Source organism: Amphiura filiformis, chromosome 3 (assembly GCF_039555335.1).
Source record: "Amphiura filiformis chromosome 3, Afil_fr2py, whole genome shotgun sequence".
NCBI lineage: Eukaryota > Metazoa > Echinodermata > Ophiuroidea > Amphilepidida > Amphiuridae > Amphiura > Amphiura filiformis.
The window spans coordinates 74,532,562-74,820,919 of NC_092630.1; the positions used below are offsets into that span (position 1 = coordinate 74,532,562).

The 288,358-nt window shown below is 36.6% G+C and overlaps 5 protein-coding genes across 8 annotated transcripts in view; 1 reads left to right on the forward strand and 4 right to left on the reverse strand.

The window, feature by feature from the left end:
• Nucleotides 1-12,904: 12,904 nt before the first annotated feature.
• LOC140149109 (RNA polymerase II-associated protein 3-like) lies at nucleotides 12,905-92,327 on the reverse strand. Its single transcript, XM_072171278.1, has 11 exons — nucleotides 92,108-92,327; nucleotides 82,455-82,640; nucleotides 81,989-82,132; nucleotides 74,440-74,567; nucleotides 73,391-73,512; nucleotides 72,356-72,519; nucleotides 62,823-63,001; nucleotides 61,574-61,757; nucleotides 48,775-48,872; nucleotides 48,076-48,170; nucleotides 12,905-13,934 (listed from the first exon to the last, which is right to left on the reverse strand). The coding sequence occupies exons 1-11, from the start codon at nucleotides 92,258-92,260 to the stop codon at nucleotides 13,846-13,848; spliced, it is 1,542 nt and encodes a 513-aa protein (XP_072027379.1). The 5' UTR covers nucleotides 92,261-92,327; the 3' UTR covers nucleotides 12,905-13,845.
• Nucleotides 92,328-101,875: 9,548 nt separating this feature from the next.
• Nucleotides 101,876-117,864, reverse strand: LOC140149110 (cadherin EGF LAG seven-pass G-type receptor 1-like). Its single transcript, XM_072171279.1, has 9 exons — nucleotides 117,587-117,864; nucleotides 112,878-113,510; nucleotides 109,498-109,735; nucleotides 108,854-109,061; nucleotides 108,148-108,281; nucleotides 107,118-107,237; nucleotides 105,012-105,226; nucleotides 103,640-103,774; nucleotides 101,876-102,818 (listed from the first exon to the last, which is right to left on the reverse strand). The coding sequence occupies exons 2-9, from the start codon at nucleotides 113,449-113,451 to the stop codon at nucleotides 102,625-102,627; spliced, it is 1,818 nt and encodes a 605-aa protein (XP_072027380.1). The 5' UTR covers nucleotides 113,452-113,510; nucleotides 117,587-117,864; the 3' UTR covers nucleotides 101,876-102,624.
• Nucleotides 117,863-135,001, reverse strand: LOC140149111 (cadherin EGF LAG seven-pass G-type receptor 1-like). The gene is made up of 6 exons (XM_072171280.1): nucleotides 134,882-135,001; nucleotides 134,524-134,651; nucleotides 125,399-126,102; nucleotides 119,640-120,128; nucleotides 118,979-119,218; nucleotides 117,863-118,356 (listed from the first exon to the last, which is right to left on the reverse strand). Exons 3-6 carry the CDS (start codon nucleotides 125,631-125,633, stop codon nucleotides 117,863-117,865), a joined length of 1,458 nt encoding a protein of 485 aa, XP_072027381.1. The 5' UTR covers nucleotides 125,634-126,102; nucleotides 134,524-134,651; nucleotides 134,882-135,001.
• A 14,351-nt stretch (nucleotides 135,002-149,352) lies between these two features.
• Nucleotides 149,353-160,298, reverse strand: LOC140149112 (protein lifeguard 4-like). Of its 4 annotated transcripts, none has more exons than XM_072171282.1 (6): nucleotides 160,236-160,298; nucleotides 159,835-159,970; nucleotides 158,943-159,051; nucleotides 157,754-157,859; nucleotides 156,742-156,893; nucleotides 149,353-153,142 (listed from the first exon to the last, which is right to left on the reverse strand). In XM_072171282.1, exons 2-6 carry the CDS (start codon nucleotides 159,932-159,934, stop codon nucleotides 152,890-152,892), a joined length of 720 nt encoding a protein of 239 aa, XP_072027383.1. In that variant the 5' UTR covers nucleotides 159,935-159,970; nucleotides 160,236-160,298; the 3' UTR covers nucleotides 149,353-152,889. The 4 variants fall into 4 exon arrangements, with proteins under 4 accessions (XP_072027383.1, XP_072027382.1, XP_072027385.1 ...); XM_072171281.1 differs by having other exon boundaries at nucleotides 160,156-160,268; XM_072171284.1 differs by having other exon boundaries at nucleotides 160,249-160,267.
• An 18,342-nt stretch (nucleotides 160,299-178,640) lies between these two features.
• The window catches only part of LOC140149113 (rho GTPase-activating protein 45-like), a 151,539-nt gene continuing 41,821 nt past the window's right edge, over nucleotides 178,641-288,358 (forward strand). The window contains 8 exon segments of the mRNA XM_072171285.1: nucleotides 178,641-179,348; nucleotides 225,274-225,522; nucleotides 225,524-225,650; nucleotides 246,150-246,293; nucleotides 271,256-271,340; nucleotides 272,772-272,841; nucleotides 283,465-283,546; nucleotides 287,147-287,290. Coding sequence (XP_072027386.1) covers nucleotides 179,199-179,348; nucleotides 225,274-225,522; nucleotides 225,524-225,650; nucleotides 246,150-246,293; nucleotides 271,256-271,340; nucleotides 272,772-272,841; nucleotides 283,465-283,546; nucleotides 287,147-287,290 — 1,051 coding nt within the window. The 5' untranslated portion in view covers nucleotides 178,641-179,198.

A 288,358-nucleotide genomic window follows, 5' to 3' on the forward strand; every position in this document is an offset into this window, starting at 1 on the left:
TACCAAATAAGCTGCAATTACAGATAGCAATGGAGCTACCATGTTCCACGATGATTAATGCCAGTCCCATAGAGGAAACGTAATTTTTCCTTCAAGCGACTCAGTTCTTAGCGGCAGCTATCGAGGTTAAAATCAGCGCTTACCTGATCTCTGTGACTAGGAATAAACAATAGGTTGACCATATATTTACGATTTGATGCGTTGAAAACGGCGTTCTACATTGCTGTAGTCTCGGTTCCAAGCTGGATTGTGTTTATTCGTCACGAATGAGAACAAGGCGGCTGCTCATCCAAAATATCACCTCAGTGATCAAAGAGTCATAGCGTACCGACGTTTGAGTTCAATGACAAAAAAATCAAGCCTTAAATGCTCATAGTGAATATAAGCCATAAATATAAATAAATGTTTTCTTAAGTTATCACATACGACGAAATTTTATTGTCCCTAGCAAATCAAATATTTTCGCACATATTTATGCATGAAAGGCTCTTACTTAAATGTGTCACTTTTAAGCTTATCTTTTTAAGGTACTTTTATGTTAGAATTAATGAAAAATTATTAATTATTAACCTTTCATTTTAATCATTAAAATTTCAGCCAAAAGTACAGAAGTATTATCACTATTATGTCTTAGTTTCTATAATTCATATAGTTTGAACAAAGTTACACCTTAATTACTTACTGCTCGTTTCTTGAGCTCTATTATTTTGACACTTTATAGTGACATCTTTAAAGTACCAAAAGTAGCTTACGGGCCCAGGGCAATGGGGTAATTCAGTGCCTTGCTGCAGCTGCATAAAGTAGCCCGATGCTGGTACTGCCCTTTGAAAGCGACATATGATAAAAAAACAAAAACAATAAACACACTGAAAGTATTCACTTCAAATGATGTTTCCTTTAAGACATAAGTTTCAGAAATATATGATCTGCTGCAATAATATAAACTAATAATATATCACAACATGCCCTACATCAAAGTACCTCAGTAACACTTATTTTATCGAGTAGCAAATCCGAGGTACCCGTCATCTCTACTTGACATTCCGGCGCGACTCCTCAATAATATTCGACAAGATTTACTTATAGGACATTCACCTTGTAGATTTGATAACTAGCGAGTCTATGAGCTAATGCAACCTGCAAAGGAATATTGGAACCGGGAAAGCCCTTACCTTTAAGATTCTTGAAATAATATCAGGTAGGACTTTCGCAGAAAATAATAATTGATGCATTCGAGCAAACATGGCAAGCTTTCTCGAACCGTTCTACTGAATAAACGTACTTTATGGTCAAGGCAGTAACTCAAAAGTCCTTAGAAACCTTGGGACACTCCCATGTATTGATAAGCGTCATGTGCATGTCAATAGATCTCGTTTTTGAGGCAAACTCAAAACTCAGTGAACCCCCTTTTCATCAGGTTACACCCAATAACCCCGCTTTTTTTGTACCAAATCTGCCACTTTGAAGCGCGCATTTTCAACAAAAAGCATCAAACAAACAAAAAATCCAACTCCGGGATTCAACTTCAACTTAAAAGTACATGAATGCAAAAGGTTTACCGATAAATAGGGCATTTGAACAGGTTCGCATTGTCCATTTCTGTGTACATAAAATGTCACGTAAGTTACTCCGCACATTCATTACCTAGACCATGAAACATGACAAAAAGGCGTTAGACTTTCTGTAACCCAACAACAGCTCTGAATTTTGTATAGGGGTCAAACTTCAAACTTGTTTGGCTTGTTGAAACAGGTTCATCAGGTTTGGTAATAACGAAATAAACAGGTTTTTAATTTGTCAAAACCAGTGAAGTTTTTGCTGACAGTTTCGTCAGTGAACCACTGACTTTAGGGACGCACCATTTGATACTCGGGGGGTAGGAAGTTTTTCAACAACAAAAAACTTCCCCCACTACATGAGCAAAAAAAAACTTTCCCCACCAACACTAAAAAAAAACCTTCCCCACCTAACTGTATAAATGCATGAAATTAAAAAAAAAAAAATTCTTCCCCCGACCCCAACTTCCTACCCCCCTGAGTATCTAATGGTGCGTCCCTTATCGAAGCTTGTTGATGTTGTGATCCAACAGCTGATGACTGGCGGGAAGTTATGTCACTTCCGGTAGTGACGTTAGTCTTACTCGCAGTCACTAAAAGTGGATCATAAACGTGACTTAGATTGTCAGAATCAGACCGATTGTGGACTACACAGGTAGTATTGGTTATAACACTTCTAGAGCATTGGCTGACATCATCAATCCTATAGTGGGTACAACAGAGCACCATGTTAAGAACTCATATGATCTTGCGGATGAATTATGTGGTGTTATGATTGAAGAAAATGAGCAATTCATTTCGCACTATTCACGAATGTTCCCATAGACGAGTGCCTCGACATAATCCGTAATAGGTTAGAAAGAGATCACGAATTGAAAAAAACGAACGCTCCTGGAGGTGGAAGACATCATGCAGACGACCACATATTTCACCTTTCACGGTACCACCTACAAGCAAAGATGTGGCGCTGCCATGGGTTCGCCGGTCAGCCCACTTACTGCTAACATCTTCATGGAATGGTTGGAACAAAACGCCATCATTACTGCCCGCTTGAATGCAAACCCCGCCTTTGGAAACGCTACGAGGACGATATTCTCGAAATTGTAAATAAAGAAACTGCCGAAACCTTGACAGAACACCTGAATCAAGTGGATACTACCTCTAGTATAAAATTTACTTATGAGGAGGAACAACATCACCAAATCCCTTTCTTAGACACGTTAATTGTCCGCAAACCTGACAATTCCATCAAACTCATGGTGTATAGGAAGAAAACCCACACAGACCAGTATTTGTGTTTTACATCCCATCATCCACTTAATCAGAAAATGGGTGTCGTCAGGACTTTACTCGACACAAAAAACAGAATTTTTAAAGAAGAGCAGGATAAGATCAAAGAGGAAGAGCACATTAGACAGGCTCTAGCCAAGTGTTGATATCCCAAATGGACTATTGACAAAGTTAAGAAACAAATGGAAGGAAAGACAAAGAAATATAAGATCACAACTTCTGAGCATAAAAGCAAAGGCCTGGTTATCCCATATGTAGCCGAAGTGTCTGAAAGAATCAGCAGGACCTTAAAGAAAAGAAACCACACAGTACAATCAGAAAAATCGTGGTCCACCCAAAGACATGCAAGAACCGGTCAAAACTCCTAATTGCGTTTACAAAGTTAGGCTGCGACTTAACTTACGTATAGGCGAAACAAAAAGAACACTCGGTACGCGGTTAGACGAGCACCGAAGGATGGCGGAAAAAGCGAGTCAACAAAAAAATTCGGGGGGGGGGGAGGAGAAAGTGAGCCTATCCAACACAGTCCAAGTGTTGATTATATTGGACTCTTCAACTCTGTACAAAGTATAGGAAGGAATAACACTGTGTATACTTTCAGTCATCTGGGATTTGATCAATTAGTTAATAATTAAATCTGGTCAACCAGAAAAACTCACTTTTGGTTAGATGGAATCACCGACGTTTCGGCCAAAACCTAGCTGGGTGGATGATATCAACCACCCAGCTGAAGGTCAAATGTTTTGGCCGAAACGTCCGTGATTCCATCTAACCAAAAGTGAGTTTTTCTGGTTAACCAGATTTAATTATTAACTAATTTATAGGAAGGAAGATGCTGAAAACATAATGATATAAAATTGGACCGATTGAGCCCATATTTAATGGTCGAGCTATGAGTTTTAAAATATTGGACGAGAGATAGTCGAGTCCAATATTTCAAAACTCATAGCGAGACCAATAAATATTAGGCGCAAGTCACACACTTGAATTCATCAAAACATAATAATATTGTGGCAATTGGATTTTAACTGTTCACAGGAGACCAGATTTGTCATTTTTAGCCTATTTTATAAGTTGATATTAAATGACCTTTGACCTCAGTGTATGATTACATGAGATGCAGCTATAACCAAAGTGTGGTTGCATTGGAAAGAAGCAGGCTTTTCAATAGCTATCAAAACTGATTAGCTCTGATTGGTACCAATCATTCTGATACAGCCTGTATGGTAGGACAATACTGATGCACACACACGTGTCTATTTCTGTATCTCCTTTGTCAGTATTGTTAACACTCACGATAGTTAGTGGCCTTAGGTGTTAATCAAAAGGGTTTGAATGATCAATAATGAAGTGGCTTCAAAGTCTTGAACAGAATCTGACAACAACGCGCTAGGTCGTTGTTATTCGATAGAGGGATCTTAATTATGGTCAAAATAATGGCATTATGGCCATATATTAAAGAGGTTTTACGACGACAAATTAGCTCAGATTGTGAAGGGCAGGATTTATTTTGTGTTTTTGGTGGGGTGCGTTGATGACATAAGAATGGCAGGGGTAGGACTTCCTTTAACCATTCAGGGACGAACATCAAGCCTTAAAGTGATATGTAGCAGACATGTAACTCAACCCAGAAAGTATCGAAACGATTTTAGATGGTCAGATATATCGGGAATATGTATATATTGCGCAGCTTTCTCCTGTGCATTTTGATACCTCTTTTGTTGCTCTACGATATCATTTGGTCGAGTTATGGGGGATTGAGTGGCTTCAAGTCGGATTTTGAAAGTTGCACTTAGCTCCTATTCAAGCCAAATGCGTTCGTCGTGTACACACACACAAAAAGAATTCAAGACAAAGGACACCGATGTGCTCTGTTTACTTAACCATGAACTTGACCTTATTTTACTCCTTCGACTTGCTCTGAACAAGATATCTTTCCTTGGTCAATGTCTCGTCATTTCCTGAGCAGGATGCGCCGAAGGTGGTGCCAGGCTTGACTGCCTTGTTAGAAGACAAGGTTGCTACGTCGGCACGCATAGTAGGTGATAAAAGTGGTTTTCCAAGTAAAGTGTTTGGATGCGAGCCGTTAGACCAATAGGCCTATAAAATAAACGCCGTGTCAGACTTTAGTTTTTTTGTTTTTGTTTTTGGTTGATTTGTATGGCGCTTTCAACTACTGAGGTTATTTGCGCCAGTACTCACTCCTTTGTCAAGTTGCACCTGTATTTCCATTCAGTCACAATACGTAGTTATCTGCTTCACTGCATCTTAGTTATTTCTATCTTCTTCGTGCCTATCTCGTTGAATTTCTCTTGCTGTATATGGTCGTACGTACATTAAAATTTATTTCTTCGTCGACGTGGTAAAAACCAAACGGAGTCTCTTCAGAGCCACAACAGGCTGAGTCAGCCGAGGAAGGGCTAAAACGTGGTCAAAATACTTTGCATGATCCTCCGCTAGCTTGACTTCCTCGCATCCAAGCCTGTTCCCCAGAGCCCAAGTTAGCGTTATCCATCCGACACCACGTGGAGGTTTGGGTTGAGTTGCCCGCGAGCAAGTACTTTGCCAGCTCTACGGGCCTTGTCGGACTCAGACTTTTGTCTGACACGGCGTTTATTTTATAGGCCTATTGGTCTAACGGCTCGCATCCAAACACTTTACTTGGAAAACCACTTTTGACTGCCTTGTTAGCTTTCCTCTTAAGAGTGTCCTACAATTGATGGTCATCGCAATCAATTTCTTCAAAACACCCCTTATCTGGCAGTGGAGATGCAGATTTTCATGATTGGGACATCAAACTAGATGTAAAATAAGCTCAACAATCCAGTTTTGAAAGTTAAAAGAGAATTCGACAAAGCTTTTTCGTAAAAATGGACTTTTTGGATCAAAATTGAGCATGGGGCGCTCTTTCAGATTTGTCGCAAACTTTCTATGTTTTACTAGTTTTTAGTTTACTGACTGAGGATCACAACCAAGGTCTGCTTAAGAAATTTGAACCATTTATCATGCTTCGTTTGTCCGTGGCACCCTTTTGAATGTTGCCAACATTAAATCCCTATTCAAATGTACATAGAGGTCAACGAACTTTATTAATGAAGAAACAAGTAATTAGTAATTTTTAATTGTCTAATTAACAAATACTGAGGCCATGAATGCTAAACATGATATCACTTGGCTGAGATCAAGTACAGAAACAAGTAGAAATCCATTGTACAGCATTGTGATCCTCCGCCACATGATCACCATTGTACAGCATTGTGATCCTCCGCCACATGAGCCACCCCTGACTAATTAGACTTAACGAGTTACAGTATCAGTACAAATGAAAATCATTCATTTTTGTTTCAGAAATTGAAAGACCAATGTCTAAGGAAAAAAATAGTACTAAACAAGCTCATAATAAATATCAAATAAACAAGCTACATGCATGTAAACACGTTTTGATGAGTAAGAATGCAATAAAGCCACACTTTTAGGTGCCCAGTATAAAAAACATGACCATATATCTGACCATCTATAATCATTTCGATACTTTCTGGGTTGAGTTTATTTCTTATGTAAGTTGTTTTGTACATAGGACATGAGATAACGAACATCAAGCCTTAAAGTGATATGTAGCAGACATGTGTTTGCCCCGCGTTTCTTATGTAAGTTGCTTTGTACATAGGACATGAGATAATATTTTATTGCAGCTAGCAGACCAAATATTTGCAATATTTCTACAAGGGAACACGCTTTGGAGGCTTTTACTTAACTACAACACTTATTCTCCGGCTTTTAAAGGTACATTTAATTATTAGCCCGGATCATTAGCCTCATAATTTCAGTTGAAAGGATAATGTAATACTCCCCAGGTCAACTTGCTACTTGTTTCTTGAGCTCTATTAAGTTATTTTAATACCCTTTATATATTTATATTGACAACTTTAAAAAGTACCTTAAGTAGCTTACAGGACCAGGATAATGGGTAATCCAGTGCTTTGCTTTGTAACAATCCCAATACTGGTACTGACTTTGCACTGAAAAAGCAAAGTATTCACTTCAATGTACCTTAACCAGTTCTGAGGTTTCCCTGAAGACATTTTGTTGCAGAAATATTTGATCTGCTGCAATAATATGTCATAGCATGCCCTACATGGCACCTTAGTAACACTTATTTAACGACGTATATTGCTATATAGTAGGAAATCCTCAGGCACTCGACATCTCTATTTGACATTCCGGCGCCGCTCCTCGGCAATATTCACAAGATTCGACATTCACCTTCAAGATATGATAACTGACAAAGTCTTGACAAGTACGTCTATGCGCTATGCAATCCATAAAGAAATATTGGAATTTGACAACGATTAAAGAAAAGCTATCTTTTAGATTTTCCCAAACGATTTTAAACTTTCGTAAGGTGATAATATCCGGCAGATCTTCGTAGAATGGAATAATATATGCATTATGCATATGAGCAAACATGGTAAGTCTTGACTCTGAAAAGTCTTAATTTATTCAGACACCAAAGTACATTTGAAAAAATGGTTAGTTACAACCCCATCTGCATCCCCTAAGTTTGCCCTATGTCAAATGTTGGCAAATAATTTGTGCAAATATGTTGTGCCAAATGCGCAATCGCATCAAATGAAAGGATCCTTGCAGCACTTAAAAAAACTGCAAGGATAGACCCTGTCGAATACTACGTCACTTGTCCTCCTTTAAATAAAATGATCCTCTCCAAAAAGCCTCCACGGAGAAATTCGCATAGAACTAAAGACATGTCCCTTAAAACCAACATGTCTGTCATTTCACTTGTTATAAATACCGTTCTTTTTGCCTTTATTCCTTTTGCCTTTATTCGATAGGGTCTATTGATTATTCTAAGCATCGACTTTTTTGTTTGTTTTTGGGTGACATAAGAATTGCAGGGAGGACTTCCATTTTTGGGCCAGGGACGAAACATCAAGCGTCAATGTAATATGTAGCGGAATGCATTTGCCCCACGTTTCTTACTTAAGTTGTTTTGTACATAGGACATGAGATAATATTTTATTGCAGCAAGCAGACCAAATATTTCTACAAAGAAACCTCACATGGTTTGGAGGCTCTTACTCAACTGCAACACTTATCACCCGCTAGAGTTATTAAATAGCCATTAACCTCATTATTTAGCTTTATTTCAGTTGAAAGTATAGTGAATACCCATGTAGATAGTTTGAACCAGGTTAATTCTAAACATGCTAAAGCGCTTGCTACTTAACTTGTTTCTTGAGCTCTATTATAAAGTGTTATTTTGACACCCATTTATATAATTTACATTGACAACTTTAAAAAAAAAAAAAAAAGGGTACCCTGAGGAGCTTACAGGCCCATGATAATGGGGTAATCCAGTGATTTGCTGCGTAACAAGCTCAATACTGGTACCGACTTTGCACTGAAAAAACACCAAAGTATTCACAGACATCAATCAAATTATGTATCTTAACCAGTTCTGAGGTTTCCCTGAAGACATTTTGTTGCAGAAATATTTAATCTACTGCAATAATATATCATAGCATGCCCTACATGGCACCTTAGTAACACTATATTTAACGATGTTAGATATTGTTATAGTATGAGATCCGAGGCACTCGTCACCTCTCCTTGGCATTTCGACGCCGCCCGGGGACGCCGCTCCTCGGCAATATTCACCTCTACTATGTCTACTTGGTATTCCGGCGCCGCTCCTCGGCAATATTCACAAGATTTCATTAGATTTAACATTCACCTTCAAGATTTGATAACTGACAAGTCTATGAGCTATGCAACCCATAAAGAAATATTGGAATCTGACAACGATTAAAGAAAAGCCCCCTTTCAGACCTTGTAAACGATTTTAAACTTTCGTAAGGTGATTATATCCGGCAGGATTTTCGTGGAATGGAATATATGCATTTAAGCAAACATGGTAAGGTTCCTTGAACCATTCTACTGCTTAAGTGTACTTAGTCCAAGGTAGTACATGACTTTGAAAAGTCTAAATTTATTCAGTCACCAAAACAATGGATGTTAGTACATCCTGGGTAGTACATTTGAAAACATGGTTAGGTACAACTCCATCTGCAGAATTAAAAGAATTAAAGGATCAGTTGAATATAATCAGCATTTTGAAAACATTGGATACGATGATAATATTATTGATAATTGTGCTTGATTTTTCATTACATAACTTGTTCCCCAAGTTGTAAACAAAATTCACTCATTACAAATATACACTCATTACAAATATTCACTCATTACACATAGACCAGATGGTATTTTTCAATCTACCAAATGCCCAGGCTGCCACCTTTGTGCGACGTTTAATATCCTCTTCTACTGAGGGCACACTACATGTACTACCCAGAAAGACGAAATTATTTATTTTGTCAATGGGCATTTGGTTCAGCATATTATCTCTTGGATCGTCAGACATGATCTTGCATTTTTTGGGTTAATTTTCATTCCCCAGCTGCTGCTGCATGTTTTTTCCATTTCATTAGTGGAGATTTGCAGGTTCTCAAAGTCCATATCCATGAGTGTGGTGTCATCTGCATATCGGATGTTGTTAATGCACATGTCACCTATCTGCACACCTGAGCCTAGAATTTGGATGTCCTTCATGGCAAACTCCAGATATAGATTGAAGAGGCATGGTGAAAGAAGATAACCCTGTCTAACACCAACTAGGACTTCAAACCAATCGGTGATCTTTCCATTTACCACGACTGAGCATTTGGTTTGCTCATACATACTTGCAATGAGGTTCACCAGGTTGTTGTCTACTTCACTGATCGCAGACATTTCCAAAGGGCCTCCCTCCATATGGTGTCAAATGCTGCTTTGAAGTCTACAAAGTTCCAGTGTATTGGAATGCGTCTTTCTTTAGCCTTTTCAAAGATTTGGCGTACTGTTTATACCGCATCTGAGGTGCCTCTGGACCTCCCGAGCCTACACTGTTCCTCTCTCAGATGGTTATCTACATTCTGTTGTATTCGGTTAAGAACCATCCTACAGAATACTTTTCCCGGGATTGACAGGAGGGTAATAGCTCTGTAGTTGGCTGGGTTCAGTTTGTCGCCTTTTTGTACACAGGGGTTATTAGACACCAGTCTTCGGAGATTTTTCCTTCAGCCCAGGCGGTGTTGATGATCTTCAACATTTGTTTCAACATGGGTCCTCCTGCTTTCAACACTTCTGCTGAGATCTTATCCCAAACACACGCTTTGTTGTTTTTCAGCTTCTTGATAGCCTTTTCAACTTCCCCTATTGAAAAGAGCAAACTTGCTGTAGCGGGGTTGACAGGCTCCAGGATGGAGTTAAGTGTATTACAATCTGTGTGGAATTTTGTATTCAGATGTTTACTGAAGTATTCCTCCCAGCACTTCATTACTTCCTTAACCAGTTCTGAGGTTTCCCTGAAGACATTTTGTTGCAGAAATATTTGATCTGCTGCAATAATATATCATAGCATGCACTACATAGCACCTTAGTAACACTTTTTTTTGGTGACATAAGAATTGCAGGGGGACTTCCTTTGACCATGCCAGGGAGGAGACAACAAGTGATATGTAGCAGACATTTGCACCGCGTTGCAGCTAGCAGACCAAATGCTTGCAAATATTTCTACAAGGAAACCTCACATGGTTTGGCGGCTCTTACCCAACTGCAACGCTTATTATCCGCCTTATCTTTTTTACGGTACCTTTTCTGCTAGAGTTAAAGAAGAATTATTAATCATTAAACTCGTAATTTCAGTTGAAAGTATTAGTAGTCGATGCTGAAGTATTTGCTACTTTACTTATTTCTTGAGCTCTATTATAAAGTGTTATTTTGATATCATATTTATAGTGACAACTACGGTGCCAAAAGTTGCTAACAGGACCAGGATAATGGAGTTATCCAGTACTTTGCTGCGTAACAAGCCCAATACTGGCACTGACTTCGAACTGAAAAAGCAAAGTATTCACTTCAATGTATCTTAACCTTAGTAACACTATATTTAACGATGTTAGATATTTTTTAGTAGGAAATCCGAGGCACTCGTCATCTCTACTTGGCATTCCGGCGCCGCTCCGGCAATATTCACAAGATTTGACATTCATCTTCACGATTTGATAACTGCAAGTCTATGAGCTATGCAACCCATAAAGAAATATTGGAATCTGACAACGATTAAGGAAAAGCCCCCTTTCAGATTTTTGTTAACGATTTTAAACTTTCATAAGGTGATTATATCCGGTAGGATTTTTGTAGAATGGAATAAAATATGCATTTAAGCAAACACGGTAAGGTTCCTTGAACCATTCTACTGATTAAGTATACTTAGCCCAAGGTAGTCATAGTAGTAAACATGACTCTGAAAAGTATTATTTATTCAGACACCGGATGTTAGTACATTTGAAAAAATGGTTAGTTACAACCCCCATCTGCACCCCTAAGTCTGCCCTATGTCAAATGTTGACAAAGAATTTGTGCAATTTAATACGGTGTATCAAATGCGCAATAACAATGAAATGAAAGGATCCTTGCAGCACTTGGAAAAACTGCAAGGATAGACCCTGTCGAATACTACGTCACTTGTCCTCCTTTAAATAAAATGCTACCTCCCATAAGGCCTCCACGGGTCAATTCTCATGATAATACAATAAAACAGGCGACAGGTGTGAATGGTTGTGGAATCGAACTAAAGACCTATTCCTCTGACACTTACAACCAACATGTCTGCCATTTCACTTGTAATACCGTTCTGGTTGCGTTTATTCGATAGGGTCTATTGAATATACTAAGCATCAACTTTTTGGTTTGTTTGTCTTTTTTTGGTGACATAAGAATTGCAGAGGGACTTCCTTTGACCATGCCAGGGACGAGACAGCAAGCACCAAAGTGATATGTAGCAGACATTTGCACCGCGTTTCTTATGCAAGTTGTTTTGTACATAGGGTATGGGATTGCAGCCAGCAGACCAAATGTTTGCAAATATTTCTACAAGGAAACCTCACGTGGTTTGGCGGCTCTTACTCAACTGCAACACTTATTATCCGCCTTATCTTTTTGAAGGTACATTTTCTGTTGAGTTAAAGAAAAATTATTAATCATTAAACTCGTAATTTCAGTTGAAAGTATTAGTAGTCGATGCTTAAGTATTTGCTACTTTACTTATTTCTTGAGCTCTATTATAAAGTGTTATTTTGACACCCTTTATCATATTTATAGTGACAACTACGGTGCCAAACGTTGCTAACAGGACCAGGATAATAAGGTTATCCAGTACTTGGCTTCGATACAAGCTCGATACTGGCACTGACTTTGCACTGAAAAAATACCAAAGTATTCACAGACTTCAATCAATGATTACTTAACCAGTTCTGAGGTTTCCCTGAAGACATTTTGTTGCAGAAATATTTGATCTGCTGCAATAATATGTCATAGCATGCCCTACATGGCATTTTATTTTATCGATGTTAGATATTCCTAATAGAAGAAAATCCAAGGTACCCGTCATCTCTACTTGACATTCCGGCGCCGCTCCTCGACAATACATTCACCTTCCAGATTTGATAACTAACAAGTCTATCTATGAGCTATGCAACCTATAAAGGAATATTATAATTTGACAATGGTAAAAAGGGAAAGCCCCCTTACAGATTTTAAACTTTCATAAGGTGATAATATCCGGTAGGATTATCATAGAATGTAATAATAGCAAACATGGTAAGATTCCTTGAACTATTATAAATTGTACTGAAGTGTACTTAAAGGTAGTAAACATGACTTTTAAAAGTGTAATTTATTCAGACACCAAACAAAAATAAAATTGGATGTTAGTACTTAGCACCAAATAACATAAGCCCACATAATGGGGGCCAAAAATACAGACTTATGATGCACATTTGACAAAAATGGTTAGTTACAACTCCATCTGCACACTAACTTGTCGAATATTGAAAAAGAATTTGTGTAAATATGGTATGTCAAATACACAATCACAATCAAATGAAAGGAAACTTGAAGCACTTTAAAAACTATACAATAACAACACTTGTGTAAAAAGCTTTAAAATCACATTTTTATTTCAAAATGGCATCAACGCCTCAGAAATGTATACATACTCATCAATCATTCTGTTTTATTTTGTACATTTCCTAATAAATGAAACACACAGTACGTTCAGATATGAAACTGTCGTTAGCTGTAAAAAGCACTTGCATCCTATTTCAAACATTCACTTTTTATCTGCTTTTCAGGATACTATAAATAGGCTTGATAATAAATATTGTTTCAAAAGCTTTTACTACACCTGCACAAATTAAGAAATGACTCAACTTCCCACCATTTGCCCTTTTCTTTTAAAGTTAAAAAGGGGAATCTCCCTGAAGTATACTTTATCCAATATTTTACATAATCTTTCTTACAAAATACATTGTTTGTAATGAGATGTGTAAATATACCAATACAGTTGAGAACATAGAAGATTACACTTCAAGTGTGAGTTAATCTTCTACTGGAAACCATGAGAAGATGATGTCTTTACAAATATTTCTTTCAAACATTAGGTTTTGTATAAATCCATCTCTTGCACAGCAAGGATAAAAATATTCACCAGTATTTCTGCCAATTTGGCTATTATTATGCAAACATATCAATGCTTACTGTATTTCACATTTTCATGTCTCATTTCACTTTTAGTCTCAATGACATTTTATGTAAATGTTACAGACAAACAGGTTTGGTACAATGCAGTAACATTTCATCCGATTCCCAAAGGTTTTATTTTCCTCTCTTTCATATTGTTTACAGCTGTTACAAGATAGATGATTTTACAAACAGTATATCCTTGCATTACACCTCCATATGTAACTTCAATTCAGAGGAGAATTCCTGATCAAATTTGAATGGCGAAAAATAAAAAACATTAAAGATCATTGGAGACGCTAATCTCGGAGCACATTGTCACATTCAAACTCTAGCTGCAGCTATTCCATTAATACCGATGTCATAAGGCATACTTCTTGGCTAATGTTCTTACTTCTTCATCTGTTTGTGATTTGGATGTTTTGCAGTATTCTACAAGGTCTGCAACAACTGAAAGTAACAAACAAACAAAAATTAAATGAAAATGTACACTGCAATATTTATGTTATTCATTAATACACATAATAACTGCACAAGTTGGTGTGTTTTGATCAAGCAACATTTTGGCACATAATATAAGAGTCACACTCTAGCTGTGACCAGCAAGTTTTTAAGATAAATGACTGAAGGAACACTAAACAAATGCTCGGTGCGACTATATTTACATGTAGCATAAAAGCACTTGAGTTCTATTGTTCCATGATATTTTTCGCTGGGTACAAAATATATCTAAAACCATGCTAAATGTTATTAACTGTCCCAGGTTTTATATTTTAAAACTCATCAATTCAAAAAGTGACACCAATCCTACAGTCAATCATTGGTTGATAATAAACAAACATTTTTGTTTCATTTCACCCAGTATTTCATAACCAAAATTATTGGAAAATAATACTGATCATGAATTTTTGTTGACGAGTGCTACAGCCCTAGTTATGAATCACTTTAACACTACTTTTTCAGTTTAACTTTCAAATATACCCCAGCATTTTCTGAGATATCCTACATACAAATTCTGAACTCCATTTGCCAAACAATCAAGTTTTTCACAATTCTTTTATTCCTTCCGGACAATAGCATCAATTCATAATAGTATGGTGATCTATCGCAGTGTCCTGTGGTCTAGTGAATAGGGCATTATACTTCAGATTTTGTTGCTCCAGTTCAAACCCAGGGGACACCTGATTTTTGTTCAATGTTTCATTAAAAAATTTATTGTCATAAATGAAAGACATCATTCTCAGTCCACATTAGTATTTTTTCGTCATTATGTTGTGATTTTCCGATTATGACACGATTATAATAAGATGAGAGTGTTCACACGGTCAGCACCTCATCATCGTGTCATAATCATTTCTGGTTCTATAGTACACATGCCATGGTAATTACAAAGTCCATCGAGTAAACCTGGTGAAACAATGACAACATGGGACATTACAATACAGATGAGAGAACACATAGATTAGTAAATGCAATGCATAAAATGTGTTCCAAATTACAAGATCAGAAAAGGCAAATTTTGTGAAGAATTAACATTTTGAAATGACCTCTAAATGATCTTTGATCTCACATCAATTGACATCGCATATGCCACTGTGCCAAAGGCTTGTTGCATCCATGTCTTATTGAAATCCATTGAAAGATAACCTCACTTGACCCCTAGCCATAAATGATTCCATACCACTCTACATTGCCACTCTGACCAAAAGATCGTTCAAAGCAAATACCATAAAAATTCATCTTCTGTACCTAGTAAAGCTTTTTGAACACACACACATGGATGGAGCCAGTTCTAGCTATTGCGGTGACATTTAAAGTATGCTTGTATTTTTTCCATTTTCTGTCAACTTCAGCATGGTACAGAGCTAGCAGTGCATGGACACAGAGGATAGCAATTTGCACTTGGACCAGCTTTCATTGAGCTTTACAGAGCGCAAATATCAATAGACATGATATATAGGGTGTATCTAACAAAAACAGAAAAAAATATATCCAAACTACAATTTAATTTCTGTTCAAATCTGATATAATACTGCCATTTATTTCACTGCTCTACATGAGAAATAACCAATTTAAAAAGACTCCTCATTCAAATTGGTCCAGTATGCTGGTGATTAAACTAGGCAAGAAACTCATTCAATTTATAAATTCCTCTACCTTGTTACTGAAAATAAGGCATGCTTGCATTACCTTACAAAAGGTGTAGTGTGGGACTACCAAACAAATAACAGTTATAGGGACTTCATTAGACTTATGTTAGAGATGGCTGCTCTAGACAGTTTTCATGGTTGCAATCATGAGATTGCTTCCTATCCAGTTTCCCCTTTCTAGATGGCCACAACCGACAGAAGTGCATGGGAGTATGTTACATTTGGAACAAGTCTTAATAAGAACACAGGGCATAGTGGCAGAACAGGTCACAGGCCAGGAAGGAATCAAATCAGTATTTCAGCAGTACTGAAGAGCAGCTCTGCAGAAGATCCATCAATAATTTGTAGGCATAATCCTTTATAATCTTTGTTAACAAGAGCACCAATGGCGCTGTGGCTCTGCGCTTTTTGGTGACAGTGAAAGTAATTGTTCTTGGAGTCGCATGGGCAACAAGTGAAATCATTTGAGTATGTGACAGATCACATTCCCCAACAGGTACATCTGGTAGGTTGGTAGCTATCTCATTTGCAGAGCATACAATGATACATCAATCAATTTAGGGAATTAGCGACATGGATCGAAGCGGGTGGAAATGAGTCCAAATGGGCCAAAACACATCAAAATATAATTATATACAGGCGAGTAGGCCTATGTCAAGAATAGTGTTAGTCTGAATAAGGCTTTGGCTCTAAATGGTGACTGTACCACCAAGTTTCATGACAGTTAATACTAATTTGACCTCAGATGACCCCTGGTGACCCCAAAATGACCTTCCAAAAATTTGACTCCAAAGGTTGACTGTACCCACCAAGTTTCAAGCCCATGAGACAGTTCTGACTAATTTGACCTCAGATGACCCCTGGTGACCTAGATATGACCTTCCCAAAATTTTGGCTCTAAATGTTGGCTGTATCCACCTATTTATAAGCCCATATGACAGTTTTTACTAATTTGACCTCAGATGACCTCTGGTGACCTCAAAATGACCTTCCAAAAAGTTGGCTCTAAATGTTGATTGTACCCACCAAGTTTCATGCCTGTCCGACCATTTTTACCCGGGATTTTTACTCATTTGACTTTAGATGACCCTTGTTGACCCCAAAATGACCTTTCAAAAATTGGCTCTAAAATGTTGACTGTACCCACCAAGTTTCATGGCCATATGACAGTTTTACTAATTTGACCTCAGACACTGGATGACCACAGGTGACCCTAAAATGACCTTCCAAAAGTTGGCTCTAAATGTTGACTTACCCACCAAGTTTCATGCCTGTCCGAGAGTTTTTACTACATTGACCTCAGATGACCCCTGTTGACCTCCCCAAATGTCTTTCCAAAAATTTGACTCCCAAATGTTGACGATACCCACCTAGCTTCACACCCATTGACAGTTTTACTTATTTGACCTCAAGATGACCCCTGGTGACCCTGAAATGACCGTTCCAAAATTTGGCTATAAATGTTGACTGTATCCACCAATGTTCATGCCCATACAACAGTTTTTACTAATTTGACCTCAGATGACCCCGCAATGACTTTCCAAAAATTTGCCTTTAAATGTTGACTATACCCACCAAGTTTCATGCCCATCCAACACTTTTTACTCATTTGACCTCAGATGACCCCTGGTGACCCCAAAATGACCTTCCAAAAATATGACTCAAATATTGACTGTACCTGCCATGCCCGTCCAACACTTTTTATTAATTTGACCTCAGATGACCTCTGTTGAAACCACGAAATGACCTTCCAAAAATTTGGCTCTATATATTGACTGTACCCACCAAATTTCATGCCCGCCCAAAAGTTTTTACTAATTTGACCTCAGATGACCTCTGGTGACCGAAATGACCTTCCAAAATTTGGCTCTAAATGTTGTCTGTACCCACCAAGTTTCTAATTCTTGCCATGACAATTTTACTAATTTGACCTCAAATGACCTCGGGTGACCTTGACCCACTTGCCAAAACAAACTTGTTCTGTCTCGGGTCAAGATGCACCCACCCACCAAGTTTGAGGAACACGCGACCCCAAGTCTCCGAAAAATAAGAATTTGCTCACCGATAGCTTCACATTCTACATTGCATTCAAAATCTAGTCGGATTTGCTGAAGAATGACACCGTGTAATAATGGAAGTTCAGAAGTAAACACAGCCGATCACAACAGGCGATTGCATCAAAAATGTTGCTAAAATTACATTTCACTCTTGAAAAAAAGGCAAATCTTGCTCAAAAGATGCAGTTGACTCATCGAAATAACTTTCATCCAAATTTCAACATTAACAGAATGAACCTCCGGTGCAAACTGCAAAAAATTGCACTGCTGTCTGCCTGAAAAACGATAGCAAAGCACTCTAGCATGGAATGCGTAGAACGATGTACAAATTCGAAACTAGCCGAGGTACTCACACCTCCGTCACTCGATTTCCACTGTCCTTCTACGTGCGAAGGTCTGAGACTTCTGAGCATATCTGGTCCAGGGTACACATAAAATACCACTTTTTCTCATAAATACACTTCCTACCATTCCTCACGATGTGACTTAAACAAAACATATTTGGTGCATGTTCATACATTTTGAGCACATTTGATGATGTAAAAGACCAGACTTGTGACTGTTATCGTCGCCGTGTTTTGAATTCTTCCTATAAATAGATGACGTCATTGTGACGTTATCACCGCGACGTGACTTCATGGTGCCCCGTTTTTATGTACGTGTGTCATTCAGGGTCCTAGTGAGGAATGATCTGGGCCATGATGTTTGAGGCTAATTCAAACTAGAGTTCTGGAGTAAACTGACAGACAGATAGACGTTATGTAATGTGGGCATAATTTATTCAATATTATATTATTATTACTTGTCTTTGGGCATTATTTTTATGTTTGAGAAAATATTTGGGCCATCGTAATTATCTTTTTTTTTTTTTTTTTTTGAAAAGCCAGTTGAAAAAGGATGTTTGGTTTGGTGATTGAATTCACTCAGTGGCTAGTAGTAATACTATGACTTTATCATGTTTACTTCCCGGGTTTACGTACATGTACCCATGATGTACCAGTGCTATGTAGTCCATGAGTGCATCATGTGGAGGAGCATATGCCATGATGATGGCTGATGACTGTCTGAGTGGTTTCCGACTTTGAAAGTTGCATCGATCGTAGAGGTAGTACTGCTCCTACTCCTAGTCTCCCAGACACCTTGCGATCTCTCTTTGGGATATTTTTACCAAATAGAGTAACAATCTGTCCTTTGACATATTTAATTTCATTTGTTTTAACCATGTTTACGACTTATCGTGGTGCAATTTCGCCGGCGACATCTGTCATGTGCGTTCATGTGGGATGGGGGCAGATATCTTGGTTGTTTGTTGACTTGTTCCACACTGCCAAAGACGATGTCTGTGATTGGTTCATTTTGGGGCTAATTTCTAAGGACAGCACTGATTGGATAATTACGCATTACATCATTGGGAGATAACCGCGTTACCGAAAAAGCAAAAATTTGCACTTGCGCAAGGAAAATAGTCCACTTGGAAATTCATTTTGTTCCGATTTATTCAAGATTCGACAATTTTCATGACTATTTTTTTGATATTCCTTAACTATTTCTTTATTTAAATTGTAAAGAAATAGTTAAGAAAAGTTAAGAAAGTCAAAATAACTTTTGAATCTGAACCTGAGAGTACTAAAATCTTAAGACATTTTAATGTTAAACTTCCGTTGGTTTGCGCCATTGTCACGCAAGGTTAAATTATACAGACCAAAATAATCTCTAGCACACTGGGGAACCAAGTAATAACTCGTTATGGTGGCTTTTTAACCAAAAATCACATTTTCTCAACTGAATTTCAACTCTATCGGAGTGCAATCGATGAAAAAATAATTTAGCAAAACTTAGAAACCAATTTGAAAACCTAAAGCCAAGCACAAAAAATTCCTTAGCATAAAAACCAACACTGTATTGTGTAACCCTACGGTTCTGATGACGATGACTCCTTAGCTTCGCTGGAGCCAAAAATGACATACTCCTGAATGAAAGCATTTTATCACAGTCCGTAAAATTCTCATGAAAGCTATGTTTTTAGGCACCCTGTATTGATTAAATTGGGATATAATAGTTGATTGCTTTGTGATGCAATTACACAAAATATTTTGTACAAAAATCCCTGATAAAGCCTTTAAGTGCACAGCTCACGGCATACAACTGCAAAGGCGTCAGATTTAATTAAAAATTTGAAAGATGTTACATCTCCTCCAACTCAAAACAGCTAAGCAAAACATATTGCTATGGTAATCCAGAAAATATTACCCAATTTTGGGCTCTATAAATGTGACAGTTTCATTTTTCATCAACAAATCTAAGATTTTATAAAAAGAAAAACACTCAGCAGACAACAATATTATTAGTGCTTAATATTTATTCTGTCTGGAGTGATATTGAGAGTGACATACATCATGTATGTACTTCACCTGCAAGTAACCTGAAAGCAACCTATTTGAAGTGACAAATTGTCTACAAGTTGATAATATACAGGGTGCTCCCACTGTAGAGGTGTTCAGGAAACTTGATTTAACCATTTACCCATATTTACTCATTTTAATGTCCCTAGGAGTTTACCTTCAGGTTTATCTTGCAAGAGCTATTTCGATATTTTTTTGGTTTCTTTGTTTCTTTTTATGATTGTTTTCATTTGGCAGCAGGCCTGTAGTCATGATTTATTTGAGGAGTGTATGGAGCTAAAAAGTGAGTGCACCTTTTGGGAAATTTTTCCTTCAAAAAATAGCTAAATTTTTTACCCTGTACAAGCAAAATGTAAATAAATAAAAATAAAATAAAAATAAATCAAGTTTTCCCCCCAACAGTGGACCTTCTTTTAATTTTCCCTTCAAAAACGGGCTGAATTTTAAAACGCTTTCTATGCATTGCACATCCTGCATACCCTGGACAGTCGGACAGACACATGACTTGTGATGCCATTAGGTCATTTTTCTTCGGACGACGTAAAAATATTACCATGGCAAAAAACATAATTCAGTGAAATTAATTTTATTTTTGAATTGTAGACCTCAAGGCCAAACAAATATGTGATTATGAAGAAGTTCTATTCTTTTTATCTAAACTATGAGACATTGAAAATTCCATAAACATAAGCTTAACTCCGGCTCCTATGGCATCAAATTGAAACTCAACTAATCACCATATTCACATATTTAACCAAGAGGCATGCAGTTGACAAACACAAAATAATGAACGCCTACACAATTCATACAAAAATACACTAATAAAATGGGAAAGATAACACTACCGTCTTCATTCTCAAAGTTCAAGAGCCCTCAAAATACAAATCTAATATGTGCAAAGTAAAAGAAATACACATTGACAGGATTATTTTTGACTTGCAAATATTATGTCTAGGGTTAATGCATTTACTTATTCAAAATTAACTTATCTTATATGGCTAGATTTTATAATCAGTTATGTCACTTTACTAAATGTGCTTTATGTTCATTAGGACTTTCGAGAGGACTTTGTTCGGAGGATGGTAGCCACGATCGAGTGGCCTACCATAATAGGACAAGAGCTCATCTTAGCTGTTGCTTATAATAGGCATGTCCACTAAAAATTGAAGTACTTTTAAATTGATTCAGACCTAATTTATTGGATGGGAATTGATGAAAGAAACATTTTGGCGTTTAAATAATCTTAATCGGACGTTTCATTCCAGAGATATGGCCTTTTCGAGTGTCACGGTTTTATATAGGGCTGCTAGAACATGTTAAAAAGTTAAAGTCCAAAAGGAATACTAACAGAAAGTGCAACTTTAAGGTACTTTTTCTTAATGTATTTATTAACTATCTTATCTGGAACATTATATTTGCTTATAACAACATGAAAATAAGATCATCCTGAAAATTTAATTGATTTTGTTGACATACAACAAAAACTATAAGACCTCAAAACCCATGGTTTGTTTGTTGAAACCTCAAGCATGATCATAGATGGCCGCCATGGAAAATATCTCCATAGAGGAGATGAACAATAAGTGCATTATTTCAAATGAAAAGCGGTAGTCTTAAACATTGTTCAATCTTTTAAGGTCAGCACATTTTATCTTCAAAAATTATTATATTTCATCATGGCATAAGTTTGGTAACATTAATCACTACCAATTTTGAGAAATTTGCTCCAACTCAAAAGGTTATCTTTACTACATTGAGCAATACACTGTGTGCATGGAAGCGATGATGGTCCCCGGTTTTTATACTCCCTATGAAATGGACATGGTAGTGAGAAGTGCACGGGAAGTGCATGATTTGAGATGGGCATGTAGGCTTAAACATTCTTAAATTTCTTAACATCCTACACATTTTGTCTTCATAAATAGTTAAATTTTATGAGTATGTAAGTTTGCTTGTCTGATTCACTCCAAATTCGGAGATAATTGCGTTTGAACACCTGATGCACGGAATGGTGTCACTTCAACCTGTTGTAGTTCTCATCTCATTAAATTTTTCATTAAAAAAGTTGATCTCTTCATGCAGGAAGGTCCTCTCTATTTACTGACCAAACCGGAAAAAGTTTGGTGAATGTTTTCTGGTGGAATCAGGAATTTCTTGAAACACCCTGATACAGGCCTACATTTGGATCAAAACAAGTATGTACGCCATTTAACATGCCTGGGATTTCTTGTATCGATCAGTTTCTCCATAGACAATACGTGTGTGAGTGCACGCACACAGTAAATGAAAAATCGTTCTAGTGGAAACTGTATTGAGAGTGGGCATCCCTACTTATAATATAGCTAGATGAATGAATTCTTAAACTTTCAAATTTTATTCTCCATGATTTGATCACAGAATCATTATTTTCATCCCCAACTAGCATTAAATGCACTTGTGTGCTTCTCCAACATAAATATATGCCTCAAAGTTTCTTCACACACGCAAAAACAAACATTTAGTACAATGATAAATACGCGAAACTAAGCCAGACAGATTAGCAAATGATTGACATGACTTTAATGCTTCAAAAAAGGCTGAGATTTCAACAAAATGACTGTATTCGCTCTACATTTCATAGAGAATTGCGCTGAAACACTTGAATTTTGCAGAGCAAATCAAATTGCGCAGCGACCCTGACCATGGCTAAATACTAACATGAGTAGGTTTATTTCATCTTGATGGCATGGATAGTCTTGAAAATATGGGTTAACTTTCACCATGGCATCCAATATGCATGTGTTAGTAGGACTACAACTTGTCAGTTTATACTCTCAATCCCGCATGTTTTGCCAAAGTGTGGATTTAAAGGTGCATTTCCTGATCTTGTAACTTATATTCGTTTTTTATATCTTACTCTACAGATGATTCTGATGACATGCTCTCATGTTAAATGCACTTTGCGTAACACTAATTTCCATCTAGGCTACTGTGTTTTAATTTCTTCTGTTATATGATTAAAATAGAACAAAAATACCAATACTGAGAAACACATAAGCCAGATTGATGTCTCGGGTATGTAGGTGTATATACAATAGTTACAGGTTATTGATGGCATAAAAAAACTCTTGAGAGGAGTGGGGAATGAGATAATGAAGCCAGGATATGAAGTGCTCTTAGTTGCTTTCAATATCACACACGTTTTTGTTCAAGCTAATAACTAATCATGATGTTCAAGCAGCATAATGTTAAGAAGTCTATACATTGGGCCACTAACCTAATTGAAGTTAGCATATTAATGATAATAACTATTCATGTTACTAGAGGGAAAATACATATTAACACTAAATCATGTCTACTTGAACATATGCAGCAAGTTTAGTGTGCACTTGTCATCCAAATCCTAACCTAAAATGGATTTTCCACTTCAATAACTTAATGTGATGAATGATAGACAAATCAGTTTGACATTAATGCTTAATATATAGGATAAAGTGGAAACATGTCACTAATATGCAGTGATTGCAGTCAGTGGAGTGACAAAACACATGACTGACATATCAACAAGTTTTGTAATGAATATTATGTTAAAAGAGCATTTCAAACGATGATTCAATAGACACACTAGCTTCTATTCAAACGGTGTGGCTTCTCTGTCACTAAATTTGTGTAATGTTCTATGTTAACAACTACTCATGGTGCAAACAATTTTAGGATACATGCGGATCGCATTTGGCCGCAAATTTTTAATAAACTTCTTAAAATATTAAAGAAAAAAAGCATGAAAGTATACATACACTTTTGGAAAAGGAATGACGAAAGGAATTCAACTGTATCTTCAGCCCCAAAATTTGTTACGCTTAAATTTCCAGATAATAAATATTTCATATTAATCTGGAGATCCATTTATTTTACATTTGTCTGTATGGACAAACTCCTCCAACAATGGCTAAAATGTGACTGTTAACCTTTCTTCTGTCACATTTGATATTATCACTTGCAAGGTATGTTAGCAAATCTATACTCTTCACAACAAGGCGGATTTTATAAAAAGAAAAACACTCAACAGACAACAACATTATTAGTGCTTAATATTTATTCTGTCTGGAGTGATATTGAGAGTGACATACATCATGTATGTACTTCACCTGCAAGTAACCTGAAAGCAACCTATTTGAAGTGACAAATTGTCTAGAAGTTGATAATATACAGGGTGCTCCCACTGTAGAGGTGTTCAGGAAACTTGATTTAACCATTTACCCATATTTACTCATTTTCATAATGTCCAGGGATCTAGGAGTTTACCTTCAGGTTTATCTTGCAAGAGCTATTTCGATATTTTTTTGGTTTCTTTGTTTCTTTTTATGATTGTTTTCATTTGGCAGCAGGCCTGTAGTCATGATTTATTTGAGGAGTGTATGGAGCTAAAAAGTGAGTGCACCTTTTGGGAATTTTTCCTTCAAAAAATAGCTAAATTTTTTACCATGTACAAGCAAAATGTAAATAAATAAAAATAAAATGAAAATAAATAAAGTTTTCCCCCCAACTGCAAAAACGGGCTGACTTTTAAACGCTTTCTATGCATTGCACATCCTGCATACCCTGGACAGTCGGACAGACACATGACTTGTGATGCCATTAGGTCATTTTTCTTCGGACGACGTAAAAATATTACCATGGCAAAAAACATAATTCAGTGAAATTAATTTTATTTTTGAATTGTAGACCTCAAGGCCAAACAAATATGTGATTATGAAGAAGTTCTATTCTTTTTATCTAAACTATGAGACATTCCATAAACATAAGCTTAACTCCGGCTCCTATGGCATCAAATTGAAACTCAACTAATCACCATATTCACATATTTAACCAAGAGGCATGCAGTTGACAAACACAAAATAATGAACGCCTACACAATTCATACAAAAATACACTAATAAGATGGGAAAGATAACATTACCGTCTTCATTCTCAAAGTTCAAGAGCCCTCAAAATACAAATGTAATATGTGCAAAGTGAGAGAAATACACATTGGCAGGATTATTTTTGACTTGCAAATATTATGTCTAGGGTTAATGCATTTACTTATTCAAAATTAACTTATCTTATATGGCGAGATTTTATAATCAGTTATGTCACTTTACTAAATGTGCTTTATGTTCAATAGGACTTCAGAGCAGACTGTTCAGAGGATGGTAGCCACGATCGAGTGGCCTACCATAATAGGACAAGAGCTCATCTTACCTGTTGCTTATAATAGCTAGATGAATGACTTTTTAAACTTTGAAATTTTATTCTCCATGATTTGATCACAGAATCATTATTTTCATCCCCAACTAGCATTAAATGCACTTGTGTGCTTCTCCAACATAAATAAATGCCTCAAAGTTTCTTCACACGCATAAAACAAACATTTAGTACAATGAAAAATACGCGAAACTAAGCCAGACAGATTAGCAAATGATTGACATGACTTTAATGCTTCAAAAAGGCTGACATTTCAACAAAATGACCGTATTCGTCTACATTTCATAGAGAATTGCGCGGAAACACTTGAATTTCGCAGAGCAAATCAAATTGCGCAGTGACCCTGACCATGGCTAAATACTAACATGAGTAGGTTTATTTCATCTTGATGGCATGGATAGTCTTGAAAATATGGGTTAACTTTCACCATGGCATCCAATATGCCATGCATTAGTAGGACTATAACTTGTCAGTTTATACTCTCAATCCAGCATGTTTTGCCAAAGTGTGGATTTAAAGGTGCATTTCCTGATCATTAGGTGATCCTTTAACTTATTCTTTTTTATATCTTATTCTACAGATGATTCTGATGACATGCTCTCATGTTAAATGCACTTTGCGTAACACTAATTTCCATCTAGGCTACTGTGTTGTAATTTCTTCTGTTATATGATTAAAATAGAACAAAAATACCAATACTGAGAAACACATATGCCAGATTGATGTCTCGGTATGTAGGTGTATATACAATAGTTACAGGTTATTGATGGCATAAAAAACTCTTGAGAGGAGTGGGGAATGAGATAATGAAGCCAGGATATGAAGTGCTCTTAGTTGCTTTCAATATCACACACGTTTTTGTTCAAGCTAATAACTAATCATGATGTTCAAGCAGCATAATGTTAAGAAGTCTATACATTGGGCCACTAACCTAATTGAAGTCAGCATATTAATGATAATAACTATTCATGTTACTAGAGGGAAAATACATATTAACACTAAATCACGGCTACTTGAACATCTGCAGCAAGTTTAGTGTGCACTTGTCATCAAAATCCTAACCTAAAATGGATTTTCCACTTCAATAATTTAATGTGATGAATGATAGACAAATCAGTTTGACATTAATGCTCAATATATATACTGCGCCAATAAAGTATCCTTACACTTGGAAAAAAAATCACAACTTACAAACAGAACAATATTGGGGTAAATTTGTTTTGTTAATAGATGCACTATCTAATTCTGCACATTATGACACCACATTGAATCCAATATGACCTCAAGAAGTAAAGTTACAAGCAATTGAATAGACGAAGGTCCGGTTTTAAAAGTGACAAACTGGCCTATACAAGACGCAAAAAAGATTCCAACAAGCGCAACAAAGAAACAACACAGTTTCTCCAATGAAGCGTTGTTTAAAGCAGTTTTTATTTCAGTTTTTACTTCTCTGTATTTTTCATAACTTTCATTTTATTTGTCAGTTCTTTTGTTTCAGTTTTCTTTTGTTCCTTTTATTTTAAATTAAAGCCAAACGCATAAATTAGCCATTCACCATTCTCAAACCAGATGTCTAGTCTGTGGAGTTTTGAATAGGCCAGTTTGTTACTTTTAAAAATGGACCTTCGTCTAATCAAATGCATGTAACTTTGCTTCTTGAAGTCACATTGGATTCAATGTGGTGTCATAATGTGCAGGATTAGATAGTGCATCTATTAAAAAGCAAATTTACCCCAGTAAATTTCAGTTTGGAAATTGTGATTATTTTTCCAAATGTAAGGATACTTTATTGGCGCAGTATAGGATAAATTGGAAACATGTTTCACTAATATGCAGTGATTGCAGTCAGTCGAGTGACAAAACACATGATTGACATATCAACAAGTTCTGAATATTATGTCAAATGAGCATTTCAAACGATGATTCAATAGACACACTAGCTTCTATTCAAATGGTGTAGCTTCTCCGTCACTAAATTTGTGTAATGTTCTATGTTAACAACTACTCATGGTGCAAACAATTTTAGGATACATGCAGGATCGCATTTGGCTGCAAATTTTTAATAAACTTCTTAAAATATTAAAGAAAAAAGCATGAAAGTATACATACACTTTTGGAAAAGGAATGATGAAAGGAATTCAACCGTATCTTCAGCCCCAAAATTTGTTACGCTTAAATTTCCAGATAATAAATATTTCATATTAATCTGGAGATCCATTTATTTTACATTTGTCTGTATGGCCAAACTCCTCCAACAATGGCTAAAATGTGACTGTTAACCTTTCTTCTGTCACATTTGATATTATCACTTGCAAGGTATGTTAGCAAATCTATACTCTTCACAACAAGGCGGATTTTATAAAAGAAAAACACTCAACAGACAACAACATTATTAGTGCTTAATATTTATTCTGTCTGGAGTGATATTGAGAGTGACATACATCATGTATGTACTTCACCTGCAAGTAACCTGAAAGCAACCTATTTGAAGTGACAAATTGTCTAGAAGTTGATAATATACAGGGTGCTCCCACTGTAGAGGTGTTCAGGAAACTTGACTTAACCATTTACCCATATTTACTCATTTTCATAATGTCCAGGGATCTAGGAGTTTACCTTCAGGTTTATCTTGCAAGAGCTATTTCGATATTTTTTTTGGTTTCTTTGTTTCTTTTTATGATTGTTTTCATTTGGCAGCAGGCCTGTAGTCATGATTTATTTGAGGAGTGTATGGAGCTAAAAAGTGAGTGCACCTTTTGGGAATTTTTCCTTCAAAAAATAGCTAATTTTTTTACCATGTACAAGCAAAATGTAAATAAATAAAAATAAAATAAAAATAAATAAAGTTTTCCCCCCAACAGTGGACCTTCTTTTAATTTTCCCTTCAAAAACGGGCTGAATTTTAAACGCTTTCTATGCATTGCACATCCTGCATACCCTGGACAGTCGGACAGACACATGACTTGTGATGCCATTAGGTCATTTTTCTTCGGACGACGTAAAAATATTACCATGGCAAAAAACATAATTCAGTGAAATTAATTTTATTTTTGAATTGTAGACCTCAAGGCCAAACAAATATGTGATTATGAAGAAGTTCTATTCTTTTTATCTAAACTATGAGACATTGAAAATTCCATAAACATAAGCTTAACTCCGGCTCCTATGCCATCAAATTGAAACTCAACTAATCACCATATTCACATATTTAACCAAGAGGCATGCAGTTGACAAACACAAAATAATGAACGCCTACACAATTCATACAAAAATACACTAATAAAATGGGAAAGATAACACTACCGTCTTCATTCTCAAAGTTCAAGAGCCCTCAAAATACAAATGTAATATGTGCAAAGTGAGAGAAATACACATTGATAGAATTATTTTTGACTTGCAAATATTATGTCTAGGGTTAATGCATTTACTTATTCAAATTCAAAATTAACTTATCTTATATGGCTAGATTTTATAATCAGTTATGTCACTTTACTAAATGTGCTTTATGTTCATTAGGACTTTCGAGAGGACTTTGTTCGGAGGATGGTAGCCACGATCGAGTGGCCTACCATAATAGGACAAGAGCTCATCTTAGCTGTTGCTTATAATAGCTAGATGAATGAATTCTTAAACTTTCAAATTTTATTCTCCATGATTTGATCATAGAATCATTATTTTCATCCCCAACTAGCATTAAATGCACTTGTGTGCTTCTCCAACATAAATATATGCCTCAAAGTTTCTTCACACATGCAAAAACAAACATTTAGTACAATGATAAATACGCGAAACTAAGCCAGACAGATTAGCAAATGATTGACATGACTTTAATGCTTCAAAAAAGGCTGACATTTCAACAAAATGACCGTATTCGTCTACATTTCATAGAGAATTGCGCGGAAACACTTGAATTTCGCAGAGCAAATCAAATTGCGCAGCGACCCTGACCATGGCTAAATACTAACATGAGTAGGTTTATTTCATCTTGATGGCATGGATAGTCTTGAAAATATGGGTTAACTTTCACCATGGCATCCAATATGCCATGCATTATAGTAGGACTACAACTTGTCAGTTTATACTCTCAATTCCGACTGTTTTGCTAAAGTGTGGATTTAAAGGTGCATTTCCTGATCATTAGGTGATCCTTTAACTTATTCTTTTTTATATCTTATTCTACAGATGATTCTGATGACATGCTCTCATGTTAAATGCACTTTGCGTAACACTAATTTCCATCTAGGCTACTGTGTTGTAATTTCTTCTGTTATATGATTAAAATAGAACAAAAATACCAATACTGAGAAACACATATGCCAGATTGATGTCTCGGGTATGTAGGTGTATATACAATAGTTACAGGTTATTGATGGCATAAAAAACTCTTGAGAGGAGTGGGGAATGAGATAATGAAGCCAGGATATGAAGTGCTCTTAGTTGCTTTCAATATCACACACGTTTTTTTTTTTTTTAATAACTAATCATGATGTTCAAGCAGCATAATGTTAAGAAGTCTATACATTGGGCCACTAACCTAATTGAAGTCAGCATATTAATGATAATAACTATTCATGTTACTAGAGGGAAAATACATATTAACACTAAATCACGTCTACTTGAACATCTGCAGCAAGTTTAGTGTGCACTTGTCATCAAAATCCTAACCTAAAATGGATTTTCCACTTCAATAACTTAAAGTGATGCATGATAGACAAATCAGTTTGACATTAATGCGAAATATGTAGGATAAAGTGGAAACATGTTTTACTAATATGCAGTGATTACAGTCAGTCGAGTGACAAAACACATGACTGACATATCAACAAGTTTTGTAATGAATATTATGTCAAAAGAGCATTTCAAACGATGATTCAATAGACACAATAGCTTCTATTCAAATGGTGTGGCTTCTCCGTCACAAAATTTATGTAATGGACTATCTTAATAACTACTCATAGTGCAAACCATTTTAAGATGCATGCAGGATCGCGTTTGGCACCAAATTTTTAATAAACTTTTTAAAATATTACAGAAAAATGCATGAAAGTATACATACACTTTTGGAAAAGGAATGATGAAATTAGTTCAACTGTATCTTCAAAATTTTTGATAAAGTTGAAAAACATGATTTTTAGCCCCAAAATTATTGATCCACAATATAACTATATTACATATTAATCTAGAGATCCATTCAGTTACATATTTGTCCTTTCTCTTTTATCTTTTCAACTTTCTGATTTAGCGAATCACAGATAGTGACTATAATAAAACAAAGGCTGGTACATATGACAATTCTTACACAAGAGGTCAAGGAGAGTGGAGAGAACAAACAGAGCATCATAATACTCTCTGGTTTTTGTTTTCAAACTTTTTTTCTTTTTATCACATTCTATTTCCTCTGCTGACAAAATGTTTCAATATGTATCAGAATTCTTTTGTTCATGTAGAATTGTAAATTCACGTAGAGGATAAGATGAAGTGAAATGCATGGTTAAAATTTGTACTGCATGTCAGACAGAGAACAATATAGATGGCCCAATATTGTCAATTTCATCTTGTGAAGTATCCAGCCCAAATATATTGACAATGACAGTGCTAAATTGTCATGTAAAAACTGGCTCTCACTGCCTAAGTGATCTAATTTGTTAGTTTTGACTAACCAATCCATTTCTAGGCAGCCACTCAGAGAGAGAATGTCAGTATTTCATTATGAAGCAACATGTTCAAACAGGACCCATTCGAATAGAATCTATTTTATCCTTGTATTAAGTGTATACTAGCTCACAGCATACAGCTGGATAAGTGTAGCATTTAATGAAATGTATGTAAGATGTTAGAACTCCTCCCTTCCCAACTAAAAAACAACTTTAGGCTGAGTAAAAAAACAATGTTTATCATCCCCTCCCGTTTCCTTTTTTGAAGAATCTTAAATTTTATTTATATTACCGTACTGACGCGAGTATAGTCCCACCTTCGAGTAAAGTCCCACCCCAAATTTTCGAAAAATTTCAGAAATTAAAAAAAAAAAAAAAAAAAAAAATTAAAATTTTTTTTTTAAAGTTATTTTTTTTTCGGCTTTGAGTGTCCAGGACCTGAACCTAAATGCTAGGATCATTCATGGTTGACCTAAAAAAAAAAAAAAATTCAATATTTTTTGTATTTTTTATATGAAAATTGATAATTTGTATTCATGTCATACTCTATTAATGATTTCAAAATGCATTCAAATTCAATGCATTTTGAAATCATTAATAGAGTATGACATGAATACAAATGATCAATTTTCATATTAAAAATACAAAACATCTTGAAATTTTTTTTTTTTTTTTTTTTTTTAGGTCAACCATGAATGATCCTAGCATTTAGGTCTAGGTCCAGGGACACTACAAAACCGAAAAAATACAAAACTTTAAAAAAAAATTAAAAAAATATTTTTTTTGTGTTGTGTTGAAATTCGAGTATAGTCCCACCCCCCAATTTTGACAAATGTTCACCCAAAAACGGGGTGGGACTATACTCGCGTCAGTACGGTACTAAAATTTCATTTATAACTTTTTAATGAAGATATTTGAGAAGTTCTATAGCCTTTATTTATTTGGCCTTATGTGCTTCTTCATTAATTATATTGCTAGAATCACCCATAAAATATGACCTCTCAATTTTAGGATTTTTCAAATGTGACAGTTTCATTTTTTTTTTTCAACAACATGGTTTCTTTAAAAGCTTTTATAAACCACAAAAAACCCACACTCACCAACAATATTAGCGCTTAATATTTATTCTGTCTGGACTGATATTGAGAGTGACACATATCATTTATGTACTTCAGTTGCAAGAGTAACCTGAAGGCAACCAATTTGAAGTGATAAATTGTCCAGAAGTTGACTATATACAGGATGCTCCCACTGTAGACGTGTTCAGGAAACTCAGACTTGATTTACCCAGTTCCAATTGTTTTTATTTAATAACATTCAGCTGAAAAAAGTTACAAGCCCTGCAAAAATCTCAAATGGCACAAAAGACACATTAAAGGGATGCTTACAACAAGCATAAAATTAGACTGTCCCACAGTCTCGGTTCGGTCCGGCCTGGATAATGGAACGATACATAATTACATAATAGCCTACCAAAATATGCCATAGTCCTTCACCCCCGATTCTAAATACACAGCCCAAAACCAATTCCTCTCTCTACACAAATTAGCTCAAATTGATGCCACTACACTGATCACACCTCCTATATTGAACGCTAAAATTCAGTGACCGCTCCCCACGCCGAGACTGTTCCGAAGTGTTAGAGATTTCACTTCCAAATATTCGCTCAACGAAGCCCGGTGATTCTGATGTCAATTCGAAAGCCCCGCCCACTTTCAATTCAAATATGGTAGCACAAAGCTATGCCGCGGGATGTGACGCAAGATCGGATGGGACACTTGTCATTGCTTGTCAACAACTGAGAGGTATTGAGCTCAAGTGGCACGCGTCTGATAGACCCATGGTACGCGCAATAATAAAAGGCAACCAATCGACGCGGACTTAGGCCTATTGTCCATATTATGCGTTATATTATCGCGTGCGGTTTGCAAATGTTTGCACATTATTTAGCTAGGGAAGCCTTTTCAAATATCCCCGCTGCCAAGCTGCGTTGATTGGTCGGATACAATATCGTTGTTTTAGTCGCTACACAAACGTTAATGTAGTGAAAACATGGACGTGGTATATAGAAAGATTGCGTGACTCCAAATCCGTAAAAGTGAACTCCCAGCATTTTGTGGGAACTGGAAGTCAAATTGCTTACAGACTGGGAGGGTCCATGTATTGGGTTGATTTTTAATGCTATGTAATCTACATTACCAGTCGTTCTCCATGGACCCGAGGGAGGGTCTAGCATAAAATGGACAAAACAATTTTTAAAGAGAGAAAAACAGAGCTTCAAGCAAGCCCTTGAAAAATAAAGGAATGCTTACAAACATGTTGAATAAAAATACAGGACAAATAGTGGGAGATCAGTTAGGGGAAGTCCCAAAGATAATTTATGCAGGATGTGTGCATCATTTTGGACTGTTATCATGTCTTAATAATATACTGGGCAAAAAATAGAGGCCAGTAAAATCTACCTGCTGCAAACTTTGTTGACAACTTGTTGATTTCCTAAATTAAGAAAATAAAGGTTGATTACAATGAATAAAAACAAAAAGATCAACACTATCCACTTCCTCCAGCCTTGTACCAAAGAAGTTAAGCTCAGGATGGTTGCCCTCCATATCCTATGCTTGGAGATTGTGATGGGCTTGCACTTGACAGCTCTGAACAGGACATTCCTTGTTGTAGCCCATGCCTCAATCTTTTTTTAGATCCTGATTGAAAGATGCAGCAGCTTGGCTTCTGTCTTTTCTGGATTTGATGAATGACAGGATGGTAGCATCATCAGCATATAAACGCATCCCAAAAAGAAAGTATCCAGTTTGATTTTGGTCCATAAATCAAAATGTGCCGAAAGTATGTTATAGATAAATTTATTCCGCACAGTTTGATACCTCATTTGTCCAAATCGATGCAGAATAGATGACACAATGACCTTTTAAAGCAATCACCTCAATCTTCCTGCTTCTCAAGATTCTTAATAAAGGTACACAATAACAGAGATGCCTGACAGTCATTGCTGCATCAATGACTGCCAGGCATCTGCGGCTCATGCTCTCAGCAAGATGTCTGATGCGCCCTGGCATCGATCTATCGATGACCATATGTGTATATCCATATCAAAACGAAGCACTCTTTTTACATTTCGGCTAGGAATAAATACCAGAATGATTTCAAGTGGAAGTCACTTCAAATCATCTTCAAAAAACATGCTTTAGGAATGTGTTCTGTATTCCGAAACCACTTGGTGACTTGGGGATTATTTGAAGTGACCTCCACTTGAGATCAGTTTGGTGTTTATTCCTAGCTGTTATGTAAAAAGAGACACTAGCAGCCGACAAGTGCATCGTTTTGATATGGATGTACACATATTGAGTAGCAGTACCACGTCAATAGGAATTTACTGCAACTTTTAAAATTGAGGTGATTGCATTCAAAAGGTCATTGTGCCATCAATTCTGCATCGATTTGGACAAATGGGGTATCAAACTGTGCGGAATAAATTTATCTGTAACATACTTTTGGTAGGTCTTGATTTAAGACCCCATCTTTGACTTATCGGCCAAAATCAAACTGGATACTTTCTTTTTGGGATGCGTTTAGAAAGGACTGGTTGGCCAGGTTTACAGAGATATCATCAATGAATAAGATAACAATAGGGGCCCCAGTATGGAACCCTGAGGAACACCAACATTGATCAGCTTTATGTTCAATCCTTTGAAATTTAAGACAACCTTGAGTGATCTATTACTTACGTAGTCAGTTAACCAGTTATGGAGTGTTCAAGGATGCCAAACACAGTAGAAAGCTATGCTGATGTGAAGGCAGACAATTTGAGCTTCTTCCTTATGGTTTATTGCATTGGTTTATTGCATTTGAACCCATTTGACCTTTAACCCATGACACACTACCCACCTCTGAACTCAACCATTAAAAGAATATAACAGTCAACAATGATTGAAATTCAGAATACTGGTGAACAGGGCCAAACATCAAATTATGAACTAAAATAAACATAATTATTAACAAGACTCCTTCTCTAGACCATACCATAATTCACTCCCTAACCCTAACCCCCTAAGGGCTTTTCGGCGACGGGAAGGGAAAGAAGGAAAGAATAAAGAGAGAAAAGAAGGAAAGAAGTTGTTTGCTCTGGCTGGGATTCGAACCCGAGACCCTCGCATGCCAAGCACTCGGTCGGCGACACTTTGCCACGGGTCTTGGGCTTCGCTGGCCAGCGAAACCGTGCCTATATATCACTTAGGGCGATTGCGTCATCACACCACGTGGGATGCATGCACTAACAGTGCATATATCAAGTAGTATTTTGTAGTATTCAGGCGGGTTAGGGTTAAGGAAGCCTATACTGAGTTTCGATAGTGGTAACCTAACCCTAACCCCTAAGGGCTTTTCGGTGACGGAAGGGAAAGAAGGAAAGAATAAAGAGAGAAAAGAAGGAAAGAAGTTGTTTGCTCTGGCTGGGATTCGAACCCGAGACCCTCGCATGCCAAGCACTCGGTCGGCGACACTTTGCCACGGGTCTTGGGCTTCACTGGCCAGCGAAACCGTGCCTATATATCACTTAGGGCGATTGCGTCATCACACCACGTGGGATGCATGCACTAACAGCGCATATATCAAGTAGTATTTTGTAGTATTCAGGCGGGTTAGGGTTAATGCAGGCATGGAGATGCTTCTGATAGCAGTGGGGCTTGCATGGCAACTTTGATGAGATAATGATCAGAGATGTCAAGGTTGAAATCTATCTAGTGTGAAGAGATAAGCAGCATCTGTCATGATCACATCAAGGTAATATCCAGGCTGATGAATAGAACCAGTGATGATTCTTTGCCTTCCTTTTCAGTAAGGGATCTTTTACCAAGCCAGTCCTGGTGATGGCAGTTGAAATAACCTGCCAAAATGCATACCTAGCCTTTGGTTTTTGACAATAGGCAGTCAAGGTCTTATCATACCATTCCAGAGCTTCTTTAACTTTCTTTGATGGGTATGCCAGAGATAACAGCACAATGCCCCTTTAGATTTCATTGAGAACACCACCAACTCATGCATACTGAGCTCCAGATGTAATTCTCTCACTACTGGAAGACCATCTCTGTGGTAGAATAAACAGCCTCCCCATCCACTATCAACTCTTCTATCTTTCCGCATGTGTAGCCTTTTAGGTTGATCTCTGAGTCATCAAGAAGTGAGCTGTCCGGCTAGAATTCAGTGGTGAGACAGTCCAGCTCTGAGGTAGAAGGTGTGCTGAATCTTTGCTTCTAATTTATGGCAAAAGTACTATTTTAAGATAAAAATTCCTATTTTTAAGGAAGAATTCCTATTTTTAAGGTAGAATTCCTATTTTAAAGAAGACTGTAAAAGCCCCTATATATTGTTACTCAAAACAGATCGCATACAGGTTAACCAATGGACAGGTGGTACACACACACAATATGTACGCCTACACAATGCATACAAAAATGATTCCTTTGCACACTAAAACATTGCAGAAATAAAATCTGCGCCTTCATACTCAAAGTTCAAGTGCCCTCAAAATACAAATTTGATATGTGTAACATGAAAGGGAAACACATTAACAAAATTATTATTGACATGTGCAAACATAAGATTAAAAAATTGTATTTTATTAAACTAATTATATTTTGTGAAACTAATTACTTAAAATGAACTTACCACCAGGTTTTCCAATCAGTTATGCCACCCACCTATAGTCCATATACCTTCCTTGAGGCAGTAATTTAGATTTTTTTAGATCTCTAAAAATAATAACAAGTATATAAAAGGAAGAGATGCAAGGAACTAACATAACAACGCCCTTCAAAAATTAGTTTTTGAGAAAAGCACAAAACTTAATCATATACCTCGAGGAAGGCATAAACACTATAGATGTGCTATATTTCATGTAAGATGTTAGTTATTTTTAATAACTTTAAGGGATCCAAAATGAGCGTTTATTATGCGTTTCGACAGTATTTTTTGTGGGACATGAGAGCACCTCAGACCTGTCGAATTGCATTCTGAATACGAAGAATGTCTTTCTGATATCAAATAATTTTCACTTTTAAAAATCACAATATAATACAAATTTTATGACAAATTATAAAAATTTGATATTTTTCACATTTTTGATATATAACAGTCCTCGAAGTAAATTATATAAATCTAATAATATATTCTTAAAGTGTATGTAGCAGGGAGGAAAAGCCGACGGTCAATTGAAAATTTTGACCTTTCATATTGAAGATATGGATTTTTTTCCCAAAAAGACCTATTTTTTTTGTGTGTTTTGGGGAAAAAATCCATATCTTCAATACTGAAAGGAAAAATTTTCAATTGATCGTCGGCTTTTCATCCCACCTACATACACTTTAAGTATAAATCATCAGATTTATAAAGTTTACTTCAAGTACTGTTAAATATCAAAAATATCAATTTTAATGATTTGCCATAAAATGTGTATTAAATTGCTAATTTCAAAAATCAAAATTATTTGATATCAGAATGACATTCTTCATATTCAGAATGCAATTCGATATGTCTGATGTGCTCTAATGTCCCAAAATAAATACTGTCCAAACGTTCATACCCCAGCCCTTAAGAGGATGGTAGCCAGGATTTGCCTACAATATAGCTAAGAGCTCATTTTGCTTTTGCTTGTAATATGTGTAATATTTTCCTCATCATAAGGTGATCCTATAATTTTATTTTGTACCTTATTCTACAGATGAACAAATCATAATCATATACCAAAAGAAATCAGTGGATTTTGTTGATGTGCTCTCAAGTTTGTAGACTTCTGTAAATCCCTAGCTACTGTGTTTTAATATCTTGCTGGTGTATAAACAAGTTAAAATTGAACCAAAATCCAAATACTGAGAAAGATTATTCTACGCTAGATTATGTAGGTGTATATACAATAGTCACAGGTTATTGACGGCATAAAATCTCTCAGGGGAAGTGGGGGTAAGGTTATGTATGGATTATGAAGTCAGTTATTATAACACAACATTTATAGGGTGTTCCATGAAGCACACAGTGCCTTAAACAAATAAAAGAAGCATCAAAACCAAGTAATACAAGGAACAATAATACAGATAAACAAGGCGGTTCTCGAACCACGAGTCTCGCCTGCTTTTGTGACCGCCTGCTTTTGCGATAACTGTTGGTAGAGAGGTAAATGAATTTGGCGGTTATCGGCTGGGCACGATTATCTGGCCGATGGTAACTGTACCCACCAAGTTTCATGTCCATACGACAGTTTTACTAATTTGACCTCAGATGACCCCTGGTGACCCCAAAATGACCTTCCAAAAATTTGGCTTTAAATGTTGACTGTACCCACCAAGTTTCATGTCCATACGACAGTTTATACGAATTTGACCTCAGATGACCCCTGGTGACCCCAAAATGACCTTCCAAAATTTGGCTTTAAACGATGACTGTACCCACCAAGTTTCATGCCCATACGAGTTTTTAATAACTTGACCTCAGATGACCCCTGAGTGACCTCGGATGACCCCGTAATGAAAAAAAAAAATTTGGCAAAACCAAAGAACTATTTCATCAAAGTAATAAATCAAAACAGAAAGATGCTTCCTTTACGAGTTATCACTCATTGAAAGTGCTACTTTGCTATACTTTACATGGAAAGCGACTATCTTAAAGTCGTCATATTTCCTTAATTACATGACCGATCAAGCTGTTATTGGGATATGTGATGCACAGTTGAAAATTAATTATTAAAAGATTTGGTGACCTCAGTTGACCTTTGACCTTGTATGTTACCTTTGACCTCACGAAATTGGAAAAAGTATGTTGCGCTGAAAAATCAAATTTGGCAATACCAAAGAACTATTTCATCAAATAAATCAAAACAGAAAGATGCTTCCTTTACGAGTTATCACTCATTGAAAGTGCTACTTTGCTAGACTTTACAAAGCGACTATCTTAAAGTCGTCATATTTCCTTAATTACATGACCGATCAAGCTGTTATTGGGATATGTGATGCACAGTTGAAAATTAATTATTAAAAGATTTGGTGACCTCAGTTGACCTTTGACCTTGTATGTGACCTTTGACCTCATGAAAATCTAATCAGGTCGAGTACCTCTGGCCACATAACTCCCCACCAAGTTACGTCACTGTACCCCATACGGATCTCCAGATAATCTGTTCACAAGGTATTTTGCTTATTACGCATATATTATGCAAATTAGGTACTTAATTACCATATTTTACGCTCAAAATCTAATCAGGTCGAGAACCTCTGGCCCCGCTTCTCCTCACCAAGTTACGTCACTGTACCCCATACGGATCTCCAGATAAGCTGTTCACAAGGTTTTTTTGCTTGATACGCATCAAATACGCATAAATTATGCAAATTAGGTACTTAATTAGCATATTTTGCGCTGAAAATCTAATCAGGTCGAGAACATCTGGCCACGCTTACTCCCCACCAAGTTACGTCACTGTACCCCATACGGATCTCCAGATAAGCTGTTCACAAGGTTTTTTGCTTGATACGCATCAAATACGCATAAATTATGCAAATTAGGTACTTAATTAGCATATTTTGCGCTGAAAATCTAATCAGGTCGAGAACATCTGGCCACGATACTCCCCACCAAGTTACGTCACTGTACCCCATACGGATCTCCAGATAATCTTTTCACAAGGTATTTTGCTTATTACGCATAAATTATGCAAATTAGGTACTTAATTACCATATTTTGCGCTCAAAATCTAATCAGGTCGACACCCTCTGGTCATGCTACCCCCTATAAAGTTTCATCATCATAGCACTTACGGTTCTCAAGATAACGCGTTCACAAGCTTTTTCCGAACACACACACACACACACGCACACACGCCCCCACGCCCACACACCCCCTCTTGTAAATGCCGCCAAGTGTGGAGGTGTGTGTATATTCAACTGGGGAGATTCACACACCACATTCAAACTGGGGAGATTTTTTACACAAATCTCACAGCAACCGCCATACTGTGGAGGTTGCTCTAATCAGAAAATGACAGGTGGTATACCCCCCTCTATGGCCCAAAAACCCCATTTTTGAGCTTATCTTCAACTGTGGAGCTCCACGGTTGTTAGCAGACTCCACAGTGTGAATGTGACAAGACACACACACCTCCACAGTTGGAGGCATTTACAAACGCACCCCCCCACACGGACACACACACACCATAGTGATTACTAAGTCTCTCCCTGAACATTCAGGCGAGACAAAAATAAGCAGAAACAACTCTGAAACAGGTATGTTTTCAGTTGCTTTTTCAATATCACTTGTTTTTGTTGAAGCTGACGGTGAACTTGAGCGTGCAATGGAACTAATCAATACACATGCCTGCTGTTCAAGCAGCAAATTTTCAAGAAATTGTAGTAATGGAAGTCTATACATTGAGCCAATTAGGTAATGTCAAATAACCTAATTAGTCAACATAATGATAATAACCGTTCATGTTATTTGAAGGAAAATACAGATATATTAACACTAACTTAAGCCTACTTGAACACCCACATCAAGTTTTAGTGTGCACTTGTCATCCAAATGTTCAAAATTGAAATAGATGTGCTGCCTAGATTGTTACATGTCATGAATATAGACAAATCAGTTTGACATTTATGCTCAGTACATGCAACAAAGTGGAAATAAATGTTTCATTATGTAGTCAATCGAGTGTCAAAACACATGACAAATATATCAAGAGCATTTCAAACTATGGTTCAATAGACATGACAGCTTTTATTCAAATGGTGTAGCTTTACTTCGGTAGTGAAATGGTTTTAATAGTAGCATGACATTTCAAACGTTACTGTGTATATATAAAAGTAAAATAATATTCTTGTTGTCAAAAAATCCCTCACCATCCAGTAATTTAAGTTATTTGTTCTTTTCACTAAAATATTGTTGATTGTTGGAAGTTGGTGAATAAATCCATTTGATATTAAAATCAAAGTCTTGACAGTTACCAGGTTTCTTCACTGACACCAAGCCAAGTGATCAACTTTTAGTCCATTGTCTGAGGCCAATCCTGTATGCATGGAAGGTCGAAAACTTACACTATGTAACCAGATCAGCCTCAAACAATGGACTACTTGATAACTATCCAATTTAGATGGTCTTACAGAAGCTTCCAGAAAACCCTAATCTCTTGTAATATTTCCATGCCTTAAAGTTAGCAACTATTTTAAACTGTTGCGATTTAGTAGTTCACAGCATCATGCGAATAGTTGTGAGCTTTGGCAAAAATTGCATTGCTCAATTCATAGCGAGTGTGTAGAAGAATTCAAATATCACAGATATAGTAAGTCCTGTGGTTCTTGAGTTATGTTTGCAACACATCAACATGTGATGTTTTAATAATATATTGATTCAGACAATGAAAATCAATTTTTGTGTCTGCTTCGAACAACAATACCTCGCCTACCCTTAAGGGAAGGGGTATGAACATTTGGACAGTATTTATTGTGGGACATTAGAGCACATCAGACATATCGAATTGCATTCTGAATACTGAAGAATGTCCTTCTGATATCAAATAATTTTGATTTTTGAAATTACTGCAATGTAATACACATTTTATGGCAAATCATTAAAATTGATATTTTGATATTTAACAGTACTTGAAGTAAACTTTATAAATCTGATGATTTATACTTAAAGTGTATGCAGGTGGGATGAAAAGCCGACGATCAATTGAAAATTTTGACCTTTCGGATTGAAGATATGAATTTTTCCCAAAACACAAAAAAAAATTGGTCTTTTGGGAAAAAATCCATATCTTCAATATAAAAGGTCAAAATTTTCAATTGATCGTCGGCTTTTCCTCCCAGCTACATACACTTTAAGAATATATCATTAGATTTATAAAATTTATTTTGAGGACTGTTATATCAAAATTTGAAAAATATCAAATTTTAATAATTTGTCATAAAATTTGTATTATATCGTGAATTTCAAAAATGAAAATTATTTGATACCAGAAAGACATGCTTCGTATTCAGAATGCAATTCGATATGTCTGAAGTGCTCTAATGTCCCACAAAAAATACTGTCGAAACCCCATAAACGCTCATTCTAGATCCCTTAAGAAGTCACGTTGTCAGATTTCAGGCATTTTCTCTTCGTCCGGTTTAGAAGTCGCCTCTGGTGATAACACTGCATGCCTTTAATATGCAAAAAGTTCCCATCTCACACTTGCAGTGCATATTGGTCACTGTTTCTCTGGATCAAACTAAACCCACACATCAAACCTTGCTGACACTAACAGAAAATGAACCCATGGCAGTTCCGTAGTACCCAAAGCAGCCAGCGCACATTATCGTTGAAAATGTGGACGGATTAGAACCGGTGACCTTCATATAAGTAACATGTGTTATTACTATTTACTAACACAACGCTCTAGCCCATACAGCCACAGGGGCTCACTGGAGAAGAGTGAAGATTGAAATCTATAGGTATTAGGTTCTAATGAAATATTAAAATATGCAGTTCTGATGCCTTCCGCTAGGAATGCAACGAACATCATTCAAACCTAATACCTGTAGATTTAAATCTTCCGCTCTTATCCAGCGAGCCACTGTGGCTCAATTGGCTAGAGCGCCATTTACAAAAACGAAGGTCGCCGGTTCAAATCCAGCCAGATTCACTGGTTTGTTGCTGTTTTTTCAACATTTATGTGCGCTGGAGGGTCCAAACAAACTACCCCAAAGTGTTTAATATTTTGTTATTTGAATGCCTATTTTTCCAAGGTTGTTCCTACTGATTTCTCTATATAGAGTAAGAAATAGCAAATAAGAAGAGATTTTGTGAAAATCTACTGCCTGTGTGGAACATGATTCGATCTTACTGATATTTCAGCACAATAGTAGTATGTACCCTAGTAAAATTGGCCAAAAGCTCCAAGTCAATCCTTAAAAAAAGTGTTTTTCGCCACACCCTATTGTCTATCAGAAGTGATTGTTAAACACAACTTATCATGTGCTAACCCGTACGAGATAATTGCCTCTTTCACAAAACCAATTACTGGCAATTGAGAATGGTTTAACTTATCAATGATTGTACATCTAATGTTCCACTGGGAGTTTCCGATAGAAAGTGAGATTACTATTGTCACTAACACTACAACAGCTCAATTTCAACATCAGTGAGTCTTGTAAGTAGTGGGCAAAATCAATCTATATATACCCCAGACAACTCCAAACTTCATTAAGTTACAGACACAGCTTCTTTGTGTCACAAATCACTCACAGTTACCTTCTCTCCGGACTTATTATCTTGTGCTTATCTAGTGTGAAAGAACATTATGTTTGTTCATTATCTCTGTGTGTGAATTCTGTCAGTTTTGAATGACCCAATAGATCTCAATACTATGTCATCAAACACACAAGATTTATGATATAATTCAGGTCTGCACATTCACATGGTTTCAGTTTCCTTTGCAAAGGGAACAAAATAAAATTTGATGACGTATATAAACCCTTTCGTTGGCAGGGGAGAGAGGAAAAAAGTCTTATTACATTTGTAAATAACTGGTGAAAATATTGGTCAAAGTTGATATTTTGGGTTGGAATTTTCATTTATAGGATGCCATCAAACTTTTGATTTGTTCCCTCAGGAATTGGGTAAAAATGCCAAAATGATCAATTGCAAAGTTTTTGGTTCACAGAAAGGGATGCAAAAGTACAGTGACTACTAAAAACAGAGAACAATTTGTTGAAGAAGGTGTAATGCGCATACATTCTGTGTTATATATATTAGATTCATTTGATTTGTCAATTACACTGTTTGATGGAAATTCATACTATCAAATCCATTTTTGGTGACATACCTTGTTACAGTTTCATGCTGCTATGCAGCACTTCGTCAGACTGGCAACATTGCTTCTTTTTTCCTGAAGTTGAGATGAATAGAGATGAGGGGACTATTTCTTACCAAATATTTTTGACCAGCTTCTAGTGCCACCAATGGAAGTAACTTCAGGAAAGATGAAGAAGCAAGGTTGCCAGTCTGAATGCTGCATAGTAGCATGAAACTGCAACAAGGTATATCGCCAAAAAATGGATTTGATAGAATGAATTCCCATTAAATATTCTAACTGTAGTTTGGAACTATAGATCATGTCCTTTTTTATACAGGTATGATTTTGTATGCAGGCCGATTAGTTATGCACAAAGTCAATCAATTTCCATGAACAGTCTGAAGCATAAAAAAGAAAACAATCAGTTTTGTTGTTGGTTTATCACCCTTTAAATTTAAAATACACCCTTCTTTTAATAATAAACATGTTTGTTCTTGATGAACTGTAACATTAAAGCATGTCTCAGATTTTTATCACTATAAGTCTGCAATTTCTTATCTGGACACAAAAAACTTGAGACAAATCCAGTGTAAAGCCTATTTCCTGGCATAACCCAAGGCAAGGATCAATACGTAGAACATTATGAGTTTACTAAATGCAGCAGAAATGTTGATTTTGTTCACAGCATATAATTTGTCACAACAAAGTTACCATCAAATCAGGGCCACCAAATTAAAAACAAACAAAAGAACTTGATATCATATATGTCATTACAGATGTATTCAATACTGATATTCCATACCCTTGATCAGTTTGAGAAAAGTGTATTTACATCGATTACTTCTGATCTTGGCCCTTTTTTATCTTTTCATTTTTGGTTTCGGCTCTCATTGTTATTTTGAAGTGTTAGCCTGTTATGTGCTATCCATGGGTGGCACTAGTATAACTTGCACCATGAGGTCATAGGTGGTTTCTTTAGCTTTTGGCACACAAAATTACCATTTAGTGGTTGCTAAAGGGTCATTTGAACCCTTTAATTTTATTGTTTTGGATCCATATTTGAAAAATAATGAAATTTTTGACCCTTTGTTTGAAAACATTACCCCTGGTGCTATCAACCCTGTTATTCCATTCCTTTGTGACTTGTAAACTGAAATGTTGGAAGTATATTAGTAAGTTTTCAGTTTTGTAACTTATGTAAATTTCTGGTATGAAAACTTGGAGATGCTCATCTAGACAAAAGAAGTGTTAATTTTACGGTCTTAAATTTGTGATAAGTTGCACGTCTTCAAGTGACTTGTGCATACTCCCACATATGATCAGCCCTATCAGTATGATTGACAGTACGCTTAATTCCATTGATATTGATATAAGATGCACTGATGCCCCCATCTTATCAATGTAGTCAAGTTACAGATCAACTCACATAATCCCTTGCATTCTCATATCTCAACAATAGACTAACAGAAACTGAAAAGATAAAAAGATCCCTAGCATAAAATCCAATAATTCACAAAAATATGAGGGTCATTCAAAAAGCACTATCTCCACCTTCATATCTCAGCTTCTTCAAATAGTAGTCTTTTCGTATTTTCCATGATTATAACCTAGTATCTTATCTAGTTAGTGAGAAAATAGTTTCAATATCTTTTTTTCATCTATTGTAGGCAAAGTAAAAAGCAAATCAGGATTCAGTGCCGTTGAAATGGAGAAAATATGCACATATATCTACAAGGCAGACACAAGCACACCAACTTGAAGTGACCATAAAATACCATTTGGTCACTTCAGATGGCTTAAATTGATCTGATGCTGACATACAAAAAATATCAAAAAATATGTAAAATGACAAAAAAAGCTGATTCACTCCAACAAAATCTGTTACTTTTTAGCACAGAAAAGATAAGAGCAGGTAAGAACTGTTATCAAATTTAATATTTTTCTTTCAAATGCCCAAAACACATATAAAATTATATTAGAGTAAAATGGCTAAGTGAAAGCATTTTATATGGAAATAGCACTTGGTAATTGAATACCAAGGAAACTAATTTGAAAATAGCAAGTAACAAAAAGTAGTTGGGTGTCTTTATTTTTAACTTTCAGCTCTGAGACAGAGCTTAAAAGTCATCTCATACATATGATTCCCATGCAGAGTCTCATGCTCTGAAAGACCAAGACATAATAGCAAAAAATTGGATGCTGGTATAATTTTTTAGAGTTAAAATGACTCTTTTATTAATGCCCATCTTGCTGCTTGGTTACACACCTGATGTTGTTTTCAGTTTCAAGTTGCTAGCATAATCATAACCATTGAATATCGAGCAAATCTTGTAGGAGGGATACACACATATTTTGATGCAAACATTTACAATTTTTACCGTTTTGATGCATCAAATCTTGTTTGCTTTGTATGAGCTCACCTACAAAAATCTGGAAAGGGTATCAATATACATTTACTCTCATTTGTAGCTGACATTTCAATGTATAGACATGTTAAGTTTGAAGAGCTGACATTTACATAACCAAAGAAATAAGAGAGGAGGTAGAACTTTTTGAATGACCCTCGTATACTTCTAGTGTTTAACAGTCTCTAGAGAAGCACACTAATCAATTGGAATGAAGCACTATGTTTTTATACTGTATTTGCACAAGACCGAAAAGTCCAATGACGTCATTCGATGATTCCACCATCTCAGAAAGGGTTTACTGCAAAACTGCATAATACTGAAGTTGCAAGCAGCAATCACTTGCAATTTGACCAATAAAAGGGATCATTTTTGTTATATAAGTACTGTCATATCAGTTCATTGAACTTTGCTGGCAAATAGAATATAAACCCATTTAACTCAGAAAACTCCATGTAGCTTTGGTGATAGGAAGTAAGTCATTCATCACTGCTCATGAAAAAAGTTTGTGTTTATCACGGATGTACAACAGGATATTTTTCCAGTTACAATTTATTTACAGGGCAAGTAAGCCTATAGTAAATTTGCAAATGATCCAGCAGCTAAACACCAAACATCCTGCAAGAAATCCAAACAATTTTGGACTGGTCTAATTACAGCATATGTCACATAACATAATAGTCAGAAAAATAAAATTCAGTTTGTCAAAGTTTTGTTGTTATCATTATACAGGAATATGCTTTTCACATATTGGATATTTATTGTTTTTCCTTACACTTAAGTTTTATTATCAAAATAAACACATTTATAAATTAGACTCGTGTCTACCACTAGGACTAACGATAATATTCTAATTACAAGATTTTAGAAAAGTGATATGAAAAAGAAACTGTAGGTCTATAAAAGTAAATCAGATAACATAATAAAGATCTTTGATAGCTCTCTCATGAGTCTCATCTCTTGATGATAACCTAGATTGATTGTCATGGGCTTTGCGTATCTTTTCAGATGCTGAAATCACAGATGATGATTCAAAAAGATATCAACTCGTACTAGACATTATACATTTGTTAATATAACAACAAAAACAGTAGAATGGAAGGCTAATTGATATATTGCAGGTCTCGACGATAGGTAAAAAAACATTATTCAACTACACACCCCCCTGACCCCCTTAATATCCAAACACCCTATCCACTCAAGCAAATGATCCCAGAGTTGGTTGGATGGACTATAGTGCATTACATATGTGACACGATCTGGTCCATGGGGGCCAAAGGAGGCATTTTTGAAAATTGAGTTACTATAATTATTACATTATACTTGCAATTGGCTTTCATTTACTGAAAACACCAAAGGCCTAGCATACTTGGTTATAAAATTATGAAGTTTTTTGATGTCTATTTTCTTATGTATTTTATTGTTTTTTACTCCTTATTTTTACCTATATCTCAGTTTCAAGTATGTATCTCACAAAAGTACTCTAATATTATCAAAATTCATATTTTAGCATTTTTGGGAGAAACACATAATGTGCCAATAAGCCTTGCAAAACATGAGTAATAATAAAAACAAAATCTGATATTACACATGAGGTATAATAAATACAGAAAAATGTATTTTTAGTCTCGCTGAAGAAAGCCTGTTGACTGTGAGTGTTAACTTTGTAGTGTACACTCCAGATAAGGAGGCAAGTACTTAATACTTGAACATTTATATAAGGAGTTCTTCACAGTGTGATATGAAATAAGCATGAGCTGTTATGATCAAACTGACCTATTTATGTAAAACAGGTGAGCAAAATATTGTTATAGGCAAATCACCAAATAACACCTTATATAATATTACTGCACATTGAGCTAGCTCACCTTGTTTTTCTTTCTTGGACATGAAGAGTACGTTCATATCAAATCTCTTGACTTTGGTAAGGTGTTTTAACACTGCATACACTGGGGTTTGGTTACTGAAAAAGATCAGAAAGAAATGAAAAAGATCAGAAAAGAAATGCTGGCAAATCGATTGGAAGTGAACAGTGACCTACATTTGATCAGGACTAAGAAGCTCAAATCATATCTAGTTTCCATCAATGTGAATCAGGTTAAACTAGATTCATTTTCAAAAGATTGTTATCTCAAATGTGTATCACATTACTTTCTTTTGGATAATTCTAACTTGCATACTGTGGATTCAATAACAAACAATAAATAATTATTCAAAAAGTTATTTTCTTGCAGTTTTTTAACAGAATAGAACACCAGTGTGGCCTGCTTTAGTGCTAATAAAATAAGGAGACCATTACTGAATAAACTTGAATAATCACTTTCACAAAATTAAATACACAGTCATTCACAAGTGTGGTGTCCTATAGCTGCTGAGGTAGATATGACACTATGGACGTCCATGGTTTGCTGTGGATGTCTTTGGTCTGTTATATGATGTGTACTGTAGAACAAGTTCATGTTTCAGACATCTTATCGATACCCACACCCATTCACCCTGGCACAAACTTAATTGGTTTACAACAGCTCACTTTTTAACAAACTTAATCGCACACACATTGTACTTACGGTATGTAATGCTGCTGTAGAAGTACTAGTATCTTCATGAGCATGGTGGAATCCAATGACTGCTGAAAAAGTTCCGGTAGCTTCTCTGGTGAAATTTGCTGTAAAAATCACACATAAAAACAAAGTCAAATAAAAAAAACGTGGCTGATTATTATTTATTACTTGCTGTTATCAGTGGTATAGTAATTTTACATTTCTTTGTTTCATAATTTTAATTTCTGCCAGTTTTGCTGTTGGCAATGTACTGGCGACTTCTCTGGTGAAGTAATAAATAAAATAGAATTATACGAGTGGATATTCATACGTAGTGGAAGATAAAATGAATTTAAGTTTTAACTTCAACACTACACTATTTTTTTTTTTCTCTCACCTGGAACGTTTTCACTAGTCCGACTAGCGTCTTCAGCAGATGGTGATGCTGTGTTGATATCTTGTCTTCAATCGGGATATCTCCCGATTGCAAGGTATATAGTGTAGTGTTGAAGTTAAAACTTTAATTCATAAAATAGAATTATTTAAAAATTGATTACAATTAACGAATAAAAACAAGTCAAATAATTAATGGATCAATCAATCAATCAATCGGTTGAATTCAATATCTGAACTCCATATCCTCCTTCCAATGCACACTGTTGGCAGGGCACCCTTTTTAAAGGGTGCCACTTGGAAATTTGGAAAATCCTTAAAAGGGTGGGGTTTAAACTTTGCTGGTAAAAAGGGTGGATTGATATAAAGGGTGGGAGTAAAATAAAAAGGGTGGGAGTGCCAGCTTACAATATAATTTTGTTGAATGATAAAATAACCACAAGAATAAGTGCCAAACCACTGCCAGCAAAACATCGCAAGATAAATTTCCATTTGATGCATGTTTACATCCACTAGGTTATCGTGTGATGATAGGTGCAGAATTCGGCGTACGTGATTTACTTCAAACCAAATTGCCTGTGACTTCATCAATGTATACAAATAGGGGAAAAAGCAAAAAGTGGTTGGGGTCCAGGGATTTTCAGTATAAAGGGTGCCTCAGTAAAAAGCGTGGGGGTCAGGAATTTTCAATATATAAAGGGTGCCTCAATAAAAAGGGTGGGGTAAAATAAAAAGGGTGGGGGTCAAACCCCACTGCCAAGTATGATGCATAAAAGCATACCATACCAAACATGAACCTGGTCCACTTTGATGCCTATCTTTTCATGAGTTTGTCACAGCCTTGCAAACTAGGTCATTCTTTGTTATAGACGGAATAAAGAGCATCTTATTTATGCATGACAACATGATGACAATAATGAGGCATAGTTGTAACAAACTTATGAAACCGTAGCCACTTGTATCAATTACTATCACTATTGTAAGATCTCCTCAAGACGCCCACAATTATTTTCAAAATTCTGAATTTCACACTTACTGATTGAACTAATCAACTAAAATATCAGATTTATGTATACATTCATGATCTAGGAGCTGGAATGAAATAGCTATTTTCTTTCATTTAATCTCATTACTTCAGCTCAAAATGAAATGGTTAAATACCTGATTGTGAAAGCTAATAACATAAGCTAATAACATTTTATTATTATTTGAAAACAAACCCTTTTGTCAGAAATCTTGCATTATTGCCCACAGGTCCACTATCTATATAATAAGACTGCACTAAAACTTAATAAATCTCACTAGGAAAATCACTGGAAACGCATACATTCCATGTGATGCTATGACACAATCAGCCTAAGTCATTATACCCACAGAATCGCTGGCTATGCCAGCAAAACCCCTGTGTCTACTGGTCAGATCTTCTACTTGGCATGTGAGGGGTCCGAGGTTTGAATTCTGTGGGTACCAAGTGACTTATTTGTTCATCTTCTCCTTTTTTTGTTTTTTGTTTCCTTTCCAATAGCAAACAACCATGGGTTCTATTAAGCAAAATATGAACCTGTCCTGATTTGTCTTTGCACTAAAGGCAACATGCATTACAAAAGTTAGTTTTACAGATTCACTGATGGCTGGCATACATAAGCATTCTGGCATAAGACCTTAGTTACTATTAAGATGAAAATCCAACCCCCATAGATTATTTTGTGGCTATTATTTAAACTTACAATGCATCCCAACATGAAATTTAGTTCTAGTTCGCATGGTCTATTCATTTCCTTAAACGCAAATGTCAAACCACTTCAGAGGCTAACTCTATGGCACTGAATGAAATCAAAACACAATAATTTGATACATATGTTTATATTAGTATTTGGCCAAACAGCCATGTGTGTAGGTATAGGCAAATGTTTGGGCCTTGATGGCATAATTCATGGTAAATGTGATGAAGCTGTATGCTTAATTTTGGAGAGCAGGGATAACATTCAGCATATATGAGGGTCAAGTGCCAACAGGGCAATGTAATATGATACCTACTCCCCCTTCCAGAAAAATACAGCACTAATTTTTGAGATTAAAAAAATATTTCAATTTCTGCCAAATGATGCACGGCTCAATCCTAATTATTAATTAGTTGCAACTGGCAATAAAATTTCACTATTTGGCAAAACTTATGAATTAAGGGCCAAAAACATGCATTTTTAGAGTGTTAATTTTTCACATGTTGTTACAATCAAGTCTTAAGACTTGTGCAGTCTAATTTCAATTAATTTAATCAAATTTTTGGAAAAGACATATTTTCAATTTCAATGTTTTTCCAAAAAAAGTGAACATTTTGTAAACTTTTCTTTCAAAGAGGGCTGATATTTTGTTTTTTACTGAAAAAAAATAGACATTTTTTCTATATTGGAATTGTGCTTCTTATCTACATAAAATGTTACTGGGCCAACCAATCTTTTAGCAAGTGCAATGCCTGGATGTCTGCCCTGCCTTTACTATACAGTTATCATCCCTAAGTTTTTCATGTTTGCATTCATGCAACTTTAGTTGAGTGCTTGTTACGGAATTTCAAAATCAGTTCTGGCAAGTTTCATCTACATTCTAATTATAGATTCAATCAATTATCTAGGTAGCCAAAGGGGTGTTAGTATGCAATGTTCTTTAGCTTATGTTCAATCTAAGTGAATAAATGTCTGGGGTGATCTCTGCACAAGCATATACTCCTTTTTCAAATTTACCCTTGCCGTGGTACGAGAACTGAGGGAAGCTCATATATATTCTCTTGTAAATTCAAAATTCTTACTACCTTCAGGCAATGAATGTCTGGGGCAGTCTTGGTGCTAGTGTGAACCTCTCCCAAAATTATTCTCACTTGCAACCAGAAGCAATGTACAAATGTCTGTGTTGTAGCCGGGTTTTCAAAACAGGGTGATATAAACTTTTGAATGTACTAAGACAAAAAACATGATATCATTAATGTCATGAGTGTTCTTGCATCAAGCATGTCACATCAGTGATCACCCCAAAACATACACACACACACCACTCAGTACCTCAGGGCCAAAAATTGAGAATGACTTCATTGGAAAAAAATCGCAATATGAATGCTTAAATATACCAAAAATTGGACTGAAACGGGCGAAAGGGGAGAATCGTATCACTGGTTTTGGCCAATTTTTTTAAATATATATATATATATATATCATTGTCCATCATTTCTCTCAACTTTATAATTCATTTTGGACTTTTACTATGCTGAGTCGTGTAGCTTACGGAATTCTTACACTATATATATATATATATATGGTCGAATCCAACCAAAAGTGTCCACGGGCCAAAAATAAAAATCCGAAATAAAAATGTCTCCACAATGTTTTCCTTTTGCCCATTGATTGATGACATATTGGTCTTATAGGAACCAAAAGTGCCATTACTAATCTTGAAAAATAAATCCAGGACGTGTGATAGTAAATGTGATATCAAAACCCAATGTTACCTACGAATACCACTAGGATGCTTTCATTATCGCAATACTAATCAACCTAAAACAAATGGAATATTCCCATTAACGCTTTTTTTCGTGTAATGTAGACCACAGGGTGTCAGGAAAATGCTAGCTCAACCAGAAAATATTTGTTTTTATTTTTATAACGCGATCAATATGATTTTAGTCAATTTATGCTAGTTTATTTTTGAAAACGAAGTTTAGGTCAGTTTCTGTATTTTATTTATCAAATGAGTATGAATCAATTTACACATTGTATAAGAACGAGTAGGATATATGTTTTCAAGAATACTAGGAATTATACGCATACACCTAACGCTTTATACAATGAAAAGGTGAAGAAACCCGGGTATTCGTAGGTAACATGAGCGATTTAACAATATCTATATTGAGTCTAGAGGTTTAAATGTTGCTATTATGGTAATGAATTAATAAAATGGTAGTTTTTAGATCTCTTTCAAATGGTACGTCCAAATGAATAAATGCTATTACCTTAGATCCAAAAAAATTTGATGCTTTTAGCAAGATTTTGACCACTTCATTTTGATATACAAGTAGTTAATCAGCAATTTTACATAATAAATAATTGTTGAATGAATCCGTATATGGGTAATAATAGTGTCCTGGGGTACCGCTTTAAGTTTTTGACAATTAATTTCCATTGGTAGGGACACTTCATTACACATGTCATGTATTATGCTGTATTCGTAAGTAACATTTCAGTATTTGTAGGTAAGAATTAGACTTTTGGTGGATATCGCAATCAAATCTTCATTTTATAAAGCACTTTGGATGTATTATTTTCTTTATGTGCGTTTATTGATACTTGAGACCCTATCTTGTATATTTAATGTCGGTTCACAGCGGTTGAAAGAGGATTGAAGTAAGAACCAAAGGCACTAAAGTGACTTTAATTTGCTTAATTGCACACAAATCGCTTAAAACCGTTATTGCAGACTTGTGAAGTCCATCTTGGAGTCAGTTACGTATTGTGGCCTTTCATTTGAGGGCAACTATAATTAGCTTTGTACTAGGGTCCACCACTGTGTTGTCTAGATCATGAGACAATGAGAAAAGTCGTTTTTGTCCATGGTATTCGTAGGTTAACTTAGCGAAAACGTCAAAAGTTACCTTCGAATAAACCAATTTGGACACGAATTACTCAAACCAGAAGGTCGGTAAACGCTTAAATGAAACACACATGACAGCTGACAAATCCAAGTATTTATCCCTTCTAATCTTCTTCGAATCTGATTTTTCTTTCAAATGAGCAGACCGTCGTCTATTTCACTACATATTTTTCAACAATTAAGCCGTATTCAGTTTTGCATGGTGGGCATGTATGTGAATTCGCAACTTTCATTGACATATGATTTGATAGCAAACATACAGGCCTTCGTTATGTACCAATATGGGCATTGGCATGAATGGCGGTGTTTCACAATACTGTCATGATAAAAATTGTATTCAGAGGTAACATTCGGTTACCGAAATTTACCTCTGAATACTTGCTTTTATTGTTGACATCTCAGAAATATTTAAACGCAGGCTATTGAAACTTGATAGAAATAAAGAGTGTATTACCCTGCACCTATTGCTTAACTATTGTTTACTATTCTCTCAGTTTGTGGAAATGACACAGCTTTTATCATGTATTCGGAGGTAATGCATATTTTTACCAAACCTACCTTTGTGCCATTTAGAATTTCTGGCAGCTAAACACAATAATAAAGATGTCCGAATGCAATGCATTTCAGTATTGGACATATCAAAGCTTGTATCAATTGCGCATTTATTAGTGATTTCCATTTTTAAAGATATATTTAGTGCTATGAAAAATTGTATTCAGTAGGTAATGAAAAAAATACCACTCAAAAAATTATCACAAAAATTCATAATTATGTACAAATATGTGAAAAATTTAACAGGCAATCTTTGAATATACACCTTTCAGGAAATCAATTTAGATTCAATCCAATGACTTCTTTTCATAACTGATTTAGATGTTTTTAAAAATACTTTAAGAAATATTTTGAAAAAATGGGTAAAAATAGCATGTTTTGGGGTCTCTGTGTCTAAGTTTTTCACAGAAGGGGTCTTATTATATATGGCGCCAAGCGTATGATCAAGGCTTAATAAACACAATACAAAAACAAATGCCAATTGATTAATACTTTTAAGTTATGGCCCTGAACATGCCGTGTACACTTTTCATTGGATTCGACCATATAGTATTAATCCATAGGCTATTAATTGAAACCGTCCCCTCCTTCATCCACCATGTTTTTCTGTTAACCATGGTCTTCAAGTATCACAATATAATCTGCTTGTTTGCCAAAATAACTAACCTCCCATCTTTTTCCTTTTTTGCTCAGGCAAAAAAAAAAAAGGTTTGTCTCAAAGCTCACGAGAAATTTAAAAACAAATGCGAAATGCGATTTTTTGGAAAATTTTTTTTTTTTTGAAATAAAAAAAATTTCCGCATTTGTTTTTTGTCAAATCGTGGGATTTTACAAACGCTAGCATAAGCTTTGAGACGAACCTTTTTTTTTTTGGCCTTATAACTCCAAAAAGGTATGTCAAACATAGGTCAAACTATACTTTTTCTGAATCTTTAAGGGGGTACTACACCCCTGTTCAATTGTGTGCCTATGTTTGCATTTTTCTCAAAAATCATAGCACATTGGTGACAAGTAAGATATGTTTATTATAGGGGCAAGGACTACAACTACTGCACTGGAAATTTTATTTCAGCACAGACAACAGTTATGGAGTTACAGTCAAAAATGAGGGAAACCAGTATTTGATCAATAAATCAATAACTACTTGCCTTGAGTTGCTGAATTTTCAGTGCAGTAGTTGTAGTCCTTGCCCCTATAATTAGACTGGCCCCAGTCTCGGTTCGGTTCCATCTCTGGCTAATGTAACAATAAATAATTACATAATGCTCTATGAAAAAAATGCCAAAGTCCTGTAACCCCCCCCCCCTTATTTTCCTCAATGCCAAAAACCCATTCCTCTTCATCCACAAATTGACGTCACTGATTACACACACAATCAACCATGCAGCAATATAGAAATATACTCGTAAAATTATAAGTGAACGCGAAAGTCCATTGAGCGCTGATTCCTCGACTGGTCCAATCTGTTAGAGATCTCCCTTCCAAATAATCGCTCAACGAAGCATGGTGATTCCGATGTCAATTACGAAAGGCCCGCCCCAGTTTCAATTCAAATATGGTAGCAAAGCTATGCCGTGGAATGTGATGCAAGATCGGATGGGACCCTTGTCAACAACTGAGAGGTATTGAGCTCAACTGGCATGCGTCTGATAGACCCATGGTACGCGCAATAATAAAAGGCAACCACTCGACTCGGACTTAGGCCTATATCCCCGCGCTGCCAAGCTGCGTTGATTGGTCGGATACAATATCGTTGTTTTAGTCGCTTACACAACGTTAATGTAGTGAGAACACGGACGTGGTATGTAGAAAGTGCGCCTGACCCAGGATCGGTAAAAGTGAACTCCCACAAAATGCTGGGAGCTGGAAGGCAAATTGCTTACAGACTGGGAGCGTCCATGTATTGGGTTGATTTTTAATGCTATTTAATCTCCATTACCAGTCGTTCTCCATGGACCCGAGGGAGGGTCTACCCTATAATATACATATCTTACTTATCACCAATGCGCTATAATTTTTGAGAAAAATGCAAAAATAGGCACAAAATTGGCCAGGGGTGTAGTACCCCATAAGATGATAGGAATACTTTGGTATGGTTTTAAACGAAATTTGAGAATGTTTAAAATTTGACCCCTGTGTTGACATTTGCTTGACCCCTATGCTCATACCCACCACCAGATTTACATGTAATGGCAAACAAGCAGATTATGATACCTGAGGACAATGGCTAACAGAAAAACACGGTGGATGAAAATCCCTAGAGGGGTGAAGGTATTTCTGGGCCCATTGTCTATATAGATATTGGATTGTCAGTACAGACGGCACTGGGGACTGTTGTGTACTGCTGCTGTTGACCAACGATCTGTGCTGTACATGGTCAGACGGTCCATGATATCTGGGGGCATCTCCCCCCCCTCACCCACTGGCTGCGCCATTAATCACAGACCTGAAACTGACCATTTGTGAAAAAAGAGAAAAACGCTTTAAAGAAAGAGGAAAATAGTACAAAATCATGCTAAAAAAGCTCAAATTGGACTGAAAATAACAAATGATGTGTTAATTTCAGGAATAAAAAAGAGGAAATCAGCTGAAAAGAGTTAAAGATTCAGGTCTGTAATCAATATTAATATGCCAAAATTCTCACTTGCCGTGAAAGAGAGGCAAGATAAGCATGTACTCACTCTCTTCATGTTAATCATTGTCTGCAAACTTGTATTGTTATTTGAATTATTTATGAATAAAATCTTAGTTAACAAGTTATCAGGTGTTCCGGATGGACTACTGCAGATGTCCCATTTGCCAATTCCTTGCTAGTAAGTATGAATTAACTCTGGCTACCTTTGGCATATATCTTGGAAATTTAATAAAAGTACTTTAAATTACATGTAAGTAGCCATTTGCCAATAATAAGAAGCACAACAGGAAAGAAGGTTCATAGAAACAGGCTTTAAACACTCCATTAATCATCTCCTGGGATTAGGACTACATTAAGACTTGTGTCACACTTTTTATTGGTTTGCTGTCCATGCATACAAAATGGTGCATGTAAAATAAATAAACCAAAAATAATATTAGGCCAGCAAATTGAAGAACAAAATCAATGCCTGGTAAGCAGCCAATTTGTAATGTTGTTTTTCTTTTTATCATGTTACATTTTCAATCTGAACAGCTCAAATTGGATTTTTAGTTCATTTCAAAGGGGATGCAAACAATAAAATATAAATGTAATCATTATATGCACTATATGTGACCCCATGAGAAGAATTATGTCAAGAGTTGACAGTGGAATATTAATTTCAAAATATTCTGAATAAATCAAAGAATACTTCATTAATTTCAAAACCCCACATTAATTAAATTTCCCTTCAAAAGTTGAGATTAATTTAAATTTATCTTTTTCCAATGCATAGGGTATCCAAAAAGTTCCTTTACCATTTTGAACATTCATAAATGTTGAATATTCATAACTCTAGTATTCAGCAATCAACAGCAAACATGAAGGTATATTTGCATAGAGAAAACTTATATTTTGACACAAAGTTGATAAACCTACAGCAATGACAAATAAATTACGGTGAAATATTTGGGCATATTTCGCACAAAACCATATTTCGCACAAAACCAAACAATAATTTTACAACATCTCTGAATCCCAAATACCCTCTACCGCTAGCTTCACTGAACATCAACATCTAGACTAATTTCCCCATTCAATTAAATTGCATTATTAAAGAGTTTCATATTATATTTTATCACAATGATATTCAACACCAATCATTGTGTACTTATGCTTTGATTTTTATGGAAAAACGGTGGCATTTTTTCACCAGGTTCGCCGTCGCAGGTTCGCTGTCGCTTTGATTTTATGCTGAAATTTAAGTTATGAAATATTCCATCTTTCAATTTTCTGCTCTGTCACACTAGACTCCTTCACCTAGACGTAACTCTCAATAATTCGCAGTGGCCTAAGAAAGATGGGGAGGTTAATACTGAACATAAGTGCCATTCTTCTTATTATAACTGCAAGCCCAAGGAAAACAATCAGTTATTTTCCATTCTTATTCAATGGGTGTGTCTTGTAAAGAATTCATGTAATTTGATTGGTTTTCTGGTGTATAATATCTCACAATAGTTGATAGTGATAGTAGTCAGGGCGTGCGCCGCCACGCAATGGCGGCACGCTTGTTGCTCCTCAATGAGCGCGCGATAATGCGTTCGCGTGATACACGTGGGAGAACTCAGAGCGCGATTCGGCGGCTAAGATGTTTGTGATGGTTTCGTTCATTTAAAACAACGGGATGTCCTCACAAAAGTAACTTTATAAAAAAAAAAAAAAAAGGCATTTTTTCTCGCAAAAATTACATTAAAACTGAATAAGAATGAGAATAAAGATAGGATTTTGTCTTTTGCCTATCAATATCGTGTCATAATGGATGGGCTGGCCAATATTTTTATCGCTATACCGCATCCACTACTCAAAATATTGGCCAGCCCATCCATTATGACACGATATTGATAGGCAAAAGACAAAATCCTATCTTTTATTCTCTAATTAAAAGTGTTCCCAAGTCTAAGTATATTCTAATCTTTTATCTTGAGCTGCTGCTTCATCATCATTATGACCAAAGCAAGGGGTAAAAGTGATATAAATGCATATTCATGTATTGTTAGAGTGAAACCTCTGTCAAGAAACAATTTTAATCTATCATCATCAATCGTATCATAACAGAATAAGATCTTTTTTTTCTTTCGAAATTTCACTTATAATGTGCTTAAAATTCAAATTCACAATTGTTAACGAGTATTGATATGTTGTATTAGAGGTGTATGTCATAATAAGGAAAGATAGTGTATCATATTAGGCATCAAAATTATTGTACGAGATTATCTTTCCAAATAAGTATTTTGATTTCCCCTAGGCTAATCCATGTGAAAGATATGACAGTTCAAAATGGTAAAGAGACTTTTGGGACACCGTGTGTACAAGGAAATGTAGACAGAATATACATAATATAAATTCAATGAGCATTCAGTTCTCATTTTGAGGATGGCAAATACAGTTTTAAAAAACACCTCCAAGTGCAACATCTTTTAGGTTATTGGATGTTTTTTATAATTTCTTGGACCTTTCATCCATCTTCAAACATTATTACTGACAAGTATGTATGAACCAATAACAACCTTGCCACATTTCATCCCATGTATCAAGTGCAACATCAAGCAACATTAGACACTTGCCACATAATACCAAATCCTATTTTTCATTTAACATAACTGCCCAATGCTGCAAATTTATTAAACATATGAATTAGGGTTCCTAAAACAGTCACTTTGCTGGAAACAGTGAAATGCACAAGAATTGCACTACTTCCTTTGGCCATAAATCAAATAACTCAAATACTCATAGACAAATAATTCATATTGCTGGCTAATTCAGTACATTCTTTACACCCAAATAATGTGTCAAAGGCAGTAAAAGTGTAATTCTATTACCCTCATGATCCATTTATTAAAACCAGGCCGTTGCAACTCATATACTAGCGCAATATAAAAAGGTGGCGACAGCGTCGGCTTCCCCTATGTATAATTACCCTGCGCCGACATGGCGTCCCCATTGGGACTCAAATTGATTCACGGGCGGCGCCATATTGGAAAAATAAAGAAAAATGCTGCTGCCACCACGATAGTACCTAAAAAAATATGTGTAGTGCTGTGGAGACTTATGCTAATTAAAGAAAAATGCTGCTGCCACCTACGTCCACATGTTCCAAATGTAACATCGCTGACCTCACGTCGACGAACGGAGTTTCAAGTCCATCGCACTACCTGCTCTATATACTTTTTTTTTTTTTTTTTTATGTCGGGCATATCTAGGCATTAACAGCTGAAATCTAGGAGATAACGCTGAAGAAACTTCGGCCAGGCACAAGTGACCTGGTGAACAAAGGGGTCGCCAGAGATAGCTGGTCGGGGTATTTTTACAGGACAGTCAAGTGTAGCCGACAATCGGGCGTTACCCTGTTTTTTTGGTCCTGCGGGGAATTGAACCCGGGACCTCTCGCACCAAAGGCAAAGACCTTAACCAGTGTGCCACGCTGCTCCCCTTAATTGTGTCCCGTGTACCAGATGAGCAATATCTTGACATGTAAAAGTTGCAGGCCTTTTCATACAGAGCAGGGCATCAGCCCGAGCCTGCTGGGGCAGAAAAGTAATGGAATGGGAATAGCACTGGTAATTTTGTGGGAGCCCAAGGGGACGGAAAATTTTGCAAGAGAGTGGTTCCCCATCAGAGATTAAAAATTTTGCAATGGGTCAAATATTAACAGTGTCTCCACTGGAGACTGGTGTCACCAGGCCACCTGACAAATGTATGAAAACACTTTTGTATATATCCCTGTTAAATAAAAACACTTTTAAAACAAGGCAAGTATTCAATAACACACCCCCGCCCCACTGCAAAATGAAATTTCCTGATACTGTGAAAAGTTGGATATTCATGTTATTCATGTGCTTGAATAAGAAAATGTAGGAGCAGCGAATTGTTATCCCCATTATCCAATCAATTTTCCTGACATTAAACTCAATGTGCTTGATGATATAAATATATTAAAAGAGTTTTCCCCTACCAACATGCCAACCCACCATGGAACTGGAAATTCAATTACTAGGCAAATGAAATCCTACTTGATGCTAAAGGGCAGTTATATCGAGGACAAAAAGAATAATGGCAGGAAAATTTATTTGGTTTTCTTTTAAACCAAATATTGTTTTTTCATTCCCACTCATGATAGCAATCAATCCCAAGGACAATTTTACTGAACTGAGTCTAATATTACCAGAACATTGATTGTTGTCCCAGACAAAACCTTATTCCCATTTGAAATAAGTATGCCAATAAAAACAATATGTGCTCTATTTAATCGATACTGCACAGCATTTGTGCATCGAGTACTGAATATGTATGAGATGCAAATGACCTAGAATTGTGTCTATGGGTTGTCTACTACGTACTATCCCGTTCTGATTGCATATTATTATATATTATCAAATTGAACAAGAGATTTGGGTTTTTTTAATTTCCACCATATCTTACTCAATAGTAAAGCTACATGGATTTGTCAGCAGAAATTAGTTTACGAAACCGTACAATATTAAACCAACAAGAAATATAAAATTGGTAATACTTTACATACAATACATAATGTGTGCCCCATAATGTGGTTTGCTTGATTGGTTGATTTCTTACCTTGAAGTATTGATACATTAATTGCGGATGTCTGTCAAGTTTCTTTATATCAGCTTGCAGTTGAAATGAAGAATGAGGCACAGGTGGAATAGATGGTGGGGAAGATGCCCGGTGAATGGGCTCTGATGAGGACTCAGCTTTGGTTTTCCTGCTTGATGTGTCCTTTGTGGTTGTATCTAATGTACTGATGTCAGAAAGAAAATAATGTCTTAAAGATCAGAGAAAGCTTCATCACTGTGATCATTTTAGAAGGTTTTTGAGAAAGCAAATTTTAACTTTTAAGAAAACTGATTCTCTTCATATAGTTGTTTTGTAAGAGAGCCTGTTTGGAGTGCCAATCACAGCAGCTTATTAATCCTCAAAGGAGATCATTTGACTGACCATCAATATGCTCAACATGTGTACCACACATGTTGGATTTATTTTTGCCACATATTGTTCCAATATTTTATGTATAATTCATATGACAGTAACCAGCTCCCACAAAACAAGTCATCAGATATGTTTTTATGTTCAAGCTTGAAAAGATGACATTCCCATAAGACAGAAAAGAAATATCAATTTATAAATATGTAATTTCATGACATTTTGAGTGTGTGAATTATGAGTGGTCTTTGAATAACCTCAAGTAGCTGACAAAATGTGTATTAAAATACAGAATGCTTGAATTGAACATTTACCTTTACCTTTCTTGTCTAGGAAGGTAAAGGTAAAAGAGGAAACCTATTTCCAAATTACAATTGCTATACTTTGATCAGCTCGTAATCGGCGGGAATTGTTAGGCTTTTACCACTCAACGAAAAAGTAGACCCACATTAAGAGTGATTAAGTTGATCTGTCAGGTCTATATTGTGCATGTTAAATAAAGTATAGGGCTTAAAGTAATCATTTTTGATACTTCTGGCGAGATGTCACAAGACAATCCTCGAAATAAAATACATAGATATTAATCCGCGATGTTATAAGGCCCGCCGATTACGAGCTGATCAAAGTATACACAAAATACAAGGTGCAATACAAATGTGGTTCTGTAATTTTAAAATGATCTTTCTGGTGTTTTCTTCTATACTGAAGTCTGAAAGTGCCAAGAATGTGTGTTATTTCTAAATCCATCAGATCTGATTATATGTTAATTTGAAGTAGTTGGTTTTCCTTTATTCTGATCATGCAGGATTTTGATTAAGCAAATTATATTGACAGCTTGCAAGCAGATACATCTATGTTTTTATTTATCAATTGTTCCACTTACCTAATTCTGTTAACACCTGCTACTCTGGGAGATTTATTACTACTAATCTTCGATGTATCAGAGTTTGTAGAGTCTTTATTATCTTGTTCCTGTGAAGTAGTAGCATCAGGTCTAGGAGAATCTACTTCATTATCACACCCTGTGCCAATTTCTTCTATAGTTATTCTTTTAAGTGGTTTCTGCAATTCAAAAGTTATATATTACACAATTACAGCTGTTACATCAAAGGAAATGTCTGTAGTTAGAAATCAAGTACAGGCTGTAGATGGAATCAAGGCCCTCTAATTAGACAATAATAACTGCGCACCATCTATTTTGAGGTCATTGTGTGAAATGGGAGGGTTTTGTTTTTGTTTGAGGTATTACCGAGGCCCAAAACAAAACCCGACAATTTCACACAATGAACTCAAAATAGATGGTGCAAAGTTATTATTGTCATTCATTACCGTCGTATTTAATAATTTAAACAAATCAAAATAGCATTTTATGTTATTTTATGCCATAAAACGTTGTTAAAATATAACCAGTTTAATTATTGTTGTAACCTACCCTACAAAAAATCGACCAGGCGAATTTAACATTCGCGCCGACAACAAGAGCTACCAATCACAGAAACGTGGCGGCATCGCGTAGGTGCGTGTGTTGCAATAACGCTTAGCTTTATACACGTACACGCGCGCAGAAGTCATTGTAGTGCGTCAGGAGTCATTGTGAGTTATTAATGACCTCGCAATTTGTGCGCGACCAGGCAATCAATTTCTTTTGATTGGATCACAGGTTTTGCGTATATTAATGAGGTTATGAATGAATAATAAGGTTAGATCTGAACTGGAAGGTTGTGAGATCTAATGGAGCGGCAGTGACGAGGGTCAGTCTGGAGTTGGTCAGGTAGTAGTTGGCACATACTAAAAACAGAAAAAGAGAAAAGGACAGTTTGACACACCTAAGGTGTTACAATTAAACCTTAAAACGGCTTGTGTCAGTGTAAACTTCAGATACAAAATCAGCATGGGAATTGTACCAATACGGGAACTGAACCTGTGATCTTCAGCGTGCTATCCAGATGTCCTGACCACCTCTTGTATCATTAAATTCATCCCGAATGTGTTTGTCTGTTCTAGTTCACGATGCCTAACTCTATTTCCTGCTTTTAAAATGAGTGCTAGAGTGGCGATTAAGCATCATTTGGTATCTTGTGTGCCTGTTGCGCTATGTTGTGCATATGTTACATACACTGACTGTCCTATATTTAAAAGCTTCAATTTGAGCCGTGTTTATCATGGATAGCCGATGGTCTATGGTTTGATTCCTCTGTCGGCACATTCTCCAATTCTTTATCTGGAATTGCTCTGACACTTGTTAAAGCCATAATTTGTGATATGCTCCACAGCAACGCCCTCAATTTTTTTTCGAATTTCTACATTTTGCACCAGACATTGGTGTACATAAATGCCCTGTGAAAGACTAAGCCTGAAGTGCTTTAATTACAGATAAAATTTAACATTTATAATAAAACTGGGTATCTCTGGTTTTATTCTGAGCTCACTTATCGAGTGCTGGATCAACACATCGCGTGCTTGTGTTACAGTGTGTATCATTGTATCAGTGACGTACCGTATAAACTGTATAACTATATCTATTTGTCTTATGTCTTGTTTGTACATCTCATCAGCTGCGTGTAGTTTCGCCAATAATCATGAGAATGATACGATCGGCGAGATTATACACGCATTGTAGGTGCTGTCCGCCATGACGTATAAACTGTGTGCATATCACTATTCGTCTTACGCCTCATTTGTTCGTCATATTCATGATCATAATACGAACAGCGAGCTGCTACATGCATTGTAGGCGCTGGAATGAAATAGCAATTTTCTTCATTTTACCTCATTTGTTTGGCTCAAAATTAAAAGGGGACAATGTAATCGGGAGCTATCATTGAAAACTAACATTTAAATAGGAATCTATTATTTATGCAAATCACACATTATTGCTTTAATTAAGTTTGTCGAAGTTTTAATTGGAACACATTGGGTGAATTTAACTGTCCTTTTCTCTTGTTCTGTTTATATTCAGTTTCCTGTGTTTGTTTGTTCTGGCTCATGATGCATACCTCTATTTCCTACTTTAAAAACATAATACTTTTTTTTGGCTTAGATTCAATAGCAGAATGAAATACTAGATTGCAGATTCTATAGCACTAGAAAAATAATAATGAAGACACTTCAAAAAGCTTTTGCAGCACTTTTACAAAACAGTATGCCATTCCCGTTTGACTCCCGATTGAGTGTTTAGATATGGATGCATCATACATGGAATAAAGCACAGCTCATGAGTGGCATATCTGAGTGTACAATCTAGCCAAGCTTTGAATGCTGTAAAAACAGAAAGCACATAGTGAAATACAGTAGAATAAAGTGGTTCTGAGGCAATGCTGCTTTTACTACCAAGAGTTTGATAACTGTGCATTAATCGTTTGGAGAGTATTGTGAACAATATACACAGATGCATCCCTCAGGATATCCATTGCCTTGGTTTATATTGATCAGTTCCTAAATCAATTATTGCTTTCAAGTCTGAATCAGGGCTTGCATTTTCCAGGTTTAACTCCATCACTTGTTCATGTTTTTGAGGCAAATTATGGCTAGTCACGCACATAGTATCTTTGTTTTTGGAGTGATAGCAAAGATATCATTGGGCCAACTTCTCAATTTGCATTTGTTGGATTGGAGGGAAACATGGTATGTAACACAAATTTGAAATTCACTCGGATTTAAAACTTCACTGTGAACAGAAGCAGACATGGAATTAACAGATAACAGAATAATTTGAGAGTGTTATAATGGGTAAACAAGGCGGTTCTCGAACCACGAGTCTCGCCTGCTTTTGTGACCGCCTGCTTTTGCGATAACTGTTGGTAGAGAGGTAAATGAATTTGGCGGTTATCGGCTGGGCACGATTATCTGGCCGATGGTAACTGTACCCACCAAGTTTCATGCCCATGCAACAGTTTTTACTAATATGACCTCAGATGACCCTGGTGGCCCTGAAATGACCTAAAATTTTGGCTCTAAATGTTGACTGTACCTCTCGTGCTAAGTTTCATGCCCATACGACAGTTTTTACTAATTTGACCTCAGATGACCCCTGGTGGCCTCGAAATGACCTTCCAAAAATTTGGCTTTAAATGTTGACTGTACCCATCAAGTTTCATGCCCATACGAGTTTTTACTAATTTGTCCTCAGATGACCCCTGGTGACTCGAAATTACCTTCCAAATATTTGGCTTTAAATGTTGACTGTACCCACCAAGTTCCATGTCCATCCAACAGTTTTACTAATTTGACCTCAGATGACCCCGAAATGACCTTCCAAAAATTTGGCTTGAAATGTTGACTGTACCCACCAAGTTTCATGTCCATACGACAGTTTTTACTAATTTGACCTCAGATGACCCCTGGTGACCCCAAAATGACCTTCCAAAAATTTGGCTTTAAATGATGACTGTACCCACCAAGTTTCATGCCCATACGAGTTTTTAATAACTTGACCTCAGATGACCCCTGAGTGACCTCGGATGACCCCGTAATGACCTTCCAAAATTTGGCAAAACCAAAGAACTATTTCATCAAAGTAATAAATCAAAACAGAAAGATGCTTCCTTTACGAGTTATCACTCATTGAAAGTGCTACTTTGCTATACTTTACATGGAAAGCGACTATCTTAAAGTCGTCATATTTCCTTAATTACATGACCGATCAAGCTGTTATTGGGATATGTGATGCACAGTTGAAAATTAATTGTTAAAAGATTTGGTGACCTCAGTTGACCTTTGACCTTGTATGTGACCTTTGACCTCACGAAATTGGAAAAAGTATGTTGCGCTGAAAAATCAAATTTGGCAATACCAAAGAACTATTTCATCAAATAAATCAAAACAGAAAGATGCTTCCTTTACGAGTTATCACTCATTGAAAGTGCTACTTTGCTATACTTTACAAAGAAAGCGACTATCTTAAAGTCGCATATTTCCTTAATTACATGACCGATCAAGCTGTTATTGGGATATGTGATGCACAGTTGAAATTTAATTATTAAAAGATTTGGTGACCTCAGTTGACCTTTGACCTTGTATGTGACCTTTGACCTCATGAAAATCTAATCAGGTCGAGTACCTCTGGCCACGCAACTCCCCACCAAGTTACGCCACTGTACCCCATAACGGATCTCCAGATAATCTGTTCACAAGGTATTTTGCTTATTACGCATATATTATGCAAATTAGGTACTTAATTACCATATTTTACGCTCAAAATCTAATCAGGTCGAGAACCTCTGGCCCCGCTACTCCTCACCAAGTTACGTCACTGTACCCCATACGGATCTCCAGATAAGCTGTTCACAAGGGTTTTTGCTTGATACGCATCAAATACGCATAAATTATGCAAATTAGGTACTTAATTAGCATATTTTGCGCTGAAAATCTAATCAGGTCGAGAACATCTGGCCACGCTACTCCCCACCAAGTTACTTCACTGTACCCCATACGGATCTCCAGATAAGCTGTTCACAAGGTTTTTTTTTGCTTGATACGCATCAAATACGCATAAATTATGCAAATTAGGTACTTAATTAGCATATTTTGCGCTGAAAATCTAATCAGGTCGAGAACATCTGGCCACGCTTACTCCCCACCAAGTTACGTCACTGTACCCCATACGGATCTCCAGATAATCTGTTCACAAGGTATTTTGCTTATTACGCATAAATTATGCAAATTAGGTACTTAATTACCATATTTTGCGCTCAAAATCTAATCAGGTCGACACCCTCTGGTCATGCTACCCCTATAAAGTTTCATCATCATAGCACTTACGGTTCTCAAGATAACGCTGCTTCACAAGCTTTTTCCGAACACACACACGCACACCCCCACACACCCCCACACGCACACACCCCCACACACACGGACACACACACACCATAGTGATTACTAAGTCTCTCCCTGAACATTCAGGCGAGACAAAAAGGATGAGATACAAGAAACATTACATTGGCAGACAATTTCAAAATAGAACAGAGATTTGATTTTAAAAAGAGTTCATAACTCACAATCCCTTTGATTTTGATTCTTTCATGATACACCACTTTTTACTTGATTCTGTTGTTAATGAACCATCAACTTCTGCAAATAAGCACATACGAAAGTGAAGAAACATGCATTTTCATGTTCACTCTGATAGAGGGCATTTTTGGTTGCAGTCTATAGACATTGCAACAGTCAGACTCTGCCCTTATATATTCAGCATCCAAATTTGGTTGTACAATTCAAATCCACACTGAAAGGGTTTTCCTTGCTTTGATATTGATCTACTATTCCTTCAATTTAATCTTCTGTAATTGTGTACTTATTAAGATTTTAAGTTTTTAAGTTAATGTTAGAAATGCAAGTCCATTTTGGACTGCATGCTTTATTGTTCTCACCTGTTTCTTATATTATATATATTTTTATGTAAAGACGATTAATTATACCGTATTGTGCAGTAAGTTTTTGGGTTTTTGGGGTTTTTTTGCTGCAACATGCTTTGAAGTACTTTGTTTGCTTATTACTACTTTATTAAAAAAATTAGGAATCTGGCCTTGCATTTTCCAGCCTAAAGTCTGTCACTTATTTATTTAATGTTTTTGAGACAAAGCAAGGCTAGTCACAATAGTAATATTTATGGAGTCATACTCAAGATATCACTGGGTCTGCTTCTCAATGGCTTGAACACTGAAATTGTACTGAAGTGGGTAGACATGATGAGTCTTGTCATATTATTTGAATCCAGAAGGTATTATAAATTGTAACAAGTAGAATATACGAGTACTTGGATGGGAGGCCAAGGTGGTGTATCCATGGATCTGAAATTCACTTGATTCAAAACCTCACTATGAACAGACTAAAGTAGAATTAATATATAGATCAGCAGAAGAATTTTGAGGAAGTGTCGGCATGGCAGAGATGGCAGCAAAAGGGGCAAATAGTATTTTGCATTTGGAACAATGATATCTCTTTCTTTGATGTACCACATTTTACTTGATTTTGTGGTTAATAAATGGTAATTTTTTTGTTCTACAGTCTAGAATGTGATCATAAACTACACAAGATGATACACAGTTCTTGAGCGGCCCTCTATAGGCCAATATGGGGATGCCACAGCAAAGGACACAAGAAAGTAAAGAAACATACATTTTCATGTTCTCTAAGATGGTGGGTTTTTTTCAGGATTCAAGTTCCCTTTGCTGGACTTTTAAATTTATAAATTTCATTAAGCATTATTTTTATGGCTACCCAATGCTGTATGATGTACACAAATATAGACGATAAGCAACCCAGAGTTTGTTTTGTACTGTGCAATTTACAACATATATTTCCAGCTTTTATGTGATTCCTGAAGATTATTTTGCAGTTCCTAATTGTCATCCCTGACATTTTATTTTTAAATTGAAGTTTAGCATGCCTGCAGAATGCTTCCATCAAAATCTTATATTGTCCCTTGTGTACAGCTGAGTAATATTCATATGTGCTGTAACCACCCTATATGCCTGCAAATATTCTTTACCTGTGAGAGACATGCAGCTGTATTATCTTCAAGATAGTGTTTTTCTATAATTTCCGCAGGGTACATGATCATACATCCTGATCCCCTCCCCACTACAGTCTGTCCACTTAGAAGTACAAACCAACTCTGTGGCATCGGAAGTCGATGCTTCTCGTCACACGCGAGCGCGACGCGACGCGTAAAGAGCCTGGTGCACAAATCGCGCAGCAGTTGGCGCGCCAAAGAAGCATTGCACTGAAATAATATTCTCATACCTCCAGTTACCGAGGTCTATTTACTTTGTACTTCTATGTGGACAGACTATAGATGAGCTAACATTTCATGCTTTGATACCTACGTTGATACCTATGTTGCTATTTTGATAGTATTTATATTTTCAATTTCCCTGCTTAAATTTCAAATTATATAATAATGATACATATTTATAAAGCGCATCAAAACATGCTAAAACCAAATGAATCATACACTGGTATTCAACCTGTTAAAATACACGAGATATCCATTCAAACGTGTTTCAGCAAATATGAACAGCGTCAATAGGAAATATAAATTATGCACAATAAATACTACTGCATAGATAAATAATACATGAACACACTATTGCAATGTACACTCACTTAAAAAGAGTTGTAGGTTGCAGCATAAATAATACCATAGGATTGTCCAACTTCATATCGTCGGCAGAGTGCTACACTATTGTAAGTGCAATAGAATGTTATAGCTGCCATTTGCAACATTTCAATAAATGTACTTATTTTTAACCAATAACACTAGAAAAACACCCAACTACATGACATGTAAAGGTGATATCTTGGGGTTAGCTTAGTGGCCATCAGGCAAGTAAAACAGAACATCAACACTTTACAATAAGCATGATGAGGGGATTGTGCTGCAAACAATAGGTGTTTTACAAAACGCAGCTATTACATTCTACTGCACTTACGATAGTGTAGCACTCTGCCGACGATATGTTTCTCTGAACATGTCACCAAGTTTTATGATCTTCACAAGAAAGGGCGTAAGTAGATCTAGGAAATTATAAACCTACAACATGCCTCTGCTGTAATATCATGGATGATGTGGTCCTCTGTCATCTCACCTACATAATTTAACATCATTCTAAACAGCCAAGATGGATCCAGGAAGAAACTATCTGCTGTCACTAACCTGATTGTTTCATCTCTTGACTGGGCTTCCACCATGAACTTTGAACCTTGAAGACACTGTTTTTACTACAATTTAGAAAAGTTTTTGATAAAGTGACCCACCAGAGATTAGCAGTAGAGCTCAACTATTGTGGAATTAGATATCATTTCAACATGTCTTTGGATATCATTTTTTTTAGCAATTGCAAGCAGTTTGATTTTGTTAAATGTCATCATTCACCTTGGGAAGATGTTTCCTACGGTGTGCCTCAAGGCGGTCCTTGGTCCAGTTCTTCTTATTGTATATCAATGACATCAACCAGCAAAATAAAGTCCCAGATTAGACTTTTGAAAGATTACAGTATCATCTATAGAGAAATATCCATCATGAAAGACCACAATATCCTTCAGAATGATCTAAACACCCTCGCATTGGTTTGTAAAATGACTTATGAATTTTAATATTGCAACATATACTGTCATGTCAGTCACTATGAAGAGGAAACCAAGCCTACAACAATTATACTCCATCCACACACAACTTTCTTAACATAACTACTCGGGAGTGACCATTTCTGATGATCTAAGTGGACCATGCATGTTCAAAGTCTGTCTTGAGAGTCGGCCATACATTAAAATCAAAGACTGAATTCAAAAAACTGTCTGACATCATCTGGCAATCATACTTGATTGATTGAAGATTGATTGATTGATTGATTGATTACTTAGAAACAGTTTGTTTAGGATTTGTCATGATGATTAAAATGTCTGAATGCAGCACAACACAGCAGATCACAGAGTCCACTATGGTTATTTTTCATTTTCAAACATGCAAACAATCTCCAAAATTAGGTCTTAATAATAGGAAACTGTCTTTCCTGAAGACACCAGATCAACAATGCCTAGAAAAGTTGCTTTTTGCCTTTTAAAAGTACCACACGTTTTTGCCATTTTCTGCAATTCCTTTTTTCTGATGAAGGCACCAGATGAATCAACCTTTCTTTGCATGCAACTAACCAATCAAGGGTTGTGGGGAGTTTGATTGACAGTGATATCAGATGCAAACTAGTCTTTTAATTCTGTCTCAGATTATAGGCATTCTTTACAGAACCATGTCTGCATGTAGCATCAATGTCAAAGCAAAAGCCTACCTATCTTTAGTCAGACCCTTCATGCGAAGTTGGAACTCCTACACAATCTGAGTTCACAATCTGCTAAACCGATCAGAACAGGTGCAGCGCCAAGCAGCTCGTTTGGCCTACTTAGACTTTTATCACACAACACATATCTCACCATTAATTCACAACTTAAGATGGGAGGCAATACATCATCTTCTAGGCCAAGCTGCAATGAACTTCACGATACTAGACAACATTGTGAACATGCAATTTCAATCATATGTTCAGTTAGCAAAACAATCATCATGACCCAAAGTATTCTTACAACCTACTGTTCATGCATATGGATACTTCCAATACTCAAGGGTCATTAGACTTTGGAGTGCTCTACCATTAGCAGCAGTTCATGCTCCATCAATTCAACTGTTTCCCAACCCTAAAGAAGATGCGGCCATTGCCACCCCTGAGGTGCCTGTAATCCTTCACCAAGCTCTTGTAATACACATTACATTTAATAATTGTAATGACAAACCTTGGTTATTTCCTGCACCCTTTGTTTTTCTACATGCTGAAGACTGAAGATATTGACAGCAAAGATTTGCAAAATATCTTGCTGATGCTGTAATTGGTCATTATACATTCTTTAACAAACATGCCTACTTACACTGGATCTAAGATGTATTGGCTTCTCTACAGCTTGTACAATATTAGATGGTTCCTGTGCTTCTTTCCTCCTGTCCTCCTGTTCCTTGAGTAACTTGTCTATTCTTTTGATTTCCGATCTAGCTTGCTTATTGGAAGCTTCAAGGTTCAACACCTGCTTAAAATCTGAAAAATGAAGCAAAGTATCATAGTACCGGCATAAGATTGAGTTATCTGTGAACATCATTATTGCTGTCTGTAAAAATAAGAAAAAAATATCTTCAAATCTGCAGTGCTTGTACACAAATAATAATCATGTTGTTTTCTTTAGACCCTATTTCAAGAATAAAATGCCACAAGTTCACACCTGATGAGTAAATGAGTTTAATCACCTCCAAAGTGGACCAAATTTCACTGCATTTTCACTGCATTTGCATATCACTACTATAATGTGAAGGTAAAGTTATCACTGCAACTGCATAATGCAGTGTGTCAAATGTTGCTCCCAATCCACAGTGCACTATGCAAACAATGACGCCAAATTGTGGTTTGAATTTCTGGCTAACTAACAAATGCAACCTATCAATGGTTACAGCTTGTATCTTATCTTGTTCAGCAACAACTTGATCTTTTGTTGTCTTCCACTTGAAAATCAAAGCGTGATAAAAGATGAAATCAAAGAAGTGGATCAAGCCTAAAATAAATTTCATTTGATAAATTACGATAACATCAAGGAGCAATGCAATTTAAACTTGAGATCATAACAAGTTACATTCAGTATAGTCTTGTCCTCAATTCATCTTATTAGTCAATTTCAATTTCAAAATGTTATTACATTTGCAATCGGGAAGAACTATGGCTTAAAAACAAAAATATTACCAACTTTCAGGCTTCCATACAATTGGAAAAAAGGTGTGAATAACATCTCATCATCAATAGTGTTATTTTCACACTGATAGTGCAAACATGATCACTACATCATGAAACTAGGTGTTGCTTTCATGTTGTATCTTTTACACAATTAAGTGCTATATTCACCTAAAGTATATTAACTAACCTTTGTTTGCTTCTTCTAATTTTCCTAACTCTATTCTTGCAGCACCTCTTCTTGAATAGGCTTTCACATAGGTACAATCAAGTGATATAGCTTTGTTACAGTCTGCTTCTGCTTCACTGTACCTGTAAATATAAGGTGAGAAATAGGGAAATTATGTCAATGGTAGATTTGGATTTTTCTAATCACTATTAAATATGAGAAACATATTGTACCCTCCCCCCCTTGTGCTTTTAGGCAAATGGAAAAGAAAGAAAGAAGGAACAAAGAGAGAAGAGCAAGAAAGAAGTTGTTTGTTATCCTCAAGATTCAAACCTGAGACCCCTCACATGCCAAGCACCTGATCAGAGACTGGTAGCTGATCAGCGACTGGTAGCCATGGGTGTTTCGCTGGCCCAGCCAATCAAACCGTGCTTATAGATGACTCCTTACATCATCGCATCGCATGGGAATTTTGTAAGCTGTTAGGGTTAATGTAGGCTTTAACAAAGAAAATCATAGGTTGATTAACCCCAATGCCCACTGTGCTTTTTGGAAAATGGAAAGGAAAAGAAGCAATAAAAAGAGAAGAGGAACAAAAAAGTTGCTTATTACTCTCAGGATTCGACCCGAAACCCCTCATATGCCAAGCAACTTACCGGCGATCGCTAGCCACGGGGCACTGGTGTTTCGCTGGCTGGGCCAACAAAATTGTGCAGATGACTTAGGGTGATTGCGTCATCGCATCACATGGGATGCACAGTGGATTTGTGCTATAGGATTTTGAATGATTTATAGCCATTAGGATTAACTTGGTGGAAATCACAATGACAATTTCAAGCTTTGCCGTTTGAGGAGAGCTAGAGTGATTGCTCCCCATCACTCCCCTCAAATAAAGCTGAGGAGAGCTTTTTATTGCTCGCCTACCTTTGGTGTAACAATAATAACCACATACAGTACAGTAAAAATGCTCTCCTGTAGCACTCAAGGAGAGCGATTAAAAGCTCCCCTGCAAATTTCAAACGGCAAAGCCTGCAATTTTGAAGCACAAGCAATATTACCCTATGTGTTACCTTTTTAATTTGAGAAGTGCCATGGCTCTGTTAGCTGGTAAGATACCATTGGATGGGTCTGCTTCCATTCCTGCTGTGTAGCAGATTACAGCCTGGTCATACTTTCCTTCCTTAAACAATGCATTACCCTAAAACACAAGAATAATCCCACATCAAACACAAGTGTTAATATCACTATAATGTAAAAGTATAAAAGTTGTGAGCACTACACTAAAAGCTTTAAGATTAAACACCTTTTATGAATAACAACATCAAGCAGCTTACTGAAGATACTAGAATTGAAGGCATAAAGAGTATGTGGAACTATACTATGTGGACCGCTGTGTTGACAGAAATGTCAAATTAAGCCAGCAAGCTTGCAATTTACTGTAAAACAATTAAATTTTTCAGGAATTTTCAATTATTTCAGTATCCAGACAATTTACTAGCAGCAATATGGCTAAATAAGTTTATAGGGCGTTGATATTTTGATTCTGGAAGCAATTTTTACCAATTTCTTTTGTTTAGAGAAATATATAAAGATTAAAATTTCATGCATAAAATACATGTAAAATATCTATGCAGTATTTAAAAAATATTTTTCCAACATTGTTTGTTTACAAGTATCAATAAAATTACACATCTAAGCTACTGTACTTTGATTTGACTATCACATTTGAGGGATGTTTTGCTATAAATAATGACACAAATAACATTTTGTATCTGGATAGAATACAGTAATGCAAAGTAAACAATCGTGGCTGTTTTTTGTTTAGCTTAACCTACCTAATCATACCAGCATCATGCACTCACCTTGTCTTTCTCTGCTATAGCCTCCTGTACTTTCCTCCTTCTTTCTTCAAACTCCCTCTCTGCATCACTATCTGTCTCATAATCTGTTGTTGTATCTGATGACTCTCTGTCAGCATCATTCACTCACCTTGTCTTTCTCTGCTATAGCCTCCTGTACTTTCCTCCTTCTTTCTTCGAACTCCCTCTCCAGGGTGCGTGCAGCCACCTCTATTTCAAATTCAAGGACTTTTAAGTACCCAAAAATTAATTTTCAAGTACCTTTGAACGGAACGACCCAGAGATAGGTGTGTGTAAAAAAGTAGAAAAATACCCAGTGGTCTAGGGGCAGCAGCCCAGTGCATACCTGCCAACTTTTGAAAACTAGAAATAGGGACACTTGCGAAGCGGAGTGAGCGTAGCGCTCACGACTATGGCCGGGGTCCAAGGGCAAAGCCCTGGTGGGGGTTGAGGGGACGAAGCCCCCCGAAGCCAAAGTCAGAGGGTAAAAAGAACATTTCAAAGCTCCTGGCTTGTTCTACACTTTTAATAAAAAGTGCTTCCTTCTTCCAGAAAACATGCTTTAAAGTTTCGAGTTTCCTATACTTTTATGCACAAGAGACACTCTTAAAAAATGTTTTTTGGCTTTATTACATGACCAATATGGCTTACGTTGATATATGTGAAGCAGAAAAATAAAACAATAATTAACCATTTGTGCTTGCATCCACTGCCTCCCCCACCCCCACCAACTGGCACCCCATCCTGGGCCTTGATGGTCAGTGTGCTTTTGGTTAAAATTTCAGAACGACAAACATTTGAGCAGATTTAGCACCCCAAAAGAGACAATTTTGGACATAAAAACCTGTTTTAGACTTTTTTTTGAAAAAATGCTTCCTTCATCCTAAAAAAGTGGTTTTAAATATTCAGTTTCCTATACTTTTGTACATGAGAGACATTCTTCAAAGTGTTTTTTTGGCCTAATAACATGGCCTACATGATGGAAATTGATATATAATGCGCAATATAAAAACAATGATTCATCAAATTTTTGACCCCCACCCCTCTTCGGGTATGTGGGAGGGGCTCACATTGAGGGGGGGTACTAATGAATGTGCATGAAGAATACATTGTATGATAAGAGTAATTTGTAAAATTATGTTAAACATACAGAGTGATGTCACTACAAATTGGGGCTAAAACAGTAGGCCTATCCCAAAGGAAATACATAGGCCTATCCCAAAGGAAATACATAGGCCTACACACACTCACTCACCCCCACCCAACCTCCCCCACCCCCACCCCACCCCCCATGTTCACAACAACCGCTACACAAAGCCAAAGGATACAGCTAAAGGTTCATATCAAACCTTTGACCAAGTTTAGACTTAAACATTTAGACTTAAACATGACTTGATATTAGAGTATACATAGGCATATACATCATCAGCATCATCAGTCCAGCATCATCTCAAACGTCATCGCTCATTAAGGTGGCTGTGTACTCTCAGACATGCATGTAGTAAAAGTGCAATAACTTTGTAATTATTCATAAGACATATAAAAGTATACATTTTAAGAAGGCAAGACATCAATAAATCTTAATATAAATACCGATTTGAGGTAAAAACAACAATTCTGAAGAAAATCACAAAAAAGTGAGTTTTTGGCAATATTTGTAAGGTACATCATAACAAAAAAACACTCTTTCCAAAATATTTTATTTTGTTTTTAGCTCAATCTTGAGGCTCCATTCCAAAAACAGTTTTTTATTTTTTGATATTGGCCTTATTTTTTGAGATATTGACCATATAAGGTATCAAATTGAACTTTTAAAATTCACAAACGCCTATTTGCACAAAATGATGCCTAAAATCGGAAATAGACCAAAATATAAAAAATGAGAAAACCGTTTCTTGAGTCGATCATGCTTTTTACGATGATCATATTTGCTTACCTATAGATGCTGTATTTATTGAGTTATCGTGTACCTAAATCGTCATTTTACCGAGAAAATGAACATTGAAATAATGGCCGTTGAAGTTTAAAGTGGTCACATTTTGCACTTTCATCGAATCTCACAGGAGAATGCGGCAGTTTTCGTTTTGTACCTTATATTACGTGAACATCGGGTAAATCCACAGCCCCTTGAGAAGTTTGAGCGAAATCCATTCATAACTTGATATTTAAATCGGGGAGAGAACTTGAAAAAACCCACATTTTATCAGCTAAAACGGAGCCATTTGACCACTAGGTTTTTGTGAAATCAGTGCTTCCGTGGTGTTTCCATTTGATGCGCCACGATGCATATAAGCGTCACGTATGCGTAGCGTATTTGTGCGTTAACAAATTGCGCGATACGTAACGCGATGCGTTGTTGCGCGAAGGTGTACCCTGCTGGTTCAACAAAGATTTTCTTTCCTTTTCAATTTCAAACACGAGTGGAATAGTGAAATAAAATCCTTAAAATATTGCAGTTGGAGTTTACAAATCTGGATTTTCATTCCTTGTATTTATATAAAACATAACAAAGTACAACCATATCAAAAAAAACTCAATTTTGCGAAAGAAACAATGTCTAGAGTACACAGCCGCGTTAATACACATGACATACTTCTTACTTGGGTAATATTCATTGAGGAAAAAGAGATGAGTTTTTTAACGCAAAACCGACACAATCATATAACATGCTGGTCCGATAATGGACTAAAATCCATCAATTTTGGGCATGAAAAGGTGTTCTCAATAAGACAAAAATTTGACCACATGCATGCTAAATGAGTACCTTTATCTAGTCGAGTCATCCAGTCAGGGTTCTAAGGAATTTTCATTTTAAAATTGGAAATATATGAGTCCAGAAAGAGTTAATGTGTATATAGCCTACAAAATGACAAATATATAGGCCTACAAGACAGATTTATATCCAAACTTCTTTTCTTACTTATTTGTAACATAAATTTTTATTGTTTCAGCACATTTTTTCTTTAAGGACTTTCCATAAATTTCAAGGACTTTTCAACAAAATTCCAGGACTTTCAAGGCCTTGAAAAGGCATTTTGATTTTCAAGGACTTTCAAGCACTTTTTTGGCTTTTCAAGGTTCTGCACGCACCCTGCCTCTCTGCATCACTATCTGTCTCATAATCTGTTGTATCTGATGACTCTCTGTCAGCTTCATGCACTCACCTTGTCTTTCTCTGCTATAGCCTCCTGTACTTTCCTCCTTCTTTCTTCGAACTCCCTCTCTGCATCACTATCCGTCTCATAATCTGTTGTATCTGATGACTCTCTGTCAGCTTCATGCACTCACCTTGTCTTTCTCTGCTATAGCCTCTTGTACTTTCCTCCATCTTTCTTCGAACTCCCTCTCTGCATCACTATCTGTCTAATAATCTGTTGTATCTGATGACTCTCCGTCAGCATCATGCACTCACCTTGTCTTTCTCTGCTATAGCCTCTTGTACTTTCCTCCTTCTTTCTTGAACTCCCTCTCTGCATCACTATCTGTCTAATAATCGGTTGTATCTGATGACTCTCTGTCAGCATCATGCACTCACCTTGTCTTTCTCTGCTATAGCCTCCTGTACTTTCCTCCTTCTTTCCTCGAACTCCCTCTCTGCATCACTATCTGTCTCATAATCTGTTGTATCTGATGACTCTCTGTCAGCTTCATGCACTCACCTTGTCTTTCTCTGCTATAGCCTCCTGTACTTTCCTCCTTCTTTCTTCGAACTCCCTCTCTGCATCACTATCTGTCTAATAATCTGTTGTATCTGATGACTCTCTGTCAGCATCATGCACTCACCTTGTCTTTCTCTGCTATAGCCTCCTGTACTTTCCTCCTTCTTTCTTCGAACTCCCTCTCTGCATCACTATCTATCTAATAATCTGTTGTATCTGATGACTCTCTGTCAGCATCATGCACTCACCTTGTCTTTCTCTGCTATAGCCTCCTGTACTTTCCTCCTTCTTTCTTCGAACTCCCTCTCTGCATCACTATCCGTCTCATAATCTGTTGTATCTGATGACTCTCTGTCAGCATCATGCACTCACCTTGTCTTTCTCTGCTATAGCCTCTTGTACTTTCCTCCTTCTTTCTTCCATCTCCCTCTCTGCATCACTATCTGTCTCATAATCGGTTGTATTTGATGACTCTCTGTCAGCATCATGCACTCAACTTGTCTTTCTCTGCTATAGCCTCCTGTACTTTCCTCCTTCTTTCTTCGAACTCCCTCTCTGCATCACTATCTGTCTAATAATCTGTTGTATCTGATGACTCTCTGTCAGCATCATGCACTCACCTTGTCTTTCTCTGCTATAGCCTCCTGTACTTTCCTCCTTCTTTCTTCGAACTCCCTCTCTGCATCACTATCTGTCTAATAATCTGTTGTATCTGATGACTCTCTGTCAGCATCATGCACTCACCTTGTCTTTCTCTGCTATAGCCTCCTGTACTTTCCTCCTTCTTTCTTCGAACTCCCTCTCTGCATCACTATCCGTCTCATAATCTGTTGTATCTGATGACTCTCTGTCAGCATCATGCACTCACCTTGTCTTTCTCTGCTATAGCTTCTTGTACTTTCCTCCTTCTTTCTTCCATCTCCCTCTCTGCATCACTATCTGTCTCATAATCGGTTGTATTTGATGACTCTCTGTCAGCTTCATGCACTCACCTTGTCTTTCTCTGCTATAGCCTCTTGTACTTTCCTCCTTCTTTCTTCGAACTCCCTCTCTGCATCACTATCTGTCTAATAATCTGTTGTATCTGATGACTCTCTGTCAGCATCATGCACTCACCTTGTCTTTCTCTGCTATAGCCTCTTGTACTTTCCTCCTTCTTTCTTCCATCTCCCTCTCTGCATCACTATCTGTCTCATAATCGGTTGTATTTGATGACTCTCTGTCAGCATCATGCACTCACCTTGTCTTTCTCTGCTATAGCCTCCTGTACTTTCCTCCTTCTTTCTTCGAACTCCCTCTCTGCATCACTATCTGTCTAATAATCTGTTGTATCTGATGACTCTCTGTCAGCTTCATGCACTCACCTAGTCTTTCTCTGCTATAGCCTCCTGTACTTTCCTCCTTCTTTCTTCGAACTCCCTCTCTGCATCACTATCTGTCTAATAATCTGTTGTATCTGATGACTCTCTGTCAGCTTCATGCACTCACCTTGTCTTTCTCTGCTATAGCCTCCTGTACTTTCCTCCTTCTTTCTTCTCGAACTCCCTCTCTGCATCACTATCTGTCTCATAATCTGTTGTATCTGATGACTCTCTGTCAGCTTCATGCACTCACCTTGTCTTTCTCTGCTATAGCCTCCTGTACTTTCCTCCTTCTTTCTTCAAACTCCCTCTCTGCATCACTATCTGTCTAATAATCTGTTGTATCTGATGACTCTCTGTCAGCATCATGCACTCACCTTGTCTTTCTCTGCTATAGCCTCCTGTACTTTCCTCCTTCTTTCTTCTCGAACTCCCTCTCTGCATCACTATCTGTCTCATAATCTGTTGTATCTGATGACTCTCTGTCAGCTTCATGCACTCACCTTGTCTTTCTCTGCTATAGCCTCCTGTACTTTCCTCCTTCTTTCTTCAAACTCCCTCTCTGCATCACTATCTGTCTAATAATCTGTTGTATCTGATGACTCTCTGTCAGCATCATGCACTCACCTTGTCTTTCTCTGCTATAGCCTCCTGTACTTTCCTCCTTCTTTCTTCGAACTCCCTCTCTGCATCACTATCTGTCTCATAATCGGTTGTATTTGATGACTCTCTGTCAGCTTCATGCACTCACCTTGTCTTTCTCTGCTATAGCCTCTTGTACTTTCCTCCTTCTTTCTTGAACTCCCTCTGCATCACTATCTGTCTAATAATCTGTTGTATCTGATGACTCTCTGTCAGCATCATGCACTCACCTTGTCTTTCTCTGCTATAGCCTCTTGTACTTTCCTCCTTCTTTCTTCCATCTCCCTCTCTGCATCACTATCTGTCTCATAATCGGTTGTATTTGATGACTCTCTGTCAGCATCATGCACTCACCTTGTCTTTCTCTGCTATAGCCTCCTGTACTTTCCTCCTTCTTTCTTCGAACTCCCTCTCTGCATCACTATCTGTCTAATAATCTGTTGTATCTGATGACTCTCTGTCAGCTTCATGCACTCACCTTGTCTTTCTCTGCTATAGCCTCCTGTACTTTCCTCCTTCTTTCTTCGATCTCCCTCTCTGCATCACTATCTGTCTAATAATCTGTTGTATCTGATGACTCTCTGTCAGCTTCATGCACTCACCTTGTCTTTCTCTGCTATAGCCTCCTGTACTTTCCTCCTTCTTTCTTCGAACTCCCTCTCTGCATCACTATCTGTCTCATAATCTGTTGTATCTGATGACTCTCTGTCAGCTTCATGCACTCACCTTGTCTTTCTCTGCTATAGCCTCCTGTACTTTCCTCCTTCTTTCTTCAAACTCCCTCTCTGCATCACTATCTGTCTAATAATCTGTTGTATCTGATGACTCTCTGTCAGCATCATGCACTCACCTTGTCTTTCTCTGCTATAGCCTCCTGTACTTTCCTCCTTCTTTCTTCAAACTCCCTCTCTGCATCACTATCTGTCTCATAATCTGTTGTATCTGATGACTCTCTGTCAGCTTCATGCACTCACCTTGTCTTTCTCTGCTATAGCCTCCTGTACTTTCCTCCTTCTTTCTTCAAACTCCCTCTCTGCATCACTATCTGTCTAATAATCTGTTGTATCTGATGACTCTCTGTCAGCATCATGCACTCACCTTGTCTTTCTCTGCTATAGCCTCCTGTACTTTCCTCCTTCTTTCTTCAAACTCCCTCTCTGCATCACTATCCGTCTCATAATCTGTTGTATCTGATGACTCTCTGTCAGCTTCATCACCATCAACTTCTGCACAGGCCTTGTCCTTAATTCATACAATAGAAAACAACACAAAATTGCAATCTTAGGATAGAAGCATCTTAACTACTGCTATATTCACTTTGATGCTTGACGCTTTTCCAGTTGTTTCCTGGGTTTTTATCATTGTTACAATTTGCTAGTGACTAATGTTTTTCTCATGTTTGACTTGTTTGTGACATCTGTAAGCTGTTTAATGTTTATTCTATATGTAAACATGGTAAAGGGTAGTGTAACAGATTCAGGTATCTTGAATTTTGCATCCATCATTTTGTCCATTCGTTACTATTTTTTTTTCATTTTCCAAACTAAGAACACAAACTTCTTACCACATCAAATTTATCCCATGATCTGTAGTCATATGCTCGTATCCTTTTCTTCTTCTCTTCAGCATCATCATTGCCATTCTTAGAAGCCTCTTCTGGTGGTCTTTTCTCTACTACTTCTGCTTTCTTCTTCTTTCTAGTTTGCTTTTGATGAAGCTGATCCTCTCGGTTTCTGACTGGTGGGAGAATCTTTGTGATCAAAAGTGACAGAAATAAACAGCATGTACACGATCAGACTGAATTTCAAAAATACTACACAAACGTACAACCTTGCATACTTAAATTAAAATTACGAGTGAGTTAGTTGGTTCACTTCAGCGCTGAAGTGACACACAGGCGTTCATCATACAGTCATTGACAGTGTACATATGTGGAAAATGGACAATCGTCACGGTGTTGGCAGGGCCGTGACACTCGTATTCAATCCCTGTATAAAAAGTGAAATCATTTCACTGCAGTTTGATTGACAGTTGCTAGGCAGTTTAGTACACATAGCAATGCTTAGCCTGAAACAGGGGTAGCGTTAACCCCGATTGGGGTGAATGACCCCCTAAATTTAAAAAAAATTCACCCTCCATATATTCGGAATGTGCAAGCTCGGGGGTGAACTCTGACCCTCTACTTTTGGACCTAACTCCTACCCCTGACTACACTGCAAAATATTTTTCACCCCCAAGATTTAATTTTCACCCCATCTATTTGGATTTTCTGCAAGCTCGGGAGTGAAAAACACGGGAAAACAACCCCCGACTTTCAGGCCATAATGCTACCCCTGGCCTGAAATTGACATACGTGTCAATGTTGTGCGTACTGCTTCAATAGTAAAACAGACTTATCCCAGACCTTGCTGTTTGAGGTGAGCGAAAGCTCTTGCTTGCCCACACTCAATTTCTAGTATTTTCACTGCGAATTGCCAAAAACTTGAATCCAGTTTTCAACCAAGTTTCAGCACTTTAAAGTATTTGACTTATTACGAGGGTGTATCCAAAATGTTGTCAGTGTAATCACTGGTTCTTATGTACATTATGGTCCAAAAAGGGTCTCATAAGTATGTAGGTGGCACTAGATGTACAAAATCTAAAATTGAAATATCATCAAGAATCGGCAAAGAATGCAGAAACTTTCAAATCAGCAAATTTGTATTGTAAATTTGGGACAAGAAATAGAATTTTGCTCCATTTTTTTTTTCAAAATTTCTACCCGATGACCCAATTTTTGACATTATGACACTCTTTTTTCACAAATTTTTCACCCAATGACTCCTTTTTCTTTTTGTTGTACTCAACGACCCTCTTTTTAAAACAACATTTTGTACCGATAGATACTTGAGAACTCTAGCTTCGAATTTGCATACGATAGTTACGCATTCGATGCCAAAGTATGTTGCTATTGTTTTTTGGTCGGACAGCATTGACACTTTTTGCAATGGATGCTGACATTTGGATGAAAGTTCTTTCGATGAGTCAACTGTATCTTTTGAAAAAAATTTGCCTATGTTGAACAGTCTAAAATTTTGTTGAAGTGCAAATAGCAATTTTAAATAGCAACATTATTGATGCGATCGTCCGTCGTGATCGGCTGTGTTTACTTCTGAACTTCCATTGATTTACACGGTATCATGCTTCAGCAAATCCGACTAATTTTTAATGCAATGGTCTCTAGCCTCAAATGTGAAGCTACATGTATCGGTGAGCAATTAGCTCGTGGCTAGACTTCTCCAGCAAACTGATAGTCCCCTACTTCGGAACACTAACATACCTGTACCTGGCACTTCAAAAGTTGAGTGCCTCCCCAGTCCCCCCCCCCCCGATCCTATCTTCACAACATTAATTTTCTCTACCAGCACAGAGATACGAACAGCGAACGTCTACATTTCATGATTTCATGATTTTTGGTGGCAAAGCCAGCTCATGCAATAGCTCTGTCCTTCAGTTTGTTCGTAACGAAACGTTGGTTCATGCCACTTGCCGCTGAGCACCGTGACGCATGCACATTGCATACAAACAGATACAATCAAGTCTTGTCATTGGATGGTACGCCATGCCGCAGCGGCAAGCGATAAGACTCGGAACGTTAAACATTGCATGTTTTGCGAGTGCTGATGCAACGGCTGTGGATGCACTGGTTTGTGAGTGTATCAACATGATAGCGATGGACGCGATCGCACCATTGGTGAATCTCTGTTCACTGTGCATAGTTAAATTGAGTAAAGAAAGCCAGTAAAACGTTGTCCTGACAGCCAGATTTGCTGCCTGATGACAAGACATTCTAGTACAAGGAACTTATACAATGTCCTACAATTATTATACAATGATACTATCTGTCCATCGTATAAGCCTGTTACCGTACGGCAGCGTGTTGAAGGAATATTACACAGTCAAGAATAGGCTCCGTCATCCGCTGATTCGGATCCCTCACAGTCTCCCAAAACATCAAAACATCAAAAGAGTTGCACATATACTTACTTAAGACTGTCCTTTTTCACATAATGCAGACAAAGTAAGGCCAACTTGTGGTCAAATTTTGGCAAAAAATATCTCTGTGTAATCCTATGCAAGTCCCACATCACATCAATATCGGCGATCATGTTTTTTTACTGAAGTTAGGCTAGGCTAGGCTGGTTCCCACCAGCGTCATGCACGTGACGTGACACAGCTAAAATAATCGACCGAAATCGGGGATCATTAAAACGTCAACAATTTCAAAATACGCAATGACAGTAAACTTATTGGCAAGCGGTCCGAATTTTGAGCCATACAAATGTACAAGTTTACGTGGTGAACTAAAGAAATTCACTGCAGGTTATCCGTCAGACCCCCACACTTTTTTCACATTCCTGCAGTATTAAAATGCTAGAGATTTATCCCCGATATTTTATTAAACACATATAAACACACACTTCTTGGAACTCCCGGTCGGAGGGGACCGGGAGTTTCAATTATTGGAATTGTTCATAATGCTGGTTTCATACTTTCTTGCCGCTTTGAACTTGAAGATGGTTTTACTTCACTGTGCAGTCGCACCAGAAATGCTAGCAGTGACCAGCGGCAAGCCGATATATTGATCACTCCACCGATTTGCCACGGCGGCAGCACCGCTGGGAGCTGAATTCAAGTCAACTCGAGCGGTGCCGCTCTGACGATCGTCGTATGTGAATAAAATACAATTTTGGAGCGGTGCTGCGGTAATGCTGGTTTCAACTGTCATACTTTCCTGCCGCTTGCCGTTTTGCCGCTCTGAAAATGATTTTACTTCACTGCGCAATCTCACCAAAAACGCTAGCGGTGACCAGCGGTAAGCCGATATATCGATCACTCCGTTGAATTCAAGTCAACTCGGAACGGTGCCGCTCTGATGTATGACAACGAAATACGATTTTGGAGCGGAGCTGAGCGGCAAGAGTAGCTTTCAGAGTCATGCCGCTGCCGCTCAGCGGTGTGCCGCTCCGCTTACAGAAAAGTACAAGCGGCAAGATGAAGCGTCATGCCGCTCAGCGGCAAGCGGCAGAAAGTATGAAACCAGCATTATGAGCTAGTACAAGGAACTTATACGATGTCCTCATTCACAAACTGATACTATCTGTCCATCGTATAAGCAAGGGGGTGACACTAAATTCACGGTTGTTCTATTAGCAACGCAAAACCTATGAAAAATTCCGCTGGTTTACTAGCTAGAAAGTGAGGCCAGTTATCGATCTGTTATGAATAATTCATGTTCGACCCTTGGATCATGTTAATTGATATTGGCAAATAACAACGTTGTTCGCTTTTGCGAACTTTGCCTGTTCAATGAGAGTATAGCACGCCCCAATACATCTGGGCACAAACCAGGCAAAAACGATCCAGTTTAATGAAATGGCGGACGGGTATTCCCATCAGGCACCAGTGATATGTTTTTTCAAAGAAAGTCTACTAATTTGATATGAAATGACATTTTGCAATAGTAAAGTCAAAATTAGGACTTGCTGTCAATAATATGAAGGAAATATGTGACAGAGGCAAGGTGTGAAATACAAGTAGTATTTAAGTTATAATAACCTTTGATACCCGACCTGACCTTCCATCATGGCGCCTTATTCGTCTTATGTATTTCTATTATGCTCTCAAGTAAAATAAAATACCAATCTGCACAAAGCAGACAGAATGTTACTTGGCTCCCAGCATGAATTATTGATTTGATACGGAGGTAAAGAAATGCACAGTGTATGTGCAAGCCGTGCACCATACTCCAAATATTTACGGTAAATCTGAATAGTGGTCACATACATACGTATGACATATCATGTGTTCGGAAAATCACGTGGCAACATTTTAAGATTTCAGGCTTGTTTACTAGTTAATTGCCATTTGTACTCTTTATTATTTATCTTTGTTAATTAACATATATTTTAAATGCTGATAAATCGTGGTTGGCTGCCCATGATATCTGTTAAATTCAATGTTTTATGAATATAATTCTACCACGCAGAGGGGGTTACGAGCAGAATTTCACATCACCTGACTTAGCTAGATTTGAAGCTCTGCTCTTCAAATTCATGTAAATTTCAAAGTTTATACATTTAATATATTTAATATGATACTAATTTTTTGTAAAAACCAAATAGTACACGACAGGTACTAGCTACCTATACAGAAAGGTGATTGTCAGCCTTCACTCAGCATATTGACATGCCAGGCATATGCAGCCATTCTCTGTCTGGATAACATGACTGTCGCCCTCAATACGTCTGGGCACAAATTTAAATAACAATACGCTATTTACATATCAATGTGGCCTCATGCTAATTAAAGCTGCCCCATCCAGGAGTTCATCTATGGTATAAGACTAGGCAGTTCAGTCATAAAGTGACCTTGGGGGAAAAGTGCTCTCCATTGACCACACAGTTAAGACCCAGCACTGAGCAGTGTAGCTCAGTGTTGCCATAAAACCAGTACTGCATTCATTATTTAGCTAAACAGGTCAGCTCTGGGGTGAAATGTTACTTTTAATCATTGATTTTACGAGAGAGGGAATAACAAGCTTTATTGAGATATTTGGAAATCGGATATTGGGATCCAAAGATAGTACAGGATCCGAATTTGCACCTGAATTTTATAAATGAAAACTTTGCAGTATAAATAAATATCATTGTTTATTAAAATAGTATATAGTTTATTATTTAAATACCAAAAATTGAAGAAAATTCATCAGAGGATAGCTCTCCACTTGAAAGAAACCTGTTTTTTGCAGTTTACTTTGGGCCGAAAGCATGACCGGTGCCCGGGGGCACTTCCATAGTGGATACGCATCATGTGCCTCGGGAATGACCCCCTTTTTCAAACCGGCTTGTACCCAATGACCCCTTTTTTTGTGTTATGGTCCTACCTATTACCCAATGACCCCCTTTAAAAAAATCCATGTACTCAATGACCCCCTTTTTCTATTTCCTGCTATACCCAATGACCCCCCTTTCAATTCCCAAATTTAGGTGGTATTTGTGTTCTCCTCCAGAAATAATGAGATTTTTCACATTTCCAAGGTGGCCAAGTTGTTTTTACGCAGTTTGGCACTTATTTATGTGTACTTAATGATACTCTTTTGGCAATCCTGTACTCAATGACCCCCATTTTACTTTTTGTTACCCCAATGACCATCCTTTTTTCAAAGTTTCATACCGAATGACCCCATTTTTATTCAGGTTGTGTACTGAATGACCCCATATTTTTGTATTGTACATTTGACCTGAATGCCCCCTACTTTTAACATGGCCGAGGCACATCCCTGCCATTTCAGATAGGAGTGCCCCCGGGACCGGTGTTGCCAATTTTAGGTATGTTCATGCACCCAATTCTCAAACATGAATAAATTTGTCATTTATTTTCTTAATAAATGCATATTTTTGTTAATTATTAAATTGTAATTTTATCAGAGAATGTAATTACATGCTTTTAATTTTGTTTTCTGTCTAAATCCAGTTTGAATTTTGAATGAAAATGGTAACAATGATAAGATATATCTAAATGACGATTTCTCATCAAATTTACAGTAATAATCATGCAAATTAGCTAATTAAAACACTGTTACTTTCGGCAACCTTAAAGAACCACTGGACCTATTATGAAACTTCAGGATCATTCACAGTTAATTTAGAAAAAAATCAGAAAAAAATTACGCTGATCACAAACACGACATCAGCACGATGTGGAAGTCATCGGCAGGGAGGATCGTTTCTGGAACAGAAAGATCAGGGAAGCCATAGAGATAAAGACACTAAAACCTACACTCAACAGGGACGCCGGATACGACCTGCCCGCCATCTACAATGATCTGTTGACACTTGACCACCCATCGGGTGGTCATGTGACCGGAGGATTGTAAACACTACACGCTGAATGAAGACGCCGTGATGGTGTCGCAAGCTACGTCGCTGCTAACCAAGACTCTGAAAAAGGTAACTTTTTAAGCAAATGAAAAAATTACAGTTTGTTATCCTATATGCAAACCATTAACTAATGTTTATTTGATAGATGAAGAGGTAAACACAAGTTAATGGTTTGCATATTAAGGATAACAAACTGTAATTTTTTCGTAATTTTTACCCATTTTTTTTTCAAATTATCTGTGAATAATCCTAACCCTTCAGAATAGGTCCAGTGGTTCTTCAAAGTTGCAAAATACTTCTAAAAAAATTTTAAAAAATAAATAAAATATTGTTTTGAGTTTTGACAGTAATACTTTGAAATTTTAAGTTGTGTTTTTTTGTGAAAAAGGATGTAAATTTTTATAGAAAACTGTTCCAAAATAAGGCTCAGATTGCACGAGAGAGCATCAAATTCTAAACCCTGAGAGCTTCCAGGGCCCTTAAGCGGGCCCTGGACCCCGGCCGTTAGGATTTCGCTCTTCGCGCTCCGCTTGTGATGTCCGCTACGCGCACATAGGCCTATTTCAGTTATTTCACAGAAAATTTTCAGCACTTGTCATTAAGTTCCCAGACAGCAGAAAATTTTCTGGAGGCCTGGAAAAAGATTGAACATGTTGATGTATATACTATGGCATGATAATTTGTTTATTAAATTAGAAAAAAATAAACCTTTGAATTTTCAATCAGTTTGATGGTGCCATTAGAAAATAAAGAAAATAAAAAGAAATTATTTTCAAAATCGTTCCCCATTTTTGCCTACATTTGCGTCACAAAATCAACCGCTACATCAAAATTGCTTGGCCGATTTGAAAAATTTAAACAGTTTTGAGTTTCGGAAAGTGTGTTCTTTGCAATGGTGGTAGTTATTTTCCATCAGCATTGTCACTTTATTTTGGCCTGAAATGCCTAATATTAAAGACTGTTACCGTACGGCAGCGTGTTGAAGGAATATACGTCACAGTCAAGAATAGGCTCCATCATTTTTTTATCCGGATCCCTCACAGTCTCCCAAAACATCAAAACATCAAAAGTGTTGCATGTATACTTACTTAAGCCTGTCCTTTTTCACACATAGGGCCAACTTGCCTAGAAATGGGTCAAATTTTGGCAAGAAATATCTCTGTGTAATCCTAGCTATGTAAGTCCCACATGGCACATCACATCGTTATCGTGTTTTTTTCTTCTGAAGTTTGGCTGGTACCCACCAGCGTCATGCATGTGACATGACACAGCTAAAATAATCGACCGGAAATCGGGGATCATTAAAACGTCAACAAATTTCAAAACACAGAAATCAGTAAACTTAATGGCGAGCCGTCCGAATTTTGAGCCATGCAAGTTTACGTGGTGAACTAATTATAAGCATAAAGCCTCCAGGCCTAGGCCAGCATACTTTCTGTTTCAACCAATGACAAGCCTTTATTGTGTCCGTTTGTCTGCAATGCGCATGCGCCACGCCGCTCAGCGGCGGCAAGCGGCAGGGTAGTATGAAACCAGCATAAGAGTGGCTTTCAGAGTCATGCCGCTGCCGCTCACATGCTCAGCGGTGTGCCACTCCGCTTGCAGACAAGTGCAAGCCAGACATAGACTGTCTAGGTATGCCAGGCAAACACATTTGCTAGTCAGCCAAATTCGCCGAAAATGTCAATGCATTTTTACATAGAAATTTAAAACAACTGGCAAGAAGGAAACCTACATAAATATGTTTTCTATACTTCACTTGACCCAAATATATGATTTTTATGGTGATAAGTCACTTTCGCACATGGAATTTTAGAGGATTTGGATAACTTTCCATTAAAAAAAGCTGCTATCATAATGAGACAAAAGATCTAGAAACACCCCCGAAATGCCGTTCTGGGGAATTTTGCTAGCTGAATCTTTTTGACATTGTTTGATGAAAGTCAATCTTTGACAAGATGTAACTTTGCTACGGAAAGTGCTATGCAAAAAGGGTTTTCAGTTTTGGCTTTGTTTACTCAAGGGCTTTAATTTGATATATAAAATGATGCAGTTTGATGGCAAATTTGAATTCACCTAGCATACCGGTACCTACTTTTTACCTAGACTGTCACTGTAAGGTACTAATTTCGAGGAGCATAACAAACACCAAATTGGTGTCATAACAAAGAACAAACACCAAATTGTGTCGTATGACCTGTCCTGACATGCATGCAATCTTTTGTCGAGAGTTGACATGGTCTTTCAATTCGTGCCGAGTGTCCTTGCAGACTTGACTATGCTTCAGTGGTCATGAAAGGATTCAAGATAACCTCTGCCCCACTTAATCCCCAGCTATTGTCTGAAATTGCACCTCGGAAGATATATCATAACAAAGAAGGAACTCAGTCCCTCAAATGATAGTCATATCTGTATCTGTATCTGTATCTGTAGTTGGTACTACACAACGCTCCCTAGCTGGAACCAGGCGTGTAGGAATTGGTGTGCGCATGGGTTGATTAGTCGTTTCTTAGGTGTTCCATCACTGCAGTTTTGAAGCTGGCAGGGTCTTGAATTTGTATTATTGAGTAGGGTAGATTGTTCCAGGTGATTACCGCTTTGGGGAAAAATGATTGTTTGTAACAGTCTTTGTTGCAGGTGATTACTTTATAAGCAGCTGGGTGATTGTGTCGTGATTGACGCGGGTTTGGTTGCAGTAAGTTCGACCGGTAGGGCCAGGAGGCCCTGTCTTGCTTTGTGAAGAATTGTTACTCTGTTGGCGGTTCTCCTGTTGGCCATTGTGTCCCAATCCAGGTCGCTGACTAGTTTAGTAATGCTGGTGGTTCTGTCGTATGTGTTCGTAACAAATCTGGCTGCCCTTTTTTGGATTTTTTCAATTTTATTAATGAGTTCTTTCTGATGCGGGTCCCAAACGGAATTTGAATATTCTAACAGCGGCCTAACTAAGGATGTATAAGCGGTTTGCTTTATGGGTTTTGAACATGAGTATAAATTACGCCTAATGAAACCAAGTGATCTGTTTGCACTTGATGTGATGTTATTTATATGTGTTGACCAGGATAAGTTGTTGGATATTGTAACTCCTAGATATGGGTGACATTTTGTTTCCTCCAATATAACGACCAAAAGATAAATGACTGACTATCATTGAGAACTGAGTTCCGCAGTCTAGTGCAAGCGGCATGATGAAGCGTCACGTCGCTCAGCGGCAAGCGGCAGAAAGTATGAAACCAGCATAATTCATTTCATGATTCCATGAACATTTATTTCATGATTTCAAATTTTAGAAACTCACTCGTTCTTCAGATGTGGCTGGTTTTTGACGCAAGTCATCATCTTTTCGCTTGATGTCTTTTTCCCAATTGTTTAAATCACGTAGAAAATCTTGGTGATCATCGTTGTCACGACGAACCTGCTGCTGAAGTTCAAAAAATTTCTTTTCACTCATCTTTTTCGCTCGCTTGCCGTTGTCAACGACGATAAATGTGCCGAATTCGGCCCTAGCCCTCACATGCTCTGGAGAAGCTAGCTGAGCCAACCAAAAATCGATAAAATTTGTTGGGTGTATTTTGGGCGCTCTTTTAACTTACAGAGGGCGCTGGTCAGAAATTGCTTACGGTTGCCAGGTAATGTCCGACAAGAACATTGATTGACGACGACGATGCTGTAGATGCATCTTAATTTTATGTTAGCTGCCTTTTTGTGACTCTTGTAGTTGTATAAATTAAACATTGGTTCTCACATTTCTTTACAATTAATAAGATACGGTGGCTCAAAACCGCAAAATGCAAAGTTGACGACTATAATAATTATAAAATTCACTACCGTTGAAACTTTGGGCACTTAAGTTCAGAGTTTTTCCGGGGAGTTTTTAAACCACTGCTTCCAAACAAAACCAATTATATTTCTAATTAACTCTTTTTATGACATTAGGGTTCCTCTACACCTTGAAGTTGGAAAAGGTTTTTTAATAATTTTGTAAGGGTGCCCTGTGGGTTAAAAATAGCCTGACCAAAGTTACCCCGCATGCCGCAACATTTGGGGCAACTTTGGTGTACATTCCATGAAGGAAAAAAAAAAAAAATTTATCTTCGCTGTATATGGGCAAGTTGTTGTTTTTTGTGACATTTGACCCCTTGCAAAATTAATCAAGCACACATCCTTGCTCACAAATATCGATTTTTATTTTTTCTGAAAAAAATGTAAAAAATGCTCATTTTTGTCAAAAATCCCAATTTTTCGTAAATCTCGAGGAAATTGAACATGAGCGGCTATTATTTCTTCCAAATATATTTCTTAACAAATTGATACCAAATATGACTAAAAACAACATTGCTGTACTAAAATATGACCATTTAAAAAATATATTTGACCGACCAAAGTTACCCCGCTGACCGAAGTTACCCCATTTTATGGTATGTAACGAAATGACTCCAAAACACCAATGTCACCAAATGGTCACATCGTCACCCTGCAATGTCAGGACAAGGTATCAAAGAGAAAGACAGTACAACATAACTCCCATACAAATTCAGCTTCTTTCCAAGGACAATACCAGCCTGGAACCAAATTGCACATCACAAATGCAACCTCAGTCAGAAGTTTCAACATCTGCATCCGTCCTGTCTAGCTCTGGGTCTACAATCAACGAAATTAATAGTTGGCACACCTTGACAATATGTTGGAACTCTGATTGCCGCTCTGATAGTTCAGTGAAATTAGTATAACTATGTTTGATGAGAAGTACATACCTTCTCCTTTCCCCTTCCCTCCCCCATTCCCCCTCAATCAATGTTGGGGAGACTGGAGAGCCCAATGGAAAAAGTGCTTTCATTAACATTGAACTGGGGGAAAGGAGTGGCAATTTACATTTAGTCGGAGTGTAGCTCCTCTGTATCTGGATCTGTTCAAGGTTGAGTCTGTTAGGGTATTTCAGTCAGAAGTCGTGCCTGAAGAGAACTTGAAAACATTCTTGGTTGCGTTGCCAGTTTGTAGCTTGGGTCTTGTGTATGTCCTTGTCCTGATGTCGTTGCAGTCTGGGAGGTACATCTCAGTCGATGCCCAAGTCCATTCTGGATCTTGAACACCATAGCTAGGCGTGCTTTTATGCGCCTTTCTTGCAGTATGTCCCACTCCAAAGTGTTAAGCATACTGGTAACGCTGTTTTCTCTTGTTCATGGTGAACTCTAGCTGCTCTTCTCTATGCTTTCGACCTTCTTGATGTCTGTTTGGGTATGGGGGTCCCATGCACATGATGCGTCAGTATTCCAAAGTTGGCCTTATGAGCGCTGGCTGTGGCTTTGGTGTCCTGGGTAGTGAACCAGAGGTTTCTCTTGACAAAGCCAAGCGTCAAGTTCCGTTTACCTTGGCTGTGATTTTGGTGATGTGAGTTGTCCATTTCATGTTACTGTCTACTTGAACTCCTAGGTATGGATGGTCATTTACTTCTTCGAGTTCCTCTCCACAGAAGTTGAACTTTGGCTTCAGATGATTTTTTTTTGAAGTGATTTGCATGACTTCCCTGGGTTGAACTTCATCTTCCATTGGTGTTGCCAAGTCGGTTCAGATCTTCTTGAAGGGCAAGAAGTTCATCTTCGGTGTTACCAAATATGTATAATACGCAGTCACCTGCGAACAACCGCACATGGGTTAGCCCCTGACCCTATAAATATATCGTGATGGTTTGTCTTAAATGAGACATTTATCTAGAAGTTGGAGTCCCCATGGCCGTAGCATGATGGTATATTCTTAGGCTTTTCGGGTGCAGTGGCGTGCGCAGCACATTGAAAGTGGTGGGGCTAGGTTGTTCAGTTCCCCCGAATGGAGTCTGATTAGGAGTAAATTTGGACGTTTTTCACATCTTTTCGCTGAATAACCAACAAGAGTGGGGGCTATGGCCCCTGCCCCCCCTTTGCGCAGGCCACTGTTCGGGTGATTATGTTGGTGACGGTCGATCACAAACTGCAGGCCTTTTAAGGCGTGGATGGGGGATAAATTCCCCCAATATTTTGCCAGGGGATGCTCCATACAATCATCCCCCAATGTTGACGCCTGAATATGGGTTTCCGCCCATTTTAGGCCCAAAAGTGCTCATTTATTCCACTTTTGCACCATATTTTATCAGTTTAGCTTCAAAATAGCAAATTTTTCGTGCGCATTTTCACATAAACTTATTCTGTCGCCAAAAGGTGCTGGATTCACTATACTTTTTTTTTTCCAACCCCATCCCCCACCCATGTCAAAAAGAAATCTATGCCACTGGTCTCAGCACATTTTCATAGGTTATAAGGTTGCTTAGTTTGTATAGTCTCTTTGATGTTAGCCTTGACTCTTCTCCTAATAACGCATCATGTATTGTGATGTTCTGAGCTTCTTTGGCATTAGTTTGTTTCCAACTTCAATTTCGACAACTTATAGTCGGTATGATTACCTAAAGATCATAATTAAGTTATGGTTTATTGTAAAGTGGCAGATATGTTCTGCTGGCAACCTGGGTTTTTTTTCTGCCTTTTCCTTGTACAGACTGTATCAAAATTATTGGTACCCATCAATTTTGATGTTCATTGAGAAGCCAATGCAACATTGGATAGACCTTCTTTTGAAATGTACAGAATGTATAGTTTATGACTTGCAGAATGTATACAGTTTTTCTACAAATTAGTTGTATCATAATTATCTTGAATTTTGATGTGTCAGAAACTGTCTGACTCACCCACTATCAATGAAAACTGACGAGTACCAATTATTTTTACAGCTTGTGTATTTATGACGTTTGCTTCATTCAATCTAACATGACGGAATACATGATGACCCTTTCTTATCTTGGCTCAGATGTTCAGACTTCATTAGAAAAAAAAAAGGTCTCTGATAGGGATCCATGTTGATACCAAACAATTGGAACAAGTGCCTCCACTCATGGCAGATATAATTATATCATGTATAATGATGCTAGTAAAACAGCAAAGCTATAGCAAACTATACACTGCTTGCCATAGATGTTTCAAATACTACTGACACATGCCAATAAGTATTGATAAGATCACTGTCCATGAGAATTTCACCATGCATTTAGATCAACTATTGATAACAAAATTGAGTGTTAGATTTGACAAGCAATATCAAGCAAGCATCGCGTCATACCATTTCTTGAAACTTACTTTAGATAAAGCAGGATGTCGGAATTTTGTGATGAGAGTGTTAATACATGCAATATTTCAGGAGCTAGTACCTGTAACTTCACCAATCCAGTAAAAGCTCAAGAAATTGAACACACCACCGGTGAAATTGTGGTAAACGCTTATATTCTGCCATGTTTTATGGTCATAGGTGTGGCTTTAAATTTAGCCTTTTTGATTGTTGTCATCAGAATCCGATGGATGAGGAATATCACCAATGTCTATTTGACTAATCTGTGTATAGCAGATATGATGTTTCTTATAGTTGGAGTTGGCGACAAGTTCAGTCGACACATTGCTTCTCCAGTTGCGGGTGATCAGTACATTTACAAATTACCAGGTTGTATTGTAGTGTACTTTGTTATTAATTCCGCTCATTTTGCAATTCTGTTTTTCATAACTCTTATAACTTTTGAGAGATTTTATACAATTTGCAAACCACTTCATCGCCGATTTTTATCCACCTTTAGAGGGACCGTTATGACAGCTGTTGCAGCTTGGGGTTGTGCTCTGCTTTTTGCCATAGCAATGGTTTCATCAACAAGAAACTTCACCTTCTTTTGCGCTCTGTGGCCAGAGGATGATAAATACCAAAGCTTCCCTGATGTCGTTGGACATTGCCTACCGTATAACCAATGGATAGGCGTCTTAGGAAACGTCATCCAGACTATTCCATTCTTGATCGCCTTGGTCATCAATTCTGTACTATATGTAAGAATTTTTAAACGACTAAACACGATGGTAGATCATCGGCGGGATTCCAATGCGCCTACTGGGAGAGTGAAGCAAATTCGTGGACAAATATCTCGCATGTTGATTGCTAATGGCATTGTGTTTTTTATCTGTGTAACTCCATGGACTATATATGTACTTATATTTGAAATTACGCGATCTATACACCCAGAGAATACAAGCATTCCAGAAGAATCAGAAACAATCCTCATGGTCTTCAGAGTATTGTTATACTTTAATTCTGTCGCTAATCCAATCCTGTTTAATTTTGTCAGTGAGCGTTACAGACATGCATTTCTAGATACATTTGTTATTTGCAAAAAGCTTGGAACTCTTTGCAAAAAACGGAGACTATTTAGGGGAAATGCTGTAATAGAAAGAAATTCTGAGTTTTCCTTAATTTCTTCATCAATACGCAGTGGTTGTGCTGTGAATGTCAGATGACTATGGTACCTAAATGACAAATTCTGCATTACTCCTAATTCCAGAAAAATATTATAACACTAATTTTTGGGAATAATATTAAAAACATATTATCTTATTTTGCCAAATCAAACATAGCTAAATCCTAATATTTCAGATAGTTTAACATGCAATAAAAGTCAAATTTTGATATTTTTGCAAAATGGGCCCAAAACATGCAATTTTACACTTCATTTGAGTCACAAACTTTTAAGACTTGGCACAAGTCTACGCGTTCAAAATCTTGAGTATAGGCTAGCTCACAATTTTTATATTTTATGTTGTTTTTGATAATTGGTTTTGAAAAAGATCACAAAATGTGTTTTCATAAATTAAAATGCATAACTTGAAATTAGTCTTTGTACTTGATTGTCAAAGCATATGAAAAATGCCCTAAAACGCTAAAATTTGACTTGCCTTTCCAGTTAGAATTAGGATTTAGCCAGGTTTTATTCTCGGTTTTATTTGGCAAAAAAGAATATTTTTTTTAATCAAAAAAAATTAGTGCTGTATCTTTCTGGAGTAGTATTCATGCATGTTTTGGATTTTGCAAACATGACTATAGAATTGATTCAATTGAATTAAGAACATTGTTATAGAATTTCTTACTTTTATATTGATGTTTTATGCTCTGAAGCACAAAATTAAAACGTGCAATTCCAACAAAAGCAAATGATCTAATGGAATAAAACATTTTAAAATGGTATACACAACAAAATTATGGAGTTGTGCTTATGTTGAACTCTTTAAAATATTTCTGTTCACTTTTGTCTCGCCTGAGTTGTCTGACCAGAATTTTTGTAAACAAATTGGTCTCTGGTGAAGTTTACATGTATTTTCAGAAACTTCCTTCCTATACCTTGTACACAAGTCGCAAGATTAAATTACATGGGAAATTGGATCCTATTTCACGGGAAATTAGATCCTACTTCTTTCATTATTATGTTTTGATGAATCCAAGTGTGTGAAAATATTGGATCCAACACATAATAATGATAAAATTGGATGCTTTACGCCCAATATTTATTGGTCTCGCTATGAGTTTTAAAATATTGGACTCGACTACCTCTCATCCAATATTTTTTAACTCATAGCTCGACCAATAAATATGGGCTCAATCTATCCAATTTTATATCACACTTTCTCATGACATATTCTTTTTTCAAAAACTTTGTTTGCCAAATTATTTTTTTAAATCTTTTTTTCACATTTTTTGTTGTTGCTATATTTGCAAGGTAAAAGATTCTGAAAACATAATGATAAAATTTAATGGATTTTTTTTCTCACAATACACAAACAGGCTTAGTATACAAGAATAAGATTCCAGGTGATCCAAAAATCAGGTGACACTTGTGGTTCACCACCAATTCTTGATCAATATTATAATTGTCTATTACCCATATCTTTAAATAAAAGCTTCAGCAGTTTTTTTTCTATAAGCAGAAACAATATGTAAAACAATAGGGCTAACTCACACATACATTAATTTGGTGCCCAAGTGTTAATGTAGGTCCTCAATTCTAATTCCCTTAGCCTGCAACTTTGAATATAAAGGTTTAGATTCCAAATTTCCACTAAACAGTTGAAAATGAATTCCAAATAGGATTGTTGTGTTTAGATGTTGCCCTATTAACCAATACAACAGACCTTATCATGACACATGTCACTCATAAACAGTTTTTGAGATAATCACATCAGAAGAAATGAAGATAATGAGGCGTGTACAAATTTATGTAATTAATGCACATGTCACAGTATACAAATTAATAGACAACCGCAGAGAAAATATCTTAAATGATTCTGAAAAACATTTTTGTTGTACCATGGATGAATTAGGGTACAGAACACTTTACTTGTCTAATCTTTTTTTATAAAATAGACCAAACCTCTGTGATCAGTAACATATGTGTCTAGGAAACTTGCCTTATTACTAACAACAAATTTCATGGTGATTTAGTCAAACAAAACTCATCCAGATTGAAATTTTCCAGCCACAGAGGCTCATGATAATCATTCTAAACTTTTTTTCTGTGGAAAAACCTGAAGGGTCGTCATCACTGTGTGTACACATGAAATCAGCATAGTATACTACTGCATAATTAGATATTAGTATTTTATTGGCAGTGTCATAATCTACAGCACAAAATTTTACCAGATATGAGTCTGTTTACAAAATGCATCATATGAATTACAAAGTTATTCTTCATTTCTATGATCATGTAAAAGCATTTCACTTTTAAAAAATTAATAAGGACAATCAATAATTAGATTGTCTTGAGAACAATGGCTTATCTGACTCAACAATTTTGTTTCCAAATGTATCTCTAGCCCCTGAGTAACATTACACAAAGTAATACACATTTTAAATAATATCTATTGAAGTTTCTTGCTTTGATATCCATTTATCATTGAGTGCAAGATAAGTAATAAAATTATTGTCTAAATTTGGAGTGCCATCTTGGCAATACTTTCTGTAGACATCACAAATACATTTCTCTCCATTGAGTCCATTCAAATGACAATACATAGTTTTATCACAAACACTGACTTGGAAAGGTATAATCATATGTTTACTTAATTGTTGCTTTAACAAAACATTACTGTTTAATCTATTTTTAAGTTTAGAAATGATTTGTGCTGTCAACCACCATGTAAATTATGCCAATCAGTACATGTAAAAGAAACCCATGTAAAAGACACTCCAGGTATTGTGATGCTCTTCTGAATGCTACATATTTACAAATTGAAACTAATGATTACAAACTTAAATTGCACCATGTACACAACTAAATACTATTTTACAAATAATATTTACAACATTACATCTTAATTACATGTTTTAAGCATAAAACACAAGGCATTGGTACACTCTCTACTGGCCTGAGTCTTAAAAAATAAATGTCTTGGAAGATTTGAATGCTGATGTTAGCTACATTTAATTGTCAAAGCCTACTCTGGTTTAAGATGTGCATTTCTACAGTAACTAACAAAGGCACCACTTTTTCATGTTAAACTTTTCAAAATATCCCCCAAAAGGTTTTTGGAGGAAAGCGCCATTGGAAATTCTGCAGCCCCCACACAAAAAAAACTGACTACGGGCCTGGACATGAAAATAGATATTTGAAATGGTTCCAAACAATTTTGTAACAAGTCTTGTCAATATAGGATAACTTAAAGAATAACTTAAAATGACTTCAGCTTGCCTAAAGGTATTTTAATAAATTGTTGCCCAAGGTGGACCACTCAGCATGCTTGTAGCTCCATGATAAACACATCACTGCACATGCATGTATAAAACGGTCCCAGAGATCATATCAACATGCCTTACACTCCGTACACACTTAGTACACTGCATGTACACAACAGGTACATTTCATCTGGGACAAGAATTAATTAAAATACCTCTAGTTTTATTTTACATCATTTGTGAAGGTTACTAATTTTACACAAAATATTAACAACATAATATCATACAATATGATCCTGTGTCATATACTGGGGTACCCAAAAAGGTGGTTTTGTTACATTTGGATGTGCAGTTTGGATTTCAAAACACTGTCTCTTGAGTATTACTTCACTTAGAAGATTCAATTAGGTCTTAAATAATTGAGGCTAATTTATTCTAGATTACTCATGTTTTTATCCTGTTTTAAAATATTTTTAAATTATTTTTTTATGACGTTTGGCATGAAATGTGCCAAGGGTGGCTGAGGATTAGGGGGAGGGATTCATATCATAAATTTGATTAAAAAACCCCCATTAAAATTTGAATCTAGTACAAAAATGTCTAAATGGACTCCCAGATATCTAAACCAAGTAAATAAAGACAGAAGTCCATTTAAAAGACCAATACTTGCTCAGAATGATTGTAAATGTGGAAAAAAGAGGTGGGGTTACATCCTCCCTACTTTGTGATTGTTTTTGCCTGCACTCTCTCATTTTTTAACCGATTTCCATAAAAAAGGTGTCAAAATGCTCAAGAGGATGAACCACTTCAAATGAGATGTGTAGGTAAAATGTTTGAAACATTTAATTTTTTTACTATGTAACACAAAGGTACCGCAGGTTGTGACACCGTACCATATATAATAAAAGTGATCTAAATAAAAGTGTAAAGAAAATCAGACAATCAAGGAAGTTGAAATTGAACTAATCAAGGAAGTTGAAATTTAACTTCTTTAACAAAAAAAAAAGAAGAAAAAAACAACCTATAAATGGACCACAGAAAGCAACAATATTGACTGCTGTTTATAAAATTCGGAAACTTGCCTCTCATATTGATGTGGAACATTAATACAATTTCCTTACACTTATCATGTGCATACATCATGTGTTCTGATTTTTTTTAATGAACTTAGCACTATGTGCTCATTTAACATAAATGTATATCAAAGCTGCTAGAATATCACATCCACCAGTAAATATTGACAGCCTATGACCAAATATCCGGGGGTCACTCAAATTGTGGCCTGTACACCATCCGCGATAATGAAAACGCGTAAAAAGGGTAGTTTTTCGTGGGTAGGCACGATACGCACGTAACGTGTTTAGGGTGTCAAAAACATGAAATATTGGAAAAAAGGGTAGCAAAATTGCAATTGCTAATATGCGGAAATGAAATTTAGGGTATGAAATTTGATGCAAGGAAGAAAATCCGTGTTTAGGGTATCGCTTTTAGCCAAGGGTTAAATCCTTGTTTAGGGTGCTTTTCAAAAGTTGATTATCGCGGATGGTGTACAGGCCACAATGGGAGTGACCCCGGCCAAATATAGCATTGCAGGCACATAACCAGCCTCTGCATTCCAAGGTAAAATGTCACTGACAATTTGGTCCCAATTAGAAGAGAAATAACATCCAAAAAGGGCTGATTTAAGAGCCATTTTCAATTTATCTGAAAATACTGTCCCCTGTCCCCTCTGGTTACACCACTGCAGCATTGCTTCTATGGCTGGCAAAGGTTCTCAAATGATGGCCCGGGAGCCAGATCCAGCATGCAGACCAATTGTTGAAACACAAGTCTTTGAAATGTGTTTGGCCCTCCATGGCCGGTGAGCAAATGAAATAACCCTGATTTTAACATGTAATACACAACACTTTGCAGATTTGTGTACAGCCATATTAATAAAAGCACTTGACTGCTGCTACATTTGTCTCTTTTTACATAATAGCTAGGAATAAATACCAGACTCATCTCAAGTCATGTGGAAGTCACTTCAAATCATCCCCAAGTTACATGGTGGAGGAATGTTATCTGTATTACTAATCCATGTGACTTGGGGATGAATTGAAGTGACTTCCACTTGAGATGAGTCTAGTATTTATGGCTATAAGCATACATTCATTTGACAATGTGTAACCGAGTGTGTACTAAGCAATCAGGAGTCACTGGTTTTAGTGGCCATTCCATTGATTAAACTAACAAATAGGCAAAATATTTGCGTTATTACTGAATAGGTATATACGTGGTTCTATTCAGCCTTACTTCCTCCCCAAACAGACCCTGTCCATAGGCTTTGATGGCAAAAATATATAATGTGTTGGGTTCCAACTTTCTGAACTTGACACGTCTCTTCTTCTTCTTAGAATTTGTCTCAGGAACATCAGCATTCCGCCAGTCACTGGGAACCCCATTATACACTAGGGAGAAGAAACATGCACATACAAGGAATAGTAATGATCAATCTAGTAAAAAACGATATATCCATTGTTCTGAATTTGAGATAACTACAACTGGTCAAATATAAAGAAAATAATAAGAAAATATGTGCCACTTTTGATCATAGTTCCAAAACTCTACTTTGTAATTTTTCAAGTAGGGTGTCAATTTAAAGCTAACAATAAAAAGCAGACTGATGATGGTGGCCTTATTCAGTTTTAAAATGGCATGTATCTGCTTTTGCATCAGAACTCTTCACATAATCATCATGTAGTGCAAAGTGTGTAATGAGCTTTATAGGAGAAACATTCAGAGGAATACTTGTCTTACAGTTGGCATCGATTGTCAAATGAATTGAGGTCTCAGGATTTGAAGCGCATTGCAACAAACAAGGGGGGCAACGTGCCCCGGGTGCTGCCCTTAGGGAGGTGCCAAATTGACCAATTCAGTATCGATTCTGCGCTCCTCCAAGTGATGAAAGTCAAAATTTTTGCACGTTTCACATGCATTTCAGCACTAAATCAACTGAAAGAACATTTTAAGACTGATATTCAACTTCTAGTAACCAAAATTTAGAATTGTTTACAAGAATTGGGGGGGGGGGGGCATTATGTATCCTTAGCCCTGGGCGCCACAACCCCTAGCTACGTCACTGCCCGCGTTTAAGATATTCTCGGGTGGTGGGGGGTAGGGGCGCCAATTTTGTTTCTTGCCCCTGGTGCTACCAACCCTAGTTATGCCACTGCCCCCCCCCCCACACACACACCAGCAAGATGTTTTCTTTCTATGTATGTAATCTTACCTTCAGTGTAGCTGACTTCATATCCTTCAATTGGTACAGGAGAATCTCTTGGTGGTTTCCATATTATTTGTATGGCCTTCTCCCAAGACCTTGTTTTTAGAATTTTCACAGGGCCTATGTGAATTGGATCGTCAGCTGTAAAATGAACAGATTTCATCAATTTACTTGACTCGATATTGGCATGCACAAACATGACTAACTATGATTGATTTGAAAATTACTGCCAAGCATTTACTATTTGCATAGTTCTGCCATCTTGTTACCAAAACAAGGTTCTCCCTACAAATGAATATGCAATACTGTAACAAATATTTGTGGTACATTAATTTTTGTGCTTTTCATGTTCAGTCCAAGAGAGCGCCAAATATGGATCAGGAGTATTACATAATAATACCCTGCTATGACAATAGCTGCACTAGGTTAATCGTATAATCTCCTTATGTGGTTAGCATGGCTGGGCCAGGAAATCCACAAGGTCAGCCAATGTATGTACATGTATTCGGTACATGTGCCATATCTTTTACAATGGGTGATAAATTTCTGGTTTGTTTTATTTCAAAACGCAACATTCGATATTCTAAAGCTTGGTCCAAATCCAAGAGAAGAACCAACTCTAGTAATTTATGTGGTTTCAAATTATATCAGACGTTGCCTTTTTGATAGAAATGGTGTTTGTTGATGTGCACAGTTTCCCATTAGATCATAACATGCTGTTGTACATCCAAGGTCAAAGGTCTTTTAATCCATATTTGGCGTTGTTCTGGGACTGATGTTCAATGCAGCTACCACGAAAATAAAAACACATGAATATGTTATTTTTATGTATAGGCCTATGTAAGAAAACATAAAATTGTGAATTTAAAAACAAGTGAAATGGTTAAAAATCGGCAATGCGCAAAATTTACACACAAAAAAATAACCACTTGTACAATAGTGCAGTGCTTCTTCCCTTTTCTTGCATGCTTCAGTTTACATGATCAAAAGAGAAGCAAGTGTATAAAAGGGGTTGTAATTTGTAAGTAAAATTTCATTTTGGTTTTACTATGCATATAGGACATATCTATAAATTAAATAAAAAGTCAGTGTGTGTCACTTTTGTTTAAAATACACTTTTATTTAACCAGCTTTAAATGGATGTTTTTTCCAAAAAAGATCTTTGAAGAGGTTTACGAAGTGATACTATGATCATCATAAAGTTGTTTAATAAGTTTTCAGCAAGGCTAGTATGATTTTAAAAATATTTACCAGTATAATTTTATGTGGATATTCTTTTATCCAGTTTTCAATGCAGACTTTTTCAAAAACAAAGTTTGAAGAGGTATATGGAGACAAATATATTTACTTTTACATAAACTGTAGAGTATCCCCTTACCTAAATTACATTGCCCATCACTACATGGGTCATTGAATCTCAGATCACACCCAAGCTTTGTAGAATTTTCTTTAATGTAGCCGTTCAGATCCAACTGTTGGTAATCAATGAACACATCACGGATGCATCCTACAAAATTCTTGTTTTCTACAGCTAAACCAAACCAATAGTTTTGAGCTGCTCCCAGGAATAATGGTCCATCAAGATCCAAGAATCTGAAAGTGATCAATTCTTACAGTTTTACTTTCTGCCACATGTAAAAGAGATTCTTTCTCATTTCTATAAAATCATTTACCTCACACGCACATACCTGTGAAAAATAACCACTGCTCACCAGTCCCGTAACCAGGATTTATTTGGAGGGGGGCTGACTTTTTATTTGACTTTTTCTTCAAAATTTGGACCTTTTGGACTAGGGGGGGCAGATTTTGAAAAAGAAGAACTTTCTTTCAAAATTTTGACCTTTTTTGACCAAAAAGGCATAAAAAACTCTATTTTTTCGCTCCCTATGCTTGGAAGTGGGACTTTTTGTGTCCAAAAACCAAAAAGGGGACTTTTTTGGGATTTGGCATCCACCCCCAGCCCCCTGGTTACAGGCCTCCTGCTCACAATTTACTATAGGAAATAAATTTGCAGTATAAAGGCATCCAGTTTTAGTTTTAACACATGAGAATCGGGGGGGGGGGGGTAAATACTGTGCTTGGAATAGGGTCAGGATTAGGGTTGGTTTTCAGTAGGTATGAAGGGTTGCATTAAGGCTTGCCTGTAAAGATTAGGGCTGGTGCTAGTTCAATCAACAAATTGGTACAAAGATTAGAATAAATAGCAGTATTTAGAACTATATGACAGGCAATGAATAACCTGCTTCATTCAAGCAACTTGATCTAGTCAGATAACCAGAATGGTATAAATGGTAAAGTTTGTCGTAATATGACCATTAATTTGATACACTTTGAATATGAATTCTTTGATAGACTACAAGTTTTTTTTGGTCAAGTTTGTCCTGGTATTTCTAGCCATGGGGAAACATCCCCTCATCCCAATACTCTGAAGTAAAAACAATACGCAATTAAGCATTGATAGAAAAGTTGATGATCTAGTTAACATAGGAAGAGGCAAGGAAGGGGATGTTTTGCAGGAATGTAAAGATATTGAGGATTTTGTCCAGTGCCATATATTGACATCATAGGTTGTTGATCAACTACTCCAATTAAAAGAACTTATTCGTAGGTCTAATTCAGGCCTTCTCAACTAGTTTATTTGAAGTGCCAACTGGAAAATTTTAATGATCATGAAGTGCAAACATGTTAAGGGATGATTTTGCAAGGGAGCCTGTGCGCGACCGAATGAGTAGAGGGTGGATCCAGGGGCCCGCTTTATGGCCCCTGGAGGGGTCCAGTGTGAAAGCCCGGCCGCAGGGTCCTGGTATGTGAAACAAATAGTAGATTGTGCGCCACTTTGACTAACTCCAAGTGCCACCAGTGGTGCGTGCGCCACCAGTTGATAAGGCCTGGTCTAACTAGCATGTCAACAAAGATTGCAAGTATACAAAATAAGTATTGCATGCAATTTGGTTGTGTGGATCAAGGGTGTGACTGGATACCATAGCTGGGGAAATTACTTCAAAGTATTGTGGTTCTGAAGGTTGATTATCTTTATTCCCATCTCCCCCATCAGGAGCCAAATACATCTCCATACAGAGTCACCGTTTGAACAAACAAACCTAATGGGTTTAAAGTTCAGAAGGTTCTAAAGCCTTGTTATTGAAATAATTCATATGATTGTCGCCATTTGAATAACCTTCAGTTTATATCATAAGAAACAAACCTTCAGAACTAATAATACAGAGTAACTCTGTAAAGCCTGATGTATACTTCACAACTCACTTATAATGCTATGTTGTATCATTTAGCATATTTGCCCTATGCAATGTCAATCTTGCCTGGTTTTGCCAAACAAATGTGACATTTTTGGGGTAATTACACAATACACATTTAAAGAGAGCATAGTGAGGTACTTTGATTGAGGTGGCTCATGCAATTGTGGGGCTTTATCAATGTGGAGTATTCATCAGGCATTAGGTTGGGATTAGATGAATGAACTGACCTCCAGTCATAATAGCCTCCAAATTGGGATCCATATCCGAGGCAAGTAAAATTGTTGATGTCGATGTCACACAATTCTTCTGATGTCAAATTTACACTTTCTTCCGATGTCAAATTTACACTTATTTATACACAACAGAACAACAGTTAGACAACTTGTAACACAATGCTGACAAATTAGTTAGATACAGGCAAACAGAGCTGATCATAGATGATTAGTTTAGTCCCACTCAATATTAATAGGTCACATGATCTGCACAACATCTAGTGCTTTATGTGTTAAATAAGAATAGACTACACAAAAAAAACAATGTGATACTTGGAGACATTAAGAAGTGAAGAAAAGTCAGTCTCAGCTGGTCTTGTGGCTTCTGGAATTGTCACTATTGACCCTTTGCACGGTTATCTCAAAACCAAGTTCTACCACGCAAAGTGTGTGTTGTGTGTGCGTACACCTGTCAAATGCGTGCTTTAATTATGGTCCGTTGCTTGAAAAGCACAAGAAATAAAAATGCACTTTTTGCGCATGTATTTGCAGTGAGAACCTTGTTTTGGTAACAAGATGGCAGAACCATGTAAAGAGCAACTAAACACTACCCACAAGTTGCCGTTATAGTTGAGGTACCATTAGAACTAAGCCCCGTTCACAAACCGAGACGCCTCTCGATTAGCGAGCACCAAGCGTAGCGATTGGTAGAATATCTTGGATCATCATAGGTATCAGAGTACAGCACAGAGCCTGTGCTAGGTACTGTGAGTGTATTGTGATCACATTCCCCTATTGACAATGATCTGATCACATAAGTATAAGGTGTTCAGATCACATAATAGAAAAATCCATTGATATTTAGGATCTATTTCCGACACATTCCAACTCATGCAAGGCAATTAACGCTACCCATCTGATGTCTTCATCGGAATAACAAATACATGAACAAGACAAGATATCATTCAAACACACACAAGAATAGAACAGTCATTCTAAAAACAGCTCCAAGTGATGTTGTAGACGTATAATAAATGGTTCTTACCTATGATTACTAAATCCTCCAAACTGTGCAGCATATCCCAGGCATGTGTGATTACCAATATTCCACTGAAGATACTCGTCTGGTTCTAATGTCTCTACCCAATTAATACAGCTATCCACACCAACCAACACATGCTGTAGTAACAAACAAAGTCATTAAGTTCAATTTATGTGATGCAATCAAGCAAAATGAGTCAACTGTCCACAAATAATAATTAAACTTAATACAGTGCCTTACATCACATAGTGACCTCAATGTGCTGACAGATTCAAATCATAAATACAATGATACACAATAGAACACATAAGTAACAGACAGATTACAAAACATTACATTACACTGCCAACTGTCTCAAAATTGAGTGAGCAATTTCTAGGAATGAGCAATTACAGAGTCTTTAAAAAACATTTTTACAGTAAAGGTAGTGCAAAAAGACTAAAATGATTGGTATTATCATGCTCAAAAATTTGTCAATTTCATACTATTTCAGCCAAAAATGAGGTGAATTTTGGAATTAGATGGAACAGTGCGCACAAACCGTGGATAATGAATCCATTTTACACTATGCTGGGCCCAAAACATATTGGTTTTTTTTGTGCTAAAAAGGAGGATGCACAGGGATGCTTTATTTTTTCTTCTGTTAGGATTTTAGGGGGATGTCAGGGAGATGTGTCCTACCGATGTACACAATTATGCTTGACCATACCTGTCTGACAAAGTTAATCTGTACATCATGCCATTCTCCATTACTGATTCCTCCATAAAGTCCAGCATGTACTTTACTGTAGAGTTCACCCAGAGAGAATGAGAATACTAGTTGTTTATTAACCACTTCCAATGCTATGAAATCATGTTGTCTGCGATTTGAGCGGGCATTGTATAGAATCAAACCATTGCTTCTGTATGTACGGAAACTGTAAATACAAGAATACACTTGTTATTTGATGACAAGTTGCTAAAAATGGGAAAACAGAATGGTTTGAAATTCTTCAATCAAAGGCCTGGTATGTTTGACATTGTAAATCTATAAAATCTGTTCAAGTAATGTCAACCCTGTTGAAACTCTTGAGGCATTTTTTAGGAGACCGACACTAAGACTTGTATAATGTTGCAATTCATGTGAAATAACCCTCTCAACTATTGAATTACCAAGCCTGACAGAAAATAAGAAAAATCTAATTCATAATAAAATAATCATCTGCTTACAAGTGAGACCATACTGCTCATCCTCAAAGTCTGAACCATAAAATTCATGTTATAATCTACTCAAGTTTAATATCTAAATTGAGACAATTATACTTTTAATTTAAATGCTAATTATAACAAAAAATTGCTACTTATCTGACTTACCTGAGTTTAATGTTCAATTGATCATGCCAGCCAAGTTCATCAAAAGCCATGAATGAGCCTTCTGAAATGAAGGTCCTTGTAATTCCTTCACAGAATGTTCCCATTCCATCTACTCTGTCAGGACAATCACAGTAGAAACCCCCATAGGTGTCATCTGATTCTACACACGTACCATTATGCTGACACACATTCTTTTCTGGACATCTAGCAAAACGCATGTCTATCTCACAGAAATCACCTAAAATCAAATAATATGAAAAATGTCATATGAATGGTTGTGTTTTATCACCAAAAATATTTTTTTAAAGTTTCTTGATTAGATTAGCCAATGCACTAAACATCTAATACAACACACGTTTTTTGCTATATTTAATGGAAAAGCTGAAGATCCTATTCATAACCCCATGTTTCTTGCTTATGTATGCAGCGCAAAACTTAGATCGGAAACATATCCCAAATGTTGAAGGTAAGTTTAGGCGAGAAATATGTGATATTATACAAGCACCTGTTTTTTCAAGAGTGTCATTATTGTATAATAAAAGTCAGAGACTAAGAAACCAGTTCGCATCTAATGATCCTGTCAATCAAACTCCTCACAGCTTGTGATTGCGTAACACAGGAGGTTATCAGTACTGTCAGAATCTTTTAAGCAAAAGTGTTTCTTTGTCTTCATTTAACCAGGTCACTGTTGAAGAGGTGTGTAAAATCATATCATCTATGCCACCCAAATCATGTGCTTTAGATACCATTCCTCTGTGGTTGTTTAAAGAGAACGTTGAATTGTTGTGTAAACCGTTAACATCTATAATTAATGTGTCTTTAAGTACAGGTGTCTTTCCATCTAAGCTCCGTGAGGCGATTGTATCCCCCTCTTGAAGAAGCCTTCCCTCGACAAAGAGGTTTTAAAGAATTTCCGCCCAGTGTCAAATATAAGCTATGTGTCTAAGTTAATGGAGAAGGTCGGTGTAGCCAGATTAAAGACCATCTCAATTCCCACGGCCTCCTAGAACCATTCCAATCCACGTACAGAGAACTGCATTGCACAGAAACTGCTCTCCTTCGTGTTAGAACTGATATACTAAGATCTATGGACGAAAACAATGCTGTTGCGGTTGTATTACTCGATTTATCCACCGCATTCGATACGGTAGACCATGCCATCCTATTGAATCGGCTTAAGCACACCTATGGAATATGTGGCACAGCCTTGGCAAGGATATCATCTTATCTTCAAAATCGTTCTTTTCGCGGATCCGTCGGAGATGCTTCATCTAGCAATCACGCTCTCCATTATGGGATTCCACAGGGCTCTGTGGTTAGCCCGCTCTTCTTCGTTTTGTATACATGTTGTCTTGGTGCTATCATTCAGAAGTACAAGATCAAGTACCATATGTATGCCGATGATGTGCAGCTTTATTTACCGTTTAGTGCTAAATCTGAAAGTGATATCAAATTTGCCATTGACAAACTCTCTTCTTGTATTAATGAAATCAGTGATTGGATGACTAGAAATAAGCTCAAACTTAACAGTGAAAAAACCGAGTTCTTTATAGCATCGTCTAACTATAATATCAAATATATCAAGGACATCTGCATTAATATTGGTGGCAGCACTATATTGCAATCTCTTGTTATCAAAAACCTTGGTGTTGTCTTTGATCAGACGATGTCAATGACAGGACATGTGAAACACACGGCGAAGGCCATCAATTTCCACCTCCGTAACATCTACAGGATCCGTCGGTACATCACTGTTGATAGCTGCCACAAACTTGTCCGCTCACTGATTTTATCCAGACTTGACTATTCAAATGCTATGATGTATGGCATCACATCCAAAGATCTGAAGAAACTTCAATCTCTGCAAAATAGGGCGGCGCGGATTGTGTTTAGATTGGATAGGAGACATTCATCAGCTCCATTGCTCAGAGAACTCCATTGGCTGCCTCTTGAATCCCGGATAGTTTTCAAACTCATGCTGCTGGCTTATAAAGGTATCCATGGACTACTGCCGTCTTATCTCACCGAGTATCTCATTCCTTATGTTCCATCCAGAGAGAATTTGAGATCTGGTGACGACAAGTTACGCTTGCCATACCACCCACAAAAGCGAACACTTGGGGACAAAGCCTTCACGGCAGCTGCACCGCGCCTTTGGAACTCTCTGCCCATTCACATCCGCCAACTCCCTTCCATCCATAGATTCAAGAAATCGCTCAAAACCCATCTTTTTCCAACATGTTAATTTTCTACTTGCCTCTTGATAGTGTGCAGCTTGTCACCTGTTTATATATGTTTTTGCATGTGTATATATTTAATTGTTGCTTAACAGTGTATGCAATGTTTTTAGTATGTGTAATGTAAGTTGTAATTTAAGATGTAATTTTTAAAGTCTCTTTGTACAGCGCCTTGATCTCATTGATAAGGCGCTTCATAAATGCTGTTTAATAATAATAATAATAATAATAATAATAATAATAATCATATGGTGCCTTCTTTGAAGGAAAGGAATTGCAGAAAATGGTGAATTATAGCAACTTTTATAGACATTTTTGACATGGTGCCTTCAGGAAATAAAGTTTCTTATTACCAAGCCCTAACTTTGAAATGGTTTGTATGATTGCAGATGCAAAATGAATCATAGGGTACACTTTTTTCCACTGCATTCAGATATTCCAATCCTCGCAGCATCGTAAACAAAGCGAATCTGAGTTTGATTAACAGGTGACACAATCATTATCAACTATAAGTAAAACAATAGTTAATTGTAAAATATGCAGTCCTATAACTTGACTCAAATATTGGTAAAAAACACTTCTTGGCATAAAGCAATTCAGTTTCTCTTTTGCAAATTGATTTTATGTGTTCTTACCAGACTATTATATATCCAAGTACACAAGATGGTGAAAAAGGATCCACATCCAAGTTCCCACTGACGCTTTTTGAAATAAATCGAAAAAATATTTCACAAAATGTAAAAAGGTATGCTTAGACTTATTTGTTTTACACATCTGGACCAATTTATAGCATCACACATCATTGGGTTTGGTCACAATGGCTCATAATGTCAAAAAGAGGCTGTTTTAAAAGTTGCATCTGAATCCATAGGACTCAACTCTCAAACAAATACAGTAGTCCTATCCATGTGTATAATGAGGAGCGTTGACTCCTACCCTACAGGACTCAGTTGAACTTTTTTATTTTTACATTTCATAAAATATTTTTTTGATTTATTTCAAACTGCTTTAAGGGAGAAGTTTATAAGTTGTGCATCCTATAGTAAGACATATGACAGTTATATTTCTCATTTTATTTCTGAACAAACAATGCATTATGTAACTTTTAGACCGTACGATGACCAAACAAAGTGGTCAACTTACCTACAAAACCAGGCTCACATTCACAATAAGGTCCCTGTTCTGTGGTCCTGCATTTCCCATACCGTTGACATGGATCTTCATTACAGAAGTCATAATATTGGTTACATCTACGACCAGAATAAGCTGGTGGACAGATACAATGATACTGTCTATCCCATTTTACAGACATGAAAGAATAAGTTGGGCTAATCACTGTAGGGACATTCCTCTTGTATGCTGGAACTCCTTTGCAATTTGGCCATGGATCACAGGTTTCATATGCGCATAGTTTATCTACAGGTGGCAAAACAGCTGCTATTTGCCACAAACGAGATTGTTCCAGAGAAATTCTTGCGCGTAATTCAGCTGCGGTGAAATAGTCTCCATTGCGCTTGAGTGCAGCGAGTGTCAAGTTAATCGCTGGCGGCATGTAGGGATGAATTTCATCAAATAAACCCACGATGAACACATCTTCAACTTCTGTGTCTAATACAGATGCCAGAAGTTCAAGAAAAGCCTCAAAAGTCTTTGATTTGACAAACACGTCAACTCGCATCTTTGTGACCAGGTGAAGACTAATACTATTTGATAACATGACGTATGAGACCCTGGCAATATGGATGACAACCTGTGCTGTTGTGTTGAATAGTCCATCTGAAAGAAGTAACAAATGAAAAGATAATGGAGAAATATGTTATTTCTTTTTTATTTATGGTTCTTAAAACAAAAAGCAAAAGGAAAGTGATTAATATAGTATGTTAGGCCAAACCTACAACAAGGCTTCGCACATTTGACAAGAATCACTGATACCAGTGGCCCAAAACGCACTGTATCATCTTGATCATAGCATGCATCAGTGACAAAACTCTTTAAACAACTGCCGAATCCTAATCAGCCTATATCTACAAATATCATCTCAGCCAGAATCAGTGCAGTTCAACAATTATGACCTATATGTGTAACCGATAACCCCATACAAGTAACAGTTAGTTCTTTACCCCTGCAAAGTTTCAGCTAATTTTTCCACATGAACAAACAATTTATCTGGCGGGTTTGATGCATCACCACACACCAACACCAAAGCTCCAAATTTGCACCTAACCAATTCACCATCATATGAATATGCCATACCTTAGTTACTGGTTCACACTTGGTTTGTACACCCTGTTAGCAACCCATAACTTTGTGCTGTGATCATTTTGATCATGGTTCCGAACACAGATGGCGTGAACCAGTACAATTGATGTCACACAGTAACAGCGAATTGAGCTAACTTGACATGTGGTAACAAGTTGTACATTGGGACAGATTACTGTATACACCAATATTTTTGCGTATAGATATTTTCGCGGTTACAAGTATCACTGACAATTTAGCGAGGTGTTAAATTTGTGGTTGTTGACAACTTATATAATAAAGTACATAAGCAATTTCTTTGTTTTAACATATTCATGGCTTATTATTTTCGCGGGCACATATTAATCCGTGAAATTTGCAAAAATAAAACCACCACGAAAATTTCAACGTATACAGTATCACACAAGTAAACTTATTATCACATGATGGGCCAATATGTATTAAGTTAATTACAATTGTAAATTTTGCTCATGAAAAGATTAATCAGTACTAAAAACATTGTCACAAGAAAGTGGACCAATTTGACGAATACATTTTGTCCATCATATTTTTTGCATAATACCACGAAGATTCACCTTGATATAACTGGATTTAGGCACAAACTAAAAGTGCCCTCCCGAAAAAATCCCACCAGCAAAGAAGGGCACAGACATGGATTTTCAGAGGAGGGAGCTCTCTATTTCATTTTATGTGAAATTTACCCAAAGGCAAAGAAACACAGTGTGCACCATTACACAATTTTTTTCGGTATTACCTAACTTGTAGTTACAAGTTTGAGGCTCTTAGCCCGGCTCTTAGTCTCTATATACTTAATGAGGACCCATCTGAACACCACTGGCGGGGAACTTTGCTGTCAGGCAGATAACATTTTTAAAGTGCCTGCCTGGCGATGGCGGATAAGAAATTGGTAATATTGCAGCCGTCAGCTGTACCGCTTGAAATTATGGAAATCCCCAAATCAGTATAATGAATTGAGTTTTTCCATAGCAAGTTCCATGACATCAACCTAATAGTAATACTTGATGCACAATGTGATAAGCCACTGAGTATGTTATGGAAATGCAATGTTAACACCCGGGATTAACACCTCTCTATCTGGGAGATTGATATCATTGACATTGACCAGCAATTCTGAGTCAGGAGGAGTGGTCTTTTACGTGACACATAATCTAATTGGACAATCGCATGATTTGGGGGGTCATCTATCAGGCTGTAGACGATCCCCATGTCATCATGCGTGTTGATAATGCGTAACACGCTCATAGAGGTGCGCGTATGTATCGCTTTGTATGCGTAGACGTAGTGCGGAATATTCGCACATGCTAGCAGTACGCGCAACAAAAGATGTGAAGTTGTAAACAAGTTTCGTTCATTTTAGAAAAAGGGGAGTTTTTATGACGGTAACTTAATTTTTGCTTTAAAAAATAGTTTACAGTTATTAAAATAATATTTAACTGACTAAGAATGAGAATAAACGATAGGAATTTTTATTTTGACTATCCTCTACCTATGATAGACGACAAGCAGGTCCAATCCACTACTCAAAATATTGGACCTGCCTGTCTTCTATCCCATGGTAGATGATAGTCAAAATAAAAATTCCTATTGTTTATTCTCTAATTACCATACCCCAAAAGAGCCTAAATTCATGCCAAAATATGCATATCAATCATACCCTAACCTAGAGTCTGAAGTTTTCCATGAAAACGGACAAAACTCACGGAATCGGAGGTACAACACGGAATATGACATTTTTGTATGACGTGGCAAAAATTGTTAAAAGACAAGAGAAATAAATGTTAAAAACAATCGTGAGTTGTGTGTGTCAGTTTTTAGGATAAAAATATTGTTTAATAATACCGGAATAAAGGTATATTACCAAGGCCTGAACCCCCTATCCATCCAAACATCGTAACACTAGTCGGCCTATTATCGTGATAATATTCCAATCAGAGCATATTGATCGCGATATTGAACTCTTTATTGTGACATTAATATCATTCATAATCATTGTTTATACATTTTAAACTTTATTCATAAAACATGGATTTACAAATTTTACAACACGGAAAATGGATTTTAGAAAACAGAAAACCCTAACCCTTTTGTTATGTAAATAATAATACATGTGTACAGTATCAATAGTGAAAAAGAGATGTCTTCAATAGTCATTCATACAGAAATCAGAAATAATATCTTCCTTTTCCTATGCAAGTTTGACATTGATTATGGTCTACTCACATCCCAAAACACCATACAATGCCATATAAATCACTCAAATGAAAAGTGACATCATCATTAATGTACCGATAGTTTACTTTTGTTTTAATTACATATTCCTTTCCGCTGCCTTTACCATCTTTCTTTCTGACTCAACAAAGGTCAGATGGTGGAAGGCAATACAGTGATTGGCAATTCTTTCCCTGCAGCATCAAATATGCATGTATATTTTTAAATGCGTACAATTACAAAGAAAAAGTTTGGCTGTGTATAGCTTCACAAGTGACAGTGATACAATGCACATGTCAGATTCACATGTAAGCAAGTTTCATCACAAGAAGCACTCAAAGTGTGAATCATTGACCAGATAGTCGGATACACTATTTCCTCATCTGTTATCAATCACTAGATATTTTGATGTCTGTATCATCTTACAAACAAGACAAGTGAGATTATTTGCAAGTCATTTACTCAACAAAGGTTAGGTTTTGAAGGCTCTTTTCCAATAATGCCTATAGAAGTTCATGTGTTCCTTTTAAACTGTTTGAAATCAACATAAGGTTTATTGATGAACCATAAAATGCATGCTACTATGCTAAGTAACTCCCTTGTGGCAAAATGTTCCACTTTTCAGGTCCTTGCAGGGCTATTCATATCTGCTGTCATTGGTAATGATCTGCAACATGATTGAAGTTTTGTTCCTTTTATTAATATTAAAGTAACATAGTCCAATCAACAATCTCTTCCCCTATATCGAAAGAGAGATTTTGGCATGAGTGAAATGCACATTTAATTTCTTCTCACTGCCCTCAAATATTAGGGCTGAATGACGTTTTGTTTTGAACTTGTAAGCCACATGGTAGTCTTAAGGGCAGAGGAAGGGAAGAGAACATGGACATTTTCCTGACTTAATTATTTCAGAAGTTTATGTCCAAAGTATATAACATTAATATATCTTTGGAAAGGAAGTGGGCCTAGAATCCTATGGTAAAGTCAGAATTTAGAAAAAAAAAATTAGTAACATACAAAAACAATCAGTTTGAAGTAGAATTGTTTCATATGCTTTCATATAGAGCAGAGAAGCATTCATATTTCAACAAGGTGGTTTGCGAAACACAGGAAAAATGTGGTTTTTCACATCCACCAAAAAGGGCCGTGATGTTGGCAGAACTAGTTCTGAGATATGTTCCATTGAACTTTTCATTAACAATAGAAAACAAAGGTTTTCTCTGCCTATTTAATTATTTTTTACTACCTTCCTATATAGCAAGCAATATGGACACAAAGGGACGCCTACCATTTCTATAGTCCCCTTCAATAATTCCTGACGGGAGTGCTTAAAAAAGACAAACAATATAATTCTGAATTCATACCTGATACTTCTGCAGTAAATGTAACTGTTCTGGGAATGTATTTAGAAGCCAGTTTCCCTGAGGCATACAGCTCCCCTGTTGTGTGATTCAAGCGAAACAACTTTGAATATGCCTCTTCCTGCAATTCAAACGTCAATTCTGTAGTTGCATCAGGATCAGTTGCTCCCAGATGACCAATCTTTGTTGTTGGTATGTAATCTCCATAGAAATTGAGATAGATGGTAGAGTTGAATGGGACAGGTGGATTGTCATTCTCATCCAATACACGGATTATCACTATAGCCTGGCTAAAGAGAGGGGTGAAGCTGCACGTATGGTCACTCTATACTCACTCTGCTCCTCTCGATCCAAAGAATCCAGAGCATGCAAATCTCCTGTTCGGAAATCCAACTGGAATTTGTAAGCATCCAGTGAGTCTAACAACATAGCATATCTAATGTCAGCATTGGATCCTTCATCAGCATCGGTGGCTGCTATTTTTCCGACAAGTTGAAATGGTGGACCATTTTCCATGATGTACATACGGAGATAGTAGCCTGAAAACTTGGGTGCATTATCATTAACATCCCTGATGATGACATGTACAGGAACTTCAGCTTTGAATTTAGGAATGCCAGTGTCAGTAGCTTCCACCACAAGATCATATTCAGATATTAGTTCCCTGTCGAGAAGTTTTAGGATGCGAATGATACCAAGAGATCTGTCTATGGCAAAGGTACCAGCACCGTTCTTACCAGCTTGAAAAGTGTACCGTATTCGCCCATTTCTGCCTGTGGGCGAAGAAGGGATAAAACAGGGGTTATAGATGATGAACTGCAATTTATCACAAATACCATAATAATGCTAAGAATCAATTTTAGGCCTACTAGAAATGTTGAAGGCAGTGACAGTATGAACATTCTGAAAATCGATAAATTAGAAAATCATTCTGAAATAGGAACAAACTTGACATTATTTTTGTCAATATTTGTCCCATTACTAGCAACTGGTAACTTTTTGAACAACTTTTCAGAGAAGTTAGACCAACAATGTTCAGGTTGAACCTATTCTTTACATGAAAGCGAATTTTTTTAACCCAATTTTTTCTTGAAACACTGCACCTGGAAAAATGTTCTTGACTGAGAGTATGCATATCAATAACATATCACCTACTACATGCATATATCCAGTATGTGTATCATTATCAAAATTATCAAAATTAATTGATTTTTACCTGCTGAACATTTTCAGCCTGAATTTGATCATGTGAATCTAACCTGCTTCCAGCATAGTCATGAAAAATAATCTTAACATACTTTCTACTACTTTTTTGAAATCTAATGCTCCATCTTTTGGCAAGCAAATTTTGTTACAAATTAGTGCATATCAAATACACAAACTGATATTTCTCACCTGTATCAGCATCAGTAGCAGTCACTTGGATCACCCTGCTATATCTCAATGCATTTTCTTTCACTCTGGCCTCATAAAAGTCCTTCTCAAAAATAGGTGGATGTCTATTGATCTCTGCAACTACTACTTCCACATCAACTGAACTTGATCTGGGTTTCCCTGGATGCTGGTCTGTTGCAATAACACGGAAAAACACACTACCTCTGCTTCCACTTAGAGCTTCTGCTACTTTGATAGATCCTGTACAGGTTTGATAAACAAATAGTCAAATTTATTGCATATTTTGAGACTAATTACATGATGGAACTTCTGAAAACAGAAATTTATTGTTTAGCTTTAGCAAAATACTTTGTTTGAAAAACAATTTGATTGTGCCCAAATTTCTTATATTAGGGTTTTATTCTGTAGGCAAATTACTTTCTTTATGTTCCAAGGCTGTCTTAAGTGATCTTGCAGAAATTGAGTTCCAACAAAACATACTCTGACTAGCTTACACATATCAGAAATTACTTCAAATTTCCCTTCTATCTTATTTCCAAATTTAGATAAAGCAGTGCCAGAGATTTTCAAGTTATCTTAAATTACTGCAACATTGGAAATGGCTAGTTTTCCAGTAAAACCAATCATGTGAAAAAAGCTTAAACAGGTTAATAATTTATACCTGATATTTCATCAATAGTAAATTCTGCCAAATCATCTGGTTCTATAGAGTATTTCACTTGTCCTCCCAGATGCGCATCATCATCAGATGCACTGACAACGGCTACCAATGTTCCAATATCTGCATCTTCATGTATTGTCCACAAGTAGGAATCCTCTGAGAACTGTGGATGATATCGATTTGGTGGCGTAGTAGGTATTGCTTCAGTGGTTGTTTTGGGTCCTCCTGTTACAAACAAAGATCCCCCTCCAGTAAACAGGATACTTTGTTTGACTGGTTTGGCATCGCTTTTGATAATTGTGATGTAGATACGTGTTGTAGAAGTGAGTGGTGGTGATCCCTGGTCTGATGCTTGTACAACCAAGGTATATTTATTTTGTCTGTTCAAATCAATGGCTGTGTTGATTACACCTGTGGTTATGTGGATGTTAAATGCTCCATCTGAGTTACTACCATCTACAAAGGAATACATGATGGTACCACTTGGACCTGCAACAACAATATATTGATACAACTTTATTAATATATATAAGAAATAGTCATCATAACTTACAATAGTGTATAATTATATGCAACTGCCACACAAGGCACATGGCTATATTCACACACCACACTATATCACGTTTGTGTAAATTGGGTGGGGAAATACGTTCCGAGTAAGGCATTTCTCTAAAAGTAAAAATAAGCCTATAAATCTCAACTTGATATCAAGGAGGGGGCAAGACTTTCACAGGGGTAACTCCCCCTTGGCTACACCATTACAAGGCTGCAGAGTGGATTAATTGAATTTCAGGCAATAAATGCAAATAAGCTCATTAATATTAATATATGCAAATAACTTCACAAAAACTATACAGCACATAAGGTCACCATACTTTATTCTCCCACCAAGTTTGCATGTAGGCTGCAGAGTGAATTAACGGAATTTAAAGCAAAATATGCAAATAAGCTCATTAAAATTCATATGTATGCAAATAATTTCACACAAAACTATACAGCCTATTAGATCACCATACTCTATCAGCCTACCAAATTAATTAGCTATTGCATAAACAGGAGTGGATTAATGATTTTGCTGCTGCCAAGCCATACAGTGAACTGGACAGCGAACCAACCAGACAGCAAACCAGCCATCTGCACCATATTAAGCCCCACACAACATAGGTTGTGGTGTAGTAAAATTGAGGTCAGTGTGAATTTCAACAGATAGTTCAATTTTTGAAATTCAAACAGTGGTAGCTGATTTATCACACAATAACATTGCTGTTTTGTTGTGGTATCAAGGGCGTAAATCGGGTGGGGGACAGGGGGACACGTCCCCCTCACTTTTTAAAGTGGGGGGGACACAATATCAAATGTCCCCCCACATTTTGGTCCCCACCCTAAAAAAAAGGAAAAGAGTGAAGAGAAAGGGAGAAAAGGAGAAAAAGAGAAAAGAAAAGGAAGAAAAAAAGAAGAGAAAAGTTAAATTGCATGTAATTGGGTATGCCCATCACTGCCCATGCCTACAAAAACCGCATAGTCGGTTATATATTAGGCCTGTGGTTATTTTAGGCATTGCGTGAAGGCGGGTCCACGGCCCATAAGCCTGTGAAAATTCCTGCGGGCCCGCCAATATGCAGGGCCTGTCACATTTTATCACCAAAAAAAGTCCGTATTAAGACAGACTCAATGCTGATTTCAATATCAATCCATGCATGCTTTAGTAATTGTGAATCTCAAATCTCAAGTAAATTTTGACAAAATGACTTCAATTGGACCTCCATTTTGTAAAATTCCAACGTCCCCCTCAGCCACCCCCCCCTGTGTGTATATAAACAAGTGGTCACTTTCGCTTCACCCGCGTATTCAGGGAGCGGCTCTTATAAAGTATCAGTGGACCTGTATAACATTTAATTGAATTGGGGCCCTTTTTCTGTTTAGGCAATGATTTAAATAGTGTAAAAATGATGCACCAAATGGCTTCAATTGGACCTTCATTTTGCAAAATTTTCCAACTTCTGAGGGTGGGACATCCCCCCTCAGACACCCATTGCGTAGTGGGTAAACAAACTGAAAGCCATTTTCACTTCTGCTTTCCACATTTGCCAATTTATGTAATTTATAGGCCTACAATAATAGGGAAAACTTTTCCACAGCTTTTTTCGCTTTTTAAAACTACAAAAATTTTACACACTAATATTGCCAAAATGGGCCACCAAATCGCTTCAATTCTAGGTATTAATTTTGCAAAAGTTTCTTACTTCTGAGGGGGGCACATCCCTCAGACAACCCCCTGCGCAGTGGATAATAAACATGTAGCCATTTTCGCTCCTGCTTTCCACATAAATAATTTGCCAATTTATGAAATATATAGGCCTACAATAATATGGAAAACGTTTCCACAAAAGGCTTCATGGACCGCCATTTCACACAATTTTGGCTTTTTTTTTAAACTAAAATTTTACACACTAACACACAGCAAAAACACTGTTTAAAATGTCGCTGTTTAAAACGATGTTGTTCAAACTTTGAACAACATTGTTTAAAAGACAGTCCTTGAATTTTAAACAGTGTGTGTTTAATTCATGAATAATACCAAAAAAGGAGCTTTTAAACAACGTTGTTTAAAAAAGATCGAATTTTGCAAAAGAGGGTTTCCTTCCTTGAAATCAGGGTCGGATTCATCATCATGGCGGATGACTATGTGATTGACTTGCTCCAAAAGTGGGAAATGCCAGACCTAATTGATACATTCATAGGTAAGTGTTTGGTTTAAATATTGTTTGATGTGATAGAGTATTATATGAACACACAGTTGTGTGTTGTACATGCTAAATGATGCAAGCTGTGCAGTAGTATGCAGCCGTGACAAGTACAGTATGAGTGTAAGCTTAACCACATCAAACAATATTTAACCAAACACTTACCTCTGAATTTATCACATTCACACTGCTCATGCACAGATGCATGGGGCTGATGTGCATGTTTTACAGTCAGTTCTTCTTGCCCATTCTCCCAAGTAAATTGATTTCAACAAACAAAAATGTTTAAAACTTTTAAACAACAAGTTTAAACAACTATGTATGTTTTAAACAATTGTTTTAAACAACAGCCATAAACAGCTTTAAACAACTGTTTGTTTTAAACATTTGTTGTTTAGAATACTTTAAACAACTGTGTACATTTAAACAACTAAAGATAAACAACCCAGATGTTTAAAAACTGTTGTTTAAAAAATTGTTTACAATTTTAAACAATTGGATGTTTAAAGTTTAAACAACCCAAGGTTGTTTAAACTTTGAACAGAAGTTGTTAGAGTGACCGGCGTAAACAGTGTTGTTTAAAAATTTTAAACAGTTGTTTAAAAATTTTAAACAGTTGTTTAAAATATTTTTTACTGTGTAGTGCCAAAATGGGCCACCAAATCGCTTCAATTAGGTATTCATTTTGCAAAAGTTTCTTACTTCTGAGGGGGCACATCCCCTCTCAGCCACCCCCCCCCTGCATCGCGCAAGCGCAACGCGATGGCTGCTTCGCAGCCATTTTTTAATTATTTCTCACATTGGGTCCCCACTGTCAGTGTGTCCCCCCCACTTTCAAAAACGGATTTACGCCCCTGTGTGGTATTGAAATATTCAAATGAAATTTTTTGATGGTATCTATCAGAGACACCTTGTAAGTATAAAACATCCTTTCTGACCTTCTTAGTAGAATAAACATTTTGTTAAACCCTTGAAACAGTCCTGGCCAGTTTGGATTTTGAAGTTGTGTGATATTAGGCCACTAACAGTCAATTTTGAGTTTCCCGTCACATAATTTCTGAAAACAAGTGAGGTAACTTTTTCATTATTCATTATTTTTCTGCCTTTCATTATCCGTATGACCAACACGTATGTAAAATGTGTTGTTATTTGCCACTCACTCACTTGAAGATGGATGTTTAGCCCAAATGAGATTCACAAGTATATTAAAAAGAGTCTGCAAGGTGGACAGCAAAATGTATGTTTTGATTTTGATTTTTCCACAAAAAATAAAGGGATATTCATAATTTTATTTGCAAATATAACCAGTTTTTATTGGTATTTTTTGGAAAATCACAATAATGAATTCAAGTGAGGGTGCGTGACGGGAAACTCAAAATCGACTTTCCTTGGCCTTATAAAATGAAACAATGACATTCACATTTTAAAAGTTTTAGTGCCATTTCTATGTAGGAGGCATCTATATTTAAATAGTTAAGCTAAACACCTATTTTTACACTGCAGATTGCGTGACAATTTTCACCACCATTTAACAGCTGAATCAGGTATGTGAAAGCAACCAGAAACAATAATTGATATGCTTTGTTTACACCTGCACTTGACCTAAATTTACTTATGTCAGAAGAAAAGACTAATATGAAATATATTCTGATCTGGTTAGCTGGAATGGCATTATTCAGGGCACTGGCTTTGGCATTGATCCAGTACAGATCCAAACAACATACCCCCAAAGCAAGGGACCAAGTTTAATGCTTTTCCACTCAAGGCAAACTTGTACCTTGAGTTTCCCTGAAATATTTTACAATCTATAAATTATATGTTATTGCAACAATTATGGTTGCTGTCAAACAATGTGAAGTTTGTTATTACATTACAGTCCAGTATCAAAACAACAAAACAATGTTTATAACTTTAAAGTGTGGCTGCCAGTTATCATTCATTTTGCCTACATACTTGCAGGGACCAGCTACCAGGTCTACTACTAGTATTTGATTCTAAATGAAAGAAATCTGCAACCCCTTTTAACCTGTTAATCATGACAGCCGGTATTCAAATCTATTCGTAGCTAGAGACTTATTATGCAATTGACTGCAGTTTCAATTTAACATCAAACAAATTGGTTAAAATTGACAAAAGGGGGTGACTTATGAGCTTATTCTGTTGACAGACAAGCAGTGACATCACAGCTTATAGAAGGAAGGGCCATTTCAGTTTCTTTCCTTAGCACAAAAGTAGGTTTCAATGAGTGATTTAATATTAAATACAAGTTACCAAAATACAGGAGAAACAGTTTTAGTGTCAAAAACTATGCAGTGTGCTTGATCCCTTTTATTGTATTTTGACAACCTTTCCACGCTTATCTTAAAACAAATTTGACTTTTTTGAAGCCATATTGTAACATTTCCATAAAAAATAGATTATTATTTCTATTCCATAAAAAGTTAGCTTTTACTGTCAGATATGTCCCCTTTTAACGACGGTTCCTGCATTTTATTCGAAATATCTGATTTTGAAAAAACTACAGCACCTAAAGTCATTTTTGCAGGGTATGTTAGTTTAATAAAGTACAGTGTAATCATGTAAAAAAACAGAATTTTGAAAAATATTAATGGCGTCTACCTCAGCAAATGTAACAATATGGTTTTAAAGTTTACAAAGAGGAAAACATACCAATTGCATGGTTTTACGCTAAAAAGGTTTCACAAAATTATGCAGTAAAGCTCAGCTCAGTTATGCCCACAAAAATGGTTGGTCTATTGTGTTTATAAAAAACCACTGTCCTCAAACAGATTTACACAGGATTGCAAAATGTTTGAAATGCCACTCTAAAAAACCATTTCATTTGAGTGAAAGAATATAATGTCCGTGTACACTATGTAACAAAACTGTGCGTGATTGGCTGTAACTTTAAGGACCTGAGATGCAGGTTCCCTAACACTTAACATTTCCAAGTTTCCACAAAAAATGCAAGCCTTTCAAAAAAGACTAAATATAACCAGCAAGCAAGATACCTACCTTGATCGTTGTCTGTGGCAATCACCTGCAATACACTTGTTCCAACTGGTGCATTTTCATCCACTTTAGCTTCATAATAATCCTCCTCAAACTCCGGTCTGTTTTCATTACTAACCACTATTACAACTTCAACTTTGGCTCTTCCATATCTTGGAATTACTCCACCATCCATTGCTATTACTTCAAAATTATACACAGTAGTCCATGTGTGGTTCAACTTTTGTGCCAGTCGCATATCTCCAGATACTCTATTAATCACAAAATGTTATGTACTATATCACTTCCTTCTATGGCATAAGTAACATCTCCACTGGCCCCTGAGTCTTCATCAATAGCCACTGCACTTAAGATCTGAGTGCTAACTTGACTAGTCTCCTGGACCTCGACATAATAAGATTCCTCTTTAAATACTGGCGAGTGAAGATTGATCTGATTATGTGATGTTACTGAGTCTTGAGGTAAAGATGTTGTTGCTTGGCTACTGGTTACATATTCTGTATATTGTTGAGAATGTCTTGTTATTGGTGGAGATGTGATTTCAGACTCATTGTTTTGGTTGCTGCTGATAGCAGCTTGTGATATTTGAAATAAAATAACAAATATAGTGATGCTACTAAAAGCCATCATTTTCTTCCAAGTTCTTGCTTTCAGTATAGCTCCCATTTTGAAAGATCCAATGTAATTATGCTAGTTGATACTGGTATCTGTAATGAGAGAAAAGTACAGCATAATACAATGTATGAGATTTCTAATTTTGTTATGATATTTAACGTTAAAAGAAACTTGCAGTCAATCAATACATTACATATATCATAAATTTGAATAATGATTTCCTTTAAATGAAATAAATGAATGCACACTTCAAATTCCTCTGCAAACACTTAGTGTGTCTGATGCCCATGGAGTACTGTGTGCTATTTATATTTCCCCACTGCTAGAAAACCACATTCACATCTGAAACATATTAGACTTAGGCCTACACTAAAACTTTGCAGGAATTGGCCTATTCTGAAGTGATTGCAAGGTCTACAATCATATCATTATGCTGATATATTCTGGAATTGTTCCTCAATTACCACATTTGATTCCATCCAAATTAGCCTGTCAAGTGTCACTGATACAGTGATACCCATTGGTACCATTACAGAGTTGAGTTTGCATTTCAAAACATTATCATTTTGTATTATTCATCAAGTCACACAATTTCAGAAATATCAAACTTCTGCTTCAAACTAAAATAATACACATGGAATTTACTGACATTACTGCTTCACTCCATCCACTACATGTACAGCAATATGACAGCAAGCAAAGAGACTACAATGCAGTCGGTATCACATCAAATCCTATATCTGGAAAGTTTTTATCCAGATCAAGTTTGATTAGCAAAGGAAACACAATGCTGGTGTAACTTGATATGAAGACAATGAACTTCTAGCGTTTTTCCCACCTTGTAATGAAACCATATGTAAATGATTTAGTCAACTAGTTACAAGTTCAATTGATACCATTCAAGAAATTCAAGTTCTTGACTTGTAAACAAGCTGGTATAGTATAGCAGACTGCATCTATCAGGGATTCTCTCTTACCCCAAATGTAACATGACAAGTGTGCAACAACAGCTCTACAAGGGGCGGGACAAGGGGTCATGATTTTAGAAGCTTTTGCCTGACACTATTCAACTTTCTTTTGAAACGGCACCTTTTGTTCCAGGCAAGTTAGCTAAACTATGGGAACACAAGTGTATTTACCCACAAAAATTACATATTTTATGACTTCCATACATAGTCTCAAGTAGCTCTATTGCATGTTTTACTGTCACAACTGTGGCTTGTTCCAAATCAAAAAATATGGCAACAACCCCTTTGCAGGCAACAACCCCTTCGCAGTTGCTTTAGAATTTTGCCTCAGTAGGTTGAGGGTTAAAAGTTCCATCTAGACTCAGAGCCCCCTCCCCAAGTCCCCCACCCCTGGAATTGTTAATGTTATGCTAATGAGTGGCTAGGCTTGTTTTAATTCTGTCAACTAGACCCCCAACTTTTCCATATTAACTTAAATGTGATACCAAAATAAGTAAAACATTTCCCCATGTAACATTGCTATGATGTCATAATATGAGAATGCAATCTCACAAAATTGTGGTAAAATTGGGAAACTCTGGCTATACAAAAATATAGGGCAAAATTGGTTTTAAGCTAAAAATCCCACAAACATGTGATTTTTACTGGATGCTCTGTTAAATAGGAGAGGAAATGCTTATTTCAAACCCACGGTTTTATATAAGTTTAAAATGCATAGGCCCTATTCATTAGAATTTCACAAGATAATTATGGATTTTTACAGTAGAAACCTATGGTGGGCTTCACATTTCTGATCTGCCTTATATCCAAGTTAAGGTGGTGGATTCAAATTTTTATCAAGCAACAATGAGAGCAAAAGGTGGATCTATTATAAATCTACAATACCTCAAGTCGTTTGAATTGAGTGTAAATACTAGCATTTTAGTAGGTGCGATGTGCTATGTAACACTTTCTCTTTTAAAAAGGAATAAAATGTGTGCAAAAGAAGGTGAAAATATTGAGTTTCCATAAATCAGTCTCTACCAGCTGAAAGAGCACCTATTTTTGTGTAATACTTAATCTGAAATTCTGCATTTCTCCTGGAGACAACATGTCTTGGGCTCACAAATACCACTACTAACATTGCTTACCTCTGAATACAGGAAGTTTCCTCCCCCACAACACCACTGTGGCAATACATCAAAATATTCCAGTCAGCCTAACGTTGGAATGGTTTAAAAACACCATTTTACAGGCTAATGCAAGATGCTTTGCTTTCTAAGATTTTTTCAAGTTACTAACAAAAATTTTTAAAAATTTGAAGATGACCACTTCATGAAGCCTCAAACCCCTTTGGGGCCTTGGTCGGAGGTGCCCTGTATGTTGCTCTCCCCTGCCTGCTGAAGGGGAGGCACCCATCAGCCTGTAGGGTTTTGTAGGATTCAGGGTGGCTAGGGCTAATTAGTGAGCATGCTAAGGAGGTTGGTGGTTATGTGTGCATCCATTATTTTGAGTGAGGCAAGGGGCAAGAACGTGAGGGCACATACCCAACAGGTGGGCTGAGGGAACAAGGTTGGTTGTCAGCTATGGCACATTTCTGATGGTCACTTTTTGACCATATGGCCTGATTAATCCTAATGCCCCAATTTATAGGGTGGTTTGGTCATAGGTGTCCTGTGTGTTACCTGCCCCCACCCTTAAGGGAGGTTCCAAGCCTTTAGGGTTTGATTCAGGACAGGGTGATTTAGGGATAATCATAAGTTCAAAATCAATTTGACTGTCATCAAACTCACTTTAGACCTCCATGGACATCAAAGATCTTTAAGATGTAGTCTGTATTCCTGTCATAATCTACTTTTGACAAAGCTGAGTTGCTTATGACAAAATTTTACACTCCAACTCAAAGACAGGTAATATCTAGAGGGGACATCAATTTTGTGACTATTAAATTCTACTTAAATTTCACTGCAATTACACTTTCTGGACCAGATGGACAAAAGGTGTGAAGAGGTGTGGTAAAACAGACCACAGGCGTTAACCAAAAAGTTCTTGTAAAGTTCAAATTCATGTAGAGAAAGTTCTACTAAAGTTCAAATGTGTGAGCAAGAGTACAGTGTACATGTTTTGTATAGGATTGAAGCTTACATCATAAGTTAATTAAATTGTTAAAAATTTAGTCAGATTAGACTATATCTATATTAATGAACAAATAAAGTAAATTACTGCAGCCCCTGTGAGTGTGTTTAAAAGACAACTATACTTGCAATTTTAATCTAATTTAATGAAAGTTAACGTTTTCCCTCATTATTATTACATTTCTTCATTGGCTTCACAAAGTGCAGTGGTATTATTAATACAAAAATAAAAGTAAATGCCATAACATTTTACTCATAAATCTTATAGTACCTCCTTTGGAATTCTCTGTGGAGGAATACATGCCAACATAGAGGATATGCAACAGGTTTAGTATGTTATGTGTAATCAAAGTATTCTAGTAATCATAATGGTAACATTCCACAGAAAGTGATATGAGGGCTTTAAAGGGGTAGGTAAAAAGGTGTAAACATTTAATACCCAGGTAGAGAAAGGAAATGTGTTGGGTGTTGTATGTTGGTTGGCAAAGGGCCTGTAAAAGGGCCTTACAGCAAAAGGGCCTTACAGTCCCATAGAGGCTATATTTGGGGAGGGGGGTGTGCTGAACTTCCAAATAGTGAACCCTTTTTTGAATGAAAAGTGCACTTGAACATATTTTTTGTACAAAGCAGACTTAAAAGGTGCCCTTTTTGGGGTCTTTTTGAATGCTTATCAGCAAAAAGACCTTTTAAAGGTCAACTTTTTTTACATAATATGTAAATTATTTTATCCCACTTTTGAACCTTTATATTGGGCAAAAATAGCAAAAAGTTGGCCTTTGTGAAGGGGAAGTGCATCCCCTATGTACGGACCTAGTACCTACCTAGCCCTATTGATGTAACAATATATGACATGTTTTGGCCCATACCAAAGTGTCATATCAGCCAATTATAATCACATGTCTGATAATCCTGCATAATATGCTCATCCCCTAAACTTGGGAAATGCAATTTGAAAAATATCTGATTAACCCTAACCCAACTGAGTCTCACTAAAGCTCACTATTAAAACCACTCTGCGTGCATGCATTCCACGTGACTTGATGACGCAATCAGCCTAAGTCACATATACCCAGGGAATTGCTGCCCGGGGCAGCCAAACCTCGGTAGCTACATGTCAGTGATCGTGTGTGTGGCATGCAAGGGGTCCCGAGTTTGAATCCCGGGGGTAATAAGTGACTTCTTTCTTCACCCTTCTCTTGTTTTTCGTTTCTTCTTTCCCTTCCGATAGCAAAAAAACCATGGGTAGGGTTAGGGTTAAGTTTTGGAAACTTCCAAATAAATGTCCTTAGTTAAATAGCTGGATGTCATGAATATGCACAGGGTATCCAAAGAACTGAGGTATGATTGTTTATGTTTACAAAGGTGAAGAGTTATAAAACAAAATAACATCAAGCCAAAAATGTCACATAAGAAAACCACCACTAGTATTACACAGTGTTAATATGTGAACTTCACGCTAAAATTTGGTAAATTTAGGAAAGGTTTCTGATTTTCGACTTCTAGATTCAAGCAATATGAAAATGCCTTTATGTTTCATCAAGTTTTTTCAGCCTGAGGAAGCCCTCTGGATGCACTTACAGATGACTATATGGTCAGGGCTCATTAAAGATCACCCTTCCTCAAAAATGAGATGTCAGCAGCATTTCATGTCACCTGTCAATATATGTTCTATATGGCTATTATGTTTAGATACGTTATATTAAAGCTTCTAAATATAAATTTTTCCTAATTTGATCAACTGCAATTATGGTTTTCCTGGTTATATGCAGATCATGGGGGTGAAAATGATACTGAACAATTTCTAGTCATTTCTCACATATGTTTTTGGTTTAGCCCTCAGCTTGACCAATAGATTCTTTGATGGGATGCTCCTCTCTAATGATTTTTCACTCAGTTGGTTACTTTTACTGTACCTTGAACTTGAACAAGAACTCATTTGGTGATGCACAAGATTCTATCAACTGATATCAAAAGTGACATCCTTTATCAAGATCCACAAACTTCAAAGTGTAGATTTGTCCCCAAGTGTGCGCACCAGACTGATAGAATCCCTTGTGTGCAGCTATAGGTGTTCTACAACAAAGTTTTTTTGAAGTAAAATTCATTTAAAAACATCTAATTCGCTTGATTAAAATTGGTTTCCCTTACATCTTTCCTCCCATGCTTTTGCACTTGCAGATTCTTTAGACAAATCCACCCCCTGAGTATACCATATTGATGCACAGACATGATGGCCGGAGACAAATGAAGAGCAAATTCCTGGAGTATCATGAAAACAAAACACCTTGTTGAACAAAGTTAATCAGGTTAACAGCCAGTTATGGAGATGGATAGAGATATGTGTCAGGTCAGATGATTCAGCTTACTGCATGACAAAATATTGATGCACAGCATCAACCCAGGATGCGACCACACCCAACTATTATTATAGCCTCAAATGACTGAAGTTAAATTTTCTAAATTGTGCAACTCCTAACTTCTGATTTGAACCTAATAAATATTTCAGTTCAATCATTTAGTTATCTTTAACCATTTACCCTGGTAACTTCAGATGAACAGCCCACTGTCACGGATGATGCTCCATGTCTCTATTTAGTGGGGTTTTTTTCAACTCATTTCTTTTAATTTGTTCATATGTAACAGAACCAGTATGAAAACAAATATACCAATGATATTGCAGATCCTAAGCTATCCTATCTTAATAATATTGGTCTTGTGTTTTTAAGATATGGATGAAAATATTTACATAAAAAATTTTTGTAATCAAAAGCTGATGACCCAATTGAGTCTTGCTTTTCTAAAAGTCTTCTGGAGCACCCTTTATCATGTTTATCTTGATACAAATATTCCCAAATATCTTGCCACAAAAGGCATATGGATTGCAGTTAATAGAGAAAAGGATTTTCCTTTATAAAGTTCATAGCCTATTTCGCAAATGCCTTATAACCCTTGCTCCTGGCCGGCCCACAACCCCTCATATCCCACATTATTGCATTACTCTATGCACTTTGATTTATAAGCTTCTTTAACTGGAGGAAACAGCAACCTCCATATCCAAGAAAACTTGTTAAACCTCATTTTAGTCATATGTCAAAATGCCCTGTGTCAAATGACCATCAATGAACTTTTACTTAAGATTTTAGTAAAATGACCAGACCAAATTCAAAGTTCCAAATAATCCTCTGTCCCCCATTTTACCCCTGCTTTTAAGTTTCTTGTCAGCTTGAATTTTAAACTAGACAAGTTTGTGTAATATTGCATAGAGTAAAAACCATGTGTGAACAGGTTTAATCATATCACGATTTATCATCAATTAAAAACAACCTCATTGAAGTCTTGATTATTTCACCCATCAAAATGAATCACTGACTACTAGTAAGGCCTATGCTAGTAACTATTTCCAGCTATTTCTAGTGTGATGTAATCAATCTGGCTATTTGGTTCCACACTTAGCCTAAATAATAACTTCAAGTTCTACTTACTATTATTAATAAGTATTACTATTATATTGTAGTCTAAGTGTATCATTCGTGTAAGAGAGCACCAAACAAATCCTAACTCTAATCCTAACCCTAATCCTAACCCTAAACCTTACCCTAAAACTAACCCTAAATCCTAACCCTAACTCTAATCCTATTAATTTCGTGCTCTCTTACACTAAGGATAAACAGTAGTCTACTCCCTATTCCAGAAAAATACAGTGTTCATTTTTTGGAATTAAAAAAATATTATCCTGTTTTGCCAAATGAAGCATAGCTAAATCCTAGTCCTTAATTGTTAATTCTAAATGGCAATAAAAGTCAAGTTTTAATTACCATAAAGATTCATCTAATGGTGCACTTGGGCTCCTTTTCCTTGGGGTAAATTTCATGTGCAAATATAGAGTTCCTTCCTCTGAAATCTCAACAAGAATTAAGGTTCCGTGCCCTTATTTGCTGGTTATTTTTAGGTTGTGCCTAAAAATTCCATTTATGTCAAGAGAGCCCATAGTGCCATTAGGCGATTTGAGGTAAAATGGGCCAAAAACATTCAATTTTGCATGTTTTCCTACAATTGCACAATTTCTAAGACTTGGCACAAGTCTTAATTAAGCATTCAAAATCTTGACTATAGTTGACTATGAGTTAGCTCATAATTTTAATATGTTCTGTTCTTTTGGATAATTGGTTATGAAAAGGGTTAGAAAATATGTTTTCAACAATTAGAATGCATAACTTGTAATTAGTCTTTGTACAAGTCCTTGGGCTTGATTGTCACGGCATGCAAAAAATGCCCTAAAATGCTTGTTTTTGCCCTTATTTATTAAAGTTGACCAAATATTAAAATTTGACTTTCATTGCCAATTAGAACTAACTAAAGGATTAGGATTTAGCTATGCTTCATTTGGCAAAACAGGATAATATTTTTTTATCCAAAAAAATGAGTGCTGTATTTTTTTGGAATAGGGAATAGGCTAGTTCATTGAATTGCATAGATTAAAGTTTTGCAATACATATTAATATATTGTTGTTTGTATTTTTAAACCCATTGATTAAGATTAATAAATAATCTAATTAATCTTGATCTTAAGTACAGGTACCAATATTCTGCAAATCCCTAGTTCATTTTATTCACATTTAAATCTAGTTTGGAAGTTCAAAACATAAAATAAACAAGCAAATAAGGCTTGTAGCTGGGGGATGCAAATTACCACGCTCGAACATTTTTGCCACATCAGAGCTAAAATTGAGAAGGGGCCCTAAGGTGCAAAAGTAGAACAAATTTGTGCGAAGAGCACAAAAATGGGCACTTTTTAGGTTAAAACTGCCAAATAGTGTGACCTATGAGCGTCAAAATGCCACACATCAGTCGGGCATGTACTTTTAAAGTTACAGGTCCAACAGCAAAAGTCGGGTATGTGTAAAAGTCCAGCTCTGTTTCTCAGTGGAAAATAGGAACAGGGATGTGCGACAGATTAGGGCAGCATTTTCAGGCTAAAATTAGGTTTAATTTTGGATTGCAAATAGCAGACAACTGGTTTGGAGAAATTCTTTTTCTAAGTTTTCTCAAAAATTCTGAGGAAAGTTCTTTTTTCATTGTTTTTAGCAAAAGTTAAAAAATTAGTACGCTTTTGGGATTCTTTTTGGTCAGATTTGGTATATTTCCCAAATCCCAAATCTATTCTCAAACAGGTAGACCTTCCAATTACAGAAGCTTTCTAACAGCTGAAATCTATTTTTACAGCCACTTTTTATTATGCTAAATGATATTTTTATTAAAATGCAACTTGCATCTTCCACGCAAACACACTCATATAAAATCTTGGCAACAGACCTGTGCCAGCACTTTCAGCATTTTTCAATTAAAACATGAAAAAGTTTAAAAAAATCTCCTACAAGGAAGAAATGGTTTTCATTAGATGGAAAACTCACAGAAAAAAAAAAAATCTTACCTGGATCTTATTTTCCTTTGGTTATTTCCAGAAATGTATTCTTCCATGTGACATTCCATGCTGTATCTATCTTCCTAGCTTACCATAGTGCTTACAATGGTCCATCTGATCTGACAGACTCCTGGTACCTATGACAAGAACAACGCAAACTTCACATGGTTTTCTCATTAGGAATCATGGCCCACGGGAATACAAGCATACAAGATTCTTGATCTACTTAGGATCATTTCAGTTATAAGCAGATATGTATCAAACACAGATGGCAACCATCAAAAAGTTTACAAGTGGATTACTCCCAGAGGGGAGCATTCGCAGGAAGGAGAGCAAGTAGTCTCTTACAATATTGTGGTTGATATACCTGTTGTTGCATTACTGGCACTGGGAGAAAGTGTAAACCAATGTGTTGCAGAGTTGGAATGTTGGCAAGCAGTGGGCCAGTTGTCTTCCAGCTGTTATATTACGCCATACTTTGTTAACAACCCATGGCACGCTACAGGAGTCCTACTAGTAATAATCAATGGAAAAAAGAAACAGGGAAAATTTGAGCTCAATTCCTTATCTCTTTACCAAAATTCAATACTCTAGCCCATCATACATCACAGCTCATCACATTTAGATGTAGGCCTACGCCTAACACTGCACTACTTCACACCCAACTGCATGCTTGCAGCTAATTAATACCATTCAAATCCATCATTTTCTATTAAATAGAATCATTGTCAAAAATAGTTTGATACCAAATGGTTGAAACACAGGGGCATGGTACAAGGGATGTCATGTAGGCCAAAATTGTCCCTAAGATAATGTACACAATGCTATATAAAACATTACCTGTTTAAAGAACAAATCAACTAGTTATCTCCCTGGAGTTATCTCTGAACCAAATAAAGATGTACAAGTTAATAGTATGCGACATATATAATTAGGCTCTATTAGCTTACCTTAATTTTGACCAAACTCCTTCTAATAGGAAGACTCCAATGACCAACTGATGGACCAAATATACTTTTGATGGGCCTGTGTTCTATTGCACTGATTGGACCTGGGAATTATGTAATGAGGGGAAATTCAAATCCTTTGCCACAATTTAGGTGCTAGAGTTTGCTGATTTATGGTTTCCTCAAGAGGTAGGTTTCTCTATTGTCTCTGACTAACAAACACTTGCATAATATCTCCCAATACATATGAGCATTCAGTATTGCTCTTGACATAGTACCTCTAATGGGCAAAATACACTTAGGGAGTGTTTAGAAATACTTCGGTGGGGGGTAGAAAAAACATTCATAAGGTTCTCTATATTTTAGACCTCTAAAAAGGGGTCCAAAACAGTTCTGATTCTCAGAAGAGACAGGTCAAAAAAGTTTTGTACATCAGGTCAGGGTTTTAGCATGAAAATTGCAATTTTGTAGCGGTATATGGAATTCATTAATACATTACTTGATTCAAGTTTAATTCAAATTGTAAACAAAAATACTTCTCAAGTTCTCACTAAGATGAACAGGTTTCAGCTGAACTACACCATAACAATACACTTACTTCAACATAATAGATATTTTAGAGACTGTATGACTTTAATTTCATACACTCACCAGCAGTGATGCCCCATTTGTGATGTGCCTATCTCTCATTTGGTGTATTTGAGACAAAACAAAAACTTAACTCAATTTTGGCCCATTTTAGCATCAAACTGTACATTACATACTTTTTGTGGTTCATCAGATTGAAACAATCCTCCATGCAGGAAATTAAGTTGTTAATGGAGAGCGGAGGGGTATAAAATTTATATGTCCATGAAGAGGGGGTCAAAAAAGTTTCAGCATTGTAAAGAGGGGGGGGGGTAACATAAACCCACCAAAGTATTTCTGAACAAGTTCCAGTATTTCTGATGTTGAACCAAATAAGGCACAATTTTGATTTATCATACTTTCACTTTCTTTTTACTTTTTCATTTTATTGATAATTAACAGTTTAAGGGGGTACTACACCCCTGCCCAATTCTGTGCCTATTTTTGCAATTTTCTCAAAAATTATAGCGCATTGGTGACAAGTAAGATATATATAAATAGGGGCAAGGACTACAACTACTGGACTGGAAATTTTATTTCAGCACAGACAGCAGTTGTGGAGTTACAGTCAAAAATGAGGGAAAACCAGTATTTGATCAATAAATCAATAACTACTTGCCTTGAGTTGTTGAATTTTCAAAGCAGTAGTTGTAGTCCTTGCCCCTACAACATACATATTAGTCCCAAACAAAAATGTTTGGTAGACTCATAACCGGTGCGATCTTACCTTTCCGATGTTGATTAAGATACTTCTTGCATCGATCCCGAGATGCGGAAAAAACCAATAGTCATTTTGTCCCACATAAATGAATAAATAACAAAACCCCGATCCCCGGTGGACTCACCCAAAAGGTGACGTCACACCATATGATCGCCCTTATCCGACTTGGGATCCCCTACTCGGACCAAACTTGTAGGGGTGGCGGGGTCGGGATAATCAACATCGGAAAGGTAAGATCGCACCGGTTATGAGTCTACCAAACATTTTTGTTTGGGACTAGACTCAGTACACGGTCGATCTTACCGTTCCGATGTTGATTAAGATACTTCTTGCATCAACATCTGAAAGATCGATCTAGCAAGTAACCGACGGATGGAGGTACAAGATTGGTCAGCATCTGATCAGGGATCGGGAGCGGGTAACGATGGTTTTCGCGAGGTCAGAAAATATTTTCCCCAACGGTCGGGAAACAAAAAGACCACGCGATCACAGACATAAACCTCCTTACTTAATAAGTTTGGTGGTTAAGAATAGCGACACTGGTTCTTACCATGCTGAGTATTCTGTATAGTCTGAAAACCTGGTACCCGTACACCACCGTATTATGATCGCCCGAACAATGTCCCGGTAAACCTCCGCTCCGTCTCTGATTACTACCGTAATCCGAAGTATCGTAGAGAAGGGCGAAGGTGGCTTCCGGGACACCGCCTGCTAGATCTCCTCAAGGGACAACCGAACGGTATACCCAAGATGATGAGATCGCTCGTGGCGAGTGGGTCGTGGGACGCGCAACCTTCGCCATCCCCCGGACCCCACTAACACCTGGACCAGCCATTGCGACAGCGGCTGGACCGAAAACTCTGTAAGGGTGATGAATGCGGTCGTGAGTCCCTCGCAAGGCTTGTGTTCGGAAGAAATAGTGCTGCAGCGCCTTATCGGACACCCCAGCCTATCTTTGGCTTCAGCCGAACCTTGCCCAACCCTGGGGATTGGAGAGGGACGAATGTCGGTATGCACCGCGCCGTTCGTAGTCACGAGAACAGAGCGCCCGAAACAGTGTCGCTCAGTGTTTGTGAACACGGAAGCTAACCTCGAGACCGTGTGCAACTCAGCACCGCCGTCCTGAAGCTAACGCCAAACCGGAAAGCCATCTTGAGAGTTACGTATTTAAGCGGCGCTTTTGACGGAAGGTCAAAAGGGTGACCCTTAAGGTAATCTAAGACTGTGTTGGGATCCCTTAGGAGGATCACTTTCCGTTTTGGTAGACACTCGCTGAACATACCGTCGAGGCGTAGACTAATAAGGTAACCATCGGCTATGATAGTCGACCTGTCTCGAAACCTCGGTGAATGGAGAGGACAGCTGACTTATAGCTGGCCCCAGTGGCCCGCTGAAGTCTTGCTTGGAACTTTTCTGTCAGAAACTCCGGAACTAGCAGCACAGAGGCTCTAGCGGAGAGCTATTTGTCTCATTGCACCAAGCGTAGTATGGAGCCAGACTCTGGCTATACGTGGAGGGTAGACTTCCGTCTAGCCCGGCGATGAGAAAAACAGCTTCTGATGAAAAGTATCCCTCCGCTGCGTGTTCCCTGGTAAGGGCCATGCAGCTAACTGCAGGTGCTCTAGTGATAGACTGGGTACCTCCGCTCCGGGCATCCGGAGTAGATCTGGTACTGGGAGTGCCAGCGGCCTTGCCGCTAGCAGAATGACAATGCAGTCTTCCCACCCGATCTTGGCCACCACCCTCATGAGTAGTGAGATCGGAGGGACTGCATAAGCTGTCATCCCTCCCCAGTCTATGGACAGAGCGTCCCACGGTGAATGCTTGGGGTCCGCGACCCTTGAGCAGTACACCGGCAGTGGATGATTGCGATGAGATGCGAACAGATCTTTCGAGGGGTGGTACATCCCTTGAAGATCGTCTGAGCGACCTGCGGAGCAAGGGACCATTCTGCTGGTCCCGACACCCTTCCTCGTGACAGATTGTGCGCGAGGATGCTGGTGACGCCCGCGATGTGTATCGCTCTCATCGTAATCTGCCTGAACTTGCACCACCCTATCAGGTGTCGTGCATGCAGGCTCAATCGTGGTGGCCCGGAGTCCCCTTGTCTGTTGGGGTAGGCTACCACGGTTGTGTTATCCGTCAGGACAACGGTATGTGATTCCACGATCACCTCCTCGTAAGCGAGGGAGGTTGATGTGAAACTCTGTCTCTATGGCCCCATAGGCCCGAGGCGGAGTCTCCATGGATGTGGACCCCCAGCCCCGTTTTGGCGCTATGGTCGTCACTACGTGACATACCGGGGTGCAGGAACCTGACACCCTGGGTCAAATTGGGCTGATGGGTCCACCACCAGAGTTCCTCTCATGATCTCCGACAACGGAACCGCGAGGGATATTGGTGACGACTGGGCCTGCAAGCAGGCTAGAAGGTGTAGTTGGGTAAGCCTAACGTGAAACGGCAGTACAGTACGAGGTCTACCATACTGGCCATTAGGCCTACCACCTTCATCCATGCCACAGCGGGTTTTGCCCGAGACTCGGCCAAGAGTCAGGCACACCGCACCATGTTCGTCACCCGCTTTCGGGTGAGAGCACCGCGAACCCCTCCGTGAGGGTGATCTGGGCCCCTACAAATAGTGGTGTTCTGCGTCGGGACCACGCTGGACTTTTTGAGCTGATCAAAAATCCAGGGTCCCGCACCCTACGGACTATCAACCCCATGAGACCCGTAGTCTTCAGTGGAGTGCGTCCGTATATGAGCCAAACGTCCAGGTAGCAACTGATGTTGACACCCCTGTGCTTCAGGTACGCTGCCACCGCTCTGACCAAGAGTGTTAAACACCCTGGGAGAGATGGACAGGCGGATGGCGGTATCAAAACTGGTAATTTTGATCCTGTACCTAGAAGCGCAGATGCCTCCGATCTTGAGAGGCGATTGGCATATGCAGATAGGCGTCCGAGAGATCTAGCGATGCTGTTCCCATGCCCCTGATGGGGCAGGCTAGCACCGAGGCGAGAGTCCCCATTCTGAACCTCTTGGGCCTGAAGAACGTGTTCAACGGCCTGCGGTTCCGGATGGGGCTCCCGTCGCCGGTCTCCCTTGGAGCCAATGGCTCCAAGATCACCCGTAGAACGGGGGTAGACCAGGACAATCGCCCGCTTCGTGAGAAGCTGTGTGATCCCTGTCAGTAGTGCCCGGCGCTGGGGGCCGTCTGACGGCACTACTGTGGACCTCTGAAATGTGCAGACGAATGTGGGGAGACTGGGTTGCCAGTCTGTAACCCCCACTCACCACTGACCATACCCAGGCGCCAAAGAGATGGTTTCCCACCTCTGGGTGAAAGCCATAAGCGGTCGCCCACTGGGAGATCCCCTGTGGAAAAACCGCTGAGCCCCCAGGAATGCTCTGCCTAGCTTCCCTTGGAAGAGCGCTTGCTCTTCTTCGGGGCTTGCCAGCTGTTCCTGTGCTACCCTTGCGCCTCCCAGAAATGGGTGCTGCAGAGGTAGTGGGCTCGGTACTGTTGGTGGTGCACGGCCTGCTGAAGTCGGAGCTCCTACCCATGGTAAGGGCAGTTTCCGACCTCTTCAGAGTGCTCCGTTGGTAGCTTCTTTGCACGGTCCTCCCCCGTAGCGCAGAAGCATCCAAAGAGAAAAAGGGACCCTGCCTTTCCATCGCGTTGAGCGATTGGAGTGGCAGGCCCCTCCCCCCCGGCGCTGAGTGGACACCCTATGGGCTAGGCCCATGGAGCTCTCGTTGAGGCTAGCTGTTAGCACCGCTAATAGGCTCACCTCATGGGAAGAGCTCAGATGTTGTCTGGCGTGATACGATTGACGACATCTGGGTCCCTCTCGGATCCCCTCAGGTAGGTCCCGTGGTCCTCCCGCGTTACACGCAGAGGAAGCGTGCAAGCACGCGGCGTCATAGCTCTACTGAGCTCGACAGCCCCACGATATCTACCCGTGAGGTTTGCCGGGAATGAGAGTGCAGGCGTCCCCTGTGAGGAAGCAGCAGCTGAGCATCCTACTGAAAGGATCCCTGGTCCTCCTCCATGGACTCCCCCTTAGGGGGTGTCCGGAGGAAGATCAGTGCTGTTGCTCCCCTCGCGGGGCAGCGGGGGAAGGAGACTGTAGTGATGTCACTACCGGACTCAGCTTCCGACTCCTTTCCCTCGCCCACAGTATCCGTATCATGCTCTGATGATGACGGTAACTGAGGACGGGCATCTGAAAGCGGGTAAGAAGGCATAACCACTGTGTGGCTCGCCGACTACCTGCCAGCAGAAGAGGGAGTACTCCGCAAGACCCCGAGGTATCCGCCATGGCACCACTGGGTCCGCATGCTCTCGCAGCCGTCGTCCTAGCGCTAGCAGCACGGGGCCTACCCTGATCAAGATCTGGGTTAGCCCCATGCCGGCTGGCCTGGTCAACAGCTGATGATGGTACTGCGTGGCCATCGCTAGGCGACACTTGCCACGGTGCTAGGCCGTGGAAGAAACACCCTGCGGCGGGTACCACGGGCATACCCGCCGCAGCTGACCCTGAAAGGATCCGCCACCAGGGTAACCCCATGGTACTGCAGTACCAGCACCGCCTCCCCCTTGTTGCCACAGAGACTGTGGCGACCAAGGCCCGTGCTGCGGTACCGGTGCGGTATCAGCGTGGGTACCCGTGAGGGTTCCCAACTGTGGACCGCTGTACCCGCGCCACACTGCGTTCCCTGTTGGGGGATCAAGCTGTGTGCTGGCGTGGTACCGGCGCCGGTACTAGCGTGGGTGCCCGTGAGGGCTCCGGCTGTGTACCACTGTACCCATGCCTCACTGCGTTCCCCGCAAGGATCAAGCCGCGTGTATGGGTACCCCGCTATACCGGCTGTCCCTTGGCTAGAGGGAGCTTGCCTAGTACCACGGGTAGCTGAGCGCAGCATACCCCGATCAATCACCTCGCCACCTGAATAGGCAGCGTCAATCAATGGAGCTATGCCCTGTTGATTTGACAGTGATCGATCAAGAGAGGGTAATTGACCCATTGACGGTAATGGATCACCCACGCTCCGCTGGCTCTCGAGGACATAAGTGGGTTGTTGATCAGCTAGGCTGTTCAAGCTACTTACTGTACCCTCTAGAGCTTCGCCCAAGGTCGCTGTGTGTGGCGGACCACTCACGGCAGCTATGGGCGGGTGCATAGCGGCTACCACTGAAGTCAAGCCGGAGCTCGTCTTTGTAGCTGCCACCGAATGCACCTGGGTCGCTGTCCCGTGAGAGACTGCGAGCCCAACCCCTGAATAATCGCCAGCCAGTCCCTGTGGACAGCCAGCAGCTATTCTAGGGCCCAGGGTATCACTCGGCGGTCCCGCCATGGAACGCTGCCGTGTGACAACCCCAGTTGGTTCTGCTAAGACTACACCCACAGCGTTAGCATGGTATCGTCTCTGCTGAACCCATGCATGCTAGGGTTCAACCCAGGCAAGCCCGGGTACCCTTGCATGCTGCCCGTCGCTGGCTACTACTGTGGCTGTTTGAGCCCGTAGACATGCCTGCAACAGACGGGTGTCCTCCTGCTAAAAACCCGTGAGGATTTTCGCTAGAGGGCTGGTATCCTCCTGCTACAAAACCCGCTAGGGTTTTTGCTGGTGGTTACCGCTCTGCTGCCTGCTACTTTGCTCCGACGTATAGTCAGTGCTTTCGCTGGCTGCTGAGCCTTTGGACGCTTAGCAGTCCCGAAGGAACCGCCTGCTTGTCCGGGACCGGAGCCCCTTAAGCAGACCTGCCATGACCCATAGGGGCTGTCACAGCAGAATCTACCGTATCGACTGGTATCCTCCTGCTGCAAAACCCGCTAGGGTTTCCGCTGGTGGTTACCGCTCTGCTGCCGGCTACTTTGCTCCGACGTATAGGCAGTGCTTTCGCTGGCTGCTGAGCCTTTGGACGCGCTTAGCAGTCCCGAAGGAACCGCCTGCTTGTCCGGGGACCGGAGCCCCTTAAGCAGACCTGCCATGACACATAGGGGCTGTCACAGCAGAATCCACCGTATCGACCTTACCAGTGCCCTTGGTAGATTTCTTCTTCGTCTTATGGCGATGACGGAGCCTATCCCCATCGTCAAGCTGGAACTCGGAGAGTCCTAAGCAAAAGAAAGACATCTAGAAGATCGTGAGCACTCCTGTGGGTGAAACAGAGCGGTGTGGGTCCCGCCCGTCACCAGGGAAGGGCAAGCCCGACAGGGCCGAGGCGGCGAGGAGAAAAGGGAGGGGGCTACCCCCAACACGCGACTCAAGCCCAGTAAGCAAACCTGAGCACGGAGGCTGGTCGCTAACGTTAGTGGTAAAGTAAGGACTGGCTAACTTTATTACTAAAATGTCAGAAGGGTCCCTACCAATCCCCACCGTATGAATATCTGATTAACTCGTCTTTATTGGACGGTAATGAAGACATAACGATAGAGTAATCACCCTAACATAGCAACAATAACCTACCGTACATGAAATACAATGTGTATGTACAAACATCTATTGTAACTTACAGGCTGCAATGGTTGTTTTACGTGGGAAACAAAATGAATGGCGTCAACAAGCGGCCATTTTGAATTGCTCGTGTGTCCCGTATACAAAAGGAGGCACGATATGTAGCTAAGTTTTGGATCGTTTTTTTTCACTTTTTTTCCAGAAAATGCCGTCAAAACTATCCTCTGTCGAACAATACCGGTTTGGTTTTACCTATGGTGTGAAACTACAACCGTATATCTCGCCTTTGGTCGAGAATTGATACACAGTGCTATGAACAATCGATAGGCACGTCTGTGTCAGTCGGAGACCAAGGAGGATAAGGATTTATCATATGGTGTGACGTCACCTTTTGGGTGAGTCCACCGGGGATCGGGGTTTTTGTTATTTATTCATTTATGTGGGACAAAATGACTATTGTTTTTTTCCGCATCTCGGGATCGATGCAAGAAGTATCTTAATCAACATCGGAAACGGTAAGATCGACCGGTGTACTGAGTCCTTACTTGTCACCAATGCGCTATAATGTTTGAGAAAAATGCAAAAATAGGCACAAAATTGGCCAGGGGTGTAGTACCCCCGTAATTAAGATAAAACTTAATACTTCTGAATATGAATTTTTTCCTCAAATGAAATGACATTTTGATAAAAGTATTCAATGCACCCTTCCAAGTACCTAAAGCCTACATTTCTACCCATCATATTTGCATAAATTATCACCAAACATGAAGGTTTTTGACTTCTGTATCATACCAGCAGGAACCAGGAACAATTAATTATTCGTGTAGGAATAAAAACTGTTCCAATCTACAATAATTGCTCATTGCCAAGGTCAATATCATAAATTTGTATCAAAAACATTTTGTTTACAATCTCAGCAAATTGGCATTAAGCCAAATACATTGCGTCAATTATAAAACATCACCAACACAATGGTGTTATCAACACAGTAAAAATGTAGACCCTAGGCCTATATCTAAAATCACAAAAAGGAAGAATAAAGTACCTTTGTTCAAGTTACACGGATATATCTGTTTGTGAGGAAATTGTGAGATCCCCTTCCTTTTCCAATTACCAAAGTGTGACAAACGATTAGATTTCTTCATTATTTAAGGTTTTTGACCTAAACTTGTTTTGTGTTGCTGCACTTGGCTTTGGCATTGATTATGACTTTACAGTGTCAAGTTGAACACTAAGAAGCAGGTGTACCTATTCTACATTCTTTACCAAATTACATGGGACAGCAGCCCAAAGTCATAAGGGGTTTAATTATTACCCAATGATTAGCTAATAACTAGTCTTGCTTACAAGCTATAATTTGGTACCATGTGGCTCAAGTAAAACTTTTATCAGTAAAGATAACCTGTGTAAGAGGTTATGAAAAAGGTTAGAAAAAGGTGACACATTTGATACCTACATGCAAGTTTAAACAGGATACTATTAACTAAATCTTGGGCATTTTGTTTCCAGTATCTAATCATAGACCAGCTAATAGAATGTTTTTCTCAAAATTCTCAAATGATATTTCCCAGTTTTGTTGCATCGGGGAGTACAAGTGTGGCTCTAAAATTAGCTATGCATATATGCCTGAGGCTGGTTCAACACTCTGTTGACTTTGAGAAATTATCCTTAAGATGCAGGTTGAATATTATGTTTTGGTAAATTACAAATGGTTAATCACTGCAATTATAAACCAGGTTAGGCAACTTCACTTTGGAAAAACAAGCAAACATGATTGAATCCAAACAACTAAATCCAAATACCTTATCTATGATGGTATGTCAGGTGCACTACTTATGGGCCAACTACAATCTTTGGAATCTTTGAGATAAGTCTAGATTTTTGCCTCCTTAATTAATATGATGTCATATATTTTGAAATTTATGATTTTAGGTAATTAAATAATGTTGCAAGTTCTAAAATACCTTGGTTCACATTCTGAAAAGATCTATGATAAAATAACTAGCAAGTTGTTTTGCTATGAGTTCTATACATCAAGTTTGGCACAGTGAAAATATAATTAAAGACACAATTTTACATATAATTTTATTGATCCCATACCAAATTCAATACAGTATACAGGGTGTAACAATAAAATTTGTACAATTTTGAAAATAGACTGACACAAGTATGCCGCCTATTTTTTGGTTTGATATTAATATGTCTATCAAGATAATTTCTTTAGCCACCAGATAAGCTTTGCTTCAATAACATTGTAGGTATGAAAGTGAAGATATAGCCAATAATGTATCCTAGTCTTAAAACCGCTTGGGCCACTTTTGTCTAAGTGTTACAAAAGTGACTGACTAGAGTTGAACCATGGACCAGTTGGACGGTGCTCGAAGTGGTAGAAATGGTTACATAATAGAATATCTCCTTGAGTTTTTGAAAGTCACAACTAAGCACTGACATAACAACCTTATTTACTAGAAATCGTGGCTGCAGCTCAACACCTTCAACCCCAATTCACGTTGGAAGAGCGCATTTTTATGGTTGTGACATTCGGTAGCACATGGAGTCAAGCAGAAACCATTAGATTGTTTATAGCTCATTTTCCAAACTCACGTCTTCCTTCAAGGCATACAATTACATATAACTATGAGAAGTATGTAAAATTTGTTGACAGAAATGCTGGCAATAGTGGTCGCCCCAGAACAGCTAGAAGCCCAGCTGAACTTAATTTCAATTTTTATTGTTTTGTACTTATGGGTGCAAAAACTGTTCTCAGTTTAACAATGATATCTCAGGGATATGAGAAATTACTTTATTTATAAGATAATTTGAAAGAGATTTCATGACTTCATTAAATAGATTTTAAAGAAATATCATATTGTTATTAAGTTCATGTTAATTATATGAAGAAACACCACTTATAATTCTTTTGTGTCAGTTCTTTGATGTACAATGCACGATAAACACAATCAACGCGGCTCAAACTTGATATACGCTAACATGGCAAAAGTGGCCCAACACGTTTTCTGGGCGATTTAATTAATCGGACATAACTTTTGAACCCAAGCTAGTAAAGAAACCAACTAAACATCTTCTTCTAGCCAAGATATCACTAATTCTATTGCATATTACATTTGTGTCCTGAGAAGTCAAAATGCAATTGTACAAATTTTATTGTTACACCCTGTAGAGGCAGGCCCTATGAAATTTTCCATTGGACAGATGTTTTAAATGGACAAATCATGTATCAAAATTTACAAAAGAGTCTGGTCTTTTCCATCAGTGCAAGAGACAAATAAGGAGAGTAGTGTTGGGACCAATTCACCAAGATGAAGTCACAAATCAAGTCAATTACAGGGGGTGGTTGCGACTCGAGTCATGTCAAGACATTTACCAATGATCTCAAAGTCAAGTCACTGTCAATCCACTTTTCTTGAGACCAAGTCCAAGTCCATTGAGAATGGTCAATTGAAAAATATTTAAAGACAAGATTAAAAAATATATTGATCAACATAATACAGAGATATTGGATATTCAGATTCTACATCTATTTGCAGCTATCAACTTAAATAGCATTATGCGCCAAACCTTGGTTTTTCTTGAATAAAAACATATTCAACTGCAGCTTATAATTTCTTTCACATTTAACATACTCTACATAGTACATGAAGATAATTAAGAGGCTTTGGTGCATTAACAGAATATTTTTAACAAATATAACCCAAAATATAAAAACAAAAGGAAGCCAGCCACAATTTTTGATATAAGTATAATTCCAGTAATTTGGTTTTTAACAATGATCTGAATTTGATTACTAGAAATATTAACAATCTTCATACTTACCCAATCAATTGGCTATCTACAGTCTGGTACTGTCTGCTGGTGAATGTTAGCTCTTAAACAGAGCCCTCATGTGATGATATGAGTCCAGTCTAGTGACGAGGGCACAAACCATGCACAAACCCACTTCCATCTGAGCACAAAATATTTAGTTATCCTTGCCATGTTAATCTGAGCCCTCATGAGATAAGATGATTCCAGTCTAGTGCTGGAGTCTGGGGCACCACATCCTCTGATCACTAAGGGCGTAGACCACCAAATAACTTCTCCATTGAAAAGCACGTAAAAATCAACTTTTCTAATCGGCGTTTTCTACGTGGTGTGACAATATTTTTCACTTTTTACGTCATCCCTGTATTAATTAAGGACTGAAATTTCATTTAAGCTTCAATTTTGGTGAACTTTATAGATTCAGTTTTTTATTAAAAAATGTTGAAAAGCGACGCCTCTATTTCAACGCCAAAACTAGCATTAAAACTTGTTCTGTTAGCAACAATTCGGACAGGGGCTACTTTTCTTGTGAAATCGATTTGTATAATTTCATATCTATTTTAGTTATTAATAGGTTAGCATCTTTCATTTAAATCAGAACATGCCAACCTCACGAAGAACATGGTCCCTAAGGACACCACATTGTCTCCAGTAGCCATATACTTTTAACCGGAATTCATCACCATTGCACCTTTCGTGCAGTGATTTGGTGTAATGTGCCCCTAACAGGTCCTGACAAAATGACATTGTCCCTTCCATTTGATGGCAAAATATTTAGTGATCTCTGCCAGCCTGATTCACTGGCTTAGCTAGTACAGCTCAGAGAGTGTAGGTCATGGTATTAACATATTTGGTTTTTAAGATAACTTTATTGAGGACTCACCAAGATTCAAAAGCTGAATTATTTCATGTCACCATATTACTGTACAGAGTGCCCCAATATGTGACACGATCAAGGGGAATGAGTCACATGTCGGCAAATTTCAATTAGAAGTTTTTTACAAAATTTTCTGGCAGTTAACGAATGCTACATTTTGATGCAAACCCCATCAAAATCGGACATCTGGTTACCGAGTTATGAGCAATGTACCAATGGCTGAAAACAATATAAAACAAAAGAATTTGAACACTATTTTTACCAATATATCACAAACAATAATAGCAACATCCGACTCATTCCCCTTAATCTTGTCACTTATGTTTGATGATTGTAAAACTTGTAAAGCATTCATTCTGAGCAGTTTGCTGTATTCTTCCTAATCAATGGCCCTCTATTACCCCGTTTTCCTATCTATATTTTTTGTCAATGAAAATATCAATATAATGCTACAAATAACATGTCAAATCTGAGACAAATTTGTGGGTAACAAAATGTTGCTGTCATAGAAGGTTCATTATCTATGAGATTGCTAGTTTTGTTTAAATATTCATACCTACTATCGAAAACATGCCAGGGGTCAGACTTGTGTATGATCACATTATTTGCACCAAAATTTTGTTGGTGTCTATTGCATTTATTGATGTCCATTGAACTTGTTAAAAAATCAGAGGTAAGCTTAAGATGGGCCAAAAATCACACAATATATGTCTCACTTTCGATTTCAAATTGAAATTGCCCCCCCCCCTCTCTCGCCCGCCAAAAATTGCTTACCCCCTCGGCCTGCCAAAATTCTTTGCCCCCCCTTAAGAATGCCTAAATTTTGGGATCCCAATTTACCAATCTTGCCCCCACCCCTAATTTTACCCTCCCCCAGGGCTCATAATTATTGCACAGCCCCTTATGCATGGTTTTGTGTATTACACTGCTCCATAGGCCAGTGTTGTAATTTTGTTCTGGTATACCATTATGATACAGGGCCAGATGCAATTTCATCCCAAATTACAGATAAAATGTGACAACATGCCACATAATGGGTGTGGCCATTTTGAATTTCAAAGTGGAAATTAAACTTTCAGTAGTCAAACTTCGTAAATAAACAGAAAGTGAGATGAATATCGCATTGTTGGCCCTTTTTCAAACATTTTTAGAAAATACTGGTGCATTTTTTGCTGTCATAAATTGTGCAAAAGTCTGACACTTAAATATGCCCTCTTGGGAATATATTTAATATAATATGTTGAAAATCTACTTGGTTAATATTTGGTTTGTCCATCAGTTTAAATCATATTTCACTTGATTCGGTACTTGTTAACAACTCTTAGAAAATAATTACTGAATAATCAGACAATCAGACCAAATAGTGAAGAGTGTAAACCAAGTTTAAGTTTTATCAATACCCATTCTTCCTTTATTTAACCTCAATTCAGATTGAAATTCATCTCCTTATATACTAAACAATATTTTTAAATAAATTTAATACATGATATAGAGATTATTATGAATACGATTCAAATTCTTAATATGCTTACTTCCCATTTTCAATATTAGTTATGAAAAATGAAAAAAAAAAACCTTCTAAGTTGATAAAACAAAATAAATTAAAACAGGTTTGTCTCAGAAACCTGGCTCAGATAACTAAGCTCAGGGCAACTGGCATAAAATACGTAAAAAATAGTTAGAATATGATATCTACCAAATATTTCCAATACTTCTGAGGCAAACTTTTATAAATAGAATTATTATTGTTTACTGGTATATTTTGGAATAAGTAAATAAAAGTAAATTGAAGATGCAGATTGTTATTTATACAAAATCAACCCAGAAGTAGTCAATTAAAACCACCCTCTATAATTTGTTAAATTATGATTTTATATTAGGTATAACTTTATTACATTCTACAATAACAAACAAAGCACAAGATAATGTAGTTGGTAGAGCATTGGTCCGGTGATCTAAAGGTCCCAGGTTTAAATCCTGGCTGGGATGGCCGGTGAATTTTTCACTAGCTGTCATTTATGTATCCACGACTTGTATTAAAACATATTTCATAATGGGCTATTCCAGAAAAAAAGTGCACACCCCTTAGGAGTAACTTTTCAATAAAAGAAATATCTGGATTTCCAAGTGTGTTTTTGTAAACGACTGGAATTCCAGTTGCCAATGTTGCTGGAAATTAAATTGCTGCAATTAAATATATGAAAAATGATGGAATTGCCGAAAATGAGCTCTCAAATTGAGGATTTCTGATTTTGAACTATACTGGATTTTTCACCTTTGGACACTTTTAAAAGTCTGAATTTCCAACAATCACAACTGGACAAAAAGTCCGGAAATCCGAATAGGGCTGTGCATTTATTTTTTGGAATAGCCCATGTACACTCCTCAAAAGAATTAAAGAATCAGATGAAAATATCAGCATTTTGAAAAAAATAGGATATGATGATAATATTATTGATAAAAAATGTACTTGATCTTTCATTACATCACTTGTTCCCTAAGTTGTAGACACAATTCACCCCTTACAAATATCCACTATAACCCACATCTTGAGGGGAGGGGGAAAAATGGAGGCTAAAATTTAGATTTTGAAGCCATTTTTCAAATGTCACTACGGTCAAGGTCAAGGTCAAGTAACATATTGAGATTGGTTTGTGTACATGATGAGGTGGGTTTGTGTATGTGATGTGTGTTTGGGTCTATATGTAACATTAGTGGGTATAAGATGCCCTCTATGTATCCCCGGGGTGGGGAAAGTTATTAATGTAACCACACAAAAGATGATCTCCCGGCCCCCTCCTCACATAACTGAGGGTAGGGGTCATAATTGAGCTCCCTTAATACATGTAGTGCAACATAATACATAAATGAATACTCTGTATGTTCTGTACCAATGATCACTATACTCTGTACTAATGATCACGATTAAGACCCCTACAATCAGAGAAACGAGGAGGGTAGGGGGATGTGACTTGACCTTGACCATGGTGACGTTTGAAAAATGGCTTCAAAATCGAAATTTTGGCCTCCATTTTCATTCCTCCCCTCACAATGTGGGTAATGGCGGATATTTGTAATGAGTGAATTTTGTCTGTAGCTTAGGGAACATGTGATGTAATGAAAGATCAAGCACAATTATCAATATTATCATCATATCCTATGTTTTCAAAAACGCTGATATATTCATCTGATCTTTTAATTCTTTTGAGGAGTGTAGGGACTTTAGTTACTTTCTTGTCAAAATTACATTGTGTGGGTATATCTTTTAGGAATGTTGTATCTATTTCTCTCTAACTTGACATATTTATCCCCAATAAAAACAGCACACTTTTACTTTCTCAAAACCATTTTACAACACCTACCTGTGTTTCTGTCAAAACTAATTGAACAGTTCTTTGGCTAAATTATGGAATAAGAGGGGTAAATCATGGAAGGTCAATAATTTCACACAAATGTTCTTCACCCCTCTTTGACTCCATATTAGCATTCTGTTTTTAACTTCACAGTTGTTAAATAAGTTTTGAAAATACAAATTAACAATAGCAAATATACATCTGGGAACATGTACAAATAACCTCTATTTCTCAATACATCATTTACAATAATTATACCTCTTTCCCAAAACAAAACAAAAACACAAGAATATCTGCATGTATAAGATTCCATTACCACTATACATAATATTTGTAATAAATCTGTGTAAGTTTAATACATTTATACATAACAACTTTAATAGATTTCCTGTCCCATTGGCATACAATGGGCCTGTTCAAATGTTTGGTGAATCTGATCATTTTAATAGGTGGGATTCAAGGCATTTTCTGAAAATTAGGAAATGCTTTGTGCATGTTTCAGGCAGATTGCTTGAGTAGGGTAAAGTACACTGATCAATATGCCTTTTGTTTGAAGCAAATTGGACAAATACATCAATTCTTATTTTCTTAATATTATATTGTTTTTATCAATAATCAATTGTTAATGAGCTAAGATGAATGAAACGGCCCATTAATATGCCATTTTTGCTAATATTTTGCTAAAATCAATGTGCACATTTTCAGGGTACTTTATATTGCAGGCGTGCAACTTGGTCAAAGTATTTCTTATGTGTTCTTTTGTATTATATTGTCTAGCCGGCCTGTAATTTGTATATTTGCATAATTAATTAGCTAATTTGCATAAATGCTAATGAATCATGCAAATTTGCAAATTACAGTTTTTAATTATTGACACCTGAAATTAACTGCCTTAAGCGCCCAGGGAATAATTAGGTTGAACACAATACACTAAATCTCCTTAACTTGAGCAATGGTGTTTCACTCACCAAGTATTAGGACGATTCCTGTTTAGTGATTGCTTCTGCTCCTCATGCAGAAGTTTTCTCATATAAATATTAGGGATAGTAATGGCATTTTCGTTAAATCTGACTAATGATTTTGAATCATTATCTTAAGGGGAATCGCACATCTTATAGCAGTTATGCAGTATGAAATTAAAAGGTCTTGAATGTATAATTTTTTCAAGGGTCTCATGGGTTGCACAAAATCTGTTGGCGGACCGTAGATCTATTTGCCTATTTTACGAGCAAAAGCAAAAATTTTGGCAATAAACATGTTTTAATTTAAATGCAGAAAGTTGTGGGAGTAAAAATGAAAACATCTACAGATGTTGGTTACACTTTTACTACAGATTAACTTTTTGTCCATAAATTCAGTCAAAAATAAACTATTAAGCTCAATTATCACTCATTGGTCAAGTTTCTGTGGTACATCACAGAACAACTGGAACCTTAAATAAACAGGAAATTAGGTTACAGCCGAAATATCAAAGTTGTGCTGAAAACAGGTTTAAACTATTTAGTATATGCCAAAGGACGGTTCTTCTCCTTCATCCATTTCTAGTTAATTCCATGTCCTTCATACTCAGTTCTTTCTTGATTCGCTCAAGATTCTCAAAATGTACAAAAACAAGTTGATAATGTCCAGGTATAGGTTGATAGCAGCAAGAATGTACTCCTCCGGTGACACCTTATGCATCAACATATTCACATCATATATGATGAAACAACTGAATAGCACAGCACCACCAAGAGACATTAAGAACTCCATTTCATCACTGGGGAAGAAAACTTGCAGGAAGCCACCAAGAATTAGAACCAGGAGAGCAGAATAAAGTCTGTAAGAACAATTGTCATATGTGAAACTTACAAGCTGCAGTCAATGTGTCTTTTATTGATTTTTATAAATACACAAAATACTATATAATAGGGGGCCTAATATTAATCATGATTTAATGTTTTTAAACATGCAGCACCCAGGAAACCATGCTAATTCTAATCCATGCACCAAGCAGTATATCAAATGTTATTTGTTTATTTATTTGCATTTGTGTGCAGGACTGTGGCTTAACATCTGAGCATATGTCAGTGGTAAACTATGTTAATTACTCAGTTTGCTGTTTGGCAGTGCCTGCTTGGCCAACCATGCTGCCAGGCAATGCCTTTTAGATCAGTGTTAACAATCAAATTGCCAGGACCACATATTCTGTAGTTGGGCTGCTGTAATGCCTTTTAGATCAGTGTTAACAATCAAAATGCCAGGACCACATATTCTGTAGTTGGGCTGCTGTACTCTACAGAATTACCCATCCAGCTGGTGAGTGCTTACAAGGAATGGCACTGTGTGGCCACATATTTTGTAGTTGGGCTGCTGTACTCAACAGAATTACCCATCCAGCTGGTGAGTTCTTACAAGGAATAGCACTGTGTGGCCACATATTCTGTAGTTGGTTTACTGTACTCTACAGAATTACCCATCCAGCTGGTGTGTGCTTACAAGGAATGGCACTGTGTGGCCACATATTCTGTAGTTGGGTTGCTGTACTCTACAGAATTACCCATCCTGCTGGTGAGTGCTCACATGGAATAGTACTGTGTGGCCACATATTCTGTAGTTCGGTTGCTGTACTCAACAGAATTACCCATCTAGCTAGTGAGTGCTTACAAGGAATGGCACTGTGTGGCCACATATTCTGTAGTTGGTTTACTGTACTCTATAGAATTACCCATCCAGCTGGTGAGTGCTTACAAGGAATAGCACTGTGTGGCCACATATTCTATAGTTGGACTATGTTTGTGAAGGTTGTTATTGTGAAGGTAGTCATTGTAGTTGCTAGTTGGGCTACTGTACTCCACAGAATTACCCATCCTGCTGGTGAGTGCTTACAAGGAATAACACTGTGTGGCCACATATTCTGTAGTTGGGCTGCTGTACTCTACAGAATTACCCATCCTGCTGGTGAGTGCTCACATGGAATAGTACTGTGTGGCCACATATTCTGTAGTTCGGTTGCTGTACTCAACAGAATTACCCATCTAGCTAGTGAGTGCTTACAAGGAATGGCACTGTGTGGCCACATATTCTGTAGTTGGTTTACTGTACTCTATAGAATTACCCATCCAGCTGGTGAGTGCTTACAAGGAATAGCACTGTGTGGCCACATATTCTGTAGTTGGGTTACTGTATTCTACATAATTACCCATCCAGCTGGTGAGTGCTTACAAGGAATGGCACTGTGTGGCCACATATTCTGTAGTTGGGTTTACTGTACTCTACCAAATTACCCATCCAGCTGGTGAGTGCTTACAAGGAATAACACTGTGTGGCCACATATTCTGTAGTTGAGCTGCTGTACTCTACAGAATTACCCATCTAGCTAGTGAGTGCTTACAAGGAATAGCACTGTGTGGCCACATATTCTGTAGTTGGTTTACTGTACTCTATAGAATTACCCATCCAGCTGGTGAGTGCTTACAAGGAATGGCACTGTGTGGCCACATATTCTGTAGTTGGGATGCTGTACTCTACAGAATTACCCATCCTGCTGGTGAGTGCTCACATGGAATAGTACTGTGTGGCCACATATTCTGTAGTTCGGTTGCTGTACTCAACAGAATTACCCATCTAGCTAGTGAGTGCTTACAAGGAATGGCACTGTGTGGCCACATATTCTGTAGTTGGTTTACTGTACTCTATAGAATTACCCATCCAGCTGGTGAGTGCTTACAAGGAATAGCACTGTGTGGCCACATATTCTGTAGTTGGGTTACTGTATTCTACATAATTACCCATCCAGCTGGTGAGTGCTTACAAGGAATGGCACTGTGTGGCCACATATTCTGTAGTTGGGTTACTGTACTCTACCAAATTACCCATCCAGCTGGTGAGTGCTTACAAGGAATAACACTGTGTGGCCACATATTCTGTAGTTGAGCTGCTGTACTCAGCAGAATTACCCATCTAGCTAGTGAGTGCTTACAAGGAATAGCGCTGTGTGGCCACATATTCTGTAGTTGGTTTACTGTACTCTATAGAATTACCCATCCAGCTGGTGAGTGCTTACAAGGAATAGCACTGTGTGGCCACATATTCTGTAGTTGGTTTACTGTACTCTACAGAATTACCCATCCAGCTGGTGTGTGCTTACAAGGAATGGCACTGTGTGGCCACATATTCTGTAGTTGGGATGCTGTACTCTACAGAATTACCCATCCTGCTGGTGAGTGCTCACATGGAATGTGTGGCCACATATTCTGTAGTTCGGTTGCTGTACTCAACAGAATTACCCATCTAGCTAGTGAGTGCTTACAAGGAATGGCACTGCATGTGTGTGACAAAATACCAAGGAGACAAAAATAACATCAAAATAAGTCACAATGCAAAGGCTGACAGCAACAAATGCCAAAGCAAGCTTCATACATTAATGGATTCTACTTCTAGACTACAAAACCACTGATCATTCAATGAAATGACACTTCACCAACACTATATGTTACAAACCAAGGTGCCGGGTAAAGAAAAAGAATCAGACCAATTGATGCAGCAGCATATTTGGGGAAAGCTCCTTTGATACAGAGATACAAAATAGACATGCTGAAAATTAAAGCTTCCTTATATACATGCACATGCACAGGAGAAAGATATGAGGGCAGCATACAAAGTACCAAACAAACATCTTGGGCAGTAATTTATTTATCAAAGTCTCTATAAAAACAAGACTCAATAGTTTGATATGATCCATGGAAACAGTAATAATTTTTGGCGTTTGTTTTCAAAATGTTTCAATTGTGATGTTAAAAGTTTTGATCACTGGAAGGCAGGCCCTCCTTTGACACAAATTACATGCTACAAATTCTACTCTGAAAATTGGATGAGGGCAGCATACTAATCTAACAACATCAATACCCAGTCAACAAATTGACAATGGTAAAGATTCTATAATTACAAACAGTGGCGTAGCATGGGTCATCCGATTGGGTGGGGGGGCACCGACCATGATTGGGGGAACCGATCATAATTGGGGGGCACCGACCATGATGGGGGGCACAAGCTTCCAATTTTCCTATGAGATTTTCTAAATTTTGCGATCAATTGGGGCTACGTCACTGATTACAAAAGTTAGTTGATTTTGAAATTGTCCTTGTACACCAATGATAATGTTTCAAGGTGTTCAAACACAATGTCAAAATTTTACTTTTCAAATAACATTATTGGCTATCTTTGATCATATAGATTCATATAAGTGCACATTTCACTGGTTGCAGTATCAAATCAAGTGTGTGTTAACTTAGTCCCATAGAGCGTATGCACATTCATTCAAAGGCTGTATGTTGGCACGTTTGTACATGTACACATGTAGTCCAACCACTAAAACATTAACAAACTTTAGGTAAAAATGAAATGTAGACTATTGTAGAGTGTTTAGTTGTTACTTACCCAGCACCCCATGAGCTGAAATCTCGCTTTGATTGTAGTGCATACATGGTAAGGGAAGCAGTAACTGCCAGGGTAAGAACAAATGCTTCCAATACAACAGCCTTATCATAGAATGTCACCACAGTACCAACACTATACGACTCTACAAGCGTCTGAAAATAAATTGAGTTAATGGCACAATGTAAGTGAGTAATGGCAATAACATTCTTAAAAAGTGTTTTCTCATACATGTACATGTTTCATGTAAATGTGTTACAAACATTGTAGGCCTTCAAAACAAAGCAAACTTGTAAAAATGAGTTATGTTGCCTTTAAAGTGAGATACAAGGTGTTCAAATATTCAGCTCAATACTTTTCTCAATTCTAACATTACAGTAAAAAATGTTTTAAAAAAGTAAAATGTGAATGCCTCCATCCTTTCCTATACCTTGATACCAATTTTGTACATCTAAGGTTCCTGAACATTTTGCCCTAAGTTAACTGTCACAGGATATCAATGCATGCTTCAGGTCCATGACTAGTATTCAATTATCAAACAACTTGCATCATCACAAACTGGTTTAAGGGGGTACTACACCCCTGGCCAATTTTGTGCCTATTTTTGCATTTTTCTCAAAAATTATAGCACATTCGTGACAGGTAAGATTATAGGGGCAAGGACTACAACTACTGTACTGAAAATTCAGCAACTCAAAGCAAGTAGTTATTGATTTATTGATCAAATATTGGTTTTCCCTAATTTAGACTGTAACTCCACAACTGTTGTCTGTGCTGAAATAAAATTTCCAGTGTTGTAGTTGTAGTCCTTGCCCCTATAATATACATATCTTATTTGTCCCCAATGCCCTATAATTTTTGAGAAAATGCAAAAATAGGCACAACATTGGACAGGGGTGTAGTACCCCCTTAAAGCAGAAAATGTAACACAATTATTTCTGAATGTCTCTGTATGCCTAGTGTCAAGTTGAAGGAAACAGAAAATACTCTTAAAAATACTATTTTAAGTACTTACAAATATTGCAAGCAATATCATGTTTGCTGGTGAGTCCCTTCTTTTGACAATCAATGCAATGATAAGTACAAATGATGATAATGCTGCAAACATAAGCATTCCTGGGCTGAAAATACAAACAACAAAATCACAGTTACAGTTATGATTTGAGTTCACTACATTGTATACATGTATGCAGCAAGGTAAGTACATGTAAGTAGTAGAATACCAGGGCACTACATGTACATTATATGCATTTTTTGATTTCACACAAAACAAATTAAAACAAACTTGGAACATATGTATCCAGGGCCCAAAAGTTCGGGCCCTGAGCAAAAGTGAAAAGGGCTGATGTCAATCAGGCCCGCACTGCTCCTTGTCCATGGGCTCTGTGGCTCTTGCTACACATGGTCTGTGTCGGTTCTGAATCGGAGTTGGGGAAAAACCCTTAATTTGCCAATCTAATCTAATCTTAATTTGTCAATCTGATGAACCGATTAATTATTTTTATGCAAAATCAGTAGGCTTCAAATTTCATGACAGTAATTAGGTAACACATCATATTTTACCACAGGGCATTTATCAAAGGTATGGGTTTCCCTTATTTCAACTACATGTATTTGTCACTCATCAGTCACAGTACTGTAGCCGCATTTTGTGGCCCTCACAGAGACGTTCAACCGAGCGTGTAATAGCAACAGAGCCCGAAAGTAGTGCTACAGTCACAGTTGATGGTTGCCGGCTATAAATGGCGCCGTTATTAATTTATCAAGGAGTATGCATAGGACATGTTATTTTTGGTACTGATCGGGATTGGTACATATTGTCAAGGCCGATATCTCAATTTCCAAATTTATAATACCATAACTTACGAACTCAAAATCTTCGCTTATATTCCAATTTTATTGGTGAAAACAGCGTTGTGGAGCGAAATATCTCTATATTTAAGATTATATGTAACAGACTCAAAATTGATAACCTGCCCAAAAGTGTCTCTTATATATATATACCACATCACATATGCAAACTAGTCTTTTTAATTCGGTCTTGAATTATAAAATAGCAATAAGGATACATGCCATGTAGTACACAGCGAAAACAAAATTGTGATGCACTGGGTAACTCCAACAAGGCTTCATCATCTGTACATTTATATCCGTACCGGTACAAATAACTTTGTAACTGGGTTCATAAATTACATAGCACTAACCTTTGTTGAACAAATCCTTTGATAGCTGAGGTGTTCATGAATATAGCTGATACTATTGTCGTTGTCAACAGCTGAACAGAAAGTATTGAAAATACTTTCCTCAAAAAACCTGCAATAAACAAGAAATGATGCATGGTTAGTACTGGTCAGGGTTCAATGCTGACTATCAACATCAATATACATGTACACATGTAAATTGGCTAATCAAATCACAATATTTCGTATTAGCGCATTCCTGACTCATTATTTCCCGCCAATTTACTAAGATGTCTTGAGCCATCATCAGCCATGTGACTTTTTAGAGATGAAATGAGTGAAATAAATTAAGCACTGATCAGTCATTGACATTAGCGCGATAAGCCCTTTCGCAAATTCGGAAAGTTGCACATGCGCATGCTCAGACATCGTCACACATTCTTCAACAAGAGATAAACACGAGGAGGCTGCAGTGCATTTGCAATGGTGGCGAACTTTGCACTTCCTTCAAAAACATATTTTTGTAAAACATATTTTATTCTTTCCTAAATATGTTAATATTTCCTGTGAAATACAAATATTGTGAAGGAATGAAGACCAAACTGTCAGCGAAATTCCAGGACAAAACATTTTTATGCAAACGGCAAAGTTCACCCCATTGAAAATGTACAATAGCCTCATCGTGTTTATCTCCAATTTTATCGGCAAATATTACCCATGATGCACCATGATCTGAATTTGCGAAAGGGCTTATTGTTTATCACTTCAGAGAGAGTTCTGTGTTTACGCTCGTGTACGCTTGGCGTACAGCACAGACCACAGAAGTAATGAAAAGTTAACATTAACTTAACTTAGCCATAAGTGCTTAGTACAAACTTTTCAACTTCATCATGATTCGACATGTTTCATGACTTACCCATTCGAATTTCAATGTGGGCTGTAGCAACATTCGTTCCATAGCGGAAATCATCCATTATGCTGTCTTCCTGAGACTCCATCGTTTTAGTTCCCTGCATGATTCTGCTCTGAAGTGTTTACCAATCCTCACAGAACTGGTATAAAATATAATACGGTAGGCCTATGAACTTCGTTCGCATTTAAGCATGTACTTTTAATAATATTAATAAGCTTACAATTTTATACATGTATGACCGTGATATTGACGTGCTAAAGCTTACAAATTTTCAAACAAGTGACAACAATAACTTATTGAATAAATGAGAGTTGGAATCTTTACAGCTAAACAAATGACTGAATTGTATTGAAAGTCATGGAAGTACACTGTTGAAAAGCCTGAAAGAAAACAGGAAGACCGACTGATTTTCCTCACGCAAAAAAAAAACACAATCGACAAATGAAAAGGTCACCAAAAGGTCACATCACGGTCACATGTTTCACTTGTAGAGGGCGTGGAATGTTTGCTGACGAAAAAACGATCAGATGATAGAGGACCACACTGATAAAGTATTTTTTTATATATTAGAGGACTGCTATGCTATGGATATTTAAATAATTAAAAATTACCTGAATGAATGAATGTCCACCAGGGACCGTTCACAAACACTTGTTTGGGGGGCTGATGCAAAAAAATCGCGATTTTTTCAGGGCCCCTCTTTTTGACATGAAAATTATCGGTCAACCCCATAGAAAAGCATAATTAGGCTATAAACTCAATTTTCCCAGGAAAATTTGTGGTCATTTTTTCAGCCCCCCCTTAAGCCTTTAAGGCGGGTCAAAAAGTTTAAGAGCCCCCTTTTTGCACTAGCCCCCTAACAAGTGTTTGTGAACGGTCCCTAATGGATGACTGAATGAATTGTTGAATGAACGGGTGGGTGGGTGGCAGTGGCGTATATGGGGGGATGGGGGGGGGGCTTTTTGCACTAGCCCCCTAACAAGTGTTTGTGAACGGTCCCTAATGGATGAATGAATGAATTGTTGAATGCACCGGGCCGGGGCACCGGGTCTGATTGGGGGGGTGGCAAAAGCCGGGTTTTGGCAATTTTACCATAGGGCCTGCACTTTGGCTCGTTTTTTGCAGGTTTACATGGTCCAATAATCACAAGATGACTGACATGTGGTAACAAAGGAAGCAGTCACTGCAATTTGCTTATGTCCCATATGATTGGCCATTCAAGACACCCCTGTGAATATACTATAGCGGCCTTTTCAAAATATAATACCTGTTTGCTTGACTGTATTGACAATACCCGGGAACAATACACACACTATATGCATTGGACAAACTTTTTACAATAAGCATGATAAGTGATGATGTGACCTCCAGATTTATACATCGTTCGTCTCGCACACTGACAACATTTGATTGAATGGACTGTAGGCTACTGCGCCGTGATTACGGTGAAGGACACCGGTTCAAATCCTTTGTTTGGAGCCAATCGATAAAAGCATGCAGGGCTTCTATACCCATGTACAGTTTATCCCTACATAATCCGCGCTATAAAGTCCCATTCAGTGATCCCAGCGAAACTGAAAAAAAAATCAAATTGTTACGTTTATAAATTTTGTTGATGAAAAACAAATGGCAAAAAAACAAAACAGGAAAATGACAGTATTGACGAAGTTGAAGCCCCATTCAAATACATGTAGCTAATTTATATACTGTCAGTACCGGTATATAAATTACAGACTCACGTAAATGCATTATTTTTTTTTTTTTTCACACGGTTTTCGGCTGAACCACTGCACTAGCAAGCTATGTTAGCACATCTATGACAATGACGAAAGGTACAAAATCAGCCATAGGCCTTTAGATAGCAGAAGACACAAAAGTGGTGTTTTATGACCTTTGACATTCTTTTGTGGCGAGTGACATGGTCTTTCAATTCACGCCGAGTGTCCTTGACAGGTTTGACTATGCTTCAGTGGTCATGAAAGAATTCAAAAGATAACCTCTGCCCCAATAATCCCAAGCAATTGTCTGAAACTGCTCCTCGGATCATAAGAACTCAGTCCTCAAATGATAGTCATAATAATGTCCAAAATTTTGATGATTTTTACGATCGTCGGGATGAAAAAAAATCAAAAAATCACTGAATGGGCCTTTAGTTCCCTCTCCTTACCCTGGCAATATAAATCAAAGAAAAATAAAGAAAGAAAACAAGAAAAGAAAATTAACCAAATTAAGGGATCTGGAATGAGCGTTTTGAGCGTTTCGATAGTATTTTTGTGGGACATGAGAGCACATCAGACATATCGAATTGCATTCTGAATACGAAGAATGTCTTTCTGATATCAAATAAATTTCATTGTTTGAAATTCACGATATAATACAAATTTTATGACAAATTATTAAAATTTGATATTTTTCACATTTTTGATAAATAACAGTCCTCGAAGTAAATATCATAAATCTAATGTTATATTCTTAAACAGTCCCTGGCATGATACCATACATGTATAGGCCTATAATATGTATAGTAAATTTGTCTGCTTTATCTGTTTTGTGCTGTTTAAGCAAATAGTTAAACATAATTTCCATAAAATGTAAGCTTTTACTGTCAGCTAGATATGTCCCCTTTAATTTTGAGCAGAACAAGTGAGGTAAAGCAAAGAAAATTGAAATTTACTACTACTAGCGCCAATGAATGTTATACGATTGTAAAACGGTACGATCCTCTGGGTGTGTGTGTGCGTATGTGTGTCCTGCACGCGTATTTTTTTCTGCAACTATAACGGGACGCAATACGATACCGGTATGTTATAAGAATCAAACTTACAAGAAAGATGGCTCTTGTCAAATCCTACAATTCTGTCAGAGAAAATATGCATATTTGCATTAAATTTTTAATTAATTGACATAATTGATTAATTAATAAATATTTTATTTAATGATTTACCATAATTCCAAATATGTCAAACAATATGTCAAATTAAAGCTAATGAAATGCTTTATAAATTGGTCAGAGCGCATATTGCAGAATGCATTTAGTACTTTAGTTACATGATTCCAAACATTCTATTCCAATTTTTTGCTATACACGCATAGGAGCTGTACTTTTAAAATCCGCGCCTAATCAATAATAATAGTCTTTCACTCCATTGTCAAAGTACTGTGCTCCCTGTAGCTGTAGCATTATGGAGTGACCAGGTCCTAGAGTGTGATGGTTTTGTAGCAGATGACAGTGCTCATTCAAGCCTGTCAAGGTCAGTTAGTAGCCACTTGCTGAATGGATGGCCATGATCAGCTATCAAAGAGATGCCTTGTGCATGCAGCTGCCAATCACAGTAGAGGTTTGATAACATTTTGTTAAAACCCAAATGTGATATAAGGACAAAGCTGTGCATGTTGGTACTTAATTGTTTGGATTCTTACGTTGAAATTCCCTTGTATTAGTATTTTTATGTGTAGTGTGTAGTGGTCATAAATTATATAGCTTTTAAATTTTGGGCATTTTTGCTCTGTTGCACTGTACCATTATGGAATTTGAGCAAATCAATTACCGACACAAGCAGGTATACAGTGTATTATTTTATTTTTATTTCGTATCTCAGGAGCACAGCTCACTTGGTAAGGCATCAGAATTTGGTACACTAGCGCTTCGAACTTTAAATCGGAAGGTGGTGAGTTCGAGCCTCATCACGGTCACATTAATTTTATAAACCAAATATTGTTCGAACTTTTCATATTTGTTTTTCTTTTATTGTTTCTTTTCTTTGTCTTTTTTTTTTCTCTTGTTTTCTTTATTTTTTTCTTTATTTTTCTTTGATCCATATTGCCAGTGTAAGGAGAGGAGGAACTAACGGCCCATTCAGTGATTTTTTTTCATCCGGACGATCGTAAAAATCATCAAAATTCAGATTTTGTACAAGACTGCGGAACTCAGTCTTCAATGATATAGTCAGTAATAATCTTTTGGTCATTATATGACTATCATCATTTGACGATTGAGTTCTTATGATACATCATCCGAAGAGCAGTGTCAGACAATTGCTTGGGATTGTTGGGGTAGAGGTTATCTTTTGAATTCTTTCATGACCACCGAAGCAGAGTTAAACCTGTCAAGGACACTCGGCGTGAATTGAACTGACCATGTCACTCGCCACAAAAGAATGTCAAAGGTCATAAAACATCAACTTGGTGTCTTCTGCTAGTGGTTCAGCCCTAAGCCGTGTAGGCCTATTTAAGACAAAAATAATGCATTTTCGTGAATCTGTAATTTATATACTGACAGTATATATAAATTAGCTACATGTATTTGAATGGGGCTTCAACTTCGTCAATACTGCCGTTTTCTTGGGTTTTGTGCCAATTTTTTTCATTAAATTTTTTTATAAAAGTAACAATTTGATTTTTTTTTCACTTTCGCTGGGATCACTGAATGGGGCTTTGCAACGCGATATATTCAAAACTTGTATCCACCTACTGTTATAGCATTAATCCGATTATTACACAACCTCGCCAGCGTATTCAAGACATCCAATGCAAATAATCACCTAGATTATGACGTATCATACCGTAAATATGGCGGAGTACTCAAATTCATTCAACAAAAGCATGATTATAAGCTATTCACCATCGAAGTGGTTACGTAATTCCCTTGGTTACCAGATCACGCTATTTTGGTATGCCTTCGAGTGCCATATACTTTGCGTGGTGATTGTTTCGATCGTGGTTCACTACTCAAGTGCGTGATCTCGTTGACATAGTAACATTACGTAACTTCGATACTGAATTGCAATCTACCGCGACAGCTCGTCTCACACACATAACAAATGCACAAATACGATCAAATAGGTTGACGACAACGTTTGATTGAATGCACTGCATTGTGCCATGATTACGGTGAAGGACACCGGTTCAATTCCTTTGTATGGAGCCAATCAATAATTTCACGCACATCCTCTATTATTGCCCAATTATTGCCCGGGATGATTGCACACTGTAAAAGAGCTATTGTTATAATGTTTGATGAAATCGTGTTTAACTACCGTATTTGCTTAAGAACGGCAAAATACAGATAAAGCAGACAGATTGACTACATGTGGTACATGTATATACATATTAATATAGAGGCCTTGCATGAGTTTATCGATTGGCTCCAAACAAAGGATTTGAACCGGTGTCCTTCACCGTAGTTATGGCGGAGTGCAGTCCATTCAATCAAATGTTGTCATCAACCTATTTGATCGTAGTGCAGGGTTATGTGTGTGAGACGAACTGTCACGGTAGATTGCAATCATGCTTTTGTTGAATGCATTTGAGTAGTCCGCCATATTTACGGGATGATACGTCACATGCAAGGCCTCTATAGGGAATGTGTGTGAGTCGAGTATTACCTAATTATAATAGGGGCGTATCCAAAAATGAATTCACGCCCCTTTCAAATGTCGAGCCAAAGTGCAGGCCCTATGTATGGGATTTTCTCAATTTTCTTCATGTCTTTGGGTGAGTGAGAGCCAGAAGAAGCCTCGTTGCTGTTCAGATGGAAATATTAGGGTCGTGACAGATCTAATGAAAAAATATGGACACTGAGCATGAGCTGGTAATGGGGTCTTTGGGTGACAGCGATGGTGAAAAAGGGGGTCTTTTAAAATAGCCTATAGGCCCTACATACGCGTCACGGGCAAAGTGGGAGTGTCCCCCCCCCCCCCGGATTTCAGCACATCATATCACACTGAGCTCCCATTGGGCGCCCCATTCCTTTTTTATTTCCACTCTGTGTAGGCTACATTTAGAGAGTAGGGCCTACGGTACTTGTTTTTGCTACATATCAGTATACCAATTTTCGACAAAAAGCACCCACATTTGCCATAAATTGGGCACTTTCCCGGGGCACTTTCATGATATGCACTTTTGCCAAAATGCGCCCAAAAAAGTGACCCACCCATCAATACCGCCTACCAAAATCGCTGAAAGGTAGGCCCTACTAAGAGTAAGACCGATGGCACATCCCCGTATAACCTTCAATAACCCCCCTACCCCCCCCTCCCCCCGGTAAGAAAGTGAACGACTGCACCCTCTTAATATAGGCCTAAAAGAATGAAAAACTCACTCTCCTAAAAGAGTGCAAGAGTGAAAATCACTCCAAAGCTATCCGTGATGAGTGATCCGGTTTTAAGGGACATTTGTAAAAGAGGGCGTTTATTGCTTTACTGTAAAAGGCAAGTAGGTCTACCTGGTAAAAGGTGTCCTTAGCAGTGTTTACTCTCTCTGGAAATAGGGTGCGCCAAATGAAACATTTTCTTCCCAAATTGGCCCAATTTTGGCCCAGTAATTCCCCAAATTCACTAATTGTAATACAGCATTACACATTTTTGTGAGACAAAAATAATTTTCACTGGGCCAAAATTGAGACATACGGCCTCTGAGTAAACACTGGTCCTTAGGGTAGCTTCCGACTCTGTATGCACGTTACGTAGAATATTAATTTTAAAAAGTATGAAGGGTAAATTGGGGTAAATGGAACGGTGGGGTAAATGGAACGCTGAGAATACAATTCCCTCAATCAAGAAAAAAATTGGGCAACATCATACCGACTGTTCCATTTACCCCAACGCCATACGTTCTGCTTTCGTTTCATACCCCAAGCGTGGGTTTACTCGGTATTTGAGTGGAAGAAAATCTCAAATGTTGTCACTGACCTTGAAGTGGTGCTACGGTTCAGTGAACATTACTAATTTAAGGGTATAGATTCCTAAATAGTTGAATGTTGTGCTGAGAGTTGTCTTATACAATATTGGCAATATGTTTGTTTTCTACAATAACATAAATGTTTTAAACAATAAAATAGCACTGATTTTAATGATGAAATTATGCAAATTAATATGCTAATTAGCTAATTAATTAGTTTGGTGTTCCATTTACCCCACAACAGATCCACTTGGGGTAAATGGAACACGGTTGACTGACTCAGTCAAATATATTAACATGTTAATATTTTTTTTACTAATTGGTTTAATTATTATGAAATTATATAGGCCTATACTACAAACTAATTCATGGTAGATTAGGCCTCCTATTGATTTTTTAAAAATCTGAAAACCATTTTTTTCTGTTATGTACCGAAAGAAAGTGTTTTTTTACGTGGTATTTTACCATGTTTATAAAAAAAACATGAAAACAAAATTATTTTTGTTAATCTTTTGTTTAGTCACAAAATATATGTTAAATAAAATATTCTGATGTCTTTTCAATGTAAATATAGCTATGAATGTAGGCACCTTGCAAGTAATGCCCCTTGTTCCAATTACCCAACCCACTGTTCCATTTACCCCCAATTTGTTGGGGTAACACCATGACCATGCATGTATTTGGACCGATACAAGAAACAAAGCCATAAAATGGGAGTTTATCTGTTAAAACAAGTTGTAAAAACATATTATCTACTTATTGAAACAAACAAAAATCATATATGGATACCCTCCTGACCACAGAAAGTGATTTATTGCTTAAGCGTTCCATTTACCCCCAATTTACCCTACATGTACGGAGCCTCATGGGTGACATGTAAAGAGATTGTGCATGTACAATTATCCCGAGATAAACATGTTATCCCGGGATAACATGATTATCTCGGGATAATTATCCCGAGATAACATGATTATCTCGGGATAATTTTCAAAAAAATATTTGTTACATGTCACCCATGATGCTCCGTATACATGTACCAGGAATATTCTATTGTATAGACGAATCCAAATACACGCACCCCTACACCTGACTAGCAGCCTTTAGTTGGGTCCCCGTCGGCTACAATGCATCCAAAATGTGAAATGATTCGGCCTTGGCGGAAATTTTAAACTGCATTCCATCACCCGTTTTACACCTTCCGCGAAAACACAGGTAGACAAAAGATTGATTTAAGTTTACAACACAATACAGTTCCAACAGTTGTGCAAATAAAAGCCGCCTTACACCTAGATAAGGTCGAGGAGCACTGGAGGAGGGTTAATAGAATAATACAATAGAGATAATTCCGCAGGTAATCCCGTCGCATGTATTCATAGATGTACAAATAGATGAACAAAAGGACTATGTATGAATAGATGCGACAGGATTACCTCTGTTGTATATATTATTCTATTAACCCTCCTCGTCTTTGCATCTTCTCCAGGTGTTAGGCGGCTTTTATTTGCACAATCGGGCGCTCAATACCCCAGGTTGGTGCTAGCGGGAAACCAAAGATGGCCGACCAAATCCTGACCATGACTTGGCTCGTTGGATTCGTCTATATTTTGTTTAATACTATCGTGGGTTGCCTAACTATTGATACGGAGTTACCCAATTTCCTAGAGTGGTTCTTGCGTGCAATGATGAACACTTTTGATGTCTTCTTACGAGTTCAACTTTAATTAATTAATTAATAAATACGATTATGAAGATTATCATTCATTCAGGTATAAATAACTATGAAATTATTATAATCTGATCTACTGGACTTACGTTTTTGTGAGTGGCAATATTTCACATCCTATCTCGGATGCATCATCAGTGGGCCTGATGATGCATCCGAGATAGGATGTGAAATATTGCCACTCACAAAAACGTAAGTCCAGTAGATCAGATTATAATAATTTCATAGTAATTAATAAATAATTAATATTAATTAATTAATTAATTAAATAAATAAATAAATAAATAAATAAATAAATAAATAAATAAATAAATAAATAAATAAATAAATAAATAAATAAATAAATAAATAAATAAATAAATACCAGTAATAAATAACAAATAAAATGTTATTTAGGCCTATTATTATTATTATTATTATTATTATTATTATTATTATTATTATTATTATTACTATTATTATTATTATTATTATTATTACTATTATTATTATTATTATTATTATTATTCGGGTAAAAAGTATTTGACGTCAAATAATACAAATTGGAATCTGTAGCGGCCCTAAAGTGTAGCCTGACTGTAAACATTTCTTCGCAACTTCTTCAGTCTTTGCGTTGTGTTGCTGCACGTAAAAATCAATTGCAATAGAAGTTACTAGATTTAGAGATTTCGTGTTAACCACATTAAGGTTATTAGGCCTAATTATTTTAAACTGTTGTGATTTGGTAGTTCATAGCATCTTACGAATGGTAGTGAGCTTTGGCAAAAACTGCATTGCTCAATTCATAGCGAGCGTGTAGAAGAATTAAAATATCACAGATATACTTTTATAGGTGCTGCGCGGTTCTTGAGTTACGTTGTAAAGAGGGCTGAAACAACAACACTTTTGAAAAACGTACATAACTCATTAACAACAATCAATTAAGCAAGTTTGCAAAGTATACGATTTGTAGAATGAACTTTTGCAAAACATCAAGGTGTTCATTTTCAATAATATATTAATTTAGATAATGAAAATCGATTTTTAGGTTGCTTCGACCAACAATACCTCGTCTACCCTTAAATGGGTCGCAACAACGCTTTAATTGATGGGTTAGGATAAAATAGGGTTACTAGGGTTTTTAGGGGTAGGGCAATGTGACGTAGCGTCATAGGGCACGGGATGGGATGGAGGGGGGAGGGGGCATGTGCCACAAATCTGATCTGATATTTAAGAAAATCCCATATAGGACAAATGCCGGAACGGCCGGAGTGCTCCCCAACGGGCGCGACTATTTTTTTCGTAGGCCTACATCATATAGGTTTATATATAATTAGTGACAGATAGGCCTAATAGTGTTATCGAATGCAACATAATATAATGAGAGCTCACTTACTGAACAATTCTGATCTTGGGATGTACCAGTTTATTGATCGCGAAACCGTACCCCGAGTAACTTAGTGAGCTAGCAAATACTGAGGCACAGTGTCATCGCCCCGATATCTTCATGGCAGAAATCGCCATGGTAGGTTGAATCCACCGCCACGCATGGGCATTTTGTATCGACCTGTTTAATAGTTTTGAGTCGCATAATGGGCCGAAGGACATCTGACTAAGGCTACTGACAATAGCCCCGATTAGCTCGGTGACTGACCTCGCTGTGTGTCAGTGGAGCATGGTAGGCCATTATAGGTCATATGCTTTTAGATTACCTCCATGATTGGCCTATACACTGCGCTATATAATTCAGCACATATAAATCAGACTTATGGTCAGTTTTTGACTCAAGACGCAAGCTACTCTCTCAAGACGCAAGCTAACGACTATCATATCTGTTCAAAATATATATTCATGTGCAAGGAACCACATCTGGTTTCTTTATACGAAATCATTTACGGGAGATATTCATCATTTTCTACCCCGGTATCCAAAGATTTTCTTCTCATATCAAACGCGTGCATGGCAAATTCACGTGTATCGATCCCGGGTATTTATTTTAGTATCTCTGCTGACAAAGTAAATATTAGCCAGGCGATGTCGGTGTGCACCGGGCCGCCCTGACTTGGTCGCGTTTGGAAGAGGAGTGCTACCAAACCGTAATAGGTACAAATTTAGTACTTTCTGTCAATCAAGTATGGTTTATGGTTTATGTGACTCATCCAAGGGGTCACAGGGGTCAAAAAAGGACATGTTAACCAACAATTGAGCTGATATTTAAATGCAATGATCTTTATGACATTCTAAACATGTTTAAAATATTTTAATATTCACTTAAGGTCATTAAGGGGTCATAAAGGGGTCAAAGGTCAAGTTTTCAAAAATGCTCCAATTGAGCTGATATTTAAATGCAATGATCTTTATGACATTCTAAACATATTAAAAATATTTTAAAATTCATTGAAGGTCATTAAGGGGTCAATAAAGGGGTCAAAGGTCAAGTCTTCAAAATGGTCCAATTGAGCTGACATTTAAATGCAATGTTCCTTATGAATATTTTAAGGTCATTACGGGGGTCGTAAAGGGGTCAAAGGTCAAGTTTTTAAAAATGCTCCAATTGAGCTGATATTTAAATGCAATGATCCTTATGACATTCTAAACATGTTTAAAATATTTTAAAATTCATTTAAGGTCATTAAGGGGTGATTTATACATGTACCACAATATACTGCCAAAGCCCCATGGTTCAGCTATGGTGCGGTAACCGCTCTAATTATTATTAAACGAATGGCAATAGTAAACTTATGCGACTCACCATGGGGGCCGGGGGGGGCAAGCTGCCCCCGACACAAAAAAAACTGGGAAGAAGAGCAAAAAATTGGGAAGGGGAAAAGGGGAGAAGGAGAGAAAAGAGTGAAGAGAAAGAAGAGAAAAAGGGAAAGAAGAAAAGAAAAAAAGGAAGAAAAAGGGGAAGGGAGAAGAGAAAAAAGAAAGGGGAAAGAGAAAAGGGAAGATCTATACTACTTTCATTGTGAAATTTGTACTCTAAAACACTGATTTTTTAGCTTCTAATATGCCAAAAACCAGGAGCTTCAGGGGGCTTTGCCCCTGCACACCACCAGGGGCCCTTTAGGCGGGCCCCTGGACCACACCCGTTTAACGCTTCGCGGCAAGCCACTCGCGATGCGAGCTATCGCTCACACATAAATACTACAACTTTTGGTCAAAAATTGGGACATTTTCAATCTTGCCCCCGGAAGGTCAGTGGGGGGAATCGATTTTGGAAGTGACGGAGATGTGCGGACAGCCGTTCGAAACTATAGGAGGCTAGACACCAAAAAAAAAAAAAGGGGTGGGTCTTTCGGTGAGAAGGCAGGAAATCTTTTAATGAGACTGGGAAAAATCTTACCAAAAAACGGGGGTCTTTCCGTACTGGGAAAAATTGGGCTCAAAATATAAAAAGTTGATACAAGATTTTTTTTTAAGTCATAAAAATTTGAATTTTTGTTGAAAAATTTGAAGAAAAATCATAGGGCCTGCACTTTGGCTCGACATTTGAAAGGGGCGTGAATTCATTTTTGGATACGCCCCTATTATAATTAGGTAATACTCGACTCACACACATTCCCTATAGAGGCCTTGCATGTGACGTATCATCCCGTAAATATGGCGGACTACTCAAATGCATTCAACAAAAGCATGATTGCAATCTACCGTGACAGTTCGTCTCACACACATAACCCTGCACTACGATCAAATAGGTTGATGACAACATTTGATTGAATGGACTGCACTCCGCCATAACTACGGTGAAGGACACCGGTTCAAATCCTTTGTTTGGAGCCAATCGATAAACTCATGCAAGGCCTCTATATTAATATGTATATACATGTACCACATGTAGTCAATCTGTCTGCTTTATCTGTATTTTGCCGTTCTTAAGCAAATACGGTAGTTAAACACGATTTCATCAAACATTATAACAATAGCTCTTTTACAGTGTGCAATCATCCCGGGCAATAATTGGGCAATAATAGAGGATGTGCGTGAAATTATTGATTGGCTCCATACAAAGGAATTGAACCGGTGTCCTTCACCGTAATCATGGCACAATGCAGTGCATTCAATCAAACGTTGTCGTCAACCTATTTGATCGTATTTGTGCATTTGTTATGTGTGTGAGACGAGCTGTCGCGGTAGATTGCAATTCAGTATCGAAGTTACGTAATGTTACTATGTCAACGAGATCACGCACTTGAGTAGTGAACCACGATCGAAACAATCACCACGCAAAGTATATGGCACTCGAAGGCATACCAAAATAGCGTGATCTGGTAACCAAGGGAATTACGTAACCACTTCGATGGTGAATAGCTTATAATCATGCTTTTGTTGAATGAATTTGAGTACTCCGCCATATTTACGGTATGATACGTCATAATCTAGGTGATTATTTGCATTGGATGTCTTGAATACGCTGGCGAGGTTGTGTAATAATCGGATTAATGCTATAACAGTAGGTGGATACAAGTTTTGAATATATCGCGTTGCAAAGCCCCATTCAGTGATCCCAGCGAAAGTGAAAAAAAATCAAATTGTTACTTTTATAAAAAATTTAATGAAAAAAATTGGCACAAAACCCAAGAAAACGGCAGTATTGACGAAGTTGAAGCCCCATTCAAATACATGTAGCTAATTTATATATACTGTCAGTATATAAATTACAGATTCACGAAAATGCATTATTTTTGTCTTAAATAGGCCTACACGGCTTAGGGCTGAACCACTAGCAGAAGACACCAAGTTGATGTTTTATGACCTTTGACATTCTTTTGTGGCGAGTGACATGGTCAGTTCAATTCACGCCGAGTGTCCTTGACAGGTTTAACTCTGCTTCGGTGGTCATGAAAGAATACAAAAGATAACCTCTACCCCAACAATCCCAAGCAATTGTCTGACACTGCTCTTCGGATGATGTATCATAAGAACTCAATCGTCAAATGATGATAGTCATATAATGACCAAAAGATTATTACTGACTATATCATTGAAGACTGAGTTCCGCAGTCTTAATACAAAATCTGAATTTTGATGATTTTTACGATCGTCCGGATGAAAAAAAAATCACTGAATGGGCCGTTAGTTCCCTCCTCTCCTTACACTGGCAATATGGATCAAAGAAAAATAAAGAAAAAATAAAGAAAACAAGAGAAAAAAAAGACAAAGAAAAGAAACAATAAAAGAAAAACAAATATGAAAAGTTCGAACAATATTTGGTTTATAAAATTAATGTGACCGTGATGAGGCTCGAACTCACCACCTTCCGATTTAAAGTTCGAAGCGCTAGTGTACCAAATTCTGATGCCTTACCAAGTGAGCTGTGCTCCTGAGATACGAAATAAAAATAAAATAATACACTGTATACCTGCTTGTGTCGGTAATTGATTTGCTCAAATTCCATAATGGTACAGTGCAACAGAGCAAAAATGCCCAAAATTTAAAAGCTATATAATTTATGACCACTACACACTACACATAAAAATACTAATACAAGGGAATTTCAACGTAAGAATCCAAACAATTAAGTACCAACATGCACAGCTTTGTCCTTATATCACATTTGGGTTTTAACAAAATGTTATCAAACCTCTACTGTGATTGGCAGCTGCATGCACAAAGCATCTCTTTGATAGTTGATCATGGCCATCCATTCAGCAAGTGGCTACTAACTGACCTTGACAGGCTTGAATGAGCACTGTCATCTGCTACAAAACCATCACACTCTAGGACCTGGTCACTCCATAATGCTACAGCTACAGGGAGCACAGTACTTTGACAATGGAGTGAAAGACTATTATTATTGATTAGGCGCGGATTTTAAAAGTACAGCTCCTATGCGTGTATAGCAAAAAATTGGAATAGAATGTTTGGAATCATGTAACTAAAGTACTAAATGCATTCTGCAATATGCGCTCTGACCAATTTATAAAGCATTTCATTAGCTTTAATTTGACATATTGTTTGACATATTTGGAATTATGGTAAATCATTAAATAAAATATTAATTAATTAATCAATTATGTCAATTAATTAAAATTTAATGCAAATATGCATATTTTCTCTGACAGAATTGTAGGATTTGACAAGAGCCATCTTTCTTGTAAGTTTGATTCTTATAACATACCGGTATCGTATTGCGTCCCGTTATAGTTGCAGAAAAAAATACGCGTGCAGGACACACATACGCACACACACACCCAGAGGATCGTACCGTTTTACAATCGTATAACATTCATTGGCGCTAGTAGTAGTAAATTTCAATTTTCTTTGCTTTACCTCACTTGTTCTGCTCAAAATGAAAGGGGACATATCTAGCTGACAGTAAAAGCTTACATTTTATGGAAATTATGTTTAACTATTTGCTTAAACAGCACAAAACAGATAAAGCAGACAAATTTACTATACATATTATAGGCCTATACATGTATGGTATCATGCCAGGGACTGTTTAAGAATATAACATTAGATTTATGATATTTACTTCGAGGACTGTTATTTATCAAAAATGTGAAAAATATCAAATTTTAATAATTTGTCATAAAATTTGTATTATATCGTGAATTTCAAACAATGAAATTTATTTGATATCAGAAAGACATTCTTCGTATTCAGAATGCAATTCGATATGTCTGATGTGCTCTCATGTCCCACAAAAAATACTATCGAAACGCTCAAAACGCTCATTCCAGATCCCTTAATTTGGTTAATTTTCTTTTCTTGTTTTCTTTCTTTATTTTTCTTTGATTTATATTGCCAGGGTAAGGAGAGGGAACTAAAGGCCCATTCAGTGATTTTTTGATTTTTTTTCATTCCGACGATCGTAAAAATCATCAAAATTTTGGACATTATTATGACTATCATTTGAGGACTGAGTTCTTATGATCCGAGGAGCAGTTTCAGACAATTGCTTGGGATTATTGGGGCAGAGGTTATCTTTTGAATTCTTTCATGACCACTGAAGCATAGTCAAACCTGTCAAGGACACTCGGCGTGAATTGAAAGACCATGTCACTCGCCACAAAAGAATGTCAAAGGTCATAAAACACCACTTTTGTGTCTTCTGCTATCTAAAGGCCTATGGCTGATTTTGTACCTTTCGTCATTGTCATAGATGTGCTAACATAGCTTGCTAGTGCAGTGGTTCAGCCGAAAACCGTGTGTCTAAAACAAAAAATAATGCATTTACGTGAGTCTGTAATTTATATACCGGTACTGACAGTATATAAATTAGCTACATGTATTTGAATGGGGCTTCAACTTCGTCAATACTGTCATTTTCCTGTTTTGTTTTTTTGCCATTTGTTTTTCATCAACAAAATTTATAAACGTAACAATTTGATTTTTTTTTCAGTTTCGCTGGGATCACTGAATGGGACTTTATAGCGCGGATTATGTAGGGATAAACTGTACATGGGTATAGAAGCCCTGCATGCTTTTATCGATTGGCTCCAAACAAAGGATTTGAACCGGTGTCCTTCACCGTAATCACGGCGCAGTAGCCTACAGTCCATTCAATCAAATGTTGTCAGTGTGCGAGACGAACGATGTATAAATCTGGAGGTCACATCATCACTTATCATGCTTATTGTAAAAAGTTTGTCCAATGCATATAGTGTGTGTATTGTTCGCGGTATTGTCAATACAGTCAAGCAAACAGGTATTATATTTTGAAAAGGCCGCTATAGTATATTCACAGGGGTGTCTTGAATGGCCAATCATATGGGACATAAGCAAATTGCAGTGACTGCTTCCTTTGTTACCACATGTCAGTCATCTTGTGATTATTGGACCATGTAAACCTGCAAAAAACGAGCCAAAGTGCAGGCCCTATGAATGAAACAATGGGATCAATGAAATATTATCAGAAATTTGTCAAAAATTCGGATTAATCCCACTTGGTCAAATCCCATTTGGTCCTATCTCCAATCCAATTAATACTCCAATCCAGGGTTAGCGGTGACCTGCTGAGTCCAGGGGTCCAAATTGGCAAATAAAGGGGTCCAGGCATCTAATTCTGTACAGACGTACAAAATTAAGTGGTCCAAATCACGGGGACCTGCATGAATCAAGGAGTCCTGGACTCCAAGACCCCTTAAAACGCTAGACCAAATGGGAATTGGCTAAGTGGGATTGGACTAGGGCCTACTATGGGAATTAATTGCCCATAAATTCTTGAAAACAAAAAAGGGGGTAAAAAATGGTGGCAAATTGTTTGTATTGACAATCAAGAAACAGTATATTACTTACCATCTAAAATGTACTCTTTATGTTATTTGCAGTCAACAGGTCCTATACCGGGGGGTATGGCCCGGGCCAATGGCATTTTACATTTTTACCTCTATCTGAGTGGATTAACACAGTAGGCCTACCGGTAGATATGCAAGTATGGTAAGTATTCTTTTTATGATTTGTGTCAGCTAAACGGTCAATTTGCCACCATTTTTGTCAAAATCGGAGCAAATTTAAATTTTTACCCCTGTCACAACCAAAATGTGTCATTTTTACCCGAAAATTAGGTTTTTGCAAGTCCATAGCCAGGACTTGTTTTGTGCATGTAACGGAAAAGAACTTCTTCAAAGACGGGCGTCAAAGTCACTCATCATGCGCATAGTAAAGTTCTATACACTCAGAACGGTGGTGGTCACCAGCTGCTACTATTATGCATAGTCGTGCTAAAAGTCGATCGATAGGCTCCATGTTGAAATCAGCAATATTCAATATCAGCGATACAACATTTTGCTGTGAAATTAATTTTCTCGGTCAAATATAAAGCAATACTTTTCCCCCCTTCAGAAATGTCAGTTAAAAACAACATCACTAACGTGATGACATCGTGCTTGGGTCAAGTGTCATGCCTGGGAATTTCTTTGCCATGTTGAAGTTCTGGCAAGTGGCAACACTGTACATAGCTTAATTAGCTTTTCACAATCTTCTAATCTTACGGTATCCCAGGGAAACCGATTCACAATGCTACTGTAGCCTCGGATTTTCACGCGTTGATTTTGAAAAATTTTCAACCAGAAGTAAAAAAACTGGTGAAATCAAAACGGTCGTGGTGATGTGCATTAGAAAGGTGGGAAATCCTTCATTTGCGAAATATATTACATTGAAAAGCTAAAAGTTGATAAAAAAAAAAAGCTTGCGGGCCAAGTTGAAGCCTCAGTAAAAATCGAAACTCTTACACTAAATGACCGGAATTTCACGCCTAACACCAGGACCAGTATCCGAGCATTACCCGGACAATCCGGTAGGCCTATAGTTTTTTCCTGACATTTACTGAAAAAGCCGAGAAAATTAAGGTGTAACTCAAATTTTTGCTCATTTCAACACCAAATTCGATCGTTTGTATTGACTGAGTGAGACTTGTAAATGATAGCCATCGGTTGACCACCGTTCTGAGTGTATTATGACCCTGTTGGTCCATTCTCCGATAAAGTGTTCAAGTTTGGTCTCAGGAATGACAAAATGCGAACCACGAAAAATTCATGAAAATCATTCAGAATCGTAAACTTTAATAGTTCCAGAACGTATGTATGGGTGATTTTTCAACAATACTTCATTTTTGAGCAATATTACTTGTACGTATTGGGGGTAACGTATCTGTGGTAACGTATCTGTGAAACCCTTTCCTACCTTTGTCTTAATCGTGCAAGTGTAAAAACTTACCGACCTAATCATGCTAATACCCATACTTGATCAGTCATCACACAATGTACTAAAGTCTGGTATGGTATTTGGCTTCATTTATCACAGCGTTTTTTCCGAGGGGAGAAGAATTTAGGTAACGTATCTGTGACGACATGAACGTAACGTCAGGACTTTTTGCCATTAATAGACCTGATTTTTTTACTTTGAAACCATTGTGTTATGTACCACATATATAATATAACTATGGAACCTGCTTGATCCATCACATATGAGAACATTCATCTAGCCAATTATTTTCACAGATTGTTATCCATCAGAAATATGGTAACGTATCTGTGAACAATATTGCGGAGACATAGTCTCAAAGATCTGTTGGAAAAATTTAATAACCTGTTGTGATGTTTTATACTTTATAATTAGGGCATGATACCAGCGATAAATCCATTACATGCGCGCATGTTTAGCGAGCAAGGACACATTATACGGAACGCACCTTGGCTGGCGACATGGGGGAAAACAATGGATATGCATAATCAGCTTTATTGTTTTATACTTTCTAGGCATGTTACAACCTCTAGCCCCATACATTTTAGAAAGCAACTCCTAAATATAAGTTATATTAATAAAAGTTATTTCTTTCTGACGAAACAAGTCTGAATACGACTTGAAACTATGGGCGACAAATATTTGGCTTTTCGAACACTTTATCGGAGAATGTACCTGTTATGAACTGTCAAACCTGACGGCCAATGTAGAAAATAGACTGGCAACACCAATGGCATGTGAAATTTGTTATCCTTTTCCGCAATGGTGTGAATTCCCATTGAAAACATTACGCTTCGCTGACTGAAAATAGTGAAATAAATCCAATTGACTGCCACAGACATGTACCCTGTTTTACCGTGATTTTTGATGCAGTTTTAGGAAGTAAGCGATCCAATTTTGGGACCTTGTCGATCGGGACTTTGACTACAGGAAAGGTAAAGTTGAAGCGATGATTTGCAACTGTGTGAAGCGAAATGCACTGGCAATGTGCCGGTGAACTTCTTGAAGTTTATGCAGTGAAACACCGGTGCTGTCCAACTTCACGAAGTGGGCTTGGTTTTGGTTTTACTTTTACGACTGTGGTATGTAGGCCTGAAACCACACAGCAGTGTACAAAACTGTACTACAAATATTGTACGTGTGTATGTGCATTATTAAACATCACTTGTAAAATGTTACAAATAATGGCCTAACTCTGCTTTAGAAATTATGTTGTGGAATTTAATGGTGTGCTCTACCAGTCCAATGTTGCAAGACGTAATAGTACACAACCAGTAACTGATTGATACCTGGGACCATGTCAGCAGTTGGAAGAAAATTATTTTCTGGATCTAAGAAATTAAAGAAGGGACCTGTTTATAGTCAAACATCGGATGGAGAAATAACACCAGAAAGTCCAGGCAGTGGTGGTAGTGTGCATGGGGTTAGACTGTCAGCTGGTTTCACAGTAAGTTTTGATTGGAGAAAAAAAATCTATACTATAGACATGATAGAGAGAGCAATGAAAAGTAAACAGGTTATGTGACCTGTGCAGCTGTGTGTTGTAATTTTACATTTGATTTTTTGCTGTTTATAATTTTAATTTATCCCCATTTCCAGTGAATTTTGAAGAATTGCTGGCATTGCCCTTCCTTGCTACACTTAATTATTCATCTAAATTTAAAAATAGGCAAATAGTGGTAATAGGCCTAGATTTTTAATGAAATAAATGTCCAACTGGGAGTGGGATGACCATTAAAAATACTCGAGCTTTGGAGAAATCATAATGAACTTAAATGAAGCATGTTTTTTTATATTTTTTGGACAACAAATCAAAATTTTGGTCAACTGTACTATCTAGGCCAATTGTTTAATAGTTTTTAATAATTGTAGATCTAAAGAACTCTTCAGATCTAGTGGTACATGTAGGTCTTGGCCGGGGGGTGGGGGTGGGTGTACATGTTCGTTGCTCGGAAGGCGAGACCCCGACATACTGATACCGCTCTAGAGGGTCATTTTTTGCAAGAAATCCCTAAATATGGGTCCCAATTTGAGAAAAAGTGATCAAAATTGTTAAATCAGCCAATTTTTTAGGTAAAAAAAATCAAATATGCATCCAGATAATTGGTAAAAATCTGTCAAATCAGCCATTTTTTTATGTAAAAACTCCTTAGACATGAGCAGGGGTTTCAGAGTTACAGTACTACAGTACACCCCCTGGCAAAATGTAATTCAAGTACCCCCCAGCCCCCCCCCCCCCCCTTTGGTCTACATGTAGTAGGAGGGCTTTTTTGTGAACTTGATCAACATAGAACTTTCTGAAATGATATTCACTAAAAATGACATTTGAACGCTTGAACGTTGAAAATGAGAGAAGCCTGCACTTGTGTGTAGTTTCATCTTTTTATTATTTTGTGCTTTCTTTGAATAAGCATTCATGCCGAATTGTGCCAGCAGCTTGACATAGCAACCAGTGTTTGCCACGGCCCACGACTCAGAATGATCGCATGGTTGTACTGAACAATGCAAGAGTTCCTGCTGAATAAAAATATAATATAGTTTTGACTTACAATTTATTGTTAGTTCTACATGGAGCAAAAGTACATCAAGAAAAAGCAGGGAAGTGAAAAGGTAGTCAACTTGTCGCTTGAATATGAACATAAATTTATCTCAAATTTGGGATTTAAAGGGAGATGCTGCCTAATAAAGGGAGAGTGACACTCCCTTTATAATACCAATCATTTAAGCTGAAAGTGTGATTTGTAAATATGTAACATGATGTACGTACATAAGCATTTGTTGTGATAAACTTTATGCAGTATAAGACATGCAGTGACAAAATTTAACAATACATGGTGACTTCCTGAAGTGTAAATATTCTGGTGTACCTTGCCTTGAATAGGACCTAAGGCAAGGCACATTCAATATATCAAAATATCAAAAATGTAGGTCGAATACAGTGTTGATGTACCCCAAATTTCACGCTATGTGTATCTCAACTTTATATTCCAGTAAATTGGCTCAAGTTCAAAATGCATTGATCAATGTTATTGTCATCATGACCAGCCTGCAGTGAAGACAAATGGAACATCAAATCAGGCAAACATTAAACATACAGTGTACACTTTTGTTGACAGAAATGATACATCGAATGCCAAAAACATGTATCCTATGTACAGTAGAATTGCAGTGACTGCACATCAACTCAACACAGATTTTGAAATAGCTTGAGAGTAAAAGTGTTTTTCATTTGTATAATTTTCAGGTGTTTTTGTTAATTTGTTTTTTGTTGTATGAATCTAATATACAAATTGTGTTAAACTAAGTTTATCATAGTAAAGGCAAGCAGTATTTAAAGTTAGAGCAGTTTCTGTACCATAGCTGAACCATGAGGCAGTATTGTGGTCAGGCCCGTACGCAAGGGGGGGGGTGCGGGTGATGCACCCATGCGTACATGCGTACGGGCCTGATTGTGGTACATATACATTGTACATTGTACAAGTTAGTTATTTATTGGTCACCATCTGGGTGTCACACTTTAAAACTATTAGGAGTAGCACCTCCGGTATTTTCAACTTTTTTCTTGTATTGTTTTCACAATATAAAAAAGACCCAAAATATGAATATTGACACTGGTTTTTATGGAGTGTCATCCCCGAGAAAAAAATATTCTTTCTTTTCTTTTTAATTTGACACCACCTGGGGATTCGTATCTTATTTAGTTTTTGAGATATTTAATTTCAAAAAGACACAATATATACCTGAGTGTCCCCCCCCCCCTGGTGAGGAAAATATTTTTATTATTATATTCTTTGCTTTTTTCTTTCATTTGACAACACAGGGGGTGGGTGTGGGGTGGGGTGGGGGAGTCTCCATCATGCCTTCTTGAAATTTTGTGATACTGTACATGACTCCATTTCAGACCAAAAAGCAAGTGGGTGAAGACTAGGCTGAGACCATATTCGAAAAAGACCAATTAAAAAAAATGCAAAAAAAAAAAAAAAGAAAAGTAATACCCAAAAGAACATAAAAAGAATTTTGCAAGTCGTTTTTTTTTTCAACCATTCCAAAATGTTGTGACAGTATGTAGGTTGAAGTAGAATGTTTTGTACAGTATGTAAGTTATATATTTTTACTTAGTGGATGTTCCAGTCGACTCCCTGGCCTCTGATGAGCCTTTTAAATTAATCACAGGGCTTTAGAGTTTTAAACCAGTAACCCTTAGTGAATGTGATCAAATCCTTTGCAGACTGCGCGTGACATTTAGCAGTTTAATTAACGCACAGCTATCTACAATTCTACATACAAGTAATCATCTTATCAGTTTTAATATCATACAGGTAGAATACTTTGCTATATGCTACCAACCAATTTTGGAACTTATAGCAAATTGCAGGAGTGGAAAACAATGGACATTTCCCAGGAATTTAACAAAAATTTCATTTCGGGTGCCCCAAAAGGACTTGTTGTGGAAAACTTTGCCAAAAATTGTTTTAGGCCAAGGAAAGTCGATTTTGAGTTTCCCATCACCCGCCCTCACTTCATTTTCTGACCCTCACTTGAATTCATTATTGTGATTTCCCAAAAAATACCAATGAAAACTGGTTATATTTGCAAAAAAAATTATGAATATCCCTTTATTTTTTGTGGAAAAATCAAAATCAAAACATACATTTTGCTGTCAACCTTGCAGACTCTTTGTAATATACTTTTGAATCTCATTTGGGCTAAACATCCATCTTCAAGTGAGTGAGCAGCAAATAACAACACATTTTACATGCGTGTTGGTCATATAATGAAAGGCAGACAAATAATGAATAATGAAAAAGTTACCTCACTTGTTTTCAGAAATTATGTGACGGGAAACTCAAAATTGACTGTTAGGGGCCTTAAAAGGCCAAAATATGTGATAATTATTTAGTTTGCCTTCATGTAAGATAGTATGCATATAACAGCATAATATAACAGGATGAGCTGGCTGTATTGGCTATAAAAAAAAGCAGAAAAAAAAGCTTCAACTCAATCACATGATAACACCAGGTGTATGAAATAAAAATAACAATAAAATTAAATGCTAGAAAAAACTATTATACTTTATGATTTACAGAAAATATATAGAGCCAGTGGAAACCATTTTGAATTTTTGGCCCCACACAAATGTGTAGGGCTTATGTTATCATCCAAATGGCTGTTTGGCTGCCTGGTTGTGCAGAAGCAAATTCATTAATCCACTCTGCAGCTCCCAAGCAATAACCGCTAACTTCAAACTTGGGATGGTGATAGTATATGGTGGCCTGATGTGCTGTATAGATTTGTGTTATGTTATTTGCATATTTTTTAATATTAATGAGCTGATTTGCATATTTTGCCTACATTTTCATTAATCCACTCTGCAGCTTAAACGCAATAACCGACCGATCAACTTCATTATTATGTTTTCAGGGTTATTAGGAGTTAAGAAAACCTAATATAATGATAATATTGGATGGCTTATTTCGCATGATACCATAACATATCGGATTCGTCATACAAATATTGCCATTGGCTCGTCCGATATTTTTATGACTCATCCGATATGTTATGGTATCATGCTCAGCCATCCAATATTACATCAAACTTGGTATGGTCGTATATGGTAGCCTGATGTGCTGTATAGTTTTGTTTCATGTTATTTGTGTATTTTGCCTACATTTTCATTAAATTAATCCACTCTGTGGCTTACACGCAATAACTGAATAGCTTCAAACTTGGTATTGCGATAGTATGGTAGCCTGATGTGCTGTATAGTTTTGTGTCATGTTATTTTCTTATATTATTTGTAATTTACAAACCTTGTTATTTACACACATTTGTGTTGTGGCCAGTACTGGCCACATTAATTATGAACCATGTAATTTTAGTTGAATGTATTGATTAGTTGATTTGTGGGAAAAGTATCATGCTCTTAACTTCTTAGTGATAATTTGATCTCAATATTAACAAGCATGGGCATTTTGAAGCTGGTATTTGGTAATACAAATGAAGCATACAATATCAGATTCACAAAACAGATGTTTTATGTTTATGAGTACGACAGTCAAATTTAAAATGATGAACTATCTATACTGGCATGCTTTCGGCATGATTATAGCATATGACAGCTCACACCTGAGTGATTTAATTACTGGTGTTGCATATAATTTACAGATTATATTATCTCTGGAAACTCAACTTTACTCTGGCATTGATCATGAAACTAGATGATGAACAAAAAAAAAGCAGTAAAAAGCATTGGAAATCTCTTAGGTCTGTTTCAGATTCAGTTGATTACCTTTGAAGTACATTTTGAAAAATTTCAGGCAAAAGCAACAATTAAAGTTCAACAAACCTACAAAAAAATACAATAGCAACAAAGGTTGCTTTCAGTCTTAGCACTTCTTTTTGTCATTGTGTTTTTTATTGAAAAAAGCAAACAACAGAAAAATTGGAACAAGCATACAAAAATCATTTGCAGAGTACATATGATATTATGAAAGCCAATATAATTCATAGGAAAATTAGAAAAAATATAAATTTGCTGCAGATAGAAGGGAAAATAAAGAAAAAAGATAGTAAAAAGGAAAAAGAAGAAGAACTAGTGGCAAATGGTGGTCATAGACCACAAACCTAGCTGGGGCGTGTTGGTTTTGTGGAGGTATCTGACCCCTGCAAAATGTTCCAAAAATGTTCCCCTGGTCATCAAGTTTGTTGTCACCGGTTTGAGCCCCGCACTTTACAGATATCCAGGAAATGCATTTCTAAAATTTGACCTCTGCATGACCTTTGACCTGACCCATGCAAAATATTCCCTGGTCACGAGATTTGTTGTCACCGAGTTTGAGCCCCATACCCCTTACAGATGGCCAGATAATGCAATTGTAAGATATTACCCCTTTAATGACCTTTGACCCCAATTCTGTATGCAAGTTATAGGCGTGTGGTATAGCCGATGCATATATGCAAATGACGCATTGTACTATATAATATGTGGCAGAAGAAGCATTTTGAAGGTATTTGGTTAAATACTAGAAATGCCCCTTAATGACCTTTTGACCTACATTCTGTTTAGACCGTATGGGCACTGGATATAGCCGATACATATGTGCAAGTTACGTAACTGTAGGGTGTAACATGTAGGAGGAGAAGCATTTTGAAATTTATTGCCAGAAAGAAGAAAGAAGAAGAACTAGTGGCAAATGGTGGTCATAGACCACAAACCTAGCTGGGGCGTGTGAGGGTTGTGGAGGTATCTGACCCCTACAAAATGTTCCAAAAATGTTCTCCTGGTCATAAGGTTTGTTGTTACCGAGTTTGAGTCCCACATTCCTTACAGATGTCCAGCCAGAAAATGCAATTTTAAGATTTGAACCCAGATGACCTTTGACCTGACCCCTGCAAAATGTTCCAAAAATGTCCCCTGGTCATTAAGTTTGTTGTCACCAAGTTTGAGCCCTGTATCCCTTACAGATGTACATTTCTAAGATTTGACCTCTGCATGACCTTTGACCTGACCCCTGCAAAATGTTCCCCTGGTCATGAGATTTGTTGTCACAGAGTTTGAACCCCATATTCCTTACAGATATCCCAAAAATGAAATTAGAAGATTTGACCCCAGATAACCTTTGACCTGGCCCCTGCAAAGTGTTCCAAAATGCTCCCCTGATCATTAAGTTTGTTGTCACCAAGTCTGAGCCCCATACCCCTTACAGATGTCCAGGAAATTCATTTCTAAAATTTGACCTCTGCATGACATTTGACCTGACCCATGCAAATTGTTCCCCTGGTCATGAGATTTGTTGTCACCGAGTTTGAGCCCCATACCCCTTACAGATGTCCAGATAATGCAATTGTAAGATTTTACCCCTTAATGACCTTTTGGCCCCAATTTTGTATGCAAGTTATAGGCGTGTGGTATAGCCGATGCATATATGCAAATGACATCATTGTACTATATAATATGTGGCAGAAGATGCATTTTGAAAATATTTGGTTAAATACCGGAAATGCCCTTTAATGACCTTTGCCCCAATTCTGTTTAGACACTATGGGCACTGGATATAGCCAATACATATGTGCAAGTTACGTGAATTGTAGGGTGTAACATGTAGGAGTAGAAGCATTTTGAAATTTATTGCCAGAAAGAAGAAGAAAGAAAGAACGGATAGCAAATAGTATTTAGCTCGGGGGTTGAAAACCCCCAGCTAGGTAAAGAACGGACAGAAAAACAGGACCTAGCTCGGGGGGTTGTAAACCCCCCAGCTAGGTAAATAAATAAATTTAGCATATAACTTGACACAGTGACACTCACAGTACCAGTCTTTTTTACATGTATGCATAAAGCACTGCAACTAATTACAAAGTAAAAATGTTGTAAATTTTATGTTTTTTTTTTTATGACACAGGTGCAGGCTCTAGTTTGTTGAATTTGAATAGAAATTAAGTGATATTTTTCCAAAATAGTAAACTGATGGTATTTAGTAAATGTGTATGTAATTTGCAATTTATTGTGGATATTTGCATCATCATACCTGGGGGTAGAAATGACAAGTTAGGGGGCTATTCCTGTTTACTTCTGGTACATTCATTACGTAATGATAGCTAATGATCTTTGAAGGCATATATATACCGGTAGGCCTTTTAATAATTTCACCTGCAAGATATGGTGAGAATATTCACTGATATTAAAAGAACCTAGTGGATTTACCTAATTAGCACCGCTTGCCTAATAAGTGCTCACTACAAACATTTTCAAGTTACAATGTTTTTACATGCCCCCATTTTGAATCATTTTTACCATCATAACGTTTAAGAATAAAATTATTTTTAACTTCAGATCACTGTATTTTGAATGTGTCCTATACGTAAATTCTTCATTGTGACTGCCATTTCTTTTATTTTGTAATTAGCGCTTCCAAAATGGCTGACTTAGGTCAGTGCAGTGTTCCAATAACTTGGATGAAAATCTTGCTCTCCCAGTTCCAATCAAAGAAATTACAAAAATATTCAAGAAATACTGGGAAATTTAAATGTTGCCATCTTTATATGGGAAATGTAGGCTAGTTTATCTCTGCAGGAAAGGGATGTTTTCCTAGGCCTAGTAAACACAAACACATGGATTGAAATTGAAACTTGAAGCTAATTAAGTAAAGTTTCTTGAAGTACAGACTGGATGTAGCAACCTAGGTTGTACTTGACACTCATATGCCATCATCATATCAGCACAATGGTTTAAACTGCAGCACACTTCATGTACCATATTTAATACATGCTCACTGACAAAAACAAAAGGTCAAACTAGACCATTATTTTGTACAGCTCTTGTGAACTACATGTAGACATAGGAATGCAATTACTTGACAGAAGTTACCCATCTTATTTGTTTCATCAACTGGACAAATGGGCAGTCATTTGGATGGACATATCATTTTATCATGGCAGGTGAAAACCAGAATAGTGTTTGGACTACCATCTTGGACAAGGTACCATACTAATGTTTATATTGAATTGTCAAAAATAACCCATCAAGCCATTTTTTTCTAGTTTAAATGTACAGAAGAATATACGGGAAATATGGTATGAGATCTAATCACAGCTGCAGCATGGGATCTGACGAGCTGCTGACTTTGTTATTGGCCTATGGGCTGCAGATAGGAAAATGTAAGGAAAGGAAATTCTCAAGGCATAATTGAAGTCTTTCAAAAAAGCACGTACTGGTACCATAGTAGCTCATTAATTGATGGGTGGTATTTATATGATAGGGTTGCATGATCTCTTCAGAGGTTATTTTGCTTATCACATTAAATTAACATTTATCAAATAGGCCTACATCATTTTAATGACAGCATGCATAATGGTACAAGTATTTTATATATAAAGTTCTGTGTTACCCTTTTTTGCCAAAAGCTTGAAATTGATACCCTTATCGCGCCTGTGCATGCCACAAAACCCCTTTTTGACGTTTTTCTGCTCGAGGATGACTTAAAGTTTAATTTAAGTGTCCCCCCAACATCTTGACCACAGTGAAACCTCCATGAGAGATGAAAAGGTGGTGTATTCTTATCAAAAAAGCGTGTCCCACAGACAAAAAAAATTATGTAAAAAAAAAACCCTATAAAAAAAACGCATCCCGTATTAGGTTTTTAACTTCAGAAGGGCTTTGAGATGAACTATTAAATGAAGATTTCCTTATCAGTCCATGAAACTTTCAACACAGTAATTGAATGCTTTGATTTGCCAGATACTAGCATGTAGTCCATGTAGTCTTAAATTCTACATACACACATCTGGTCCAATATTATTATTTGTGAATATGCTGTGTGCTATGCTTTTAGCAAGTTTTGGTGTAGTGAAAAGGGCACCAGATATGACCTTCCTTTTCCAATTTTAAAGTGCAATGGTGCAAATCCCACCTTAGTACTGTAGTAGGCCTACATGTACTGATCCCGGGTCTCTCTCTATACAGTCTACACAGAGAAGTAATTATACCACATCAAATTCAGATTGGGACAAAGAATTTATATCATAAATTATTTGTTGACAGTGTTTACATGGTACTGGTAGTCGACTTCAGAACTAATTGTGAATTTGAATTTTACGCCATTACTTGCTTTATGCTTCAAATAACCACCATAAAAAACATTATGAAAAAAATCACAAAAAGGTTCTGATTTACTGATTTACAATTACATAAAAATTTGATGTAATTGTAAATCAGTAAATCAGAAAAGGGCACCTGATATGACCTTCCTTTTGCATAGTTTTTACAGCATCTATTGGTAAGCAATTATGCTCATGATCTACTCCAGAAAATGTTTTCTCTTTTTTATATAATTTGGTCTATTTCCGATTTATGCATCATTTTGTGAAGATTGGGGTGTGTGATTTTAAAAAAGTTCCTTAAATCAAGACAAATTACCAAAAATATTTGTCAGGAATCAGTTTAGATGGTATTTTGAGACAAAGTTGGTCTTAAAATTGTATTTTTTTGTGAGTTTTCTTTAAGAACTTTATGATTAGTTATTTTTCTAGCAAAATTCACAGAAATGGGTTTTTTTTCACTGAGACTGTAGTCGCAGGATGATGACTACCAAATTATGGGGTTGGCAATGCTGTCTGCATCCATAGTCTACATCTAGTTTAGGGTATTCAACTTGCATGCACCAATGCTTGCCTAAGTATGGCCTAAGCAAGCTAAGATGGAAAGAACATCAGAACCCCATTGGATAATCCTTCAAGCAAGAATAGACCAGACTGAGAAAATCCCTTCCAAGTGTAGCACTTAAAATGTATTTACCTTTTCCACTTCAGATTGATCAAAGAGCAGCCCATTGTAATTCTACTGATTCTGTTTGTACTTTTTGTTCTTTATTGTCCACAACTATTTCTCACTTTAATTCTATATTGCCTAGCTATATTTGATGGATTGAGTAAGCCTGGTTTTTGCAGTGAATATCTTTTGTTTTTGTAAAGATGGTAAAATGGTCATTACTTGTAATAGTAGTAATTTAATCAAGAATTTCTTATCTTCTCTGACAATATATATATATCCATCATGATTTCTGATTCTACAACTTCAGGCAGGTGGGTCCTCAATAGCATATTATTAAGTTGGTGTCTGTTGCTCTGTTTACCTTTTGCCTGGGTGTCTATTTCTTCTTCCATGGTTTACCCAAAGAACTGGAAAATCAACCTATGGTTGGCCAGCAGACAACAAAAAAGATATAAAGGCCATCACCCTTTTCCACGTGATCTGCCATCTTGTGGGTATTGCTGTTCTGCATGTCATGCGTTAGACATTACACCCCCGATTACGCGGAAGGTGCAGCGCGTGATGCACCTCTTTAGTCAAGCGTCGACGCGGTGATCTTTGCAACAAGGCACTCCGTACCCACAAGATGGCGGCATTGACGTCACAATGACTACCTCTATTGAGTATTTGAGGTAATGTGATGTCACATACACCATTTTGTACATAGGTATCTGGGCCTTTTTTGATGCCTTCAGCATTTGATCCGTCATGTACAGTTGTAAAGCAGTGCCAGCACACGATACCACAGAGTTGTGTGCCGGGGTTGTATGATATGCTGTGTGTATTCAAAAATTGATTTGTATCCAATAATATGGCAAAATAAGGAATAACCTCTTAATAAAAATACACACTCGTTGTTTTTATTGTACATCTCTATCTTAGTGTATAGTTACACATTAATTTTGTACAATGCTAACATTTTAATGTGCACACACCTGATGCGTTTGGACGAATCAGTGACTGAGCAATTTTTAATAATGGACAAAGGAGGTAAGAGAAGGAACCAGTTTGGAGTTGGACCTTTAAAGTTGTTGCACATCGTGTACTGTATCATGCTTTTTGAACTTAATTTTTCTGCAGAGGTTAATGCTAAATTGTAGATAATGTTGATTTGTATAATTACATTGATTATACATTAATCTGAAAAGCACTATATCGTATTCAATAATAATTGCACTTCAATTTGCTTTTTATTACTTTTTATTGTATTTAAATGATATATTTATAGATCATGTGGATAAATCAATTATTGACAGGATGAATAGCATGATACATATTTTCATGTAACTGATATATAATACAAAAATCCATACTTTGTTCCTGCCCAACCTTGCATATCCTATTGATATTTTAGTTATTTCCATCATTTCATTTGTGAAGACAAAGTTCCATGCTATTGCTACAGGTTACATACAATTGAATGATCAAAGTTAATGTGACTCTGAAAATGCTGGTGTATGAGTTATAATTTTATTCTAGAGGAGGAGGGTGTAATATTTGAAGTGACGGTTGCCGAATCAGCAAGTTGGTGGCCCAATTGGGATTTATGGAGCATGGTCGATATTATAAGGTATGCTTCAAATGGGATCAGACCTTCACCAACTACTTCGGATAATGTTGTAATTGGGAACAATATAGTTTGACCGAAGTGAAATCACTGCTTACTTATGATATCAATAATCCAGGATGATGTTCAACCATTGAAATTTAAAATATTGAAATTATTGATGGTTCAACAGTGTTGTTTTATGAAAACAGAGAAGATGTAATTTACTGCATCTTCTCTCTGATGAAACTTGAATTTTGTTGTCTAACAGTCTAAAATATGTTTGCAAGTATAGATACTGGATCATCCCTGGTTTGTTACCAAAGGAACTGGCAAAGGTGTGTTAAGAGTTCAGTTACCCCAATATCTGTGGTTACCCTAACTAAAATCAATCATTGACCTTCGCATCAACATTAATGTGCAGGAAAATACCTAAAAGGTAACAATCACATTACTGTTTTTAAAAAGATGTGCCATTTGCAAGTGATGCCGTTCCACGAATCCTTTACACTGAGGTGGCGCCGCTGCTCCCTTTCACCAAGCAAAAGTACAATTGGTATCAGTGATCACAAATCATGAATATTTAATGAGCCCTATCAGGTGATAATAGCCCAGAGTTTTCTAACCATAGATAGCCACTTTGTGTTATGCATTGTCCTCACTTATTGGATTTTCTTCCCAATCCAATAAATGTTAACTTAATTGGCATTATACCATCACTGTACCTGCAGGAGTTATTGGGCTTTGCTAGTGATCTGGCTCAGACGTTCAATTGATTCTTTCCAAAGATCACATATTTGAGTAACTTTGTCGGAACAAGTGTGTATAGGAGAAGTGACACTTTAATGACTGGTTTTTATTTCACTGTCTGTGGATGGGAGACTGTGGGCATGGATCTTTACTTATTGTGATGAAAGCGGATCTTCCTTGTGTTTATAGCGTGTATAATGATTCAAAGTGGTTTTAAAGAGACGCCAATGATGATTCAGTGTTTATACATGTAGAACTTCACTTTTTCCAGCAAGGATCATGGAGATATCATTACCAGTCAATCTTCATGATTGCTTCCTCCTTCTGTACTAATGTATATAAAGAATTACCAAAAAGTCTTCTTGTGCACAAAGGAACAGCCAGTCTTTCTTAACATTTGAAATTCCATTTTTGAATGAATGGATAAAATACATGAGGAATGTTAGATTCATCACTCTGGATTAATCATGTATCATTACAATAAAGTGATGTTCTATATAACAGACCATCAGCCAGAAGAGCCATACATAGGCAAACAACCTGAAGAACCTTATGTAAGTACACATACATCAAAGTTTACAAATTTGTTGGCATTGGGAAGTGATATTTGTTGTTCAAATTGATCTGTTTTTCCAACTTTCAAACTTACTCATGATATAAAGTTGTGAATGGTTAATGGCTTCTGAATTGAGATTTCTGCAAAAAGTTCAAATAATTTATGAAGCTGCCAGTATCTCTCAAGCAATTTAATCAGTTTATTGTATTTTTTAATTTTTTTAATTGTCATTTTCGTGTAACACTTCAACTTGAGTCTTGATTGAAGGTGGCACTGAAGCAAATGGGGAAAAAGTTTCAATATTAAGTTGTCAAATAAACTAATTGATATGAATGTTAAATCTCAAAGTGATCTAAAATAATCCTACAGGTGTTTAATATTATTGACAGGTTCCTTGAAACTTTGAAGTCATCACAAGTCTGGTATCTCAGTCTTGACTCATTTCATTGCACTATTTGTCGCCCATCTAATTAAAATCATAATTAATTGTAGTTAAACAAGCTTATTAATTAAATGGTTGTTAACAAACCATAGAATGATGAATTGGATATGTGCAATGATAGTGCTAGATGATCAAATAACATAAATGAACCAAAAATAATGAAGAACTTGGAAACAAAAATTGTACTTTGGCTAAATAAATCATCATATAACTCTTTCATTTAACATTATGATTATAAATATTTATTTCAATTATTTGCAAAACAAAGAAGTAACAACAAATAACAGTACATACGTTTACGCTTCTAATAAATCGTAAAAGCAAGTAATTCAGGATGAGTGTCAAATTCAGGTAAAAAATTAATTATGTAATGTTAGTTTAATAAGCTAGAATATGAATATTTTCCCCCAGTATAGGCTTTTATCCCCATCCAAAGTATCATCAGTGACTTTGAGTAAAGTACATGATGAACTTTACAAACACAGGTCTTTACATCTGGACATATTTTTAGTCTTAACATCGTGAATATTCATGACACTATAATTAAAGTTCTTAGTACTCACATTACTCGGAAGTTCTAAACATTACGATGATTTCAACAACATGTTAAGTTCATTCAAAAGTGATTTTGTCATTTGTGTGTTTGACTTGATGGAATAACTACTGTTTTGAAAACTTTGTCTAAGTGTCTATGATTCCAAAATGTTGGTAAGTGTGCTGCATGAAAATAATTTCTGAAGTGGCAGGAGGGGGTATTGTATTTTACCCCCTATTTTGTACCCATACATTTGTACTGGGGAGAATCTATGATATGTTTCCTGCATTTACATAGACCTACATGGATAACTACCAGTAAACCAACAGGTCTTAACCTAGTATTAGAATGATATTAAATGTTGGGCACTAATGGCTTTCAATGATAATGGTCAGTTTTGGGCAGAAATTGACCATAAATGGGCACCAATGGTTTTCAGTCACAACGGTCAGTTTTTGACGGAAATTGACCATAGGAGAAAATTGTTAAGTATTTTTTTTTTCAGAATTGAATATGAAACCAAAGTATTTCGGCATTTAGCAAAAAATAAAATTTTCAGGGGTGAGTCCCTAATAACCCCTGCCATAGCCTATTCCTCGGTTTTGCTCCTAGTTTTGTCACAGTTTCACAAAATGTGCAGAAAATTTTAATAGCACCCCTGGCATCTCTGATGTATGTAATTACTAAATACAGTATATGACTGCACAGGTTGTTGTGGAAATGATAAGAATGTATTTAGGAATTTCACCACATTGTTAACCTTGACTTTGACATGAGTATCTGCCAAGGAACCTAGGGTTGAGGTGGTACAAACAATGAACTGATACATATGAATGGAAAGCAGGTATGAGGGAAGGAATGTGATTCAAACACTTGCCTCCTTTACATTTTACCTGTATTAACCCTAACACTGACCCAGGTTTTTGCTATCGGAAGTCACAGAAGATCCGAAAAAGTGAAAAAGAAGAATTTTTGACTTGGCACCCCCGGGATTCGAACCTTTGACCCCCTACGTGTCAACCGCATGATCGCGGACCGGGAGCTACACGGGTTATTGCTGCCCGGCCAGCAATTCTGTGAGCATTTGACACTTAGGGTGATTGCGTCATCGCAGACCCTGGGATGCATGCATGTGCAGAAATTTTCATTGTGGTATTCTGTGGTATTTATGGGTGTAAGGGTTAATGAAGTACATCAAGAAGTAGGATTGTTAAGATCCTGATTTGAGTTAAAACATTGCTGTGATGTGGAATAAGGGAAAGAAAGAAATCCCACAAAGCTCAATATCTTTCTTTTCAAAGAATAAAAAAATTAAAATTCTATTCCTGCATGCACATATAGCTTTGTTCTCAACTAAAAAAAATGAAATTGCATCTAGCACATTAGTAATAGGAATGAAAATTTAACGTTTAACTGGACATTACAATCAACAACAACAAGACTGCCGCATAAAGTAAACATAAATCGTTGTAAATCATTGATTGTATGCATTTATATTTATATGCAAGAACATTGTTCAATGATACTGTTTTTCATTAAGATTCACAATTTATTAACTTATACAAACAGTGTGTTTTCTTACACAGTGAATTTGGGTAAAGGGTGTTTTTGGCCTTGTAGTGTGATTGTGATCCACAACACTTAACATAACAGCCTTTTTTTGAAGAAATAATTTTCTCCTATATGTAGGAGCCACAGAATTAAATACAGAGAATCGGGACTTGACTGCCATCTTGATACAGGCATGGAACAAATATTGGGGGTATTCGGTTTCCCTTGGAAAGCACTCGAGTCATTCGTTGTCATGCAAGCGCGACATGGATGATGGGCGCATTTGAGAGACGCACTTGATGCGACCTGCACGCAAGTACCAAGACGCTTCAGATGTGACGCAGAATTGTTTTCGTTTGTCTCCGTGCACCATCGGCAAGAACCCGAATACCCCAAATTTTCTCCTCATAGCTGACGGCACGATTGTCCGTTGTGGTATAGGGACTCCCGGTTCTCCTTCTCTAATTCTGTGGTAAGAGCACATAATCGTGCAGATATTATTACATTTATTGATGTACAAAGCTTATCATAGCTGTTGAGATATAGATAGTTTGTCAAGAGCAAATTAAACAGATAAGTGAAGTCAAGTGTAAATAGAGATGTATATATGGTGTTGCTGGTTACCTAGATAACAAGAAATCACTAGAAATGTGTTACAATGTACCGTAATGCCGGGGGAAGGGAGTTCTTAGTGGCAAGATGGGTGCGGGGTGTACAGCAGATTTGGGGTGCATATTCATGCTATATAAGAACTTGGTTTCAATTTTCAGAAAACTGGTTTAGAGATGGGTTGTTGTTTTTGCCCAAAATCTGGAAGAAGTGCAGATTCTTTGTTGTTGTTTTTTTAATTTGCAAAAATTGTCCAGAATTATTATTAGTATATTTTGGGATCTTTTTTTGTTTGTTGTTTTTGTCAAATTTTGCACATTTTATTTTGTATTTATTTATCATGAATATTGGCGTAGCTTCACACAGCTAGGAAGACGAACAAACAAGTTGTCAGACAAATAGTGATATGCACACAGTGTATACATCAAGACGTGATACAAATAGCGATATGCACACAGTTTATACATCACTGATTCAATAATACACAAATGAACGTGATGTGTTTAGCCACCACTCAATTGGTGAACTCTGAATAAGACTGGAGATCTCTGGTTTTAATATAAAAACTTAAATTTTACTGTAGTTAAAGCCAGGGGGGGCACTTCAATATGAAATGGATATAGGTGTAGGGCTGGTACTTTCGCACTAAGGGGCATTCGGTGAGAGCAAAATGTAAACAATATGGGGTCATTGGGTGAGAGCATGATTTTTGGCATTCGGTGAGAGCAAAATGTAAAAAATATGGGGTCATTGGGTGAGAACATGACCTTTTTTAAATGGAATCTTTGGGTGAGAGCGAAACAGCGCCACAAAACCTCAAAATTCAATTTCTAGTTTTAAATGGCTTCAAATTTCATTGTTTTTTTTTTTCAAAATAAGTAACAAAATCCGTGAAAAATTAAAGTTGCTGTTCAAATTGAACTTGTAAGGGTCTTTGGGTGACAGATCAAATGGAAAAATAGGGGGTCTTCGGGTGACAGAGTATGTGTTCGTAAAAAAATATGGGGTCTTTGCGTGACAGCGATGCTGAAAAAGGGGGTCTTAACAGCCCTACATACACGTCACCTCCAAAGCTGGAGTGTCCCCACCCGGAGTTCAGGCTTAGTCTTTCACATGGTATTTTAGTACAACATTGGGCATTACAATCATGCAAAAAGTAGAAATTCAACAAAAATTGAGGGCATTGCTGTGGGGCAAATCACACATGGCTTTAAGGCTTTAAACCCATATTTTTATTGATTGCAAGGGGGTTGCAGTGGTAGACCAAGTATATTGTAGCTACAATCCTGGCAAAATGGTTGGCACCCTTGTATTAACAATTGAAATGCATGCCCTATCAAAATTAGAAAGGCATGTGTAACATGCATGTGATATACATGTATCTGAAGCACAGACTCCCCCTTTATTCCACCCTTCCCCACTCCCCATCTTTCAATGTTGGAGGTCACATGGACCTGTGGGCAACATACTTCGTCCAACATTGAAATGGGGTAGTGTGGTAGGGGGGCAGGGATATACACCAAAAGACAAAGTGTGTCAACATTTTTTCCAGTATTGTAGGTCTTAGGTTGATTCCAGTATTATTATTGTGGGGGGGGGGGGGGGAAAATATTCCCTGGTCCTAAGCATGGAGCTCTACATGCTTTATAAATATCTGTCACCTGTTAGCAATGTGGGTATAATGTATGAATTTTGAGTCTTAGTATTTTGGGCATTATATATGGTTGTATACTGCCATTCCTGTAGGGTTTATGCTGCCATCTTGTGTTTCTTGATTATCCAGTGTGATGGAATTGTTTCACAGCATTCAACATTGCAAGTGAAAAACATCAAGGGAAAACTGATCTTCACTGAAAAGTAAAACATGATGAGTTCTAATTTAAATTGGTCATGGGTTTGCTGTAATTTCTCTAGGTTCAGTGAAAAGTGTAAATTTATGTTAGTTCCTAATTGGTCCTGCTGTCCTAGGATAATTGATCTTGATAATATTCAACATTTGTGATGATTATTGTGGATAAAGAGATGCACTGCAGTGCTAGGTTGCATAATGCGATTAATTGTTATAACCAACACTTAGTCACCTGAACACTTAGTGCTCCTGAGCTACATACAGTGCTCCTGAACACACAGTTGCCATGGAGAAAAAGAACTGGCAGCACAAGGGTTATGGTTAGCGTTTAGTGTACCAGGAGCAGTATGGTTAGGGGCTGTGCAATACTATCAGCCCCGGGGTAAAATTTCGAACGGCTCGCCAAAAATCGCTTGCCCCCTCTCGGCCCGCCAAAATCGCTTGCCCCCTCTCAGCCCGCCAAAAATTCTTTTGCCCCCCCTTGAACATGCCAAATTTTGGGATCCCAAATTCCAAACTTGAAATGGTCTAGATGTATGTTATGAAAGCAGCGAGCAGGAAAATTTGCATATTTAAGCGCTTCCGCACTGCTTTTCCTAAGCCTTTTAAAGCATTTTATTAAAGAGGTGCCCGTGAATGCGTGCCAAAAATCACTTGCCCCCCCCTCTCGGCTTGCCAAAATTGCTTGCCCCCTTTCGTCTCGCCAAAATTGCTTGCCCCCCCAATTTTACCCTCCCCAGGGCTCATAATTATTGCACAGCCCCTTAGTGCTCCATGAGTTTTCTGATTAAAATATTAAATATAGCTTCCCCACCTCGTACTCCATAGATGATTTGATTTTTTAAAGGCAACTGTTGAAATAATCAATAAAATCCTTAAAAAAGTGCATTAGGAGTTAACAAGTCTGGATTTTCTTTCTTTGCTTTTATAAAAAAACATTGTACAAAGTCAAAAAAGCTCAATTAAAAAAAACGTCTAGAGTGCACAGCCGCATTAACTATGTTCTAAAGGTACATTCTGTGGTATCAAAAATATTATAGTGCTTCAAGAGTACTACAAGCCTTAATGTTCCAAGAGCACAATGCTGAGTACAAATAACCATTAGTGCTCCAGGAGCACAAAGTGTTGATGATAACTCAGTTTTGCACATGGAAGGGAGCTCTGTGTGTGATTTCACCAGCATGTCACAGCTCTTGACTAGACATACATTGTGACATACATTTGTACATAACCCAACGTGCATCACCAATGTGCATAGATAACAGGGTCAGATTCTGGTATGTGCCATGCAGTAGAACTGTGAGTGAAGTTTAACACAAACATTCTGAACTTGCCCATGGGTTATGGGGCATGAGAGATATTTTAATGTTAAAGCATTATATTTCTAGCTTGAAAGCTCTTGAATCATGACCATACTGATGAATCAGTTTGTTGCCTGTTTTAATGGTTTCTTTTAATGTGGAAAGTGGAAACATGTTTGGGTCCTGATTGGCCAGGCTAAAATGCCTATAGGCATGCTTGCCTTGATGGAATCACAGAATTAAAGATGAAGATCACTGGAAAAGAAAGCTATTTGTTACAAATCAGTTAGTGTCAGAGGTTTATCAAATCCATAATATTATCACATTTCTTGTTCACTTGTTCGTTTTTGCTCTTTCTGAAGACATTCCACATACCAAAAGATGTGATATCTATTGCACCTCCCTCTCCATTTTAGGAATGTGCAATATCACATGGGTCAAGAGAGAGGTTGTGATTTCTTACACCACTTCCAACACTTTAATACTTACACATGTTCCATGCCAGGTGAATTAATGAATTTATAATAACAGTAAATGGGTTCAAGCATTCTCCCGGAGCGTTCTTTTCAGGATTACATTGTGGGGAAAGGAAGGGGCGAGGCCAAATTAAGGTGATTTAGCAGAAAATACAGGAGGGCACCACTACATGAGGTACTGTACCGTACATTTATATGAAATCAGATTGTAAGAGTATAAGTATAAAAAATTATGGAAATGAGACAAAATAATGTTAGAACAAAATGTTGATAAATTTCTGGATAATTAAAGGTTTTGTGAAGCTCAAGTTTAGCTGGTTGTCCTAGTTATACATATAGAGGGCAGCAGTCAGATGCATCACTCTGCATCCATCCACGAGCTGCACTTATCATAGTCATAATTAATTCAGCATATCTCTTGCTAGATTGTGATAACACCAGGTAAGTGCATATCACCGTTTACGTTAGCACGCCATCTGTAGTCCGATATGTGATGGTTACGTCAGATTCTGAGGAAATGATGATTTTTGGAACGTTGTTGAGATGCGCCTGACAGCAGGCAGGCTAGGCAAGCTGGGGATAGATAAATGGTTTGAGAAATTGAGGTGATCCCTTGTAGTCATAGATAATGGGCATGAAGTGATGGTTTGAAAACATGTATTTGAAGAAGAGCCGAAAGTTGAAATGCTCTCTTAAATAAAATATTGTTATCATAAGTATTATCATTATTGTTTTTGTGGTTTATATTTGAAGTCATCATAATTTTTTTACACAATTTGTAAAAATTTTGATTTTAAATTAAAAAACAATATAAAATGTAGAGAACTTTGGATTTATGAAGGAAAATCATGGTGCATTTTAGGAACTACTAGTACTTGGGGGAAAGTGTGTAATTATATCAATAGTAAATGAAGTTTGACAGTGTTCTATGTGCATGATTGGGATCATATTCTGTTGGGTAAGCCTGTAGGGGTGTGTATGTGTATTGGGGGAGGGTGGCTTTGCATGCATGTTTTTGTTTTATTTTATGGCTACCAGGGATTCTAATAATGGGTGAAGGTGTTCATTTCATATTGCTGGCCAGAGTGGGTTATGGTTAGCCTGGTCATCCCCAATTCATATCCTAGTCATCTTCAGTTACCTTAATCTCCTGAATGGTTAAGTTGCTAAATACTGTTTTTTTTTTTTGAATTTTGACCAATTTCACCAAAAATATTTGAAATTTGGGCCAAAATCTGGCTTTTTATGATTTTTTGAAAATCTGCATTTTTTACCATTTTTGGTGCAAATTTCTCAAAGTTGGTCGATATTCAAAAAATGAAAAAACGGTCCTAGATATTTTGATCTAGTTTTTAAAAATTAATAAAAAAAATTTGGCCCAAGAATTTTTTTTGTTAGGATGCACGAAAAAGAAGTGGGCCAAAAACCGTTATTTTTGGGATTTTGGGCCAAAAATGGCATTTTGGCCAAAATTTGACCTCACAGATGAACTTATCAAGTCTTTGCCATTCTAAATATGTATACTTGTATATACTTTAGACCAACAATTTAGAAGTTATGAGGGCCGAAAGTATCCATAATTCCAGGGTTCAGACCAACCTTAATGCCCGAATGATTCAGATTTGATTACTCTGGCATTTGTTTTCCTAATGAGTTTCTCTCTCTGGTCAATCATTGAAATGAAGCTGGTCCACATAACTATGCACTTGGATTTGTTGCTGCTGCTTTATAAGGCCCAAAAATATTGCTTGATTGTCCATAGATCCCCTCCGAGTCCTAAAGTTATGTTTTCCCAATACTTACAAACATTATAATTTAATTGATTCTACCAAAAATATACAAACATACCGTTCAGTTTTTCATGAATATTGTAGTTTTTACATTTTACAAGTGATGCTTGCATATTTTGTGACAAAATACATGTATAGGAAGGGTAGTTCTTTGAATATCCTATTTGTTGAGGTGCCCAAGTGGCCCAAACTCCACAGAAACAGGACTGTAGATAGATATTAGCACTTCTTCATAGCACATACCGTATTGGTCCGAGTATAGTCCCACCCGTTTTTTATGTGAAAATTTTTCACAATTTTTTTTTAAAAAAAAATATATTTTTTTTTTTTTTTTTTTTTTTTATTTTTTTTTTTGGAGTGTCCCTGGACCTAGACCTAGATGCTAGGATCATTCATGGTTGACCTAAAAAAAAAAAAAAAAAAAAAAATTTTTCAAGATATTTTGTATTTTTAATATGAAAATTGATACTTTGTTTTCATGTCATACTCTATTAATGATTTTAAAATGCATTCAAATTCAATGCATTTTGAAATCATTAATAGAGTATGACATGAATACAAGTTATCAATTTTCATATTAAAAATACAAAATATCTTTAAATTTTTTTTTTTTTTAGGTCAACCATGAATGATCCTAGTATCTAGGTCTAGGTCCAGGGACACTCCAAAACCGAAAAAAAAACTTATAAAAAAAAAAAAAAAAAAAAAAAAAAAAAAAAAAAAAAAAAAAAAAAAAAAATTTTTACAATTTCTGAAATTTTTTGATATTTGGGGGGCGGGATTATACTCGAACGTGGGACTATACTCGGACGAATACGGTAATTAAAGATGTGAAAATATTATATGTGCATGCATACTTTTAAATAACATGAAAGATTTTTTTGGAAGAAACACAAGAAAACAAACAAATTGATCCCTTAACAAAATCCCTTTTTTTTGCAATGTTCAAAACAAAATGTGTTCACATTTGACCTGCTTCTAAAAAATACATGGCTGATTCCAAGAAATGTTCTGTGATAAGTGTATTTCCAGATTATGCAGGATTGTACACAAGCATAAGAACAAATGCAGCTTTGATTTCTGGTTATTGCGCAGGTTCAACTTTAACATGTAGGCCCTCTAATTTTTTTAATTTTTTTTTCGTAAATATTTATCTCAATTCTGGGATTAAATATAATTTACTTTTTTTTGTGCTGAAAACAATTGCATTTCAAAGCAAACATTTTAAATCTGTTTGCATTTTATCAAATGGAGAAATATATAAAAATGTTATCAACATAACGATGCCATTACCCCCAGGTTATAATTGCTGTTTCCAACCATCTCAAAAATTAAAAAAATTACATGTAGGGTCACAATTTTTGTGTACTTTTTGAATTTGCATATTTTTGGTATAAAATTTGCCAGATGTTCTCCGGTTTGTATAAATTAAATAGATCAATTTCAGCCATCAATGCTGAAATTTCCATGCTATTTTGTGCAAGTACTGTAAAGGTGGTTATTTTTGTGTGTGTAAAGTTTCGCGCTTTGCCGATTTGTAATCATTTCACTTGTTTTTAAATTTGCGATTTTGAGTTTTCTTACATAGTCCATAATAGTAATACATACTAAGAACATATTCATGTTTTTTTTAATTTTCGCGGTAGCTGCATTGAGCGCGAAAAGTGCAAAAATTAATGTACTGCGAAAAATGTCCACTTTTACAGTAAGCTTACCATGGTTTACACACAATCGTTAATTGCCGCAATATGCCGTAAATGAAAAATGTAAATGTGATTTTGAGCTACAGTGCAAAATATCCAAAAATTTCATATGTTGAGAAAAATTAGATTTTTACAGATTGAAGAAACATAACTTCATTTCAGGATATCGTACAAAGTTGTTTGAAGTGTCATTTTGAAGCTGCGGGTATGATCTGTCCAATATTTGGTTGCATAACTTTGTCAGTCAGACCAGTGACACCAGTCCTATTTTTGGATGCTCTTTGAAAACAATCCTTTAAAAAAAAATGACTGGCTATTTGTAATAGAAATATGAATACCGTAACTATATGGGGTATTGATTTGTTTAAATTCAAATTCATGATCAACAAAGTTCATAGTTGTGACCTGTCATCTAGGCTGTATGTAGCAGTGACTCATTACAAAAGGGATATTCCATGTGATTTAATCTGATGACATAAATTGAATAAGCATGGGCAAGGGTTCATTGGCAATTGCAAATTGAACCAAATCCCCTGTGATCCTACTAGTCTAAGAAATCCCCTGTGATTACGCCTGTTAGAGGTCTGCAGGTGTAGGTTCATGCAAATAGGTTATCTAACTTCAAATATGTGTGTGTCTAAATGGTTCGCCTCAAGTTCAGTAGTGATGTATTGTAGGGGTGTGTTTCTCTGTGCACAATTTTGAACTGCACAAATAAAGTTAATCGCGCAGAGCGTACGTGCACTTGTACAAGGGTGGTTTGTCAGTACACTTACGGTGTAACCATGAAAAAGCATTGCTGTCAGTACCGAACATGAGGTGAACACACAGTATAGTGCTGTAAGTGTGTATTTGTGTTGAAGGCCTACCTAATTTTTCCTATTTTCACCTTCATATTCTTTGTTTGACTTATAAAGTCCCCGATAAAGTCCCAACCTACGCTCGTTAGGCCTAACGCTCGTGTAAATTCACATAAGATAAAGCACAACTAGCATAGGTTATGAGTCTTATAGGCTGAACAAAGTATGGGAATAAACTTCAACTATGGATACACAGACTGTAAAATATAGTCCCACTGTCTAAGTCCACAGATATCTATGCTAAAACCATGCTCAATAGATGCCCAAAAATTCAAACAAGAACAAGCCTTCAGTCATTGTAGGTATAATACATGTCCTCTGTTGTGAAATGTCAAACCTGTGAAAAGAAGTCCACATTATGGCGGTAAAGCTTTTGAATATGTCAGTCCTCAGTTACGTTGTAGGCCTACAGTGTAAAATCACGGGGTGTATGGATGTCCTCCTCTTTAGATAACAAAGGAAATAAAAAAAATCTACTTGTGGTTGTAAAGTGTGAAATTGAATTAAATAATTGAATTAAATTACTTGTCTCTATCATGTTGGCTAAAATGTTGTGTTTTCGTCTACTTATTGTGCTTTCTTCCAATTATTTTCCCAATGCTGTATGTCACCAAACTAGTCATCACATGTAATGATAATGAACTTGAAAGTTAGGTATTTGTTGTGTGATGTCATGTGTATGGATAAATTTGATGGTTGGTTCATTTTGATTTGGTATTTCCATATTATATTTGCTTTTCAACACACCCATGCAAATGACTCACAACTCATTGACACAAATGGGGATATTCCTATGGTGTGTTTACTAAATAGATTTGGCTTCACATCCCATCTTGATGATAACAATAACGTGTTGCACCCTTGGTTACCAGTCAAGTCTGTGTTATCATACTATAGACGGTAGATTAATATTACAGCAATATACTTGGCACTTTGGAGGAATGTTATTTACCATAAATGACCTAAACTGGATGAAGAAAGGATGATAAGGTTCAGGATCTAACAAACTTAAATCTCTTTGTATAAAAGAAGATGACATTCAAAACACTTTTGAAGAAGACACTGCAAAGACAGATGCACATTGAGGTAAGTTTTGATGAAGCAATAACATCAAACTATATTCTCTGCTGCAAACTGGCATTAAAAGGCACTATCAGCAGGGTCCAATGATTTTGCGAAAATTGTCTCACAATTCCATCAGCACAATTTCATTTGCTCCGCGAAATTCGAGTTTTTAAGTGCAATTCTCTATGACATGTAAACGAAAACGGTCATTTTGTTGAAATGTCAGCCTTTTTTGAAGCGCCACAGTCATGTCAATCATTTGCTAATCTGTCTTGTACAAGTATTGCTTATAGTTTCGCGTATTTATCGTCATACTAAATGTTTGTCTTTACGTGTGTGAAGAAACTTTTAGGCATAGGGCCTATAATATTTATGTTGGAAAAGCACACAGGAACATTTAATAGTAGTTGGGGATGTATAGTAGGGGTGAAAATAGTGATTCTGTGACCAAATTATGGAGAATAAGATTTGAAAGTGGTATCATACACTTTGAAGCATGTCGAATAATTAAAAAAGTATGCAACCTTAATTGTCAAATGTTGGGACACTCCAGAAGTCCAACTAGAGGGCTCTTATCAAAATGGTTAAAATTGTCAAAAGTTACCACAAATTGTATGATTTAGATATTGTAATACTAAAAAAATATCATATACATGACATGGTGTATAATTTCATGTTTTTTCTTCTTCCTGTGTTTTATATGTATGTTTTATGTGTAAAAGTTCCACGCAATCTCCACGCAAGTTGCTTTTATTTCGCGCAAATCATTTGTGACCAAATATGAACTTGATAGGACTAATATTTCAAAAAATCACTTTCACCTGGCAGACTTTACCTTGATATTTAAAACAAACGCAAATGAGTGGCACTTTTAAATATCTTTTCCATGTGAAGGATGCGTGGCTCATACATTATGGTATTCAACCTAATTAGTACCCCTCCCTTAATAAGTGCACACTGCAGAATGTTTCCAGTGACAACTGTCTAAGCGCCCCTTTTGAATGCAACAATTCAAATGTCTGAATGAGATTACCCTCCAAACCTTTCTATTAAGAATTATCATGATTTTGACTTCAATACACAATATTTTGAATGTTTATGCATGGAAATTCCCAATTTGTATTTTTTTTCATTTTTTTTAAAACAAAAGCCACCCCCCACCCCCACCCCCCCCCCACCCCGTGATTGACTCAAGCACATTCGGTGTTAATTAGTTGAGATTTATGGAAAAACAAACAACATTGTAATTGTCCTAAAATGTATAATTGAAGACCGAATTAAAAAAGACCAGTTTGCATATGATGTCCTGTCAACCAGACCAAAATGCCGGACTGCGCAGGTCAGCAACCAATCATGCCGCGCCTTTGCCCTGACGTCAGACGCAAACTAGTCTTTTGAATTCAGTCTTCAATTATACCATATGTTATTATAATATATTTTAATTTAGCTTCTCCTATTAGTTCAGCATGAATTGAATTATTGGATAAAGGTAGGTGACTCGATTGACAGCCTCATCCCCCACTTTACCCATCAAAATGCAGATTTTTAGTATCAGGTTAAAGATCATATTTTTCTCATTGACATTGAAATTAAGAGTTCCAAATCGGTATATTTCCAAAGAAATCGTCAAAAAACTGTTGAACTAGCCTTGACTGTGGTAGACCACGTTTTAGACTAATTTGACATCTGATGATATATTCGGAAAAATAGTTCCGATTTGGAACTCCTAATTTCAACATGTTAATGACAAAAATAGGGTCTTTCATTTCATATCAATATATTACATGATCATGATTACCATTAATAAAAACACTGTAGAGTACATACCAGTATCATGCTGTATAAAATGTCAGTAATTCTATAAAGAATTAGTCACATTTGCAAAAAACATTTACGTGTTCTTTTCACATGAATGCTTGAAGGGACGATATTGTATGTAATACGTAAGTTTTAAAGAATTTGATTTTTTCCAAAAATATAGGGTCACCTTCCTTTATTGGTTGTTGTGCCCTAATATGCCATCATTTTCTGAAATTCAACTTAAAATGATGAAACATATTATCATATCATATGGTATTAAATATATGCACTAAGTATGTCTTGATTTCATGGAAGTTCCATTTTAACCTGTTAAATGTTAATATTGTCAGAGAATTAATAGCCAACTTATAGCTCACTGTACAGACACTCCTTGATTAAATTTATGCAAATTGTTTGGTGCAGTATTGTGTGGTAGTTACATAAATTGAAATTAAATCCTACTCAGTTTTTAAAAATCTAATAATATTCTTAACGAAGGTCAGCATGGCTTTGTTATGACATACAAGGCTATATGTAAACAAACAATGACACATCCGATCCCAGTTGTTTATATCAGATTAATTATTAATTGATAATACAATATCTAGATGCTCTACAAATCCGTCAAATTAATTTGAAACCTGACTGACACAAATATGAAATGACCCATATGTGAATGATATTTTAGGTGTCAATTAATCTACTGCTAATTTCTCAAGCTTGTTGTAGAGCAGTATAATCCAATGTAATTCAATTAAATGATGACATGCCAAGCAATGTAACTTGGTCCTATAAACCCGGCCTATAAAAGACTTTGTTTCATTAAGGCCTAATTAATAGTTGCATAAAACTGAAAAGAAAAGTAAAGCAACCAAGTAAATATATATTTTATTTGCAACTAAATTTTTAATTTATTAGAAGAAAATAACATACTACAGTGGTATATTTTATTTATTCATTGTACTTGACACTCTTAAAAATTTAAACATGTCATAATACTAATAATATATCGTCAAAAAGATATAAAAATACAAAATAGATTTAAGTATCAGTAAAAAGAATGGGATGAACAGGTGCTTAACCACCTCTTAAGACCACCCCACCTCAAGCTTTTCTGGAGGAAAATAAAATTAGAATGTCTCAACCATGCAGGAACTTTTGATTCCAGCTTAATTTAATTATTTTATATCAAAGAAAACTGATTGGAAGATGCACACAATGCACGCATATCTAAAAAATACAAATTCTCTCATAGTATTAGGGGAACAGGGCAAGTAGATACAAGTAGAGATGACCATGTATGTCTTAAGTCCATCCTCTCAACATCATTTTCATAATCATTTCCATCTATCCAGCCATCCATCCAATTCACAAACGACCTGGCCTGATTTGCATATGGCAACTCCCAACCCCCCATCTGGACCTGTTGCCAAATTTAAACACAAGCATGCAAGCAGCCAATTGCAGTGAATTGTGCATTTTTCTCTTTTCCTCTGAGTTTTTTATTTGAGTTTCTCTCTGACATATATAATTGGGGATATTGTGTTTACATGGCTCAACCCACGCATTGACATGTCACTTTCTCTACATTGTTCCCCAAGTACTCTTAGTAGTAGTAGAGAATAATGTACACAAGTCGGAAAGGGAAAAATATCTCCCTGCCATGCTTGCCTGTATGTCGCATACACCAACCAACTGAACACCACTGTGAGCTTGGCAACTTGCACTACATGTGCAACTAGTCAAGATTTTTGTGCTATATTGCCTTATATCTAGTCAGCTGTTACTTACTGATATACACATGTGTTATTATTTTGGATGCATTATGTATGTTGGGTATTGATGGCGCAAAACCAGTGGATTTCCTTAATTTTGTCCCAATTTACTCATTAAAATTGAACTCAAGTGGAGCAAAGCTTGTATCTGATCGTGCTTGTTTTGTGTACTCACCTTGTTGTTGTTTATTATTTGTTTGCTGTTTGAAATAAGCATTTGCTGATTTGAAAATACGGAGTTTTAGCAGCCCTTCAGTGGAATGGTGTTTACATTTTGGTATTTAATCATTATATATGGAAGAGAATTTCAATATACAAACAAAACTATGAATTATTATTAGAACTAAGTAGGAGGAAGGTGAAAACCTGTGAGATTTTCTGCAGGTGACACATTTCTTCTTCTCAGTGGTTTATTAGTACTAACCAACCAACCAACCAACAAAATGTGGTCATTGCTTGGTGCTGCTGAGTTTGCTGGCTGGCTGACAGAGCAGGAAGGCTTGTAATTTTTGTTAATGGACATTTGAGTGTTAACAGACCTGCCGCCTGATGCATATGAAGTCTAATTGTTGACTTTCCCAACAGGTCAGACTAAAGTAGTAGTACACAACACACTTGTAAGCAAGCAAGCGCATATTCACGCACTCTCTGATACGCATATGTATGGATTCATAGTGGATACTTGGAATTACACATAACTTCGTATGGCAGAGTTTACATGCATTGGACTGCTTCAAGACATTAATTATTGCACTTGTTTAACATATTGCATGGATGCTAATACTCCAACTTGGTTAGCCACAACGGAATCAAGGAGTGACATTGGGGGGCCAACTAGCGCCCTAGATTTTGTACTGTTGTTGGCAACAACAATATGAAGTTACACATGAAGGCTTTAATAACATCACCGCGCTTCATGCGCAAAAGGTTCAGCAGTATGCCGCAGATTACCATTGTTGATCATAGTGACGAGGTAAATAATGAATATTTATAATTTAATGTTGATAAATAAGTTGAGTATTAAAGTGGTTAGATTGAATTGCTTAATTTGGATATAAATGTGATCATGCTCTCTGCTAATTGATCTTAAATTCTAAAGTCGTTTAGAATCTTTGGTTTGTTACTATTTGCTGGTGACTTTGAAAGTATCTTTTGTGCAAGTGAAATAATTTTATATCTAAATTTGCACAGAATGCAGTAATTACAAGTAGATTTTAATCCTGAAACCACAGACACATTTCATATAGTCTATTCAATACTGAACATTGCACTGTTAGTATAATCATATTTCTTATTAATGTGCGGACAATCAGAAATGGTTTATTAATTAATTGTGTATGGGATTTTTGTTTTACTTGCATTTCATTTGTCATTGCAATCTGTAACTAAATATGTACTTTGGAATCTATATGTTGGTTGTCCCATAAACAGCGCTATCATGTTGGTGATTCAATGGAACTAAAAGCTTCTGTACTTGTTTGTATTATCCATAGCAAGGTTGTTAATATGCTCCTTGGACATCTTTGGTCTAAGCAAAAAGATGCAATTCTCAGAAATCTAAGGACCAGTCTTGTAATCTATAGATGGCTGATCTATTGGAGAACTTTGTCAATGGGTACTCAAATGCAAATGTGTGGAGTAGTTGGAATTTCAAGTTCTATAATTCGGAGATAACTTTGATAGTATTGAGTGGGTCATAATTGGTCATATACAGTTGTTGATGAGTTAGTTCTTTGCTTAGCATTCTTGCTGAAGTAATTAAATGCGATCCATGTATTGAGGAGATTGCAGCAACATCAACATCATCATGAATCTCAATATGAAAGCCTTGGTTACGTCACCACATTTTTTGCGAAGACGGTTTAGTTTCAAACGTCAAGTTACGAAAGATGGTCAAGAATGTAGCGAGGTAAAGGATTTGATTGGATTCTATTTGCTGAATGTTTTGTTTTATGTAAGGTATATAGTTATATAGTTATTGAACTTTTTTATGGGGGGATGCTTTCTTTTGGATTCCAAATAAATGTTTGAAGATTTTTTAACATTGTACCATAAGAGAAAGAGATGCTTGTTTAGCTACAACCCAAAAGCCATCTTTTTGAGAGAAACAAGCGTATATGGCGACTAAGGGCATACAAATATATGCCACTAGATGTTTAAGTGGTCTTTAAAGGTGCGTGTCCTATATATGCAAACTGATATTGTACTTTTTCTGTGTCTTGGAACATGGACAGATGTTGGCATCCTGGTACTCAAACATACATGATATGATGCAGGTGATTCTGCTTGCAACTATAGCTACACTCTCAGAACATTGGTTAAAAATTTTAACCAACTTGGTTAAAATTTTAACCAACCATGTATTTACAGGTGAACAGCCAGCCCAACAGTTGGTTATATTGTTAACCAACCTGGGTTGGTTAACAATATAACCACAGGTTGGTTAAAAACATTGACCAACTACTGGTTAACATTACGGTAACCAACCAGTTGGGCAAAGCATGTTGGGCAAAATGGGAAAAATATAACCAATAGTTGGTTAAACACTATGAATGGGAAGTTCATTTCATTGTTCATATTTTAACCAATTGGAGACATTTGAAGGTAGGAAATTATATTATAAACATTTTATCGGTATAATACTTAGTTTAAGTGTATGCGAGGCCAGACTGTGAGCAAGACTTACGATGCTTTATCGACGACAGCTACCACCACAACCGTAAGCTTAAGCTTACGGTTGTGGTAGTAGGCCTAGCTGTCGCTGATAAAGCATCGTAAGTCTTGCTCACAGTCTCGGCCTCGCACACACTTAAACTAAGTGTTATACCCGATGAAATGATATATAATTTACTACCTTCAAATGTCTCCAACAGATCTTGAAGACCCCGATCCACGGCTTTGCAGCAAGCCACTCATAATGGCCATCTTGTTTTCTGAAATGCATTTTTGCCCAACACAATGACCAATCACAGTTCGCAAAGGAACACCATGTGACCATGGTTGGGCAAAACCATACTTTGCCCAACTTTATTGGCGGAAAAGGATGTTTTTTACCAAGGTTGGTTAACCTTTAACCAACATTGTGTAAATACCATATTGACAGGTTTGACCAACCATGTATTAAACTGTATTTTGCCCAACTTCAAGAATCTTAACCATTGTTGGGCATTTTTAACCAACTGTTTTCTGCCCATTCATTTTTTATCCAATGTTCTGAGAGTGAAGGCATGTGTAGCAAGGGTGTTACTATCCATTTCCATTCACCAGTGACAAGCTAGGTGTGTGAAGTATACAAAATATATATCACATTTTGAAACAAAAAGAAAACACATGGACATGACAACATGTTGATACATTCTGAAGCTAATTCATTACATAATACAGATAAAACTACTGCATGAAACAAGCCTGATGTGTGAGATGATCTTCGATTATTTTGTTTTATCAAAATATCCACTTGCAATTGCATAGAATAGTTCCTTTACTTCTTCCACATTGTTCCAAAGATAAATTTACTGCAGATGTTAGTCACTGGATTTCTTCAATGTGGAATGGACAAAGCAGACAATTTTTATGACATGTCAAAAAACAAGCTTGCCTGTTACCAGTGGTTATACTTAAACTGGTTCTTTCAACTTAGGGACATTCTTTGTGGCTTAACATATTTCAGCAACATACACAACATACATACAAAAAGTGGCTAAAAGGGACCAGTTTGTATTGATAACATTTTAATACCAGTATACATTATTTGTGTGTAAGGGATGTACTCAAACATCTGCAAATACCATAATAAAAAAATTCAGTCAATACAAACTGATAAAATGATTCATATTAGAGGTTTGGCAAAGGTTGCATTACATATAATTATGCTTAACATAACACCTGAACACCAACTTAAAATAAGCATTTAAAACAATTAAACAGGCTTTTTATACCCATCTTTATAGCTGATAACTTAAAGCAAGACCCACCCATGTTTCAAAGCGTAAGAAGGTCATGATAAAACATAATTTCATACATATCTTTAAAGAAAATTGCTTGTCAAATTGTTAATTAAATTGAAGTTCTAGCTTCTGGGTAAATAGTAAGGTGTGCTTGACAGATTGGTAGTAGGAGTGAACAAGTGAGCAGGAAATAATACTTGGGGATTTTATTTTGTTAGGAAATGATCAAAATAAGATCATCATTATACAATTATGTGGTTCAGCAAGTGTGGGAAACACCCTTGCCCACATAAAAGACACACAGTATAAGATGCTCTTATGATATGCATGAGCTAAATGAGTAATTAGATCTTCTAATGTGATGCTGAGTTGTGTCTTACAGCTATGTGTGTGTGCATGCTTGATTCACATCATTACTATAAAAAGTAACAAAAAGCATCACATGCATAGCATCCTGAAGGAATTCAAATATTTTAGTCCTTGTTATTCTGTTGTGCAGCTCTCCATATGGATAGCTATATCAATTTTATCATAATACTTTTTGACTTTATTTCAAGAGTCTTAAGACCAATTAAAAAGCAAATAAAATTGATCAGCTTCTTGACACATAGGCCTATTCAGTTAGGCCTATAATACATGTACATCAGTTGCCTGATGAAGTCTGGGGGTTCCAGAGGCAACGTCGCAAAGTTGCAAAAAGTAAGTTCCAGTATTTGATTCAATTCCAAAACTCTCTTAAAAACTACTGGATGACTAAGAACAGTCACTCATTAGCATAGGATAGAGTATTGACATAAAACTGCTAAAATAAGAAAATTTGATTTCCCTCATAAAAGGGTCAAAAATAATATATTGGCCCATCAGTACAAATATTCAGACTTGCTATATCAAGCATGTATGACATAAAAATACTTGACCAGATAACCTGGAGTGATTGGTTAAGAAATGCTAATAAATATTCATTTATTCATTGGGTAAGTAAATAAATAACAATAAATAGAGATAAATAATGAAAATAAAGAAAATATTAGTAAAACAAATACATTTGATCGAAGTAGATAAAATAAAAAATAAAATACCTTGATGGGTCTAGGGATTGGGGAGCATAATGAGATGGTTTTGACCGAAGATGTTTCTTTCTATTTCAAGTCAGTACCCCCTTGTTTTAACCTGTCGGCGCAATCCTTGGTCACCATGATGAACACATTTTTATATTATTATTAATGTGGTAGATAATATTTTCAATAGATTTAGAAAATAAAGATCCCCACAATGTTTGTTGGAACGAGGCATGTCACCATGTTGAACAAACTGTTTATACTGCAGAGTGCACATCCATGATGTAGATTTGCTCACATCAACAACAACAGCCTGCAGTTGCTGACTCTGCTGAAACTCCAGACGTAACATAAACCTCACAAAGAAGTGAACATCTAGATGTGGGTGACAGAAATTCATATAAATATCACGATGCGACTCACTGACTCAAATGAGGAACCACTATTCCAAACCTTCACTCCCCTGGCCACCACCGAGGGTGACAATTTATGTATTTGAACATTATTATGTTGTTCAGTGAAATTCCCTTCTGATGCAAAATGATAACATCAGTATATCTTTTTATTTATACATTTGCCTCTGCATAAGGCAGGTAAATCTTCACAAAAAGCAAGGTTTACATTTGACAATGTTCATAAGGCAGCATCGTTCCCAGATCAGCTCATCATAATGGAGATTGGAGTAACAGGTTTATCTCTTAACGAATTCTCTCCAGCCTAGATAGCATTTACCATGTTTAAAGTCCAACCTCCTTCATTTAATATGCCAATCTGACAATCTCTCTGTATTATGATCTTCATAAGAAAACATACTTTGACACTTTAATTTCATGCTCTAAAGCATTATGAAGGACATCTATTCTATGTTGCGTACAGCACTTCCAATTTACTGTTGTAGTGAATACATCATACCTTAGTTACTGGTTCAAGCTTGGGTTGCATTCCACTTTGCAACCCATTCACTGAGTGTTGTGGTCATTTTGATCATGGTTCCGAACACAGATAGCATGAATTAGTTGACCTGGTAACAATCAATTTTGACATCGTACTATATATGACATAGACTATGCCATAGTCGAATTTTGATAAAAAATATGTTATTATTATTTTATCATGATAAACGCATTCCGTTGAACTCAAAATTTAATATACTGAATTATTAAACATGTTAAAATTAAAGTGTTCAGTGGTAAAATGGTCATAAAGAGTTTATATAATTAGATGATTTGTGACAATAAAAGTTATTGAATGCAACATATCTTGCATAATTATAATGGCTCACTTCCATACTAAACAATTCTGATTTTGGAATCTACCAGTTTATTGATCGCAAAAGCCCAAGTTAAAAATCCAACTATGTACTTTGACTTTTAAGCAGAACTTCACACCGGGACTTTGGTCTCTAAAACACACTGTCAATCATACTTGTTTATCAATCCAATGTAACCACAAGTACTAAGCATGACGCGCTAAATGTGCGGCCATGCACCACTGAGAGATTGGCTTTCGCGCCACCACAAATGTGCCGCAAAATTCCATAGATTGTTATGTACGATGTAGTTAATGGTAATGGCACGTGCCCGGAGGATTTAAACAATAGCGAGATCTGGGCGACCGATCACAAGCCAGATCCATTTAAAGATGCATTACATCATGGCCAATTTTTGTTAGGCCAGAAATTGGCCTAACTCTCCATAGAGTCCCGTGTTAAAAATGTTAACCGCAAGTCAAAGTAAGTAGTCCACTTGGGAAGCTAACAAACAGAGGGAGTATGGTGACTGAAAATATCAAGATGTGAAAATCTATCAATTGCACACACATTAATACAAAACAGCGTTTCATGCTTAAATGTAATAGCCAGAGTATGCAAAATGGGCAAGTGGACTATGGAGAAGTCTATATATGACAGTGAATACCATCTTACAGTAATCTTTTGTCCCAATTGGCACCCAGGGATCAATATAGAATTACCCATAATCAGCGTTTGAAATTTTGGTTGTCCGGTTGCCCGGGACAACTAAAAAAGTCGCCGGACAACCAAAAATACTGATTCGGACAACCATAAATCTAGCCAAAAGTCACATTTGTAGGCCTACGGACAACCAATAACTTAGACGGACAACCAGAAATTGTAATCTGGTTGTCCGTGGGACAACCATTTATTTTTCCTAAATTTGAACACTGCCCATAATTCACTTATCCCAATTTTTCACTTCATCTGGCCACTGGGTCTGGCCATTGGCCCCATCATGGCTGGATACAAAAATTTGGACATAGTAATCTATAGGTCCTGTTAAAAAGCATCAGTTTTGCCTTAAAATGGAAAGAGAGTAATGTGATAAAATAGTATATAGTCACCTTTGAATTGGTGGGAAACTTGACTCATTTTGTGTGATCGTGACTTGAAGAAGAAAATAAAAGCCTGGGTGTAATTGATGTGGTAGGACTTGATCAGTCACTGTCTGGGTTGGTGTCATTTATCAAGATTTTACTGATTTAATCAACACATAGACCATCGGATCAGTAAAAGGATTAAGGTATGATCATAGACATGATCTATATAATAATACGCATCGTCTATCTGTGTGTCTGTCTATCTATCTATCTATCTATCTGTCTGTGTGTCTGTCTGTCCGCCTATTTTCTCGGAGACTAGGGGTCGCACATTCCTCAAACTTGGTGGGTGGGTGCAGCTTGACCCTAGACAGAACAAGTTTGTATTGGTTAGTGGGTCAAGGTCACCCGAGGTCATCCAGGGGTCAAATTAGTAAAAACTGTTTTTCTCAGAGACTGGGGGTCGCACGTTCCTCAAACCTGATGGGTGGGTGCGTCTTGACCCGGGACAGAACAAGTTTGTATTGGTTAGTGGGTCAAGGTCACCAGAGGTCATCTAGGGGTCAAATTAGTAAAACTGTCATATGGGCATGCAACTTGGTGGGTAGGTGCATCTTGACCTAAGACGGAACAAGTTTGTATTGGTTAGTGGGTCAAGGTCACCCAGGGGTCATCTGAGGTCAAATTAGTAAAAACTGTTTTCCGCCAATTTTCTCGGAGACTAGGGGTCGCACGTTCCTCAAACTTGGTGGGTGGGTGCATCTGGACCTCAGACAGAACAAGTTTGTTTTAGTTAGTGGGCCAAGATCACCTGAGGTCATCCAGGGGTCATTTGAGGTCAAATCAGTAAAAACTGTTGTATGGGCATGAAACTTGGTGGGTACAGTCAACTTTTAGAGTCAAATTTTTGGACGGTCATTTTGGGGTCACCTAGGGGTCATCTGAGGTCAAATTAGTAAAAAATGTCGTATGGGCATGAAACTTGGTGGGTACAGTAAACTTTTAGAGTCAACGTTTTGGACGGTCATTTTGGGGTCATCCAAGGTCAGATTACTAAAAACTGCCGTATGGCAATAATACGTGGTGGGTGCAGTCAACATTTAGAGCCAAATTTTGGAGGGCTATTTCGAGGTCACAAGGGGTCATCTGAGGTCAAATTAGTAAAAACTGTCCTATGGGCATAAAACTTGGTGAGTACAGTCACCATCAGCCAGGTAATTGCGACAGCCGAGAACCGCCAAATACGGGTAACCGCCTAGTATAAAGTAATAGGCAAGGACGATGATGAGATAAAAACACACTCCTTTAAAAGGGAAAGCACTTACATGATGGGGTTCTTGTTATGTTTGATGTATGATGATATATAAAGAGTCTTAGAAGGCCTTTAAGGTTGGTGATAACTTGGCTTGATGTAAAATATCAAATCAGTGGTTGAGCAATTCGGCATATGAGATACACAAATTTTATTCCGCAACAAAAGTAGTATTTATGTGGAGAAAACACACACAAAAAGACCCAATATGGTGCTGGTAGCCATAGAAAAAACTCACAATTAGATTACAAATATTTTTAAATGTTTGTAATCTAAATGTCTTTAAAAGGTGCATCAACCTTAAAAGGTGCATCAACCTCAAAGATCACCAAGTTTTTTTTCTTGTTTTCAGTACATTGTGCAAAGGCTGCCTATTGATGGGTCCATGCTTCACATTGTTACAGGGTTAAAACACAAAGTATGCATCTCATATCAAATTTTTGGTCGCTGTGATTTTATTGCAATTTTTCAATATTGAATGTACAAATCTGTTTCATTGTCTATCTCATGAAATTTTTAATTGATCTCTATGATTTCCCTTTTACTCTGATGTCTCTTAGGAATTGTGGTGTACTACAGTAGTTATACATGGGGTTTAATTGTTTAATAGTCATGTTCACATTTTGGTTTACACCCAGTGTAATCTTACGCTAACATTGATAGAAATTCCACAAATATTTTCCCTAATCCTACCATGTATCCACACCTAGCCTATTTCTAGCACTACGCCAACCAGTTCCACCAAGTATTCACTTCTGGTCAGCGTAAACATTGGCCACTACTTCCGACATTTCTGTGACCTTTTTCAACCACACGAAATGTAATTTCTTACACTGGGTGCATGCAGGCGTAGCCAGCGTTCACATTGCGACATACGCCTGGCGGAGGTTACACCTAGCTTGCTACTCTGACTTTTGTCAGGAGTAAATCATTGGACGTACACTTGCGCTGACCATCGTTCACACTGCCACTACTCCTGGCAGCACCTACTGCTACTCCTAGCAACTTGCGCCTTCCGACAATGTGAACACAGCTAATATTTCCTTTCATTTGTGTGTCTATTAATAGTAGTAATATCCCTGCAATATTATTGAAATGTCATGAAATAGTGCAGGGTCTGGCCTTGACTTTCACTAAGCAAATTGCTGCAAAACATGATTAAATTTTTTCACTCAAAAATTTGTAGAAATTTCTTTTTAAACTTAATAATAATTTGATTATTATTTTTCCACAATGATGATTTTTGTTATAAGAGAATTCATGTAGGCGTATCAGTAATATATAAATATTTAATGGTATTGTAAGAAAATAATTGTACTATGAAGCATATAAAATGGGAAGTTATACCACAATATATTTACATGGGTTATTAGCTGTTCCCTACCAGATGGAAGTATTTTCCCATAAAAAGCCTGATGATATTTATTATTTATTAATTTACAATTTTTTCATCGAGAACAGCAAGTCTCATTCTTCAAAATTGCTACATGTATCTTCAGAGTAAGCACTTCTTATTGGTTGGTCTTGGGATATAAGTGGGTGACCCAATTGACCCCGTAGAGGGGGGCACATCATAAATTTTGGTGGGTATGCTCCCCCAGAATTTTGAGGTAGTGGGTCTTTGTTTGGGAGCTGACAGCGTACAGGCAAAAGGAGGTATTTCAGGGCTACAGACAAGTAAAAGAGGTTCAAAATCACCTGAAACAAACTTAGTCATAACCCATAACATGATCCTCTGGATTCAGAAAAAGTGTACTTTGACCTATCTGTGGCATATGGATATGAGATTATGGGATTGACATGGGTTGGAAATGAAAATTGCTCTGATGTTGTCGAAAATGATCTCAGAAAAAGAATAGTTTGTCCTATGTAGGATATTTCATTATCTTGGTAACACAGCAAAATAGGACAATGCTATCAAGTTCCTTTGACCATAATAAATTATTGTTGTGTTACCTGGATAAAAAACACCCTAGATTGGATAGTTCAAACTATTCTTTTCTGATTTCTTGCAACAAGAAAAATCGAGTGAGACCGTTTTTCAATAAAATCGAGCAATTTTTATTTTGCTGTCTGCAGGGCTGAAATTAGACCTGTGACATCATAAGGTTACTCTTTCGGCCATAACTCCCCTCCGACTCACCTTAAGTGAAAAAACAAAACTTAACAAAAACACTTGATTTTAAAGACTGACTGGCATTGCTGTAATCAAATGGATTTTTGAGAGGAGGGGGAGACAAGAATCTTTTTATTTAAGGAATAAATGGCAGAGGTTGTCATGGTTTTAAGTTGCTTGCTATAGGAAAACTTTTTTTGAATTATTTTCAGCCCAATTTGGCTCATTGAACATGTTGGAATCATTAGCGTGGGAGTGGTACTTTTACATGTAGCTAGCTGATTGAGAGAATGAAGTCAGCTGCCCCAATGTAATGGAATACAGTGTGTAATCAAAATGGTGTTCAATTTTGCTGTATTCTACCTGCATTTTTATAATTAGCACCCCTCCCCTAATAAGTGCCCATTTTAAAAGTGTTTAAGCAAACCCTTTTCAATGCACCTGGGCAACTAAAATTCCAAATGTCCAAATAAATAAATTCTAAATTGTCCAAATAAAATGATCATGTGAACCTTCCAGCTTATATGATTATGATGATTTTGACTTTGAATATACTGTATTGAAGTATCCAGTAGTGGCGGAAGCATTCAAATTTAGGGGGTCGGGGGACGAGAATATTTTTTTGTGGGTTTACTGGGAATTTTTTTGTGTGCGCGAAGCACATGAAAAATGTCAATTTCAGACCATTTTAGCCCCAAATAAGGCATGTTTTTGCTGTTTTGGCGCCAGTGCACACAAAGCTCGCAGACTTTTGCAATTTTACCCTATTTGGGCCAAAACCGCTGCTTATTTAAGTATCCAATTTTGCATCTCATTTTATCTTAAAGCCCCCCAAAATAATTTGTGAGTTACACTTTAGCAGCGTTGGCCATAGTGCTAGCATAGAAGTAGGGGGTATGAGGCTGTGGATGATGAAGTGCCCCTTAATGATTCAGTCAGAACAACATGAACCATCAAGTTAACAACAATTCATAACCTCATGAATAATACACGATGTCTGTGACCCAATCATATTTCATTATTTGTAAACATGCTGACTCAAATGTAGGTCATTAATATCTCACAATTGACCACAGAGTGCGTAATTGTTCCAATCTTGCACCTAAATAACCCGCATTTGTGTATCGTTTCTTAACACACAAACAAGCGGGTGTAATCACTGTGAGTAAGCCCTCATACTTGGGCATCGAATATCAAAATTTGCATTCAAACTGAACAGAAAATACCTTTTCAATAGTCTTTTAAACAAAAATATTCATATTCATGAAACAAATTTGTAAAATGACAGCAATGAATAACAATAATTAATAACTCGGCACCATCTGTTTTACAGTAATTGCGTGATGGGCCTCAAAGCTAAATAACCAATTCACCCTTGCACATACATACCTACCCCCTCTCACCAATATCCCCCCACACACGTACACCCCACCCTCAAACACAGCCAGTGGCGTAACTAGGGTTGGTAGCGCCCGGGGAAAGAAACACAATATGCTTTACATTTCCTAATCTTTCTTTAATTACTATAGAATGTTACAATTATTTTAAAGAAGAAAATTTTATCCGAATGGTTACATTTCAGCACATTACATCGAAATTGGGCACCCCATTCCTTTTTTAAAGAATTTTTTAGCTTTACAATGGCACAGGTTAAAATATTTTAAAATGACTTAGAAGGGTGATATAATTTGTATTGTAAAATCCCTTAAAACAAACTTAAGCATTATGCTAAAAATAAAACTGTATAAGGTTTGTGTAAGAAATAAATGAATACGCAAATCTGTATAATTTTGTTTTTGTTTTTTGTTTGCTTGAATTAAAATATATTTATGAAACAAGGAATGCTAAATGCATAGTAACGAGTAGATAAAACCAGTGAAATTCCATGTGATTGCCTATCCCTTGGTCGGTTCAATCTGTATATATTTATTATGTTGCACGCATGCAACAGATTGTACATGTAAATAGACTTAAAACAAGCTCATCACCAACACCGTCATTTACAATGAAATTGTACACCACTGACCCAGCAGTAAATACAATTTTCAAGCTCTACTGAACCAAAGCAATGACTGCATATTTTACAAGAGACTATTACCTTAATGCTCACTGTACATCAGATTTGTGATGTGCTTGTTTTGCGCAACGGATGCGTACATGTTAATAACCAAAGGACTTGGTGCAAGTCTACTAGGCCACCCACCCACGCAACTTGGAGAAAGTCATTGGAGCCTTGGCTAGGGCTGCATTCAAGCTCAGACACGTTATTTTGTTCTCTTTTTCCGACATATGGAAGATTTCTATGTAAAAACAATGTCTTCATTTATCAATATTTTCATATTTTCTCGATTTCCGTGTTGCATCTGTAACCACGATCCTAATGGACTTAAATATGAGTCCTGGGGTGCGGGGGAAACACCCACGGAAATTAATATCGGGGTTTGAATTTGGAGCAGTTTGTCTCAACCCACCCATTTTTCTTACTTGTTGTTTGACATGGGCAAGCAATAATCACGTAACAAGTAAAATTTTCTGGAGAAATTGGCATAATATATGGAATGATATGAATTTTATTTTTTTTAGATTGTAAATATTTAGAAATTGGGTGTAAAATTATACTGCATGTATGATGTATTGATATTGTTTGTGGAATGTGTACTCACTATAAGCATTCATAGTCAAATAAAATGATACTATTGTTTCCATTACTTTCTACATCAACTTAATTTGCATTATATGGATATCAAACCTGTTCAAATACAAGAACATAGTGACTACCATTTATGTCACTGTTTGCCAATTACATATTTTTAGACAAGATGTAAATGTAAATAATGTGACTTATGTTCAACGACACATTTTATGATAGAGATGTCCATAAATTGTTCAAATGTGGAGAAACAGCATTTTTCTCTTAATTTCAAAACAAAACTTTATATACAACACAAGCAGTTAGTGATTGTCACAATAATAACAACAACAGATCATATCATAGAAACAAACAACACAAGTTTTGAATTATATGGACCATCATGGTTTGACAAATAAATATAATAACAAAGAAATATAATTCATGCTGTTTAAAGAATATAGCAGTTATGTCTAGAATAATATAAGGTGACAGACAAAACACAGGGAAAAGACTGGTCTTTGGACATGGCTGACCAAGATTTTGCCATTTTAAGGATTTATTTTTAGCTATATGCAATAAAAACAGCTGTGTTTTGGCCAAAGATTTTAACCAAAAAACGTTCAAAATATGTTTGCAAATTAGTTTTCATATTTTCGAAGCTTTCAGTGATTTTTAGGGCCATTTAGTCTCTTCCCTACTTGACAGGTTTGTCCACCTGTACATGTACAGGTTTTTTTCCTTTTGCCTAATGGTGATAATTAACAATGATGATAGTGACGATGATGATGATGAAGAAGAAAATCATGATAAGAATAACACTAAAACATAACAAAATTAAAAATAGTAGCAATACAAATGAAGACGTAATTAATTATTTTACAGAATTTAACAAAATTATCAATACAATATGCAGCAGATAAATCATGGAAATGCATTTAGCAAATGAAGGGAAGCAAATGTCTAGTCCTGTTCAGATTAAGGTCACTATGTGATGCAAGTGATTATCACATATTAATTACTTTGAGGAAGTTGTTAATTATTCCATCACATATTTTCAGACATTTATTACCAATCAATATAATTTTTTTCTCTGAAATAAGGTTAGTAGGTCATGTAACACCAAACGATTGCATTATAAATGTAGTTCTAATCAATTCTTAAATTATGCAAGACACTAGAAATTGGTTTCAATAAATGAGTGCTAGTTTTGATTTTATTTCATGTCAAATTTTATGTCACCACAAAAAAGGACTTGCTATTGATCTTGTGGTTTACCATGTACAACAAAGAATTTGACAGCAATTGTATTAAATCTGTGACAGGACTTTGAATTGAATGGTGGTAGGTGAGGAATGGTATTTTGATGTAATCTTGATTCCTGAGCAAAGATCACTACAGGTTAATTACATTGTAAAAATACACCAACACAAAAGTGTAAATATTCAAACTAATCTAGTGAAATGTAGAAGTGTGTTTGTTGTGATGCCTCTAAATTTAGACACACATTGGAATCTGTTAAAGGGGTATATACATCTACACAGTTGTTTGGCCAACAAAATAGATTTTAATTTTGACATCCATAAATGAAAACCAAACCCGAGAGCTGTTTATACTAAAGGTATTACAATTTCAATTCAAGGAGAAAGGTGAACAATGTAAAAGAAATGAAAAATAAGAATTGACTGCATGTGATGGCAGCCTTAAACTATATGTGTGACAGAATCACATTATTTTGCTGAAAGAATAAAAAATATTAAAGATGAGTCAAATTCAGTAGCAGTTTTATCTTTTTCTTCGTCACAACTTGCATAATTCTCTTTTTCTTTATTAAGTAGTCACAACTTGCATATTCTATAGGCCTATTGCATTATTGTTCCAGAACATACTGATCAGATACTTTTAAAGATGGGGTTGTGCTAACATTATTACTGTTGCATCAAATTACATTTATAGTTGTCATTCATATTAGCTAGAAATGTGTGAAAACTGAACATTATCTCACAGATAATATTAAGATCTCGGTGCAACAAAGCCTTATCTGCATTAGCATCTGTGTGTATAATTGCGTATAAATACAATCACGCTTCAAAACATAACCCTTACATTTGTATTTTGACCTAATTAGTGCCCTGGGTGCTTATGATTGAAAGTAATCAGAATCATTACTATATAAAAGTCAAAGAGGGTATTTGTATTTTTGCTATTGTGAATTTAACCACTTTTTTGCAAGGAAAATGTCCATTTTGACTTTCAGAAGAAGCAAGAAGCGCCCCTTGATGTTACTTTGTTAAGCACCTGGGGCACTGAATAGGTGGGATATGTTATTTGTTTGAATCAACACAGATTACTCAACCAAGTACAATGTAAATAGATTCAATTATGTGAAAGGAATTTAATTATTCTCTCTGATTCTCTGGTTATCAAGAATAATAAGTTTTCATACTAAAGTCAAGATCAAGTTTCAGGAAGTATGTATGTTTGTAAAGTAACAGCACCTTTTGCTATGCCCCTGCTGTTAATATCACACTATGATTTGGCATTGACTTTGACCAGCTGGCATTGTTGCATGATGTTGCCTTCTATTTCCTTGTTGTTGTAGGCTATAGGTTTGTGATTTATACATTGGGCATGATTTTATGCTGATTATTGAGTGTGTAGCATGTTGAACATTTTATTGATGTGTAGGCTTTACATTTACAAGTAGGTCTATATTTTATACATTACTTATGAGAAATTGTACCCTATGTAATCAAAGATAATAATATTTTAGTTTTAACGATTGTTTTCCCAGATGAACATCAAATAAGCTTACTATTCTGCTGAACTCAACAATGAATAAATCCTCTTCCTGGATAGTTATATTAAGTGAATAACATTCTGCTATATACATGCAATGAATACCGAGAGTGTTATGTGCTTTGTCGCTTTGATCTTCTGTAAGAAGAAGCAATACCAGAGGTTCTGTGAACTACTGTCTTAATAGAGTTGGTGACCTTTTCCAGGCAATTTATAAAATATTAATCAAACTCAATTTTGACAGCGTCTTCCATGTCACCACTTTAACTTCAAAATCTGAATGTGTTCACGACGGTCATGACCTGTGCTATTCCTTCTCCTATTATTGATTAACTAATAAAAATTAACCTTTCAGCAGCTTAAATGTTGAAATTATCTATTTATGCTAATCAATGATGACCAATAACATGACCTCATATGGAAATTGGTCTCATCTTGTTCAGTGAAGCATGAAAGTGATTAATTAAATTGGACATCACCCATGTAATAATACCTTGAACCCTATATTACTTGTAGTAATCTATGACATGATAGTATTTGTTCAATAATATCAAAGGATTAAGGAAAATCATGTTACTTTTGTCAGCCTTTCCGCAGGCCACAGAAATAACTTTGCTTTTCTGGGAACTAACGAGCCAATAATTACAAGCAAATATCAGAAATGTCCTGCAAGTTAAAACAGTTTGTTTATCATTACTAGGGGTACATTTAGCTTTTCTGGCTATAAAAATAGCCTTTTGATGTACTATTTGTTGTTGTAATTGTAGTAATTATTTGCAAGTGACTCCAATTATTTTCTGCCACTTTTTAAGATTTTTCTGGGAACTGCTTTCCCACATTCCTGCCATTTTTTATATCCTGATTTTCCAATCCAGATGACACAAAATTGAAAAAGTATAGGACACAAGTTCAACTCTTTCAAAGCCAATGAATATATTTAGTAGGTGATCCTAATCTTTCTGGCCCTCATTTTTGTATGTGAACTTTTAGTTTCAGGACATGAAAAATTTCATTTTACACTACATGTAGTTTCTGTGCAGCTAAAATCTTACAATCAGTTTTATTTGGATGGCTACATTTTTTGTTAGCTCAATGTTTGTTTTGTGACCAAATGTTATGACGTGTAAAGTGTAAGATACCTTTGGGATCTATGATTAAACATGAATAAGAAATGACATACTTTGGTTAACTTACATCACATAACATAATTGTAACAAAGCTACTTATTCTTCACTAATTGCATTTTGTTTCTGTTTTTCTAAAGGATTCAGATGGAATGGGACGACGTAGCCCGATCATGATCCCAACCTCGGACACAGCATCACACCTATCGGGATCCCCAAAGGACTCACTTGCCCCTCCAGAAGCAGAGATGGCAATGAGATACAAGAACTCAAAAATGAAACGACACTCAGGATCAAGTGGAGACTCATCTGGTGTACGACCAGCAAGCATTGCAGTGTTTAATTCTCCATTGATGGGACGAAGACCATCAAAGAGTAGCTCTACTACTGAGTTTGAACTCAGATTGTATTGATACACCCATTGTCAACCAGGAGGAGATAGTACAGTTAACAAGAGATGTAAGATGTTTTCAAGAGGCACTGACTAGGCTGCGTGGAATATTTCACCAAAATGGAGGTAAGAAATAGTCCCACACCCATTATAACCCCCTAATAACCCCCACACAAATTTGGTTGAAGATCCAAGTATAACCCTACCTACCCCTGACCGCTGCCAGCCGATTTACTGGCATATCTAGAACACCTCAGAGGGGGTAGGTCATGGTTTTTACATTTTGTTTGTAAGATAACAACTTTATTGAGGACTCATATCAAGGCTCAGAAGTTGAGATTTTATTGCATTTAGGATGTTATAAATGTTATGAAAATGAGCCACCAATTTCTGTGTGGTGACTTTGCAGAGTCGCACTTATTACACTTCAAATTTAGGTAAGGTTTGTGCGGGGGTTTGTGACATTATCCTGTAAACTTCCAGGGGCGTAGCAAGAGCATCAGGGGCCCATGGACAAGGAGCAGTACGGTACGGGTATGATTTACCGTATGGGGGCCCTGGGCCAGGCCAAAGTGTGGAGGCCCAAACTCAAGTGCCGAGGAAGGCATGTTCACTCAAGTCAGTGGCCAAGTTTTGGTTTACGTATAATATAGAGGGGGACTAATATATTTTGTTCCGATGTTACTAGGACATTAATTCAATTTCAGACTATTTTAGCCCCAGATCAACATGAATTTTGGTATTCGAATGCGCGCGAAGCGGGGAAATTTTACAATTTTGCCCTATTTTGGCCAAAAAACATGCTATTATTGGGGTTAAAAGAAAGATGCATAGGGCACTCCTTTTGGGCCCTGCTCTCCATTTATATCAGCCCTTAATTAATTTTTGCTTTTGTGCTCGGGGCCCCTGAACCCTCGGGCCCATGGACTTCGTCCACTCTGTCCCCCGCTTGCTACGCCCCTGTAAACTTCCATGCTACATATTGTTTTGTCATTCTGAAAATTTGTTGCTGGACTTTTTAAGTATGCAAAGACTTCCAACTGTAATTCCATGTATCAGTTAAAAGAATTTGTGGAAATATTGTAGGATTAATTAAAATTATTAATAAACATCATCAATCCTTCATTACAGATATTTAATATCACATATTGTCCAAAGTACCAGTAAAGCAGAACTCAAAAGATAAAACACATGATCAGATTTATTTATTTTGAGGTTGTTAACTCTTGAGCACAGGCTTTGTAAGTGTGTGTTTATACATTATTTTACAAGCATAAAACAGACTTTGACCCTCTTCATCAAAGATACTGCTGCATTCCTAAACTGATATCAAGTAAAGAAACAATGCATGGTGTAATTAGTCACAGTACATATAGCTTTTCCTAATACAATAAATCACTGGCATAATTGCTGATGATATTCGGTATTCATGAGGATAACCTGAGAAATAGAATCAGAAACACTTATTATTTTTAATAGGGGTTTGTCACATGGATTTTTGAAAGTAAAACAAATTAATTTAAAGAACGGAAGATCTGAGTTTGATCAGTTTGGCATCATCAAATTATTTAGTAGTGATAGTGTATTGATTGTTAATCAGCATATTGCAAACCTTGGAGTACACCTTAATGCTCATGACAACTCAGGGAACTCTAGAATGGGTCTACCAAGGAGCTTTAAAAAGCAGAAAATGGTGGCTGTTAAAAAAAATCTTAAACACTTCAGAATGTTCCTGCAATCTTATTGGTTCTTTCCTGTATGATATGGCATGATATAACACGGGTCAGCGCGTGTGCATCGGCGTATTCGCTATTTGAACCAATCGGAGACGAATAGTGACAATGGGACTGACCGATTTTAAGCCATAGAGGTAATGCCTTGGAAAATGTAGGATTTAATTTGATTAAAATTTGGTATACTTATGGTATTTTTTTTTGAATTGAAGTGTTTAAGAATGAGAATAAAGGTGTTGTTTTTAGCCGCTGTTGTGCATCTATTGTCTCATATAACATGGGCGACATCACAGATGCACGACAGCAGCTAATAACAATACCTTTAATTCGCTAAACATGGCATGTAGGCCATTTTCAAAGCTGCTGAAAATTGTTTTGGGCAGAATTACAAAGTAATTGAACATTGAAAAACAACTGTAACAAATGTGGTATTTGTCCTCTTTGAATATTGCAGTATCTAGTTGAGTGGAGGGATAACATTTGTGAATATATGAATATGTAATTAGTGTTGTTATCAATGAACTCACTATAAACACTGAAATTGTATACATTACGGTAATCATGGTAATAGATTAAATGAAGTATTATGTATCATGAGTACATCGCCCATTCTAAGAAATGACTAACACAGTTACCCATTATACAATATATGCAATTAGGTATGTTATCAAACTTTTTGAACACAGTGTTTGATTACATGTAATTACCAATTAAATCAGAGAGACAATAGAAATTGAATCTTGATTTTGCATTGAGTGCTCCTAGTGAGTGATAGTATTCCAATCAGATTGAATAATAGGATGGGATTTTTGTGTCATCAATTATTTATTTTGCTCCTTTTCTTCTGTTTTGATTACATTTTCTTCCTGCTTCTTTTCTTTGTGCTTCCTTCCTTCCTTCCTTCCTTCCTTCCTTCCTTCCTTCATTCATTCTCGCTTTCTGTCTTTTTTCTCGCTCTCTTTATCTCACTTTACACTTCTCTTTCACTTTCACTTTCTTTTGCTGCCTACTTAGTTATTTCTTATAATAGCTTTCTCAAGTTCATAGTAGAAATGGCAATATTGACTTTATATAAGGTAATGAGACATAATGCATTTCTTATTAGACACATGCTTTCTTGATATCTTTATCATTGTGCCCCTAAGAATCACTTGCATCATGTTTAATCGGTCCAATATTTAGACCACTAAAGTGTAGAATGATCTGTCTTGCCATATACCCTTCAAAATGTCCCATCATTGTATTTATCTGGCATGATCAAAGAAACACCAATAAATGTTCAATTGGTTATGATAAGGATAATGAACTGAGTGCAATGCATTCGTCAAGATAATCGCACGCGCCGTGGAGTTATTGCATTTAGCTTGAGAGCCGATAGGCTCGAAAGCTAAATGCAATAACTCCATGGCAAGTGCAATGATCTTGACGAATGCATTTGCACGAGTACATTATCCGTCATACACTTTGAGTGTAGGCCTATTAAAACAATAGGCAATATTAATTGCTGCATTCATTATATTAGTTTTAATATTAGGGAAAATATCTTACATTTTAAAAACACCGTCAGGACATTGACCAGCTACGTAGCATTTAACTGGTAAAGAAAATCAATCCCTGTAATCAATGGTATCGATTGCGCCATACGTCATACTTAGGTAACTTATTCACGCATGGTTTAATTGACTTGACTTTATGTTGTGATCATTTAATATCGTGGTTTCGAACACAGAGAGCACTGAACCAGTTGGAAACGATCGATTTAGATGTCAGACTAGTACTACGGTGAATATCAACTGGACTTTATAGCTCTATAATTTGAACTACTTATATTAAAACACACGACATTGGGATTTAACAATTTGTTCAGTATTATCATAGGCCTTCAAACACATGTGTTTGAAGGCCTATGGTATTATAAAGCATGATCATGATATTATGCGCTAGTGTGTGTTTCCCGGGCCCGGCTATGTTATTTTAGATATAGGCCTACATGTATTTCATTTGTAAAATGCTGAATATTTTGCAATGGTGTCATCTTGTATAATTATGATCCACCTGTTTTTGGCCCTTTTTAAATAATAGAAGCTCGATTATTCTCATTTGATGTTTGATTTATTTGAGGTCATTAATCATAATTTATGACAATGATATTTGCAAGGGTGCAACTCTACTAGTCTTATTACAAGACTGCCCTATCCCAACCCTAAACCCTAATCCTAAACTCCGTGAACGAGGACTGGACTCAAGTCTAGCGAGTTGCACCTTATTCGGTAATTGTACACTATTATAGAACACCGTTTGTAACTATACCATTTTAACACCACAGAATGTATATTCGTACTTTTTTGTTGGTATATATATATCGAACAGACAATTATATAGTTATGTGATCTCTGTGTCTAAAGCGCCACCTAACTCTACTTTATGGTTATGTGAAAGTAGTATTTCTAGTATTTGAGCGTGCACGTATTATCTAGAATCTATTGTTTAGCGTGCAGGTTTTAGATAATGCATTGTTTAGCGTGCAGGTTTATATAATTTGAGCTGTGAAGGGTAGTTCGCGAAAATAATGCACGGGAGAAGAATACATAACGATGAATAGAAACGGGCACTAGAAGTGTATTAGCTGGTATGTTAGGTAGCCTTCCTGTGTGGGTTTCAGTTATCATACATGTGGACCTAAGAGAGTTGATTACCACAGTAAATTACCACAATGATGATGTCAATTTTGCCATTGATTTTGTGATATTGCTAATGAGCGTATTAGTCAGACCATCAAAAATAATGGTAGTGAAAATAATTATAAAAAATGCTTCAAAAACATTCCCCTCCCCAATCCATGCAAATTCTCAATGTGGCAACTTCACTTCTTAGCTGGTCACAAGTAATAGTGCATTGCCTTCTGATTTTCCCAACCTATGTATCAATTGAGATAGGTATTGATTAACTTGTTTCCACAATAACTCTAAGGCTAATCAATGACTTATAGATTAACGATGGTGTAATCCTATAGAGGTAATCTGTTACTTTTGTAAAGCTTTGGAAACAGGGCCTGACCAAAATTGATACCTTACTTTATTAAATTAACCTGTTGAGGGAGTTCGGCGATGCAAGATGATTTGGTTAACATTAATTTTAGTGTTGTCAATACATCTATCAGTGTAGGAATCTGTTTTTGTTGCATACTATGGAAGTGAAATGGATCCATGAGTACTTGCCTTAGATTTGGGTTGTGCTTTTTGTGTTGCAGTATAAAGGGGCAAAAAAGCAGTTTGTTGCCAACTGAATGCACCATATAAAGCAATGTTTTACTAATGCAAGATACCCAAATGTATGTTTAGGTTTTCCCAAACTAAACCAATAAATTTGTGGTTCAGGGTGTGATATTATTGGGTGGAGATATGTTATGGGAATTACCATGCCAGAAGTGTTATACTGGGTGAGGTCAAAGTATAAAGGCTGAAGCCAGTATGACACTAAGTACATGGTAATTCCCAATATCATGTCAACACTGAATCCAATAATAAATTTATGATACCATACTTCATGTTTTAAAAATGATCACAATGTACCCCATAAAACAGCTGTATCTAGAGGTAAGGTTTTGTTAATGATTTTCTTTAGAAAGAGAAATATTTAACATCATAAATGGTATGTCTGATTCTCACAACCTTTGATGGTCCAAGTGCTAAATCATCAAAAACACTATGATCAGCCCGCAACTGAGCAAAACATAAATAATCAAACCACTCTGTCAAGCAATTCACAATCTCCAAGAAACCAAGAAGTCATTTTTTTGTGTTTTAGGTTCTTGATATGCAGTCCCCTTCTTTCATGGTAAATGATAATTAAGGGATATCATTGATAGTAATGTTGTCTTTTTGGCTGAGATCAGAGGTCTGATTCCATATGCTTTTCTCCATTACAGTATATCCAAGTTTTACTTCTCGGTTTTGCTAGGGAAAATATCTTGCAATAAAATGTTTAAAAGTGTAGCAGAATTCATCTTGTCATACTAAACATATCGTTAATTTGCATATATATACTATGCCCAATTGTTATGTGGACCAAAAGAAATATCAAGAATAGTGGACTACTGGTCATGCTTTCCTGAATTTAAACACTTGTTTGTGTGTATTCTCTATTGCCCAATTTAAATTTACATCTCTTCAGAAACATCCCATCCGTAGTTGAATGGAACATCAAATTTGAGGCATGCATCATAATTATTGCTATCATCAGTAGATAGCATACAATAATTATCAGTCATTTTGTATCAATACAAATTCTCTGAGAAGACCATTGGCACCAGAGCTTAAGGTAATTTAATAACCTTCCAATGCTATAATCAATACACTAAAGGCAGTACCCTTTGTCCGCCATATCCCAAGGGGTGTCAGTAGAGAGACACTGCAGTCGTACCCTTTCTTAATGCATAAAATTAGCCAAACATTACATAGATTCTGTTATTGATTGCAGACGTAGATGTTTCTGGAGACTAGATGTTTTGTTAAATTGATGGAAGTGCCATTGGAATCTTAAAAATTGAGCTACTTGGGAGTCATTCACCATGGCGTGGCAAGCCAAATTGCTGCACTTTGTCACTAAAACCAGCCCAAATTGCTCCATAATTTACTGTATGTCAAACTTACATAATTATTGAGAGCATGTATAAATATTTAACCCAGAAGTTGGCTTTGCTTGACCCAGTGGAAAAATATAGACGTTATCAATAATTAATAAATGAATTAGTAAAAAGCCTCAAATTGTGTCTATAATTTCGTCAAATTGTCCATATCACCCTGAGTAAGCTTTCTCGCTGTGGTAGATGCAATCACATTCCCTCATTGTTGAGGTTGACAGGGTGTGCATGCAAGCTATGGGAATTCTTAATATCAGCATTGTATAGTATAATATTGGTGAACTGTCAACTCAATTCATTGACATTTCCAGGTAGCTCACTTGCTGTATAACACTACACACTGACTAAGAAATTGTTAGATTTAAGCAAGCATAGTCCAGCTAGCATAGTTCCCTTCCCTTCCCTTCCCTTCCCTTCCCTTCCCTTCCCTTCCCTTCTCTTATCTTCCCTTCTCTTATCTTCCCTTCCCATACCTTCGTCCCCAGTTACCACCCTCTTGAAGTAAGTTTACCAATCAGAGGACTGGGCAGAGGATCTAATCATTACTGTAATACATCTTGGCATCTGTCCTGGCCCTCTGCTACAACGGGCTAAAATAATGAATTTTGAGCCTTTTGAAAGATTATTATTCTGCTGTTTGCTTTATGATACTGTCTTCATTGTATTGTAAATTACATAATAACTGCTACCAACATAAGCCAATGTACTCGCCATCGTAGTGTAACATCAAAATCTATCATTGCCAGGTCAACTGGATCACGCTATCTGTGTTCAGAACCATGATCAAAATGATCACAACACAAAGTCAATGGGTTGCTAACAGGTGTGCAAACCAAGCATGAACTGGTTACTAAAGTATGCATATTCACCACAACAGCGAATATATAGATGGGCAAATTATGTTTTTCTATGATACACATTACGTTGTTCCAAACAACTTGCTTAGTATAATATTTGGATAATAAAAACTTGATTGTTCAAGGATTCCATTCCTCTAAAACTTTTATTCAAGTAGTTTATGTAAGGTACGAATGCATTAGCATTTTTCAAGTAGTGAAAATGGTCTCTCTAAACAGTCATTCAATGGCTTGTGTACATAGTTAGCACTGGATTTTGAATGAAATTCTAGTCAAGATGATGAACAGTGTGTCAAGTAGACCATACACACTTGCTGATTGGTTTTGGTTTTATTGTAACTAGTAATAGTTGATCAAATAGCTTGGACAAAATGCAAGCTAATGTTCACTTTAGAATAAAACGTTGTTTTTACACAAGACATAGATGAAATTTCTGATACTGTGGTTTTAAAACTTATGTCAAGTTATAAGATATTTAATGTAGTTTCAGAAGTACTGAAGAGTGAAATCATAGTTATCTGATAGAAACTCCAAGAAGATGCATCTACCTTTTCAGTGAAGTCGGTGAACATCCTGATTCTTGAAATGTGTAAACTTTTATTATAAATGTATAGCTGTGTTCAAATGTTAACATGACTATCAAGCTCAAATTGAACAGTTTAGAATGAGCTATCTTCTTAAGATAGCAGTGTTATCATGGGTGTATATGGAAACAATGAAAAGATTTATAAGTTAGCTCTTATCATGCCTAGGAGATATTTAATGTAGTTTCAGAAGATATAGTTTTCAGAAGTACTGAAGAGTGAAATCATAGGTATCCGATAGAAACTCCAAGAAGATGCGTCTACCTTTTCAGTGAAGTCGGTGATTCTTGATTCTTGAAACGTGTAAACTTTTATAAATGGTATAGCTGTGTTCAAATGTTAACATGACTATCAAGCTCAAATTGAACAGATTAGAATGAGCTATCTTCTGAAGATAGCAGTGTTATCATGGGTGTATATGGAATCAATGAAAAGATTTATCTTAGAAAGCTAGTGCTAAGCTCATAATTATTGAATTGAATTACTCTAAGAAGATAGCATGGTTAGAACAATATTATTTCAGAACAAAACATTTCTAAAGCCCTAATGATATATATAGGACTGATAAAGATAGTTATCCTCAGAGAGTAGAATGGCTATGATGTATTGAAAGGATGAAGAGAGTTATCTCAGAAGATGTTTTGACAATCAATATGATTAAGTTATCTTCAGTAGATGGTTTGTCCAACAGGCTTGTAAACATCAAGCTAACATGACTGTCAAGTATCTGTCAAGCTCATGAGATTCAGTAGATATCATGGAAGTGTTAGCTTAGGCTCTGTGCTAGCTCTCTGATACCTGTATTTTTCAGGAAAATAGTACAATTTTGCTTAACTGTAGCCAAACTGTTGAAATTTGCCAAACAGTTTGGGAAACTTTGGCACTAATTGCTTGAAATTTGGCCGAAATTGTTGACTTTTGGTATATCAATGGGTCCAAGTTTCTTGGAAATTTGGTGTAATTGATGGGTCTCAGCAGCACATCCCTACCCAAACCAAACTTACCTCTGACTCGTGCTAGTTGAGGGGTACATAGTTTGCGAACAGGAATAGTTCTGTGGAAATGTATGTTGAGGTGATATAAAGGGCCTATTCTGAAAGCATCAAGGTGACATATATAAATATGTGGCCATCTGAAGAAAATAGCAAATGTGAACTAGAATTGGACTGATATGATGTAGTGATCTTCTGAAGATGGCATGGCTTCCAGCACATGTATTAAACTTATTCATAGATGTTCTGTCAAAAGATAGCAGTGTAACATGGTACAGTGTATCCAAGTTTTATCATGTATATTGGGCTGATAGGGCTACCATCAAATGATACCACAACATAGAATGACATTATATTAAAAGATTTATCTTCAACAGATAGAATGATTTAATATTATTGAGCTTAGATGTTCACAATCCTCTAGTGAAGTATAGCTGATATGATCTTCCAGAAATGTAGTAAGAGTTATCTTCAGAAGAAAGCAACAGTAATCAAGTTGTTATAGTCTTAACACTATACTAGAGCGGTTCTCGGCTTTCGCGGTTCTCGGCATTCGCGGTTCTCGGTAGTGTGGGTTGGTCCGTATGTGACGTTTCTGTTCAGAACCTTGTGTGACCCTTCCCCCAGAAAAAATCATCCGCCACCACTGGTTATAACAAGGGCCTTGTAAATGCAACTGGTGAGACAGAGCCTCGAATGACGCTTTGTGTTTTCAGTCTGATTTCAGTTCCCTAACAGGTACAAAGTTTACGCATTATCATTAGGCCTACCAAGTATTGTATGTCCTATAATCTCTTATGTATGACATGGATCTTTACCATGATTGTGCAAGCCAAAAAATATCATTTCAATACCCCAAACATGCGTTAAAAAAAGACCATGTTTTACACATGCAACCTCAAGTTTAGACATATAATTTGATTTTCCCTATAGCCTCATGCACGGGAAATATCATGCCGCCACCATTGGTTATGACAAGGGCCTTTTAGGGTGCACACCAGTAAATAACCCCACTGACTTTCTGTACAGACAGGGGCCGGAAAACAACTCAGTTCTTCAAAACTTCCCTTTCTGCAAGCAGAAGGTCAGATGACGACATCCATTGTAAAAATTAATATATGGATTTCAGGATTTTTTTTCCAGAAATATTGTAAAAAGTTCAACCTATAACCCATACAGCTAACGCCACCTCACAAACAGCTTGGTGTTTCTGAAATGTAACACATTTTGAAAGTCGTCATAAAAAGTCGGATCCTGCTAAATTTACACAGACAATCTAATTTACAGGCCTAAATGATGATTAAATATGAATCAGGGCCTAATAGTTGCCTTTTAAGCCTTTTCTAATGTATTACATTAAGTCATATTGCACATTTCCTCGTTTCAAATACTGTTTTTTCCTTCCAGGGTGTAGCTATAGATCTCCGTACTCCACTTGCCAATTGTGCTTCTGGCTATTGCATTTAAGCTTAAAACTCTGATTATTATTTGTGCACAATTGATAGATTTTCACATCTAATCTTTTCAGTCACCGTACGCCTTCTGTTTGTTAGCTTCCCAAGTGGACTACTGACTTTGGATTGCGGATAACTTTTTAACACGGGATTCTATGGAGAGTTAGGCCAATTTCTGGCCTAACTAAAATTGGTCATGATGTAATGCATCTTTAAATGAATCTGGCTTGTGATTGGTCCCCAGATATCGTTATTGATTGAACAAATTCATCAGGATCGGTAGAGTAAACTAGTAAACCAGAGTTCGTAGTATCTGATCCAAGAAAATGCACTTACTGTGTAATGCTTTCAACAACCACTGTTGTCTTTGTCAACACTTGATGAGGAGTGACTGCAATCTACTGACAACCAACGCTAGAGGGATATGTAAAATCAGGCGGTTTTTGGCGATTTTAGCCATTGTACGATTTTAAATAATTCTTTATCATGTTTATAGGACATGCTCTGTTATATTTTTATATCCTCTTTTCATTCTTGAAAAGATAGATCATGCTTTTATTTCACCCATTGGGTATTTCTTTATTAATTTGTGTTTATATGGCGATTTCAAGTGGGATAATAACTCCTGGATGACGTAAGCATAATGTTGATAGATTTAAATATCATTATAAATAGGCACTTAATAATAATGATATTGAAATAAATTGATAAATAGATAAATTAATAGATAAATAAATAAAAGATATATAAGCGTAGATAAATAATAAATAAATGATAAACTAGGAGTAAATTGCAAACATTAAATATGTTAGAGCAAATGAGCATTTAATAAGTTTTTGCGACAAATATTTTGCCCCTTCTTGTACGTTTTATCATTATTTTATCTTTTACTAATTTTTTTGGGACATGCTCGCTTATTTATTTTTTATGTGTTCCTCTTATCATTTGTGAAGTATTTCTTTATTTTTGTTTTAGTACAAGTGATCACTGAGTATGTTTAACTGTGGAAATATCGGTAGATAAGGTGTTTTTTATTTCACCCTTGAGTATTATTTATAAGTGTATCAACATACATTTCACATGTCATGATTTTTCATTGTTTTATTTTAAAGCAATTCTTTATTGGGGTGCATGCTCTCATATATTAGGTGGTTTTTTTTTTTCATGTTCCCCTTGTCATTCTTGATAGATGGCTGTTTATTTATGTCGCGTGTTAAGTATTTTTTTTTAATTTTTGGTCGAAGTGTATAATTATCATCACATGCTGTACGCTGTTTATTTATTTATTTCATTTTCTTTACTTTTGTTTTTAGATCTTTAGTTCTTTATTTTTGTTTCTGTGAATATCATCCGAAAAGTAGGCCTTCTGCACATTATGATTTTTCCTTGCTTTAGGCTAGTGAAAGTCGATTCCGAGTTTATCGTCCCCAGCCATAGTCACTTTTTGGAAACCAAAAACACCAGCGTCAAATTTTCAAAAATGCCAAAATAATTCATTATTTTCAAAGTATCAGTGTTTTCACCAGTTTTAGCAATTGAAACATATATTTTTGTTTGTAAAACATATAAATTCATAACTTGGAAGCAAAACCAGGCTCTTTTCTAACTTTTCTAGTCCCTACCCATATAAAAACATGTTTATAAATAACATGTATGAGTGTGGCTTTAAATCAACACGCATTTTAGGTCAATAATGAAATCTGATGAAATAATGAAAAATGAAAAATGAAAAAGTCACCTCACCAACCTGGGAAAAAAAAGGGACGATAAACTCGGAATTAACTTTCATTAGCCTTATTTAACTCTTTACTGGGGTGCATGCTCTCTGCTAGTTTTTTTCATGTTCCTCTTATCATTATTGACAAGATAGCACCTGCTGTACGCTGTTTATTTATTTCGCCCTAAATGATTTCTTTACTTTTGTTTTTAGAATTTGAAGTTGATATCATGATATCACACGCTATGTTTTATACCAACCGCATTGTCTGGTTAAAGACAGTTCTTGTTTTAAATCCTGAATACAATGTCAACATTCAGTTCGTTCACCTCACAATGCGGTGCGATGTTATACATGTTATATAACTGTATATATTGCAGGGTTGCCAAACCCGCGATGTAATAGGCCTAGGTCAATAGGATGAGTTTTGAAGATTTTCCTCGCGACAATTTCCTGTCCTATAGACACCAATTGATGGTTAAGAAAAATATTGCATGACTTCTCAACATTGGCTTACGCGACTTCTGGTAGTTTTTATCTCATAGAAACCAACGGTTGATAAAAAAAAAAATATTAGGCGACTTTTCAATGATTTGACCCAGCGGTTTGCCCTCATTTGTTTGGCAACCGTGGTCTGTGTTAAGTGAATATATTTCGGTAAGAAAATAATTATCATAGACCATGTAGACAGAACGGACAATAGTCATAGGCGCTCTCCTCCATTTTGAGAAATATACTTTTACACACACACTACATTTATAATTAAAATGATCAGCCTTAAAGTTTTACCTTTTAGTGGGTTAAGCCAAACCTAAGTGGATGAAATATAAATCAACACTTCTGGCACTGATTGGTTTCCGTAGTTGTTATATGGAATACGAGCTGTCTGTAGCTACAAAATTGTCTGCAAGTCGGCTTTTGCCGGGCCTCTCTTTTTCGGCGTTTTTCTCATTAAATTAGGGTCCCGTTCAAATAAAAAATAAACTGGTGTCTAGATGTAATCACAGTTAACACACCAGGAAAATTATAGAATATACAACAACCTAGTTACACCTGTAGACTGCGAACAAACATGCACCTGGCCAGACCTGGCCGTAAAACAAAGTGTTCTCCCTACGGATACCCTTAAGGGTCACACAATAATTTGCTACATTGTATCTTCTGAAGATAGCATGGTCATTCAAGATCATAGATGTCTGACAAATGATACATGTACTTATCAAGTACAGGGAATTAAGATGAAGACCTAACTACAGAAGACAAGCATAGGCTGCATAACTGTTGAAAGCAGTTATCAAGTTACTTATTAGCATTTCCAAAATGTCTTAATTGACTTTGATACACATCATTAACACGGCAGAATAAATTCATATGATGAATGATCACCTTTTTAAAATCATTATTGACCATTTGCGTGGTTATCTCAAAACAAGGTTCTTTCCGCAAAGTGTGTGTTGTGTGTCGTACCCCTTTCATACACATCCTTTGATCAGCGTGTATGCTTTGCAAAAGTTTTCTGATGCATTGCTAGAAAGGTGCGAAAAACAAAAATGTACTTTTTGCACGTACACATGTTTGAAGGAAGAACTTCTTTTTGGTAACAATATGGCGAATCTGTGCAAAATGTCAATTGAAATTATGATAGTACTTAGGACATTTGTATCAGAAACAAGAATGAAATTGTATACTTTCAGATAACTTTTACCAAATGTAAATATGGTATAAAACATGCCAGATTATGAATTGCTTATCTGTGTAAACACTGTGGTTTACATACTTGTATTGCTTTACACTGAAATTGACCTATGATAATATGAATCAGTGTAATCATTGATAATCACTGCCTTAACAAGTGTGAAAAGATGGTGATTAAAAAGGCAAAGTTCAGCATGTTCAGGGAATTCTGCTTTTATTTTGGTGAGAGTCTACAAAAGCATGACCAGTGTGAACTGATAAATTCGGTTAGCAGGATACCATGTTCTGGAGCCAAGTACATAGTTGAGGTTTAATTTAGCAAACAATCCACTGTCTTAAATTCTCTTTTAGTTCCTCATTGGATCATTAAAGCAGAATCTGATTACATTTACAACATATTCAGAGAATCGTAGACCAATAATTATGTGTATGGAATTTAAGCTGATAGTAAAATTGTCTGCAGTGAATCAGCAAATATTGTTGTGTAATGTCAATCATAGTTTGCCTTTTCATTTGACTTATTGATCTTCTCAGATAACTTACATTATGGGTGTGATAGCTTTATAGGTTTCATTGTGCATTTAATTTGTTATAGATTGTTTGTTAGCAGTGTGCTGTTCAGTTGGAAAGTGTTTGGAAACTTGTTACTTCATAATGATTAGGTCCCGGTCCTTGCACTGTTGCACTTTTTTGTGGCCCACCTTGGTCTGGGTGGACATTTTTTATGAATTAATTTAGATGAATAGCAAAGATGTCACTTACATTATGTTCCAGATGTTGCATGAACGGGACATCATATGCAAATAAAGCATGGTCACTTGCATCTGCATCTAACTGTTCAAGTGACCATGCATATACCCCAAAGTCACTTGCATTTATTATGTATGCCAGAATTTTTAAGGTGTTTAAAAATGGATGATACATTGCAATATTTTCCAGTAGAAATAGTTCAGGTGAAGATTTAGTGGGTACACCAGAAGTTACTTAAACTGTGATAAGCTCCATATACATGCATGATTCAAATCTGACCTAACGTCTCCCCACTTAATGCATAGGAAAGGGGGGGGGGAGGGTGATTTGTTACCTGCCTTTTACAGAGCAGTAGAAACGACCCAGTTGATGGCGCACACATCAACAATAAGGGGAATAAAAGCATGGTGATGCGAGGTGTTCATCTTGTTGTAAGATGGTTCTTTACATAGGAACCAACCAAATAAAGTGGAGTTCCTCTTCCATAGTCAAATATTTACATTGACCTTAAAAGATACCAAGATTTACATTCTGTACTTTGCAGTTAAGCTCAAAGATTTGAGAGCAAAGTGATGCCACCAAGTTTGTAAAAAGTCTTATTGACTTGAAAGAAAAACAATTTATGATAGACACTGGTTCCATTCACTTTCCTTACCATGGAGTATTTGTACTGGTCAATATAATGTATTGTAGTCCAAATGGATCCAATAACTAAAACCTTCAATAGTTGACTAAGTATTGACTTTATGGTAGACTCCAGTAGCCCAGGGGAGCAGGAACAAACCTAGTTTGGATGGGTTTATGTTGACTTTTCTTCACATATATTGTTAAAGTTGAAAACATAAAGTGTATTAATTGACTTAATCATACAAGAGAGGGGGTGATGTTTCAGCTTGGAACGTGTCATATGTCCAATATTGTGTATTAATTTGGACTTCTCTGGAGGAAGAAATGGATTTTGCCATAATTATAAAAAAGTTTGTTTTAAACAATAGCAATGAATCCAGTAATCATATGAAGAAGAAATTAATTTGCTATCCCCTATCTTCCCCCTTCTCAACCAGCTGATAAATCAAACATTCCCAGGCAGGTTGTGGGTTTTTAAAATTCAGTATCAATGAAGTTTGCTTCTATTCTTAGTCTACTTGATTTCAATACAAACAACTGATTGAAATGAAGTTGTATAGAATTATTAGCATATGCCTTGATCCTCTGTATTGGTAAAGCTCAAACATCTATTGCTTTTAATGTACCACTGCATTTCTCAAACAATCTCTGATTGACTTTTCAAAATAGGCTTGGGCAGTACCTGAAATGTGGTACACACGCAGTTCCAAAATAAGAAACTCTTGTGTGCCTAGTATGATTAACCCCAGCAAGGCTGTAGCGAGGTTCAAAATGTGGAGCAGCCATCACAAATGTGGGGTGGCCAAAATACAATATATGTTCGAATTGAAATAAGATATTAAAAGTAAAAGAAAACAATTTTCTCAAAAAGTGGGGTGGCCGCTGATGGCCCTGACCCCCAGTTTTTTTGTTGTTTTTTTCCTTCAAATTTAACCCATGTGTGGGTAAATTAGTGTTTGATTTCTTGCATAAAATAGCAGGTTGAATGATTCATCAAAATTGTAGGGACTAGGGATATATATGCCAATTTAGGCCTCTATCTTACATTGCCCATGCCTTATACATTAGTTTGAGTTCATGTCAACTGGATTATTTACCCATTTGCCAATGTGGACTTACATTTTGTATGTTCAAATTGACTGAGTGAGTTTTCACAAGTAACAGTCATGTGTAACTAAGGCAGTAAGACCATGTTCACTATGTCATTAAAAGTCTAAGGGGCAAGAAAAAGAAACAAATAGTCTTGCATAAAGTCTTGACTCACAACTTAGGCAAAATATAAATCCATTTTAGATGTCTACTACCAAAACTCAATCTTAAAAAGTAGCTGTAGGCCTAACCGCCTATACAAATCACTGACATTAGATAATTAGGCCTAATGCTGGTAAAAAATGACATGTTTGAAACAAATCACAAATTAAAAGCAGGCATTGTGCAAAACTTCAGACCAGTTAAAAATGTTGAATCATTAGACTTGATTGAAGTCTAAAGTTGATATAAAATATGTGATTGTGGAAGTTTGTTAGGATTTGAGGTACCCGAACCAACCATGTAACATTGGCTAACTATCATTGCCTGCCGTCTGTGGAGATATACAGTAGATACGACATCATAGCTGGTTGGAATGGCTGATCTGTGGAAATAAAAAAAATGAGAAATGTATAAATTCATAAGAGCTCTAGGTAGGTGTGTCAATAGATAGATGTTTTGGAAATGCCCTATATAGTTAATAGGAAACACAGTCTTGTTTTGGTATGGTTAAGTATTATGGATTTCAGTTAGGATTTGGGGTTAGCTTCAAATTAGGGTTAGTATTCGACTTTATGGTCAGGCAATATGGTTAAAGGGCATGTTGATGCAACTATTGACTTTTAATAGTTACATTATTTGTACAATTTAAATATTCTATATGGCTTGCCTCACTCTACCCAGATATGATAGGAAGCCAAGTGCAGATGTTCTGGGCTATGGAAGGTACACAGAGCTTTCTTTGAAATGAATATCAGTCACAAATTTGGAAGGATAATTGAAGTGCACGTAGAGTCGAAGGTGGTTTTCAGCATGCATGCAACGTGTAGCATCGTAATAGCAGTGATGCTAACCACGTAATAGCACTGATGTCACATTCAACTATTATCTGGCCGGAACAAATCATAGACCACAGTGGTCCCCAGGGACCAAAAATGTGCACTAAATGATGCAGCAATATTAGTTTAGCTATCATATGTGGCAACACTGTACCTCCTATAATAGTCCATCAATATTTAGCATCATATTATAACTGCAATATTGAGTAAGCTAATTTTATCATTTCAAAACTATTGCAATTGTCCTTTTGTTTGAAATCCATTCATGCATACCAAAATATGTAATCAAAAATTATTTAATAGACCACAAATATTGGATTACATATGTCCCAGGAAGATAGGTAGAGGTAGAGGTAGAGTTACAAAAATGCGAGTATCTTTCCAGTGTGTTCAGTGGACACTGGAGTTTAGTGTGCAAGATCTGTGTCATAAGTGCGATTCAGACTACATCACATTGTGATGCGATGCTGCGATGCTTTTAAAACATCGCAGCATTGCGCAATGAAATTGAAATATACATTTTAATGTCATCGTGTGATGCTGCCATCATCTCCTTTTATGGTCGTTCTGCCTACCTTGATTTTCCAGCAGCCAATCACAAGCGTGCATGGCCGAGATATCGCAGCGCGATGCGAAGAAAGTTGAGCAAATTCAACTCTCACTAAATTTCCACTGAGCGATGAGAATTTTCACAGCGAGCTCATAAAAACATAGCTCAGATTTCAGTTTTAAAAGCTGTGATGTGTAGTCTGAATCAGACTTTATACTTGTGTTTCTTTTGGTTGAGCTGACATCACACAATAGGAAAAGCACCTGACAAACTGATGTAGTCTTGCCCCATTTCCCCTTTTTATCATTTTTATGCACTGGTTGCTATGTGCGGCACGCACCAGAAATTTTGTGCAAAAAGGGCAACATGCCAGGATGCTAGAATTGTAAAAATAATTATTAAGATAAATGCTAAATCCATGTTTGAATACTTTTTCACCAAAGTGATGTGATATACTAACTAGTTTTTACTAATTATCAAGTGTGACAGAACTGGAAAATAATTTGTCATTTTGAGAACTCATTCATGTGTAACTCCATTGAAATGAACTCACCGTAATTGTGTACCATGTTGTGTGGCCTTTTGCGGTCAGTGACACCGCAGGGGAATAAAACGGACTGTCACCAGTCGGTTAGCCAAGCACTGAGATGACTTCTTTAAAATGAAAAATTGATTTGCCCTGTTTTAATCTTATTAAAGCCGGAAGTTTTAGCTCAACCTCCCCAATATTTTCAGGGCAAATTTATGCTAATGACATGATTAAACTCTATCCAATGAGTGGTAATATATAGGACTGAATTTGATACGGTTCAGTAGCAGTGGATAGCTGTTCTAGCTTGCACTAAGCAAATCAGAACATGTATGGTTTTGATTTCTTAATAATAATTAATATCATTAATTTTCTAATTAGAACCCAGGTAAAATGAGATAATTTCAGATATGTTAAAGTATTTCATTGTGTGGTCATTTAATTCAGGATAGCTTTTGTGTGCCCTTTGCACTCTTGTCCCAATCCTAACCCTACCTGTAAATTAACCCTATCCCAAGTGTAGATATATATATTTAGGTAATCTCCATAATAATTGAAGATGCAATTAACACTGATGGAAGAAAGAGAGAGATTGGTGAAAATTAGTGAGGGTGGGAGGGTAAGAAAGAGAAGATGGAAGGGAGGGAAGACCACTAACCTTCCCTCCTTACCAGTGGTAAAATCAAATCATGACATTACAATCATTTAACATTGTATTTGTGCATGCAAAAGCTGTTTTAGTGGAAATAATGTTTCAAAGGGGGAAACAAATGAAGGGTTAAGATTCAAAAGTAAATAAAAAGAAAGAAATGTGCATTCTTACTTTTTAATTCAGAATCCTGGAGCCTTGTACTAAGTTGTAAAATTGATTGCTAAGTAGATCATTATCAATGACGTATTTGTAATGAAATGATGCAGAGAAATCCATATATCTGATTATTCTATGATTGGTTTTTAAAGGCAATGAAATGGTTGCTAACTTGACAAGTGAGTGTATTGACCCTTGTTTACAAGCCTGGGTGTGTGTGACATCTCTAGATCCAGCACCATCTGAGGCACTGAAAAGCACAAATTGTGTCAAGACTACCCTATATTCCAAAGGGGATGCGCATTAATTTGTATGTGGCGTGTGTGTGTAAGGGGGGAGGGGTTGTCACAGCAGTAGTGACATCAAATTGACGTACTGCATCCACATGACAATCTTATCCTGTATATTGCTTCACCCTTCTAACCCTAAAATATATCCCTAGATATAAACTCTGCAGTCATGTCCATATTGGACTCTGTGTAATTGGTGTCGTCATTCTGTTACCCTTTCACCTGGGTATCAAATTATGCCTAAAAGCCGGCTGATGACCCCTATTTTGCAGAATTATTGATACATCTTTTCATGTTTGAAAAGGCATAAGTAATGATGATTTGAAGCTATCAGTTAGAGTTAATTGGATTATGTTGCAGAGATAGATTTATTGACTGGGGTAGGCACAATATGAAGCTCTGCTACTGATACTATTGATGTCAATCATCTTTTTAATATTTTATACCACTTCCTAATTTATGGTTGACTTGAGTACAAGGCCCCAATTTTGGACCCAATGTCAGAATACATGTAGTCTGTTTTGAAGGGTGCTTAAACAGTAACATGGATTCAGAATAAAATCACAAACTACACGAAGTGCAGTAAGGGAGATTCTAGGGGAGGCATGGGACCCGGCATGGGAATTTGGGTCAGGCAGAATTTTTTTCGCTGCCTTTGGCGGTAATTTTTTTACGCTGCCTTTTTTTTAAAAGTTTTAATTTATACAGAGTTGAGTGGGGAATTTTTTTTTTCACTCATCAATGAGGGGAAATATTTTTTCATCTCACTACCGGGCAGATTTTTTTTCCGTCTCACTAGTGGGTGAAGGTGTTTTTTTCCAAAAAACTCCCATGCCACCCCCTGGAAATCTAATGTTGGGTCACTAATCATTTCAAGGGATATTATTAAGAGAGTTTTGTGAAAGTTACACTATATGTTTTTTTACAAGAATGATAGGACAAACATCGCAACTGCAACAAACATCATAATATGCAACTACTATTTGTATGATGCAACCCTATTATGCTGATGATTTTTCTGTGGTTTTAATCATGAAATTGATGCTAAGCATGTATTTAAAGGAGGTGCATTAACATATAAGTTAGAAAAGTGCTAATTAATGAAGGGTGGCTGTAAAAATTAATATGGACATCTTTGGAATGTTTGGTTCTTATAATGTAGGCCTATATGTTTTCTAAACATGAATTTGAATTATAATTATATTTTACTGACATATCTGCACCTACTTTGTTCAGGTCAAACTATCTTTCACATTGATCATAATACTTCTAATCACTACTTTGGATCATTATTTCTTTGAATTCCACAGAAAGGACCGAAACTATTAGAGTTCTTGCCCATGAGAGGCTGCGAGACCTGCTGAACATTTTACGGAGCATCTTAGACAAGTATTCAGCCCTCAGATCTACTGATGTCCATACAGCAGCAGTACTGCTTATTACCCACATCAAAGGTGAGTCTCAACATCAGTGGTGACACCAGAATTTTTTTTTTTTCGGGGATCAACAAATTTTGCCCAAAATTGCCACAATAAGAGTAAATTTGTGTAATTTTGGAGTTTTTGCATTGAAAGTGAAAGGGGGCAAGAAAAATATTTTGGGGAAAATGCCCCCATAGGCCTATTACCACCATTACTCAACATGGAAAATGGAGTACATCATGATTCATGCAGACCCATCGTAAGCTAGGATTTTATTAGGTGGAATTTGAAAAAAAAATCATAAAAAGTACAGTACCAGTATGTTCTTCTCTTGTAACTAAAGAACATATTTACCATGCTTATTTTAGCACACCCCTCCTTGTCTTTTGAACTACCCTGAAAGGTGTATCCATTGGCCTGTACTGTTGCATAGATATATTGAACCTTGTTCTGAAGCATAATAAATATCACCAACCACATCAATAGAGGGAGCACTCTCATCAATATCATGATGCAGTATCGTGATTATTAATTTACCAGTATCAGAATCTGAATTGCATGTGATGTTAGCAGTGTTATGCTTGTTGCAGAAGAAAATCCACTGGTATTTGAAAACAAAAATATGATTATGTTTGAGTGACCTCTTCATTTGGTTGTAAATGTTATGTGTGTAATGCCATCAAGCAAGATGATTCGGATGCAAGCATATTCAGTTTGGACTGTATAGCTGTACATTGTTATGTTGTACTCCCAATTCCAGAAAATACAGCTCTAAATTTGTTGGATTCAAAAAATATTGTCCTGTTTTCCCAAATGAAGCAAAGCTAAATCCTAATCCTTTAGTTAGTACTAACTGGTAATAAAAGTTCAATTTTATATTTTTGCATTAAAAGTCAAATGTTTTATATTTTTGCAATAAAAGTCAAATTTAAATACTTATGCAATTGGAGGGAAAATGGGCCAAAAACATGCACAATTTTGGATGTTTCTTTACAGTCACAAAATTCAAAGACTTGGAACAAGTCTAGTCTAAGTAATCAAAATCTTGAGTATAGGCCAAGAGTTTGCTCATAATTTTAATATCATATGTAAATTTAGATAATTGATTATAAGAGAGATTCAAAAATGTTTTTCCAAAAATTAGAATGTATAAACTAATATTAGTCTTTGTAGAAGTCTCAATGCTTGATTGTTACAGTATACAAAAAACACCTTAAAAATGCATGTTTTGACCCTTATTTCCAAAAATTGACCAAATATTAAATTTGACTTTCATATATTTTAGGATTTTGATATGTTTCATTTGGCAAAACAGAATAATATTTTTTAATCAAAAAAATAATTAATGCTGTATTTTTGTGGAATTGGGAGTAGTGTTCTAAATACTATATTATTCTGAGACTTATCAAAAGGAAAACACTTATTTCTAAGACAGGCCGTTACATACGAAATAGCATCTTTTATCTCTATGTAGAAATTGAATGTGTGACGGTCACATGCATGGCTTGCTGTCCTCATTCTACTGATTGGTAGTGGTTAAAAACCTGGGTAGGGAAAACAATTTTTCTCATCATCTTCTTTCATCCTTCCTCCCTTCTTTCCTTCCACTTAGGCAAAAAGCAGAAAGTGAGTTAATTAATACTACAAAACAATACCTGCCTTAACTAACCTAAACGCTATTAGACCATACAATACAATACAATACAATACAGCGCAAAGCGACTACTACTAGGCCATGCATCCATGTGATCGGATTACATAATCCTAAACTACATATACGAGGAGAGAGAGAGAGAGGGAGTTACTAATTTCCAAACGATACACCAAAACATTAATAGCCTATATATACAAAATTGGAAAATACATGATTAATTGATCATACACATTCATTCACACATGAAAAACATATGTCCATCTGACCTCTGACACATTGAGCTTGAGCTCATCACAAAATATTCACATGTTCTTATATTTGTCAAACTGTCCTGAAAAACAATAGTAGGAAAACAAAATATTTGTATATATTTGAAACATTAAAGGGGTGTGATCAGATTGACAGCCTCAGTCCCCATTTTTCTTCATCAAAACTGAGATTTGGGTATTAGAAGAAAGCTGATATTTTTCTCATTACCGTAGTAAAATTTATTGCCCAAGATATGTTTCGTGGAGTGGAGTAAACAAAAACGGGTTGGATTGTGGTAACCACAGCCAGAATTGTGGTAACCACAGCCAGAATTGATGTACTATCCTTTGGGGCATTCTTGTACATGTTTTTGCTTCTCATATCAAACCGCTGGACAATAAACTCAAAATTTGGAAACATATTGTTTTAATGGTAGACCTCAATGTAAGATAGGAAAGAGAACATGATAAAATCAGATCATGCCCCTTTAATGTCTGGGCACATACTTGAAAAATGGTTTATTTACCATTTCTTCTTTACACATGTTTAATATAAATTGTTGCAGAATTTTTATTTTCACGACTTAAAGGTCATTATAAATGTTTATATATTCAAAAAAGTTTTGTTTACGTTACATTCAAATACTCCGAGAGCTATATTGTAAGGAAAACTTTCACATACCCAATTGACATATCACATACCCAATTGAGATATGTTTGAAACTATATGAGAAATTTTTGAATCCGTATGCACTATGCTAAATTGACCACTTTCTTAATAATATTTTGCAAGTGTAGAGAAAGTTTGGATTTGGAAATATGGATTATTTCTAAGAATTCAAAGCGTGTGATAATTGCTTTCTATTTCTGACTCCTTTACGTAAATGCATCCATTTAAATCTCCATGGTGCCCCATGCAGCCAAGTGGATAAGGAATTCTGATTATTTAGATTTGGAAGACGGCTGTTGTATTTTGCCCTATGTTACGTACAGTGATCGCAGTGTGATCTTAGGAAGATAGACCTAATTACATAGATGTCATTTGTTGGTGATAGTTTTTGAGCGTGGACATGTTGGAACACACTGAAGGGTCATTTATTCTAATGCTTTCTCCTGATATAATTTTTGCAAGAGAGTTTTCTTCATTGCCAGAAGAATCTTGATAGTTCAAAGTGTGTGATGTATTTTGCCAAAGAAACATATTGTGACAACTTTTGATGATGCTTGATACCCCATTCTGTGATTAAATGTAACAAGGCTGGTAATTTTGAACTGTCTATACTAGTACTATCCTTTAATTGGTTGTTTTTAATATTTCATTATTTCACATGCTTATTGAAAATTCAGAATTTTTAGACATGGCTGCTCTGAAAGACTTTTGACCCATTTCTATTCACTAATTATTTTCTATATTTAACAAAGTAACTTAGGAAAATTAACCATATGCTGTTTAGGGTACAAAACTCGCTATCATATCCTGATGTGTCCGCAAATATATTTACAGGTATAAGAGTCATTCATCTCCAACCCCTAAAAGTGACATTTAGGATGAATTTGAGGTATTAATGGATTGTGAAAATAAAGGTAAATGCACACATTATTGTAAAGATATTTTACTTGTCTCAAGCAATTATTAAATTTTAATACAATAATTAAAAAGTTAACAATAAATAAGTAAAAAATGGAAACTCAAAAAGGCTTCTTCTGTAAACTGACACAAATGCAGATATGACGTTTTTGCACTAACACAGCGATATGCTTCATAGACAGGGCAATGGAAATAAACTTAGAATATTAGAACTGAGAGAAAGACGATATCTACACTACACATCGCAATGATTTTAACAAGTTCTTATTTTGAAAGCATTATAAAATCTGAATAATTTGATTAATTAGGAGGAACTAACTGACATCTTTACATTGTGCAGCAGCATGTCCGATGAAGTACAGTGGATTGTAAAAGGAAAGCTTTGGTTACGGTACCATTTGAGCTAGACTGGAAAAGAACTGCAGCTCATTTCAATCATAAAAAATATTGGAAAATAATCATAATAAATATTATAATGAAGTTGAATGTTGGTATTAAAGCAAGCAGAACTAATTCTATTAACAATGCCATAGTGCATGTTGAGACTCCAGTGTAATCTAGCATATCAAACTAATCATAGACTTGCCAATGTCATCAATCAGCATTGCAAGCTGGCCGGCCACAGATTTTTCATGGCATCTTTATTTCTTCCTACTGAAATGTAGGAAGTACAACCATCTAACTGACCTAAATACATAATATACAAATTATTTATAAAATTAACAATTTCAGCTTGTGTTTTAACACAAGCAAATCATAAAAGTTAAATAAAGATATTAAACAAGTGCAACAAAAAAATCTTGGAAGTAATTGCTTAGAAGAAAGAGAAGGATTCTTTGCGATTATGCAATGTTTTGAAAGATTTGTGCGCATATTTATGGTTAACGAGAGGTTTGTGGTACCATTAATCGGCAGAGTATTAAATTATGAATGAAGGTAAAGGAACTAAGGAGCAAATGATGAGAAATTCAGATGGTGATGGCGTGAAATCAGCGAATCTGAGTAATAACATAAGCGAGAATAAATTCTTGCCTCTTATTATTTCTTATAGAATTAAGAAATGCATACATTTGTAGATAACTTACTGCCAAATCTGTGCGTGATGACCTCTGAAAGTTAAGTCAATTGTCAGCCACATTTCAAATAGAGGGGTGGATCATAAAATGGATGCTTGTTGTCAGCAAATATCTAGGGCCCAGTTTCACAAAGGTCAACTTAAATAATTTTATGTCTTATTTGTGTGATAGGCAGTATGGCTCTTAGAATGCCTTAAGTTTGGAGTCTTCATTGGCCCTAGACTGGATTTGAGTGTGTAGAAGGAAAAATAGGCAATGTTTTCAAGAAATCTTGATGCTTGAAATGCATCTTTATGGCAAAAAAGAAGAGAACTAACTATGAGTATAAGGTGTTCTTGTTTTTCTAATGTTTTGTTGTTGTCATTTTCAATGAATTTGTCCACCCTTCTGACCACATAGTTCAATGTTTATGCTGTGTTTCCTTCGTCTTCATAATTTGAATAAAATTGTCCACCGTTCTGACCACATAGTTTAATGTTTATGCTGTGTTTCCTTCATCTTCATAATTTGAATGAATTTGTCCACCCTTCTGACCACATAGTTCAATGTTTATGCTGTGTTTCCTTCATCTTCATAATTTGAATAAATTTGTCCACCCATCTGACCACATAATTTAATGTTTGTTATTGTTGTTATTTTTAAATTGTCCACCCTTCTGACCACATAGTTTAATGTTTATGATGTGTTTCCTTCGTCTTCATAATTTGAATTAATTTATCCACCCTTCTGACCACATAGTTTAATGTTTATGCTGTGTTTCCTTCATCTCCATAATTTGAATACATTTGTTTTTTTAATAGCAGTTTTTCTCTGGTTCCAATCTTGAATACCAAGAAATTTAGGGTCTATAGTGATTTTCCGCGTTTTTTAGAAAAACTGTGGTGCGCTTTTTGGCTTCCCAAATCACGTTTTTCTCTGGTGCTTGGTTTAATGTTTATGCTGTGTATCCGTCGTCTTCATAATTTGCTTAATAGTATTGGATGTGTTGATTCAAATTACATGTGATGTGATCAAGCCAAATGAGTCATTAGTCGCTAAATTAATTTTGAGAGATGTCTTAATGATGTATGAAGTATCCATCATATTATGTTATTTTCAGCTGTTTACCATATATGTTTCTCAGGACCTGCAAATCCAATATTGAATGTCAAATTGATTTTGTTTAATTTTGTTGGATCATGACACATACAACCTAAAAGTCAAAACACAAAATATTGTGTTTTGGGTAAAATTGAGAAAATTAGTATAAATTGTCCAACTTTGTAAGCTGTTACAATTTGTAGATTGTCATCGTTTACAGCTGAATTCACACGTCAACAACCAAAATCACACATACGTGTATGAAAATGTTGTACACTATTAGCATAATATCCACCTACAAATGTCACAAAAACAAATCTTTTTTTTTATAATTTATTATGAATTTGACTGAGAAATACTGGACTTCTGAGCAAGTATGTACTAGGAAATGGATTTGTAATGAAAGCCACAAACATATCATTTAAAATAAGATGAATTTGATCTCTTGGTGATGGGTTTTAAGCAGTATGGTGACATTCAAGAAACCTGGATTAGTTACCTTGTTTTAGAGAAAACTAGCATTTGTGTGAATTATTACGGTGACTTTTCCTCTTATTGATCATTATTATTCAAGTGCTACTTTCCTAAAATTTTGTACAGCACTGAATGAAATTAAGTTATCTTTTGAGACAAATATTTATTTTTAATTATTTATTAGTAAAAGGGTAATAATTAATAACCTAGCGTTCTTCAGTGTTAATCTTACAAACAAAACTGTCTGCTCGCATTTCTTTTCCTTTTTTAAAATCACCATTTTACTTATATTTTGTGGGAATAGAAATGCAAATATTCCTAAAATATATATGTAGTATAGCTAGAAATATTGATGAAGAATATTTCAAATCTATTTAAATTGAAATCATTTTTATACATTTTTGTTGGAAGTACGCATCAATTTTATTGCTGATATGTTCTAAAAAATATTGCTGTATGAGGAAATCCCATCACCTGCATACCTTGTAAGTACAACATGCATCAAGCATCAGCACCAAGCAGGTATGCAGTAAGCTTACAATTTGTATGGAGTAAAGCTAGTAGACATTTTCCACCCTTGTTATAATAATAATTTACAATATGTGCAAAGTGAGGTTGAGAGAGAGCAGAGAGAAAGGGAGGGAAATCGTGTGCACACTAGCAAGCTGCATTAAACACACACACGTATGTATGAGTGAGCGACTCAGGGAACAAGTAAGCAGGCTGCAAGCAAGCGAGCAAGCAAAGCAGGCAGGCAATCAGGGGGAGTGTTGCCTGTTGTTGAGTACTCCACAAATCCAAATGAGAAAGAAATTCTAGACTCATGGACATGCTGTTCAGCCCGCCGTACAACTCGTCTCTACATTCGGCTCTGCACTAATTACACACCCCCGTCAGATCTATACTTTTTTTCCTTCTTCGACGTCGACCGGTCGCTGCATGCACACAAGCTTACTGTACTAAGACTGCCTAGTTGAAGATATATATATGTATTTATATATACATCAGCTCATCCTTTCTACTTTATCATCTTTGTCATTATACCCCTTCCTTCTGACATTTTGCCGCTTTTATAAAAAGCCCAGTTTGTTGATTGTTTTTCATGGCTGACACGGAAAAACCAATGAAGTGGGGTAAAATTGACGACAGCTTCATCAAGGCGGCAGAGTTGATTATGCACAACTGTGAGAAGTGATGATGTGCTAGGTGAGCTTGCTTGACGTTTCTTGAAATGTGTTTTGGTTGGAGCTGCTGCACTGTACCTCTCTCTTCTCATCAGCAGGATATCTGGATTATACACTGTAACACCATTTCAACTAAGGAATATACCTCCCTCCGTGTTCTACAAGTGCACCTAGACGTTGTCATCATGGCCGTTTCTAGTGATGTTGAAAATTACGGGATGGAGTATGCCCAATTGTAGGAATAATTCCATTAGCAGTGCATGTTTCTTTTTTCACGACTTCATCGTCTGACTGATTTAAGCAATATATTTTAATTTTCAACCCGAGCAATAGCTGGAATTCAATGTCTTCATTATTGAGGTGTGTGATCCTTAATTTTTATTTTCCATAATTTATATTTAAAATAATTATAAAAAGTAAAGAATCAAATATTACGTGTGTCTGTGAAAGTTTGCAGATCAATTCCAGTAGCAGTTTTGCACAATAACATAGTAAATCAATTCCGATATATTTTTCTTACAAAAGTATATAATTTTTACTGTTTCTATCTATCCTTTATCGTATGTAACTGTGTTTGACATTTACAAATATGTTAATCCGTTCTTTAAAATTAGAATTTAAGTACAAAAATGAATTGGTGATGTCTGGTTGCTGCCTTGATAGTTCAGGTGCATGTTGAAAAGAGCACATTAGGAATAAATTATAGGTACTATTTTCATCCTATTGTTTATGGTATACACATTCCACGGACTGTGCTTATTTATGATAATGGCTTTTAAAGTAAGAACTAGATGGATCCATCCATCCATCTGTGTTTATGGCTATATCTGTCTTTAACCTTGTGACAGGCAGGCAGGCAGGCTTGGATTAGCTAGTTGCAGAGCCATAATTATATTTTGAATATCTCAGTCAGTACAGTGTGTGATTGATGCATGTCCTTAGGTGACCTGATTTCCAATAATTAACATCTCCTTTGCAATTGATTGCACTGTGAATACTTACACTGCAATCAATTCAAAAATACCTGCCTGCCTACCTGCCTCATTTTTGACCAAATCTACTTACTCCATATTTTTGTGCTTTACTGGGCAATGATTGGGACTGGTCCTCTGTAGATAGCATTTACATTTTAAAGAACAGGGCAGATAGATATAGAGTACAAATGTCAGATTTCAATGAATAGTGGAAACAAATTCCAATTCTTATTTCAACACATATATGTGTGAAAATTGTTTTGTAAACTGATACCAGTGCTGTATTTATGCCCAATGTGTTTGTCTAACAGTTACTTGTTGTTTGTCTAATCATGTAACAATGCATTTTATAAAATACATCGTATGCATGAGTGAGTTCATAAGGGGAAAAAATGCAAAAGGTAAATAAGCATTCAACAAAAGAAACAAATAAGCATGAAGCTCAAATCCAGGTACATATCCAAACTTGTCATTAGGAGGGGGAAAGAGCCTGCCCCGGTTGGAGGAAATAGGATCTTAAGACGACTGATTTAACATAGATGTTCATTCTTTCCATCCTGATTTCAATTGAGCATATTTTCCCCTCTGCCACCCCCTGATTATGCCCTGCTCAAATCTTGATTATACAAGAATGTGGTCCACTCTTCAGCCTCTGGTTCTGTCACTGATAGGTTAATATTTCTATAGCATATCCACTTGTTTATTAAGCTATAAGATTCATGTGCATTATAATGCATTGACACAAAATCCAACATCTGGTAAAAAATGACACAATCCGCCCCTATTGGCTCTCTGTTCAGTTCTGGGACCTCAGCTTACCCCCACATCCAAGATTTGAACTGAAAAGTGATAAAAGATATGAATTTGTTAAGGAAAATAAATTTGAGGTCAAACTAACTCCAGAAATTAGCTATTTTACTCATGAATGCCAAATAAAGTTAAGAATTGCAAGTCAGTTTTTGCTTCACCAGTATTTACCCTTGGACTATTTACCTCTTGATCTTCCTCATGCATTGGATAGGGACTACCACCCTCTACCAAAATTCATTTAGCAAACCATGGCCAGCCCTCGAATTAACCCATGGCACCCATGGCATTTTGCCATGGGTGCCCAACCCCACTGCCGTAATGCCCTCAAAATATGTCCTTTACCCAAGGCAGTCACTTGTCAGTGCCCTCTAATGAAGTTGCCGTGGTGCCCCAGCCCTGCCCCTTCATTATAAAATCTTCTATCTATGTTTGTGTGTGTTTTCTTCACTTTTGAGAAATTGCCTTGGTGCCCTTCTCAAATTTTCAACAGTTGCCATGATTGATGCCCTCTTAAAATATTACAAACTGCTGTGCTGTCTTGCCTTTTCAGTGAAAATCCAAGGCAATTATCAAGTTGCCCTTAAAAGTTGCTGTGCCCCTTCAGATCCTTAATTCGAGGGCTGACCATGGCAGTTATGTTACAGTGTACTTTGTCTGATATTTGGCAGGCCAATAAGGTATATGGCGATTGATAGGTAAATGTGATGGACGGTGGGAACAAAAAGGGCTCAAAAGCTATCCAATTTATGACCCAAGGAGGTGAATTTAAGGTTTTTTTGTCATCACCATGCATCACTTTTGCCTATGGGTCAGTCCATATGATATCAAGGAGGTCCCCCACCTGACCCCCTTAGATTTGCTTTATATTTTAGTCATATGTTGTACCTGTAAAAATATTTAAAAACCGGCAAATTTGAGGTCTGTAGCTCTTACGGGTTTTCTGTGGTAGCCATTTAAAGTTGGCGTATGGGGGTCTAAATTTGGACTCAAAAGTTGCCCTTTAAATAAATGTCATCTTTGGGAGTCTGTGACTTCTTTACAAAAAGAGAGAGATGTCTGAAACTTTGTATATACACTAACTGCATGCCTAATTTGTCAAAAAGTAAAAAAAAAAAAAAAATTGGTAATTATTGCGTTGTGTCACGGGGTCATTAAATATGCAAGAAAAAATGTAATGTTTTGTAAACTGGCAAGTTTAGCCCCCTAAATTCACATTTTTGTCAGATTAATTATTTTTTGTTTTCACTGATGCTAAATATAGGTTAAATACAATACATATCCAAAAAATTGAGGTCACAACTCATTTACATTTTGAACAGCGCCCTCACGAAGATGACATTTATTGCAAATTCAACATTTTCAGGGGGTCCAAAGTCGATGTGGTCCACCTTCAAAATTTATAAAACATTTTTTTTATGACTACTAGTCTTAAATTACAACTTTGCAAAGTCCCAGTAATTGTCTAGGTTGACTTCATATAAAACGACAAGCCCAAAGTTGACCATTTTCTTATGATTGCATGTACTGCAAATGTGCGAATTTGGAAGTCTTAAAGTCAAATTGGCCCCAACATTGAAAATAAAATGAAAATTAAAGTAAATAGGGCCAATAACTACGCATCTAGTCATTTGTTTTCAATATTGTGGCCATTTTGACTTTTAAACCTTCCGAATTCGGCACCTTTGCAGTACATACAATCATAAGAAAATGGTCAACTTTGGGCTTGTCGTTTTATATGAAGTCAACCTATAAAATTACTGGGATTGAGCAAAGTTGTACTTTAAGACTAGTAGTCATATAAAAGTGATGTTTTATGAATTTTGAAGGTTGACTTTGGGCCCTGAAAATGTTGAATTTGCAACTTAAATTTCATCTTTTGCGAGGGCGCTGTTCAAATGTAAATAAATTGTCACCTCTATGTCTTATATATGCATTGTATTTGTCCTATATATCGCATCAGTGACAACAAAAACAATTATTCTGACAAAATGTAAATTTAGGGGGCTAAACTTGCCAGTATACAAAACATTACATTTTTTTTTTTGCATATTTAATGACCCGTGACACAACGCACAATTACAGACATTTTTTTTTTACTTTTTGACAAATTGGGCATGCAATTAGTGTGTATACAAGGTTTCAGACCTCTCTCTCTTTTTATTAGGAAGGTACAGGCTCCCAAAGATGAAATTTATTCAAAGGGCAACTTTTTGGTCCAAAGTTATATTCCCCTACTCCAACTTTAAATGGCTGCCACGGAAAATCTGTATATTGAAAATAAAATGGAAATAAAAGTAAATAGGGCCAATAACTACGCATCTAATCATTTATTTTCAATATTGTGGCCAATTTGACTTTTAAGCCTTCCAAATTCGCACATTTGCAGTACATGCAATCATAAGAAAATGGTCAACTTTGGGGTTATCGTTTTATATGAAGTCAACCTAGACAATTACTGGGACTTTGCAAAGTTGTAATTTAAGACTAGTAGTCATATAAAAAAAATGTTTTATAAATTTTGAAGGTGGACCACATCGACTTTGGACCCACTGAAAATGTTGAATTTGCAATAAATTTCATCTTCGTGAGGGCGCTGTTCGAAATGTAAATGAGTTGTGACCTCCATTTTTTGGATATGTATTGTATTTAACCTATATTTAGCATCAGTGACAACATAAAATAATTAATATGACAAAAATGTGAATTTAGGGGGCTAAACTTGCCAGTTTACAAAACATTACATTTTTTCTTGCATATTTAATGACCCCGTGACACAACGCGCAATTACCGATTTTTTTTTTTTTTTAACTTTTTGACAAATTGGGCATGCAGTTAGTGTGTATACAAGGTTTTAGACCTCTCTCTCTCTTTGTAAAGAAGTCACAGACTCCCAAAGATGACATTTATTTAAAGAGCAACTTTTGAGTCCAAATTTAGACCCCCATACGCCAACTTTAAATGGCTACCACAGAAAATCCGTAAGAGCTACAGACCTCAAATTTGCAGGTTTTAATATTTTTACAGGTACAACATATGACTAAAATATAAAGCAAATCTGAGGGGGTCAGGTGGGGACCTCCTTGATATCATATGGACTAACCCCTATGGATTGCTATTATTGCTATCAGCAATACTGATACCTTATAAGAACATGAGTTTATCAAAAGGAAACCAGTGATTAACATGGTCTGAAAGCAGTGTCAATATGATGGACAATGGTTGCACCCCCTACAACCTTGACTCCATCCAGTTTTTGAATGCATTAATGCAGAGAGATGATCAGGCTTTAATTGTTGCATCCAAATGGTTAAAGCTCATGAGTTTGTAGTGAAATGAAAGAGTCATGTCTTGTGCATTTTATAATGTAGATAGCTAAGGAAACCTGTTCTAATGATAATAGAAATGTGAAGCATTTGTACTTGTGAATTCATAACATAATTCATATATTGTAGAAGTTAGCTACTGCAGACCTGGTGTACTCACTGACTTGCACAGACTGCAACAAGTGTACCACTACATGTTGTCATGCGTACAATGAGGCATCTCATTATAGGATGCCAGATATGTAACTAATATATCAACAATTTAAATCAAGTAAACTGAGGCAACTCTGATTACTTATGCACCAGATTTACTTCACTTGAACACAATTTGTGGTTATAGTTTGCATAGTAATGTTATCCGACTGTCTGATGTCATTGTAATTTTACTTTTCACTTAAAGGATGTGGAATAAAGATGATTTAAACCATTATAAAAGAAAAGAAATTGATGATCCCAAATGCCCATTTTCTCAGTTTAATAAATATTTTGAGCTCAACATTATGGAAAGATGATTTGCATATCAATTTTTATTCTGCAGTCTTTAATAACAAAATTTTTGGAATAAATAATATTTCTTATCTATTATGTACATTATGTATATGTATTATATAGCTTATTGAATAATTTCTAACAAGCAAAGTATCCCTGAATACAACCAACCACTATGTAAGTGATCAGATCCAAGTATTGTTTTGAACTAATTGCATCAATTAAAAGATAGATAATTTGATTAAAATCAAGATCCTGACAATACATATTATTTATATTGAACCAGATTGAGTGAAAGGGAATTTCCCCTTCAGAACCAATGATTGGATTGAATTGAATTGGACAATCATGGCTTTGTTCTCTAGGGTTTAAAATCTTACTTGTAATTTGCATAATGGGAATCCTCCCACATGTATGCTCCTCTATGCAGATAATACTAGCTGGAATAGACAACTTGTGGTTTGTTTGTATGGCATTTTTATATTTTACAAAATAAAAAGTTCATTACAATAATTTAGTGCTGCCAAACGTGCATGTTTTGGGTTTTGTTAGTTCAACTCTGACCAATTATGTATCTTGTATTCCTCCTGCCACCTCTATAAATAATCTTAACACACCATGTTTTGTTTTACTTCCAGAAAGTGACCTCTTTTTCTGCCATATTGCCATAAAAATTGCATTGCCTTTAGTAAATGCATGCAAAGTGATGTTTGCTGAACGCTAGTTACTCTTATTAATTAATTACCTTCGGATACAGCTGATAACTGGTATATAGTAATAATGAGTATTTGTAGTACGTGAAACATTCATGACAGTATACATATATGCATTATTGCCAAGTTGCCAAATGATACAAATTATTCCTGCCTTAGGTTATTTGTCTTGATGTGATTTAGCTATATTAATCTGAAGTAAAGTAATGTCTGTAGCTGTTTTGCAAAGTATTATCAAAATTACACTTTGATTCACTGTAACAATCTGTCTAAATAGGAGGTCCCATAAAATGCAGGTTCCAACGAATGTAGTGATATTTCAAAATGTGTTTATAACCATCATTTAGTGTTTACATATGGTAAAGCTCCGTCTTTGAGCTATAGTATGCAGGAAATAAGAGTTCATTTTATAAAACCGTTCTAAAGATATGAGCTAGAATGTAAAAATGATTGCAGGACCAATTATGCCATTTTCGTGCTGGCGAGTGCCACATGCGTCCATCCGTGGATCAATCGTCTACTTTTTTTAAAATAGAGAAAAATTTGTCAATTTGTGCCACAAACGGACAAACATAAATCTGCAAAAACTCTCTATTGAGTGACCATTATGTGTGTTCAATCAACCAGTATGGTGCGATTAGAAGTCAACAGAAAATTGAAAAATTTTGCTGCAAATTGTTTTCTACAAATTATAGGTAGCAGACTTAACTTTCACATTATGTAAACACTGAATGATGGTTGAAAACACATTTTAAAATATCACTACATTAATTTTGTTGGAAGCTGTTTTTTATGGCACACCCTGTAGAATACATTTTGTAAACAAATTATTTTCTCCTCTGATAAACAACTCAGTTTGCATAATTAAATCAAGCGTTCCAACGTATTCAATACATTGCTTTGAATTTATTTTAATAAAAAATTGAGTGGTGTAATTTTTTAGTAGTGAGTATAATTCACATAAATGCCATATGTTACACCTGGGCACTTCATTAAATGAAAAGTGAAATTCTGGTTGTCATAGTTTCCAAGTAAGAGTTTCATGTCATACACACATGCATGCATCCTTCCTGCATACCAGCCAGGTGCATCTAATCTATTAAACCTTGTCATATCTTATGTTGATGAGGCAACATTTCACTCAATTTGTTTGTGTCATATAATGTTTATTTTCATTATAGTTGGCTACATGTTAATGTATATAGCTTACATTTATGAAAACAAATTCATTCAACCTGCAGGTCATTCCAAATTCTGAAATTTCGGGTGTTTTTTTGTAATTCTTTCACAAAACGTATTTTAACCAAAACACCACAAAAGATCTATTTCTTATTTTCTGTTTGTTATTTTCTTCATTACAATATACTCTCTTAAAACCAAAGATTGTTGAGAGAAAAATCTAAAATTAGATTGAAAATGCAATGGAATTTAGTTTGAATTTTCAATTTTTAAGACTGATTTCTCAATCTTAATTTGGACTTTTCCCTCACCCCAATCTTTCCATTTGAGAGAGTATACTCTGATCAACAAACACTTCTTGATATATTAATGGATATTGATATAACAATATTTTCACGATGAAATGACAAAAATGTGTCATGTCTGTCATTTTAGTCATCTAATAAAACAATAGGTGGATTCATGTCTAAAAAATTGAAATATAATGATCAAAATAGATCCAAGGACCACTTCAAAATAACTATAATCACAAATTTGCAAAGTCTGAAGAGTTAAATGATATAAAACCCATTAAATTCTCAGATTTACATGAAATTTCATATATTTTAAAGAGTAGCTGCTAAAATTTCAGAGTAGTCACGTTAGTTACTGTGTTGTTATGTTATAGCTTATTATAGGTCAAACTGATTTTGGAGCTAATTACCTTGATGTGATCTCACTGAAGTCAGATTAAGTCATTGAACTTTAAAAGCCAACTGTTGACATTGATGTCAGAATTTGAGATAGTGACATGTCAACATAAAAAAGGTCTTGGTGACAAGTGTAGGTCAAAGTGTGCTCTCTACAGAAGTATAAATTCTAAGATGATGCTTACTCATTAAATATCATTTATAAGCCAATGGAAGATGGTAATTATAAAAAATAAGTTTTAAGAATTCAGAATAAAATCTGAGAAGTTCTAAACCATTGCTTACTACATGAGTACTATGTGAATTAGTCACTTGAAGAGAATGCTTGAAAAACATAAATATGATTAAAGCATGATATCATATCAGTAAAAGATTAATTAAGTCAATAAAGACAATAGTTAAGTAACATATATTCAATCTGTGTATTCTACTAAGGATAGTAATTTTGATTGTGTTATTTGGTCGGTGATGCTATCTACTGAAGATAGTCATTCAGAAAGCATTATGTGGTTAGTGACGCTATCTGCTGAAGACAGTCATTCTGAAAGTTCATCAGGTTAGTGGTGCTATCTACTGAAGACTGTAATTCTGAAAGTTTTATCTGGTCAGTGGTGCTATCTACTGAAGACAGTCATTTTAAAAGCATTATCTGGTCATTTGGTGCTATCTACTGAAGATAGTCATTCTGACAATTTTATCTGGTCAGTAGTGCTATTTACCTAATAAATATTTATTAGGTAATCTTGTTATCTGATTGGTCAATTGTGCCAGTGTCTATGTACAGTATTTTGACTACTGCCCTATGTGCGCGTAAAGTTGCAGATGCGGGAAGTAGCAAAGACTACCGCCTCCTACTACCACATGGTGTCGCTGACCCCACCACATTGCCGTTCTTTTGACTGTAAGACTTGCTACAATTTGATGCTTCTATGGATGCGGCTAATTTACAAAAGATTGGCACCTGCTGGTCAGTTGTTTACTGGTTGACCCGCTGGTGGATCACGATTTTCTACCAAAAAAGTTTTGCATATTATGTGTGTAAAAGAAAATACGAAATAACATAAATTGATTGACCAGATTTCCTGCTGATAAAATCAGGTAAGCTGTTCAGCCAACATCCCGGGAACAGTAGAGTTCACTACTTCCCCTCAAAACATGTTGTATTCATATAGTACTAAAGACAGTCATTCTAAAAGTATTATCTGGTTGGTGGTGCTATCTACTGAAGACAGTCATTCTGAAAGCATTATCTGGTCAGTTGTGTTATCTACTGTAGACAGTCATTCAGAAAGCATTATCTGGTTAGTTGTGCTATCTACTGTAGACAGTCATTCAGAAGGCATCATCTGGTCAGTGGTGCTATCTACTGTAGACAGTCATTCAGAAAGCATTATCTGGTTAATAGTGCTATCTACTGAAGACAGTCATTCTGAAAGCATCATCTGGTCAGTTAATAAGAATAACCTTTAATATGCAAAGGCCTCCATGTGCCTTACAAAATGAAGAAACCAACAACATAATTATTTACAAAAAAATATTAGAATACAAACTCATGTAAATGCATGCATAACAAATTAAAAATAATTTTCTTGACCTATGCGAATAGTCGTCAATTGATGTAAAATTGTAAAAAGGTGATAGAGTAGATCAGCCGAATATAAAATAAAGTGAAGACCTTAATTCTGAAAGAATTATCTGATCATACGTGCTATCTACTGAAGATAGCAATTGTGAAAGAATTTTCTGGTCAATGGTGCTATCTGCTGAAGTTGTAATTATCAGTTTTATTTACCAAAAATCATATAAATCAAAAAATATGTTAGTACAATGGAGGAATGACCAAAAAAGAGCACAAGGCTCGTACAAGGTTTGGCCACCCTTAAAGAAATTTACGAGAGGGCTACTAACTTTTACTACGTGCAGAAACAAGAGACATTAAGTCACAATAAAATACAATGTGCAAAACGAGACAGGACAATACAGGTGAGACAGACAAGTATGTTGGCTATGGCGATAGAATAAAAAGATGGTTTTACGAGACTCAATTCAAGAAAATATTGATTGGAAATTAACATGATCAATAAATAAAACCCATACAATCTAATTACAACTAATTGTGATACAAGATAATCTTTATACATGTTACTAAAACATTTAACAGTTATGAATATTGAGATCAATAACATTCCAACTTAATGGGCCTTGTCTTTTAATTGTGTTATTTGCAAGATCTGTTCTGAAGTTGTGAGGTCTATATCAGCCGAAAATAAAATAAACTGAAGACCTTAATTCTGAAAGAATTATCAGATCATAGGTGCTATCTACTGAAGATAGCAAATATGAAAGAATCATCTTGTCAGTGGTGCTATCTGCTGAAGTTGTAGTTATGAAAGAATTATCTGATCATAGGTGCTATCTACTGAAGATAGCAAATATGAAAGAATCATCTGGTCAATGGTGCTATCTGCTGAAGTTGTAATTATGAAAGTATTATCTGATCATAGGTGCTATCTACTGAAGATAGCAAATATGAAAGAATCATCTGGTCAATGGTGCTATCTGCTGAAGTTGTAATTATGAAAGTATTATCTGATCATAGGTGCTATCTTCTGAAGATAGCAAATATGAAAGAATCATCTGGTCAATGGTGCTATCTGCTGAAGTTGTAATTATGAAAGTATTATCTGGTCATTGGTGCTATCTACTGATGATTCAATACAATACAACCAAGCATTTGTTTCGTGCCTTCCAGGGACTACAGCGCTTTTAAAAAATAAACAAGTTTAATAATTATACAATGGCATTCAACATAAAAAACAAAGCAATTTCCAGAGAAAGCAAATTTTAATTAAACAAACAGGTGAGTTTTTAAATTGCTTTTGAAGATATCCAGTGTTTTGGCGTGCCTGATGTTGATTGGAAGAGAATTCCATAGGCCAGACCAACAGTATAAAATGCTTTATCACTGGTATGAGTCTTGGTTTTGGAAACAGAAAGGATTACTTGGTCTTGTGTTAGTAATTGTGAAAACATTATCTGGTCATTGGTGCTATCTACTGAAGACAGTCATTTTGAAAGTATTATAGTGCAGGGCATAATGTCCCACATTTATTATTATGTCAGTGCTATATACTGAAGATAGTAATTGTAAAAGCATTTTGTGGTCCGTGGTGCTCTCTGCTGAACACAGTAATTCTGAAAGTGTTATTTGGTCAGTAGTGCTATTTACTGAAAACAGTTATTTTGAAAGTATTATCTGATCAGTGCTATCTCTGGTCAGTAGTTTTATCAACTGAAGACAGTCATTCTGAAAGCATCTGGTCATGGACATGGTGCTATCTACTGAAGACTGTAATTTTAAAAGCCTCTGGTCATGGACATGGTGCTATCTACTGAAGATATTAATATGAAAGCATCATGTGGTTAGTGGTGCTATCTATTGAAGATAATCATTCTAAAAGTGTTATCGGGTCAGTGGTACCATCTACTGAAGATTATCATTCAGAAAGCATTATGTAATCATTGGTAGCTACCTACGGGAGGCAGTCATTTAAAAAAAGACATGTGGTCATTTGTGGTATCTACTGAAGATGGCCTTTCTAAAAGTGTTGTATCTTAAAGAATTGCCTTCTCGAACTGAGATCAACTAAAGACAGCAGTTTGAAAATACTTACATCAATACACTCAAAAGCAACAACAATCTAAGGTCAAGCGAGAACAAGCTATCTACTGAAGATAGCATCTTAGTAAACAGTACTCAATTGATCACAGAGCCACCAAAAGTTAGCAGAAGATGAGGTCTGCTTGTTCTCTGTTGGCAAGGGGCAGTCTTCAGTGAACGACTCTTTTCAGAGCCACCAAACCTTTTACATTAGCAGATAGGTGAGGTCTGCTTGTTCTCTGTTGACAAGGGGCAGTCTTCAGGGATCAGTATTTTTCAGAGCCACCAGTAGGCAAGGGGCTGCCTACATGTCTCATTCTTAGGTACTTGTCCTGAATAAGTCAGAGCTACTCCTGATGAAAGCTTGACAGTTGTAAACTTGTCCGACGACGAACCCGCTAAAACTTACCAATTGTTATGAACTCCTGTTATAAAAGCCTATCCTACAATTTGATCACAGAGTATTCAATAGAGGTGCCAGTAATGCTATCTACTGAAGATAGCAATTTAGTAAACAGTACTTCCTTGATCACAGAGTATACCACAGCCACTTTGTCAGGAGTAGCTCTGACTTCTTCAGGACAAAGTACCTAAGTATTCCATAGTGGTGACCGTAATGCTATCTACCGAAGATAGCAATTTATTAAATAGTACTCCATTGAACACAGAGTATTCCATAGTGGTGACAGTAATGCTATCTACCGAAGATAGCAATTTATTAAATAGTACTCCATTGAACACAGAGTATTCCATAGTGGTAACAGAATTGCTATCTACCAAAGATAGCAATTTAGTAAACAATACTCAATTGATAACAGAGTATTCCATAGAGTATTACAGCAGTGCGAAATCACGCTATGGCAGTTGCGCGCATGAACTGTTCAGTCACATCGGATGCGCACATGTGGAAGACCTTGTCAAAAGTACTATTTACTGCTTGGAGGTACTATTTACAGCTCATCCGGGACATTGAAAAGACAGACTGTTTACAGCTTTAGAGGTACTATTTATGGATGGATGGGATTACTGATGGTAGAACTATTTTTGGTCATGTGATCCACTTTTAACCAGTCATTGACCAAGAATATATTAATGAAGTATATAACAACTAAGTAAACAGTACTCCATTGATCAGAGTATTCCATAGTGGTGACAGTAATGCTTGGCAATTTAGTAAACAGTACTCAATTGATCACAAAGTGTTCCATAGTGGTGATAGTAATGCTATCTACTGAAGATAGCAATTTAGTAAACAATACTCGATTGATCACAGATACTCAATTGATCACAGAGTGTTCCATAGTGGTGATAGTAATGCTATCTACTGAAGATAGCAAGTTAGTAAACAGTAATCAATTGATCACAGAGTATTCCATAGAGGTGATAGTAATGCTACCTACTGAAGATAACAAGTTAGTAAACAATACTCAATTGATCACAGAGTGTTCCATAGTGGTGATAGTAATGCTATCTACTGAAGATAACAAGTTAGTAAACAGTACTCAATTGATCACAGAGTGTTCCATAGTGGTGATAGTAATGCTATCTACTGAAGATAACAAGTTAGTAAACAGTACTCAATTGATCACAGAGTGTTCCATAGTGGTGATAGTAATGCTATCTACTGAAGATAACAAGTTAGTAAACAGTACGCAATTGATCACAGAGTGTTCCATAGTGGTGATAGTAATGCTATCTACTGAAGATAGCAATTAAGTAAGCAGTACTCAATTGATCACAGAGTGTTCCATAGTGGTGACAGTAATGCTATCTACCGAAGATAGCAATTTAGTAAACAGTAATGCTATCTACCAAAGATAGCAACTAAGTAAACGGTAAACAGTAATCAATTGATCACAGAGTGTTCCATAGTGGTACATTAGCAGTCTTCAGTCTTCAGTGAGCGGCTCTTTTCAGAGCCACCAAACCTTTTACATTAGCAGATAGGTGAGGTCTGCTTGTTCTCTGTTGACAAGGGGCAGTCTTCAGGGATCAGTATTTTTCAGAGCCACCAACCAGTAGGTAATGGGCTGCCTACATGTCTCATTCTTAGGTACTTGTCCTGAATAAGTCAGAGCTACTCCTGACGAAAGCTTGACAGTTGTAAACTTGTCCGACGACAAACCCGCTAAAACTTACCAATTGTTATGAACTCCTGTTATAAAAGCCTATCCTACAATTTGATCACAGAGTATTCAATAGAGGTGACAGTAATGTTATCTACTGAAGATAGCAATTTAGTAAACAGTACTTCCTTGATCACAGAGTATACCACAGCCACTTTGTCAGGAGTAGCTCTGACTTCTTCAGGACAAAGTACCTTTAAGTATTCTATAGTGGTGACCGTAATGCTGTCTACCGAAGATAGCAATTTAGTAAACAGTACTCCATTGATCACAGAGTATTCCATAGTGGTAACAGAATTGCTATCTACCAAAGATAGCAATTTAGTAAACAATACTCAATTGATCACAGAGTATTCCATAGAGTATTACAGCAGTGCGAAATCACGCTATGGCAGTTCTGCCGCATGAACTGTTCAGTCACATCGGATGCGCACATGTGGAAGACCTTGTCAAAAGCACTATTTACTGCTTGGAGGTACTATTTACAGCTCATCCGGGACATTGAAAAGACTATTTGCAGCTTAGAGGTACTATTTATGGATGGATGGGATTACTGATGGTAGAACAATTTTTGGTCAGGTGATCCACTTTTAACCAGTCATTGACCAAGAATATATTAATGAAGTAGGCCTATATAACAACTAAGTAAACAGTACTCCATTGATCAGAGTATTCCATAGTGGTGACAGTAATGCTATCTTAGCAATTTATTAAACAGTACTCAATTGATCAGAGAGTATTCCATAGTGGTGACAGTAATGCTACCTACTGAAGATAACAAGTTAGTAAACAGTACTCAATTGATCACAGAGTGTTCCATAGTGGTGATAGTAATGCTATCTACTGAAGATAACAAGTTAGTAAACAGTACTCAATTGATCACAGAGTGTTCCATAGTGGTGATAGTAATGCTATCTACTGAAGATAACAAGTTAGTAAACAGTACTCAATTGATCACAGAGTGTTCCATAGTGGTGATAGTAATGCTATCTACTGAAGATAACAAGTTAGTAAACAGTACGCAATTGATCACAGAGTGTTCCATAGTGGTGATAGTAATGCTATCTACTGAAGATAGCAATTAAGTAAGCAGTACTCAATTGATCACAGAGTGTTCCATAGTGGTGACAGTAATGCTATCTACCGAAGATAGCAATTTAGTAAACAGTAATGCTATCTACCAAAGATAGCAACTAAGTAAACGGTAAACAGTAATCAATTGATCACAAAGTGTTCCATAGTGGTACATTAGCAGATAGGTGAGGTCTGCTTGTTCTCTGTTGACAAGGGGCAGTCTTCAGGGATCAGTATTTTTCAGAGCCACCAACCAGTAGGCAAGGGGCTGCCTACATGTCTCATTCTTAGGTACTTGTCCTGAATAAGTCAGAGCTACTCCTGACGAAAGCTTGACAGTTGTAAACTTGTTCGACGACAAACCCGCTAAAACTTACCAATTGTTATGAACTCCTGTTATAAAAGCCCATCCTACAATTTGATCACAGAGTATTCAATAGAGGTGACAGTAATGTTATCTACTGAAGATAGCAATTTAGTAAACAGTACTTCCTTGATCACAGAGTATACCACAGCCACTTTATCAGGAGTAGCTGTGACTTCTTCAGGACAAAGTACCTAAGTATTCCATAGTGGTGACCGTAATGCTATCTACCAAAGATAGCAATTTAGTAAACAGTACTCAATTGATCACAGAGTATTCCATAGTGGTGACAGTAATGCTATCTACCGAAGATAGCAATTTATTAAACAGTACTCAATTGATCACGGAGTATTCCATAGTGGTAACAGAATTGCTATCTACAGAAGATAACATAGTAAACAGTACTCAATTGATCACAAATTATTCCATAGTGATGATAGTAATGCTATCTACCAAAGATAGCAACTTCAGTACTCTGTTGATCGCAGAGTATTCCATAGTGGTAGTAATGCTATCTACCGAAGATAGCAAGTTAGTAAACAGTACTCAATTGGTCACAGAGTATTCCATAGTGGTGATAGCAATATTTAGTAAACAGTACTCAATTTATCACAGCTTGTTCCATAGTGGTAACAGTATCTGTTATCTCCTGAAGATAGCAACTAAGTAAACAGTACTCCTGATCACAGAGTATTCCATAGTGGTAACAGAATTGCTATCTACAGAAGATAGCAATTAAGTAAACATTACTCAATTGATCACAAATTGTTCCATAGTGATGATAGTAATGCTATCTACCGAAGATAGCAACTTCAGTACTCTGTTGATCAGAGTATTCCATAGTGGTGACAGTAAGTAATGCTATCTACTGAAGATAGCAAGTTAGTAAACAGTACTCAATTCTGTTCTGTTTGGGTTTTGCCTTTGATTTGAAAGACATTCATTTTCAAAGAAAAACATTTGGTAAATGTGAAATCTTTAATTTGCTTAAATTATAATATACTAGATTTCGCGGTTCTCGGGTTGGGTGGTTCTTGTGACTATCTCTAATCACCCAACACCCGTTACCCATATAGGCCTACTTGCCCTGACCTTTTAAACTACTATGATATACGTCTCTCAATGATCAAGACCCAATTTGACACAATAATCAACTTAGTAGTTTTGTAGCTGTGATGCTTACTTGGCTGTAATCTGGAAACCCATCGTTCGCCTCTTCTCCTGCTACCACATATGACGCCCCCCCCCCCAAATACCCCGAAATTAGTATCTAGGCCTATTGATCCGATGAGATGCACCTGCACGATTAACCACACTGTAATGCTTTCCGATGCTTGCACTGCGCCCATCGGTACTCCGCGCACTACGCGATAGCGCACCGCGCGCACGTGATACGCACCGTGAGCCACGCGTTAGCGAGCCACACGCACGCGATAGCGCGCGGACAGAGGGACGGAACGCGATAGCGCGCGGACAGAGGGACGGACGGACACGCCATAATTAGTATTATGATGGACACAATGGTCTTGAAATTGGACTATTGGAACTCTCTCACTCAACTGCATGTTGTCCAATGAACCAGTAGTTTGCACTACTTACCCAAAATAAACCATGTTGTGCTTGTTTTATTAAACTTATTTACATATTTCTTTAGTCCTACATCTAACACACTGCAACAGGTGCCTATTATTAGGTATAGCCTAGGCTAATAGCCTAAGCTATAATTTGCTCAATCAGTAAACCAAGCCCTAGGCTATGTATCGTAATAGGCCTTAGGTACAACCAAAATGTTTATGTGTTTCCGGTAGCATTTGTGGTAGTTTAAAGTTGGCAGGTAGGGTTTTTTTATATATAAATATGTATGAGGTGTACCAAAGGCAATACTTTGAACAAAGTCATGTGATATCATGTCAACATTTTGCTGTCTACTGAAGAAAGTCATTTTGAAAATAGAATATTGATAATAACAAAAAGCACATGCAATATTTTGATTGATGATGCTGATTTTGTTATATGTCAAGGGACCTGGATGAATACAAGCTTTTAGGTGTTTGTTTATATATTTGTTTATATTGTCTGTTTATTTTAACTGTGTTGGTTTATTTTGTCTTTGTAAATTTCTGATACAACTAGGGCATGCAATCTTGTATGTCAAAATTGTAACTTACCTGAGCCATGTAAATGTAAAAACCAACAAAATGATCATCATATTCTGTCTTTGTTTCTATTTGTTGAATCTATCCATCTATTACTCATGTTGAGTTTGTCCATCTTATTCTCTTATTGCAGGTTTATCAGGAGATGGAGATGATGAAGGAGACAGGAAGAGATTTTATGAGGCCATTGATCAGCTGGCTCTTGCATTTAGTAGCAGGTAAACACAATTAAAACAATTGTTAAGATTCAATAGTCATTGTCCATGACTTTTTGGAATTATGATAATATTGTAGGAAATTAAAGGTTTCAATTCAAATGTGTTCAAGTAACTAATATTTAACCAGATTGCAGATGGAATCTGGCAAAAGCAAATTGGCCTAACTAAGTAATCATATCATCATACTGGTGTATATTGACAGGTATGGATATGATATTTATAAAGACCGCATTTATACATCCATTTGGAAACCAATGCATGCTACCATTATGGCTCACTGGCAATATGTCAGGAGAGTTGTCCTCTAGTATAGTGGGTGATCCCTTGTGGTTTTAAATGAGTAACTTGCCCTTCCCCCAAATTTGGTATATTTTTCTAAACAAAAATCATTATCAAATGCTTTGCTCTCAGTAGAATTTTTTTTGCTTTCAGTAATTTTTTTTATAACATAAGTTACCAAGGTAAATCAACATTCAGTAACTTGGCACGATCCATGCACAGCGAGATACATTGTTTTCCTATTCATTTGTGTGGAGTGGATTCTTATCTGGGTACTTTTGCTAGACAAATTGTGTGTAATGGCTGTGCCCCTGTCCCCCAAGTAGTATTTATAAATACCATAATGCATAACTGATTGAGGGATATAAAGACACAGAAATACAATTAAATAAAGGAATGAGGCTCACTTTCAACAAAGAAATGTGTGATTTTTGGCTCACAAATTATAATGTTTTCAAATAACCACAACTGTGATGTTTGAACACAATTGATTTTGGGCTGCAGACTGTCCAGTAAAGATGCACACTTCTGCTCTGTAACACATAGCTAACATATTTCTTCAGTTAATATATTTCTTCAGACCAGATAAACTCTACATGATTTAGAGATCCACACACACATACCATATAGCGTGTGATGCCACAGTTAAGATCTGTGCGTACTAGATAGATAGAAGTAGAATCTAATGTTATCACATGGACATGCATGCTCAGTTGGTGTATGTAAATTACGCAGGTGTGCTTGATGCTCATACCTCATGCATATATGGGTAGTACCATTGCACCAATAACTGTTCCTGTTGCAGTGTGCAGCAAACAATCACCACAGACTTAATATTTTGTGTGGGTATGCACCCTGTAATTATCCATTACACAATAATGAGTCTTAATATACATAAATTGTACTTGATTTTCAGGATCTTGACAGTGCAGATTTGTTTTGTTTAAACCTTCCTTGAAGCCTGTCATATATTGTCTAATCATGTTCAGAGTTTCAAACTAAAAAGTGTTTGTTTAAAAACTGTATATTAATTATCCATCACTTTTTGGTAAATCTCATCTTCCACAAAAGAGCAAACATTGGCATACAAGTGATTGATTTAACATTCTAAGTATGATAGACTTCTTTCTTTTCTCCCATTTTCTAACACAGTGTGACCGAATATCTAATGGGTGACGTGGAGCAGGGAAGCGCTAGCCTTCCTGGGTTCCCCACATCAAAGGTAAGTTATGATGGATAGTGACACAGGGTAAATAGCACTGTATGTGCAATGGATGTGGATTCTGCTAGATTGGTTTAAGTTTATGTAAACCAGTGATTTTCTTGATGTGTTCACAAGGGGTGGTGAGAAAATGTTAAAATCTTACAAAGCCTGAAGGATGTGTTTGCTTCACAGGGAGTAATAGGTCAGTTTGGGGATTATTTTTGCTAGAACTTCAAGCCAACATATTATACCTAACTGATACTTTGTTGCATCATTATTCTATCAATTTATTAAATGTGTACATCCATATCAAATGGATGCACTTGTCGGCTACTAAATGTGTCTCATTTCACATAATAACTGGGAATAAATACCAGACTCATTTCAAGTGGAGGTCACATCAAATCATCCCCAAGTCACATTGCTTATTAATACAGAGAACATTCCATAACCATGTCACTTGGGGATGATTTGATGTGACCTCCACTTGAGATGAGTCTGGTATTTATTCCTAGCTATTATGTGAAATGAGGCACATGTAGCAGCCGACAAGTGCATCGTTTTGATATGGATGTACACAAATATCCCACAAATTAAGCCATTTATGATTTTGTTACATCATCTTTCTGACAAAGGTAAAATCTGTTTGGCCCTCTTTCTGACAAAGTTAAGACTAAGCATGGACATCAGTGGTCTTCTCCATATCACAATAGTGCAGGGGAAGTAGCATGATATTATTATATTTCCTGCGCAGCTTCTATTCTGTTCATGTTCAAATCCGCAAATTCGCCCAAATTTCCTGAATATTGAGAATAACTTAACTACATACAGTGGCACATAATTGAAAGTATATCTTACATAAATTATCTCAGATTTCAGAAGCAAAATACTAGGATGTACCCTACAAAACAGTGACTTTATTGCTTCCGATCGTTACCAAAAGTTTGGATTGGTGACCCTGGCACAAACCACTTCCATGGTTGCGGTTCTAGGACAGAATATAAAAGTTGCTATATCGTAGGCATATCAAAAATATCTGGATGTAAAAATAATATTGCAATATAATCATAGGGGGTGATATCGCCCATGATCTTGTAAGATGATGGCAAACAACTTTTTCACCTTGCATTATTAGTTAACAAGGTACGCATGCATGGCATAAGAGGTGCATGTGTCACAGTGTACAAGGGTCGTGCATTATAGTTTATTCAGCTTATAATTGGTGAAATTTATTTGCTTTTTGTTACTACGCATATCAATAAAATTCCAACTTATTATTTGTGTAAATTCACATAAGTGCAAGTCAATCACACATTATGCAACATGCAACTAGCGTAAGTACTGTACCCAACTGCGTGTACACCATTTTGTATCAATGCACAATGTTATGACTCAGTCTCATTTTTTTGCCAATTATAAGCTGAACGAACTATAGGCATAACAAGTTGGTGCACAAGTGTTTGGTAGATGTCATCAGTGTAGAATAGATGTGTAGTATGTCTACATATTACAAGTAGATGCCCATTAGTACACATGAGGTACATGACATGCCATGTACCAGTGCTTAGAGTAGCATCTTAGTGTGACATGCATGTTTACGTGTACATTGCATGTCATAAGTTGGTGCAACAATGGGGGGCACTCAACTTTGAAAGTGACAGGGATGTGCAGACAGCAGTTGGGAACTAGGGGGTCTTTCAGGGAGAGCCGTTCCGTGAGACTGGGGAAAATCTTACCAAAAAAGGGGGCCATTCAGTGAGACTAGGATAAGTTTTGGGGCAAAATATATAAGTTGATAAAGAATTTTGAAAAATTTGAAGAAAAATAATGAAAAAATGTGCGGTCCGAGGAGCAGAACACCGACTATCAATGGCAGTGGCAAAGAGACCAAAAACAAGCAACCAGTTGCTAAAAAAAGCCAACAGATGGGCCTTCCATCCATCCATCCATCCAGATCCCCAGATCTGGAACTGGCCCACATAGCACATGGGACAGCATGTCAGCTTGCAGATAAAGTCAGCACTGCAGCTGACCTAGTGCACAAGAGGTGTGTGTTAGATGTCACGTGCTAGTGCAGGACATTAGGTGGAGGCGTCGTATTTAGCGTTAGCTTTGGACATTTTATTTCTTTATTTTCCACCCGACTTACCCGGGTGAAAAATAAAGAAAATAATCTAATAAGAAAATATTTAAAGCTAACGCTAAATACGGCACCTCCGCCTAATGGAAGAGGTGTGTGTTAGATATCACATGCTAATGTGCGTGCTAGATGTCACATGCTAGTGCATGGTATGTGTTAGATGTCACATGTTATACTTCGGTTCAAGTGGCTCTTGTGTGCATGTGTGCACGTTCTGCGAGATACTCATGCATTTCAATACTTTGACCACCTAAATACGGACTAATGTCACAAAACATGAGGTGCAAAAAGTATAGTGCACAAGAGGTGTTTGTTAGGGGTCACATGCTAGTGCACAAGAGGTGTGTTTGGTATCCCATGATAATCCACAGGAGGTGTATTTTTCGGTGTTGCACGCTAGTGCTATATTTCATAATTGCATCACATCTTGATCCCAAGAGATCCCTGAATTTGTCCATCCAAAGTGTTAAAGGGATCAACAGAGGGAAGAATCTCTAAAATTATTACGCTTTTCTATGATTTTTATGCCTCCACCGGAGGTATTATGTTTCCTGGTTGCCTGTCATTCCATCTGTCTTTACAAGCTTGCAAGTTCAATTTCTCGGAACTGGTAAGGCGTAAGGTGATGTGATTTGGTGAAGGGGTGGCAATTAGCAGTCTCCAAATTCTATTAGGTTTTGTTGCAAAATATGCTAATTTGGTAGCTAGTTTGCATGAATTTGCATAAATTTCCCTGAGTGCAATATCTTGGAACTGGTAAGGTGTAAAGTGTTGTGACTTGGTGGCAATTGGCAGTCTTCAAATTCTGCGAGGTTTTTGTCTCAAAATGTGCTAATTTGGCAAGCTCATTTGCATAAATGTTTAATTTTTTTGTGGAATTGGGATTTTTTAATTCTCCCCCCGCCCCAGCTCCATGTGAAAGGTGTCAAGGTGGAGGTATTGTGGCCGATACTTTACGTCGAGAACCATGCAATCCAAGAACCGCAGATTTGTAGTTTATGTTGGCAATAGAAGGGACTTGGTACTAGCATGTTGGGTGACATTTCTCTTAGTCAACTTTGCTTGTAATAACCTGTGTAAGCATTTCTCTCATGTCCTTCTGTTTTGTTGTCAAAATGTTATTTGCAATAAATTACACTGTGGTTGGTTTAACAGAAAATAATCAACGCTAAAAGGTCAATGGAATCCTGTTTATTGAATCTTAATTACTAGGAGTTGTATGGATGGAGGGAGGGAGGCTGGCAGTGAGTGCATGGTGATATATGTTCAATCGTGTGGATATACAGCCTAGCAATGTTTACGCTTCTCTGAATAGTAATAATTCCTCATAGCGTTTAGATGATTGAAAATGGTTTGTGTTTATATACAAATTATGTTCGCATTTATGTGCAGCCTATAAATGTATTATTAGAATAATTCCATAATCTGCAATAAGATTTTCCTGATAGAAAGATTGAATTCTTATGCTTTTTTTTAGTTCTTGACTGTTTCAGATTTACATATTTTGGGCACACTCCCTATATCTAATCCAAGAATTGTACGGTTTTAATATGTATGCTTAGTATTATGATATAGAAATCGACTAAATGTCATTTAGCGATGAAAAAGTTATGTATTCTATTTTTTCAAACTGCTGAAGAGCAAGCTATATTGAAATAACAAAGAAAAATTACAAGAAATATCTTCCTAGTCTTAATTCTGTTTATATGCATGCCTGTCTCCATTTCTGTTTTATTTATTATGCCTTTGCAGACCTGGCCATGACCTGAACTCTGCATACTTTATATGTTTTGCACAAAATATATTTTGGGTTCTTACTGCATAGCAAATTACATGCATGAAAAAAGACTTGTACATAATGAAGAATTCTCATGCAAAACATGATACATCCATTTTCTCAATGTGAGAGTATAGACAACTCATCAAATGTAAAGAACATAATAAGAAATTATGAGCTGGTTTTGATCATAGTTTCAAAAATATACATTGAATTTTTTATAAGTAGGGTGTCAATTAAAAGCTAACATTATAGGGGAGATGTTGGTTTCTGTACACAAAAGTTTCAGAATGAGAACAGTATGGTGTATAACTGTATATGACCTTTTGCATCTGAACTTTTCATATATTATCCTTATGCCTCCACCGTGATATGAGGCATACTGTTTTTGCAACATTACCTCCATATGTATTGTATTTCTGGAGACTGTATCTCTTGAATGGATAGGCAGATTGACTTCATATTTTCAGGAAAGGTAGGCTCCTTTTTGGGGTCTAATTTGCTTATTCATTATTATGATAATGAGCTAATTTGCATATTTTGCAAGGAAATTAGCCATCTGTCCATCCAGATGCTGTATCTCTTGAATGGATAGGCGGATTGACTTCACATTTTCAGGAAAGGTAGGCTCCTTTTTGGGGTCTAATTTGCTTATTCATTATTATGATAATGAGCTAATTTGCATATTTTGCAAGGAAATTAGCCCTCCGTCCATCCAGATGCTATATCTCTTGAATGGATAGGCGGATTGACTTCAGATATTCTAGGATAGGTAGGCCACAGTTAGAATCTCCTGCTGCTTTTTGTGGTCTAATTTGCTTGTTCATTGTTATGATAATGAACTAATTTGCATTTTTTTTTTTTAATTCAATTTAAAAACAATCTTTTTGTTCCAACTTTTTTGGGGGTCTAATTTGCATATTCGTTATTATGATGAGCTAATTTACATATTGTTTATTTAAAAAATTCAAATATTTTAAAAATGTCCTTTTTAAATGTTTTTTCTTTTTCAAAAATTGTATTTTAACCAATGTTATACAACAACATATATCAACATGGAGGCACTTGCGGTCGAATCAGGTTGATACTTTGCGTTGAAAACCACATAAGTTAAGAACCGCAAAATTTCCACTGATATAGATAATTTTATGTATAATAATATATACTCTAAGAGACTGCATATAATACACAAGTCACCCTAAGAAATACTTGAAAATAGTCAATAAATTTATGCCATGCTTATTTCCTTGTTTTTTGTTGAAAATCTAAACAGTGCTGAACAGAATGTGACAAAAACATTACATTTTTTCTGTGATGAAAAAGAAGAGAATTGTTTGATGCAATTGAAATGGACAGGAAATTTTTCCTAGCTAGTAGATAAATTTTGGTTGATGTAATTTCGTGTCAGGACGCACCTAGAGCTTGTGTGAGTGTGTATGTGAACGAGTGAGTGCAGCTAGGAGAAACAGCAGTAGCCTGTTTAGCATCATTTATGCCTGCCTGCCTGCCACAGTGAGTCGCTTCCACTGCATTATAGTCATTACATTGTATTTAGGGGATTTTCTTTTCTTTCGTTTCTATTAGCCAGCTTGAGGAACACATTTTTTGTGCCCCAAATTTAGCAGCAATGTATTAGTGTTCTTCCTTCATAATGTAATGTTATGATGATATAGATTTTTGCTAGCTTGTTTGCCAGTGCTAGTGATGTGGTGCTTGCTAGTGCATGATTATGATTTAATATTGCAGGAGCAAGGAATATAATAAATAAGGTCAAATTGAAAAGAAGCATCCTCATCAACATCACTATACCAGGCAATGGCTTAGTTGTCACAAATCACCACAGCTTATTTGCTCTTATATTTGGATGAATGTGTGATTCTGGTCACTTTTGATGTGTTTATAATAAAATCTTGAAAGAAAAGGAAAATATATTTGAAATTAAGGTTATCATTAAATTAATGTGACGGCACAAAGAGGACAAATTTCCCAGTTGATATTGCAAAAAAGGCAGCCGCATTTTGATTTAATCAAAACACTTAGCCAGTATGTGACATGTTTTGCCATAGTGAGAGTGTTTTGGTGTGTGTTTGTGTCTTATTTATTGATTGATTTATTTTTTTTCTGTAAAAGATGGACCAGGTATAGTTATACAGAAGTCAGGGTGTATAAATAAGATTTTTTGCTGTTTGTGCTCCTTTTCTTCAATGTTTGTCCATTGAAACCTCTGAATCAAGTATGAACAAGACAAATATCTAAGCTGGCCCTAATTGGAGCTGTTCTGATTAAACCAAATATCAAGGCTGTTGTGTCTCAAATTGGGTTGTTGTTTATTTGTTTGTTTTGGTGTATACATGTGTTTCAGTTGCATAGCCAGGATTTTAGTGTGAGGGGGGCAAAGCCAAATTTCCGTCCCCATTTGTCAATTTTTAGTCATTTTTAAGTACATTTTACCATCCCCACTTTCTCCTTGAAAAATGTATGGGGGAGGGCAGGTCCCCGTGCCTCCCCCTCCCCCATCCATCCCACCCCTTTCCCCATCTATTTTTAAGCACAATGTGGGATTTAGTGAATAAATTGTGTCAGCATTCCTAAAATTGCCTACTAATTAGCGCTAACCCTACCAGGGGCTATAAAAGGCCGCAGCGCAAGGCTACTGCAAGTGCATGTATCGCATGTGATGCAATTGCATTATCATCTGAACACATATAGGCACAAAAGTGTTGGCTGACTAAGGTGCATATGGTCGCATGTCATAAGTTGGGTATGCAAAAAGGGTGGAGGGATTACACTTTTCTGAAAATTGCGATACAAATTTGATTGGCTTTCCGTAACCCCATATCCTACAGCAGTGGTTGATACCTCATTTTAAGCCTAATTTTATACTCTTTCAGTCTACTGAAGCATATAATTATATATTATTCAGTAAAAAAATTACATCAGTTGAAATGAAAAATGCCAGGGGTGGAGGAGCAGGCGGATGTGGAGCAGGCGGATGCGGGAGTGTGTAATAGGGCCTATGTGAAAATTCACATGTCAGCATGTCAAAACTACTGGTTACTTTTTCAAATCTAGTGAGGGTATGATGTATTGAAAGCTTTGAATGTTGAATTTGTACACCTAAAACAATTACTAACTATTTAAGGTGGTACTACACCCTGTGATCAATTATTTGACTAATTTTGCATTTTTCTCAAATAAGTAACTACACACTGGTAAAAAAAGTTATATGTATATTATAGGGGCACGGAATCCAATTACTTCACTGAAATTTCAGTGATTCAAGACAAGGGGTTCATTATTATGTTAAGAAATGAGGTACATTCTAGCGGTACCTCTTTTCTTATCATAAATAACGTACCGCTTGTCTTGAGTCACTGACATTCCAGTGTACATGTAGTAACTGGATTCCTTACCCCTATAATATACATAAACTTTTGTTACCAGTGTGATATTATTTTTGAAAAAAATGCAAAAATACTCACAAATTTATCAAGGGGTGTAGTACCACCTATAAAGGGTTATATGTTCCTTTTTTTCATTTTAATGAAACCCTAGTTGAATTTCAGTATTTTTAGCAATATGCTAATGTACATTTCTCTTCTTGATATTCATTTCCTCAACAATAGAATAACCATCTCCCTAATTACTCGTAAAAAGGTCATTGACCTCCACAATGTAATTAACATATGTACAATTATTTTAAATAGTTCATTTCAAGCATTAATGTATTGAGAACATATCCTCCAAATCTGATGACATTCTTGCATATAATAAAAATTTTACAGTCATTTTTGTAATTGAGGTCCGATTTGAGAAAAATGCATTTGAAAATTGAGATTTACATAGACGCCTGTGTATTAATTAATTAGTAATTAAGCATTATCTCAAAAATTAAGCATGTGCTAAGGTTAAAAGTGGTGTTAATTGTTAGAGGTTGTCAATATATACAACATATCAAAAAATTCATTTTTTGTCATTTTTGACCATGTAATGGAAATTGTACCCAACTTATGACATGCGACCATATACTCCTGGCTTGCAATCCCTGGTCTTCAGCACCGTACCTGACAGATCCATGGTTCAAAATTGTATTGAGGAAAACAACTTTCCTCTTCACCTATTTTCTTCCTTCCTTCCTTCCTTCCCCTTTGCCAAAAAGCTTCCAGTAAGTTAAGGATAACAAAGCTCTTCTTTTCCTTCATTGAGGCCTACACTAACCCTAACCTACAATAGGCTACAGCACAAAGGGACTTCAAATCATTCCGAATACATATAGGCACAAAAGGGTTGGCTGACAAAGGTTCATACTTCTTAGCATGTCTACAGCCTGATACATTGTAAACAAATCATGAGAGTAGTGTTCTGATTGGCTAATTAAATCACGTCATGAAATATTGTCACCTCATTCACTGAACAAGATGCGTACCATCGCGCGACCAAGGCATGAACTGGTTCTTCTTTTGCGATAATCAAAGCGAGCATGTTGGCCAGTCATTGCCAAGGATCTTGCCAAGAAATATAGGCATCATTAGGAAGCAAAACTGCCTAGCATTATATATTTTTGAAAAATCAAAATGCAAGAATCTAAAGTTTCAAGTTAATAAATTCACTGAAATACAGGTATTATGAATTTGGTTTTATTGAAGTATCTATCAAGGTCATTTTGCTTTCAACCAAGCATTTCATTTGCATCTTCTGCAGTCACACTATATTATTATGTCCAAATAATCTTCAAGTTCCCATGTGTAGTACAATTATTGGATTACATGAGGGTTTTTACAAGAGCTTAGGATGTGGAAAATTAATTATAGTTGCATCTAGATTATGTCTGTTCAATGGTGACTCTTGCAATCCTTCTGAAGCTTTTATGATAACAAATTGTCCTTCATACTGAGCATGTGTAAATATATGAGGAGAAAGAGGCAGAGAGGAGCAAACAGACAGAAAAACAGACAGAAAGAATAAGAGAAATAAAACATGTAAAAAGAGGAGTTAGAAAAAGAGAGAACAGAGTGAGAAAGAGAGAGAGAGGGGGAGAGAGAAAAAGAGATGGCTGTACATGAAGGTAGGAGTATTAGCATAAATTGTGTTGTGATCAATTTTGTATTTATGTGATAGTACGTACGCAACATCCATTTTGAAAACACAAGATGTGCCATGCCTGTGAGGACAGATATGTCGTCAGTCTTGTGCACTGCTATCATTATTTCACTTTCAAAATCACAATATCTTACTAAACCTGTTCGAGAAATTCACATGTAATTGATGTGCATATGTGTGGGGGTGGGGTGTCTATGTGTGTGTGTGTATCATATTGTGGTAATGTAAGTTACCGCTGTTGTGCAAAGATTGCAAGCCGTGCAGTGTAAAACAGGATGCTGTCGGTCCATATTTTCAAATGTAGACATCATGTTAATCTGTGCGTATACAACGTCAGTATACAAGTGAATGATGATTATTGAATTGGAAAATGCCATACGGCATATTGATGTTGGTTGGCTCTATCTAGTTGGAGTGATATCACTTGAATATTATATTCAAATTTATGATGATGACTGCGGGATTGAGTGATAATTTTGATTTGATGTTGCTCGCTATAGGAGGACATTACAGATCAAGAGTCTAATGTTATATTGAATCAGCTGTGACTTTCATTTGATGACAGGGATAGAAAAGTACAAATCATTTGGAGAATTTAAAATGATGATAATGAAATGTTAGTTAAGGTACGTTCAAAATATAAAATAATTCTAAGTGATAAAATGATATGCTAAGTGATCATGATATAGAGGATGTGACAAATTTTTAGGATTTCATTCCTTTGCATTTGAAAGGGCCAGTGGTTATTTGAAAACACATTTGAAATAGTCTACCATACAGGTTTTATAAATGTGAGGAAATGTATTAAAATAATAGACAACTTTTTATCATTTTTACATTCTTTAGCTGCTTCAAAACTGTGGATTAGTGCATGTTGGTTTTCTTGTTTGTATGTGTGCTTTTGTAAACACTAGCTAATGAGGACGTACCATTAAAAATCTCTGTGTAACTGCGGACATACAGGAACTGTGGATGTTAGAGGACAGTGTTTCTTGATCAAAAACAGAACTTAAAAGCATTATAAGTATAACATGTCCATAGTTGTAGGTGCAGGATCACTCCACACTTCACACAAGTTTAACATGTGTGAAGGCAAAAAACACCTCAAATGTGTGTGTTGGGGGTGCTGGTGTATGTGTATTTGCGTAAAGAATGGAGGGGTGTCTACATTAGTGTTGTGTATTTAAGTGTGTTAGGTGTGTGCATGTTTGCCTGCAACAGAAGACACACAAGACTTTTCACATTCAAACCATGGACCTAGCTGCAAACAAGCACTGTCCTTAGTTTACGGAGGTCTGCAGTAGGTCCCAATTGCATGCCAAATGCATTTGAGAGTAAATGTCCGTTATTGTGCATTAGAAATAGTGACCATTTGGGTCCTTGAACAAGACAAATATTTAAGCATCGATTTGGACGTCCTTGGTTGTCCGGCAATATACAATGTCCGCGGTTGGTATGTAGGGGTGTATATTTCTGTCTGCAATCCGAAGTAGTCTCTCACAAATGATGACACCTACCTGATTTTTCATAATGTACGCAGTAACGTCATGTTATCCAATGAAGTCAACTTTGTGGCAGTGAGCTGATGATAATTGATGATATTATTTTGTGTGTTCTATTGCAGTCCTATGAGAGTCTATCATCCCTTACCAGCAACTCTGAGAGTAGTACCTACAGAGATACCCCAGCCGACACAAGAGAAACAGGTAGGTTACATTAAAGGGGTATTATGTGATTTAGCATCCTCTTTTTAGGGTATGGTATCCACAAAAATAGCATATTTCCTAAATACCAGTTGATTTAGACCATAGACTAATACAGACTATTTTCCAACAGTCAAAGTTTCTGTGTATTGTATGCTGTGAATTCTCGCATATTCATGAGGACTGATCGTTTGATCATGCGTGCATCACACCAGCGTGGAGCAATGTGTGTCTTCGCATTTACACATGAAAATATGCAGTATGTGTATAGGAGTTTCTTCTGTCGCACATCATGGAACAATCGGCCCTCATTATTGGGTGATGCTGAGACTTTGACTGTTTGGAGTTTGTCTCTTTAGTCCATGATTTAGACATTGAATTTGCAAGTCATGCCCAATTATGTATGACAGCGCCCCATATGCCACTTTGTTGTAATTTTGGGCTGTCGACAGCTGGAAAACACAAATTGGACCTAGTTTTCTGATGGTATAAAAGCTTAAGTTTTTTGGAGTAAGTTGGGTGGATGAGGCTGTGGATCAGGAAGTGCCCCTTCAAAAAGCAACCAAATGCGGTTTGAAACCATTCAAAACTTGTTGACTTTAATCATGTTTTAACATATCCTGGAATCCATTCCATTAACTAGGTGAAAGCCTGGTGTAACCTGACATTTCATGTTCAATTACACTTGAATAAAAATAAATATTACTATTATTATAACTATAGAGCAGACCATGAACATTCATGAAGACAGATTAAGCCCAGAACGTCAGATTTATGAGACATGTACTTTAGTGTAATGACTTGACCATAGGATTATTAGATATGTCTTTTGATACTTTCATTTAATATGTTATTGTATCTGTGCTCTTTATTTTTGCCTATTTGAATTTCAATACTTTGGTCAGATTCAATCACATCATGTCACCATACATGGTAACACAGCATTTTGGTTTCCTTGTCAGGTTTGTCCATTATGAGCTTTGATGTATCAGCAATTAACATAATGCTTCCTCTTGAAAAGGTATACTGCAGGAGGGCAGGCTATAATAAAATAAAAGAACAAGATTAAACAAATTTCAACTGTTACATATTGATTGCAGGGAAATTTAAAAAAAAAAAATTCGAAGTTTAGGTATGATTTTAACTCAATATGTGTACAAATATTTGTCCAGAATGTGCCCTTTCAAGTTGTTTTTAAATTTTACAAAGTGTCTCCCCACTGGATAGTATGTGTAGTAAGCTGCCATTTCAAAAGGCATTTGTTTGGTGTTCCTGTATCACACATGAGAGGCAATGTATGCCAGTAGCAGCTGATAGTCCCTTGGGCAATTATTTAGCATGCTATTACACCTTGGAGAAACCGGATGAGGTTTGTGGAAATTGACCCGGCCAGCCGGGACATTATAAGCACTACCTCTAATGGCAGGTACCACTGACATAACTGGATTGCAACACGTCACTCACAAAATTAAATCATATCAAATTCTTTCTTTTCGGGAAAAATTGTCAGTTGGGGTTTAGAATGACTCGGCTGGCTATTGAGAAATGATCGCATAATGCGTTGCATTTGTGTGAATCAAGAAATGGTGTGACGTTTATTGGTGGTTAATGGAGCCAACTTCTGTGAATGATAATAATGATAAAATGTTAATAAATATTATTTTGGTAATGCGATTGTTTTTTTAAATTAATCTAATCGAGAAATTTTTACAGCATGTTCAGTAGGGCTGTCTAAAGCTGAAGCTTAACATAGCAAATTCAATTTGTATGCTTGGTTAAGTTTATAAATGAATCTAAAATAAATATATGACAAAGCAGATCTAGTCTTAAATTAATTAAGTTTTGGTTTGGATTTTAATATTTCTTTTGTTTTGGTTTTCTTCAATTCAATACAAAACAAACAATGAGTAAATGTAATACAATTATGATATATCTGGTGATGTAAAGATATTATGTTTTATTGGCATAAAATCTAGAAAATCCAATCCTAAAATATACAGGACACAGTGTTTTGATTGAACCAATAGGTTTGTATCACAGAAGGGTATCTAGCCTGTCTGGCTGCAGAGGAATAATGAATGCCTACCCATAATGCAGTGCAACCAATTTCAACAAAAGTTTGGAAATATGATCTCAACACTGAAAAATATGACACAATCTGCTCCATGGAGGCCGAAGGAGGCATTTTTGACAATTGAATTACTATAATAACCTTTTAAAAACATTCAGCTATCACACTGAAAACACTAAAGGATGGTCCCTAAGTTCCTAAGTTTTGTGATGTGTATTTTCTTATGTATTTTCTTGTTTTTTTACTCCATGATTTTTGCCATAATCTCAATTTCAAATTCGCTGCCTTTGGGCCCTCATGGACCAGATTGTGTCACAAATATGCTTAAATAGTTATGAGGTGTAATAAAAATGAATGCTAAGAAAAATAATAGACAGTTGAGAAGGATTTTCTACTGATGCCAGTCCTGTATTTTTCAGAACAAAATTCAAAATAACCATTGAGCACAGACATAAACTGCTTAATACAAGTAGCGGTTTTAGGCCAATGAAAGTCGATTTTGAGTTTCCCGTCACCCGCCCTAACTTCATTTTCTGACCCTCACTTCAATTCATTATTGTGATTTTCCATAACATACTGATAAAAACTGATTATATTTGCAAAAAAAATGATGAATATCCATTTATTTTTTGTGGAAAAATCAAAATCAAAACATACATTTTGCTGTCAACCTTGCAGACTGTTTTTAATATATTTTTGAATCTCATTTGGGAGCTTTTGGGCCAACCATCCATCTTCAAGTGAGTGAGCGGTAAATAACAACACATTTTACATGCGTGTTGGTCATATAATAAAAGGCAGAAAAATAATGAATAATGAAAAAGTTACCTCACTTGTTTTCAGAAATTATGTGACGGGACACTGAAAATTGATTGTTAGGGGCCTTAAATATCTATTTAAATCAATTCACATGTGCTTAGAAAAATGTTTAACTGTGCAAGTTGCATGGTGGGAATACCTGAGATGAACCTGTGATGTGAGTTAGTCTTGCTGAGATAATGAGACTCATAGGCAGACTACATGTTATGAACTGTAAAGCACAGAATTTTTACTTGTATGTGGCAACTTTCTTTGCTAATATTTTTAAATAACCAAAATTATATTAAGTCCACATTAAGGTCAAGCAGCAAAAAATTGCATCTAATTTGAGCCGTAGTGCTATAGATATGCAGGACAAACTTGTGGTGTTTTTAAGTGCTTCAAATTTGTCATTTAAGGAACAAATAAACCAGATCAATCAATTATTTGAGTTTTTCATTTCACATTTCTACATATTACAAAAACAAACAAAACCCAAAAACCACAGCAACATTTTTGGCTTGAAATTAACATGGCCTGCTACTGATCTAAATATAGATATTTGACTTGATTACCTAGCAGATTATGAAAAAGGTCCTGTAATTGTAATTTGGCACGGAATTATTTTGTTTAACAAATTTTTGTGCAAAGGTATATATTATAAAATCAAGTTATGTAATGTCTTTGTGATCATTATTGTTATAACTCAAGATGTTTCATTGTTTTTGTTGCAGTAACAGCATGTCTGTCTACGGAGGAATTAGACGACACATTGATGCAGCTGGAATCCGGCGTAGACCTGGCACTGGAAAGGGCCAAAGTCTGGTCCAAATATGCCAAAGATGTTATATGTTATGTAGAAAAAAGAATACATCTAGGTAGGTACAAGGAGTTCATTTCAAATACAGGCCTGGCCTGTAAACAAGCCTTTGAATTGAAGCCACAAGTCACTTAATCAAGTGGTATGCTTAAAGTAAATACGTAATCTGCTTGTTTGATTTTCTTCTTTTTTACCTGAAAGAAGAGGCATTGAATGTAGCCTGAATTTGACCTTTCTGATCAAAGCTCCTTGTATTTTTTTGTTTGCCACAAACTCTCTGCTAACATTTCTGCTCTACCAAGAAGTGACGTCCCTTCCACATTTGGTTGCGGACCTGTGATGTATCAACCTATAAATAGAGAAGAAATAATATCATGGAGTTAGTTCTAGTAACACATATAAAGGCTAGCATCATTCAAATTATCAGATCAGTGCTCACTGCATTTGGATGGAGTGAGCTATATTAGTATTAATATATATTAATGTGTGTGTCAAGAGTTATTTAACAGATAATGACCAATAAGTGACCAGTAAGTCAGTTAGCTTATGGGGTCTTTAATTAGTAATAATTACTATTCAATAGTAGTATTGGCTTTTGAATGGTTAATGAAATCATCATCCTAAGATGGTTAATTTGAACGTTACACAATCGGGATGCTTTCCATAGCAGCTGCTTGAATACCAGTTCCTTTCAGGGGTCAAAGGTTCTCTGTGTCCATCAGGGTCTTAGCTAGAAAATTAAGTTTTACTTTGCAGGTCATTAGAATAAAATTGCCCATTCTAATTTGACCTTTGAAACATTTACCAGATTTCTACAGTCCATTTGGGCTTCAAAGAGTTCAAATATGTGTTGCTATGGTCATGTTTTGCAAATCTGGTCTATTAAAAAGGTCAATAGCCTTTCTCAACATCTACAATAATTATAATGCAGCCCATCCCAGGGGAAACCCCCTGTCTAAAATGATGGGCAGATGGGTGGTTGGCTAGGATGTGATGGGGGGGGTGTGTATGTGCTTTGGGGAAGGGAGTATGCATTTGTAAATGCCTCCAAACGAGGACCTACATATGGATACACACCATACAACGAGGACACACTCCAAACGAGGGGGTCGGCGAGTTGTTACTA

Bases quoted from the DNA above. Each gene is read 5' to 3' on its own strand.
- LOC140149110 (XM_072171279.1), bottom strand. From the start codon at position 113,451: ATGTTATCAAATAGTATTAGTCTTCACCTGGTCACAAAGATGCGAGTT. The intron at 109,736-112,877 runs GTAAGTTGACCA...ATTTGATTTTAG, and splicing joins ATGTGAGCCTGGTTTTGTAG to GTGATTTCTGTGAGATAGAC. The intron at 109,062-109,497 runs GTAAGTCAGATA...TTGTATTTACAG, and splicing joins CAATTGAACATTAAACTCAG to TTTCCGTACATACAGAAGCA.
- LOC140149109 (XM_072171278.1), bottom strand. From the start codon at position 92,260: ATGAGTGAAAAGAAATTTTTTGAACTTCAGCAGCAGGTTCGTCGTGAC. The intron at 48,873-61,573 runs GTAAGAAATCAA...TGATTTTTACAG, and splicing joins TAATGTATCAATACTTCAAG to CAAATTTCACCAGAGAAGCT. The intron at 13,935-48,075 runs GTGAGCTAGCTC...TGTTACTTTCAG, and splicing joins GTCCAAGAAAGAAAAACAAG to TTGTTGCAGACCTTGTAGAA.
- LOC140149111 (XM_072171280.1), bottom strand. From the start codon at position 125,633: ATGCGACTGGCACAAAAGTTGAACCACACATGGACTACTGTGTATAAT. The intron at 119,219-119,639 runs GTATAAATTATT...AAACCTGTACAG, and splicing joins TACTATTGATGAAATATCAG to GATCTATCAAAGTAGCAGAA. The intron at 118,357-118,978 runs GTGAGAAATATC...CTTCGCCCACAG, and splicing joins TGCTACTGATGCTGATACAG to GCAGAAATGGGCGAATACGG.
- LOC140149112 (XM_072171282.1), bottom strand. From the start codon at position 159,934: ATGCAGGGAACTAAAACGATGGAGTCTCAGGAAGACAGCATAATGGAT. The intron at 157,860-158,942 runs GTTAGTGCTATG...TTGTATTTTCAG, and splicing joins AAAGGATTTGTTCAACAAAG to CCCAGGAATGCTTATGTTTG. The intron at 153,143-156,741 runs GTAAGTAACAAC...TTGTTCTTACAG, and splicing joins TTCAGCTCATGGGGTGCTGG to ACTTTATTCTGCTCTCCTGG.